A 241235-nucleotide genomic window follows, 5' to 3' on the forward strand; every position below is an offset into this window, starting at 1 on the left:
TAAGATATAAGTATGGATTTGTTTGAATAGTAATGGGGAACTGTTTAGTTTTGATTTTCCCTGTAATTTCATACCTTTAAAATAGCTTGTGTTTGGTCTCTACGCAGTTGAATAGTCAGTTGATTAGATGTGGTTAAATACTGCAATTGTGATTTTTGAAATATGTTGCAATAGCTGGGCTTTGTTATTATTTGGTTTGATTTCTTGTGTTCAGAAGCTTGTGAGATTCAGCAATTCCTGAATATGGCCATGACCAAACTTCATGGAATAGATTATTAAAACTTAGTAAATACATTCTGTAAGGTACATGTATAACATAAATGTTCTGAAAGACCAGTGGTTTTATTTTTTCCTTTTCAAATTCTCTAGAAACCTTTATGTTGGTGAAGTCAACATGAAAAACAGATTCTCATTTAAATAAGAAAACAAACAACAAATGTTTTATTGGATGAGTAGAATTACCCAGGTTTGTAGCTGAACATTGCTTGGATGCAGATATTACAGATGTATCACTTTTGGGCACAGAGGTTCACAAGTCTTATCTACAAACTCAGAAATGTCAGGTAAGTAGGAGAAGTGTTTTCTGGAGGGAATTTAAGCAGTCTAGTAACTGGTAAAGCGGAGATGCCAACTGTTTTTGAGAGGATTAAGTGTTATTTCCATAGAGTTGATATTGGTTATATTACTAAATGTTGATTGGAACTGCAGGGACTGAACTCCTACTAGCTACTGGAGCTGGAAACATCATGTAAAACAACATGTCAGATAAACAGCTCGGGGCATAGGAGAGAAACAGCCAAAAGAACTTTGCATCCCATCCAGCTCCGTACCGTGTCCTGGGGTACTTCGCTAGCAGGGCATGTTCCATGCATTTTATGACCTTAGAAATATCAGAGTTGCCCAGTCTTTTCACTGATGATCTTTGAGCTTTTTTATCTACAAAGAAGAAAACAAACTGGAAATATTTATGCAACATTCTGTGTGAGAGGATTCTTTTCATTTGCAGGTTTTCCTACAGATTCTGTAGATTTGTAATGAGGGTTGCCTTAAACTGCCAGCTCAGGTACTGCAAATGGTGTAGCTACAGCAGAGCAGAGACAAGTGCTACAGAATACCAAAGAAACAGGTAAACAGAAAACTCCCTGGCCCATATTGTGTGCTGGATCTTTTCTACTGTAATTGCAGCAGAACATCTTAGCTATCATTAAGCCATAAATATGATGCACAATCAAATTAGATATTCTGCCTCTTAAGTACGTAGGAAATAAGATGGTAGGAGGGAATCACATCACTGATTTCCCAGGGGAACTAATAGAACTGGCCTAATCTACCATATACAGGACAAACAGCAATGAGTTCCTAACTAAAGCTTATGAAATCCTGCATTCACAGAATCATATAGTAGTTTAGATCAGAAGGGATCTACAGAGATCATCTTGTCCAAAGCCCTTCTCAAGCTGGGCTACCTAAAGCAGGTTGCCCATAATCATGTCCAGGTGGCTTTGGAAGATTTTCCAAAGCCAACTTTCCAAGACTTTCCAAGGAGGGAGATTCCACAAGCAATCCAGGTGACTTGTTCCAGCACTCAAAACAACTATTTCCCGATGTTCAGACAGAACCTCTTGTGTTCTGGTTTGTCCTGTCTTGTCCTGTCACTGGGCACCACTGAATAGTCAGGCTTCCATCATCTTTGTACTCCCCCTTCAGGTATTTAGAGTCATCAGTGATATCCTTCCCTGAGCCTTCATACAGTCCTTTTCCTACTTACATTCAGAAAAGTATTTTTCTCCATAGGAATCTCTGATCTCATTAGGCAATCTGTTCCAAAGTCTTAAGAGGTCTTTCTCCACGATGCCCCAGTTAACTTTCGCATTAAAGAAACTGTGCTCAACAATGCTTACTTTCACTCCAAAGTGCTGAATATCTCTCCTAGAAGAAAAAAACAGAAAACAACACAACCAACCAACGAAACAAAAGAACAACAACCCAGAAAGCTGTCCCCGTGCATCCGATAATGGCATAGCCATTAAACACAAGTAAGTTGAAAGTCTGTCACATTAATTAGTATTTGAGACTTTCTTGTCTTCAAATGTTAGAATAATTTTATGAGATGTTCAAATAAGCATCACAGTGCTGTACCTATCACTGTAAAAGTGCAGCAGGCAATTAACAATTAAACAAAGCAAAATCAGGTAGATTTGCAGCTTTTCTGCATGGTCTATTTTGGACTGGTGTCTAACTACGCTTGTATCATGTCAGCTTCCAGGAGAGACAGTTTGTGAAGGTGCTTGGTAAAAAGTCAAAGTGAACAAAAATTTCTGATTGGATTAGGACTTAATTTTGCACGTCAGCGTGAAATGGCTATGGTTAAATGATTAAGTGTTAGTGCAGTAAGGGTATGCTTTCTGGTAGCATGGTTTCCTCTATGAAATTTTAATTGCAGTGCACCACCCTCAGAATGAAAATTGTCACTCTTCTGTCAGACAGATTTAAACTCAGGCAGCTGGATTTCAAAGCATACAAAGAAGTCAACTGTGTGTACACTAGCGACTAATTTTCATCACGTTGCTTTGGGACGTATGCTTCTCTGTATAAGCATTCATAATTGTTTGCAACCGACATTTATAGACCTTGTGAAGACTTGGCTTGTTGGTCTGTTCTTCAGCAAACCCAAGGCAGTACATCACAATTAGTGTCAGTGAAGGCTGCTCAGCTTAATTTTCTGAAGTTGTGAGTAACTTTGATAATCTGATTGCTGCTTGTAATCACCCAGCTCGGACTTGCTGTGGAGCATTAGAGCAAAATGAAACAGGTTGTAAACTGGTAACACAGGAGATCAGGAGTTTGGCATAAAATCCTTCATAATTCTGTTGTAAGCATACAGAAGTGCTTTACCTTGCTGGAGAAGTTTTATATAGCTATTTTTTAGTATTGTTTTTGCGTAGAGGAATTATGTGTAAGGGGCATTAATTATAAAACTTAATTAAATGAGAGGAAAAAGTACTCTGTTACTGAACCTACGTGCAGATAATTGTCTCAGCTCACCATTGCTCTGCAAAAATACTGGCATTAAGTTTAATGGTACCGAAGGTCTTGAACCAATAGTAGGGGAAAGGGAACTGAAGTGCCAACTCTGCACAAATACCTTTAGCAGTGCATATGTTGAAAACTCATTTTCTCTAATTGCTGGATGAACATACTTGGTGAATTAATAGACTTTAGGGTGGAGAATGTAATAACGCTATGATAAGACATTAGTAGGCCACATGCAAGGTGACTGTTCAGTTCATGGACTTGGAATGAACTCCCCAGAAAGAGAGCTGTAAAATGAAGTCATTTTGTTTTTTGGGGGGTTGGTTTTACAACTTATTTGACAGGAACAATCTACCTGCAGAAATGGTGGGCAGGGTAAAAAGCAACCACTGCTCTTTGAGAGCATATAAAGGCAACTCAGGGCCTTTGAGTTGGGACCAGCAGAAAAGGGTATACACTGAAGAGTTCAGTGTCTGAGAATCAGACCCCTGCTATGAAGTCAGATGTATTCTCCAAGGTACCTGGCCTTGCAGGATGGAAGATGCCTAGCACACCTGTGCTTTGATTGTGGCCTCTGAATAACCTGCAGAAGGGCCTTAGCAGCTCTTTCAGAGCTCAGGGATCTGAGAGTGCTTATCAGAACCACAATGCCAGGCTGCTAATAATTACTTTGATTGCATGCTGCTAAATGTATTATAGCTATATGCTGCTGTTTGTGAGGGACATATTCTGCCAAATGTAAACAACCATAGCTGACATAATTGTATCTGAACTCCTGTGCTTAATATCATGCTTATACATCTTACAGTCAATATAATCATTTGAAATCACTGTGTATCTATATGCTACACGTAGTTAGTTTCTTTCCTCCTGGTTAGCAATATTGAATGAGACATAAAATTGCTTATAATTTCAATATTATCAGAAGGGAATTCAGACAGGCTCCAGCTGAAAGTACATGCACATATGCTTTTGTAATCCTTGCAGGGCAAGTGCAACATGTCTAAGGTCCTCATGCTTTATGTAGCTATGTCTGGTAATTTGGTACATACCAAACAGCATGTGAACCTTAAGTAAAACGTGTCCAGGAATTTGTAAGCGTCTGACCTGGACAGGCTATACTGGTGATTTCCTTGTATGTGTGCAGTGGATTCATGTGTTCTGTAGCCATGTGCCAGCCATAGGCAAATGTTTTCCAGTGCAGTTTCCTGGTAGCTCTGTTCTTTGCACTGGAGTAAACCCAAAACAAGTGACCGTCACCCTTTTTATTTCCTTTTGCTTCTTAGGCAAGATAAACAGAGACATAACGGAAGAGGCAAACATACAGGCATTATCCCCTCTCCACGTTTGGAATCTGTTCTTGGATTCATGCATGTGTTTCTAACTACTCACCGTAACGTGTCAGAGAAAGATTCCATGCCCCATTTGGACAAGTTGTAGCCACCGTCTACAAATGTCATGAAGCCTTTAGCATTGATTAGATTGACTACTCTTCCCTCAGCTTTTTTCAGAAGTGGTAGAAGTTTGAGCGTGATTTCAATCAATCCCAGTAGATTAACACTCAGTGCCGAGTGGAAGTCATCAATGGTCAGCCAGTCATTGGGTGCTGCTGCACGTGTTGTTCCTTCAGCAGTGTTCACCAAGCCAAAAAGCCCTAGGAAGATTCCAAAATCATTTATTTCTGTATGTGGCAATATCTTACCGTAGGGTTTCATGTGTAGCATTGGCAGCAAAACACACTTGGCAAAAGCCTCAGAGGGATGAAGTCTGTAGGGCCTGCTTGTAGATGTCTACTCTGTGCTGAAGATCCTAGGTAATTATTCTAAAAGAAGCTAGGAAAGTTATTTCAGTTGGAGAAATGGGCTGCCTTAGTGGCCTTTATTACCTACTCAGGTATTTGGGTTCCTAATGTGCACTTATCTTCTTGGGAAGAATAAACAGTCTGTAAAAACGGAAAGGTTGATTTTCCTGAGTTGGGGTCTAAAGGTCTAAACTAAACATAAAGAATTAGTCAGTGCTTTTAAAAATATTAGCTTAACCCTGTGTATTGATAGTACTGCTTTACTACCTTATAAATTACTTAGAAGAGCTTTAGATAAATAGTGACGTTTCTGGAAGGACAGCCTGTGCCTGGAGGGAGAGGCCGAAGGTTCAGCACTGCTTCTGTAAAGAGTTTCTCAAAAGGACGTGACAGCAGTGGTTACCCTGACCAGGAACATGCCTCTTTCTACAGCCTGGAGACAGACACATGTGCAGGATCAGCCTCTCTGAGAAGGTAAGCTCTAATATTTATTTTGTCTTTGCTCTCATTCTTCGCATTCAGCGATGGTCTGAAACTTTGCATGATGAAGGAAGAAAGTCCCCTTGAGGTAGATGATCCTGTTCTAGCTACAAAGCTGATTAGCATACTGAATATTTGATACAACTGTGTAGTACAGATGGTAGTTGCAGTGCCTTGATCCCATGTGGCTGCTGCTAACAATGCCTAGTCTGAGTTGTTGGTACCAAGAAAGAAACATAAATGTTGTCACCGATCAATGTATTTACCAACCCTAACCTTTAAGCAACGCTTAAGCCATTCCTTTTCAATTCAGCTTATAGGTGTCCAAGGACAAACTCTTCTTTGTTCTAGACAAGTACTCTGAGGTGAGTGAGAGGTATTAAGAGCTGCCTACATAACAACTCTAAGAAAACTGGCTGAAAAGGCAAGAATTTAGATGTTAGAATCATTCCAGTTGTTACTGGGTGCATTGCAAAAATTAGACTCATTCAGCCATGAAAAAAAAACCTCTTCTGGTTACTGTAGGAGCCCTGCACCAGCCATTTTTAATTACCTGGGCTGGGTTTATTTTCTCTCTCCCTGCTGGGACTTTTCTACTACACCAAAGAACCTGAGAAACACATCAGGGAATGATCTGATTTGAACAATTGTATTTCTAGGCACCCTGCTGGCAAAATAGCCCAAAAGCATTGCTGGAGGAAATTTCTCTGAACTGAGAAGTAGCAGAACTGAAGAGTGAATGTGTTTCATCAGTAAGAGGAAAAACTCATCTGTAGATAGCAGAGAGGCTCCAGAACTCTTAGCTAGACCAGATTTGATTGTACTGAATTATTTTTCTGGGAGCTGACGTTTCCACTTACCCTTGCCTGTTGTTTCCTCTGTCACAAATACCACAGCCCTGGAGATGCTGCTGGAGTCAGCCAAATCCAGATTCACTGTCTTCAGGGAGAGTGAGGAGCAGGACCGTAGTTCTTGGCCTTCTTGTTCAGTGACACATGCAGCAATTACACAAAATCCCCTTTTGTCAAGCCACTTGGCCAGTGCATTTCCAAGTCTGGTCTCACAGCCTGTTATGAAGACATACTTTCCACTCAGGTTTCTAACTTTGTGGCGGTCTCTGATGAGCCAGTAAATGATGAGTGAAAGTATGGAAGCCGGAATCACTATGTGCAGTGAGTCTGAAAATGACAGCTATTAGGGAATTGTGGGTTAGTGTGATCTGGAAATGTAACGAAGTAAGCATGCTTGGTCAATCCCCCAGCTTCCTTACACTCAGTTTCCACAAGGGGCTTTGTTTTCTGATTGCACTCCATCCATCCAGTAAGTTAAAGGAGTGCAGGGGTGGAGCTTTTGGACAATGTGATTGGGATCCATGACTAATGAATAACTTGGCAAAACCTCCTGACCTCCTTTTCAACAGTTTTTCACTGTTTTCAAGTTTAACTTGCCTATCTTCCTAGTCAGCCCCATCTTTTCAGGATATTTCAGACTGAAAGAAATGACTGCATGATTTCTCACAGTAGTGTCTGATGGTGACTTTTTTATAGGGTGGAAACTGGCAATTAGTTATGCTAATTCTGGAAAGAGGGATTCTTCTGGGAAGAAGGATAATTCTCTTGGACCATCTGTATGATACCACACAGTCTGCTCTTCTAATATATAGCATGGAAGCAGAGAGAGGCCAGGAATGACCAGAGAAGTCCAAGCTGTAGTGGTGGGTCCTCTGACTAATTTGTTCTGTGGTTTGTGCTGTGTCATAGTAAGCCACATGCTCTCCACTCCTTAAACAAGAGAGACCTCATGACAATGTCTGAGTTTTCTCTCTCCTTCCTCATTGCCTGTCTAGCACTGATACAGAGTGAAGTAAGATAACCTTACATGGGAACTTTATTTGCATCAGTAAATGGGGAGGGGGGTGTTCATGGTGATGCCCTCAAAAAAAACTGAGGGTATACAAAGTTCCCTAAGAAAGGGGTGAGGGTACTGTTTACGTATTATAAAGGTTTTTTAATAAGTGTAGCATGCAGTTCTCGACATCTAAAAGTTTTCATATTGGTTTGCTGTCTTTGTATTTTTTCCTTTGTGCAATAATTTAAAGTATTTAATTAAACTCATATTTATGGGGAAGCTGGCCAGCATTTTCTGGATGTCTTGCTAAAGACAAACTGTTTTACAAGTACTGAACAGTCACTTACGCTCTAGCGGTCTACATATGTGTCCAGGTGCAGACAAGTGATTATATTCAAAGAATGAAAATGTAATTGTATTTAAATGATTAATGGGTATGTTAAAATGAAGAAATTCATGATTATTGTAAAATCCTGGAAGTACTTGAAGAGAAAGCAAGATTTTATTTTTTATGTTCTGTAACTCATAGCTCTCTGAAGTTAAGAGTTTGGCTGATTTTTATGTTAAATCCATGCTACCTTAAAGTACTAATGGTAAAGGAATACTTGGTTGCTACAGTGGTGTTCTCATTCTTCTGGTGTTCTTGTCCTACTGAGTTAGTGCAGTGATTTAGATTTATTTCAATCAAATTATCATCTAATCAGGTAAAAGTGGACAAAGTCTCAGAACCTGATAGAGACTGAATATTGGACTCACTAAATAATGACATCAGTCACATAGCTGATGCATGATGAGTAATGACATTACATTTAATGATTTTACTTTAAATAGTTGGATGCTTTGGTAGCCATGATTATGGGCCTCTGAGCTATGGGTTATCTCTTTCTGATATGAAAACATTAAGCAAATATATGCAGATAAAAGTCTGCTCCTTCTGCTGCTGCTGTCTGCAGGAGGAAGGCTCCCATTTAAGTGTTTGGGTATTAAATTGGTTTCTGGGCTGCTCTGGTTATTTTAGCAGCCCATCTCCCTGTACTGTTAATGCCAACAGAATTGGCCCTCTAATTCAGGTACTACTCCTGGATACTTGTGGTTGGTTGGTTGGTTGGTTTCCTGTGGATGTCTCTAAAATCTGACAAGGACCACATCTCTCCTGAATGTGTGCACTTTGGAACCTTCTTTGTAATGTTTCACTGAGCTGGTGACAGTTGTTTTATGAAAGGACTCAAAATGTGCCCTGAAAAAAGCATAATTAAAAGAAAAAGCTTAGGCTAATTCAGGTTCAGTGCTGTAGAATGAAATCTGGAAGCAAGATGTAGCAGCATCTGATCACAGATGCACCCAATCCATTTGCAATGTTGTGCCAGGCAGTGACTGCTGATTAAGAACAGGAGATGGACTAGAAGCAGAGAGAGAAGCTGCTACCAGCAGACTCCTGTAACCCTAAGTCAGTAAGTCAAACATCTACACAGCAGGTTAGTGCTGTAAAATGAGCTAATTATAAATTTAGGGAAAATATTAATTTAATTGGAAACAGGAGCTGTAAATAACATGCTGTAAATAGGAAATAATGGGCTAAGAGCTTGCACTACTGGAAAGCAGGTTCACTTTGCAAAGGGGTCTGTGGAGACATCTGGCCAGGCCATCTTGGCTACACATTGACTCCTTTGCGACAAATGCCTGGGACTGCTCTGGTTAGCATAAGCCCCTGAGTTCTGCTAGCAGTAGCTGGCAGAGAAGAGCTGTAATGCTGAGGCAGCAGTGCTGTGTGCTGTATGTGGAACCTCCCCATCAGTGCTGGGCTTTGTGCATGGCTGCACCAGATGGCTCCCCACAAGCTCCCAGTGCTGCCTTTGCAAAAACACATGGAAGTCTGCTGCTGGGCACCGTGGTGGGCTTCTCTCTGCTGGAACCTTTTGCTGGAATTTATTCTGTTAGATGATGTCATATCTCCTAAACGGAGTCTGGGATCAGAATCAGAGGAAATTTCAGTTAAAGTTTTCTTCAGAGAAAATTGTCTGTTTCTGTGAATGTGAAATGTTGCACGAAATAGTTCTTGTCTGATAATTGTGGAGCACTAAAAAGCTGCTTCTCTGTCGGCAGCATGTCAATTTTGAAGTAGCTCTTGTAGTGGCAAATAGTGTCCTTCTAGGGAAAATGTCAGCATGATATTTCAAGAGTTTTGATATACTTCCAGAAATACTGAATTTTGATTACGAGTGCAGCCAGTAAATACCTAAAGGCAAGTTGTACCTTCCATTAAAACGCTGATAATTTCCCTGTCAAATTGAGAACTGGAATAGAGCTTGGGTTTTTTGTACACACACAAGTGCCATTATAAAAGCATTTGGTTTTAAAGAAAAGCAATGTGACTACACTGAGAGACCTTTAAGGTACTTAGATGACTGCAAATGGCAGCATCCCTCTGCTTCTCTGCAGAGGGGAAGCTGAAGCACCCTACTTCAGGGAATGTGACTGTTCTGCTCTCACAGCAGGAGATGCTGGCAGTTGTGCCAGGGAACCTCAGGCTGGAGGAAGTTTGGGGTCTGGATACACTTTAGATTCTTTCCTTCTGTAATATGCTCGCACTGCAAACCCTGCAGATGTCAGTGTCCTGTGATGGGGTGGCTTGGCCCACCATGCACACTGAGGAAGAGCTGGCAAAGGAAACGCACCTACTCTGTTCTTCAGGAGCAGCCCCTGTGGAACATATGGGGAAGGTTCAGCTGTCAGGCAGCCTGCCAGGGCACTGCCTGACAGCCCTCCAGTTCAGTACAAACTTTAATGATCAGTAACCCTACTGGTGTTATGAACTGCCTGGTTTTCAATTAACAATCTGAGCATGAGCTCGGGCACAAATGCATCACACCTCCCACTCTCACATGAGCTATTTATGCACGCGCAGGGCTTTGCACTTGTGTTTCATGGGAAAGGGCTGCTTTACTATTGGCTGTGTAAATAGGACAGTGACAGTTCAAGGGTCAGCAGATAACTTAAGATCTTCCTTAATCTGCCAGCTTAAAAGAAATACATCTTCAAACTCTCCTGAGTGTTTTGCAGGGAGATGAAGGCAGTTTGGTTAAAATGAGGGCCGATTTCTCAGCCTAAGCATATCTTCGCTTGTCGTGCTAGCAGTTCAGATTTTTTTCCATGCTGTTAGTAAGGAACACAGAGCAAATAGAGCCTTGTAAACTCTTAGGTGACCCAACCAGTAATTAATAATAAAGGAGCTGAGACAGATTCCAGATGTTCTAAAGAACATTACTGAGTTAGCATTTTATTCAGACAGTGTGCTTAGATAAGCAACAATCAGTTAAAATCCTTTCTGGAAAGGAAGAGACTACATGTTCTCTTATCTGTGCTCTCAAAAACAAGTGCTTAATTTGCCCTCTTAAGCATTCTGCAAATGCATATAGCTCTGCACACCGCAATGTTAGACATGATTTCTGCTCTTGTTCTGGTACTCACATTCTGGGGAGACATCCGCAGGCTCACTGTGTGCCTCCAGGTGCTCATGAGTGGCCTTCGACAGTTATTTTGGTGTCAGAACGTAGAAACTTCTTGAGACAAACTCGTCAGCTTATGCACCAATGCTTGCACAATGCTAGTTTTCAGAAAAACCTTTAAGTTCTTTGTAGTGGTGACAAGCACAGTTCCTCTCTTCACGACTGATGACTTGTGGTGCTTCTATCTTAGGGAATTAGTTGGTATTAATCCTCCACCTAAGCTCCATCACAGCCTATCCTACCTTTGCTGCATAATAGCTTTGGTGGCTATATTTAGTCATCTGTAGAGCCTAAGGAGCTGCTAAGACTCGTTAGGGAGTACTTACCTACTCTGCTGGGAAGGAGCAAGCTGTGCACTGTGTTGAATTGGGCAGGAATCTTTCCAGTGATTTAATTGGGCTTTTTTGATACCTCTATCTATACTCCTGCGCATGGACGAGCTGTTATCAATAGGACTTGGTCTTTTTGGGACAAAGATTGAGGAAAATAGAACCTTATGTTTGACAAGTCCCAGGGACAAAATTATTTGTTCTAGTCCAAGGGCAGCTTTATGGTATTTGAAACAAATCAGTTGTCTGGGTAACTAAGCAACGTTTTTAAAATAAAAGTTCAAGTTCTACAAACTGCTCTACAGTTTTAATGAGGAAGGTCTCTAACATATGACTGCTAGGACTGCCTGAGGTGTGATGGGTGCTTCTGATCCCTCTGCTCTTTTTCTTGTCTGAATGTGTAAGCAGAACTCCTTTCCCCCACTCTTCATGCATTCAAGTAAATGATGTGCCTGGTTGCAGGAGAGAATATACCACCAGAATGTGGCCCTTTTTACAAAGAAAAATATCTTGGTAGTACATTGAGCAATCGATATATTTCCTGCATTGCTAATGTAAATAATATAGTTTAGAGCTGTTGTGCCTTGCCCCAAATTCTCTTTGAACTTTACTTTAAATGTTAACCACTGCAGTGCTGTAGTCCTACAGCAGCTGATAGTGGACCTCTGGTCTGACAAAGGCAAGACATAAGTCAGCTGAATTTCAGTCTTTAAACCTGATACAGTTCAGAGCAGCCACTGTCATTTTATATTTTATTTCCCTATTCAATTTCAGTTGTGAAACCTTGATGGAAAAAAAAATTAACTTCTGGAGAGAGAAAGAGACTCTGTAAGAATGGCATCAAGCTCTCTGCTGTGTTCAGAGGCTGACATTTACATCATAAGGGCCTGATGCTGCTGCTTCTGAAGGAGTCAGAGAATTTCAGTCATAGAGAGACACTGAGCTCCACCTGAAAGCTAACAGCTTGTGTGGATTGGGACAGGCAAACTACTAGCTCACCAGACAGATATAGCAGCTCTGGCTTATGTTGATTTTCTATTACTTTCCTTGATAGAAAAACATTTATTTATTTGCCTTAGTAGGAATAGTAAGTTCAGAGCTGTTTACCTCAAGTCTGCTCTGGAAAGAATGGCTTTTTCAGATAACAGTTACAAATGAAATGACCATACTGAAGCCTAAGTATAAGCTGCACTAAGGGAAATAGAGAAGTATTTTGCAGGCGCCAAAGAATCTAAATTGAAAACCAGCAGTATTTGGATAGCTGCTGGGTAACTTGCTCTTTAGCTTGGTCATGTTAATGCAAATTCATCAGCATGAGGAAAACATTTATTTGGTCACTGACCAATTTCTATGGCAGTGGGAAACAATTCCTGAGCAATGTGCAGCTGCAGGCTTGAGGTTGGATCTCTGTATTCTGTGCAACTTTGTTGTGATGAATCACAGCAGTGCTGGATCACAGCAGGCACTTGTGTCAGGGGCTGAACAAGAAAAGAGCTGCTTTGCACCTCAAAAGGCACAGAGCTACTATTGTTATACCAAAATATACAGCCTTCTAGACCTGAAGTCTGAACTAAAAAACAAGAACAAAAAACAAAAACATCAACAACAAAAAATACTGTCAACAAAACATGTAACTCTTAATTACGAAGTTGCAAGTATTGAATTCCCTGCTGTGGTGTACTTTTGTAGCTATGGATCCTTTTACAACACAGGGTAGACCTGGATGTTGGAAATCCTTAGGCTTTACATGCTGCACTTAAAAAACAAACAAACAAAAAAAAACCCAACAACAACAAAAAAGAAATAAGGGTGTTTCTTATTTATTTGTTTTAATAGTAGCTAATATTGGAGAAATAGCTATATTTATTACCTTTATAGGATATGAGGGTGAATTTCAGGTATGGTTGGTACCATGTTAATGTAAAGGACTTATGGAATCAACCTTGTATGCAATGGGGAATATATTGACAAAGATTTACTTTCTGTGTGAAACTGCAGGTTTTTCTCTGTTTCTCAGAAGAAAGAAGTCTTGCACATCTGCTGGCATTCTTGAAAGAGGAGTCCAAAACCACTTAGCATCTCGGCCAATGACATAATGGGCACATGGATGGAGGCTTGTTAGGGCATGCTCCATGCACTCAACAACCAGTGAAATGTCTGTGTTAAAACAGGCCTTGGAGAGCTTTTCTTTCTTTGCCACATCTGTAAAACTCAAACAAAAGATCATTTGGTGACAGCCAGAAAAAGCGACTTTTAACTCTCTATCCTGCACTGATTAGTGAAATTTCATTAAGGAGTTGGTATTTCTTGTTTCTTTCATACTGAAGAATTCATAGTAATTTTGAGTTAACTACCCCATCCATAATGACCCTGTGTTGTAGTTGACCCCAGAGCAGCCTTGTTATTCTTCACTGTGAAACAGCAGTGGCAAAATTAAGTCTGTATTCTCCAAATAACAATGACAGTATCTCAGAAGAAACCGAACTAAGAGGCAAATGGAAACAGAGAAATGCTGTGGTTGTGAGTGAATTTCTTGTAGTAAGGTAGTTACTTTGCAGAAAGTTGTGAAACTCAATTGTAAGAGAGAAACTTGAGGAACAAAAATCACTAAGATCAAAAGACAACTAGCAAAATTCAAGGAGTCAGCATGCTTCAGGAACTTTCTGTTAGACAATTTCTGCATGCTATCTATCACCCCACTGGGGATAGCAGAAGCAAAGTGAAGTTAACCCTATTAGATTACTAAATAAATAATAGTGACAGAAAAACACCATGAGCACATTAGTTACATCATTTAGATGAATGTTTTTCTGCCTCAGAGTTTGCTCAAAAGCTACATGCCAACACAAATAATTAATCTTTAACTGAGATCTGAAAGAAGCTTCACTGCATAAGTTTTTGTGTGAATAGCTGTATTGTGATGTAGATGCATTTGAAGAGTAACTTTTAACACGCAGTCTTTTCAAAAAGTCATAGTGATTAGAAGATATAAAGCTATTTTGAAGGCTTTCTCAGCAAGAAATGCATTGCTTCTTTTGATAAAAATGCCTGGAAATTACCTCACCTTTCTGAAAATACTCCTCTCCATATTGCTTTTTAGTGTCGGGGGGAAGCTGATTCCAGATAATCTCCTTCTCTTTCAGAATCTTTGCTGGATTGGTTAATGGTGTTTTGAACAGTCCAGGTTGAATGCAGGAAACTTTGACTCCAAAAGCTTTCATGTCTCTCCTGCAAAGACAGCCCAGCAATTTTAATTGGATTAGAAATTCTTATTAGTATGGTGGGATTTTTTTTTATACTGTTATTTCTGTCTTTACATGACAGACAAACATAAAAATACTGTGTGGCATGCAAAGTTGTGAACTTTCAGCCTGATATCTCTAAATGAGGAAGGGATGAACTAACTTACCTGCTTCAGAGTGTGAGCATGTATGGGCAGTGACAGGCATAATGATTCCATATCCTAGTTCACCTTCCAATAGCTCATTGTCAGACTTGCCTGTAAGACTATCAGGCTGCCTAAGTGTTAAGTATCTAAAGCCATTTTACATGTGTTAATGAACCTCTCTTGACCTCCATCTGATTCTTCAGACTGGTACAGATTCTTCTAGTTACATCTCTTGTAACTGTTAGCTGTGTGCATGTCTGGAATACCTCCTGGAATCTAAAGTGGCTGTATATATTTTGGCACAGATTGTTCCCTGTTTGATATGAAGAAGCCATGGCAGTTCCAGAATTAGCTTGCAGTTTTCTAGTTAGTTTGCTGGTTTCTCTAATGATCAGTATAATTAAGAGAAGATACTTTGGAGAGCAAAGCTTAGACAAAAGTTAATATCATGCAATAACTCACTGCATATGCATTTTTTTCTGGATGGGCTGCTGGTAGGTACATTTTAAATAGGAAATTAGGTTCATACTCCAGAGACATTTCTATTCCCTTGAGCGGAATCTCCTCTGCAATAAGTGCCCTGTGAGTAACTAAATTACTGAGGTAAGTTACTTACAAATATACGAAAGTATGAACTGCATCACAATATTACTTTAGGACTTATGTCTGTAACAGGATTTGTATCTTAGATTTCCAAAGTGTCATAATCTATGCTGAAGAAAGGCACTTTCAAGGAGACTTATTCCAAAGTGTATAATATTTTTCAGTTTCATGTCAAGTGTCAGACATGTAAAATCAGCTTCTATTTTGCATGTGCAGGTTTTCAGTCATCTGTTAGCCTTAGAAAATAAAGAACAGTCTTTTCTCACAGTGAGTGTTATACCTCAGGCTGTCATTAAATCCTTCTACCCCAAACTTGGAAGGACAGTAGCCTCCACTGCAGAATGCTAGGCGACCTCCAGCACTGGATACATTTACTATCCTTCCCTTTGCTTGTTTTATCAAGGGAAGCATATTTATTGTCACATTTATAAGCCCAATTAAATTAACTTCAATTGGCTCTCTAAAATGCTCAATATCCAACCAGTCTGTAGGAGCGGATGGCCCCATAATTCCGGCATTATTAACAAGTCCCCAGAGACCTGCAAAGAAAAGAAGAATGTTAGGAAGCAATTTTTCACCTAATGAGGTAGATTAATTGAACTGTGTGCAACTTTACAGGAGCACTGATGAACCAAAACGAAGATGAATCTATTCTGACTACTAATTGTTTTCATGGGCAAAAAAATTTCTTTTGGCTGGAAACCAGGCACAGTTTTGAGTAAAAGCAAATCAAACAAGTTATGAGTTATTTTGCAGAGAGAGGAAAGGTCACATGGAGGTTGGAATTTAGGATTAAGTACTGTGGCATGTCATAGTAGACCAGATTTAAGGATCAAAGTTATCAGAATCCAGCCCATGTAATCCTGTGCATTTGTAGACTTCAGTACTAGCCCAACTGAGATCAATAAGCATCAGTAACAGGAGCAGTGATTTGTCTGGCAAAACTTATTGGGTCAAAGACATGGATTTTTCTGTTTTTCAGGTGGCCTACAACTAATTACATTTATTCCCTAGAGTACACTAGAGGATATATCTTTTGCTTTTTAGTGCTTGCAAGTCATGTGTTAAATGGATTCAGTTTTTTAAATAAGCATTTGTTAAGCTTGTTAAGTAGAATTTATTTCATTTGTTCTGTGGTAACACAGAACAGGAGATGCTGAGCACTCATGCTTCAGCCCAGAAATCCGTGCCTAGTGCAAGGAGTCCTAGTGAAGGCTCCAGTAACTGGATTCCTCTTCTTAAATAGTGTGTCAGTATGCTTGACTTCTTGAGGAAACATTCCCAATTATTTAGCTGCCACTAAACGTATGAAAGATCCCTCTCCTGAGATCTTAAATGTTTCTGGAAGGTGACAAGACAACCATACACACTTGTTGATTGTTAATTAAACAGTGAACATATCACAGTATTTTGGGTGTAAAACTCTATTGCAGTTATTTTATCTAAAAACATTTAAAAGCAGGTGGCCTGGTGCTTACCTTCTGACTGGACTTCAGCTTTGATCCATGTTGCTGCTTTCTTAATGCTGTTTGAATCTCTCACATCCAGCAGCACTGTCTGAAGCTGATCAGAAGTCACAGCTTGTAGCTCCTTGGCTCCTGTTTCAGTCAGGCAGCTGGCAAGAACACGGAATCCCTTTTTATCAAAAGTCTTTGCTGCCATATTTCCAAATCCTGTGTCACATCCAGTGATGAATATATATTTGCCAGTGAGGTTTGCAACCTTCCTCCTATCCCTTGCCTTCCAGTACCACCACAGAGAGCTGATGCTGAGAAAGAGTAGTACGTAGAAAAACATTTTTACTGAAGTCTTCTGGACTCGTTCTTCTGAAATGAAAAGGAAAAACTGATAGCTTTTAAGGCGTAAAATTGATGGTTGATTCTTCTTTTTCTTGAGTTGGATAACTGCCAACTGTTCAGAGAAATGGGCACACACAGAGAAGTTGCACCTTGTGCTAGAAATAAAACTAAAAATTCTTGAGCAGAAATGAGAACTTGAGATATGTTGTAAGAGGGTTACAAAGCATAACGTGTATTAGGTGCTGCCAGGTCAGTCAGCTCCCATCAAACATGTCTGGGAGAAGCACTGGCTAGGGAAGAGTAGCAAAAATAAAACATTTGCATGCAAACCTACAGAAATATTTGCATTTAGTGTCATTTCACAGAAAAAGAAAGAATAAGACTGGGACAGCTGCTAACAGAAGGCTAAATCAAGGTCATCAGAACCCAGAACCCTCATCTTTACTGTTTATACTTAAGCAAGGTTAGGAAGAAAAAATGATTTACTTAATTTTACTAAAATCCTCTGACATCAATGCTAGACTTCTCAAGAAGGAGGATAGCAAGTCCTGCCACTTGGCCTCTCTAGGAGTAAATTCCCACCAGAATGCTGAGAGAGTGTGTGTGCACGTGGTCCCTCAGCAAGGGAAGGAGGATACAGCAGTGCGTCTCAGGCAGTGTGACAGCATCAGCACTGCAAAACATGTTTGGAAAGAGCTCCCTATCTGGAGTTAATGCTAACCGGCTTAATAGCAAAACTGTAACTGTAAGCTGGTGGTGGAACCAGGGTGTTGCAAAAGCTGCAGTGTGGGGTTCTGCTGCTGGGTTTCGTTGCTTAACTTCCTTTGCAGCATCAGTGTAGCAGAAAGCGTAATGAGGTAATCAGGCAGCCGCCCTCCCAGTTTGGTCTTTCATAGTTGCTTTGTTAGGACTAGACCCAGCACAGCGACTGCTTTTCATTGCTTTTTAATTCTTTTGCGGCTCCCGCCTGCATGGCCTCGGGGCAGCGCGCCGCAGCTGAGCGCTGAGGCGGGAAAGCGGGGACAGCGCGAGGGCGGGAGGCGGCCGCTCTTCATCACGTCCCGCTTCAGCTGTGTCCCAGGTGTTAATTAAAGGGAGGGGAGGTTAACGTAAGCAAAGCACAGTTTGGACGTGTGATCTGGTCAGTCAGTTATAGTAAAAGCCAGTCCAGCTAGGCTGCTGGAAGACAAAGCTCAGCCGGGCGCAGTTTTTTCCACACAAATAGGCATGTGTGCTAACATGGGACACTCGGCAGCGCAGTGCGAGGCTGAATTCTGGTCTCCGCGGTTCATCAGTGGGTCGATAGGACTTTGTATAGGATTAACAAAGTGCTACGGTGGCAGCGTTTTAAGAGTGTTGTGTACAGGCTGTGTTTCCAGCTGCAGCTTGCAGGTGAGACCGAGAGGTGTAGTGCCAGCCCTTGGGGGCAGCAGATCTGCAAAGGTAAGCAAAGATCTGGTTTTGCTTTAGGAACCACAGACTAAAGGAGCACAAAACGGAAAGGCTAACCAAGAAAAACTATATTCCCCTCTAAATTCCGGGAGACAGTGGGCCAGAAACCCTGAAAACATTCCAAAAGTGTCTGGGAGAGCTGAGGTGCTGAGGGCAGGTGGGCCTGCAGGAGGTGCCATCTTGTGACAACAGCTGAGGTAGCTGAAATCCTTGTGAAAGGTTTCTGTTTTGTTTTATTTTCAGAACACAGAATTGATAAAATTTATGGGCTTTGTCGTTTCTCTTCTTGAAGGGTTGAACTTGCCTTTGCTATTTTTATTTGCACTGTAGTTAGGAATGGCAAAAATGCCAGCTGCCAAATTTTGATTAGGTCAAAGGGATGAGTGAACGCATGTCCTGTTTCAAGTGTATTTCAAGAGCAGATGTTAAGAGACTAACTATATAGGCACAGAGTAAGTAACCAGAGGTAATTCCCTCATTGCCTGCCTCACAGCCTACTTGCTGGAACAGCTCTAGACACTGTTCTGTCGTTTCAGGATGCTGTATTTTTATGACTAAAAATAAACACATTATGACTTAGTGAGGCTAAGCAGGCTTATACCATGGAAGAAGAAATGTTTCTTTCATTCTGCGTGCTAGCCTTCCACCTGAAAGCATCCACCAGACAGCCACCAGTTTGGATTTATACTTTTCATAGGAAGGGAAAATCATACTTATATAAACAGGCCCATTGTACCCAGAGGTACTCCTTGTTTTGCTGTAGGAAAAATGTTAACAATTTGCCATTTCGTTATGAAGAAATATAATCTGTTTACAAAACAGGAAAGTAAGTTCTTACCAACAAAAAGCTTTTTGCTTGCAGCAAAAATGATAAAGCCAAGCCATCAAAAGAGGAAGTCTTGGTTTTGTCTTAGGTGCAGAAAGCAGGTTTGTGTGTAGAATACTTGTTATAGATCTTTCTTTGGAAAAGTAGTAGTAACTTTTTCAAAATTTTTTGTGTTGAAAGAGGTAATGTTCATATGAATATCACGGGATTTATGTGATAGCCTTTTTACTAGTATAAATTTCAAATCAGTAATTTGTGTAAAATTCATGCTGGTTTATACAGAGGGAATGCTGTTTTGTGTTTGTATAATTGCTGTGTGCCAAGAAAAGAATGGGGACACAGGATGTGGGTACTTGCCAACCTGACCAACTTTGTGCTTAAATTGATTGTTCCTGCAGCTTCCCAAATTCTCCAGGCTTTGCTCTGCTCAGTGACTCAGAGAAGGCTGTTCTCCTGGCCTGATTTTGTTGTTTGCGTCTTCTAAATATCTTTATTACTGATTTTTTTTTTTTTTTAAGATGAATTTGATAAGCTATATTTAACATCTGATGCTCCGGTAACAGATGTTAAAGTCTTCTGCCTAATGCTTCAATCTGCAAACTATATCAAAGCTGTAAATTTAACTGAAGTGTCCTTTAGTTAAAAATCAGGGTACCAGAAGAAAGATAGGGATTATACTCAAGAGAGCGTAATCAAGTATTTGGCTCCTTGGCCCTTGGACCACTGTATGCTAGCTACAAAAATTAATTTGGTTGTGAATACTTTACCAAATACTTTAATGAAGCATAAAAAAGGCTATCTGCTCCATGCTTTCTGTCCAGCAGGCTGCTTTATTTGCATGTGAACCTCATCACAAAACACTGAAACGAGCCGATCATCAGAAACCCAGCCTGCAGTGGCAAGTTGAATCTGTTTAAATGGTAGAAAAGCGTAGTCACCTGCTACTGTGAGCATACAGTGCTAAATTTCTGACCATCTTCACGAAGCCGTGGAAGCATTTTTTATTTGATTGCTGCTACGAGCTTTGTTCAGTACTGCAATAAAAATCAATTATGTTGTAGACTACAGCTTGAAGCTGAGGAGTGTTCTGCCAAAAGAGTACTTGTACTTTCATTCCTTACAGAGAAATAACTAAGATTCATTTTTATTCATTTGTTCCTGTGCACTACTTAAAAATATCCTGAAAAGAGGGTAACGCTGCTGGCATAGACATCTATTCAAAGAAGTACCAGTCATTTTATTGCACTTGGCTCAATGAATCTTTTTTTTCCTGTGTAAAGAAGAATATGTGAACTGTAATCAGAATGTTTCCCTTCAACTCAGGCCAGTACTGAGGGGACTTATCCTGACAGTACTGCTTATGTTTCATGAAGTAAATATCCATTGCCTGTTTTGGTTTGGAGATCTTGCAACTGTTCCCTACTGAAATAACAAGAGTGGGAGCATCTGTCCTCTTTTTCCTGGACTTACTGAATTTGTGCTCTCTGTTCTTTTAGTGTGGTGGCTTAATTTTTCTTTCAGTGAAACATTTGTAGGGCTGAATGTAGCAATAGAAAGAGTTTTCCCTTCCCATAACATCAGAAAGTGGCAGAATGCAGGAAAGATAGAAGGGAGGACAGTTTTTCCACTTGCAGTTTTGTAACAGGAAGGTGACTGTTACAAAACTGAATGCTGCGTGTTCTCCACCTTGCCATGCACAAGTGGATGATTTCTCAGCATGCGTTCATTTTTTCTGGTCCATGTCATAAAGTCAGGTTAGAATTTATTAGTATTCAGGACTTCCTGCATAAGAAGTTGAGGGAAGTGGAAATTTAGAGTGGAACCCCTTGAAAGAAATGAGGCACATCTGTGGTGTTAGCTCCAATCCAGTGCTGTCTTACTCCACTAGCAGTGTAAAACAAACAGGCCCTTCGCACATTTTCCAAATGCTTAGCTCAGCAAAGTCTTTAAGTGGAAAGACTGAAGTAATTTGTCTATTGCTGAAATTGTAATCTGGCTGTGTAAAGCCAAGATCTTGTCTGAAGATGCTGGACTTCGCTGCATTCAAATGTGGTTTTGCTCGAATACTCTGGAAAGGAAAATCAGTGCAACTTTCTGACCTGTGGACACAACAGTCCTGGAGAAACTTCCAGGGGATAATGATGTAAAGCAAGTATCTTCTTCACTGTATTGTTTTCCTTCTGTCCATCCACTCGCATACCCTGCACTGCAAGGAATTATTTTTTTCTATGATTCTAATATGTGGTGGATGAAATAATCGGCTCTGTGGTCTTATCTCTGAGTGGGTTATTCACTGAGTTATGCTGTACGCATTAGCAGAGATGTAGACTTGTTTATGTTAGGAAAATGGGAGATGACACCAGGCTTGATAATGCTGTTGCTGTGCATGTGGGAGTGATTCTGAACGAGGAGAACAGTATAGGTGAGCTATGTTTGATCCTGAGGCGCTTTTGTGCATGGGGGTCTGTCATGGAAAGTTTGAGAGCACAGACCTTAGGGGAAGCCAACAATCACTAAGATTGAGGTGTCACCTTTCCATCTTGTAACTAAACCATGTTTGCCGTTTCCCTCTAAACTCTGCAGATGTCATTGACAGGGGCCATAGCAGTGTCCTCACCGAAGTCCCTTATTGAAAAATCCACTGAGGGGTCATCTCAGTGAGAATTCACTACTCAGTGTTTTTCTTGCTTTAAAATATTTATTTTTAAAGGACGAATTATAAAAATTTCATAGCCATGGAACTGGGGGTGAGCTATGGGTTAGAAACCATGTAGCTAATACAGTAATTCTATACTATGGTATGGCATAAAATAATGCTATAACAGTCTCTTCCCATACATTTGTTGTGAATATTGTTTTTTTGTTTGTTTGTTGGTTGGTTTTTTTTTCTGTTTTTGTAAGAGAATTGTCTTGTCTCTTGCTGCATAATTGCCTTCCAAGAGATCTGACTTGAAGTTGTGAGATTACATTAGTCAAATTTAAACCCTCCATTAAATGTCAGTGAACTGTAACCAGTGTGACCACCAGGTTATTGACCCAGGTGCAAATAGCCAACACTCGATTTGAAGATGGGTTAGAATAATGAAAACATGATGCAAAGTGGTTGTGTGCTTCACTGATTGAATGGGATTCTTGCAATTTGTTCTGTTTTTCTACAGCCACGGGTAAGTAGCATAACTGTCCTATTTAATGTGTTATAGATTACTGATAAACTTTTTTAACTGAAGGGTACCTGTATTTTTCCTTCAAAATAATCCAAGTTGAACGCTGAACTGTATCAGCACAATTAGTATTCTTTGGATGGGACTCTCTGAAGGATAAATCATTCAAGTTATATTTTGAAGCAGTGTGTCTTTCTGCGTATATGATCAATATCTGAACAACCAGGGTTTAAACAAGAAGGGGGAGACCTTAATGTCAAATGAAGATCTATTCTGCATAAAGATCTGATTTGAGACAGATTCGAAATGGTTTTGGAGAAGGTCTGAAAATTATTTTCTCTAAAGCATTCCTTTGTTTGTGCTTTCAAATTATTTCTTTTTTAAATCTGCATTTTTGAGTTCCTTATATATGATTGTTTATAAAAAAAAATCCAGCAGTCATAACTTTGCTGACAGTAGTAAAATGCAGTTTCACTTCAGTGCAGTTTCTGACATATTCTCTGTTGCTAGTTTTGGTTTGGCACACTCAGGTAGATGAGATGATATAATCTTCTATTATATCTGATTTCTGTTATCTAAATCACTCTTAATGAAGACGTGAGCATCATAATTTTTCGAGGTGTTGTAAGTGGTCCCCAGATAAATTTCCAGAACCTAAGGAATGTTGTTTTAACATTCTAATACAGCATGCTATTGTTCTATATTAATTTAAGGTAATGAGTGATGCCTGCTGGCCACAATAGTGTATGGATAATATTTGATGGTTTGAACTTAAGAAAAAAAAAAAAAGGAAAAAAACCCCAAACACGTTTTATAAACATGGCAGTTACTTCTTTTTATACTGAAAAATTTAGACAATTCCAGAAAGTTTAGCCCTAGCAAGTGTTTGTAACAAGAATCCCTACTCTAGTCTTTTCTCTTTATTCTTCCCCTACTTTTCCCATTATTTAAAACTGCATCAGAATTCAGACTAAAAAAATAGTCAGATATGTCATAATGTTAAAGTACTGTGTCAAAGCAAGCACTGAAGTGAGACTTCCCAGCATCACACTCTATGCCAGCACTGAAAGGACAAATTGATTTTTACAGTGTTCCATTACCAAAATTTTATATTGATGTTATGATTACAAGTCAAATAATAAATACTTGGAAAAGGATGAGGCTGAGAATGATGAATAACTTGGCTTTGCTTTACTTTTGCCTTTTTCATCAATCCACTGCATGATTTTATCTTTTATCATTCTGAAGCAGGAATGCACTTTATTTTTTATTTTGTAATGCAGGTAACAGTTCCAGTAACACCAGCTTTAGTGTAAAATCATCTGTTAGGTCAGCTTCCTTTATACATTTCCATTACTTGTTTCCTAAACAAAGCAAAGTAATACTTACTAGATTTAGAAACAAATTATGGTTTCCTTTGTAAGGACAAATTGCTGATCAAATTACCGTTGTGATGAGCTAACTTTTGCAGAAGAAAGTGTGAGTGTGTAGTTGAAATTTCTGTCTCCTGGTGCTGTTAATGTAGTGAACAATTATCTAACTTTCTGAACAAAAAATCTGTAAATAATAAAAAATAGTGTTTCTCACACTCATAATTTTCTTATTTTTTTAACTTTTAACTTTTTTTAATTTTTATTTTTTAAATATGGACGTGTCCTTCCTAAAAACACATATCTAGGATTAAAGAGCTGGCAAACCTTAGGCTTGTTGCATATTTAAGCTGTATTTTCCTTAGAGTCACTTCACTGTGAAGTGTTCACCAGTCTGTGCTGCCATTGTCAAAATAGTTATGTTTTGTAAATGGAACAACGAGGCTGTGTTTCCAGATCTCTGTCTACCTCCAACCTCACAACTGAATTCATGCTGAAAATAAATAATCTTGGCAGTGTGATCATTGACAGAACTGCCAAAAGTGAGCTCCCTGAGAATCTTTGTTTTTTTTTTTTCCTTCAAGGTACTTCTGCATCTTTAGGATTATTTGAACAGTTTTTGGAGATCCGTCTCAGACTACTTCAACTGATCAGGTACAGCAAAAGGCAGGAAGAAAAACGTAGAAAAGTTTTGTGTTTTTACTTGGAAAGTGAATTAATGTGTATTGTTTCCATTTGGAGAAAATTGTCACTCTTCTTCAGTGAAAGCTCAAGTGACTTGAGTGAAAAACGTAAAAAAGTAGAAAAACGTAGAAAAACGTAGAAAAGTTTTGTGTTTTTACTTGGAAAGTGAATTAATGTGTATTGTTTCCATTTGGAGAAAATTGTCACTCTTCTTCAGTGAAAGCTCAAGTGACTCAAGGGAATGGCCACAAGTTGCGCCGGGGAAGATTTAGATTAGACCTGAGGAAGCATTTCTTTTCTGAAAGAGTGGTCAGGCACTGGAATGGCCTGCCTAGGGAGGTGGTTGAGGCACCATCCCTAGCGCTGTTCAAGAAGCGTTTAGATGAGGTGCTAAAGGACTTAATTTAGTAGTTGGGTAGAGATAGTGATAGGAGGATGGTTGGACTAGATGATCTTATAGGTCCTTTCCAACCTTATGAACTTATGAACTTATGACATTGAACTGCCAGAAGAATATGCTTGCTCTTTATGGAATGCTATTTTTATTTCAATATAATGTGAATGAACTCATCTGGAAATAAATTCCTTGTTAAATCCTTCCATATGCTGAATACAAATCCTGCTGGAATGAAATGTAGATCTGGTCTCATGTGAAACATAGTAATATATATATGAAGCTTTCCTTTCTAGTTGGAGGCAGGTTATGCATGTTTTCTATGTCATATAAAACAGCAGAAAGTGAACTTGGAAATGCGCACATGCTTGAGGCTTTAACTGAGAAGGTAACATAGCCTTGCTTGACCCATTTACCATCTGTTTGATTGAACAGAAAAATTATGAAGATTATAAATTATTTCATAGTATGTGGAGATGAATTTAAAAAAATGCCTGTAATTTTACCTTGTGAGTAACTATTATAGTCCTAGTCAGATTTTTTGCTGTTATAGTGGTGATTTGGCTTTACCCATTTCGTTAAAGACAGAATTTGGTTTGCAAACTGGGGCATCACGTAGTGTGAGAATATCAGGATTTACTGACATGGATCAACTTCTCATCAGATACTTTCAGGCCAGAAAAACCACATGCATTGAGCAGTAATCAATGAACAAATGTCTGAATTAAGGAATGTGTTGAATGCAGTTCTATAGAGATCTGTCTTCAGGTATAGTTCAGTAATATTGACAAAAGCATGGATGGCAGGATGGATAATATGGTCACTAAGTTTGAGTATGATGTAAAAGTAGGATAGGCTGGAGATATGTTGAAGAACAGGATTAGAATCCAAAATTATCTTAATAAAGAGGAAAAAATGGCCTGAAGAAAGTGAGATGTTATTAAATGCTGATGAAAGCAGACAGGAGTAATCAACTGTGAAAGTACAGTTTGGAAAGCAACTGGCTTTGTAGCAAATTACTTGCGAAAAATGAGTGTTTTTGTGGAATATAGCCTGAAGGCAAATCAACAACGTGATATTTCTGTAAAAAAAAAAAAAAATCATACTGTGCTGTATGAACAAGAATTTAATTTGTGAAACTTGAAAAAATCTTTCTCCTTTGCTCACTGTTGGTAAGACTCAGTACTGTTATACACTCGTGTCTTGAAGAAAATTCTCACTGGTCTCCAGATTCTGTCATAGGTTTGAGAGATACAGCCAACAGAGGAAAATTGAATGAATTGCTTTATTCCTCTGAAGGGGGAGACTTCCTATCCTCCAAATAAATAACAACCTATTTGCAAAGTGGAAGAGAACTGTTTCTTCCGTATCTATGGTAGATTGCACAGGAAGTAATGGGCTTAAATATGACATGTAAAATTCAAATTAGGCATTAGGAAGAGGTTATTTTAGCAATAAGGATAGTGAAGCGCTGTAATGCTCTTGGAGGTCATTAGGTATTTTTGATAAATATACATTAAAATGACAGAAGAATAATTGAATTCTACTTTGGATGCTTAAAATCAACCAGGAGACCTCGGCCCTTCCAGCCTGACTTCCTGATGATTCCTGTGCCGGAAGTGTACACATAAAATTTAGGAACAGATGATAAACAAGGAGGGTTTCACCTGTCATGGTCCTGGTGGCCACCAGCAGCTGGGCCAGGCTGGGACAAGGCAGAGCAGGTCTCCTGTCCAGTGCTCCCTTGTAACTGAAGCAGGGTTTGTCATATTAATATCTTGAGCTATAGTCTACGGATGGCATCTACACAAAAGCAGTAGTTGGTTTTAATATGGCCATTAATGGAGTGAGGGCTGTTTGGATTAAACTGCAAAGCCCATTGGAGCAGCTCTAATTTAAGGAGGTACTGAAGCTTTTTATAGGAGTTTCACTTTGAGCTGGCTCAGACATACTTCTCTGAGGTGTTTTTCTACTCTAGTTCCGCTGTGCCTAGGGCATCTGCTTTTATAGTTTGCACTGTAATCAGTGGTATTGCCCTGGTATGAGGGCAAAACTGAGTTAAGCAGGAATCTAACGTAACATAGTTGTACTTTTCAAAGACGAAAATTTACTGATGCTATTTTTTTCACCCCCTCTTTAAGGATTTCTGATTTGAGCATCTAATCATCATGTCTGACCCTGTTATTCTGCGTAGCATCAAGAAATTGGGAGAAGATAACTCTGCTTTTGACTTGGATGGTAAATGTAAGATGTTTGTTCTTCAGTCACCTGATTTTATGAAGCATGTAAAAGAGGTGGTGGGTGGTCTAAGTGGAGCTAGTAGTCTATAGAATACAAAGCAAATAGGAATTGTGGAATACGTGGAATAAATACAGTTATGTAGTACCTGCTGCTGTTCTGTGAACCTATGAGTGTACTATCTGCAAAACAGTTCTGGAAAAACTGTTAACAATCCCTCCTGGTGGTTGACCTTTACTTATCAGCCAATGTATTCAAGGTGTCTTCTGAAGTTTTTACGTACCTTTAGGTACCAAGGCACTACCTACTCCATGCCTTGGTGTACAAGTAAATGGACAAAAAGTCAGAAACTCTATCTTCCCTGGTTTCTAGAGGTACTTTCAATGAATATGCATATATGCAGCCATACCACCATTAGACAGAATACTAATGAGATGTTACAGTGGCTGTTCATCTCATTTCAAGAAGATTGCATTCTTTTTCCGCGTCAGAGCTTTTCCTCTTCAGTTTTTCCCTGGTAATGTGCATTTTTCCAGTTTGTATGTCCAAATGAAGTGAGAGTCAGGTAGGAGAAACAATAAAGAGAAATTGCTGTGCAAATATTTTGAATTTTGTTTATAAGACTTGAGAAGAGCAAACAAAGGGAGAGGCATTAAAAATTTATATTAAATGCAAAACGCACAATAAAGTGAAGCAGTAGCACATAAGGGAAGATAAATTACAGTACAATTCAATGTACATCTGTACCTTCACCCTATGTAGTGTAGAAAGGGTCTGCAGGAAGATTCCACAGCTCAAGTATCACCAGATTCTGAAGTAAACATCTAAGCCTGTATTTTCAAAATTCCTGCCAGCTGTGCCTAACTCTGGATTTCTTTAAACTTTCATTAAAAATCTTCTCTCGGGACCTAATGAAGTGCTTGAGGTCATGCATGAAATGACACTTGTACTAAACATGGGCCTTACTGGAATTTAAAAACATGGAGTTCACCCCCAGTTCCACCTTTTTCATCACAAAAATAAGTGGCTTGGGTGGGCTCTAAACAAAACACAGATTGATGAGTAATTTTTTGTCTTGAGTTCTCTTTTTTCTTCATCAGATTTTAGAGCAGTCAAATGGGAGAGAAAGACTATGGGGACTGTATTTTATGAGAGGTTACTTCAGAGAAAATGGAACTTTATTCAGACTAACATTCAAAAGCAGGACATTTCCTGCTACTTTCAATAACAAATCAGAACGAAAGTTGAACTAGTTTGTGTTATGGTAAATATTTCCCCTCCCAGCCTAGATGACAGTTTGTGTTTAAGGCAGTCCACCTTCAGCAACATTTGTTCTGTGAGAAACTTACACTGATGCTTTGTAGGCTAAAATTGTGGCATACAGAAGAATCCATCACGTAACAGCGTATATCATGAAATTGCAGCTAATAGTCAAGCATTTTCAAGACTTACTGAGATTTTCTTAATAGTCTGTAATCTGTCTTCACTTTAAAAACCTAGTGGTTGCTGATTAATGCTAAGTCTGGATTTCTAATCTACTGTAATTCACAGTTTGAGTTTTAGTTTTGCTCTCAATCTTCATCTGAAATATGATGTATTATAGGCCTGTGAGTGTAATGGTACTGTTTGAACACGTTTGGAGTATTCAGTCTAACTCTGGGCTTGATTGCCTTGATTTTTGTAGGGTTTGTCAGACATGTTCAAGTATAAAAACAGCTGTTCCATTAGCATGTTATTTTTTTGGTCTGCCTTTAGAAGATGAGCAAGAACTTCATGTGCAAAAGGCATTATGTTCCCATGTTCTGTCTGTCTGAGCTAGTCAGATAATTCCTTTGGTTTTAACCATCCTCATCAAACGCTCTTCACTTTGCAGAGTTTATTCTCCTGTACTAGGTAATCTCCTTTCCAACAGAGTCAAGGGCCTGCTTTCCCTGGGAACTTCAAATCTGTTTCAACTGCTGGCAAGAAGATTGTGTGGGAAATTATTTTCTCAATAGCTTGAATGTATTCATAAAATCAAAACTGGCATGCTAGCCTATGCAGCTGCTTTTAAAATTCACAATCACATACTTCTGCTGCTGTATTGCAACAGAAATGAATGTGAGCATTTTCTGAAAGTCTGATCTCTTCCCCAGCTATTGCTGCCCCAGCACACTGCCCTGCATCCTGCTGAAATGAGCTGTTTGTGTGCTGAAGCTGTACAGACTTCCTCACTCCCCTTCCTGTCAGTGTTTTAAATGTTTAACTGAGGCTGCTCGCTGAAAGCAGTTTCAGTTCTTGGGGTACTTAGAGCTATTTATTTATTTACTTATTGAGAAGGGAGAAGAGTGAAAAGAAAGTAAACAGGTAAAGGGGTATATCCTTCTTCGTCAGGGCCAGAAAACTTTTTGCCTGTTCTGGCCTCCTAGAAATCTTCCCAGATAGCCAATATTTATCCACTTGTACTGGGATAGTTGTTCCTTGTCTATTAATTTGTCTAATGTTCTTGCTTCTTTTACTTCTTATGGGACTTCACAAGAAGACTTTCTATTGGGACCAAACCTATCCTTTTTACAGCTAGGATTTTTTTGTCTTAAAAGTGTTGTCTCTGGTTTCTTAGTTTCCTTGGAAATGCACAATGTATTCTGCTGAATGTCATAAGCAGCTTATTGAACAGTTAGTGCACCTTTCCAAAAGCAAACATTGGTGCTTTAAAATGCTCCTGGTCGTCTGCTGAGTGATCTCTTCTCTCTGTAACCTCCAGTGAGTTTTTTTCAATGTTTTCTTTAGTACATGTTACTATGTATTAGATCTCTCTGGATCAACAGTTGAACACTGCAACTGTAGACATAATTAATAGCCCACTTTGCTCAGGAGCCTCTTGATTATACTTTTTCATTTATTTGACTTACTTATCATATTTCCTTAGGCTTACTTTTTACCATGTTCACATAACTACATTAAAATCTCAAATTCTTGACCACGTTCTGCAGCTTTTCCTAGGTTTTGTGCTATTTTCAAACTGAAATTTTTCTTAAATATTCTAATTCCCTTTTAAAACGTTTAGAGCATTCAAACATTACTGTTGCTTTTTTCCTTAGGATTAATAAATTATTTAATTGTCTTCCAAATTGTACTTCCAATTTTTTTTCCTTCATAGAAACTCTTGGCAAATGAAAGCTGTACTGCAGTTCCTTGCTCCCTTGAATAGCATTGCTACACTCTTGCTTTCATCTTCATGTTTATAGATCAAGGTTTCTTCACCTTTAAAAGCACGCTTATTTTGTTCTCTGTTTTTATTTCAGCAGATTTTTTTTTCTCTTTTTAAAATTCCTCCCAGTAGTCAGTTTGTTCTTGTGTGTGTATGTATGTATGTGTAAAACACTTGGCATTAACACCCTGCAGAGAAAACTCCCTCTAAGCCTCATCTTTTTCCATAAATCCTCCAGGAATAGTTTCAAACGATTACAACCATCACCAGGTGCCAAACTCCAACAAAATGAAAACTGTATTATCTTTTCCCTTCACAAGCAGTTCTCTTCCAACACCAAAGTATGCTTCCTAATAATAATTTTACAAGTATAATACCTTCTCCAAAAATGTCTGGAATTCATAGGATATGCTTATGAAACAAACAGAGCAGAATAAAACCATAGTTTCCTAGAGCCAAATAACGTTATTAAACCCTAAAAGGAGTTGTAATTAGCTGTTCCTTCAATTCCAAACTTGGAGCACTTATTTGTAGCATTACTACCTTGGAAAATGCAAAACCATTTGGAAACTAAGGAGCTGCCACATAGCATAACTATATCTTGTAATATAATTCAATTTCTCTAAGTGGCAGTTCTTCAGAATGTATTTCAGTGTCTACTTTTACTCTCCAGGGGCACAGCTGCCCCTCTTCTGCAAGATCTGCCATCTTAAAGTTGTTGGAAGGCAAGAGCTACAGCTCCTCCTCCTTTCAGAGAATGCATGTTGACAGTGAGGCAGTGCCCAAGTGAACTATGTAGTGCATAAGATGCTTTATAACTTAGGAGCAACCAGGTCCCAGGGGTTTCTAGGATTTATTTTTCATGTGTCTATCATTCAAGTATATAATCTTCTGTAATTATTAACCAGACTATGCATTTTTTTCCCTAACAGGTAACAGCTTCAAGAAATCAGAGTAAGTCATGTACACAAGCAGAACCATCGATATTTCTGGGAATAGTAAACAAAGTTAATACCATCCAGTCATATTGACATGTTTATAGAATATAGGGTATTTAATAAGAAGCCATTCTCTAGGAGGCAAACTGACTTATTTGATACAACTAACAATGGCAGACCAAAACAGTCTTAGCAGCTGTTTCAAATACAGAGTAATGGCAGTAAAATACAGACTTTGTTCTGCAAATGTTTTTGACAATGCCTTTACTTTGAGAAATTAGTTTTTCAGGAATTTGAATCAATCTTGATTGCTTTCTCTCTCTTCAGACTTAACTTTTAGATCATAAGTTTGAACAACTGTCTGAAGGGGTTAAGATATTAAGATTTAAACATTAACCATAAACTTCTAGGCATTCATCTTTTTAGTAAAAAAAGGAAATATCCAAATGTAAAATTCCGTACTCCTTCATCAGTGATGATGATACTTATAGTGTGGATGCCATACATTATAATGCAGCTAGACATTCTGAGTTTTATGGATTGTGTAGAACAGCAGCAGATAATACTAGCACTGAAAGACAAACTGAGTAAGTTGAGAGATTCTGCTGCTAGGGAAATGTGAATGTGCAGACAGCATAAAACAGAAATGGAACAAGGCTTCTCCGTTTTAAATAAGGACTAGCCAAAAATTTTGTTGCTAGACTTTTCTCTAACTGACCTAGAAGAATTTACTGTTGCAGTGTTTTAAAGAGCTGATTATGAAACAGTGTATAAACCATTTTACCTTGACCTCTGTTCTACTCCCTAGCTAAACTTTAAAATTACTATAAAATCACTGGTTCCAAATCTGGGCAAATTGTCTCAAATGAAATGTAGTTCCAGGGAACTAACCAAGAGAGTAAAAGAATTAATGTATAAACTTTTCCTTTCTTTGCCAGGAATTTCTATGCATACAATGAGCCTTCTGTTAAGAAGAAAAATGAAAAGTGAGTTAATTTCGATTTTGTGTACTATCTTTCCATATAGAACAAAATCTGTATTAAATGCAGTTTTGTAATTGCGTGTTTTCTGTTCTTGAAGGTCATCCAAAAAGAAAGAAAAAGTTGTTCGTGTTGGCTTCTTTCAGCTGGTAATGAAAACTATGGATTTAAATGGCTTATGGTTCTGAAGAATAAATGACAAAATTGTGTATGGTGTTTTGGAGAATAGCAGTGAATGAGCCAAACTTTTAAGAAATTAATAGTAGAATTTCATGCCAAGTTGTTTAAATTCAGTCAGAATTTAATAGAACCTTTTTTTTTTCATTTTGTCAGCTGAGTGTTAATTATCAGCATCTGTGTAACAATCTATGTAATAATTGTCTTATTAAACCGTGTGTTTGGCTTGAAACCTGCAGGTTACTATGGAAAACTTGGAAATGCATAGTACTGTGTGGTATGTATAGCCATAGGTAATACATTTGATGAGTCCTGGAGAGCCATGCAGTGTGTCAAAAAGAATTTTGAAATGAACGTAATAGAGAGATATCCAACCCAGCAGTGTGCAGCAAAGAGGTTTTAGCTCTTTTTTTTTCTGCATGTAGTTTATGCAAGTAGTCTGTAATGTGTCCAAACTAGTATGATCCTAACTAATACTGGACTAGTGCAGTGACATGCTGCTTGTACTTTACCTGCCCAGGGATCTCAAATCTGTGCTTGAGAGAACAGTCAGTTCACACTTGCCATTGTGGATATCCCCAGGGGGAGAATTGTGGCAAAATACAAAATGCACTGCTTTTTGCCTTATGGCAACTGAAGAATGAATCTTAAGTCTTTCTATCTCTCTGAGCTAGCCTGCTGGTTTGCAAAACAGTGATAGTGCTACAGTTAGCTTCCTTTTTTTTTTTTTTTTTTTTTTTGTAGAAAGACCTTTTGTATATTTCTCTTGTGTGTGGACTTGTTTCTCCCTCTAATTGCATTTGTGTGCCAATATCTCTTGTCCATATGTGTCCAAAGTCCTTCCCCTTCTTCTCTGAAACACATTAAAGCACCTACAGAACGTAGACTAGTTCTTCAGCTGGCCAGGATTTCTCTTTGTGGTCCTATTTCAAAGTATGTAGCACTTGATATTAATATTGTCTAAGTACAGTATAGTCTGTGTATTTATGCATGATTTACCCTGAGGATCAGACTTCACACAATCATGACCAAAGTAATTTAAGTCCCTGTAACTTAGCTGTGTCACTAGCTGTGTGTGTGTGGACCCTCTGGCCCATGTAAGGCAATAGCAATTAGCTCAGTCCCTTTTTTTACTGCACGCTAAGTCGTGTTTCTATATATTTCCCCTGGATTAAGTGTCAGTGCACAATTACATAGCTCAACCAATGCAATTTAGATTATTAACTATGAGAATTTGTTCTGAGACATTGAGGTGGCTTTCTACCACAGTGCCTAGAGTTCTGAGAAATCGGATAGCTCTGTTCAGAGACTGCAAAATGCCATATGGCTTTTTCATTCCTTCCTTCTCCCTCTCTCCCTTCTCACAGGGAATCTGCAGAAGTGACTATATATATGTGGATTATAATTACTGTTCTTAATCATTTAGCTAGTGTCTGGGATGAGGATGAGTGATATTACCTTATTAATAGTGTGTGATAAAACAATTAGTCACACGATCAGATTCTGCTGTCAAATACTTAAAGGGAGTTCATCATAATATATGAGACTGTAATTACAAGTGCATTTTGATTACTCTGGAGAGAGATATTTCTATTTTTATATGTTGAAGAAATGATGACATTTGAAGAGAATGGTTTTGTATCTGATCCACTTGATTAGTGATTTATCAGTATACAACCAGCATGAGACCATATTTTTTTTCCTGTCTCTTTAGTTTCGATTTTCTTCACCTATGGAAATTTTGATGATGGTTGTTGGTAGCATCTGTGCTATTCTTCATGGAGCAGCCCAGCCAGGCATGTTGCTTGTATTTGGTGCAATGGCAGACACATTCATTGAATACGACATTGAAATGCAAGAGCTTAAAGATCCAAATAAAACATGCGTAAATAACACCATAGTGTGGGTTAATGGTACTGTTCATCAGAATGAAAGGAACACCACAATAAGATGCGGGTAAGTAATAGAAATGCTTGTTTCTTTTACTGTGTTATTGTGGTTTGTCTAGAATCTATTCTTACAAAAGGCCCAGCTCAGCCTTTGAAGTGTATGTAGGTAAAAGAGGCATGGTTCTTGTTACAGGGCCTTGTTTCAGAGCTCAAGGGAGGGAAGCCTAACTTGGGTCCTGATCTTTCAGCTATAGATTTCATCAGGGATATTCTTTGATAGTGATAGTCCTGATAACATATGCCTCTGAAATCACTGATAACTTTTCTTTGACAACCCAATAGGTAATAATAATCTCTGGACATTTTGGTTAGCACTGAAGTGTCTATCCTATAACGTGGCAGCTGACATCTGAGCAAGTCAGCTAAACTGTAGTCATTCGAAGAGAAACGTGCACTTCTAGAATGCAATTCATCTTGGCCTATGGGAGATGTCTAAGGCAGGTCTTATGAACTGTTATTTAAGAGTGCCTGTTTCTTTCCATTAACAACAATAAAGATAGTCCAAATGAATCATTCATGTATACATGCCTGTCAATGACAAGTTTGAACCTGTAACTGTTCTTTGGGCTTGGTTTTCAGTACATCGTTCCAGAAGTTTTCAAATCTCTGAATAGTAATAGATGAGTTATATAAGTAGAATTAAAACTTATTTCTTTAATGATCTCTGAAATTCAGAGCATATGGAAAGTGATCTGCATTCCTAAATGTAGATGACTGGAGCCAAATTATTTGATCCAGGCTGTCCAAGCCACAGACCTCTGCTCTTTCTTCTGAAGCAGCAACTAGCTGTCAGGCAGGATACACTGAAGCTTTTAAAATGGTACTGGTATTTATGTTAAACACCTGGGTTATTTTCATGATGGTGTTTTGCAAGGAATCAAGTCAGGTACATAGTTATCCCTTTTAGCTTAAAATGGAAGTGTGCCAGATTCTGGGCTAACAGCATAAACTTGCTCTGTGCAGGCTGTTAAAAAAATAATTAAAGATATCCAATAACCAAATAAAATGCTTGTTTCAAAGTAGTCTTAAGTGCAATCCCAGCAACTCAGTTCTCTTTACTAATATTAGGAGTAATTTGATACAACTATTTGTACTAAAAGAGACGGTCATTTGAGATAAGCAAGAAATTTGAATGTATTTCAACAGCCTTCATTTCTCTCTGTAAAACACTATTTAAATTTGAGTGTCGTTCATTGGTATAACGGTACAAAATAAGCTAATGAATCTAATGAAAACTTGTTGGACTTGTGTTGTCTAAAAAGCTTTCTTACCCATGTTGCTGCCAAGCATGCAGACCAATGGGACTTCTCATCTGGCCCTTTCACACTGTAACACTGTTACAGGATGCAAGATTTCTTGGTACCTGCCAGCTCCCCACCCCTATGCCACAGGATGATAAAGCAAACCAGCACCTGCTAGCAATAGCCTCAGTACCAGGAAACTGCTTCTGGGAGCAAAATAAACTGACTTGCCAGCTGACTTGACTAAATTTGAAGACATCCCAGATTAGAAATGTGTGATAAACATAAAACTGTATTGCTAATTCTGTTTTTCTTTTTTCTTTTTTCTTTTTTTTCCAGACTGCTTGATATTGAAAAAGAAATGACCACGTTTGCAGGTTACTACGGAGGAATTGGTTGTGCCGTACTTTTGTTAGGATACTTCCAAGTCAGTATTTGACTCGCTATTTTGATTTCAAGGTTTAAATCACTAAATAATTAAGTTTGTAATGACTATATTCTCTTTAGCTGCTTAGTCAACGTCATTTTTGAGCAGAGCAGACAAGCTCAGTTCTAATCCTATAGGATGAAATATTTTAGCTCTGATGATCTGAGACCTAGGATTTGCTCATGTAAACCTTAGTACTCAGATGCATTTAACCCAGTGAGAGAAATATTTGCTTGAGTGTGGTTACTATGGAAGCCACGTGCTCTCCCACAAATAGCTGAAGGGCATTCAGTTTCCCAGGAGGATAACCTGAGCTTTGTGTTTCTGTTAGGGAGACATTACAGAGTAAAATTTTCAGTGTAAAATTGGTTTTGGAGAAGAATCAAACTCTGCATGTTCTGTAGTAATGAATCAAACTGTATTACTGAGATAAGCTGCAAGCTTGGACAATTCCTGCAGAATCTGATCAAATCCACTGATTTTGTAGCTTTTTATAATCATGAGAAGCACTTGCCATTCTCTTTCCTGAAAGCTTTCTGAGAGCTTTGTTGAGGTAGGATGGCTGCCATACGTCTTATTTTCGGCTGCCAATGGACAACTGTTTTCCTGTGACATTTATGTAACAGTACAGAGTAATTAATCTTGCATGTTTTATCAGAACTAAGATAAATGCTTCATCCAGAGGTTTTGAGAAATTGTTTGATTGTTTAAAGATCGAAGGCATAAAGTAGCTCAGCAACTGTGCGTCTATCTAGAATATATTTTACCTGAATGCTGAGTTTATTTTAGCCAAATTGCTTTTTCCTATTTGTAGGGACTAGAAAGACTTTTCACTGCAATTTATCAATCGCACTGTGATCTTCCTAGATCTGCTTTTGGGTTATGGCTGCAGCTCGTCAAGTGCAGAAAATCAGGAAAGCTTATTTCAGGAACGTTATGAGAATGGATATAGGCTGGTTTGACTGCACGTCTGTAGGAGAACTGAACACAAGAATTTCTGAGTAAGTGATCTAGAAAAAATATACTACATAGAACATTTTGCACTTCCAAACACTAGACAGACAGAGTGCTAGTAACTAGGCATTTGACAAACACCTTATAGTATAAAATAGAGAGCAGGGACTAGGCTAATAGTCTCCCACATATTTGAAGTAAGTGCTGTAGATGTTATACTACAATTATTTCCCCTTGGTAACTTCTGTCAGTGGTATTTTGTTTCTTTATTTTTGCTGCATCCTCCTGCCACTTTGTCTTTTCCTGTGCCCAACCCTTTCAGCGTCTCCAATTAGGCTGCCAGTGCATAATTCCTCTGTGACTCAAGTTAAGGGTTTGAACCCTCTCACTTAGAGGAAAGGAAAATTGCACACCAACTTTGCTCTCGTCTTTTAAAAGAAAAGGGTGAGCTTTGCTTAATCTTCTGCTAAAGCAGCGGTAACGAGCACTTACCTTTAGAAGGAGACCCAGGGTAGATGGAGAAAACTTCTTGTCCTGGCTAAATGTTTAGCTCTGAGCAAAACTGAGTTTAAGGCTTGCTCCTTCGCTTAGTGGTTCCTGTTTACAGATTTAAAGAAGCTGCAGGATGAATATGCTGACTCTAGGTGGCTCCCTGTGCTATGTCATGCCTGCATAATAATAGGGACAGCTGCAAAAGATTTTCCTGTAGTTGAAGGGAATTTTTTGGTCTTTACTGACAAGTGGTAACTATGACTTTCTGTGGTTTTCTTTTTATGAAGAATAAATATAAAATGTAATCCGCTGTGAGGAATTTGTCTCACTGAAAAGGTGAAGCAAACATGTATTTCTCAAATAACACCCAGCTTACTGATCGCTAGAAAAAACGTTTTGTGCCTACAAAAGGCTTCCTGAATGCAAAAAAAAAATCTTAAGAAAAAAATGTAATCCTGTTATGGTACTCAGCATTCTTGCATTTTCAGTAGAGGACTGTAGCTAACAGACCTGCACCTTAAATATCACTGGTGCTTGCTCCTTTTTGTTCCAAGAGTTCCTAGTTCTTGTATTGTCAGGAGTGAGAGAGAAGCCAAGAGTAGCAAAAATGTAATGACTGTTTTGTTTTGAGATGTTTTTTCCATAATGGCAGTGGGTGAGACCAAATGAATTCTGCAGCTGCATGGGGCTCAGATTATGTTAACCGTTGCACCACTCTCCCACATGTGACACAGCTGTCATGTTTTCGCAATGCTTCCAGCAGCAATGTAAATTCTCTCCTCCTCTGTTTTCCCATTCTCCCTCACATTTAGAGAACAAACTGCCTGGTGTAAGGTTGAATGATGATGAGATTTACAGCCCTCCTTCTGCCTCCTCAGAAAGGCTGCCCCTAGTGCTGTAACAAAGGGATATGCCATATCAGTTATACTGTCAAATAGCTACCTTCATCTGTGATGTCTCTGCTTCCTGCTTTGAATCAGCTGGGGCACAATAGTGAGTGAGACTGCTGGCAGGATGGCTTTTCCTGGGAAAAGAGAATTTTCTCTGTAGTATTCATGTATAAAATAAATTCCTTTTCGCCATCGCAAAGGTTCCAGGTTGTCTTACTGTAGCCGAGTGTCTTTGGAAAAGCCCTCTGCAAGGGAAAGCAAAATGTGGCAACATGAAGGAAAGGTATGCAGATACACGTGCTGATCTTTCTTTCTTTCTTCCTTTTTTTTTTTTTTTTTCACTCTCACAGTGATGTTAACAAAATTAATGAAGCTATTGCTGATCAAGTAGCAATCTTCATCCAGCGCATAACCACCTTTGTGTGTGGATTCCTCCTGGGATTTGTCAGTGGATGGAAATTGACGCTGGTTATCATTGCAGTCAGTCCCCTCATTGGGATTGGAGCAGCTGTCTATGGCTTGGTAAGTGCATAGTGTGAGGTTCACACTGAGGTACTGTAGTGGCTTAAGCCTGCAGGTGGCTAAGCACCACACAGTTGTTTGCTTACTCTCCTGCTTCCCAGTGGGATGGAGGAGGGAATCAGAAAAAAAAAAAAAAAAAGAACTAAATGGGTTGAGGTAAAATTATTTAAAACTATTTACTAAGATAGACAAAAGGAAAAGGATAATAGTTATGATTATATGCTTATATGTGAATGTAAATAACAAGTGATGCACAAGTAATTGCTCACTGCCCCCTGACTGATGCACAGCTCACCCTCTGAGCAGCGGAAGAGGGAGAGACAAACTCCCAATCCCTTCAAAACTCCTTGCTCTTGATATCATATAGTATGGAATATGTCTTTGTCCAGTTTGAGTCAGCTGTCCTAATTCTGTTCCCTCCCAGCTCCTTGGGCCCTTTACTGAGAATGGCGTACTCTCTGTACAGTACTGGTTAGCAGCAACTATAAACCTTGGTGTGTTATCAGTGTTGTTTTTCACCTAGAACCAACACATAGCATCATACCAGACACTCTGAGGAAAAAAATTACAACCCAGATGAAACTAAGACAGGTGCACTGAGCAGGGAAGGTCGTGCTGTAGAGCTAAGGGGAATGCTGAAACAGGAGGTTTTCGCACCCATTTAGAGTCAAGAGAATCAGATTCTGGTCACAGCAGAACTAAGCAATTCTATGATTCTATGATATGTGTGTGCTCAGGAGGAGCTTCACTCCTGCTTCACTTATTGACAGAATGATATATCCAGCATCTGAGATGGAAATGTAAGGGTTGCTTCTGTGGGGTCATGTGCCTGGATATTGGGTTGCTGCCTTAGACATTCAGAACTGGCCTGCAGCATCTGGCTATTACTCCACACTGGATTTAAATGTTTATTAGACCCGAGAATTAGTGTTTCTACCTAAGCTTTTAGAAACACTCTTGGAGCTCTAAAACAGTTCAAAGCAGCTGCTCAGACTGACTTAAAGGTATTTCTACTCTTGGTGGCTGCTATGTCCTTTCCAGTCATTCTGGTTCTGCTTCTCCACCCACACCCTGCACCTCCCTCTGCACCCTGCAGAGGAACCAGGTGGAAGAAGGGAATCACAGGATCCCCAGCCTTATCATTTCCTTTCTCTCCCTCAGCAGTTCCTGCTCCCCCACATTCTCATGCTCTTTGGTTGGCTTCAGCCCCCTGACTGGCTGTCTTCCTTCTTCCACCTCAGGAACAGTTTGCTGTCATTTTGCTATCAGCCTTCCAGTCTAACTGACAGATTTTGTTTCTTCCTGCTCTCCTTATGCTGTACACTGGCTGCAAAGCAGTTGATATGAATGATGACTCAGTATGAAGTGGGAGAGCAATGTTCTGGCAGGGAATAATATCAACTCCAAAATGCATTTTTCCTTTATTTGCAATTTATTTCTGACCTCGCTCCCTTTATGCTTTGTCACTTTCCCCAATTCAGTTCTTTCAGTTCTTTCTCTGTCCCCATGTCTTTCACATACCCACAGTTAACTCTTTATGATCCTTACTAGCTCAAGTCTTTGGTTTTTACTATAAAGAAAACAGACAACATCAGTTTAGTATGGTTTCATCTCAGAAAGTGACTAACAGGTGCAGAGGGTAGAGTATTGTAGAAGGAAAGCAAATAATGACATATTATACTTTTCAGGAACATAAAACTCCTGAACTAATATGATATCTTTATGTATAATGCTCAGTGTGAGTACTTTTTGAACCCTAGTAAGCTTTCAGCATCCAGTGTGCTCTGGGATGCTGTGCAGGAACCTGTTTGCCACTGGCCCAAGATACAAGGCGTAGTGATGGGCTACATCTGTTTTCATTCTCCCCCATCAGAACCATTACCTGTTCTACCTGAAGCTGGCTTTGCCATGCTGGCTGAAGTGTGGCTCTTCCTGCTTAACCTACCCCCTCCTGCCATGATGGACACGTGCATGCTTGTTTTGTGGTCTGTTAGAATGCAGCTAGCAGGAGAGAGAAGGGGAAGGGAGGGAAAGCATTTGTTGTCAGCTGCCCTTCCTCAGTATTTGAAGCAGAGCTATTGGCAAGTGGGATAATTGTTAGAAAGGAAGCGTGCTACTGAGATATATGCCCTAACTCTAGACGATAAGCTCTCAAATAGGTACTGAGCCCAGTGGCAGGAGCAGGGGAGGTGACCTCATGCAACACTGTGTGACGGTCAGAACTGTTTGTCAAAGTCAGGTGTAATCAACATTTCCTATGGTTTTGCAGGCTGTGGCAAAACTGACAGGCCGAGAACTAAAGGCTTATGCAAAAGCTGGGGGTGTGGCTGATGAAGTGCTCTCATCCATCAGAACAGTAGCTGCTTTTGGTGGCGAGAAGAAAGAAGTTGAAAGGTTTGTTCAGACAAATTATGAAGTGACTCTGCTTTCTTTCTCCTGTAGAAATGCGACCACAGCAATTAGTCTCAGAGTTTTGAAACAACGACCATCTGTCAACTTTGAAAACTATATGAATGTATGTTGCAGAAATCTAGTTTTCAAATAACATTACATATGCAAAAATGCAAAAACTGTTTCATAATTCAATCAATCAGTGGAACAGAACATAAGAAATACTATCTTCAAGTCATTCCCATTTGTAGGAGCTCACTGTGAAACTTCGCTGCACATCTGAAAATCTTGGGTACTTTCAAGATAAGTAAGAATATTAGTTACAGAATATGATAGCTCCCACACAGTTCTCCATTTATCGTGCCCACTGTAAATTAGGAATGTTTGCCTGTTTTAAAAAAAAACATTTGGATTGGGAAATAATAGTTTCCTTCCATTTTCTTGCTCTTTGCTCATTTAAATTCTGCTATTAAGTTCATTTCATAAAATTTTATTTTTCTGTCTTTCTACAGATATGATAAAAATTTAGTGTTTGCTCAACACTGGGGAATTAGAAAAGGAATAATAATGGGATTATTCAGTGGTTACATGTGGTTTATAATCTTCCTGTGTTATGCATTGGCCTTTTGGTATGGCTCTAAACTTGTCCTTGAAGAAGATGAATATTCACCTGGCACTCTCCTACAGGTACCCATGCAACTTTTTTCTTGTCTGTTTCTTAAAACATTAATTCTTGGACACTTAACCTGTAGAGTTTTGGTATCTGTTTGCTTAGTTATAAGGTCATTACTGAGTATATGCATGAAAGTAGATGATATACCAGAATAAGATTTTAAAAAATCTGTATTTATTTAAAATGCCTCCTGCTATGTTATGATCAGAATAATGTTTGCATTTGACACCCTGATGTGCATGTGACAGTGGCCTGAAACTAGCGTTCCCGTGTTGTAGGCTGGCATGTGGCTTCTACGGTATTGCCATCTCAGGAGAAATTTTTTTGCTGATAAAGGTCAAAACACTGTGGTAAAGAGGAACCCAACCAAAGAAAATTTAATCAAGTCTAACCTCTCTCTCATGAATGGTTCCAGGTCTTTTGGAGCACCATTTGCTTTTCCAGATTTCTCATACGGTGCCATAGACGAAAAGCAACTTGTAAATATGTACACTATCAAAACACACATGGCTGTGCCTCCTGTATTTTATAATTAAAAAAAAGCGTATTAATCTGCATGGCGGCTGCACAGTGGATGTTTAACACACCAGTGACATAGATGCAATAAAACCAGCATCTACAGATGTTTTGGTTGTTCGCTTTAAATCAAGACTGCCCAAGTGTCAGGCTTTGGTCCAGAACCAGAGTAATTTTTTTTTTTCTGAACCTTGATATGTCCTGGGTATTATGATCAGACATCTGTTTGGTTCTTTTCTACCAACATAGAGCTCTCTTACCAATGTAAGAGCTCTCAACCACCAGCAGCCTGCAGTGCAAAACTTCTTATTAAGTGGAACTTGGTAATTTACACATAGAACACTGTCAAACTGAGTCATGCTGTTCAAGGGGGATGTCCCTCACAGGAAGTCATTTGCAACTCCTCTTGACATACAAGGTAGTGCTGTGAAAAACAAAGTAAACTATTTCCTTGCCTTGTACACAACTATAGTTCAGTGCTTTCAAATGAAAAATAGTGGAGTGGGGAGTAGCTGAAAGATTGTAAGTAGCTGAAAAATAGAAGATGTAAACAGAAAGGTTATTTGTTATCCTTCCCTTTCTTGCCAGTCATCTGTCTTGTACTTCATGTTTTCAACCATACACTGGAGGACAGGAGTGAGGAAGTTTTATATTAAAAATGTTTAAAGATTCTTTTCCTAGTCCCTTCAAAAAGCACTGTGCACCAACGATTCTGATGCCCTGAGATACACTAAGAAATTTCTTGCCTTTTTCTTCTAATCAAAGCTACTGAACTTGTTCTCCTATTTTTGATGGATTGTGACATGCATGTAACCTACTTACTTTGGGACTCATCCACAGTAAGAAGTTATTTTGCAGTAAAGCCTAGTGTGATTTACGTATCATAGCATAGATGTTTGTAGGGGAAAGTCTTTAGGGCAGATTCTTTCATTTCAGCCAGTCCAGCGAACATCAGTGTGCTGCAAGGTAGGACTAAGTCCTTTGTGAATTTATTTGTTTCTTAACAATAGTGTTTCTTTATGCGCCTTCTCCTTTTATCCTGGCTACTGTTTGTTGAGTTCAAAAGACTAGCTGAGTCAGGCCTGAAAAATGGGCCCATGAGAACTTAGTGAGATTCAGCAAGGCCAAGAGAAGTTGCTGTGCTTTGCTCATGGCAGTATGTGTACTGACTAGGAGAAAAACTCATCGAGAGCAGTCCTGTGGGGAGAAGGAACTGGGGTTCCTTCTTGGGTGGATGAAAAGCTTGATATGATACAACAGTGTGCACTCGCAGCCCAAAAGGCCAACTGGGCTGCCTAGAAAGAGGGGTGATTATCTCCCTGTACTTTGCCCTTGTGAGATCCCATCTGGAGTACTGTGTCCAGACCCTGGGAATCCCAACATAAGAAAGATGTAGGGCTTTTAAAGAGAATCCAGAGGAGGTCTACAAGGATGCTCAGAGGGCTGGAGCACCTCTCCTATAAAGACAGGCTGAGGTAGCTGGGCTTATTCCATCTGGAGAAGAAAAGGCTCTGGGGGGACCTCATTGTGGCCTTCCATTACTTAAAACAAGCTTATAATTGGGAGGGAGACTGACTTTTTACAGTCTGATAGTAACAGGACAAGGGGAAACAGTTTTAAACTAAAAGAGGGGAGATTTAGGTCATATGTTAAAAGATAAATTTTTCTCTTGGAAGTTGGTGAGGCCCTGGAACAAGTTGGCTAGAGGAACTGTGGTTGTCCCACCCGTGGAGGTATTCAAGGCCAGGCTGGATGGGGCCCTGGACAGCTTGAGCTGGAGGTTGGCAGCCTTGCCCACAGCAGGGAACCCTGGACTGGCTGGGCTTTATGGTCCCTTCCAAATGAAGCCATTCTACGATTCTTGATTGCTTCTTACCAGAATTCTGTTTCTTGCCAACATCAGATAGCAACGTATCAGTTCTCCTAATCTGTGATCTGTGTTCGGACTGATGAGCCACAGCAGAGAAAAAAGTATGTCAAAAGTCTACGCCAAACATGTCATCCAAGCATTTATAATAAGCATTTCAAGCTGTTTTCCAGCTGAACAGCTATTTTAAAGTGGAATAAATTTTGATAATTCTGATGAACACATTCCAGTGTGTTAGCTCCAAGAAGAATAAGCTGTATCATCTTATACATTTCAGTTTGTTCCCTGTTGTAAGAATAGACAAGTAGTTAATGCATTTGCATGTGTATAGTATTTTATAAATGAGTCTGTACCTTTCGTCGTTTACCATCATCTAGTGTCTTGTTCTTTAAAATCTGGCTCATATCAGAATTGCCAGCATTTTCTGCTTTAGGTAGTTCCTGTTCATGCTTAAAAACCTCATTAAAAATGCCTACAAAATTAATAATAACGCAGTAGCAGCTCTTAGGAAACCAGATTTTTTAACAAACATTTACAAGGCCAGACTCCAAGGCTCAACTCTTGGAGTGAAGTGTCCTCTGATATTTGATAATATGTTTTGTAACCGTTGTCGCCAATCAGCCCTTGCAGGAAGAGCGGGTGCTGCGGCTCATTTTCAGTCACACTGTCCTAGGCTTAGGCTAAAAATGGATCTTTTGGCTTTCAGAGAAGTGGTACTAGTGAATAACTTTGCTTTTGTTGCTGGGAAAGGACATGAAACAGTGAGCACATTGGACATGTGTTAGCTGCAGAAATGGTCAGTCAGACTATTTACGGGGAGGTAAATGTTCCCAGATATCACAACAAAGAACTGATACGGTAATCTCATATATTGGCATTCCAGCACTAGTAGTGATCCTTAGAGTTCATTTCTGTGTACAGCAACAAAAATATTCTCCGCAGATGGTACCTGCTCCAAAAATAAGTTTTGCAAGTATTGGTTTAGATAAGAACTTCAGTAAACAAAGATTACGTTTTTGAATTGTTGCAGCCTCTCATCAGCTTACTGGTTGAAGACATCTCCAGAAGAATTTCTTGTCTCTAGCACTTAGTTTCAAGGTGCAGTCACCCAGTCAAACTGAGGTGGCTCAGGAAGCACATTACTACCACTTCAGTAAATTCTATGATTCTGAATATGTAAGTGCACACAGTCAGGTCAGGACAAATAAGAAAGAACTTGATTTAGTTTAGCCTGGAAGCAAAGCTGTGAAAGATGATAAAAATCCTTTCAAAGATGCATTTGTTTACCTTTTTTTGTGAGCTAATTATACTCATGTGGTGAATCACTGCAGACCAGTTGATGCTCAAGAACTCATTAATCCAATTTAGTTTGATTTGTCTGCCTAAGTTCTAAATTGTAATAAAAACTGGATGCAGATTTTCTTAGTTTTTTCTTCCACTTCTACAGGTTTTCTTTGGTGTTCTAGTTGGAGCTTTAAATCTTGGTCAAGCATCTCCCTGCCTGGAAGCCTTTGCCACTGGACGCGGGGCTGCAGCAAACATTTTTGAGACAATAGATAGAGTAAGTAACACATTTCTAAGTTGTATCACTTAAAAAATAAGAAAAATAAATAAACCTCCACAGTAGTAGTTATCTGCAGTGTAGATGGGGAAGAATGAGAGCAGTTAAAGAAAAGTAGGCTGTGCAATAGGAAGGTTGATCGGCATGGACACATGCTTAGAGAACGTGTTGAACAGATTCCTTAAGCAACCTGTTTCTGAGAAATGAAGCTTTACCTCAGCTATTGCTCTTTCTTACTCCTTGCATACAGTTATTCACCAGTGCTGGACTTCAGAAGCTGTACAGGTAGGCAGCAACAGCCACGTTTTCAGCAGGTACCTTCCTCACTGCTTCCAAATAGTGTCAGGTGGTTTGATTATATTGGCATTAGCTGACAAAGTGGATTCTCTGTCACTCTGGGACAACCATCCCAGAGCTACCCCAAATTAAATAGGGACCCAGTGATCACAGGGAGTGGTCTCATGGCATTCAAAAATGTCAAACACAATATTCTCTATACAGATATGTATTTGAAATAATATTATATCAGAAACTCTGAGAGCTGCTCGTATTTGTTCATGAAGATTCCTTTCTGTATCTATATTTATTTAGTGGCTGGCAAAACGTTGTAGATTTCTTAATGGTACTTAACATATCTGGTCATTGCCAGGCTTTATTGTGCTGAAAGTGTGTAAACACATTAAAATGCAGCCTGTCTTTTATAGATCACATAACCATATATAAAGAAGACTGGAATAACTGTGGGAATGCTAATAGACTTTTTTTCAACACGTCAGTGTTCTATAATGATAATGCATATGCCTTATAGATGCACTTCATAATCTAAAGATTTTCCGTTGAGATTACTGAAAAAGAGATGAATAAGAGAAGTGGTTTTCAGAGGAAAAAAATTAAAAGCACAGAAGACATGCAACAATAAGGATTAATCTCAGCATTCAAGATAATGCCGAGTCAGATAACCTTATGGTAAAAAGAAAACAGAAACAAGATTTTTTCCATCTAGAGAAGGGTGATCATATACAGAACATTCCATATATCAACATATACTGTAGTGCACATATATCAACATCTGCTGTAGTGGGGCACAAAGTAATAAGAACCATTGGGTATACACAGAAGCATGTGAGTTATTGGAATGTTCTGTATATGAAGGGTGATGGATTAGATCCATCTGCTTGCTGGGTTTGTAGATTTGTAACTAGATAGTAAAATTTCATCTCTGCCCTGATAAAGATTTTTTTTCTGGGACTGAACTTAAGTGCAGTCATGCTGATGTTCTCATTTGCAGGATCAGTGAAACTCTTAATAGCTTAATATCAGAATTTAAGTAAAATGTATTCCTGAACAGAAAGCGTTTAGTCATTAACATCTTAGAACGTACACGTTTATAATATTAAAATTCTTTTCCAGCTGTTAGGCTACATTAAAAAAAGTGTTTAACCATTATCAAATACTGATGTTATTATAGTTTTAAACATAGTTTTATTGAGTTCTCTGTATTCCATGGTTAATATTTTCCATAATTTTCCTAATAAATCTGTCCTCAGAAAAATTGATTTCTTCGGGATTCTTCAAATTCCTCTCATTATTCTGGTCATGTTATACAGTCCACAATATCTGAGGCCTGGCCAAACGTGTGTGACCCAAAGCACTCCATGGAAAAGCTCCAGGATTCCTTCTCCCAGGACTGAGTGTTCACGGATATGTTTGAAATGCAAAATGATGAAGTGTGCAGATATTCAGCTGTTTTTTGGTTCCTTAGTGGTTTAAGAGAGAGGTTGTACATGCAAAGTACTGTCATTTCAGACCCAAGGAGCTGCCTGAATTTATTTAGTTAAAATGCTTAATGCATGTAGATATTCTGTTTGAGCAAAAATTAGCTGAGCAGTAGGCTGTGTAAATGCAGTAAAGCTAGAATGTGAAGAGGTGCATTCATCTTGCCTGCACTACCTAGAAGAGACAATTCCTGCATTATTTTAGCCTTCAGCGTCGTGTCCCTTACCTGCCCTGGGGCAGATCCTGCTGCTATCTCAATTCAGCCAGTTGCTGTTCAGAGATGTTCTAGCTTTGTATGGTGTTGGAAACATTTACCTACTACTGCAACAGTGTGGGCTGTTTAGGAACAAGTAAATAACGCAGTAAATTTTACCCTAGAAACCCACCATTGACTGCATGTCGGAAGAAGGCTATAAGTTGGATAAAATAAGAGGTGAAATTGAATTTCATAACGTAACATTCCATTATCCCTCCAGACCTGATGTAAAGGTAATTATTCATCATCCTTTTTGTGAATACGTTTACTGTAAACAAACAAAATACCCTGTCAGCAACTTCTAGATTTTTCAGTAGAGCTTTCTTTCCACAATTTTAGACCCCGTTTAAAAGTAGACTGAATAATTAATCTATCATTTGTGTACCTCTATTTACCATTTTTTGTTTTACCATTCTGAAATATCTATTGCCATGCATATTCCTTGCTGCTGAACGTAAACTTGCTTATTTTTGACAAGCTTATCTACATATAATTTGCACATATATCAACATATGCTGAGTGGGGCACAAAGTAATAAGAACCATTGGGTAGACACAGAAGCACGTGAGTTATTGGAATGTTCTGTATAATTCTACATTCTTTACATTTATTCTTTGACAGACTTTCATAATTCATACAGACTGTTCCTTAAAGCAGGTTTATTACCATGTTCTCTAATGGAATTAACTTGACTAGTTCTTAATGATGAACAGCATGAACAAACAAAGATCAGAATTTGATGCCTGTCGTGGAAAATGGTGGTCTGCATTTATAAAGTATTCAAAGAATGTAAAAAATATTTGGTTTTCTTTTTCTTTTCTTTTTTTTTTAATTTTTAGTTTTGTTCATTTGCTTAGAATCTCAATTTTAAAGTAAAGAACATAGTGTGGATTTCCTCCTGCTGCTTGGCTATATAGCTGTGAGAGAATTAGAATGGATGGATTCTTTTTCTTTCTTTTTTTCTCTCCAGATTTTGGATAACCTTAGTATGGTTATTAAAACAGGGGAGACAACAGCTTTTGTTGGAGCTAGTGGAGCTGGAAAGAGTACAACAATACAGCTCATCCAGCGTTTCTACGACCCCACTGATGGCATGGTGAGTGTCCCACTCTAGCAGGGGCTCCTGTATTATTAGGGACTTGAAAGAGTTTCTTCTCTGAGAGGGAAAGGAAGACTCCTGATGTTTATTTTGATTAATCAAAATAAAAATGACCTCTGAAGGGAATGCTGAATAAATATTATAAGTAATCATTTGAAAGAGAAAACCCCTTAGGAGGAAATAAAAAAATTAGTGCCGACTTTGAATGAAAACAGTATCTACAGATAAAATGATATGAGAGTGACAAAGCATCTTATGTTCTGGGAAACACAGTGTTGAACATTTAATCATTATTGGATAATGCTGCTTTGTCATTGCCATTTAATAATGGATTAGAATGTTTCCCTGTATAACCTAACAGGGACTAGGAAATGTATGGAAAATACAGTGGCGCTGCTCACAGAAACCTTTCTTTTTTCTTAGGAATATTTTTGTTTGTTGTACTTTACAATCAGGTCTCTTCCTTGCTAGTTTCCTCCCCAGCACAGAAACAATGGAATAAATTTGTCTAGAAGTCCTGTTTTTCATAGATGAGAGGTAAGGACTAGAAAATAAGGTGCATGGATTTCCTTTGGGGCTTTGTGAGTAGATCTGCCTAGAAAATAGAAATCCCTCCCCCTCAGAATAACTACCTGTCTTAAAAAGTGTTGGTAGAAGATGGATGATTTTTTCAGCCTTGCACTCCATGGAGCTTTTCAGATTTACTAGTGAAAAACTTTATCTGTGTATGTTCAAATTAGTTCTTCAAGACTCTTTGAGAGATTAGTTTTGATGAGTACCTTCCACTTGGCTTTATTTGTGAGACCAAGAAAAGAGAGGTACAGGGAAATGAATCAAAGGACAGAACTCCTAGGCACAAGAACTATCAAAAACTTCTGCAACTGCACTGCAGCTTTTCATGTTATGAAAGACATTTTTTATACCGGGCATAGAAAAACAGCATTTATTGGTATTTTATTCTTATTGTTTCTTTCTCTCTGAACTGAAGGGAATAGTGTCCCTGAATTTTATTTTATTTGCTTGTCCTTGCTTTATTATTTGGATTCTGCAGATTACTCTGGATGGCCATGACATTCGTTCCCTTAATATCCAGTGGCTGCGCTCACAGATTGGTGTTGTTGAGCAAGAGCCAGTGCTGTTTGCTACCACAATAGCTGAGAATATTCGCTATGGTCGGGATGATGCTACTATGGAAGACATAATCAGAGCAGCCAAACAGGCCAATGCTTACAAGTTCATCATGGACTTGCCACAGGTATACTGTGCCTTGAAAGTAAAACTTGATGTAAAATAGAAGAATCCTTTGTCCTTCCCCTTATACAACCATCTGTGAAGGGCAGAAGTTTAAAAAGGGAGAGTAGACAGCAACCTGTTTTTTGATGGGAGTTAATTAGGTCTTACTACATATATTTTACCAAGTTAATAAATGTAATGTTTAATTATGCAGTTATACTGGCTTTCTAGATCTTGGGCTGTATGTGTTTGTCTAATTCTCTAGCTGAGCACAGTACTATTAGCGTGTGATCATGAATCAGAGACAGCGTTCTTGAGTCACATACCATCGGCAGACATGTCCAGCTCTCTGGCAAGTTTGTTTGTGACTCATCTGAAGGAGAGTGGGCAGATATTTCTTTTCCATTGCAGCTGTTGCTGATACAGTTGCTCTGAGCCCAAATAGAATGTTTTACTCTTTCATCAATACATACTTTTGGTTTGGAGTTGGTATCCCAGTTCAGGAAGAAAAGTATTGTTCATTATGAAGAATGTTATTTTGTGCTTGTCTGGTGCACTAGTGAAATTTTTTCTCTTTCAGAAATGAGTTTTATCTTTACTCTCAGGACAAGTTAATAGAACACTGTTATGCACTTTTTTTTCCTTTCCTAGCAATTTGACACTCACGTTGGAGAGGGTGGAAGCCAGATGAGTGGAGGTCAAAAGCAGAGGATAGCTATTGCTCGAGCCCTTGTGAGAAACCCTAAAATCCTGCTACTGGATATGGCTACTTCAGCACTTGATAATGAAAGTGAAGCAGTTGTCCAAGAAGCACTTCAAAAGGTTTGCTGTCCAATAGCATAAGTCAGATTTGTAAGAGCAGAAATTATTTTTACTGCACTTTGTTGGAATTCATCAGTACTGTCTGCAATCTTGTGAAAATATTTTAATAATAGCTTCCATATGCAGCAATAGAACTTTTGCATAATTAACAGGACCATGGGACATGGACAGGGATCAGTAGTTCCCATTGTCCAGAGATAGCTGCTTACCCTGGGAAATTGTCTAGGATCCATCTTGTTCAGTGTGAATTATGGTCTGGTCCATGTTTTCTTGACCCAACAGTAGACTCCTTATGAGTTTTGGCATGAAGTAAGTAGTAAGATACTGACTGTCAAAACATTGCCATCTACATCCATGACAAGAAGGACACTTTTCCCTGTTGTAACATTTGTCTCATTAAAACTAAACTTTCATGGCACAGGTGCCTACTATTTACTGTGGACTTTGCTGATGTCTGGGTTTCTCTCCTTTTTTGTGGGTAATACACGGGCTATGGATGGAATTCAAGTCAGTCAGCTAAAACCAGCTGAAAGATTCATTTTGGTTTGGACAAACTTTAGTGCATATAGCATTGGTTCCAAGTGTTTCCATCTGCTCTCCTGGGACGGGGGCTGCTTTTGTTTCCTGTCAGGCTCACCTTGGCCGCACAGCAATCTCAATAGCTCACCGCCTGTCTGCTGTCAAAGCTGCTGATGTCATCATTGGGTTTGAGCACGGAAGGGCTGTGGAGAGAGGAACTCACGAAGAACTCCTGAAGAGAAAAGGGGTTTATTTCATGTTGGTGACCTTGCAAAGCAAAGGAGACACAGCACTTACTAGAGCAACAGCAGAAAGTACGAGTCTTGCTTTCTCTTATGTAACAGTGTGAAGTTCCACAGAATGTAGATTGTTATTTTTTCATAGCGGCTAGTTGCTTTTCCCACTCTCCTGGGTATTCGTTAAGGCTGAAATTTAGCATTCATCAAAATAATATGTTGATGCTCTATCCAAAGTGTTTCTATGGCATGTGCACTGAATTACCTTTCTGATACAGATCTGCCCTAAAACATTAATCTTGACCTGCTGTAGGGATAACAGATGTATAGTTAACAGAATAAGCAGTTCAAATATTATTTATATAGAGGCACAGTTAACAAGATAAACAGTTCAAGTAGTACGGTAGTCAAGATGTATAATGAGAAAGAGTATCACGGTAGAAGAGGATAATAAAAAATAGATGGAATGCTCACTTGCGTCCCAAGGTTGCAGTGGGAAAACTCCAAAGGGAGCAATCTCCAGAAAGAGATCCGTCCCTGGTGGCAGTCAGCCTTTAAATGAGGTCTGGAGAGGTGGAGCCAGGCTCCACCCCTTCTGGTCACACAGGTACATTGCCTTCACCTGTGCTCTGTGGCTGACTCAGGTGATCAATCAGTGGTTCAGGCCATGATTCAACAGTTCCCATACAGATACCCTGCCATTTTATCGATTTTACATCTTGATTTTGTGCTGACAGACACATGTGCTACATTTGAAATGCAAGACAATTACAGACTGTGCTGAAATCAGTCTGTTTATTTTACTGGAAGCAAATAAGAATCAAAGCTTCTAGAAATGAAGGTCTAAGGGAAATAACTTGTTTTAATTTTGGAAACATCATATCTTTGATATGATTGTCCCTAAAAGAAGAGAGCAATTACAGTACCAAAATAGGGAAATGGCCTTCAGGAGTCACAGCTCAAGTAAGACAGCACGATATTCAATTATCTTCATAAGGTAGATTACCAATATAAAACCTGTGGTATACGTAGGTTGTGCATCAGCATTGTATTATATTCATTGCTTTCTACAAAGTATTTCAGTTATGATTTGGAGATTGCACTTTTATAACAGGAGTTAGGTTGCATGCAAACTTAACACAAACAGAAGAACTGTGTATACTGTATTTTACAGCAGCAGACAATAAAGTGATTGAGCCAAATCTTGAGAAGGTCCAGTCATTCAGAAGAGGAAGCTATCGTGACAGTTTGCGGTGAGTCTTAAAAATCACTAAGTCTTAGTATGTTTTCAGATCTCTATATTTTTCCCACCGTCCAAAAATCACAATAGTGGGAGTTATTTGCTGGTTTATATGTTGGTTAACAAGGGATGGAAGGGCTGCAAGTGTTTTACTGAGACAAAGTCAACTTTGAAAGAGAGAGCTTGGCTAATATGTTAACAATTGAAGGTCCGTGGATAATTAGAGAGAGTTTTTTTACTCCGCTTTCTAGGCAGAGTACCTTAGCCCCTTGTCAGTTGGGGCTTTCTGTGTTTTTGTTCCATTTTTAATATTTCGATCATGTAGCCACATGTTTCTATTACGTTCTGTACTTTCAGTCAATTCACTTGAAAAAAGAAAAAAAAGCATTGCTGTTTAATTACTTGAGAAATCAATGTAACATATGAGGACATTTATATTACAGCTTTTTCTTGGTAGAAATTAAATCATTTTACAAGCCAGGCTGTCTTGTACCTAGACATTAATTACTTCTTTCTGGCAAGCTTGTGTCAGGCATTCAAGTGAATGTATCTCCTGCATTGTAGGATCACATTTGATCAGGGAGAGGTGGATTGTTTCAGCATTCTGTTTTTCAGGACTGAACTACTTGACAGTAATAATGGTAAATTGGTGTCTTAACAGCTTTTGCAAACATAGTAAGATATAGCATGATTTTGCTCAGCAAATGCACAGTGAAAGTCACATACAAGAGTATGTCTGAGTGGAATAAGATTTTGAAAAGTATTTATTCCCACTGTGAGGTACTTTCATCTCAAATGTTGAGACTGCATAGATTAAGAAAAAAAATCAGTGGGATTCCTGTAATTTGCATCAGTGAATCCTGATGTAGATGTTATGAAAACTACATTTGCTTTGAAAGCAACTATCATGTTACTGAGTTGCGAATAATGGACCTTTTTTTGTCCTCTTTCACAGAGCTTCACTTCGGCAGCGCTCTAGATCTCAGCTCTCTAATGTGGTTCCCGACCCTCCATTATCCATTGCAAGAGATCAGGCAGAGTCTGTGTATCTTAAGTCTTATGAAGAAGATGATGGACAAGCAAAAAAGGTAAAGCATAAGAGTTCGTTATTTGATTACAACCAAAAGGGATATCTTTTATATTACTTAGTAATGAGGACCTCTGCCTGTTTTAGGGGATATGACTTTTTGGATCAATACTTTTCTCTACTTAAACAAAGCCACAGCTTCAAGTCTTATCCTCTGTATCCTCTAAGCTGCATTTTGCTGGCCCTTATGCTGATAGGTCTAGATGAAGTTTATTGCAGACCATGAGCTCTTGTAAATTGTTACATATGCTGTAGATTAAGTTAAAGAAAAAAACATGACTGAACCAGCAAAAACAAAATGTTGTCTGTAAAGTGTAATAGCCAGTTTGCAATAGAAATGCTGGTGCTTCTTGCTTTATGTAGTGAATTCCCTTTACTCTCAAACTCATCTGGAAACATGTGAGTCAATAGGGACCCTCACTGCCAGCTTGCCCAGCATCCTTTCAATGGCAATGCGTTGTGCAGTCAAGTAGCATAGAAAATAAAGGTGCCATGCATTAAAATTATGTAGAACAGAAACAGTTATTCAGGGATATGCACCGTGAGTTTCCTCATGAAGTCCCCTGCATGAATTTGTGAAGCTACAGATATTTAGTGCAGAAAGCAGTTAGAATTCACTGTTATTGCTATTGCTGAGCCTATTCTGTGGCTAAATAGAAGGCTTCAGTGCTGTCACTCTGGCAGTAGCTCTGAATGAAGAGATAAACAAAATGTTTCCACCCATTCATCCTCACACATCTCCAGACGATAGATTTTTAGTGTCAGTTCTGTCTGGGTATTTCCAGCTGTATGAAGTGAGGGAGATGAGCAGGGCTCAGCACACTGAGTGTTACAGAAATACTGCACAGATCAAACTGCAGGGCAAGTTATAATTTGATGATGAATGTTCTGCTCTTATCGGGAGTAATTATGGGAATTCTGTCCATCGCCTGAGGATGTTTCACAAAAGGGAGGCATAATTAGCATGTATAAAACTTGACTCTAGCTATCTGTCTGAGGTCTCTTTTGTTCTAGTTATATTGCAAACCTATTAATTTGATGCAGAGCCTGATCAGTGTGTTCACCCACAATACTTAAAAATAATATTTAAGAACATTCCATGAGGGATAAAAAGCTCTTTGTGAGGTAGAAGCTTAGGTTTTGATAGAGTGTTGCTTCATACACTATCTGGAGGCAGCAAAACGGGAAAAGTCTGAGTTAACGGTAGCAGAAAGTCTGCTCATAATTAACCTCTTAATTTGGAATCAGTTGAGCTGAACAAGGCATAAATCTCTCTCTTTTTATCCAGGGACAGTAGAACAGTAGAAGTAGTCATTTCTGTACCCTCTTGTGACTGCTTAGCCCTGTGGCAGAGCTCCAGTCAGCAGCCAAGGCCCGTCATTGCCACTTCCCATGCAAAGCCGGAGCAGCTGTTTGGTACTGGAGACATCCATTTAACAGGCTGGGCTAACTGCTGTATCTCACTGCCATAGGGAAAACATCATCGGGTAATGCGTTTATTTCATAAATCCAATGTATTTTTTTCAGGAATCCATTGAGGAGGAAGATGTCAAACCTGTACCATTTGCCAGGATTTTGAAGTATAATGCTTCTGAGTGGCCGTACATGGTGATAGGATCTCTGGGAGCAGCTGTGAATGGAGCGCTCAGTCCACTCTATGCTTTGTTATTCAGTCAGATTCTTGGGGTATGTTAAGCTAACATTTGAAAGTGTATTCGAGTGCTTAAGCAGAAGGGAATGAAGGACCCTGTAGCACAGTTCTGTCCGTGTTTTGGGCACATCTTTAGGTCGTGTCATGTAAATGGAATTAACCTCCTTATCCATAAGCAGTTTTTCAGTAGAGATATGTAACTGCCATTCCTCTATCATTTGAACTTTCTCTTTGGGCGGCATTATTAGCATTTGTCACATGTGCTTCGTTCTCTCCCTCGCTCATTGGGAACTGCTGGGAGTGGGTTCTTGCACTTTATTTTAAGAGTTCAACTGTGACCGTTTTTCTTTGGGAAGCGTGCTGGAACAGAGAGAGGGTGCTTGATCCATTTGTTAAATGGCTTTTTGGGGAAAACATTTGTCAGGTTATTTGGAAGTTGGAGGGCTGCCTGAGGAAGTTCAGCACTGCTCTAAGCAGTGCCCTGGAAGGTGCCCTAAACTGTCAAGAATCAGGAGGATTTATGCCGTTTTTTAACGGGCAGAGTAGTGACACACTGGGAAGAAAATGGGAATGCTAATATAGTTTTGGGCTTTAGGTGATAATCTGAGATAGGGTAACACTTGTGTTCCAATCCCAACTTATTTAAGTCATGTTTGGTTCCTGTGGTGCAAAGAATGTATGATACAAAGGGAAGAAGCACACGTAGGGGCTGGAGGATCGAATCCTTTCAGGCAGGAAAGAAGTGACTGAATGCCCCAGCTTATGAGCTATTGTTTGAAAAGGGCTGAGAAAATACTCCTGATGTGTCAACAGTCTGGAAAAAAAGAATGACCTTTTGCTGGTGGTTTTTTGTTTGTTTGGTTGGTTTTTTTTTGTTTGTTTTTTGAGACATTTCTCTCAAGGAAGTTACTAAGGCTTTGAATCACCTTTAGCTTGTTGTTGTTTTTTAGCTAAGATCCAGGAAAGGGCAGAGCAAGAAACGTTCCTGTCCCTGGTGAGCTTCAGGTCTGTGATCTTCAAGCTGTTCTTGGGTGTCTACACCTCATGCCCAGAACTGGGACTGGGATTGCATAGTCTGAAATCAGTGTAACTTTTGACTCCTTTTTGGAATTAGATTTTCCTGCCACTGGAAGGTCAAGACCTGAAGTCATCCTACAGGATGCCAAATTCCTCTATTGCAGATGAATTCTTTCTCTTGAATGTTTGAGTTCATGCAAAGAAAGAGACTACAAGAAAAAAAGAAAACAAGCCATAGCCAACAAGAACAAAGTCCAATATCTATGCTTTAATATTCACAAATTTAAGAGATTTCTGCCTGCTGCCAGGGAAGGCAGGCAGATGGAATAGGCATCTGCCTTGTGAACTGTGTGATTATCTGCAGTGATGTTGTGACAGAAATGTAGGCTCATTCAGTGGGAATAATACACTGGAGAAATGATGGGAAAATGAAAGAGTGAATGTAGCAAAGCCTGCCTTGAAGGTGCTCAAAAATTAGTCCTAAGAAGTCAGTGAAGAGCTGGGTAATACTGGATATATCTGTTCAGCTGTTCTGTTCAAATCAGAAGCTTACCTGGGGAACACTTTACTCAGTTGTTTCTTCTGAACTGTGCTTTGGTTCTCATTGTAGAACCGTCCGAGCAAGGGAGATTAATCACTTTCCAGTGAAACTCAACTGGAAGGTATGTTTGAACTGTTGGCAGAGACTGTAACAAACTTGCTTAAGAGAAGTAAAAATCAAAATGCTGTACCCCAGGCTTAGCCTAGAGAAATATGGAAGAAGTCTGCATTTGTGAGGGGTGAGGGAGAGTCCTGAGTGGTAACTTTGATTCTAGAGGGAGCAGTGGAGTCACGAACAAATGGTTCTGGAAACAGCAATGAACACATAGATGTTTCTCCTTTTAGAGACACGCTTCTGCCCTAAGGCAGCAGAATAAGCCTTTCTTTTGTCTCCTCTCCTGCTGGCCAGAACTCAGAGGAGAGCAGTGAGTGTCTATGTCACCAGCGCTCGTCCTTGAGCCAATATGACCAAATGTGGTCCTTTCCCTTCAGCTCAGCTTGTGACTTCCTTTGGTGGTCGTCTTCCTTCTTCAGAAGAAAACAAAACGCAGACCAGGCTCTTCTAATATTATATTGTCCTTTTTTTTTTTTTTTTTTTTTTCCCCTGAAGACCTTCTCCATTCTTGATCAAGAAGAACAAAAATTCCAGATCAATGGTGTCTGCCTGCTGTTTGTCTTCGTTGGAATTGTTTCATTTATTACACAGTTTCTACAGGTAATAACAGTGCAATAAGTAAATTTTGTTTCCAATTTTCTGTGTGTATCTCTTTCTGTACAATCCTTTCATTTATTGTTTGCACTCCAGGGGTACAACTTTGCCAAGTCCGGTGAACTGCTTACGAGACGGTTAAGGAAAATTGGTTTCCAAGCGATGCTGGGGCAGGACATCGGCTGGTTTGATGACCGGAGGAACAGCCCCGGGGCACTGACTACAAGGCTTGCAACAGATGCATCGCAGGTCCAAGGGGTAAGACCTTAAGAACTCTCTTAATGTAAGCACACATTGAAGGCCTATTTTGGCAAATCATCAGAAATGAACAAGCATTCAAACAGCAACATCAGTGTAGGCCAGTCCTCGGTCAGTCAGTTAAGCTTTTGCTGTTTATCAGAGGCTGTGAACTTGGAACTATTATCACTGTATTTGCCTAAAAGCACAGATAGGATCAGAGTTCATGATTCTATCATTCTATGACTGCTATCGGTACCTGAACAGAAACAAAAAATCAGCTGAATTAATATCAACTATCAGTGGAACTGGAATAAGAATGCAGGAGCTTCAGTTCTTTATTTTTTTTTTCTTCCGAAGATGGGTTAGCTCTTTGCCACAGCACTTATGTGTTTATTTCAAAAGCATGTCAGGCCAGTGTTGTAGCAAGGTTCATCACCAGTCATGGGTACAGGATGATATTGTTCATGCTGTATCAAAGCTGTTCCTTGGCGCTTTGATTTAAAGTGCCAGCCCACATAAGAAGACATTTGACAAGACTGGCTGATGCACCAGCTTCAGTGTGCCTTATTATTTGGAAAAGGGACCCCTCACCCCACGTGCTGCATTCCTTAGGGGATGAGGGTTAAATTATGCTGAGCTATTATCATGCCTCACTGAATGGGTACTTTGTCAGAAATGAACCATTTCATTTGGTTTCAAAGCAAGTGGTTTTCTAGAAAAAAAGGAAACATGCGATTGTTTCTAATACAAGTAATTGCTCTGATTCATCTTGACTGAAGATAATGGATTAGTTTTTTAAAAACTACTGTTTCTGGAGGTTTTAAGAATTTGAAGATGAATGAGAGAAGAGGTTCCCAAAAGCCCTGTCAGCAGCAGTTTCCAGAGAATCAGAGAAAGCAGCCACAAACCTCTTCAGTTGGTGCAGTCTCTCACAGAGCACATTTTAATTGAAATAAGCAGGCTTATAAAGCATTTACTGAGCCATAGGAAAGCGCCCTAAAGGAACTCTAAGTTCTAAGCGCATGTAGAACAATGGGCTGAAGCCGTACAGTCCACAGCTCTGGGGGAAATAAAGAAATACTTTAGCAGTGTCCTCTGCCTCTTGCTGGTACCTGACACATAGTGTAGTCCATTCTAATAGACTGCAGCCTAGCTCCAATGCAGGGCTGTTCTTTATTGCTCTGAAAGAAAATATCTTTAAGTAAAGAAATCACATTTATTACAAAAATAGTGTTCTTTAGTATGTAAGGCAAAGATGAGTGCACTAACAGTATGTCAAAGCATATTTAAAATTGTTACTTAATAGGCGGATCTGCAGCTCATCCTTCCTCAGAGGTGTTTCTTAGCGATTTAAACACAGCTAAAACTTGGTTGTGTTAATATTTAAGTTGCAAAAGGTTCTTTTTATTAAATCTAGATGGTTGGGGCTGAAAAGAGTATTTACATGAGCGATTCCCCCAGGGAGCCAAGGGGAGTCATTCAATACATTACCTTTCTCACAGTCATCAAAAATCATTTTCTCAGTTCTCTTTGGAAAGTTTGGTGGGCAAGAAGAATGCTGGAGATCTGCAGTCCTGTTAGTACAATTTATAGGAGGCACTGTGTGGAAACTGGCTAAATTCCAGTGCAGTCAGCAGCCAGTGATGCCTTACAGCATTTTAATATCATTCAGAGTTTACTAAGCTTTTATGAACTTACTGAAAAAGAACTGAAGTTACAAATGGAGTACAAGTCATCTCCATTTCTTTTCTTTAAAGGCAACCGGATCGCAGATAGGAATGATGGTCAACTCCTTTACCAACATTGGGGTGGCCATCATTATTGCTTTCTACTTCAGCTGGAAACTGAGTTTGGTCATAATGTGTTTCCTGCCGTTTTTGGCCCTGTCTGGAGCTGTGCAAGCTAAAATGCTGACAGGATTTGCTGCTCAGGACAAGAAAGCTCTGGAAGCTACTGGACAGGTAACATTACTGAAAAACTGATTATATTTGCAGTCCCGGGCAGTTGAAAACCAGGCATTTGGGACCATCACTAATTGAAATGTATTGAAACTGGAAACTTTTTGCAAATAAGTTGCAATGTTTCAGCTTGTAAAACTGTTGGAACACTGTCAGAAACACAGATTTAGAGGATAGGGAACATGAGGAAGACTATGTCAGGTGTTAGCTCTCTGAGAGTAACACCTGAACCTTCTCCCTGCTCTTTAGACTCTCATATTTATAGCAGCAGGATTGTGCTTTGTAAGCTCTCCCAAAGCCTCAGAGCTCCCAGCCAATTCTCTATCATATCTAGAAATGATTCTTGCAGATCACTCACTGCTGCCAAATGTCCCGATTTGTCCATTCAAATCCTGATCACCAAATGTGTTACCTAACCCACTTCCCCCCCCCGCCTCACCTGAACCTCCTCCCTCCCCAGGTGAGCTCTCAGAGATGCCTCTTCATTCAGCATCCTCTTGTCCCTAATCTGTGCAGCAAATACATGGGCGGGACCCCTTGTCCTGTTCACTCTGCAGGTAGCTCAGGCTGCCCCCTTAGAATTTGGAAACTCCTTCTGGCTATTTCTGTGTGCACAATTCCAGAATTAAAAAAAAAAACAAAACAACAATAAAACAGTGTACACTTCTGGTCTTTCGGAGAGTGCTGTTAAGAAGTATCATCAGCTCTAGAAATCCATGGAAGAATAATGGCCTGGCCAGTGTCTCACATTCAGGATGGTTTACTTACAAAAAGTAGTAAAATGTTGTATTGGAACTGATATGGGGATTTAAAAGAGAAACCTGACTACTGAGTCAAGCTTCAAGCTCTTATTCAGGAGAACTCAGAGGCTGGGATGAAAAGGGCACTCAGTGCTTCAGCAGTTTTGGCAACGACTGATTATGTCTGGTGCTATTTTCTAATTTATTTGCCAGCACTGCAACCAAATATAAAAAGCTTAATGTTCCTCCACTGTGACTGTTCCTCAGCCACATTAAACATGGAAAAGCAGCCTGAAATCAAATTCATCGTACATACTTATCTGCTACTTCAAGTTCTGTGATAATGTAACAGATGTGATCCTTACTTTTGACCAGAATATCCTGAAATTGAATGGCATACTTTGTAATGGTTTATATATTGAGATCTCTTTCTACATGATGAAAGATAAAGACGCATACGCTGAAAGCACGTAAATGTGTCATACCATGAAACTGCTGCTGAACTGCAGGCAAACTACAGCATTGTTAAACCAACTTCTGAAAGCAGGGTGATTTTACTCATATTTTTTTTTCTCCTCCAGATTTCCAGTGAAGCCCTCTCTAACATCAGGACTGTGGCTGGGATAGGGAAAGAAAAGAAGTTTATTGATGCTTTTGAGAAGAACCTGGATATGCCGTACAGAGCTGCAATCAAAAAAGCAAACGTATATGGAATCTGCTTTGGCTTTGCCCAGAGCATTGTGTTCATAGCCAACTCTGTCTCTTACAGATACGGAGGGTTTCTGGTTCAAACTGAAGGGCTCCATTACAGCTTTGTGTTCAGGTGAGAGCCTGCATGGGGCCAGGCACAGACTCCTCTCCAGGTCTGGGCAGAGCACGCAGCTTCCTGAGGCTGCCAGGGGTAACCACATCCACCTTTGCTGCAGGGTGATCTCTGCAATCGTGACCAGTGGGACTGCTTTGGGAAGAGCTTCTTCCTACACCCCGAACTATGCCAAAGCCAAAACATCTGCTGCACGTTTGTTTCAACTCATCGATCGGCTTCCTAAAATCAGCGTTTACAGCGAGAAAGGAGAAAAATGGGTAAGCGTGGTGATAGATGGGTAGTTTGAGATGTCACTCAGCTCAATGTAAGAACTGACGTTGCAGTAACGATTTAAAAATCAATGAGGACCACAGCTTTACAGGAAGGTTCTTCAATCCAGACAATTGATACATCTATTCTTTGGAAGCAGTGAGCTCTGTTCTAGGCAGCAAGAGTAACATAAAGCATGGCTGTTAGGAATTTGTGTAAAACCTGTGTGGAATGGAATAGCAGTAATCTGGATGAGTCGCCAAATAGCGCCTGTTTTCTTTGTGGTAGATGTTATGGCCATCTTGTAGTGGCTCTGTTTTCAGTTCATATCTTTTTTTTTTTTCTTCCATAGGATGATTTCAAGGGGAGTATTGAATTTCTTAACTGTAAATTCACGTACCCCTCACGACCTGATATTCAGGTCCTGAAAGGACTCTCGGTCGCTGTTAAGCCTGGACAGACATTGGCATTTGTTGGCAGCAGTGGCTGTGGTAAGAGCACCAGTGTCCAGCTTCTGGAGCGTTTCTATGATCCTGAGAAAGGAAGTGTGGTAAGCAAAGAAAATGTGATTTATGTACTGTTGTTTTCAGCAATGCTAAAAGGACTCTTCTGAATGTGTCCAAATGTGGAACCTAGCAGTGTGTCTCTATACATGCAGGTTGGGTTTTCAGCTCCCAATCAAATGAGGACTGTTCAGTCAGCTCTGAGTATCATCTCATGTACTCAGGCCAAAAGGGAACACTCCTCACCTCGGGTGCACCCTCTTGCATTATGCAGGCCACAGGAATTCACATTGGTGGTTCCAGTATGAATCTTGCAATGTGTGGCTGATGTTGTGGGAAACAACATCAACAACGAACAGGAATTGAGCCTAACTGAAGCAATGGAATCTAGAACATCACTAAGTATATAGCTTCAACGTGCAGCTTCTTTGCAGGTTGAATTTGTCTAGCTTGTATAATTTTCCTCGTAAAAACGTGATCATCCAGTCTGATAATTCTTTCTTTGACAAAATAAGTGTGGTGATCACAGCAAGGTAACAAAATACGTGCCTAACCTGAGGCAATCAAAGTTCAGTTGGAGTTAGGATTAAGCAAATGGTTTAGAGCTTGGCTGCATCACAGACACAGCTGGAAAGTATTCATCATGTATAAAGAGGTCGAATGTAACAGATGCTTCAAATTACTTCAAGTCAGTCTTGCTAGTAGTTTAGTAATAAATCGTTTAGTTATTCTACAAGCTAACTGGGCTGTGCAGATGATTTTGGATTGAAGTTTCACATTTTCTCCTATTTCCTTGCAGTTAATAGATGGACACGACACCAAGAAAGTAAATGTACGGTTTCTTAGATCAAAAATTGGAATAGTGTCTCAGGAGCCTGTGCTGTTCGACTGCAGCATTGCTGATAACATCAAATATGGCAGTAACACCAAGGACACGACAATGGAAGAAGTCATAGAAGCAGCCAAGAAGGCTCAGCTGCATGATTTTGTCATGTCACTTCCTGAAGTAAGTACACTTGAGGCTTGGCTGTGGGACATGCTGCTCAATGCTCAATTTTTAGAGAGTTGCACCAAAACTAGTTAAAATTGCTGCAGTGAATATTTTGTCTCACTTCTACAACTTGAACAGTAGGAGCAAAGACCACTTTTTTCTTTCTGAGAGCTTGGTTGTGAGTTTTTACTGTTTTCTTACACAGCAGGCATTTATGAAGCTAAAAATAACATAATTCTCAATTAGGAGAAATGGGAAGATTCTTTAAAGCAATTGACAAGAAAAAAGAGGAAGTACAGTTCAGCACTCAAAGCATTATACAGTGTCAGGAAATACAGATCCCGTTCCCAGCTGTGGGAGTGCTGCCCTGCAGTTAGGGTATATACGTAGGTCAAAACACTTGAAGCTGGCTGCTTATGTGCACTGAAGAACGTGAAAGATATGTATACAATTTAGGCATGCAAAGAAAGCAGTTGTCCAATGAGCCCCTCAGTCGCTCTTAGCCTCTTCTTCCAAACCTAGGTCAGGGGATTTCTTCTGCTTTACACAAATCAGTCATCATCATGCCATCAGTCTTTCCAGGCCTGTTACCATACTACAAAAGCATGGTTCAGAGATATCCCCCTGAACATCTCTATCGCTCTTGCAGTATTTCTGTCATCCCTGGTTCTTTAGGGAGGAGACAGCAGTGGTCAGAGCTCTCTCTCCTCTTGCTGCTCCTACAGTTGGTGTACTTGTTTGTTACAGCTAGATAAAGATCTTCTTTTGCATATTTTTCAGAAATATGACACTAATGTCGGAGCTCAAGGATCTCAGCTGTCTCGTGGGCAAAAACAACGCATTGCTATAGCGAGGGCCATCATACGAGATCCTAAAATCTTATTACTGGATGAAGCCACATCTGCCTTAGACACAGAAAGTGAAAAGGTAAATTTGTAATGTTAAGAAATGAGGGAAAATTAATTCAATAGCTTACAAGGTACAATGGTTTCTTCTGTTCTACGAGATGTCCTGCTGTACAAAGACCACAGCATTATTCCCTGTTGCTAATTCAGCGCATACACTTGTAATGATCTTTTTGAAAGATCCAGGAAGCATGGCTATAAAATCAGCAGCCAGCTACAGGGACTCTTATGTCAGTTTGTCATTAAGAAGCAGTACTTTCTATGTACTGTGCATACTAATTCCCCGGGCTTCACAGCATTCAGCGGGAATGTTTCATAGATAGATACAGCTTTTGCACATAAAAACAAAACCACAACAGAAGCGTATTCAAGCATACAAACGATGAGTCTGAACATCCCAAAAATTGCAGTGTGGGGCATAAGAGCTGGGCAATAAATTGCTTGGTGTGGTTACATCGGTGATTCAAGAAATGGTGGAAATTTAGGAGCATATCCAAGCTGAGCATTTCAGCTGAAAAAAGACCTTCCTCACAGTTTAATTTTTAGTCTATTATTTTTTCTTTCCCTTTTTTTGTACAACTATTGTACAGTACAGTTAATTAGTCTGAAGCGGTCAGATCTCTCCAGCTCTGAGCCCCAATCTGATTTGTCCATTTTCTCTCTGATGCTTTCTTTGTTGCTTTTAGACTGTGCAAGCAGCACTGGATAAGGCCAGGGAAGGGCGCACCTGCATCGTCATTGCCCACCGCCTGTCCACAATCCAGAATGCCGATATCATTGCTGTGATGTCACAAGGAATCATCATTGAAAGGGGCACACATGATGAACTAATGGCAATGGAAGGAGCATACTATAAGCTTGTTACCACTGGGGCCCCAATTAGCTGAATTACCGTCACCCTACATTTCAAAGACTATTTATCTGAACAAATACCTTGCAGTAGCTATGTGTATGTTGGTACCCCTCTGTGCTAGAAAGTGCTCTACCATACTGTGACTTATACAGTACCTTGATTCTACATAGCTTTCTGGTTAAGCAACTGATCAGGCACGCAGAGGGGACTAAGCATAGGCTGATGCATTCAGGAAATAGTTTTTAGCCCACTGCAAAGGGAGAGAAAGTCTGAAAATGGGAAGATGCTCACTGGTGAGCTGGGGAATTGCCGCCACCTGCAGTCAGACTGCAGAGTCCTGTCCCTCCCTTAATTAGCAGACAAGGAAGACTCCATTCTGGTTTTCTGGAAACTGCCACTTCTTGAGGGAAGCTGTATGAATTAAAAAAAAAAAAACAATCTCAAGCACAGTGGTGTATTACTGAAGGGTTCAAATCCCTCCTGCTGTTCTGCTCCACTAAGGGTTTCAGTAGATACCCTTTTCCTGGGTACAAAGCCTTGACCCTTCGCACCACTTCATTCCATGCCTACTTCAGCTGTGTTGCTGGAGGGGGTTGAGTTGCCCCTGGGTACAGAGCGAACACGTGGAACCCTCAGCTAGACATACCAGTACCCTGCCAGTAAAACCAGTAAGTGTGTGCTCACAAAGAAGGCGGCTTCACAACAGTAAGGAAATAAATAACTCAGATGAGGAATATAATCTGGTAAGTGTCAGTTCTCATATACTTACCACTCTGCTCAGAGTTGCCAAATTGATTTCCCTGAAGTATTTATTGATATTCAAAATGTATGTAAAATTCGAGTTAATTGATTGGCAGTTATTTAAATCACTTCTATTGAGACAATGACAGATAAGGTTTTCTATTTTCTTTTTTTACAGAAGGCACAGCATTGCCTTTGGAAATACTGTTTTTTACAGAAACTGTAAAGGTGAAAAAAAAATAAGAATTAGCCATAATTAATTAGTTGTTTGTACTAAGTAGAGCTTAGAAATAGAACAGCAGTTCACTCAGGAACAACGAAGGTCAGGAAGTATCTTCCTCTGCCAGACACCTGTATCTGTAGAAGTTTTTTTAATAAGTTGTACTGAATGGTTTCCTGGAATATGATACTGAGCAGTGATTGGGAACACTGACACAAATTACAGTGTTAAAATTTAAATCTTGATTTGAAGTAATAGAGTATTAAGTGGAAAAGTAATTCTCAACATCCTGATAGCTGCAGCACGTGTGTGCGCAGGGCCGTTCTCCCACTTTGAAACAAGTCACCCCATAATGCAGTTTCTTACAAAACCATGCAACAGTACAACTGCTGAAACCTGAATAAAGGAGGAAGGAGGAAAACTTTATAGGATCCATGTCTTGATTCCAGGCAGTAAAAAAAAATACAAATTCAAGATTTATACAATTCCACTTACAGAATGCCTTCAGAATCTAGGGAACATGACTGACTTTAAAGTGCTGTTTTTCCCAGAGAAATCTGTGCTTTGGTCACTAACTGAAAATGAATAAGGAAGCTGCACTATTAGCCTTGTATTTTAATCATCATGGCCTTTTTATGTTTCAGAGCAATAATCAGGTAGGTGGGGGCTCAGGACTGAAACTATCTCCAGAATGACTGACATTTCTTACTGGCTTGTGCTTTAGCATCTCCTACCCTTCAGATAAGCATGTTAAATATCCACAGCAGACAGCAAGTATTTGAATGTATTTAGCTAATGGTCTTCAGTGAGGATCTGCTGTGCAGCGCACAACTGCTGAGAATGCCAGTGAAACTATGCTAGCCCCTGCCTGCAGAGGAGCCTGCTATATCTCCTTGCAGGAGCTCAGCAGTGTGGGCCCAGCGGGGTGGTGCAACTGCTTATTTAGTTGCTCCTCTTGGTGAGGTAACTTTATTCTTATGTGTCTAGTAAATGTTGAGAGCTATGTATTATACAGACATACTTGCTACCAGAAGGCACTCACAGTGTACAAAAGCTGCGTTGCTCCAGCACATTCTTGTTTGACACCTGCTCCCATTTTATAGCTGTGTGCTACTGAAACCAGTGAATTCCATTAGTACCTGTGTGAAGGGAATAAACTAATGTGCAGTCAGAACATGTTTTGTCTGAGCAGAGGGAAGGATTTCGAAGCAGGAAGGAAGAGAGAGAGGAAGAGAAAAGCCACATATTGGTGAAAATGAGCATGTGAACTAGATGCAATGCCAACTTGGGAGCTAGTAAGTATCAGTGAGTGAGGAATGAGGGTCACTTGCCTTTATGACTGCTACTTCGTGGAACTCAGCTACAGGTTAGTAAGAATCTTTTAGGATCTTTCTGCAGAAGGACTTCTGGCACTGCATTATGCCAGTTGGGAGAGCTCTAAGTTAAGAATAAAAAAGATTAATTTTCTCCTGAGACCCCATCAGTGAGAGCAACAGAATCAGGTAAGCGCCTTCTCATTATACAGGAAAATTAATTTAAAAAATCTTGAAAAGCCTGATGACTTTATAATTTAACAGCTTAACAACTTGGAAGCTGCAAGTTAAATTGCCACACAGTCTTAGTGAAGAAGGCTTGAAGTGTAATTTTCAGCTGTGATAAATTCGCTAAAGGACTAAGGGACATGTAGACTTATTTCCTGTATCAACGAAATGGCCAACTCTTGATTCACAGGACTAATTCTATCAAAAGATTGATCTGACGTTTGTTTATCCCACCACTGTAGAATACGTTTACAGTTTTGGGGGGCCTCTTCTGAGATTCTTTAAGTCAGAATCACAACTCACTACAGTTGCTCAGAAAGTGACTATTCTACTGGCATATCAATAGTTTAACTTACTAAGTTATCGATAAAATTAAACTAACTGCATTGATTCAGTTTTCCCATCATGCCTTGTTTTAGTAATATTTCAGAAGTTGCAGAAAAAGAGAGAGTTTGGAGAGGAAGCTGGTCCTTCCCCAGAAGCACGGTAGTTGCAGGCTGAATTAATAGGAAGCTCCAAGAAAAGAAGTGAGCTCATTTTCACCATATGCCTCTGTATGCTATGTAAAAGAATACTGCAGAACTGCTAATTGTCCTTCTATGTGTATGGTTGTCTATGCTAATACTGGTTCCAAGAATCTTCACCAGTACCACAAAGTGCAGACCCTCACATAGCACCAACTTAGAAATGTGTTATCTGTCTACCCATAATTCTTCTCCTAAAACAGCTCACACTGCCAGTAGGCCCAAACATTGCTACAAAAGCCAGGTTGCTGTGTATAGAGCATCCCCTACTGCTGGCCAGGATGGGGGGACAACTAGACCAACCTTCTCGTGCTGGAGGTTACGTTCTACTAGGGAATAACCATGCACAGACCAAATTGAATGCAGGAGAAATCTTTGTCATAGCTGTCTTTTGTTCTTCTATTATTTGTTTCTAGTCCCACTAGCTTAGTCATACTTGGTTATATTTTAAAGAGTTGTAATTATAGATAAGGTTGGTTTCAAGCCCGGTGCTGTGAGAGAAGAGTTCAGAGAATCATTAAAGAAGCCACTGGCAGTTATGTAAAGCAGAATGCTCCTCAGACTGTTAAAACTTTTTAAATGTCACAGTCGTCTCAGTAGGCTTTTAAATAAGGATGTCCCTGTAATTTGTATCATGTGCATTCCTAAGGGCCAAATCAAACTATTTGCCTTCTTTTCCCAATTAAGTAAGATTATTTACATCCCACTGCTAAGTAGAAGTCCAAAGCAACATTATGCTAACATCTTCTTAGCCTTATTGCTATCAGATCACACATACACAGCCCTAATTACCCACTTAATAGCCTTATGCTGCATGTATACTCAGTACTGTAAGGATAACATTGCTTAGAGATTGGGCAGTGAAAATGAATATGCAACAATAAGTGACAAATAATGAATAAAAAGGTAAAAAGGGAAAGTATGTGGCTTTACATTTGTAGAGCATCAGCTGTATGTAATAAACTTACATTTAGCATGTTAGTTACTTCTGTGCATAAGCCAAGTTTACTCTTCGATCCCTTCTTTATTGGAAGCAGTAACTGATTCTGACATGCAACTCTCAAAATGACAGCATTAGACCAATTTACCTGTGCAGTACAGGAGCATGAACAACGCTCTTGAAGGAATATGCTGAGCTCGTTTCCTGATCGACAACTTTCTTCATTTGTTGCTCTGTGTAGACGTACAGAACTCCAATACTTACTATATTGTATCGTATTTTCAACATCAAAGGCGTAATCGTTATCATTCATTATTTATATGACCATTTTTAAAAGTAAAAATGACAAAAATCACAGTAATGCAACAATATATTCTATGGAGTCTAACTGGAACAAATTTTATTATTTTTTTTTCTCATCTGGCTTAAGCAGAAGCTGTTTAGCTCAGGAAGCGCAAGCAGAGAAACCTACAGAAAACCTTCCTGATAACTATGTTGGTCTTTTTCACAGTGCTCGGGGACAGCTGTACAGTTGTACGCGGTGTAACGCTGTCACACCATTAGCTGTCAGCTCAGCACACAACATCTACATATAAAAAAATGAAACATCACTATATACTGTTGAGGCCAGAAGCACCATCTGGTTGGCAACAGACAGAACTAAAAGGTGACCAAGTAGCTAAATAAAACTAGCCGATGATGCTTCACATTAGAACATCAGCATGACTCGGAGTAGTGTTAGAAAACCATACTACAGTGTCCTTCATCGCAATGCTTCTACAAATAAAGTCAGCAACTACTTAATATTTCTGAGCTGCCAAAGTCATTCTTGAATGCACTGATCTTGGATATACAGGCTACTTACCAGGAGCACATCAAAGGTGCAGTGGCATCCCCCTTGGTTAACATGAGTTAGAACTGTCTTTGTGGAGGGCTCTCGAACTGTTCATATCCTTGCATTGGCAACCATTTGGAAACCTTATCTAATTAAATTTCTTATCAGTTGTCCTCATTAACGTGTGGACACAGTATGGAACCAAGGCGACTACAGTCAGAGGCATAGCTGCACTCTTACAAAAAGAGAGAATGTAGAACAAATACTCAGTATGAGTAGGTATCTTAACAAAATTATACAGCTGTAGTGTAGCTAAAGAAGCAGCTATACACAATACACGGAAACTTATCTTACAGCTATTTTTACCTTTGCAGCTGGTGATGAACATTTCAGAATTAATACCAATACCTAAGCCAAAGAATGCACCTAAATTTCTCACCAGTCCAGCAAAGGGAGTTGTGTCAATGTTTATCCAGTCCGGATTGGCACACCACTTCTTGGCCTTTGGAACAGACCACAGCAAGTCAATATCGAGAAGCCTGAGGACTACATAAAAACCAAGGGCAAAGATGAAAAGAAATAAGTTTGTCTTGATGTACATTCTCAAGCTTGCCGTCTGAATAGCAGGGGTATGCTCAAATGCTTCTGCCACGAGAATTCCTGTGGATAAGAAAGTCAGCGTTACAGGGAACAGCACACTAACAAACAGGGAACAGCACACTAACGTGTTAAAGAAGTACTTCTTACAGTGCCCCTGTAGGATTTGACTTTATGAAGACAGAAGAATACACATATGTATTCGTACGCATTTCTAGAAATACACATATAAATCTGTATTCACATACACAAAAAATTTACCACTTCTGTGGTAGATGAGAAAAGACTTTTCTCCCACTCAAAACTGCTACATTTGGAAGAGAAGTAGTATTAAATGCTAAGTGCAACACGTTTTTCTTCTGATAGGAGACATGCCTTAGGCTAGACTGCATCTCCCACGTGACGACCTATCTGATACTAGCGGTAAACTACAACATTTCTTTTCTAGAAGAGACCTTCACTCAAAGGCTGGTACAACGGTGCACATTTCAACACCAGTTCCCACCCAGGCTTTGACTGCTGAAGGATAAGACACAGAACGCAACTATCTATCTTCTGTCTTATTCCACTTATCCTGGTTGTAGAAACGGACAGCTGGACTGCAAGCCGCCCTCCAGTGCTGCACAGGCCTGTTTGTATATGTTAAAGAGAATGGGAACTGGCAGCCGCTGCTGCGTGCTCTAGTCACCCTCCTTGAGATCAGACAGAAGCTAGAGACTGCTCAGACTTTGAAGGTGCTAAATACCAATTTGAAACATACTGAACTCTGAAATAGGTACTTTATGTTCTTCAGTCCTTCTGGGCTGTTTGCACTGCTAATTTCTGTTTTGCCCCAGATCTCTGGCCCGATGTTTGTCCACACTGCACACATGGTAGTTTACTCCTTGACACCTTTCAGAATAAACCAAATTGCCCCAAATATCTTTCTCCAGAGAGGAAAGTCAGGGCTGTATAGGAGCAATTTCCTCCTTGCTACCTTCCAGGCAGGCAGCAGATAAAGATCAGATGTAGTCGGTACAAAAGAGATAGTGCTAGCCTACAGTGCTGGGGAGAAGAACTCAGTCAGCAACAACCTGCACGTGGACAAGGGCTCAATTCCTCTGTGAATCACAAAGACAGCAGATACATACTGCCTTCCAAAAGCTGCAGATGTGACAAGCAGGCCGTCATCTTGCAGAGACTGCAGAATACCGCTACAAATGCAAATTGAGAAGCACTGCTCAAAACCTATTTCAGAATTCTTAGATTTATCGTATGCGAAGGAAATTAAAATCAGCAACATTACCAGCAAACACTCCAAGAATGACTTGATGAGGGAAATGCGTTGCTATGAATACTCTTGAGATGCACACACTGATCTGAATAATCCAAAAAATAATCCAGAGTAACGACCATGTCAGTCTAAGAGGAAAAAGAAAGATGCTTAAAAATTAAGACTCACCTCATAATTTAAACCAGGTGCATTTGTGTCAGGCTCATATTTTAACTAAGCAAAGATTTACAAGTAGAGAAGTTTAGAGTCATAGGATCAAAGATTGGACGTCATACTAAAATACGAGCAAGAGTAGTTAGTTAGATACTCTTGCAGCCACATCCAGGGCTGCAAGAAGAGACCTCAGCAGTTTCAGACCTTGACACTATCATATTTTAGTGATGAAAAACAAGGTAAATTAAAACTATTGCCTTGAACATATTTAGCATCATGAAGGCATACTGAAACACAAAACATCATTAATTTGGTGACAGAATCCACATAATATAGGGACAACTTTGCCAAGCTTGGAAAGCACAAAGTAACTACAGGGCTTCCCCACAGTGCTGAATAACCTGGTACGCTGAACACTGCCAGCATTACGTGTTTGCTTTAAAACAGGGGAAGAATGACTACCACGGAAGCAATAAACTTTTGTACTAATAAAAACAAGATCCAACAGTGAAAAAAAATGATAGGATGTAAAATTTCTGACACTGAAGACCTGATGCAGTCTTTAATAGGAGACTGATTCAGAGATTGTGATGCCATGTAAGTTATTAAATGCCAACCTATAGAAACGCATAATTCTTTTTAATGTTCTTTGTCTTCAGTTGAAGCCAATGAAGGTGGTTGTTTTCTGTTTTTTGTTTTTTTGTGGCAAACTGGATAAAAACCTACTACGAATATTTCATTCAATTAAGTCCATTATAAGCATAACACATTAACAAACATCAGTATGAGTTACCATCATGGAAAGATACTGACCTGTGAAGGGTGGCTGCTGATTTCTCTTTCCACCTCACTGTGTAGCTAAGTGCTGCCGTTACCATCACATACCAGACACAGGAAGATCCCATGGCGTGTCCAGATGGGCTCCCTAATAAAAACAAGAGGAAAAAGTTAAAGCTTAAAAATGGTGATTATAACAGGCACACAGAAAATGTCTACTTGCAGTTACTCAGGCATCTAATCATTTAGGAAAAAAAAAAGGTTAACAGTCAGAAAGAATATTAACTACTTCTCAAAGTTTGTTTTCACAATATAATTTTTTTAGCAGATTCATCTGTGTGGAATCCAGAATATATATATCCAGTAATCAGCAGCTAGCAGCTTACCCATATTATACCAGTGTGAGCTGCTATCTTGATCAGAAAGCATGGCATTTTTCCAAGACTTAGACTTGGACTGTGGTTAAAAAACGGCATTTAGTTGTTGGTGGAATACTAATGTCTTTATAAAATTGTCATATTTTTACAGCATGAGTTGCTCAATTTTTTTTTTCCCCCCAAAGAGCCATTGCAATATATAGAACATGAGATGACAAGTTTGAGTAATACGCTTTTTTTCTGCAGCAACATGCTTACAGGGAATGTGTCAAACTGCTCTATTTCTTTCACACACATTAGGGTATGGCATACCTCAGCTAATAGGGGTTGAAGACAACTCCATAAAGGTGAGCAGCCAGAGGCCTGATTCATGCTGAAACTTGAGCTGTTATTCTGTTACCTTGCTGTTACAAACACTAGAACGCCTCCCAAGGCTGTAGCGTATAATGTACAAGTTACATATCCATAGGCTACCTCCTATTTTTAATACCATATAAAATATTCGTAAGTCACATCCTCTGATTACCCCCAAAGACACCATACGCATCACATGTTCCAATGCAATCTCCAACATTTCTTACCTGGTCCAGTTTCACATGTTATAGGGAACTGTTCAAGGCATGGGCTTGACTGATTGGGATAAATCATTGTTTCATGCACCCACCAGTAGGGACGGTGGCCAAATAAAATCCTAACAGGAAACAAAAAAAAAAAAAAAAAGAAGCAGAAATGCAACAAAGAGTTTTTATGTAAGAACACCTCAGCAAAGCGTGATAAATAATATCACACTGAACACAAAGAACTATACTGCCAGAATTGTTGTCTATCAGTGCTATAAGTTCTTGTCTCAGCAACATTTCATTTCAAACTTATCTTAAAATTCCTCACCGTGAAATCATGTATTAAAATTACAGTGGGAAAGTCTACTGCTACACCACCTGCAGAACGCTTTCCAAACCTGAGGAACACATGTTAACCATCGTTAGAAATAGCAAATTTTAGAATAAATACAACTTCTTACCATTTAAATATGAGGTTGAACCAATCACCAATGACTGCCACCCATATCATTTTAGTACCAACCACTTGGTTGAGCTGAAACCAAAGAGGAAAATAAAATGAGAATATATTCCGAGGATCTCCAACATGTGACATAAAATTAAGGAAATCCTGGTAAGCCCTGTAGTCTCTCTGTAAATGCTGAATGATAAGCACTCCGTTGCTATGAAGGAGATCCATCTTAATTGATTAAACTGTATTTCAGTTCCTTTAATAAAGTTCCTTTAATCCTAAGTTTCTAGTAAGAGAGAATGAGAGCCATGGAAGGGAGCTATTAAAAAGTGAGAGAGAAGGTGATTAACGTTGCCTTTATATTGTACCGGTGTGGCATACCCTGCCATTCCTGGAACACGTGGGCCTGAATCTCTGCGAAAGCACATGAGTCTGTTAGCACTGGAAAGCTCGTCTGTTTGCAAATTTTAATTGGAGGAAACTAAGTGAAGTACATGCTGATCAGCAGCAAATTGTGGGGAAAGTTTTATGGAAACACAATGCGTGACTTATGCAATCCTTTGTATGAACAGTTGGAACATGTTTGCTTGAATTTTTTCACAGTCCATTTCTCTGCAGGATGGACATCAGTAATGTGTATACTTCGTTAAGCGTTGCCTGTATAAAGGACAGAAAGAATACGTAAATGATTGGTCCCTGCTGAACTGTCATTAGAACTGTGCATCTCAGCCTGAAGTACAATTCAGCTACCATACTGCATCTAATACGTTGCACAATGCATTTTCAATCAAAGAAAAAACAATGAGCATCCATACATTAACAATCCTGCTGAGCACTAGATTCATTTTTAAAGAGACCATTTTCTCAAAGCATTGAAAAAAAATCATCTCCTTGATGCAGGAGGCCACGTTAACCCAGGGCACGCTGCAGATGACACTTAGCTTCCAAACCACCTCGTTCAGTTTCACCAGTCACACACCTTGTTTATTTATGTTACACCAGTGCTACACGCCTGTGCCAGGAGCTGACCCTGCCCTGCTGCAGACCCTGGCCTGCTACCCAGCCCAGCAGAAACGCTTCGCAGTGCCTCAGACCAGGCTGTGAGGGTTTTCCTGAACTATTTCCAATGAGAAGCACTTGGGTCCACCATGATCAACAGCCAAAAAGAGACTGCTGAGATCCTGTCAGACAGTGAGATTTTAAGAACACAGAGCAAACAACACAGTAACACACATCGGACCTATCAACATTAGTATTAATAAATACATCATACATAAAGATCATATTCATTTGTAAGGTGACTTGGTGAGAAATGCTTTTCCCCAGTGATTAAATGGACCCAAGTGTCTGATGATAGCATCATCTGATACGCAAGCTGTATGCAGCACATCGTTCTGTACATTCACTGAGCACCTTCGCCGCCCTCTTTACCACACAAGGCTAACCCATACAAGCTGCAAGGCAGACAGGAACTACTTCTCTGGTTCTGCTGAAAGGAGAATGAATTGCTTAGCAGGGCTTTATGATGTGTGGTCAGGGCAGTCACATGGAGCCATTAAGTAGATTCAACAAACAAGGTATGATCATTAAATGGACTTAGAAGACCTCTCCTCCTGACACAATCTCACCTTTACTTAGCTATTATTAGTTCACTTTTAGAAACATTTTAACAGATGAAAAACCTATACTGCTTGCTTCTCTAGTTGCATTGAGTCACACAGAAAACCGTAAGGTTAAAAAAGAGCATGAAAATTCTACCAACTGTTTCCGAATAACTACCAAAGTACTTTTCTGTACAATGAATTATTCACTTGGTTTCAAGGAAAACCCTCTGAAAAACAAAATTCCAAGACATTTCAGAGAAAGTATTTCCTAGCTTTTCCATTGCAAATATACGGGGAGGTTTGTTTTCTCACAGCCCCATGGCTTACACAGCTCATCAGGGTGTCAGGGAAAGGGACCCCATGCGAGTAACCTGGTGGGAACTAACCAACATTCTGTCTTCTCCAAGATCTTTCCCAAGAAACGATTAGTTCAGAAACATCTTTTTCAAATGACTTTTTACACAAATTTAAAGCATCTCTCCTTTAAAGGTAAGTAGGACTTGCAACAATCACTCTTTTATACTCATCTGGGTGTATGCAGCATGTAAGAAATTTGGAGAACCTGAGCTTTCATCTGTTTTTCAGTCTAGTTTAGGAAGAATAATTAGCTTTAAGTATTATTCTAACACAACTGTAATGAGGTAAGTCTAAATAAATACTGTTTTGTCAAGAACAGTGTTTTGCAGTAAGTTCCAGTCAAATGCAGTTTAGTGCCCTCAGGAGAACACGCACTAGAATAGGTCACCCTCTGGTTTCTCTGGAATGCCATCATTACATAACGGTATCAGAAGAACGTGCAGGACCTTTCCATTAACTTTTTGTATGCTTTTACTATTTCTGGATATAAAAATACATCAGAACATCTGCTCAGGCAGAACCCTCCTCCTCGGGCAGATCCACTCAGGCACTCTTTGGGCTTTCCAGATGCTCCACTGACACACAGACTGAAGGAGCATGTCTCAGCAACACTTCAGTGAGGTACCCTCCAGCTACAAACGCTAGAGCCCTGATGCTTGTTTTCACTGTAAATATTCTGCTGCTGATTCATATGCTGACTATTACCTTTCTGCTTAGATAGAAAGATAACCATATTAGAAATAATGAATACATCATCATTATACTGTTAATGGGTAACAGCAAACATATAAATAAACTTCAGTCTTCTACATTCCTTCTGACTGTTTCAGCAGTTCCTACTTCACATCTAAGATACACAAGAGGAGTCATGTTTATAAAAGCTGTTTTTTGGGGGGTAAAAGAAAAAACAAAAAACAAGCAGCAACTACACAAGTCCACAGCTGACAAACAGAAAGGAGGGGTTGGGAAGAGGTAAGCAGGTTTCTGCGATGTAGGCAGCTCAGGTGATGTTCTGGTGGTGCCTGGAAGCTCTCACGATCCTGCCTCATCCAGCAGGCACGGACAGCTGATGTGTGGGTCACTGCTGTCGTGCACGTGGCATCTGGAAACACACCAAGGGCTGAGACACCCAAAACTTCCCAGCAACCAGCAAAGACAAGAGAATCATCTATTGAAATACTGCATTTAACACGATTTTGAAAACCAGCAATGGAGAGCTACTTCCTCAATAAACTTTTTCTTCATTTTCTGTGCAAAGTGCTGCAAAATGATCTGTAACGCTCCCAGTCTTTTGAATCGCTTGAGGTAATATATGAAATAGATTTATTTGCTGTATTTTAGTGAGTGGAAATGCAAGGAAAACTAATGATCTGCATAAAATGGTAAAAAATCATTCAAAACACTTTCTGACATCAAAGACTTTGACATAAAAAACCCTTTAAAATCGTTTCTGTTCACATGAAGAGATTTTAACTTACTTCAATTCTCCAAGATATGCAGAAACAGAGATTATAAAAATTGTTATGTATTGTTGGTAATAATACAAAAACAAAATCGCGCTGATGAACCACAGAAGGAAGAACAAAATGTTGACAGCTACTATACACCTACACATGAGAGAAAACATTATATAACCAATGTCAGACGTTGCAAAGCAAATGTTTGCAAGGGAAAGAAAAGCCGTCAAAGCAAACATCTTCTAAATCGCTGTTAATGGGAGCCTATGTACTGCGCCCAACTTTCTGCTACATTATCTTTAGTTAATTGAACAGTAACATTAATTTCCACATCACTGTTTTCACTGGCACTGGACCAGCTAACAAGGATTAACTAGCAATTTAGTGAGCTCACAAGCAGACTCCCCATACAACAGTGGACAGCTATTTTCTTGGGTACAAATGTTCTCCAAATGGAGACACTGAGAAGATGTATCTTAGTTTCAGGTTTCAGAACAGAAGAGTCTTTCAAGAAGCTCTTACTTTCCTTTCCTACTTCATGACCTCAAGCATTCCTCGTTGGACCCATGACACATGGTGAACATCAGACTTCTCTGGGCTGGACTGAACAGTGGAGAGTTAGCACATGCTAACACTAACTGCTTTCTCTTGGTTCCAACACTTTAATCCAGTCTTTCCTAGCTACTGTAATTCTTCATTCCTTGAGATAAATTTAGCTATGCAAATAGAGGATACTACACAAACTCCCATCTACAGTACAACAGTAACTGCCAGATGTTAATACTGTATGTATTTGCATTTGCTTGTACATGTAATCATTTAAATGATACAAACAAAACATAGAACACAGTTCTGGCATATTCCTGAAACTGTCAAAGCTAAAGGATGTTACTATAATTTCACGTATGAGGAACTACGTTTTTGGTAACACAAGCAATCTAGAATTTAAGAGTGAGTAAGAAGTATGACCCAGCCTTCAAGTTCCACGATCTGCAGGAAGTAATGGAGTCTGAACCCATTAGGGCAACAACCTCCACTACAATTTTTTTTTTCCCTTTCCCGTAAGATCACTTATTTACCACCACTCTCTAGCCTCTGAAACAAACCCTATACCAACAGTAGCCCAGTAAGATCAGAAGCCTGACAAGAGAAATAGCTGAGCCTGCTTACAAGCACCAGCTCCTCAGTTTTATGTTCCTTGAGCAGTTTCCACCCAAGCTGCAACAGCTTCCTGACCCTGAGATGAAGCTCTCACATATCCCCATCTTCAGCACAATATCAGGTAAGGACTTGTAGCTAGCAATACAATAAAGCCACAGATTTCTCTTTGCAGAAGCATGCCCCTCAGCCTGATTGCAGGCATATGTCACCAGCTGGTGTCACCACACAACCTTAACCATGTTATACGCACACAGGCCCACAAAGAACTGGGAAATGCAGACAGAGGGGAATCAGAACAATTGCATTGCCTGTAGCAAATCTCACAGGGATACAAACAGGGTGTGTCAACACCTCCTTCCATGCACAATTACTGCGTGACTTGAATGTGACAGACATTTGGAAAAAACACATTTCAGAACAAACACCTGAGCCAAAGTTCGGCTGGGTTAGTTTTTGATGGAATGAGACTGTCAAAAGACAGAGAATTTAGGGTTTGTTTAGATTTGTTGAATTTATATTTCCTTAACTACTAGATTCAGGAAAATTGCAAATTCAGACAGTTATGAGCCCAAAGAAGAAAGGCAGTTTTGTCAAGGGCAACATTTAAATATAATGTTGGCAGTGCTCACTCAGCTAGGTCTAAGGTTGGGTCGGGAAATGAACAGAATCATAGAACGCCTTGGTTTGGAAGAAACCTCAAAGATCATCTAGTTCCAATGCCCCACTGTGGGCAGGGTTGCCAAACAGTAAATCAGGCACTAGATAAATTTGCCAAGGGCAACATCCAACCCGACCCTGAAGAACAGCAGTGGTCCTAGTTTAAAAAGTCATGTGTTGTGCCCAAATCAGTATGTGGCCTGGTACTCACAATAACCAGCCCAACCTTATTACACACAAGCCTCAAGGAGATGAGGAACACTGGTCTAGTGGTCTGAGTTTTAGGACTGCTAGTGCTAGGAAACCGTACTACAGATGTCCAAGTCCATGAGACAGAAGGGCAATGGGGCTGATAAGCACTATCCACCAGCAGTAACTTTGTGCAGGAATAACACAACCAACAGTGCCTTCAGCTGACATCGAGCTTAGTGCTCCAGGGAGGGAAGAGTAATTAATGGCTTCCAATAGCTATCCTCAGAGCAGTAACATTTACATTATTTTGAGATCACATGAGCAGCAATGAATTAAGCTAAAGACAGAAAATCATTAACCGTGGTAACAAGCTAAGAAACTCCTGTGACAAAGGTGGTACCTGGGTCACGAGCAGTGCCTGGCCAGAGCCCAAAGGGAGCACGCGCGTTGTGGCGTCGGTGGGCACTGGCGGTGCCAGAGGCCGATGCCAGAAGTGTGTCTGGGTACAGGCAGCGCTAGGGACTCGTTTGTGCCGCTGCAAATAGGTTTGCTCTGCCCTCCGTCTGTTTCTGTAACGCACAAACAGCTCCTCACTCACAGAATAACTCAACTTCGGGAATTAAACAGTGATCTGAGTACCACAAAACATCATCGGGCCGGCCCAGGCATGTCCTCTGAGCTCTGCACCAAGACGCCGGCAACACGCTGTGTCCGCAGCGGCACATAAAAGCACCGGCCTGCCCCACCGGAGACACCTCGCTCGCCGCTGCCAGCAAGTGAGCGCGTGTAAGCGGTGCAGGGGACAATCCGCACACGATTTCCCACCGGGAGCCGGCTCTAATCCGCAGCAGCATACCGGCAGCGGGCCGCAGCAAACGAGCAGCGCGGGCACCGCCCCCACCTCGCGCAGCTCCGGAGCCGCCAGCAGGAAGCACGGCCGGGCCAATCAGCGGCGCGCTTGTTGCGGGGCGGCGCGGGGGCGGGCGCAGCCGTTAGAAAGGCGGGAAGGCGGCCGAGGTTTGAAAGCTGTGGGCACGGCCCGCTGGGAGTACCGCGGGGAGCGCTTGGCCCTTCCCTCGGCCAGCACGGCCACCGCGGCGGAGGAAACCGAGCTACCGCCGTCACCGGCTGGTGACGGAGGCGAAGTAAAGGAAAAGATTAAAGCCAACTCACGGCGTATAACCAACCCTGAAGATCTCCTGGTAACGTTGGGTACGGCTGCTGAGGTCGGCTCGCGTCTCCACGCGGTACTTGATTGTGCGCCGTAGCATCCATCATGTCTGCTGTAAGGTCAGAAGATGAAATAACCGTCATCGAGAGGGAAATGAAAGAATTTTGGACTGAATTAAAAAGCGTTTATGGCACTGAACAGATCAATCAGACCTTAGCGCTGAGAGATTCGTGCAAGGAGTCCATAAAGGTGCTTTCAGGTAATGTGCCGTCACGGCGTCCCTGTGCTCATCACGTTACCGTCACAGTGCTTCAGGTAACTGCAGTCTCTTCCTTACAGAGAGATGGTCCAAGAAGCTGAAAGAAGGGGACCTGATGATTGATAAAATTCATGAGTACAGAAATGGTAGAGTACGGTGTTTTATTTATTGTCTAACTTTTCTAAAATTAACAATACAGTTAGTGAGATACTTCCTGTTTTAATAGGTAACTTACAAAGTCAGAATGAAGGCAGAATCAAAGCCAGTTGCATTCAGACACAGGATGCAAACTGCAAGTCAGGAGCAATCTCCTACAGACCTTAATTGCTGATGCAAAAAGATAAAGACTGATAAAAAGTGCTCTGTATGGTGTTTTCATTGCTCAAGAACGAATAGGTGTTTACATTTAAAACAACAAAGTAAAGTTAAACATTGTGAGGCTACATATGCCTCTTCTATATGAAGAAAATACAGTTCACAGTCTAGGATTAATAGCTCAAAATGCTGTGACTGAACTTCAGAATCTCAGGCAAAAATAGTTGCAACATGTAGTATCAGTGAGTGTTTCCTTACCTTAGGTTTCTGTTGAGTAGTTTGTGAAGAAGATCTGCCATCCTTGTGTTTGAAAGATGTACCTAGTTCTGGCACCAGAAACATCCTGCACGTCACTTAAGTGTCAGAGGAGCTTGCTTCTCTGTAGATTTTTTTCTGAACGACTGTTACTTTAAACTGATATTTGATGCTCTCAGTTTTGTCATGCTGCCTTATCTACCTGGCTGAAGTAGCAAGCATTTCACTAGATTTTATTAAAATGAATAATCACAAACTATGTAGCCGATTATAATTAGTGGAGACCTAATTAGCTGTAAGCGTTCATATTTTCTTACTTTCTGTCAGAGATTCTCCAGCAGAACAAACAGATATCAGAAAATGACAAACATTTGACAGAAGTAAAATCTAACCTAAACCATGAAGAGAAAGAAAAGAAGGAGCTGACTGACAGTATCCAAGAGCTTAAAGAAGAGTTGATGAAGAAAAAGGAAAGTAAGTAGAGTTTCTTAATTAGAGCAGGAATTGTTTTCAATGCTAGCTCTTGATGGGCTTTTCTGCTGTTTAAAGTTTCGGTGTGCTTTGCTAACCTGTAGTTTCATATTTCTGGTTGTTTTTAAAATTCTAGTAATATCTTCTAAAAACAAAGCCACTAAGGAAAGAGTGGAACGACTGTGTAAATCTAAAGAGTTGTTTGAAGAGAGGCTTGGATTGGAAATACGCAGAATTCATAGTAAGTTATATTAGTTTCTTTGGTTTACAAATACAGATATAATCTGATTAATGCTGGATAATGCAGAGAAGTTGCAGCTCACACAACTGAAAAACTGCCTCAAATATGCTTACTTGGGCTTCTCTAGTGCATTATATTGAGTCATTTTTCCTCTCGTTACATTTGTTTACACCACTTATCACTGACAGTGTGAGCTGATTGATTAGCAGACATAGTCTGGGCCTCTGACTGTGTCAAAATGTCACAGTTGCTTTCATCATGGAAGAGCAGTTCAGATATCTTTGTAAGCTGAGGAAGCAATGGTTAGTAACTGCCAGCTCCAAGTAGAGCCTCTCAAATGGCAAAAGATAGTATATTAAAACACGTTTGTCTTGGCAAAGAGACTAGGTTTGCTGAATTTGCAAGTATTTTAACTGTGTCTTAATGCTGAATCACTGAGACTCCATCCAAAGCTAATGGCATTAATGAATTTTGTTTGCTTCAGATGAGCAGTTGCAGTTTGTATTCAGACATATTGACCACAAAGATCCTGACAAGCCGTATATGTTTACCCTTTCCATAAATGAACAAGGTGATTATGAAGGTATGTGAATTTTCAGTTCTTAAATATAAGGACAGAGTCTGATGTGGGTATTTGAAAAAAGGGAGAGATGACTGTAAGTACAGTTTAGTTGTAACCTTTATCTTCTAACTTGAGTGAAAAAAATGGCAGCATTAAAATGTTATTAATAAGTTACTTTTGCTTATAATGAAAACATATCTGCTTACCTGCACTTTGTGAAGCTGTTGTTTACTTTGCACCAAGCAATGTGTGGGGGGGAGAGATCCAGGGCCAGATGAGATGGATGCTCCAAGTCTCTGTTCCTCTTGATACAGACAGAGGAGACTTCATTTTTCATTAATGTAATTCTGAACTGTTCTGAAGTGAAAAGTTTATCCCGTGGTGGGCTACATCAGTTTTCAATATGACCACCTGCAGAGCAACAAAAACGTTTAGGAATGTATTTCAGTCACTGGGGCAGGACGCAAACTGCTACAATTGAAGCAGGAGGACAGCATCAAGCAGGAGGTCTGGAAAGAAAAAAAAATGGTGTGCTTGTTGGAAGATTTGTCTTCACTGAAAGAAAATAAGTTAATAGATTCCTCAAAAATAAGTGAAGGTAAAAACACAACACAGACTGCAATCCATATAATTCATAAGCCTGGGAAAAAGCACTAATACTGATGTATATCTATATTTTCCTAATAAAAGAGGTCTAATTTTTCTAAATATTTCCATCTTTCTTGTTTTAGTGACTTCCTGTACTCCTCCTCTGGATTGTATATCAGAGTTCCAGCAGAAAGTGAGAGAAACTAATAATTTTTCTGCATTTATTGCCAACATCAGAAAAGCCTTCACTGCTTTATCTTATAAACAGTCTACTTAAAGTTAGCTTATAACTTTTTCTAGCTATAATGCACTTTTATTTTTCCTTCCTGTTCTGTGTAAGTATGTATTTATCCATGTCTTACTCTAGTTTCTAAATAAAGAAAAATAATGAGAACATTGTTTTAGTCCACTGTTTTAAAGGGACATTTTAGATCATTTTGGAACAACATTATCAACTACTTCCTTAACTGAGTGTCTCCAGACTTGTAAATTTGGATTCAGAAGCAGTCAAGTTTTCATGTAAGGATTTCATTTAAGAGGTTTATAAAACATCAGAAATGTATTATTTCTGTTTGCTTTCTGAGATTGTCATCCCAAAAGGAAAGCTGAAACTAAATGAGCAGAGGGTGGGAGGTGGGCAGTCTTTAAAAAAAAAAAAATCCAAGCAAACAAAAAACCTTTGTGCTAGCTGTAGCTATTAACAAAAAGTACTCTTTTCTGAAAGAGAATAGGAAAATTATACTTTCAGTTAGGTTAGCAGACCAGCCAGTAGTGTTTGGTTTTTTTAAAGGCATTCCACTAGCCCTGTAATTCCTACTTGTTTTTCAAAGGAGCTGTGACTGCTGTATTACTCCTGTGGTGATACTCCTTCCTCCCCCTTGTACAGAAGCTTCACTCTGCACGTTACAAATTCCTGTCCATTCTGACTCCTCACTGTGTCACCCCTCTAATTCTGAATGCCTGCATTCATTTTCAAGCATGTTCCTACCCTTCTCCATTTCATTTGCCCATGCCAAGCAATTCTTAGTTGCACTGGAAAGAAATATTTAACAACTCTTGAATGGAAGCAAAAAGGCACTATGCAGCCACCTTATTTCTGTGCTTTCAAATAGAACTTTCTTACTAGGAACGCACATTGCTTAGATGTACTCTATCACGTCGTCTTCACAGGGTGGAGAAAACACTGAAAAAGGCTCTGACAAACAAAGACAAACGTTCAGACTTACTGCTGTTTTATTTTCATTTGCCATCATTTCTTCTTTTCATGTTCCTTCCAGGCACGAGTAGTTAGTTTATTGCTTCTAAGAAATTACGTTGCCAAGATGGCTCTGTACAGAACATAAAATATACAAGAAATAATTCCTAAGCATGTAAATTCCAATGCAGTATCTGCTAGAAGAGCTGCCTGGATGTAAATATTCTGTGTGTACCCCTGAAGCAAGCACTACAGTTTAAAATGTTTATTGTGTGTAATTTAAACCTTTACAACTCCTTTTGGAATTTGAATAATGAATGTTTTTATCTACCAAGGCAAATCAGATGCAGATCTTGCTTCCTTTAGGAAAAAAACTAAGTATTCCACCAAAAGCAGGTAAAGGCTAGAAAGGAATTAAACACAATACATTTGTTTCTCTTATTACAAAATATGAAGTAGAACTAACTCGTGACATCTCTGAAACAGCCTGTATGCTACTTGAATATTTGTCATAAAATGTTAAAACTTTTGTGCCTTTAGCAATTGCACTTAAAATCTTCTCACACTGGAATACATCAATTGGGTATTTAATGTTGGTTACGAAGTTGCACAACACACCTTTAACCAGTAATATCAGGGCCTACTAGGATAATAATATATACTGACTCAACTGATGCAGCTATTGGAACCCCAGGATACTGAATGCTACACAGACTGAAATGCCTTAAAGAGCTTATGGGACAAGCTCATGAGCCTAAAAGCAAAATGCAGCTCAGAGACAGTCATCTCCCTCCAGCTGGTGTTAGTGCCCTATGAGTGGGATCAGGGCTGTTTCAATACAGAGAGATTCTATTTTTGTGAGAGTCAGAAAAGGCTCTTAAAAAAATAGTAAAAAAAAAATTAAACAAATAATTTGCCCAGCCCTGAATGTTGTTTTCTCTTTCAAATTATCTACCTCTACTCAGCTACTGAGGGTCAAGCCTGAAATTAATTGACCAGCTATTTCTACTGAATACAGAGAAAACTGCTGATACAGATCAGCATGTATGCTTACAGCCTTGTCAAATCTTGTAACAATACAAAACATCTAGAAAAAAATGTTGGACTTACAATATGTTAAAAACTCACTGTGAATTTGAGGGCTGAATATGAGACAAAATATTAAATGTTAATAATATACTAAGTGCTTTTAATTACAGCCACTATATGCTAGCTAGAGATCAGATTTGAAAAGAAATTGAAATACTTTAATAGTTGTTGTGGCTAACAACAGTTTTATTATACACCTTCTCAAGCAAGATTGGTGGTGGTTAAACTGTTGTTGATGTTTTTCATAAACCCTCTTGCACATCACTAGACTTCTTAAAAAGCGAATGAACAAGTGCTAGCTACATTTATGAGAATTAAGGACATAGAAATTATGCTGCACTTCAATCTTGTTTCAACTGTTATATATGACTTACCATCTTTCCTAATCTTCAATAAACTTCTGGAGTTTATTCAGTACCCTGAAATTGTCTAAGCTACTGCCACTGTTATAATACTTGAAAATCACTATAAATCACTCACAAATGAGTGCATAACTATTGAAAATCCCCGCTGAACTCAGTATAACAAACTAATGCATTCATAAGTCATTTATTCCCACAGACAGATTACAGTATGTGTTTTAACTTTATGAGTATATTATAGTAAATAATTATTGTAATACTCTCTTAGCTTTCTGAAAGCAATTGTTACATCCCAATTACATTAAGCTGTACTACTGAAATGGGATTGTACGCCTGACAGGTTTTGAGAACAGTTTTGACTGCCCTGCCAGACAGTGAGGATTCATTCTTCTTGTTCTTATTATCCCTAATCAGTCTAAAAATTATCCACAAAGAACACTTCAGAATCTCAAACTTATAAGCAAGTTGTTCCAGAGGTAATGAAGCCCAGCTCCCCAGATCTGTGTTTTTGTCCCGAAACAGTGCCATTTATCTCATCTTTTTACAGTCTTCCTAGTGGGTGGGAGGCTTTCCCCAGTCCTCAGTCACACTACTTTACTGTCTGGTTGGCTGCTGCTAAATCAACAGGATAACAGCTGTGCTCTGCTCACCCTTCCTTCAGTGCAGAGCATGGATTTGTGGTTCTCCCCTTTATGTGGCCGCCTATTTCTAAGACACTGTTGAAACACCAATAGCTGCAACACTATCTGATAATTCATATTTGAGTTGGGCATTAGATTCATAAGTTTTTAGAAATACTATGCTATAATGTTTGATCATGTAAGTGCATGCTATTTTTATAGGACCTTATGTATATTTTCAAGTGTCTGCACCAAAATGGTAACCTGAAACAAGATGCAGTCAGTGTTAATCCAATTTTTCTTTCCTCAGATCACAGCACGTTGAACAATGCTAATTGCTACTGACTCACCTCTTGGTAAGGAAACGTGCACTTTGGCTGACTTGATTCAATAAATTCTTTTGCACTGAGTGCTCGGGCCCAGTTCTTCAATGTCCTGTACCTTCTGCACCAGAGCTTCAGCTGGAATAACTGTCTCAGTGGAGAAAGAGGCCTCTTAAACAAATACCAACTATTTGTTGCTATTAGCAGTGTGTTACATTTACTTAATCCCAATGGCTGTTAGCAAAAAAGATTCTAGGCATTTGAGAACAGACAGCATACATTAACTTTCTGGCTAAGCAAGGAGAATGTAGAAGTGATAGAGGGTACTCCTCCTGAGTAGCACACTACCCAAGCTAAAGCACAATTCAAATAGGTGATTATGCCATCCATTAAAAATAAGAACAGGCAAATAAGTAATACTTACTCATCCAAATGAAGCTAACAGGAAATAACTGCTTGTCTAACTCCAAGTCTGATATAGCCTCATTAATGCAAAAGCAACGCAGCAAATTGAAAATTGTATTATTTTAACATTAGCCACCATTATCAACATGACTTTCCAGCCTGTATTATCTTACACCTCGTGCACTGGCAGACAAGACATCTGATAAAATCCTGTTTCTAAAGGAAAGAGGTAAATCTCTTCTGACACGCAGTCCTCAATGCTGTCGTCGGCAACTCAGCAGCAATTAACTGTCATTTTAGGCTCCAGACTTCTCAGAAGTTAGCCCATGACTCTGACAGTTTGCTTGGGACTGTAGGCACCACATTCACTAAGTGCTCTACTAGTGGCACTGCAACAAATCAAGAATGCCTAAACTTGCAGTCAATGTTCATGCAATTTACATGAGAAAATAAGTTTATCTGCCTCAGCTGGTCCTGCTGATGTTTCCCTCCACTACAATTTCTCAATTGGTTGGTGCAGAACAGGAAATTCATATATAAAGAAGGAAAATTGAATAAAGAATGAAGAAGGGGGAGTGAAGAAGGGACTAAAGGACCCTTATTTGAATTAATGGATGCTTGTTTTCTGAAAACGATCAAGGTATTTCTCTGTTTCTCAACAGAGCATTGGTACAGTACATCTGGTTCCCTAGACAGGTGTATATTGTTCATTATGCAGTTGTTTCAGAGCATTGGTATTTCTGGTGAGACTTTAAATCCATTAGATAAATAATCCATTTCTAAGTGTGTATATATGACCGCTGTGCAAATCTTTCCTACCCAGGGCTAACAGCCTCTTGCCCTGCAGTAGCATTTTCTGCCATATCACCTCAAAGCTACAAAAAAAATTCTCCGCAGTTCCACTCTTTTATTCCTTGTGACAGAAATGCAGTCACTTTAACACTCAAGACCAAATTCCCAGCTCTGTTTTGTGCTGGGTGCTTGGACTAGTTGCAAGAGTAGTACACACACATTTTGAAGGCTTAACTGCCAGCAGTCTCAGTGGTCATAGGCAGATGTCCTGGGAATTTCAGCAAGGCAAGCATCTGTTCTTCCTGGACCTCTCCTACTTATTGTATTTGAGATACTGGGTCATCACTTTTCAAAGCAAAGCCTCCAGATGAACCAATTAGTCTACACAGGTGGTCAGACGTGGTCCTCCACTTCCCTGGAGGTTGCTGTGGAATATAATACTCCAAGAAACAGGAACATCAACTCCATTTTACATCTACATTCATTACAGCTTTAGCTGCACAACACTTCAGTGACATCAAGGCAACCAAAATGTATCTATATGACTGCTAAACAGGGATGAGGTTAGCTGTGTGCTTAAGATGCCTCACAGAACTGAAATCTGAGGAAACTGACACTCAGTAATGGGGTGTGTGGAGAAATCTCATCTATTTTTAAGGCATTTTGAAAAATTCTTTGATGCTAAAATACAGTAGAGTTGATACTTTAACTTATGATTTGTTTGAACACCCATTTAAATGCAGACAATCCTTACTTTCAGGTCTAATGCAACTCTGAAGTGTCTGCTAGATCTCACTCCTGTGTTTTTGCAAGCTCTGTAACCACTACTGAGCCCTGAAGTAGGCTTCAAATTTGGAAATCTTAAGAGAATTGAATAAGCATCACATGGATTTGTCACTGACTACCCTCTGGCAGAATTACTAAACCCAAAGCCCTTTAATGTATAACGCAGTGATGATTTGAATATTATCTGTGCAGTCAATATACATGCATCAGTTCTAAAAATATCAGTCTCAGAACTGTTTCTTGCTCCACTGCTCTGGCTTTATGATGTGAGTGATGTAAGAAGCTCCAGTCTAACAGCTTCCTGTACAGTATTTGACTGATGGCATTTACACAGTCTCCTCATCTCCCCAGAAACAGTTCTACAATGCCTGTTTTTTGTTTTTTGTTTTTATTATTTTGTGGGTAAAATTCAGTGTTTCAAGCATTACCAATTAAAAAATATACTAATCAGTCTCTTGATGGCTGCTGATATTCCTGAATCAAGAAAGACACTGATACTGACACACTCTCACTGTACAGAGACTGTCATCTTCCCTGATGAATATTACATTTTCAGATTTTCTCAAAATTGCACTGCCATTTTTTCCCCTGACATCTAACAATACAAGCTCAAGCCCAATTTGCTGTGCTTTGTGATCCAAAATCCTTCTCATCACTATTTATTTTCAATTTTTTCCTGCCCCTGTCTCTGCACCTGTAGGGTTACTCTCCCTCAGAACACTTTACCTGAATCTGTTTATTTTGCCAGCACACCTAATCATAGGGGTTTCTGCAGTCTGTTTTATGTGAAAATCCATAGCTTCTCATGCTAACCATGAACTCTGAATTTCATGAAAGCAGGACCTTCCAAGGCAATATTTCAGTGCTTTTCATCTACTAGTGCTAAAGTATATTTTCACAATGTTTTTCAATGGTTTCCGCAAGCACAGGCTGCCTTCTACAGCTCGCCTCACTTGCTCCCTCTGTGCAATGCAAAGCAAATACTGTGGCTCCTCCAACAGACCAGCAGCAACTATCAGGGGAAAGCTAGCTATCCTCTAGTTCTCAACCTCTGTCCCTCTAACACATGCATAGCTAAGTTTCACAGAACATGTATAAAAATAAAATTATCCTATTGCAGAATTAATTTGCATTTGCTTTGTGTAGAAAGGTTTTGTATTATCAAAATTAAAGGCAGCTGCTTAGCTCTTACGTTTTCACAGAGTGATGATCTCTGGCTTTGAGAGTGCTGAGGGAAAAGCAATCACTAGTAAGAATTCTGGACACCTAAGTTAGCCCAATGTGCATTCTAACTTCATTCTTATTATTCATACCAATATTCATTTGACAGGTCTTATACTTTTTAAGAAAGAGTGTGTTTATATTTTAAAATTCCCCAATAAAATGACCATGGGATCTCTGTAGAAAACAACCTGTGATAATCACTTTAAAATCATCCTGGCCTCCTCTATACCTGAGCATACTTCAGAAGGCAATATACTGACAAAGGTAGACAGTGTAAAATAAGTTAAAGTGGCAGAAGTAGCATCATGCAGAACAGCAAAAAATCCCTCCATGCATGCTTCCAGTTGTGCTCATCACAGTGTAATGAACTACTGAGTTACACTGATATTTGCCCACTCAACACATTCACACACCTGGATTTCTTCCACTCACCTTCTGTCCTGCAGGAAACTGTGCTGGTCTCACAAACAGCAGTCTCTGTGGGCAGCCGATGCCCTTTAGCTCTTCTGAAGCAGCACAGACCTCCCGCTTTCTTCTGAGAATCACTATGCTTCTTGTACAGACTTTTACAGACTTGAAGGCAGAACACCAAGAAATTCTTGTTTCTTGTTTTTTGTGTTTTGTTGTTGTTTTTACACTATCCTGAGCCATTCTCTGTACATACCGGCTATCACTTGTGCTATATAAGTGGAGGGGTAACATATGGAATAGGAAAAACAAAGACATTAAACATACAGCTGGATTAATTCCTGAATAACTAAATCTTCCAATAAATCTCTTAAATTAACAAGAATTTAAACTATGTACTAAATCTGCAAGATTTTTTTTCTACATATTACAGTGCTGACATATTAACAACAGCAGTAATTAGTTCCTGAAATAATGTAAATCCACAGGTTTACTTGTCTTCCAGAGGAAAAACTTCCACCTGACGCGCAGAGATCCTATATAACTGGTATTCGTGTTTTGCAAAAATGTTACCTAAATTTTCTTCTGAAGTTGCATGAAAGTTTCTACACATCTCATCATTCAAGTAGTTCCTCATAATGTTCTAGTGCTGCACCAGAGGCTGCCTGACAGTAGTGTCTTGTAAACTCTGCTATTGCGAGTCTCTGAAAGAAATTCCAACTCAGTGCACTGGAGCTGCTGCTTTACTGACTGTCTAACCTGAAACATACAAAAAACAATTTTTTAAAAACTCTGACCACTGTAGCCAGTGATCACGGAAAGATTCTGCTCACAAGGAATGTAGGGGGTGATCACAGAAGAATTCCACCCTCAAGGGGTTGCCAATAGTAACCAGATAAGGGAGTAGTGCTAATTGTGACCAAATAAGGTAATAATGCCTGTGGTACCTAGATAAGGAGGTAATTATGCAAGCGCCTGAGGGGCGTAAACGAAACTATGGTAAACTATAAAAGTTGTTGTTACGAACAAATAAACGCCATTTTACCACCCACCACATTGGTGTGCACCGAGGTAAATGGACAGACCGATGAGTCCCTAACGAACACGAACACCTGAATGAAGCCGACGGCGGGTCCGAAAGGCTTCATCTGGTGACCCCGACGTGATAATTAGGGAATAGTGGTCGGGCCACAGGCGGCGTGGCGTTCCTGCTCTCTTCCGTCTCCCTTGGGGAAGGAGATGATGACCCTCGGGTAGAGGGGGCTGCGGCTTACGAGAGTGGAAGCTGGGTAGCGTCGGAGGGGGCTCTAAGCGCGCTAGAGCCCGTGAACCTGCCGAGGACCCAGGCGGCTATTTGGTGGCGATCCCCGGTAGCTGCGTCGTGGACCTGGAAGTCATTCGGTGGCGATCCCCGGTGACTGATTCGTGAGGACGCGACATGGAGGCCGTCATAAAGGTGATTTCGTCCGCGTGTAAGACCTATTGCGGGAAAACTTCTCCTTGTGGGAAAACGTTTCCTTCTAAGAAGGAAATAGGGGCAATGTTGTCCCTTTTACAAAAGGAGGGACTGCTTACATCTCCCTCAGATTTGTATACCCCGGGGTCCTGGGATCTCATCACCGCAACGCTTTCTCAGCGGGCGATGGTGCTTGGGAAGTCAGGAGAGTTGAAAACCTGGGGGTTGGTCTTGGGGGCGCTGAAAACAGCGCGGGATGAACGGATTACATCTGAGCAGGCGAAGTTTTGGCAGGGTTTGGGGGGAGGAAAGGTGTCTCCCACAGATTCCACAATGAGACCGCTTGTGGAGCCTCCAGATGGAGAGAAGAAGGACAAGATGCCCACGTGGCAAGACGCTAAGGTGGCGCGCGGAGAGGCGACCGCGCCCAAGACCGCGGAGCGGATTGCGCCACAGGCTGCTGAAACATCCTGCAATTGTTGCAAGACAGATAACAGCTGCTCTTGCTCAATTTCTGCTCCTCCTTCTGCCCCCGCCGCCCCTCCTCCTTATGTGGGGAGCGGCTTGTATCCTTCTTTGGAGGGGTTGGGAGGGGCGGAGAAGGAGGGTGTGGCTATGTTATCAGCGGGGCGGGATGGTGTGCCCCGATGGGTTGGACGGAGGGCGGAGTCCGGGTGCTCTGACTCAGCCCCTGGGCCGGCTTTAACTGATTGGGTTGGACGGAGGGCGGAGTCGGGGGGCTCTGACTCAGCCCATGGGCCGGCTTTAACTGATTGGGTTGGACAGAGGGCGGAGTCGGGGGGCTCTGGCTCAGCCCCTGGGCCGGCGTTAACTAATTGGGCAAGGATTAGGGAGGAACTTACAACAGAGAGCACATCCGCAGTGGCAATGCCTGTGGTGATTAAAACAGAGGGACCGGCTTGGACCCCTCTGGAGCCAAAACTGATTACGCGATTGGCTGACACGGTCAGGACCAAGGGTTTACGATCTCCAGTCACTATGGCAGAGGTGGAAGCTCTTATGTCTTCCCCGCTGCTGCCGCATGATGTTACGAATCTTATGAGGGTTCTACTAGCTCCCGCCCAATATGCTTTGTGGATGGATGCGTGGAGTATCCAGCTGCAGACGGTAGTGGCGGCAGCTACCCGGGACCCTCGACATCCCGCTAACGGTCAGGGGCGGGGGGAGCGAACCAACTTGGACCGCTTACGGGGTCTGGCGGACGGAATGACTGGGAACCCAGAGGGCCAGGCCGCACTTTTGAGACCGGGAGAGCTGGTTGCCATCACAGCGTCCGCTCTCCAAGCACTCAGAGAAGTTGCCCGGTTAGCGGAGCCTGCTGACCCTTGGGCAGACATTACACAGGGCCCATCCGAATCCTTCGTGGATTTTGCCAATCGCCTCATAAAAGCGGTTGAAGGGTCGGATCTCCCATCAGACGCACGGGCCCCTGTGATTATTGATTGCTTTAGGCAGAAAACACACTCAGACATTCAACAGCTTAAAAGAGCAGCGCCCTCCACACTAATGACACCTGGAGAGATAATCAAATATGTTTTAGACAGACGGAAAATTACCCCACTCACAGACCAGAGAACAGCCGTGGTCGCGGTCCTTCATGTGCGCAGTCACTCTGATGTGCCAGGATTTTTTACAGAGGGGAATATCGAGGCTGACGCACGGGCCACCCTCCAGGCATACCCACTGAGGGAAGCCAAAGACCTCCATACGGCCTTCCACATCGGGCCTCGTGCTTTGTCCAGAGCATGTAATATATCTATGCAGCAGGCGAGGGAAGTGATCCAGGCCTGTCCTTACTGCAATTCGGCCCCTGCGCTAGAGGCTGGAGTAAACCCCAGGGGCCTGGGACCCTTACAGATATGGCAGACAGACTTTACGCTTGAACCGAGAATGGCACCGCGCTCTTGGTTAGCTGTCACTGTAGATACTGCTTCGTCGGTGGTGGTAGCAACCCAACATTGTCGTGTAACATCAACGGCGGCTCAGCATCACTGGGCCACAGCTATTGCCGCGCTAGGAAAACCTAAGGCAGTAAAAACAGACAATGGGTCATGCTTCACCTCAAAATCCACCCGAGAATGGTTGGCACGGTGGGGAATAGCACATACAACGGGAATTCCTGGGAATTCCCAAGGTCAGGCTATGGTAGAGCGAGCCAATCGACTTTTGAAAGACAAGATCCGTGTGCTCGCGGAAGGAGATGGCTTTATGAAAAGGATCTCAACGAATAGGCAAGGAGAAATATTAGCAAAAGCACTGTATGCATTGAATCATTTTGAGCGAGGTGAGAATGTTAAGACCCCAGTGCAGAAACATTGGAAACCAACTGTTCTCACTGAAGGGCCACCTGTCAAAGTACGTACGGAAGCGGGTAGTTGGGAGAAGGGATGGAACGTCTTAGTATGGGGTCGAGGTTATGTAGCGGTTAAGAATGCGGAGACAGATAAAATTATCTGGATTCCTTCTAGAAAGGTCAAACCGGACATGAGTCGTGGGGATAGTATGACGAGGAAAGATGAGGCGAGTTCTCTTTTTGCAGGCATTTTTGGTTGGATACCCAAAGAAGGCGAGCGAAAAAGGACCCAGGGAAGAAGATGAGAGGGGAAGGACCCGGAGAAGAAGCCCTTGCTGCCAACGAGAATGAACAGTATTACAATGTGACCACAGTGAATCCATACATAAGAAGTTGCAGCTTATGAGGGAACACGTCAACAAAATCGGCGTGGAAGAGGACCCAATTGGAGATTGGCTGCGTGGACTGTTCGGAGACATTGGGGGATGGACTGTGCATTTACTGAAGGGTCTGCTTTTGGGACTTATAGTTATGTTGCTTCTGCTAGTATGTTTGCCTTGCTTCTTGCAAATTCTGTTAGGTTGCGCACAACGGATGATTGATCGTACAATCAATTATCACATAGAGTATAGAAAGATGCAGAATAGCTGGTAAAGGAACGCGTAATAGGGTTGTAGAGGCTAGGCTATTTAGCGTATCGGGATGTAACGGGTTAAGGCTTGCCGGAGAGGACAATAGCATGTATAGGCGTAAAGCGGGGATTTCGGGATGTACGCGAGTAGAGTCCTCTCTGATTACAGTAGGGAAATTAATGCATCGGGAGGGGGAAATGTAGCCAGTGATCACGGAAAGATTCTGCTCACAAGGAATGTAGGGGGTGATCACAGAAGAATTCCACCCTCAAGGGGTTGCCAATAGTAACCAGATAAGGGAGTAGTGCTAATTGTGACCAAATAAGGTAATAATGCCTGTGGTACCTAGATAAGGAGGTAATTATGCAAGCGCCTGAGGGGCGTAAACGAAACTATGGTAAACTATAAAAGTTGTTGTTACGAACAAATAAACGCCATTTTACCACCCACCACATTGGTGTGCACCGAGGTAAATGGACAGACCGATGAGTCCCTAACGAACACGAACACCTGAATGAAGCCGACGGCGGGTCCGAAAGGCTTCAGACCACCTACACTGAGAAAAAGACAATTCTTCTGAAGTGAGTTATGCTGGACATTCAGAAATTATAACTTCCAGAATTTTATATTTGAAATCCTAGGAAATTGCCATGCTTCTATTTTTCATAGAGAAAAACTCCTCAGAGAGAGAATGTGCCCTTCTGACATTTATTGGTATCAACCATTTCAACCAAGAAATACCAGACAATACCACAGTGACAACCTCTGCAAAGACACACTTGGTCTGCTCTAAAAATGCTGTCATCAGGAGTGTGAATGACAATCTATGAGCTAAAACTAAGGAAAACATGTTTGCATTTCATGCAAAAGAAGGCAACTGACAGTATGTTCCTAATACTTATGTTTATTATGAAAGTCTCTCCAAATTAAAATAGCCCACAATATTGATTAGTTCCAGAGACTTTATGAGGAATAATTATTTTCCATATTAAAAAAAAGAAACAACCAACAAAACCAGAGTAAACACAAAATAACTCCTGAAGTTCTATGCAACAGCTGTACATAAAAGGACTTTCAGCTAGCTAGCACATCACTGTGTCTGGGACAGCGGAGTTCCTACATATCATTGCATTTCTGAAAGAGTTGCTCAAGCACACGAATGAAAACACAGGTGAAATAGTGTCATCTGCCTCACTCTGACCCTGTCTTGCAACAGGCAGTCAACATGCACAATACAGTATGAGAGCTTGTCTGTGAAACTTAAATCCTGGGACTACAAGAAGATGAAGTTCAACAGAAGCTATAAAATGTCTTTAATTACACAGATCATTTTAGTTTTGGTAAGATAATCGTTTTGTTTTCTCTCATCTCATATATAATCACTATCACAGCTACAAAACGTAATTTCATAACATTTCCATCCATTTTTCAAATTGAAAGCAATTTCAGAAACAGAATTCTGTGCAGACACATTCAAACACTGTGTTTTCATTGCAACTACAATCAGAAATCCATACAATATAAAGGCTATACATGTATGCCACTTTTCCAAACTTCTATTAGGGCTTTCTGAAAAAAAAAAAAAAAAAAGAAATAAAGAATAAGGTTGTCCTCCTGAAGTTCCCATGAAGTCCCTGCTCCAAATCAAACCCATTAAAGCAAGTAATACAAATTGTTTTTTCCTTATGGTTTAAAGGCAACTGTAGTTTGCAGAACACTGAAGTTAGGCCTATCAGATTTTACATTACAGGAAGGATAAAAAGTATTCAACAGCTTTTCTTACAACAAATGTCACAAGTAGTAGACAAGTAGAAGACATACAAAAATGGGTTGTAGCAAATAGATTAAAAAAATTACTAAAGCATCAACTGTAGAAAATCAATGATAGCCCACATTTCTGTGAGAATATGGAAGGCTGCTAATGAAAAGAAAGAACATAACAGGCATTATGCATCCTAGTAGAACAGGCTGCATAAAACACACGGTGTCAAAATCAACTTGACTGATCACTGACATTTGCTGCAGGGTAACAGCTTTTGCTATCATTTTCCGTTCAAAACTATAAGTGGTTTTCATTCAAAACAGACACAGATTTAAGAAAAGAATAATTCTGCTGTAAGCAAAGCTTTAGTGCATGTACTTGGATCTCAGAAAAAGGATTTGGCATTAGCAATCACACAGAATGGTCCCAGACTGAAACAGGAAGATCTGAATCTGTTTCAATTCTGCTAGAGTCAGTAAGTAATTAACACATAGAAAAACTACAAAACAGCAACAAGGAAACAGCATGGGACGCTTTGGTATTATAGAACTAGCACTCTTTAACAGCAGTCAAGATCCAAATGACTCCAGCGTTCCCCATTGTTGTTTCATTAGATATTTCTTCCATTTTCTGCACTGTTCATTTAAGTGTTTGTTTTTGTTTTGTTTTCTTAAGAAAAAAACAACATTTTTTTTTCTGGTACAAAACATGACAATATGAAAAGAAGTAAGTAAAAGGAGACCTGAATCTTATTTTAATAAACTCTGGACTGGCTAGGGAGAGAAGAAAAACTTCTACCATTTACTAACAAGCTCTACACATCACTTCCTCATTTTTCTACTTCAACATCTTAACCACTGTGCCGTGTACTGTACTATAGAAAGAGAGCATAGAGGTTGAAGACAAATAGGTTATAGAATACAAACCCTCGTTTCTAAAATGACAATTCTACAAAAGGTATGAATATACAGAACCTTTTAAGATACCACGTTTACCACGAGCCATTGGAATCACTTCAATCAATTTTCAGTATATGTGATTAACCTCTACGTATGGTAACCTCCAAAAGCACCTCACAAAGCTCTTCAGCAAAGAAGCAAACAAATTCAACTGAAAAGGAAACAAGTGCATGATATTCTCTGGAAGATGAAGCCAAAGTTTTGACATCCATTGGTCAAAGCAATGAATCAAAACACGGTGCCAAGTATGATCACAAAAACACTTGGTTGTTCTCAGTAAGGACAGAAAAAAAAAAAGTAAGAATTCTTAATCTCTACTAAAAATTGTTTAGCAAAGTTTAGTTAAGTACTTGAAGCTTCTTCGCTCTTACCCCATTTCCACAAGTATGCCTTTTGACTCAGTTACTTTGCCTATTTTCCAGACATTTTTATTTATTCTAGGCTGCTAAGAACGGACTCCAAAAAGCCTGGTTTAGAGGAGATAAATAAGTTACTGGGAGTCAGATGAACCACAGTGAACATTTATATACTTTAGTGCATAATAGATGCAACTTAGTTTAGAATTCAAATTAATTTAAATCCAAGCTTCAATGCAAATTACATTATTTAACAGTGAGGATACACTAAGCCAGAGGCAGCTAGTCAACTCCAGCTGTAACACTGACTGTAGTCTGATTCTATACTATACAGAACATCTGGTGAGGATCAACAGGGACCAAGGTTACCTGCCTCTTGTTTGGAAATTGTTAATGGGAACTGCTTTCTGTCCAGATATCAAAGACATTTCCGTACTATAGGTGTACATTGACAGTTGAGAGCAATATTCTGTCCCCGCGTAAGATGAAATATTTGCCAGAATGCCATTTTTGTAACTGTCTTTGCAAAAGGGAAATCCAGTAGGGATTGAAATGAGCATCATGAAAGAGGCATGTTAGTCCTATTCACCAGAGGCTGGTTGGCACTGGAACCGGCTCCCCTGAGCAGTGCACAACCTCAAGTGGCCAAGAATTCAAGGAACTCTTGGATATTTGTAGACATAGGATTTGAAATGTGGGTGGTCCTGTGTGGAGCCAGGAGCTGGACTTAAATGATCATTGTGGGTCCCTTCTAAATCTGGATATTCTATGATTCAAAAATATACTTCTCAAGGACCATCTAAACAGATTTCAGAACTAATAATTCTTATTCAGTAAAATCCAAGATCATTTACTCTTAGTATATCAGTATACTCTTAAGAATAAATTAGACAGTGGCCACTTCAAATACTGTAAATGGGACAGTCTCTACTGAAATCATGGTATCTTCATATGTATTACTTGTGTTATATGCTATCTTCATATGTATAACATGCATTAAAATCAGAGACACAGGAGACAAATTAAAATAAATTAGAGGCAAAGAAGCTTTTAGAGGAGAGAGAGATTTAAATGAGACTCCCTTAGTCCCTCAGATATGCTCAGGGACATTCAAACTGAAACTGCTCAACTATAAAGGATGCTGCATAAGTAGCAATACTCTCAGTTTTTTTCCCATGACTTAGAAGTTTTTTGTTTTCTTACCTTTGTTCTCTACTAAGTGGTGGTACAATTTTCATTCATGCTATTCTATCCTTATTTTCAGCACATCTTTTTCTAATGTGCAAATGGTTCCTATGAGTGATAAAAGTGTCAGAAGTTTATAAGACTCACAAGTAGAATAGAACAAATCTTCCTTTTTTTTTTTCAAAAAAAAAGAGTAGTAGCAATAAAACTTTCTTCAGTGAAGTCTGTATACAGTAGAGCCTTTAAACACCTTTTATGATGCCAGAAACCATCAATATTTTACCATTTGCATAGGTGGAAGGACTAAGACATATTTCCTGGACTAGACTTTCAACTGAAGACAGCATTCCAGTACCTTTCAATATAGAAGACACACTGTTACATTTTTTTCCTGGTTTATTCCTTCCTTCCATATATATTTTTTTTATATGTATATATATATATACATACACACGTATATTTGTATGTATGTGTATATATATATATATGTATATATATATATGTATGTATGTATGTAAGTCTTTGGTCTACAAGCACATTGGTTCTGTGTACACATACACAATAATGTTGAACAGTAGGTTGCATAGAGTCTGTTGCCCGAGAACCTTGCCTACTTTTGGCACTGCTGTTAGAAAGATGTTCTGTGAGAGTTTTATGGACCTTAACATACTATATCAAACTTTGATCTAGGAAGAAGTGAGTATATCATGTTAAAATGATGTTTATTTTGGGTATTGTTTTGTCTTCTTTGGGACACAGTTCGTAAATCTTGGATGAAATAGGAGAGCAAAATTATTTAACAGACACTCTTTATTTATAAAAGTGATAGAATAGTGATAAACCTTCAAAGTTTTACGTTAAGAATTATTTGAAGTGATTTTTGCTCAATTTTTCATGCATTTAAACTACTTCTAGCAATGTATGACATTCTGCCTTTTCTCTCTTCAGCCTACTAAAAAAGTGGCAATAACTGTAAGAATGATACCTAGAACAAACTGTGTCCAAGGAAGCAATGACTTTTCATCTGCTCTTTTTTTTTTTTTTTTTTTTTCTCTGCTCTCATCCTTCTGAACTTGCAAGAGTAGTTTCAGGAGTGAGTTCTGGATTCACAATGGTGCACTTGAACAAGTACTTTTCAGCATGGAATCTCTGTAAAAAGCTGCATTCTAGAAATGTCAAAAATTGCAAGGAAAAATAAAAGGCAAGAATGAGTGTATCCTAACTGCTGACATCAACACTTCTGGACATTAGCACAACTAATCAAATCTAATTCTAATGCAATTAACCACCAATTTTGAATTTTAGGTTTTGCTAAAATAACATTTCCACAATCACAACGGTTCTTTTTCCCCTCATTACTAATGGACCATATTACCTAGTATTCAAACTATCGATCCAGTCCTTAAAACTTTATGTTGGAGGGATGGCCAATATGATTTGATAGGCAGTTTCAAAACCAGCACTTTAAAGCACAAAGGTAGCAAAAACATCTGAAGCAGAACTAGAATCTGTAAAGTTATGTTCTATCTTTTCTAAGTAATAAATCAAGCATCTATTATTTATAGCAGACTCAGCAAAAGCAACAGGGATAGACAGAAGAGATTAGAGCATGATGCTCTCCACCACTGAGAATCCCAACAGATAAAGTTTGAGAATGGATGTTCCCTTTTGTCCAGAAGTTCACAGAAAGAATACAGAATAAATAATATTTCAAAGATGGTACAAGTCAAAATACTGCTCCCATTGTGTCAATTACATACACATACAGCATGCCCACCTACGTATACAGAATGATGTGTTGTCTTCATTCACAAACAGGGAGTATGGCAGTGCACTATCAGAATGCTTTGATACTCCTATTGTTTTTTTGTTTTTTTTTTATGCTGAGATATATGAAGAAACCGCATTCACAACTCAAAATTTACTTACAGTAGCAAACAGTTCATTCTGTTTGTGTCTTGTGACACTCAAAGATTAATGCTCCTCTGAGCAAGCACTACCAGTAAGATACCCGTTTGTCCCATTGGCACCACCAGTCCCATTAGTGGTGACAGTGCTGTGCAGGGTCTTTGAACGAGGTACTGTTTCTTCCTCATCTGAGCTTGACTCAATGTCACTTCGGTCATCCTTCGTTACCTGTAGAGTTTGAAGAAAAAACAAGCAGTTGACAATTTTAAGGAAAGAATGGAGTTTTTTTTGACTCAAGCTAGAATCAAACAGTTTTTTAACTGGAGATTCAAAAGTGGAATCAGCTCTGGCACACTTCTCCTCCTGCCTAGAACTCTCTTCAGACACAGCTGCTTGTACACACAACCTCTGTGAGCAGAGGCAAGGTGAGAACTTTGCACTGATGCATTCAAGGTAGTACACTGAAAGGAGATCACAGTGCTCAATGCAAAGGGTGGTACATACTAAAGGAAGCAACAATTCCAACTCCCTAGTTCAGCGTAGTCCCTGTACCTTTGCCCTCCCACTTACAACCTTATTTTCTGTATTTCAGTACGTGGGTAGGCTCATAGCTGGTGCAGGGATTCCTACACTTCGTTTGGGGTACTTCTCTTTGACTTGACAATGTCAGGATAAAGGCAAAATATTCACACTAACCTCTTTCCCTTCACTTCCTAAATCATTCTCTAGAGAATACACAGCTTGCAGGAAATGTGCTGTGGGCTGGCAGTAGAAGGCGGAAGTATTAGCCTAAACATAGCTCACTACACCAGGCAATTGCTGTCTCTGATCTCAGAAAAATGGTGAGAATGGTGGTTGGAAACATAGGACATAGTCCAGTCCTATCACAGGAACCACACATGCAATTGAGCAGTTCAACCATCTGTCCAATTTTTTCCATTAGAAAGCTGCCTCAGAAACACACTGGCCTTAATCACTAGTGATTTTCTGCTAATTCCCCGCTGAATTTAATCCCTGACAATGTTTACCCATTTACTTTATGAATTCTACTCCTGAGGCTAAGGAGTCTGCTCTTCTCTTTTGTAGAGCTCGCTGAGGGTCACAAGTGAAGATCACCAAGTTTGACATCTAAACATCACTAAGGTGATTCTGCTACCCAAGGCAAGGAAAAGAGGGGGGAGAAACAAGTGGGCAAGACAACAACAAGCAGGATAAGGACAGCAAAAGAGAGAAGAGAAAAAATCCCGCTAAGAAAAAGCCCTGCCTATCCTATTCTTCAGCATTGTTGGTTTTTTTCCAGGAGGTAACAATGGCACTGCCAATGTCTCGTACAGCTCCCAGTAACTGCCCATTACTCAGGTCAGAAAAGACCTTGGGAAGTCTATGCCTAAGCTCCTTCTCAAAGCAGGGTCAAAAGTTAATCACAGACCTTTAACCAACCTGGGCTTAAAAATCTATACAAATGGTAGAAAAGAAGTAAAACAAAACAAAGCAAAACAAAAAACAAACACAAAAAAAAACCCCATAAACTTCATGCCTCTTTCTGTTCAAGTTGTCTGCAAATTTAAAGATGCAGCTTTCCATTCTTGTTTGTATTCCCATTTGTATAGCTGAGCTTCCTAATTCTGTCAGGATCTATCCATGCTGTATAGATCACCACATCTGACAGTTATGGTTGAATTTACCATAGTGAATGGGCACAAAGAAAACATGTGAGAAAACACATGGCAAGACTTATCCCCAAAGAAACCAAAACAATTACATAACAGGAATGTCACTTAATGTAATTTTTTGCTTACAGTAAATCTTCTATATTCCAGAAAGCTCTGGAGGCAATTCTATTGTCCAGCTGTTGCTTCAGAAATTACTATTTCCCTTTGAGGTTCCCAGTGCTGCTATTGTCCTTAAAATATCATAAACCTGAGTGGCACCACTGAACAGAGAAAAAAGAAACACACAACTTCCTTATACCTGTAGCTGCTTTTTAGTATCAATGTTCAGCAGGGCCTCAATTCTTGCACCTGTGAAATCGGACTTCAGCTGTGGTCAGAAATTCCATGTCATACCTACACAGCTTCCATTAACAGATTACTTCAATCTCTCTCATATACAGGGACTCTTATATTATAGTTGTTGCAGATACAGAAATACACTTAGAATTACACTTTTATCAGACAAAATAGAATGGGCTCAAGAAGATATATCTTAGATCAGTGTGAAGGCAAGCCGATCATCAGAAAATCCTTCCTTCATCTTTAGTTCTCTTAATACAGCAGATTTGCTGCTAAATCTTCTGGTAGGGTCTACCCCAAAGCCAATTAATCCAAAGAAAATCCAATGATTCAGCCACTTAAAAAATGTAAAAGGTAACATACCAGGGTCTTTGCACTTAAAATATGGGACGAATATAGCAGTACTTATTTTTCTTTGTTTATCTCCAAAATAATCAATTGGTGTAATTCCTGAAGAGAGTGTTTAGAAAATATATATCTAGATTTATAAAGCTTCTAAGCATAGCAGAGAGTAAGAAACAGATTATCAGGATTACTTACAAATTTCCTGTAATAAATTACTGGGCTGTTTCAAAGGTGGGTAACAGTAATCCAACAATAAAACAATAACTAAGGATAAAGATCTACTGTAAGATATATGTAATGCACTGTGATAGCACTGCTTACTTTATACTTAGAAACTGAGAGAATATGGTTGCAAATGAAGAATGTTATAATCTAGAGGAAGAGTCCTAGTATATGCAGTTTTAGCCTGGACATTGTCATGCTACAAGTGTCTGACTCTGCTTTCATACAATCTAAATCTCCTTGGTTGAACTACAAGGCAGAGGACCTATACTCTCACATATGCTTCCTGAGTGGTGCCAGAGTAGCTGCTTATTCTGCCAATATTTATGTGTAAAATGGTTGTAACTCATTAACACCAAGCTACTATGAATATTGTGTTGTACAGACAACAAGTAAAAACAGCCTTAAAAGACAACCTTCCTTCAAATATATAAATACAAATGATGAATTAAAAAAATCAAGCAGAAACTGCAAAACAATAACAACAAACACTCTAGTATTTTGCAGAATATATCTTCTTTATAGTCAGTGTAAAGAAACTTACATGCAAGGGGTTCCACTTTCCAGCCTTCCAATGCAGCACAAGGGAAAGGACAGACAAGCAGAGTGAGAGAGGGTGCGAAACAACAGGCCAAGTTATGAAGTACATTCACAGAAAGCAGTTATGTATGGAACAGTTCCGATTCCATTTGGGGCGGCCACATATCTAAAATAACTACTTAAGAGCTCTAGTCCTTAAGGGAAAAATACAGTGTACTTTACACAATCCTTAGGTGTAACATTAATAGTCAAAATGAAAGTGCTGTTTCTGCGCACAAAGTGAAATGCGGATAGCGATCTTTGTGATTTACATCTCCCCATCAAAGGTAACAATGCCAACAAGATACTACTTTGTATCCCAAACAGTCCTTCTGGGGTGATCTTAGAAAGAAAGGGAACAGACTTTAGCAGAGCCTCCTGAATACCAAACAACAGAAGAGGTTGTGGTTTGTAACCTTGTCACTAGCAAAGACAGAAGAATTTCAGTTTGTGTTATTATTATCACTATCAGCTAACACTTAAGCTATACACTAAGCTTACGCTACAAGCTAACACTTAACACTTTTCTAACAAGTATGAAGAACAACAGAACTGGCAGCCCCCAGAAAATAGTTTGCTTGTTATTTAAAATCCTATTTCCCTAGTTTAGTTGGGTTTAGTGCATCAGGTAATTAAAAAAAAAAAAAACCTAAAAAAAAAAAAAAACCCGACTCTGCATGAAGGCACGTATACATACACTTGCTTTAGAGAATTTATTAACTTATTTTACATTTGTTAGAGGTAGTGGAAAAAAATTTCCATGAAAATGAAGTGTTTACGCAAGACGTGTCTTTAGGGTTCAGAAAGAAAAAGAACCCCAAAAGTGACCACATATTGATACTGAAATGACTAAAATAGTAAACATGAAACAGAAGTCTAGAAGTGCTGTCTTACCTTGCCCTTTGAAATAGCTTTGTAGGCTGCCTTTATTATTAGGTAAGACCAAAAACAGTGCAGAATTTGAAGAACCACAAGCAGCACGTTGAAGACCCACAAGGCAGGAAAATTGCCCAGAGCTTCATACAGTTCAAACAATGTAGTGTTTAATATCCTAGAAGAGAAAGGGACAGAAAAATCATTACACTTTTTTAAGACAGCAAACTCAATAGGATGTCCTTTCTAAATCAAGATAACAAACACAGGATTAGATGGGATCTACCCATCTGTAGTTGCAACTTGCAGCAGTAGTGACTTTTCTGAATCATCTTGGTGTCTCTAGAGAAAACCACCACCAAAATTTGGCTTTCAGTGTTTAATGTCACTTTACAGACTTCAAATACAGGAAACAAAGATTCTCAGTATGTGTTTCTTCTATTATAAAGCTGGCAGGCGTCAATTGTCTTAAAGAACCAAAATCCTGATTAATAATAATGATTATTTAATTTATTTGTTTGTTTGAATAAAATCTTTTCATCTTGACTTCCTCCAGACATGGGTGGTACCTGTGTACTGCCAACACAAATGAAGTAGTATATATGGGGACAGTTACTTTGCATGCAACTCCCAAACACCAGTAGCATGTTCTTCAAAACACCATCCTAGGCTGCAATAGGGATCTGCAACCTCTTCAGTGGAGAGCTGTACAAATTAGTTACCAGCCTATAGTCACTAGATGGCAATAGATGTGCTTTGTCAGAATGCAAAAGGGATGTAACTGAGGTCCTGTAGGGATTCAGTACAGCAGAGTTTGCTGTTGAAATGCTAGGGACACTGACCTCCACTTTTTAATAAACAATCACATTTGCCACAGCCACAGCCCTTTACAAAAACATTAAAATCAATTCAAGAAATAATAAGTATGTACACACATTAAAGACAGAGTACAACATGATGTAATTTATATAAACAGCAATGACCACAAATTAGGCAGTGATTTCCAACACTCTGGCCTTACAGTATGTAAGGCATTTCATAATAAATATATTACCTTTTTATTTTTGCTTTATTTCACTAAGATACATGCATGATTAATAATTTAATGAAAGGAACTTATAACCAGTTGTGTTTTTAGAATGTTTTCTGATTATGGAGTGGACATCAGAAAAAGAAACTGTTTTCTAGCTAATGCAGAAAAACATCACATTATTCTGTCAGCACAAACTCTTCAGTCTCTGCTTTCTGCTATTTGTTCTGTCAATGGAAGTTCTGCATGATACAGCAGTACCCCACTTTCTAATTCAAGGGGAAACTCTTGTGCATATCAAAACACAACTGTAGTCAGCACAGTTTTATTTCACTGGTATTTACTTCAGTTCTACTAACTACTATACCAAATTCAAACTTTAAATCAATAACAACTCTATGTAAACCTACCCTTTACATCCAACTCTCGTCTACAATTTTATATGCTCCATAACTGTAAGTGCAAGTTTCTATTTCCATTTTGATTTACTGGACCAAAGCCCATCTCCACAGGCTCCCACAGGACTCAAATCAAAAAAAGCAGCACCAGAGATACATATTTTTTGCCAAAGTGCAGAACATTAGGAAGACAGAAAGGTCAAAAAGAGTGTTTCTGATTACAAAAACAATTCAATTGCGCAAATTGTTGTGTATTAGGTGTGCAAAATAAGCTTTCAGTGAAAAAGCAGAACTCTTACTTGCTTGTGTCTGGCAAACTAAGGACAGGGCTATAATTCTCCATGAAAACTGTGTTCATCAGTCTTACCAATTGCTCAGTATTCTAGGAGGTATCAGTGACATGATGCGCAGGCTGGTTGTGGAGAGGGAGTATGCATACGGTGTCTGAGCAGAAGCTGAATGAAAACTACACAAAAATATAGAAAAAGTGGGGGAAACCTAGTAAACTTTCTCTAAGTATAAATCAACTAGTTTATGTCAAAAGCCTAAGATGTGGCGAGGTTAATGGGACAGAATACAGAGAACAATTCTTCCAAAATACAGACTAAGGAAAGGAAGAAAAGTTAGACAACTTCTCACCAATTCCACTTCTGAAAGGATTCAACAGAAGAAGTTTAACAAACTGCACAAGTAACAGAGACAGGGAAAAGCAGCATGAGAATGGATTACACAAAAGAGAAAGTGCCTATTGGATGAATATGTGAATAAGTCTTTGGTTCAAACACCCAGAAAGATGCTCAGGTATTTAAATCTGTGAATACGCTGGAATTCTTCAATTCTACAGTGGCTAAATATGAGTTTTTAAAAATAAATGGTGGGAAACTTTTATTCTTGGCTCTCTAACTTGAAATAGCTGCATTTGACCTCCAACAAATAAATTACTCTAAGATGCAAGTGCTTTAAGATATAAGATAGCTCTCTGAAAACTACGGTCAGCATTTCTCTGTAATTTGAAACAAATGGCTAGCTTTTCTGCTTTTGGAAACAAGACTTAATTGAAGATATTTGTCTCCCTTTTCTTGTTAATTATGTCCCAAGTGGGTGACGCACCTGAGAAGCTTTCAGTTTATCATCTTGAAGTAGGTGGTGGCTGATGAAGGCAAATGAAAACGCATTCAACACTTAAGATCCAGTTACCCTTATGAAAATCTGTGGTAAACTTTCAGGCTGCGTAATATCTGAGCCACTGTACTGCTCTATTTTAATACTCAGAATAAAATGAACATATTTTCAAAAACAACAAAATAACCAGCTGCATCACACCAACCACAGCCTCTTGTTGTTGTGTTGAACCACCATACAACTCCTAGATTCATAGATACATTAGGTTGGAAAGGACCTACAATATCATCTTAGTCCAACCATTCTCCTATCACTATCCCTAACCACTAAGCTACTAAATCAAATCCCTTAGCACCTCATCTAAACGCTTCTTGAACAGCACGAGGGATGGTGCCTCAACCACCTCCCTAGGCAGGCCATTCCAGTGCCTGACCACCCTTTCAGAGAAAAAAATCAATCCTCTTGCTGAATAAGCAGTACTCAGGCGGCTATCAGCAAAAGGCCCATGGGCTGACTCAGATAAGATAATTCTCCCTTCTCAACAACTTAATAGGCTTGAGTCCAGGCTCTTGGATAGCAGAAACTAATTTTTGGCAAGCTGATCACCTGTCTTACACTTGGGATGAAACAAAAAAGAGGATATAAGAAAGAGAGATAAAGAAAGAGTTGGAGGGGAGGAAGAATAAAATGTATGCTTAAATTCATCTCATAACTGGCAAAATCTGCTGTATTTGCTTCTGAAAGGATCTTTAGCAGAATGAGAGGAGATAAGAAAGAAGGCCCTGACACTGAGATCATATTATTTTAAGACCTGTGTAGATCAATAGGATTCCCAATTACTTAACAAAAATGCTGCAGTAGACAGGAAATTATTCATGTTTGATGTACTGTAAGGGTTACCATTCTGTTCAAGCTGTCACTGCCCTGTGTTCAGCTGTGCTTTTCTCTTTACTCAATTTGTACTCATCAACAGTTACTGCCTATTAACTGATCTTGCAGCCACTGGCATGAATACTAGTATTTCCATCCTTGTGGATAGGAAAAAAAAAAGCAAGGCTAGAGTCACCTTCACAATCCAAGCTCAAACCTCAGGAGAGTCTTTCAGCAGATGTTAGGACAAGGAAAGAATTCAAATTTCCTATCAGAATGTGATTATACTCAGTAAAACCTTTTATCAGTAATGTATCCTGGCAAGATGCTTGCATGAAGACCTGTGGATCACAACACACAGCAGGGGGAAATGACATCATGCTAAAAATGAAACTTTCAAATCTTAAAAGCTCAAACTCCATTTTTTATACAAGCAAATGAAAATATAAATCAAGACCCCTCTGACTGGAGTTCATGATATTCTCTAAATAGGAAAGGCCCACAATGTAAATGACAGGAAGACTGTTTCTTATTTTTGCAACACAAGCAATCAGAGAAAATAATAGCCTTTTTGATGCCTCTTTCAGTTAAGTATAAGTAAATGCAGTAGCTGTGTGGGAAGAATATTTCTCCTCCTTACTTTTGGAGCACAGACTGAGTGTGTTGAGTTCAGCTATATGTCATAGCAAACAATTCAGGAGAAAAGATTATCCAAACTTTCTTCAACACGAGAACTATATAGGACTTGTTCAAAACTCACAAAACAGCTGCGGTCACCTCTCTGCCAGACACTAGAGCCTCTGAGCTGACTTACACACTGTCAATAGCAGGATTACTGCACTTTGATTTCCCTTAAAAAAAAAGAAAATAATAATAAAGCGCACTCCCCTCATCGCAGAATGGACTATATTTAAAAATCATAAAATCATTAAGGTTGGAAAAGACCACAGAGATCATCTAGTCCAACATCAACCCATCACCACCATGCCCACTAATCCACATCCTCAGTGCCTTTTTCTGAAAACTTCCAGGGACAGTGACACTACTACTTCCCTGAGCAGCCTGTTTCAGTAATTAACTCTTCACATTTTTCCACATCCAACCTGAACATCCCCTGGCACAACACACGGCTATTCCTTCTTATCCTATCACTGTTACCTGGTAGAAGAGAATGACAATGTTCTTTCAGGTTGCTGTAGAGAGCAATAAGGTTTAGTACGGAGGAGGCTCAGGGGAGACAATCCCAGTTCCCTCGGTTGTTTCTCATAAGATTTGTGTTACAGGCCTTCACAGCTTTGTTACTTTTCTTTGGACATGCTGCAGGGCCTCAGTGTCTTTCTTGTAGAAAGCGGCCCAAAACTTGGGTCAATTTTTTATCACACTTATCCTTCAGATACAAACAGTGGCCAGCCTCTTTTTTCCTCCCCTCCTTCCTGCAAATGAGGCCGTTTTGGAGGACTTCAGCTGACTGCCGGGGCAGAGGCACCCTTCAGTTCAGCCTCCTCAGCTCAGCCATGCTCATCAGTCACCATGCCTTGCAGAGCTGACTTAAAAGCAGCTAAAATACATACAGAAGTGCCTGATCACATGAACATCACCAATGTTGCTTCCCTTCTTTTGAGACATTTACACTCTTGAGAATAATTTTGAGCAGAAACAGCATCCTGGCAATTGTTTCTGTCCTGTTTTCAATCAGGTTTTAGAAAGGACATTACTTCATAATAAAAGAAGAAAAGCGAGAACACTGAACAGCCTGTCCCCAGCAATAGGAGGCATTATTACAGCCACAGAGCACAGACTATAGAAGCTAAAAATGAGAATAGGAAGTGACTTTGGAAGACCTGATAAAATCCTTCTTCATCTCATTTTTTCCCCAGTTGTGATCACATGTAAGTCTTAAAAACTGAAATACTGAACAAATGCCACTTATTATTTACACTGCAAAGCCACAGTGATGAATGACACATGTAACCTTTTGATTTCTTACAGCTTCCCTGTAAACTCATCAGTATTAACCCAGCACTCCAAAGACTCCAGTTTTGCTTCACATAGTTCTCAGAGTCCTCAGTTTACAAGTGCTGCAAACTTGAAATAAATTAACCAGGCATCATTAAGGACATCATCAATTAATGCTTCAACAAAAGCAGACGGAATGACATTATACGTACTCTGCTACAGAGCTAGGAGTTGAAGTCAATCATTTTTTCAAATGTTTTTTAGTAAGCTTGCCAAAAACTCTTTATTAAATGCTGTTAAGTAGATAGGCTATAAGTTGTCTGCTGAAACTACAGAGCACGTGGATTGCAAAGACATTATGTAATTTTTGCTGTTAGTTCTGCAGCATTTACTTACTGACACCATGAATAATATCAGTTATCAAATACATTGGATTAAAATAAGAATGCATTCCTTCAATATCTGCTACCCACAATCTAGGTTGTGCATTATTTTAGACAGTGTTGTGAGCAAAATGAGGTTGAAACAGTGTCAGAAGAGATTTACTTTCATAACAAAAATGTAATTTATTTTACTGAAGAGCAATTAGAGATGCTTGTCCAGCTCTACACATAATACTAGCCAGGCTAGAAAGGTCTTCACTGGCTTCAGGATCCAATGAGAAGAAGTAAAGCCATCATAAGTAAAACACTGTTTATTCAGAGTCCAGATGAGGTTTGGGCAGCTGGGATTTATCTGGTTACCTAGATTTTCACAATGCCTAGTAAATAACCACCAGGATTCTTGCTTTAGCTAGTGCCCACATCTTGTTTTGATGCAGTAGTATGCTTGTGGATTTGAGCTTTCTGTTATGCCGATACGTTAAGAGGATTGAAGCAGGGTGCTTCTGTCAAGGGTCTACACGCTGCCCTCCCACCATACACATGCTCAAAGGGACAAACAGTAGAAAATGTGCTAGAAATGAAAAATGGTATCAAAAACAATGATTCGAATTCCTGCACATTAGGAACTGCACAAAAACAGTCAAAATAAGCTAGAAAAAGGACAAGGCCAGAAAAAAGAGAGGTTCAGCAAATCTCTGCAGCAGCTGCTACTAACAGGGGCTCCGTGCTGCCCTATTAATAACTCAAGTTGCAATTTCACTCAGAGAGAAGCTGATTGCAGGATAAAAGGAAGGAAACAGAACAGTACAAACTGGCAATACTGGATCACTATTTGGAGACCCAGTGTGTGCACTAACAACAGGGCTGTATTCCATGCTGTTCTTTAACTAATGATGAAATTCAGGAAAGGCTAGTCAGCTGGTCATGCAGAGATGAGAGATAGTAATAAGTAACTAGGGTTTGTTCCAGCACACCATGGTGAACAGAAGCTAATTTTAACTCAGCAAGGATCACTCTACACCTGCCTAATTCATGCAGATAATCACTGCCATGAAAAGGCAATTAGAAATCAGCCATGAGCCATATCATGTATTCTCATGAACTTTAAAAATGAAAGAATAACAAGGAAACAAGTAGTTATTCTGAGGACTGGCAGACCTGTGGTAATATAGTTTTTGTTATCATAAGAAAAAAAACCCATTTAGCAACTGCACATTTGAAATGAGAAGACAGGCATCTGAAGCAGTGAGAATTATTATTGACAGAATCTTTTCAAACAGATGCACAAATGGAAGAGCCAGTTCGATGTACCTACTAATATTAAACAAGGCCACACCACACAGCCAAAGCAGTCTTCTATCTGTGCTCAAGCTTCTGATGTTTTGGAAGGATCAGTAGTGTCTAAAGAGGCCAACAACAGAACTACCTGGGTAATGCTTGTAAGAAGCCAGAAGTGCCCCTCGCAACCAGCTGCTGATGGAGAGGATAAAAACCTGAAGAATTCTGAGGAAGAACAGGTAACTCCCCTTCTGAACTGCAGGAGTGCAGGTCAACAAAACGTCGCTGACTGACTTGCTGCCTCCCTATGGACCAACAAGATGTCTTTGCATCTGTCTTGGTGACTATCCCTGTCGCGTAAACCATTTGCTAGGATTTCTCCCTTTACTATCACTTCCTCATCTTCCCCACATTCCTTAGTAGCTTAGGATTTGTAATAGATACTGGACAGTATTTGGTCTCATTTTCTGCCTTAATCTTCCATGGGGAATACATATGTCAAGCCATCACCTCCGATAATTGGATCATGACAATACCAAATTTACCTAGATGAGAACTTGGGGGACATGAGGAAGGCAATATATTCGTTATCATCAGCTTGAATCAAGCTTTCACTTACATTTGTACAGTAAAGCTACTGGAGTAAAGCACTGTTGAATTTTACATTCAACAGTGATTTTACATGCTGAAAACACAACACATATATTGTGGAAGGAAAAGCATAGTAAGTGTGTAGTCTTGGGAACTCCTCTTTAGCCCAACTTCACAAATTTCTCAGTTCTCAGAATAATGATTCATGATTCTGCAACAAGCAAAGAAAGGTTGGAAATCTTGGCTGCTGTAATGCATTATCATCTTCAGCACTACATCTCCTGTAATGTTAGTGCCCATTTGTCCTCTGTACACTTCAAAAAGTGATTAATAAATATTACAGCCCATTGGAGCTTTTCTTTCAGATTACTGAAATAAAACCAAAATGACATCAAAAAGCAAATAATTCCTTTACCAACGGGAGAGAAGACTGGGTCTGTGTAACTACACTAAAACCAAACGTTTGAGAATTAGTGACAAGAACTTGCATTGCTTATTGGAATGAAGAAAGACTTGAGGCAACGGCTTTTCTCAGTATGACCACAGTATTAGACCAACCAGGAGCTCAAATCACTTCTGTCAAGTCTTCACTTTGATATTGTCTTCACTCTCTTTACAATTCTGTATCACCTGAGAAGGCATTATATTCCCTCAACTCAGAGAGTTGTTTTATGTTGTAATTTGCTAGAACAGCGATTATGCACAAGTGGGAGAATTTCACAAGCAAAATGTCTTGTCAGTGAAAATAGCAGCTTTACTCCTACATTCACTTAGTGGCAGGAGGCAGAAAGTGTCCTGGGGTTTTTGAATTATTGCTGAAATGAACTCCAGATGCCTGCAGAAAGACTGCTAAATATATACCTAATTGCCTGTTTCTTTTGTCTTAGCCCTGCTGCTAAACAACCTTCAGACAACAGCATTTGATACATTCTGAATTCTTTATTAGCACCTTTATGCAGAATTAAATGGCACTTGTGCAATGCTGGAGCACAAGCTCATGCCTGCACTTCATAATAAGCAGTATTGTTGGAACTCTGCCTTGGATATTCGCCTTCCTGTGTGGGTGAGGTTTACTTATAAATTACAGTCTTCCTTTCACATTACATGCTCACCAACTGTTTTTTTTACCTCTTAGTTTTTATGCTAGAGAAATTTGCATGCTTATGTAATATTAATCAAGCACCAGATTTTACTACTTTGAATATTCAGCATCAAGGAAAAGGAGAGCAAAACTATGTTTTCTAGCCTGCTGCCACTCCAATGACTCATATTTGCTGACATGCAAGCTAATGGGGGTAAAGAGTTAGAACTGCAGCTTCACAGAAAAAGGGGATTTGTGAGATACAAGTTCATGCATCCCATGCTTAATCCCTACTAACTGTGATTCCATGTGCAATGCTCCCAACCAAGCTGAGAACTATGAAACTGCCTCCAAACACTGTGATTACAGATGTTGGTAGGGATAACCATTAAGCGTATGTAAATTGATACTCAGGTCTGGAGAAATGACGGTATCAAAAAAATCACAGATCATATACACGGCACTTAGTACTCCCTTCCCTATAGTTGAAACATCCTTGCAACTAATGCTCCATTGAGAGCTTTCCTTTTCCTTGGAGCCACCCTCTGAAGATACCTCTCAATTTATTCCTTTCTGTTAGAAGGTATTGTAGAAGGCTAATCTGTGATTCATAGTTTAATAAGATTTCAGTGAAGCCTGATATTCTATTTCTTAGTCATGCAGGTAAGCGTATTAAAGACTGCATGTACTTCAAGGAACTTACTTTTCTTGTAATGTAATTTTTTTCTTGTTATAAAAAAAAGCAAAACAACAACAACAAAAACAAACAGCACTGTCCATTTATTAAGTAGACAAATTTCCAAAGTTCAAATGCTGGATTTTGTTTGTTTTAAATGAAAGGGTATAAAAATCAGGAAAATGACTATTTCCGGTCATAGATCGAAATGTCAAACACTGTTACAAACAGCAGCAGGTTCCAGGTGGACTCAGTGAGCAATATAAACAATATTTACATTTCAGTTTCATATTTACAAGGTCCAGGCTAAACTGTTCACAGATTCAAATGAAAAAGACACACTCTTCACTCTTTGGTCAGTAAATCAGGTGAAGAGGCAGAGGGATGGCTGGTGTAACCATTCTATCTGTGAAACAAGAGTATGTTGTCTGCTGCTAGGTACACACATTTTCCCTCTATCTTCACTGATTTTATGAGTCTATTCTGTATAATATCACCTAACCATTCCAGTGTTATGATGTGTCCTACCACAGGTTCCACGGGAACAAAATACTGTTATTATACAGGCAGTATGTCAAACACATTCCACTTTTGAAAAAATAAAAATAAAAAATAAAAATAATAATAATAAAAAAGTTTATTGCCTATACTGTCTAGCAACTAACCTTGCCCATAGCTGTAACCTGCTGTCCTCATTAGTCCAGTATTTGACACCAAGGATGTCAACATCAATACCCAAAGCTATTATGCAATGCTCTTTCCTAGATCTACTCACCACAATTTTCATCCTGCTTTCAGCACACTGGTACTCCACAGATCAGGATTCAGACAACGTTCAATCAGAAATGTTGTAGAACTGCTGCTGGTACCAAGAACATACAGGAATGGATGTCTGCACTCCAGATCAGCAGCACAAAATGTTATGCCTGTAAAGCAGCGCTCAAATTTCTTGCTCAGTAAATTAATGCTGTGCAGGTAGTGTCTTCTGAGACTCTGCAGGTCTGATAGCATGAAGTGTGCAGTACAGATATTTACACAGACTTCAGCTGTACTATATGCCTAGCTTTCACTAGCCATGTTAATCTTCATAACATTGCCTAGTCCTAAGCAAGGGCTTTCTGCAGTGCGACATTTGGCTGCAGTACTTCACAGAGATCACTCTAGAGGGCATGAACCTCAGTTCTGGTTACAAATGTAGTGTTATTTTAAATGTCTCAGGTTAAAAGTTAAAGTGTGGATTTTCAAAAACTTGACTACCACAGAAGGGATGTAAAGGATGGAAAAATCTTGACCTTGACGGTTTTAAGATATATCAAGAGAAAAAGCATACCTGGCAGCTGCTTCTAGTTAAATGTGCATAGGATTAATGACTGCCTTCAAGATCATACATCATGGAAAGATTAATCTGCTCTTTGTTGACTGCTTATCAAGGCAAGCACAAAGCAGTGAACTGGTAAAGTTTGTGTCCAAGTAATAAAATTTGAAGTCTAAATTTAAAGTTCCCTCTTTGCCATTTCAAATAACACAGAGAATGGTTTAAATGTTCTGCTAGTGCTGCAGATAAACTCAGGCAGCTTGTAGAATCACAGAAAGGCTGAGGTTGGAGGGGTCCTCCACAGGTTATCTGATCCAAAATTCCTGCTCAGGTATAGTCATCTACATTAGCCTGTCCAAGACACGGACTTTTTCTGTGTCACCAGGTCTCCTATCTCATTCAGCTGTAGGCCTCTAGTCTTCCTTTTGTCACCTATGTGTTTACATAATAACACGTCTTTGTTCCCTTTGACCATCCATTGCCAGATTAAATTATAGCTGAGCTTCAGCTTTCCTACCCTCACCCTTTCATGCTCTGAATTCCTCTCAGGTCAGCTGTATAAAAAAATCCCACCTCAAAGTACTCAAAAAAGTGTAAATTTATTACTGATTTAAAACCATTGAAGGAGAAAGAAATGAGTACAGAGATTTCTATTTCTGGCATAATCAGACTGAGCCTTCCCTGCATTTCCCAATATAAAGTAGTATGTTTATGGTTAGATTAAATCCTATGATCAGAAATGCCATAATTTTTCGTAATTGGGATCATACAGACAGAAAAATCAACTCACATTCATTCAATGAATGGCCAAGTTAACTTCAAAGAAGTACTGAGGAGAAGGAAGCAAAGATGCTTAAGAAATGACTTATCACTTATTGGAAAAATATAACATGCATTTTAAAGCATGCAGTTTTTATGTCTAACCATTTCATTGTGGGGCTCAACAAACTCAAAGTGCAGAAGGGATCAGACATTATCACATAATCTTTTGGGGTCATTAACCCAAAAATGAGACTTCTGCATCCTAGTATTAATCAGAAGTGATGATACAGATCCTTATGGGACCTTAGGCTTAACCTGTTTTCAGGAAACAAAGCCCTGAAGAGGTACCATTTTATAGGATTTGAGAAGAAATTGTAACAAAAGGTGATGCTGGTATTTGCACATCCTTTGTCCTCTTAAATAAGGAACTTGGTTGTAATCTTTCTAAATAGGCCTCTCTGCAAGGGGTAACTTTTCTGATGCTTCCCAAAACCAAAACTACTGCCATTATCTTCTGACATAACGATAGATCCTTCCTGGTCTCACAGAGGTATGAACAGAATCTAACTAAAATTTCCACACTAGAGAAAGGAAGAATCTTTAACATAAAAATGTGAAGTTAACACCTCCCAGCCCTGCTCATATATAAGGCACATGACCCAATAGCAGAGCACTTCTTTTTTTAGGCAAAGCTAACTTATACTGTACTCACAGAGAAACCTCAGTGACTTTCTCTACCAACATAGAATGAGCCTGCAGCCTTCTGAATACTGAAGATCCTAGCTATAGAATCAAATATCTGTGTCTATTTGTATGTGCGCATGTGTGTGTACCTAAGAAAAGAGAGTACGTGTACACATAAGCAACTAGCTTTGTCTGGGAAGAGGTGAGATTACAGTAACACCTGTATAATTACCCTAAAGATGCATGTTTTATAGAGCTTTCCCAGTATCTCCAACATAAAGGGTGGAAAACAAATGTCTGCGGTATTGCAAATCTGCACAGCAATAACATCCTTACACTCACTTCAGCAGGGCTGGACTTTCCTTAGCTCACTGTGCACTCTTTAAGCTGAATATGTTCACAAAGTGTGCACTGAAAGCTAAAGAGAAGATCCTAACTTCAAGACTTATATCTGTTCAATGCATTCAGAGACTAATATTTTATTTTCTCTCTCACTTTTTGCCAACACAAGAAACTACTTGCTAACATGAAGCCATGTGATTTCCAATCCATTTCTACCTTAAAACCAGCAGAAGCCCCATATGTTTCTTGTCAATCACACTGTAAATCCAATGGCAGTCCAGCAAGTAACTACTACAAAACCTGGTTATACCTGAAACGCTTCTTGACACTTTGGGAAACAGAGTAATCCCAATGAATCATGTTCAATTACAACATAGTTATTTTCAAATTTGTTTGATGCTTAGCATTTGGTGGAAATGATGTGCTTACTCACCATAACGGATATATGCCAAGCCTACTGACAATGAAGACAATGGCAAACATAAGGAACAGAAGGTCACTCAGTTTTTGACACTTGCAATAGTTTGCCATTTTGGCAGCCTGTAAAAGAAAGAAATGTCTGTTTACTTCTGGTGAGGACTACTGAATTCTCTTGAAATGTGTATAAATCATAAAAACAAAAAGAAAAAAAAAAGAGGGAGAAATCAAACGTTGATTAAATCATTAACATTTTTGCTGGGCTGTCTCGAAATAACCTCAGAATCCCTTTCCATCAAGCAGTTGGAAAACATTTTCTCAGGGGAAAGAAATAAAAAACTCACAGAATCAGAATACTACTTCCATTTCGTTCACCTCCATTCCATTTCCTTTTTGAAAACTTACAGTTTCAATTTTCAAAACTATTGCAAAGACTTTACTGAACCTCACTATGTTTCTGCTACCCTTGCCTGCAGCCTTTTAAACTACTTTCACCTTTCCACGATGTTACAATCTGAGTCTTTCCCATTGGGCTGCATTTTCATTTTTAGGTAACTATGTATCTTTCAGTTGTCCCATACTCTTCCACCTTCTAGCTTTTGTGATATATAATAGCACTTCTTTTTACAAATGCTCCACTGCGCCTACAGCCTATATTCTCCTACAGTCTCTCTCCTACCTTTCTGGCCTGTACACGACAGTTTCTGAGCATACTCCTCCCTCCAAATCTTTTTCTAAGGCTTCTATTACTCCTATTTCCTCTTCCTCATCTCAGTCAGTTTTGCTCTCCTCTCACTTACCTTCATGCAATCTTCTGACTCCTTTCTTGGTCAAGGAGTCAACCAGATACACTTCACTCAAACTCTTTTAAAACTCTGATCTTTCCTGAAGTTTCCCTGTACTCTTCTCCTTGAAGAAAACAGCATGTACATGCAGCAAGGCATTTATGCTGCTTCCAGAGTGTTTGTGTGTGTAAACAAAAATATTATCCCTAAGTCAGGGATTGTCTTTTGTTTATTCTTTGTGCCAAAAATGTACAGAGTTACAGAACCGTGTGGTATATCAAGAGCTTAATTCAGTGCACTGAGTGCATCCTCAGAGGGGACATGTATCCAGCTCCCCTATCTCAAAAATGCTTGATTGTGTAGACTTTCCAGAGGGCTAGGAGGGAGAAAAATAACCAAAATGCACATAGAATGATATTCTGACTGCAGAATTCAAACAAGAAAACTATCTAAAATGGTGAGAGACAGTCTTCCATTGTTTGAACATGTATGAACACAATGAACCTGACAAAGCTCAATGCTCACGTCAAACAACTCGTATGTCAAGAACAACCAGCTCTTCTGCATATTACATAACATCTGCAATGCTTCCATTCAAAACCTGAACATAAAGGATATTCTTACATACAGGAAACAAATCAGGAAGCTTACAAAATATTTGGAAAGCTGCAAGTGATGCACAGAAGTCATAAGCCTTGTTTATCAGTCCTGTATTCTACTGGACACCAATGAATATCCTGGCAGTTTGTACTCATTTTGTACTTCGTCTCATTTAAGTAAAAGATAACACTTTGGATGCCAACGTGCAAGGGAGAGCAGTTACTAACATCTTGATTTTCAGATAACTGAAAGTTCAGATAAGAATCTTGGATGCACTCCCATGACAGCATTCCAAAAAAGATGGTTTTACAGTGTGTGGAGCTGATATTGCCATAGCAGCTTGTAATAGTATTTCTCAAAAACAGGACAGGTGATGAATCATCAGATCTTAAAAAGCAGATCTACAAACAATATTGACAAGGAAGGATCAGAAAAAAGTGGTGAAGCATGTGCTGTTGGATGGAATTTGGCCACCTAAGACAACGTAACAAAGTAACACAGCATTCATTAAGTAGGAAGGCAGTTGAATCTGGAAGGTCTCAAGGTCCCCTAATAAGTGCCGTTTTATTTCAGCAGGTTAGTTCCTAGTGTCTCCAACCTGCAAGCTATACCACACTGCAAAGACACCCAAGGGACCTTAAAGAACTGAAATTAGAGGGGATACTGAAATTTTATTTCATTAGCCTGGATTTCAGCTAAAGATTACATAATGGCTTCCTACACAAGCAAATGACTCTATGCTTGGTCTATCCTGCCGTAGCTAGGCAGCTTTGAGGTAACTAACTCGGTTACAGATTCTTGAAGATCACAGTATCATAAAATAGTTGAGGTTGGAAAGGACCTCTGGAGGTCACCTGGTTCAAACCCCCTGCTCAAGATGGGACACCCAGAGCCCATGGTACCCAGGACCATGTCCAGATGGCTTTTGAGAATCTCCAGGGAGGAGACTCCCCAGTTTCTGGCAGCCTGTGCCAGCCTTCGGTAACCCATACAGTATTGAAGTGCTTCCTGATGCCCAGATAGAACCTCCTGTGTTCTTATGTGTGCTTATGGCCTCTTGCTCTAGATATCACTAAAAAGAGCTGAGCTCCATCATTTTTGCATTCTCCCTGAACCCTCTCTCTTCTCCAGGCTAAAGAGATCTAGCACTCCCATCCCAGTCTCCCCTTACAGAAAAAGTGCTCCTGTCCTTGACAGCTTCTTTACAAGAATTTTGAGAATCTTATGTGGACAATGAAGCCAAGGAAAACAGTAGGAACAGCTTTCCCTTCATCCAATCCCACTATGACTCTTCTATACATGCTAATGCCTTAAATTCTACAGGGAAAAAAAAAAACAAAAAAAAACCTCACCTCCATTATTTACACCAATACATACTGCTTTCTGCAATACGAACAGCAAAACTAATGCACCCCTCCAATCAGCTTTCCATTGTACATATTTCACTAAGAAGTAGTAAGTGGAAACAGTTTAGTGGCCTCTGGAAATAGCTTTCCTGTTGCACCAGTATGTAACATATAAAACAGGTCAGGTGCACAACTGAGCCATCATAGCAAGAAATTCCATCAGCTTTTGCAGCTAAATATGTATTTTCCTCTGCATGAACATTCCCTAAGCAATACCAGCAGAATTCATTGTGTCTTACATGGCACAGGAGCTGCGGCTTATCTTTGCAGAAGAGTGTCTGTTGAATGAGTTCTAATGGCCCCTTTAGTAAATGTTACTCAAAGGTTATGGTTATGATTCTTATACTTTATAAGCAGCTTTAGTATTTCCAGGTAGAACAGGCTCAACAAAATGACTAGAAGGACCACAAAAGGCTGTCTCACATAACAAAATAGATTTTAGTTTATGTTTTCAAATCATGTAAGAACGATTTCTCTTTGCCTTGAGGGGACAAAGGAATTGATCAAAAATATGTATCCCAGTGTGTGTTCAAGCTAAGATTTTCAGTAGCCTACCACAGCTGCACTTCAGTGGTTGTCTAGTTCCACAGGCACTGGTCTGATCTGAAATGAACAACATCAAGTATGCCCTTCTGGCAGCAAGGAAAAAGGGATGAAGAAGGTTTAGGTGAATTCACAGCCAGCAGAATGGATCTACATGCTGCTAAAACAGGAAAAAAGCTTGCAAAGATGTAATTATTTCTAACTGGAGAAAAACAAATATTCTCTTGCCTTAATTCTCAGGCAGTCATGTGACTTCTAGATTAAAAATAGATTAAAAAATAAAAACAGAGCACAATCAAATGAGAATGGCAGGACTTCAAGACTGAGAATAGTGAATCATGCAGTGAGGCTATGTTCTTCTTGCATAAAAGCATCCTTGAATATACTTAAAAACTAAAAAAAACTAACAACAAAAAAACCCGCAAACTTTTAGACAAAACACTCATTAACTGATCCTGATGGAGAGTTCACAGTGCAATCCCAGCATTACTCAGTGCATTACTGATGAGAAAAATCGCCACTAAAGAAGTTACAGATCATCTTGACTTAAAAGAATACAAATCCCTCTTCTCCAAAGCCAGTTGCTTAATAGAGGCATCAAGATGAGGTGTGGGGACAGGAATTTGGAAGCCCTCTAGGGAAGCAGGTGAGCTCACTGCCTTTGAACAGAATTAGCGATGCCCTCTGCTCAGCAAAGAACTGCAGAATCAAACCATGACACTTCGATTCTTTCAGAGACAGGATTCTCCCTCAGTTCATCACTTCAGAGTGGTCAAGCCAGGAGCTTCTATCCCACACAGCCTCCACTTTCCATACTTCATAATCTAGCTTTTTATTTTTTCATGCCTTATTTAAAATCTGTGTACTCTTCCTGACAATGCATTATCAGACTGCTCTATGCAAGCAGCTTATCAAAGAATAAATCATCCTTAAGTCACAAACACGGACTCCTACAAGTGTAACACATATCAGCAAGGAAATACACTATATCAATTAACATTACCATCTTGAACTAGCCTCTTTGCTTAGGAAATACGTGTTCTGAATAGCAAATAGATTCTACCCTCTGACATGTGAGCTCTCAGAATAGTGAATACCATGTACATTAATGACATTATTGTCTCACCTCCAGAACAACATCAGCCGCATCATGGAGACATAAGGTCAGGGTTCCAACTCTTGTCAAATTGGTTACATATGAGAAGGTAATCAAGGTGACTGTTACAATGTGATGTGTAAACATGATGCCAAAATCCTAGAGCAGCAAGAAGCAGAAAAAAAAAAAACCAAAACAGCACAACAATGAACCAAACAGTGAGATTTAGTATCGCTACAAAAAATGAATGTTTTAAAATCCAGCATTAGGGTTATGTTGCATGAAGATTCTGCTACTTAAATGCCTATCCAGCAATACATTCTCCTCTGATTGAATAAAACAGTCACTGTACGATAACAAGAGGCAAAAAGATTACTGAAGGCTACACTTCTCAGTTCATAATAATTTAACCTCATAAAGTAAATATCCATGACTGAAGTTACTTTGAAAAAACATATGTACATACAAACCAAATTATACCATACTTCTTATATACTAATATACCATTTGCAAATGGTGCATCATTCACAAGAGTTCAAACAGCTACAAGAGGTACAACAAACACTTTTCTACCATGCTATGAGGTATTACTGACAGTCACCTGTCAAGCACAACAAAGTAGTTTCACAGAGCTGAGAATCTCAGCTCCTGTTTTTTCACTTGTTTGTTTTTAATGAAGCTGCTTCGTCTTCACACTATAGCAGGGTCAGAAAAGTCTTTAAATGAACCGGTGCAGATCCTCCTACTCAGATCTAAGCTGCTATCTTCCAAATGATGCATGTTGCCCGGTCTTCAAACCAGTAACTCACAAAGTCAGCAAGTAACTGCTACTATTGAAAAATATGTGCAGTAGTAAAGATCTACATCTGTGAGAAAGTAGTATCAAAACCCTAAAGAAAAGGTTACAGGCAGTATTTGACTGGGGCATTCATCCAGGCACTGGGTGCCCAGGTAGCATAGCTGCTTTCACACAAGGCAGATCCAGATAGCCACAAGAAACAACTTCCTCAGGAAGGCTCCTCCTGACCAAGAGCTTTGGGAAGTAGCATTTGTGTTTCTCGCAGCTGCTGAGTCCAACTAGGCTGTCACAAGCTGACAGGCTCACAGCAGAAAAACAGTAGAGAAAGTGAAGCTCAGCAGCTGCAGCTTTTTGAGAGGCAGTCAGAGCCTGGCTTGCAAAGAGAAGGAAGATCTGAAGGCCCTGCAAGAAAAGTACTGGTGGGCTCCCAGTAACAAAGGTACAGCTATGGCTATAGTAGCCCACTGCTTGCTCTCTCCAGTGATGGGAGAGAACTGCTCAGTGCCACCTCACCTGTTTCTGGCAAATGAAAGGGCCCCGCTGTACTCAAGAATATATTACCACTTTTAGGATCAGCGCTTGACTGCACTGCACTGAATACCTGGAGCCTGTGGAAAAACGTGCAGCTTGAGCTGACTCACTAACTACCAAAGGCAAGGAATTCCCAGCCTAACGCTCCACATTTAATGCTGTCAAGTGCTACAGGCTCCTCTGTCCTGCAAACACTCATCAGTGGATGCTGCCAGTATCTGCAACACAAAGAAGAATCGACTAAAAGCAGACAATTGTATACTACTTTGACATACATCCAACATTTCTCAGTGAGATTATTTGGTCTCCAGCAGTCTGGAGCACAATCAAATACACTCAGCAGTCATCTCAAGCCATTGTTTAAACTCCATTTTCTTAAAGAGAACTGAATACAGGGAAAATTAAAGGCTATTTCTCTTTCTGAGAAGTCTTAAGTGAGAACAAGGACATGGCATCTTAGTCAATTCAGTAACCACAAACCTACCCATGGGGACCATTTCATTCTGTCATAATCAAAACAAAGCACTTACCCTTTTCCCCAGGGTTAGAAATAAGGTGCTAACATTCCCACATGGCCATACTGCAGCCTAGCTCTTTACCTGCTTCAGTTGCAAATGCTACGGCAGTCCAAATGAGGGAGGAAGATAAGCAGAAAATTTCCTCTGTTTTTATAGATGCCACATTCATGTTATACAAAGACCGGAATTCTATTCTCTCCTGAGAATTCTTCAAGGCATTCCTGACAATATGGATTATTCCTAATCAGACCTAATGCTCATGGGCAGCAGTCTTCTGCATCTCCACATGAGACTACTTATATAAATGCTGTCCAAGGAACTCCCCTGATAATGTTTATTGAAGGTGACAGTTACCTGACTCTGACAGCTCTGAAACAGAGATATTGGGACAATATACTGAGAACTGTTGGAATAAAGTAGTAGTGGTATAAATAAGGAGTCTTGTTATTTTAGTCCTTTCTTTCCTGCTATTTCCTCATCTCAGTAATTATTGCTATGCTTGAAGAAGCTAGTGTTAGATTTAATTAGACATAAGGGTAATGAATACACAGAAACTAATGTTGCAAGGCTCCATAAAATGTCAAGTGGTACTTTTGTTCCCAGTTTACTCAAGTACTTTTATTCATACACAATAGAAGAGTAGCTGTACAAGAACGGTTTCTTTCTTTAGTGGATTTTGAACCATACACATTTGCACAAGACATTTATTTACAACACAACTGTAGCCTCCATTTGTAACTTCAGAAAGATAGTATGTGTCTGTAGACCCTATTCATGACACCATCAGTGGAAGAAGATGATGTAGACAACAGAAAATCCTATGCATCTCGATCTTGACAAAAAACCTCCAGGAACAAGATTTCTGTTACCTAGGGTGGTTTAACTACTCTATCACTGAATACTTCGGGTAATCAGAAAATATGTTAAATAAGCTTGACTACTTTTAAAACATATCAGTCTTGTTCTCTAACCTAATCTTCTTTCTGTGTGTTTTACAAAAGAGGAGTACAGGAAGCTGGAGAGAAAACTTAAAAAACAAACAACAAAATTATAGTAGATTGTAGTCTTGGAAAATAGGAAACCCTTAAGGGTAGAATTATCATTACAGCTACACAATATGTGCTTATGAAGCAAATAGCATAACATAATAAAACTATAAAAGTTAATCCATTCAATTCATTGCCTTAACTTAAAGTTTAATATTTTGTTTGTATCTCTTCAGCCAGGTAGAGATAATCTGATGAAATTTATAACATCTGAAAAAAAAAAAAGATGAACAGCTACTTAAAAATCAGCATAATCACTGGAAATCATGAATTTGTTGTTAGGGAAGAACAAAAAAAGAGACTGAAAACAAGCAGTCCATTTATCTTGAGCTGCACAAAGTCCAGTGCTGGAGCTGTGCCAGTGCTCAGTGCTGCCCTTTCAGTGAAGACTTACAGCACCTTGCCTTGAGAAAGCCGGTAGCATAAAAGTGGTTGGCTGAATTCCTGCAGTGTGCGAGTCTGCCAGGGCACTTTTGATCATTGCAGACTACACGACAGGCCTTGCTGTATTTAAAAGTATCTAAAATGATAAGCACAATATACACAAAAGTATTCCTCTCACAGCAGCAAGAAAACATCAACATGTTTTTCAGACTGAGAACTTTTAATCTCTTGTGCATAAACTGTCATGAAGTATTACCATATTGTCTGATACTAGCTGGCAAATTTCCTGCTTCTTCCAGCTACAGTGTCACTATCACATATTGTATACCAGATACACTAAGAAGTTATAACGTTTTTTAAACTAAACTTATTCTTCAAAAGAGAACTACAAAGGTGCTGCAAGAGCTAATGTAAAGCTTGTACTCCATTGGTTGTTGTATTTTTTGTTTGTTTTTCAGATCAGTTTTGCACTTTTAATTGCTGACCTAGTGAACTCAGAATTTGGTAAAGCACAAAATGACTCAGGAAAATGCTTCTTGCCTTTGCCTTATTTTACAGGTTAGACACTTGTCACACTTCTAGCCTTTCCTTGTTGGCACATATACCAGTGTATTTGATGCTCCTGAGTGTCTGTCTGGTAGGAGTTTACCTCAGAGCTGAGACTCTCTTCATGATTTCCCAGCAACAACTATATTCCCACTAGCCTGGCACATTGTATGATATCCCCCTATGTCCTGAGCTGTCTTATCAGAGAAGATATTCTGGCACTGTGTTATGATCCAGCTGATGGCTGCCACTGCCTTATTGCCTGGCAGCATGTGCTTCTACTTTTTGTCAACTACTGTAAGCTCTCAGCGTTAATAATATTCAATTCATGGGTTTCCTTGACAGCTTGCATTTGCCCCTGGCCACAGAGTAGTTTTTACTATGTGACACCAGCACAGGGCAGCATTTTTCCAGTCTGATCTTCCTAGTTATCAATTTTGTTTAAAGTACAAAAAGAACTAGCTCCACAACGGAAACTAGTCAGTGATCTCAGTTTATTTACAAATACGGCAACTCCACTGTCTCCTGCAGGGCGTTTATAATGAAAGGTTTTTGACATGTTATCACAACACTACAGACACTGTGCTCTTTCTCTGCTGAGACACTACATGCTCAGATACAGCAGGTGCATGCTCTGCTCCTTCAACTTGGTGATCTGGGGTCAAGCACTTTAAATCTGTGACCATGGTGTAATTAAGCTGCAAGCAGATTAATTCCCTACCTCCATTTCCCTTCAATTTCCAAAGCAGTATGCTGATAAGCCATTTGTGTGTGTGTGTATCTATATCTGTAAGACATTCATAAATAACTGAGATATACAAAAGATTGTTTGCACCTACATATGGGCAGGATCAGAAACCATGCTCAGCTCAACAATGGAAACAAACTCCACAACACAAGGGAAACAGCTACAGTGTTTCCCAGGAGACATGTCAAGACTAAAGGTGTTACTGACTACCACAATGGCTCTTTCCAGAGCTGTACTTCAGCATACCTAGATGCTGACTGAGTACCTCCAATTACCTTTCACATAAGAAAGCAACTAGTCAGTAATCTATTAAATATTATTTAAAAATGTAATGTTGCAATTGCAATACTGTTGAATTTTCCCATCTCTCAAGAAGTACATGAAAAAAAAAAGGAAATACAATCAGTAACAGTGCAGAGAGCTAAAACGGATGCATGGGGACTGATTAGATAAACACATTTCTGCAGTGATAATCTGACCAACTCTGTAGCACTGCTGCAGAGGTTTGGTTTCGGTTTATAAACAAGGGTTATATGTAGCATCACTCTTTAATATTAAACACATCTCTGTTTTTACCCTGCCTGAGTAGGAGAATAAATTCAAAGCCTTCATAGATTTTAACAAATGGTACTGTAAACTTATGAGGCAGCCTTGCTCCATCAATGATATATAATCATTTAACCCATAATAGAAACAGTGTATCTATTTGATCAATTCCATTCAAGTAATTTTATAAGAGCAGGTCTTTTCAGCTGATGTCATTTCCCTTTGAATATTTGATTACACCAGGCTCTTCTTCCCATGTTCAGAAAAAAAACCCAACACCTCATCATAGTTACAAGGAACAGTGTGAAGCAAGCCCTTCACCATCAGTTTCTCAGTGATGAATATCAGTGTCTTCAGTGTTCTCAGGCTCACTGATCTTACCTTTCTTTTGATGTCAATGAATTGAGAAAACATTAAGGACCAGTAGAATGATAATTCAGCAATGTAGTAATAATGAAGGTCAGGCGTCAGTGGCTGAAAGATGGGAGATGAGAATAGGTTAATAGAGAGTCTGACTGACACTACTGGCATCTGAGGTCAATACAAGAGATAATTAATCACAGATGGATTATTGTGTTATACATAAGGATCCTATGTAAGAAAACGATGATGTTGCCTCTTTTGAACTGGAAAAAATATACCCAGCTTACCCTCTTTTAAGTCTTCACAGTATTGCAATACACTAAAAATTAAGATGCCCATTAGAAACCTGGAACAAACTAAATTATTTTCACTAATAACTCTGTTGCAAAAGATTACTTGAAACATCTTGCTGTATATCATTAGTATATGTTTAAAGCACAGCAAAAGAAACAGATTTAGATTAGAGAAAAAAGACACTAGTATATAACCTCACCTGTTTATGATAAATAACCTTGTGAGTTTTAAACAGCTTTAACTCTTGCTAATATAAAGACAACTTTTAAAGAATAGCTGGTAACATGGTAACATTTGGAAAGAAGAAAAATAAATTACCCAGGCATCTTGTTTGATATACTACATGGTTAAACAGATGTTTAAAAGCAAAAATATAATTAAAGAAAAATACTAAATACCAATAAAGCAGAAGTATAAATAACAATATGCAGGAAGCTAATCACTACCAAACCAACTTCAAAGGGGTTAACTATTTAGATCCCAGCCTACAAGAGATAGTCCTAGGAGCTACTCTGATTTCCTCATGATTGTGGTTCTCTGCTGGCCATATTGTCCATGACAGTGTCAGTGAAGGGCACCAGCACAGGAGAGGTTCTGTGGACATGTCCAAAGGGATTAGCTTAACCATCTCTTGGGCAGTCTGCACTGGCCCAATCACACATCCAAGCAGAGTAAGAGCTATTTCAATCAGAAAGAGGCATTTCAGTTGTCTCTTTTATTCCCACTCTTTTTTGTAGACCAATAGTTTGTAGCCTAACAGTCTTCAGATGCCCACTGAATGTCCTATGTGTTATTTAAATGTAGATATATGTTTATACTTTATGACAAATGTGCATACTGAAAATCAAACTACTAAAATCATCGCTTGTGCCAATATAACCCTCTTCTGATTAAGTGACAATGTCAGTAAGCTTTGAATTAGGTGTAATAAAAAAGGGAAGAGAACAAGAGCCAACAATGGTTGTAATGTGCTGCAACTATTATGTTTGTCATTGAACGAGAACTCATTAGGGGAAAATTTCTAGTAAAACAATTGAGATTATCAGATGCTTTATTAACAATAACATTAATATTTCTAAACCTACAAAAATGATAATAGAATAATAATAATAGTGTGTGTTTAACTTAGCTAACATATTAGATTTCAGTTCCACGTGGATTTCACTTCAGTAGGACAGTTCTGCTCTTATGGGTAAGTCATCATCCAAATGTTTCATTTGACTATGCCTACTGTAAGTCCACTTGGATTTCTACAGTTTTGTGTTGAATAACTTACAAAAAGACTGTACCAAACTACTGATTAGAAATTTTAACTTTTTAAGTAGAAGAAACAAAAAACAAAAAACAAAAAGAAAACCCAACACATAATCCTGATCAGCACTCCATAGACTTCTTTGTTTCTGGGATAAAGATTCTGAAAATTATATTAGATGATCTGATTTCCAATGGACTCTCTCCCCTTGCAGCATCATTTTTAATATAGCAAGTTTAATTGCCATCCTTTAAGAGTAGTAACTAACTTTCTGAATAACTTTTCCCAGTCTGCTAGATCTCTAGCTTGGCTAAAACTTCCAGCATCCTCAGAACTTGGTAAAAAAAAATGGCTATTTCTCCACTGTAACAGATGTCTTTTTTCAGAGTTAGAATTCCCAGATTTGTTTTCAGATCACATGTTTCACATCAATACAGGTATGACAGTTAAATTCTTATTTCCCATTTTGAACACAAGCAAGACAGGGAGCATTTAGCAACGTTTGAAACACCAAGTAGCCTTAGTTCACACTAACATATTGACATTAAGCTCCACCATAATAAGAACAGAGCTCTTCAGAAATGCCATTTTTGCTCTTAGGCAGGTCTTTTACCTGATAAGGGTAACCGTTCCAGCACTGTCTGGTATTCCAAAGCCAGGGTGTCTGAGTGAGAAAGGAAAATAAAACAAAAAAGTCTGTATATATAATTTTGGTCAGTGTAAGTGTTCATGGTTAATAAAAGTAAAGGGCAAAACTATATGAACAGCACAATATTTGCACTTGTAGATAAAGGCTATGAAAACTCAATACAAGAAGTAGATTTCTTGAAGTTTCACAAATATACCAGGGCAAACTGCACATTCACAGAGAATTTCACTTAGTGCACCGTGACCTTACACAAATAGCTTTTACAGGAGTGTAGACTGAATATAATCAGCCTGTGCTCTGGTGGTCAGATTTCACATTACCTTCTCAACAACACAGGAAATATTGGCCCCAGGCTACATGAACTTCCCTTATGTACACAATTACACATAAGCATCCTTCCACACAGTGCTTTGTCCTAGCTATATCCACTCCAGAGACTGAATCATGCCTTTCCTGGCTGAGGAGATGACCATCCAGAGATGATAGATTTTGCTGCCACATGGAAAATACTCTGATATCTTAGGGCAACATGAGAAATGCCTCAGACAAATTTATTGTAGCAAGAAACCACAGACTCTTCCATTACAAAAGACTGGACAAACTAAAAAACTTGACTTGGAGACATGCAGCTCTATTTTTTTTCTCCTCTTTTTCTTTTTCTCCCCTCCTGATTGCACAAGGCTTGTGCAATACTTCTTTTTCAGAGCCACACAAGATAAAAAGGCCTTATAAGTACAGGTTGTTTAGCTTTTCCCTCCTTTTCTGTGCAATCAAGGGACTCTGGCTATAAATTACCACGTGGACAAGTTCTTCTACCTAACATTTTCAGCCATTAAATATTTCCACAGTAGGCAATAAGAACATGGGCAAACCAACAGTAATCAAGTAGACACACTTCCATTTTTTTAAAATCTATGAGCATTAATGACTCCTTTTCAAAGTGCATGGCTTGCAAAGCACAGCTGCATCTCAGGTTCTAGAAGCATCTGGACTTCGAGACACGCGAGTCTACAGCACAAGAATCTATCCACTGAGTAACTCACTAGAAACACAAAAGAAAGCTGTGGATTCAGGATATTTGCATAAGTAGACACTCCACATCCAAATATAAAGGCGGCAGAACATCGTTAGGTCTCCCAGACTAAGACACACATGCTCCTACAGCACTAAGTGCTTCTACTAACACCATGTTTTTTCACATAAATCCCTTGTGCACGAAACAAACAAAGCATTTTCTTCTTTTCACCACCAGGTGGAGCAGTCCAGCTCAGGCAAGGCATAGCATGCATGTAAAACCCAATGTTTGTTAGAAGCATCAGACCAAACAAAATAAACACTAAATAGAATGCTGTTCTGGAGCTTAATGCCCTCAGATGAAAATCAAGCTAGTAGAGTCTTTATAAATAAGGAAGGATCTGTGTCATTATCAAACTGTGTAAATGACAGTCAGAATTATAGCCCAAGTCCCAACTCATGTATAAGTTCTAGATGTGATTTGTCTTACAGAATGTCCTCAGAACCTTTCCTGATTGACAGCAATATAAACATGACTATTAGAGACTCCTCTTACTTTTTTGAATGTGTCCAGAAGAAATAAAGGAAGAGAAGAAGAAACTTGCAAATATTTACCCCCATTGTTCCTCAAGTGGAAACAAGTAATTCTTAAAATAATTTGAGTGATAATGCAACACTTAAAATAAAAGATCTCTTAGAGTTTCTCATGGGCCTCCAATAAGGAGGCTGTAAGAATGGTGAAAGTCCATTCAAACCTCTGCACCTCTCTATTTGGAATAATCATTCATGCAAGCAATTAATTGGTTTAAATATCTTCACAGATACTGTGGTATCTGAGTTCCTCTCTTTTTACACCTTTTTTATACCTTTTATAAAAAAGGTATATTGAAACAGATACAGCTCCTCTGCAACTGTTACTAATACATCAAATCTAAAATATTTTGTCTGACAGCTGCTTAAAGTAGAGCCATCCAAATATTATAGAATAACTCAGAGTTTTAGCCAGGTTTATGAAAGACATTTGGAGCTTTCACATCAGATTCAACTAGAGATAAGACATGCTTCCTACTCAATTATTTTGCTACCTAAATTACAGGGGCTAGCAAAAAAAATCCATATTTTTCTCTTTCAAATATGACATCTTAAGGCTTCTTAGGAGAGACGCCTGCTATAGGATCTGCAGATATAGAGATTACATTCAATTAAAATACTGAATGCTAAATAAAAGAGGTCTTACTGAAAGAACCAATCAAGACTCTACCACAAAGACTGAAAGAATACCACAAATTGAGAAACAATGTAATAAATGCATTATTATTAAGTCTCAGGCACAATACGCTATAAAACATCTGCTTCTGAGCCAAAGGCAGCTCAGAAAACCATGCTACCATCTCATAAAAAAATTCTTCTGATCTGCTGTTTGAAAACCTAACTGGATTTTATGTGGGCAACAGGCAGGCAACAGTGTAGGAGACTGCAGGGTATCTATACCACTTTCCTACCTCTGTTTCCTTCACAGTCTCCCTCCACTTGCCTCAGCTTCTTGGAGTCAACCCTAACTGTTGTAGCAGAATGGGACTTGGACTACGGTTGCCCTGGCATGCTTTAGCTAAGAGCAGAGAAAGAGCACTTGGTCTATGCACAACCTTCCCCTCTGACCTTCACAATTAACATAGTCCTAGATTGAATTTAACTTCTCCTTAAAGACAAGGTATTAGTAGGAGCTATAAGCACCTTGCCTGGTACTCTGTGAACCTCACCACTCTAGGATTATCTGGGCAGGTTCAGCTGGAAGGACAGAATCCTGGAAGAATCTGTGGTGTAACATCTGGACACAATGATGACGGGTGAGCTAACCAGAAAAGACATAACGCTGGCTCAGGACTCAGCTGAGCCACATGCATGCTCAGAGAACACATCTTTAACTTTTCTCACACAACACAAGCTCACTGTTGAGCAAAATCTCATGACAGATGGGGAGAAAAGCTCCATCAATTGAATCTGCAACAGATCTTTTCTGGGCAAACATAATAAATGTGCTATCAAATACCAAGAATAAGGAGAAAAACGGAAATATAATGCCTGGGGAAGAGACGAAATACAAGGAACCTGATAACAAAAGGGCATCTTGAAGTTGGAAACTGCTCAAAGCTTCAGTAACTAATATGTAGAATGAGGGAAGGGCATCCGATGTCATCTGCCTGGACCTGTGGAAAGCCTTAAATACAGTCCTGCACCACATTCTTAACTGTAAATTGGAGAGATACAGATTTGAAGGCTAGACAATTCAGTGGATAAAGAATCAGTTGGATGGTCACAGCTAGATGGTTGTAGTCAATGGATCTATGTCCAGGCGGAGGGTGGTCATGAGTGGTGCCCCTAGTGTGTTAGTCTTGCATCAGTGCTCTTCAACACTTTTGTCAGCGACACAGTGGGACTGAGTGCACCCTCAACAAGTTTGTTGATGGCACCAAGCTGAGTGGTGCAGCTGTCACAACAGAAGGAAGGGAAGCCATCCAGATGGACCTGCACAAGCTTGAAAACTGCATCAACGTGAATCAACTGAGATTCAACCAAGGCCAAGTGCAAGGATATCTATATCTATATATAAAAATATATCAGATATATATACAGACAGGGAAGAATCCATTGAGTACAGCCCTGCAGAGAAGGACTAAGGGGTCCTGGTGGGAGAAAAGCTGGACATGAGTAAGCAGTGTGTACTTGTAGCCCAGAAGGCGAACAGTATCCTGGACTGCATCAAAAGAGATGTGGTGAGCAGGAAGAGGAATGTGATTGACCCTCTCTACCCATGTGAGGCCCCATTTGTAGTTCAGACCTTGGTACCTCAGCATAAGAGACATGGAGTTTTTGGAGTAGGTCCAGAGGAGGGCTGTGAAGATGTTCAGAAGGCTGAATCAACTCTTATGAAGGAAAGTTGAAGCAGCTGGGCTTGTTTAGCTTGGAGAAGAGAAGGCTGCACGAAGACCTCATCTGGCCTTCCAGTACTAGAGGGAACTTATAAGCAGGAAGAAGACCAACTTTTTACTAAGACTGATAGTGATAGAACAAAGAGAAATGCCTTTAAACTAAAATAGGACAGATTTAGGTAAGATGTCAGGAAGAAATTCTTTACTCAGAGGGTGCTGAGGCACAGGAAGAGGTTGCCCAGATAAGCTGTGGATTCCCAATCTGTAGAGGTCTTCAAGGTCAGGTTGGACAGTGCCTTGGACAACCCAAATCCAGTGGGTGGCAAACCTGCTTACAGCAGAGATGCTAGAATGAGTTTATTTTTAAGGTCCATTCCATCCTAAGCCATTCTATTATTCTACGTCAGACATAAAGCATCAGACACACAACACTGAAATCCTCTCTTATGTAACAAAGTGCCTGATCAGAGCAGTATCTATGACAGTGAAGGACAAGAAGCTGTTAAAACCACTGTCATTTATACCATTAAGGAAAAAAATATTTTATTTTGCAGTCAAAAGCTCCAACAAACCTCTGTACAAACCCTATGATTAAAATGAATAACTTTAAAGAATTCTTTCTGAAAATAAAAACAAAAGAAAAACAAACCCTCTCTTGAGACAAGGGAATGACTGAGATGCTTGCACACTAAGCGGAAGCCTCTAGTTGTCTTGAATGCATTCTCTATGATTTATTCTATTCTATTTATTCTATGATTCTATGCATTATCCTACTCACTTATCAGTAAAGAAAGCTTCTAATTGAGCCTTGGCTTTCACAAGCCCCAAAGTAATGAACACCTCTGTGTCTTGCTCAAAAGGCTGCTAGAATCTTGTATGTGAAAGGATAATTTCCAAAGTGAATGGTAAATAAAACAAAACAGGTAGCACAATAAAACCACTCTCATTGTGATCTATTCCCCAGATAGTTGATAGTTGACTTGGTTGAAAGGCATTTTTGTGCGTATTTTATCAGAGAGACAACAGAAGTACCCAATGTAGTACTATTTTAAAATAACAAATTAGATTCTTGCACATCATACAGAATATGCCTCTCATCCATATGTGCCCAACAGAATCCAATGAATACAGGAAACACACTGTCACAGGCTGGATTCTGTACACACACAGAAGCCCTCCATGTCTTCACCATACTGCTGGCAACTCAGCCATCAACACATAAGTAAATCAGGCATGTCACAGGTGTAAGGAAATTGCATGCATGGTTTTTATGAACAGCTTGTGTTTTTAAATATAAACATATTTACATGCGAGTCACACAATTTTGCACAGGCTGTTAATGTAGAGCTGAACTTACTTTCACGTTCATTTCATTCTAAGTTGCTCTGTCACTCACTAAAGTATTTGTATTTATATTGACCACAATTAGGAACCAAATAGGCAAGTGGTACCCACATGCATTGGTGTTGCTTTGCCTAAGAATTCAGTTTCATCTTTGGAAACATGAGTCTATTAAAAAAAAAAAGAATGTTCCTGGCATTCATTTTTCTTTTTTGAAACCTATAAACTTGAAACAAGCAACAAGTGTTTCCTGAGGAAACACTTCCAGAGGCACATCTTAAGCCTGGTGACAGCAAACTCCAGTTCTCTATAGAACAGCTTCTACCTGACAGTTTCAAGTATCAAACAGCTATTATGCATCTGATATACTCTTGATCATATGAGCATGTTGTAATTCCCAAAGGAGTTCACTCTCAATTCCCAGATAAGAAAAATCTCCCAGCTTTTCCCATGGATGAATAAAAAGAGTGGGCCAGCTATTTTTACCAGAATAGAGGATGCAAAAATCCAAGCATGTAATAACAGAATCCCCACATCTCAGGAAAGCCTACTTATACACAAAACCGTATTTCAAACAAAAGCAAGACATTCTCATTTTAAAAAAGATTTTAAGATGCCTTTGTTACCCTTGAAATTAGATATTTTTGTCCCTACAAAGACAAAAAGAGTACAATACAGAAATCCTGAACATTCAATGCGCTTATACTTCCTACTCAAAAGTCTCAAAAGGACAAGATTTTATTGGGCTTAGTTAATACATCTGGATACAGCTTTAGAAAATTTTGTCCCAACAGCTATGATTATATTTAGTGCAACAGAAACTATTAAAGTTGAGATAATACTTTCGTCAAATTTCTACCCACCTTACTCTGATTCAAACACAAACACATCATGGCACTCGTACCCCTACTTGCATCAAGTTAAAGCAGGCTCTTGGTCTTCAAGTAGTTCAGCTGAGGCCATAAGATTTTCTCTTGGATATCATTAATTTAAGGAGTCCCCCAGATACTGTGCATAGTTTATCTCATCCTTATACCTAAAGATTTATCATTCCATACACATGTGTAATTTCCTCTTTTCCTCTATAGCAGTTGCGTGCTGTCACTGTATTCTGCCTGCAATTTCTTGTTTGTGGGGATGGACGCTCCAACATATTCCAGGCTTTACAGTTTATCTACATAGGAGTAGAACTGTAACAGCAGAGGAGGGGGAGACTATAAATTTTCTGTCAACTGCAAATCATAAAAATATTTAAAATTTTCCATTTACAGTCTTTTAGTAAACAGCACCTTTAATAACGCCAATGGAAGAACAGTTACTCATAATTAACTTTTTTTTTAATTTGAACTTCAACAAATTGAAATCGCATTTTACTGTCCTTTTTTTTTTTTCCAACTAAAGTTAAGAAACCCAGCAATTTTATCCTTAGTTAATATATTAAACTTTACTCTTGCACATAATTTAGTTGAGTAAGTGCTCACTTGGAGGGGATTTACTTGAATTACTTTTCTTTTTTCTACAACACATGCAGCCTATTGGCACGATAAGCTGAATGGCTGCTGACATTAGAGAAAAGGTCAGATCACCATGGTAGCACACAAAACATCCTCCTGTGGTTTCCCACTCCAGAGATACCACATTGCTGTGGAAAAACAACTCCATCCCACTATGGTAAAACCAAGAGACTTGTCAGTAACTGCATCTTCACAGATTCAAATTTCACAGTGGCCCTAGGTTCCTCTGACCCTTCCCTATCTTCTTTCTTGGCTCAGCAGGGATTAATGCAGTATAGATTGCAGCAACCATTCTCTCTTAAGGAGAGAGAATACATACCAACAAAAACACTTGCTCCTGTATGCAATGTACAAACCAATATACTCTGTGTGGCTTTTTTTCCTTAGCTACAGAAAGAACTCCTAGATATTAATTGCTGTACAACAAGTCATAGCTGAGTAGATAAGTGCTGTTACAAAGGATAAACAATGAAGGAAAACAATAAGAAGCTCTTCCTCAGTAACGTGATTTATAAATACTGCACTGATACATTATTAAAATAAGCAAAATGCACTGGAGTTTTCACTCATCCTTTACTCATTCAGCTTACCTTTTATTAGCTCTCTGAACATACTCAAAACATTGCTTCAACTAAAAGATAGCTAGACAATGCTGAGAAGGTACTCTGCTGTTATTTCATCTTTATAGAAGCAAAATGAAATTAGAATCCTTGTTTAGATAGACTCACTGGAGTAAAGCAGTTACACATAGGAGCAAGGCTTATATATTCTACTAAGCACACAAAAATGGGACTAGCACTAGTCTGTGCTTCTATTCATGTACAGGCTGCTAGCTGCCTTATTAAAATCAGTTATCTTAGTCATACAGGACTAAGTACTGAGTAGCTGAGTGACACTTATCTCAGAAGCGCTCCTATGGTCAAAACTGTTCCACCTCTTATTCATTGCTGTACTCAGCAGATCTTACTGGGTTAACAGTGTAAAGTGACAAAGCTAAAAACAAGACCTCTGCTATATACCAATTCATTAGGCAGGACAGTGACTGGAGAATACAAGGTTTCAAGCCCTCAGTCTGTGTCAGATTTCTGGAAAGGCTCTCTTAACCAAAAAGTCATTTGATATCCTAAAGATGAGACATGCACATTCCTGTAAAACATTACTGAACCATTAAAACTGATTACTCAGTGGAATGATGCAACTGAAAACATCCGGCACACATCAGCAGTATCCTTTACAGTTTCAATTGGAAAACTAGCTCATATTTTGAACATTTGAGCACATCTCTGGTTTTAGTATGATAATTTAAACATGAGCAGAATGTTCATGATCATTTGGAGGTTGGTAAATAAGATCATATTTCTTTCAGTTTATTTATTTTTTCCTACAAGGAAGTGACTTAAAAATTTGCAGCAATTTTATCTCCAGCAGAAAGAAAATTAAACTTTTTCCCACTTGCCTCAATTTTTAGAAGATTTACGAATTAATAACCAGAATGCTCTATGTCAGCTTTTCCAAGTTTTGACTGCCTTCCTCTACATTTGCCCAGCCTCCCAAGACTTCATATTTAAAATGATCTCAGAAACTTTCTCTGGTCACCTAGAAATCTTGGGTTTTTTTCCTCTTCATGTTTCAAAAACCAACCTGGGTAAGACAGAATATGAATACCAGAAATATCATCCCTTGTTAACGATTGTATTTATTTTGTTCCTAAGATATTTCTTATACTGAAATCTTACCCATTCACAAATTCTTTCAGACAGCTTCCAGTAGCTGCTGTGACAGGTATTTTATGTGCATCCTTAGCAGCTGATAGCCCTGGCTGGTTTTGTTTATGGCAGGATGAACCATGGAGTCATCAGAAAAGTCTCTCTGCAGAGACCAATATTTAAATACCTATGGATCAAAGCTAAATGCATTTCCCCCTATTCACAAAATCATCAAGTACTGACAATGGAAAATGGAAGAATCTTTGACTAAATCTTTTGTATCAACGTGCATTCTCTTCTTTTTGGTGACTAGTGGTTTTGTTTGCTTCTCACACCAGGATTAACATTTTCATAATACTTTACCCACCCAAGCAATCATTCACATTTCTTGGCACCATTTACAATATAACTGAAGACAATGTGACACACTGCCAATGAATCTCCTGAGGTTCTCTATTCATATGTTATGACTAAGCAAACTGTCATAAGTTTCTACAGAACTGTTATCGCTCTTGAGTTTAGTGCTTTATGTCTGCAAAAACAAGGTGTTAAGAAAATGCAATTTTGCAATTCAGAAAACAGTCTTTTCCCTCAGCAATCTGCACAGCTGGCTTCCAAATATTATTAAAAATGATACTTCTGCTAATTGGAAAATATAAAATATATGGAAGGACATACTTCAATGCCAAGATTAACAACAATCATTGAATGATGCACTTGACATTTCAAATGCAAATGTATGTGTGCAGATAAATATTTTTAGAAAAAATATGAATTCAAATTTGGATTTATTTATATAAGTCATATCTGGAAAGGCAGAGTAAGCTCAATGCACCACATACATCCACTTTCCCCATTAAAAATATGATGTTCATTCTCTTATGATGATAATCCCTATTTCAATTTAGAAATTATGTGGAAAATCACTCCCCAGTATTTGAAAATGAAAATGGCAAAAGGAATAGACAGTTGTAGAAAACAACTCTAATATCTACCTAAGGATAGAGGTGATGGGAGAAAAGAAGCCTGCACCATTTCTTGCAATGGACACTCAGAGGCCCTAGAGTGAAATTTTGCATGTGTTAAACACAGCCAAGGAATTCTGCAGCTAGAGAAGCTGGTAGCTGCAGCATTACATTTCCTTGCTCTTAGCAGTCAGTCAGCAATGCTACTACCAAGTCAGGTCATCAAATAATTTGCTTTCACTTGAGTACCTTCTTGTTCCAATACTTCCTCTTCTGCTTGCTTTTTAGCAAGCAAAACTTTTTTATCATGAAGTCGGGCTATCAGTGATGCTCTGATAGTTTACAGCAGTTTAAGGTCTATGTAAGAGTAAGCTGGGCTAATGTTCCAATTCATTTGTGCATAACAGGTTTCCTAGTGACACAACTCATCATATTTTGTAGTCACTATGTGCAGTCAAAAGAACGTATAAAATGTAGCAGAGCCATTCAGCAGAGCATTCCAGATGCCTGATAACACTTTAGTGAAACAAAGCAGCTGTATATTTGTTAGCTTTACAGCTGCCTTGAGTTTTTTGATCACAGAGCCAGACCACATCAATTAACCTAGAATTTGCAGCTAAAAGGACATTTCTGAATTTATTAGAACAGGCAACACATGCAACTGTGGTTCCAGAATCAGTTTGAAAAAAGAGACTGTCAAGGTTTACGCTTGGCAAACCATAGCTTACCACAAAAATGAACAGTACAGTGTTATTACACATTTCAGTAACCAACAAAAATCCCAAGAGGGAATTATTAAAGCATATCAATAGGTCAGTTCACCCCTAGTGGCTGTGTAGTGCTCCAAGATTAGTGCTGAACTGCAGTATCACAAAATGCTCCTTGTTCTCCTGCAGGATGCAGCTTCAACACTGCTCCTGAGCTTCCAGAGCACTTGGCTCTGATACTTCAGTTACCCAAACACAAAGGAAAGTGGTTAACAATTAAACTTATAATTACACATCTACGTTCTGTAATTATATTTACTATCTGTGGCTGCTCTGCCATTAGAGTACCTATAGCTGATGTTGACCAGCTGCTGACATCCACACTACTTGTAGAAGGGAAGCATTTACTACTACATTGTTCTACTAACAAAGACTTTTAGGAAACCCCTGTGAGCTTCTTTCCTTCCCAGGACTCACTGTGGGCCATAAGAGACTGTGGCCCAAAAAAGGAAGAAGAGTCCATGTCAAATAACTAAACAACTCCTCCCTGAGTAATCGCTAAGGTACAATTCCAAGCACAAACCCAGATTTTTAAGGTAGTTGCATGGGAAACAAAACAAAACAGAACCCTCCCCACTTTCCATTCCTGCATTTGCAGTGTTTTCTGTAGTTCAGCATCAGCACATTGCAGCAAGGTCTCAAAATCAACCCTGATAGTCTGAAACTTAGCAAGATATTGCAATGGCTGACTTTTTTAAGTTAGAAATAGGGCTTCTCTAGGTCATAGGGTCAAGATTTAAACCCCAAAGATACAAGAGCACTTGGTGCCGTCATGGGCAGCCGGTGATTAAATCTTTCCACAGAGGACTCCCCACATCGCTGCCACTAAAACCTTGACATAACAAGTGGCCTACTCACAGACACACAGTCAAGTCTCATATCATAGAATCATAGTGGTTGGAAAGGACCTCAAGAGATCAGAGTCCAACACAGGTAGGCATCCAGGCAGGTCTTAAATATCTCCAGAGGAGGAGATTCCACAACCTCCCTGTGCAGCCTGTGCCAGTGCTCCGTCACCCTCACCGTAAAGAAGTTCTTGCACACATTTGTGCGGAACCTCCTGTGCTGCAGTTTCTGTCCGTTCCCCCTTGTGCTGAAATCAAGGTAGACTACATCCACCTCTGCTGTATGATGGCTATAAGAGTACAGCTCCATCCAGATAACGTTCTGCTACAGACAGGTTAAAAGTCCCCATCTCTAGCCACACTAAAGTCACAGTCACTAGGAAAAGGACCAGTTTCTGAGCAATTCTATCCCTAGACAAACCAGGGATAATCTAAGCAACAAAGGTAAGAATTGACTAAAGCAACTTTTTTCTCTCCCGCTCCTGGTACCTGGTGCCTTTTTCTGAGATCAGTGCATATATACTGACTGGATCAGAGCAATTCACCCTTAGGGTGCTGATGTCCTTTATAGTAAATTATTTCTTGGTATATTTGATTTTATGCCATAAGTACTCAGTAGTGCCTGGGAAAAAGCCAGTAAAGAGAATCCCTCATTGAATTTTTTTCTAGCATAAAGAAAGTGAAGGGGAAAATGTTCATATAAAAATAAGAATGCCATTTGAAGTAAATTCTTTTCTGCTTTGTTGTGAGCCAGTGGCTGTGAGAACATTTGCTTCACTTGAGCAAAGAAAGATGGACATCTTTACAGATTTGGGAAACTATTTTGGTTAAGTCTACATAAACTTTTATGTTGATTTCATCCTCATTTTTCCCTTTCTTCTCCTGCTGAGGATGTGCATGAATGCAAACGTCTTGGTGTTTCCATTTTTCATCTCAAGATCTATTTAATCTGTTAGTGTTTGTTTGCTTTTAAATGCGACTCACTTTGCTAAATAACTGGCAGGAAGAGTGGCAAGTAGAAACTAGAGCAGAGTAACTACACTGGTGTTTTATAACTGCAAGCCTTACATTAAATTTTGGATTAACATAATCACTAAGTTGTGGGCACAATAAACAGTAACTGGGTAAGAGGAAAGAAGGTTGGCTGTCTTGCTTTCTTAATTTTTTTTAAATTTGTAAATCTGTGGGGAAAAGATATCTATAATCCCTGGTGAAACTGTATTTAAGACAGCAGCAGTTAAAAAAAAAAATAAAAGAAGCAATACTCTGAATTAGATTTGAACCTAAAAGAATATTTCCTCACGTCTGTCATTTTTAAGAGCCAGAAACTGAGGCTATCAATAGCCAGGAACAATGTGAAAAGCTTTAAGACAAAATGATGAGGTAACATTGAAAGGAAAATATGAATATGAAAAAATAACAATATAACAAAAACGCTTACTGAACTACCAATAACGTATTAGTTTAACTAGCAAGCTTCTTTCTCCTAGTACTTGAAGCAGTTTTATGACTCAAAGCTCTTATACCTTAAAAATACATAGTGATCTAAAGGTCATACTAGGATGACGGATAAAGATATTCTGCTCCAAGTCACTGCCTCTCTAGTGACTTCGAATTAATAATGGTAATTCGAAGCACCAGTTAGGTTATTAATAACTTACTCTAATATCCAAACATCTACTCTTTGCTCAAGTGTAATTAGCTGTGGAAAACAGGACTGCTTCATTCATTGGAACAGCAAAACAGGAAAAGCTCCTGGCAATAGCAGAGCACTGTTCTAAACACTTTGCTAGAGGTATGAACAAACTATCTTAAAATTTGAACTACTTTTATCCTATGGTTGCTTAAATGAAACACTTGCAGAAATATTCCTTCTGGATCTTCTACTTTTGTATACGGAACATGGAAAAATCCCTATCTTGTATAAACTCAGGCTGCTGTGCAGCTGACCTTAGAGGCAGCATAAGGTAGAAGTACTGATGAGACTGGGCATGGCTTCCCATCAGCATTACTCTCCAAACTGCTCATTACAGAGCATTCACTTATTACTCCGATGTCAATGGTAGTTAAATATCCCCAGCTGGATTCCAAACAAATAAAGTCAAATTCAATTCTAGATATATTTTTAAATTGGTGTGTTGTTCTTCCTTCCCTTGCTTATGTCAGATCTGTCCTCATCATCAGCATTTGAAAGTCTTGCTGCCAGCAGTGCCTACTACTGAAATAGGAATATCACTGATATTCCCATTTTGCATTTTTCTTTCAAAAAGCCTTCTAATTTCTTTCAGCCACAAATTCTACCACATGGTTTAGCTTTGACTTCTTTTGCCTGATCTAGCTATTACCTTAGCTTCAAACAGTTTACACAATAGATTATTTCCTAGGCTAACTGTCCTTCTCTTAGAAAACCTCAGCATTCAAACACAGTTGTTCTTCCTTGATAGTGTATACTGAAGAAACAGTCATTTAAAATTAAATTTCTCTGCTAACTTTTATCTTTCTCACAGCGTGATTCACAACTTATATTTCAAATATTCAAAGCACTCTATTAATCTCTCCTAAACGCTCTCAACCATTTTTATACCCTTTGAAAGAGATGTATGAAGCAAATTCCTTGTCCAGTAAAAGAGCTCTAACTCTGGTCTTCCTGGAAACGTTTTCCACTTACACTACTCTCTTACAAATGCAATATTGCATTTCCTTTTTTCCTCAATTGCATCCTTCAGGAGACGTAGGCACAGGTGCACTTTCTGCTTTCACAAAGCAGGAAGCAAAGTAGAAATTGTTTTATTTGGCAACTAATGCTCAGCCCTACTTAAGGAGAAAGGAACGAGACTAGAATTGCATTTTAACATCCAATATTATTGTAGCTTAACAAAGTCATCACTTACAGTCACTAAGGAATTTGTTTTCATGATTAAATAAATAAAGAAAAACAAGAGTCCAAATCAAATTTAGAGTAACTAAAACCTGCCAAAGGCAGGCCTTAATTCCTCCAAGTGCCACATGTATCACATTATCCTTCCATGAACAGTAAAACATCAAATAACAGCATTTCACTAGAAGTGCGACAGACTGACACCTGTCATTTTTCATTTAAATGAGTGTTTATCCAGTAGCTTACTAATAAGCTCAGTGAACAAAAGCACCTACAAGGTTCCACCAATAAATGAGAACCTTTCAGGCCTAAAATTAGAAAGAAACACCACAACATATGCAGACTAGGAAATGTGCCCAGCTGCATCACAAAAACATAAGGGTTGGAAGGGACCCCTAAAGAGTGGGCAGCAATAATGGTTCTGGAGCAAAACCCCCAGCACCAGCTACTGTCATACAGCTGTTTCTAGAGTCAGGTCTGATATACACCAAGGCAGCACACATCTCACAAACGTGTGATTTAGTATCTTGGACCTAAATGTAGAATAGTTTGGCCCAGGTTAATTAGTCTCAGAAGAATCAGCCTGTCAGATGTTTTGCATAGGCATGTTTTTGAGATGCTATGTTTCCTGTATCATTCTGTTCAGCAAAACAGCCAGAAACAACTTCATGGAGAACTACATGGAAATATGTGATAAATGAAGTAGATCCCATTCCCACCCAGCTTGTTTTTTTCTGCTCTAAATTACATAAGTAACACACAGTGTGTCCCATAAGTACCTTTCCAGCAGCTGAGAAACTTTTTCAATAGAATCAAGTCTTCTACTGATAGGAAAACCGAGAACTGTTTGATGCACTGTGCATTTTTAAGTTGGTGGGATTGCTACTGAATCCCCAGATGAGATACCAAATTCATCTGCAGTGTTGCTCCATGAAAACTGAAGGAATATTGGCCGTAAATACCTTCTGTTACCATCAAATTCCTTAGGTGTTCCAGAAGTAAGCATAAACTAAACTAAATTTTCTATTTGCTATTAATCCTGCAATATCTTTAAATTCTCAGCCCCTTGTCCTATACAGGAAGCAGACCCAGTCAAGTACAATTTATTTGTGAAATTTGCAGCTACTGGTGTTTTGCATCACATTTTTTCTAATGCATTTTATGTCTGTCCCAACCGATTCCTATCTGTGAGGGATTTTATAGTAACATTAATTCAAAAAGTTGAAAAATAAAAATAAAAAATATATAACTATTTTCTGCTGCCTTGGTAACCTCTGCTGTAACAGCCGATCCTTGGAGTAAGACAGTTTCTAGTGGGAGAAGTTGCCAGTATTTTAAGGAAGAATGATGTTCTCTTTAGTGCTAATGATAACAGAAGCTAAAAGCCCCCATGAAGAATGTTCTCTTTGCACTACAGAAGACTTGCTTAAAGAATTTGAAATTATTTATTTCTGTATTCAAACTCTTTTGTTATCTCTTCCATAACAATATCATTAATGTTCTAACTACAACCTCATTTAAACTGCAGCATGGCTTTCATTTGGTAATGCTGAAAATGTTGTTTTCTTTCCCCTGCCAAGTGAAAATCCCAAAGATGATGTAAATGCACTTAACACCTCTATATCTGTTGATTTCAGAAACCACACATTGCTCGTACACCATTGGGAAGGGATCAGTGCAGCTGGAAAGAATGGGCAGATCCTGTGCAGAAATGCTATGAGAACAATCTTACAATACAAGGGCTCCTAAACACCACAAAATTTCTGAGCTATCAGACTTGAAAAACATAAAGCTTTGGGAAAGCATGACATCAGCACTATATAGAGACTGGTTCTAGTTTCATATGCCAAAATAGAACATACTTGTTTTTATTTATTTACTTGAAATCTAATTTGCAATAATGTATGAGTAAAAGAAGACTTACAGCTCACTGACTGCAGGCTGCATATTTCCAATAGGATAACTTTCAAAACAATTTCCCATTTTAATTCAGTTCCAATTTCTTCTGTTTTCACTCCAACACTAACTAAAGGAGTAACACGAACTTACTTAAAAACAGAGTCAGTGACCTGGTCTGGAGCACAGGCCTTCTGAGGAGCATTTGAGGGAGCTGGGATTGTTCAGTGTGGAAAAGCGAAGGCTTGGAGGAGACCTTATGAGTCTCTATATCTACATGAAGGGATGTTGTAGTGAGCTGGGGATCAGCTTCTTCTCTCATGTACCTAGTGATAGGACTAGAAGGAACGGCCTCAAATTGCACTGGGAAGATTCAGGTTGGATGTTAGGAAATACCACTTCTCTGAAAGAGTGGTCTGGTGCTGGAACCAGGGAGGTAGTGGATCAAGTGTATCAAGGAACATTTGGATGTTGTGTTGAGGGACATGGTTTAGTGAGAACTATTGGTGATAGGTGGACGGTTGGACTGGATGATCTTGTAGGTCTTTTCCAACCTTTGTGATTCTGTTTCTCCAGTATTAGCAGCATTATTCTACTAACAGACTACACAGCGCCATGACTTAGTGTGGGTGGAAACCACACGCAGGGTACAACTTCCCGGGTAAGTAAAGTGGTTAAAAAGGCAAATTTGAAACTTGTTGTCAAGCTAGAAAGAACCCTATTCAGCAGTATGTATACAGAATCCGTGACATTAGGAAAACTATTCACAGTCATGCTCCACTTGAATATTTAAAAAGCTCCTTACAGAGGCAGTCACATTTGCTCCAACACAACTGCTCTCTCATAAGAAAGACTTCTAAAGCATTCATAGACATCATAGTTCAGTAAAACACTGCAACCAGCATGGAACTTTTGAGAAAGCTATCATGTCCCTCTCACATACAGTAAAAGTCAATGAACAACTGAGAAAGACCAGCTGCCTTAAAAGGAGCTGCATCCCAGTTTGCTTCCTTGGCACATTTAAAGCCAGTCAACCATGACAGCACTAACATTTGTCCTGCTGAACTCTGGACTACATGGAAGTCAGAAGTATCCCTGCTCCTGCTAGCACTTTGGAAATTGTGGTATACCAAGATAAAACTCCTCCATTTATCTTCCTATTTTAGAGAAATTAAAGGAAAAAAATAACCTCTAGAAGGATGAGAGAATCTGGTATATTTCTGCTGGAAAATGACTGACCAAGAGCATTAAGTCACCCACTGCTATCAGCTTCTTCAGGAAAATGTGTAGATAACACAGAAGATTATAACAGTAGAAAGATAGTAACAGGAAAGGAAGGAAACAAGGTAGCCCTCTTGTCCACAGGAACACATCAGACCTGCAGTCTTCCCAGATTCTGAAATCCATTCCTCATAATAATTAAGCCAGCTGAGGAAGGGCTGAGAAGCAGCACAACTGACCTGACAATGAAATATAAGGAAAATATATTGAAATAAGAGTTAGCTGATAAATATAAAATATTAAAATAAATGCCAGTAAATAAAGAAAGATGAGAATCTTCATAAAATTTTCTCCCCAGAATAATCCTGCCATCTCCAGTGCCAACAAACTCTGGGCTGCATGATACAGAAAAGCTGAGCATGGGGAAGTGGGCTCCTTTGACAAACCAGACTTTTCAAGAGAACTGCAGGGATAAAGCTGTACCCTCCTCCAGCTACTCATCATCAGATAATCCATGACATATCCATAGCCAGTCTTCAGATAAAGAGACCAGAAAACAATTGTTGTATAGCAGGCAGAATCTATCAGAGGTCTCAGTAATGCCAAGCTTTCCAAGGTCAGGTCATTCTTTCCAAAACTATATAAACCAGACCAGGAAGAGAGAGAAATCAGTAACCAGCCAAATCTGTACCTTCCACGGCTTCATGGAGGTACTTCACAGCCAGATTGTTCAGAGAAACAATCAAGAAAACAGCACATCAGTGTCAAAGAAACGTCTCATGTACAGCTGTGAAATTAGAGTTTTCCTTGTTTATTAGGCAAAATAATTTGCAACAGAATTAAGTTGTTTTATTGAGTCAGTGCTGGGCATCCCACAAGCCTGCCTCTGAGACACTACATGAATAAGAAAGAAACAGGTGAACAGAGTACAGTAAAATCTCTCTTTCATACTACAGAAAACATGAACTTGTTCTTTAAAACAGTATGAGTGACTAAGTTTCAGAATATAGGAGATGACTTTGTGATCATACAGCCCGAATGCAGTATTCATTTGTTTGTCATTGTTTAAGAACTGTTTCCATTTAAAAGGAAGATTAAATGATAGAAATGCACAGAATAATGCAGTAGTAATTTTACTGCAAGAGTAACTCCTCACTTTCCAGGAGCACATGAGCTAAAACATCAGTCTGTCCCGAAGACTTCAAAGCATTAGCAACCTGCCCTGAGGTACAGATGAGCAGGACACAGAGAGCACTGCCTGGCAACCCTGTCTTATGGAAGTGTTTTCCCTGAAGACCAAACAGAACAGATGACTATGAAGTACTGCATTGGGAAGGAATGGGATATTTGAGATAAATTCAAAAGCAAATCTGAATAACAATTCTCTGTATAGAAATACTATAGAAGAACTCACAAAAAGTTAAGTAAGTTATCTATATGGATGGCAGGAAACAGAAAAAAACTGAAGGTGAAGTATCAGCAATAAAACTGAAGCAAGACACAGCATACAGTGAAGCTACTAAATAGTTTGATAGCAAAATAGCTGCAAAACTGATTAACAGAAGAAAATTTCCAAACCAGAATGGTAAATGAGACACTACTCCAACAAAACATCCCATGTTCCCATCTTGTCTTACTTCCTACAGGATAGGAACTAATTTTCATCACAGAGACAACCCTTTCCCCAAAAATGATCACTGCTGTGGGAATCAACAGCTATTAGGTTATCAATCTCTATGGTCAAGAGATAAAGATGTAACAGCAAATACATCACTTATCACTCACCATACCAAGAAGTAACAAATTCTCTGTCTCATTTCAAATGCAGGTGGTCTGACATTAGATCTAAGATTCTTGTTTAGAAGCAATCCAAAATGGCATTTTTAATGATCTTACAAATCTCCCAGGACCATAACAGCTATGTGCATTGCTGTTGCTATTCTATTCCCGGAAAACAAAGAACACACCAATTCACTTCAGCAGTGGAATGGAGCATCCATACTCACAAAAAAAGCATTAGGAAGCAAAGCACTCTACAAGTGCACCTAGAAACATTAGGGCAGTAACAGGCCACATCCTGCTCTTATGCAACAACTAGTTAGCATACACTTAAAAATAAGCACGTCATTTTCTTCTTTTCAAACATCCTATAGTTTCAATAAAAACTAAAGTTTAAGAAGGTCTGAAGTGGTGATGAACTTATTTCCTAACTCCCTTGACACAACTCCATGCCATTCCCTCAGATCCTGTTGCTGTAACCAGTGACAAGAAATGGGCACCTGCCCCTCTACTCCTCTGTGAGGAAGCTGTAGACCACTATGGGGCCTCCCCTCAGTCTCCCATCAAGGCAAAAATTAAAAAGCAGTTGATGAAAGTGCTAGAAAAAGAGAAGCCACAGCAATGGAACCATGCAGCTAAAGATGGTATTAGGAGAAAACACTTGGAAAACCCTGTGTAACAGTCTTGAGAAAGAGATGTTATTTCCCATGGCAGAAAGGCACATCCTGCACAGTGCATACTATTGAGGTTTAATGGTGCAAATACAATTACTCCAAAAACCCACATGTCAATAATTACCATTTTCTAGCATTAATCTCCCTTGCCCCACTAAGAAACAGAAACAAGCTGTTGCCAGCATATATAGAAACCAGGAGTGAAATACAGTCATGGCATCTCTGAAATTCCATGACAATCTCCCAGGTACTCTGTAAATCAAACCATCAAAGAGTTTGAGAGAGGATTGCACCAACTTGCTAAACAAGATTTTCAACATGATTCTATACTTCCAAGCAATATCTTCTTTGTAAAAAATAAATTCTAATGGTATTACTAGAAGCAGGACCTTGAAAACCAATGTAGCCAATTGGCTTGCTTGGTCTGGATTTTAATTCTTGCAAATCTAGATTTCCCTCTAAGTGGATGTAGTAAAGTCTTTAGTGTCTGATGCACAACAAATAACCTCTGTTTTATTTTACTTACACAATGTTACAATGGAGATGAGGCAAGTATATATATAAATGGTCATAATTCTGTTAATTTACATAAATCCCACGTGGAAGAAGTAAGTATATGAGGCAGACCACTGGAATAATGACAATAGCAAAAAAAAAAAAATGATGCAACATTTATAATACCGGGTAACTAAGTATGCATTTACTGTATTTTTTTCAGTCTTTGAAAGTGTTGGCATTCAGACTTCTCCAAGAACAGACACTTTCATTGTGCTGCAAGGAAGCTGCTGCCTTGCTACTGTAAGGCTTCAGTTTAGTTAGCAGATTCCAATAGTATTGTCTTTTTGGTTTTTTTTGTTTTTAATTCAAAGTTGACTAATATAAAAATAATTATCTTCTTTATTCTTGTTCCCAAAGGTAATGGTGAAGAACAAAAGCAAAAGAAGTTGTTGGGAAAAAAAAAATCAGTTATTCTGAAACCATGAGTGATGTGAGATCATCCTCTCAAAAAATGTTAAGTACTTGAATACTTTTGAAAGACATCTGCTCTACAGCCACCCTAATCACTGAAGCATCCTTCACATTTATATGAAAACTATTCTTAACATATCTTTTCTCATGTTTCAACATGTTTATAATGTATTTAACAAAATAAAACACTTTGAGGTTGAAAAATAAAACAAGAATAGGGCTGTTTACTTTAAAGAGGATTCTGTTTGCTGGATGAATTACTACCAAGAGTAAAAATATTTAAATAATTTTGATTTAAAAGAAACCACACTGCTTCCTAAAATTCTAGTGTGAGCTGAAAAACATTACATCATACGTACTACTATGCATATTCCAATAAGCCAGAAAAAAAAACAAAACAATACAGGCATAGGGAAAAATAAAAACAGATTTTTTTTTAATCTGTTGCACCATGGCCACTCTTCCTGTCAAACACTGCTACAATAACTTGACTTTGAGTAGTAAATTCTTCTGCATTGAGCAAAAGCATCCTAATTATTCAGACACCAACTGTGAAGCAAAGAGCATTCAGCACCACAGTGGCATCATCCACTTAACTGTTTATCACTAAGTCTATTTTCGTATTTTATGTCACAATCGTGGGAAAAATTGAAGGCAGAAAACAGAACATTAGATCATGGAGGAGAATTGAAATACACAGAGTGGAAGCATTCAAGAAGAGGTTGTATATTACACATGGCTTGGGTCCATTTGGAGGGCAGGCCATACACACACTACATCTGAGGCTGACCACTGTTAAGCGGCTGAGATCCAATGCCCCCCTCCCTCAGAGTTGCAGGACTAATTATGCCCCAAGTTTAATCATCCGAGATAACATCAGGGATTACAACTGTAAAGTTGATGTGTTCCTATCCTAAACCTCAGGTACATTTGTTTACGAATCACCAGAAGCATGTAGCATACATCCAATTGCATCCAATTTTTTTTTGTACAAAACCAAGTCAAAATTACCTTCAGACATTGAGACCACACATTCCCCTAAATTCAGTCTCTCAGATTTACATATATATTGCTTGAGCTGTACAAAAGCTCTGGGAACAAGTGATGCTGTAAAAATTTGCATCACAGATACATATAACTACCAATGGTTAGGATAATGGACCTATGGTAAGGGAAATTAGAGGCTATTAATATCCTTTGATGTTTAAAATCCCGTGGTACATCTTTCCACAGTACACCAGAGAAAGAACAAGCAAAAAATAGTATCTTTAAAAACACTACTGGATTTTGCTTGTTATTAAAAATCAACTTCTGCCAGAGGGAATTTAAATAAGGATAATGCTAAAGTTGACTTAATACTTTGGTATGTCTTACTACCTGTTTAACAACGATAATGAAAAGTAATAAAGTGAACTATACAAGTTGTTATATCCATGGACATCTTGTCCCATTAATTATTGTCGTCCCTGTGCTGTACATTATATCTACATAAAGTTTCAGAAAGGTCTGTGACGTGTCATGAAAGCACAGTAAAGTAAAGCACCTACCTTTTTCAGGAACCGCACTCCATAGGTAAATATATAAAGGTAAAATGTGAATCTCCACCTGCAAAAAGTACAATACATTAACTCTAGGATACCAGCTTTACAAAACTCACAATTCAACAAACCTTACTTACAGCACCACCAACCCAACATACGCTGGTCACATTAACAGATGTAGAAGCAAAATTCTGTGCTGCTTTTCTACAACTTTTATTATCAAATATTCTGCTCATCTGCCAGCTTTTTCCCAGCTTCCCACCTGACTTAAGAAAATATTAATTTCACATCAGGCGAACAATCTTTCAAGGATAATAAGTTCTGAAAAGTTTTTTGAAAACTAGTAATAGAGAACAAAGGACAATTCACAGGCCTGTTGCAGGGAAGTCCACGTTATTAAGTACTGGAAAACCTACCAAGCTTGGAGAGAACAGAAGAGTCCAAGACAGTGCTAATCGCTTCTAAGTGGGAAGAATTCTATCATGTAGAATTCTATCTATGTAATTCCATCACCAAGCAGAGGATTCAAATATGAAAGAGATTTGTAAAGAACTGGGATTTATTGATTCCACTCTCATAACAAATGTTTCTTTTGAAAACTGCACCCCAATTCAGTAAAATACTTCTGTATATAATTAGAACTTACTCTAGAAGGAGACAATTCAGTACTCGTTTAAATTAAACATCTGTTCCATACTTCAAAGTTCTAAGGTTACTCTGTTTCAGAGGTTCCTAGGGTTATACTTGCTTCACAAGGGATTCCTTTTGATGATCTCTTACTTAGAAGCAGCATTAAAATTATGCAATTTGTGTGCAAATAAGTTTGATTTTCACATAAAAAAATGTGACAGCTAGGACTGCCATCACTTCTGATACTCTGGAGTTACTATGCAATCAGAGGAAAAGAACATTAGATAACGTTAGTGTGCTGCACACAAAATATGGTCTTCAGTTATGAGAAGCATAACCACCAGCAAGCAGGGATTGTGCAGAGTAGATTCCAAAAATTCACTCGATTCTAGAGAGAGCATTTGCATCAGATAGATATGTTGGACGTAAGTACATATCTGTAACTTATGTCTGCTTCCAAAGAGTTTCCTAGCTACGCTTTTCCTAGAGAGTTTTCTATTCCAAAGCACACATGAAGTAATTGCTGGGTTTCTAGGTCCTCTTTTCATAGACAAATTAAAAGAAAACAAAATGATGACACAGAAGAAGAGAAGTCAGCAGAAGACCTAAGAAATCATCCTTGCTTCTATGGCTGTCCCCTTTTGCAAAAAAAAAAAAGTCTGCATACTGAGCACCTACCCATCTTCTGGCCCACTACTGGCTTATGAAAGAAAGGTCAAAGGAAGGAAAGTAAATAAACACCTTATGTAATGTAAATTCTCACAGGAATTTGTGGTTTTTTTTTTTCTTTTTTCCAGAGGGTTGGAGCAATCATGCAAACATGCTTCAAGTAAATACCAGTGACTTACTATACATAACATTTACAGCAGGATGAGATTTAGCTTTGTTAGTGAGGCAATACTGTTGAGTGAATCATCCTCAATTATGTATTTTACAGGACAACCTTCTGTCCACAGACAAAACTATTAGCCTACAGCTAATTGCTACTGAAGTGCATTCAGGCACTATTGGTATGGTTTCAAACCTGAAAACACTCCTAGGGAAAAGAAAAGTTAATTTAAATCTTACTCTTCAAAGTTAGTTTTACAAGTGTTTAGAAGGAAATTTATCAGACATAAATAAACTTAAGACAAGCTGAGTAAGGAGAGCATAAGAACATCAATGAGATTTGAAGTGGAATACCTCAGCTGCACAGAAATTTGCTTAGCCTGTATCCTCCAAAGCACTGCAGATATTTTTTATTCATTTGGTATTATATAAATACCAGTCTCTCAAATGGTTCAGTAACAACAGCAACACAGCTAACAGCCTACATGATGGCAGATTCATTAAGAACTGGAAAAAGACAGTACTCAGGGGAAAAGGGGAGGTGGAGGTGAGAATACATGTCCTGGTAGAAACCTTCAGATCACGTACATGGAACAAACAGCAAGGATAGCAGCATGAACCAAGGTTTTATTTGGGTAACAACTTTCTCATGAGATCAGTTCTATGGTAAGGAAACCTGCTGTTTAACTTCAAAGTTATCTACCTCCTCTAATGAAAGCTTCAAGACTGCCACTGGAAAAAAAAAAAAACAAACAAAAACCACATAAATAAATATATAAATATGACAGACTCCTTACAGAGGATTTTTAATATTAAATTTAAAATCCCCTCGATATCACCTTTATTTCACATTTCTTCTGCTGCAGCTAGCATCTCAGTTAAATGAAAAGGCCCTTTCCTAAGTCTTGCAAATTCAGAAACACTGATTTTCCATTCCACCCACAATCCAAAGCATATCCAAAGCCACAGATCTAAGCTAAAACTCTGGATTAACTTACCAGAGAATTACTGGAGCTTAGAAGAACTCTGGAGGCAAAAGCTGCCATCTGGGATTGCCAAAGACTATCAGCTTGCTCCAGCTATTTGAGTGCTCCACAGGTGATTCACATACACAATATATAATAAAATGCACTGTTGGCCTTTCCTCTTTTTTCCCAACTCTCTCAAACAATTCTATGTGGGTTGAGCTTCAGAATAAAACCAGGCTCAGAACTAGGTCATAGAAAAAGCTGGTCAAACTTAAAAACAAAAAAATAAAAATAAAAGCAAAATGCTAATTCCTGACAAACAACATCAGCAAAAGCTAGAGAACCAATATCTGGCTTTATCAAACTGCAGTCAGAATTGGCCCCCAGTATTTTTGCCATTATTAATCAGCAAACTCTGGTGGAAGCAGTGCAACAGAGGACTTCAGTATTTCCTTTCCATTGCTCTGATCCAGGCATCTTGCTGCCTTTCCTATGGAAATTTTGAAGGAAAACTTTGCCTGGGCCAGTAACTGCACAGAAATCCAAGTAGTTACACACCTTGTTTACCTCTGCTTGTAGTTTCTTTCTGCAAATTACAGTAAAACATCCACTGGCCAAACAGGTTAGTAAGCCCTGGTTCCAGCTGGCATAGTTAATTTTCTTCAGAGCAGCTAGCATGGACCTGTGTTTTGGATCTAGGATGAGAATACTACTGTCAACACAACGATGCTCCAGTCGTTGATGAGAAGTGCTTACACTGAGTCAAGGTCTTCTCAGCCCTTCATGCTGTCCTGAAAGCAAGGAGACCAAGGAGTGCACAAGGGAGGGGACACAGCTAGGACATTGATCCAAACTTGTCAAAGAGATATCCAGGATCATATGGCATCACGCTCAACCATAAAGATTTGGAAGAAAATTAATTTTAAGTCATTAAAATACTTATTATTATAGAGTAAGTGAATATACCTGATCTAACTAACTAGGAAACTACGTTCAAAATTTGAGTAAATGTTACACATTAACTACTGCTTACTCAGCTAACATCAACAGCCTTAGAAACATACTTCATATGTAACTATATTTTTAAACCTAAAAGCTAGATCCATGTTATCTGTAAATTAACTGGTACTGAGATCTATAAATTCTACACTGCATTAAACCATCAGGTAAAAATCACATACAGAGCAAGTGTCTCTCATGAGGCATTATAGACAGAAGAGATATACAAACAGCAAATAGACAAAATTAATGGATGTTACTTCCTTCTTGTCCAGTTACAGAATCAGAAGAGATACAAATCCAGGAATTTAACTGCAGATTTACCAAGAATCATTTACACAAGGTCACAGAGATCACTCTGCCTTTGAAGCACACCAGGAATTGAATTATCAAGGTATTTCTCAGCCTTCTTTCCTACCTAGGAGCAGAAAGCCAATAATGTAGAACTGTGCTGATGCTTTGCCAGTGTATATGCAGTCCTAACTTTCCCTCAACCTCTCCTCTTATTCAGTAGCTCAACAGGAAGAAAATCTGTCAGACTTCAGAATACCTAGATTGATTTTTGTCATTACATCTCATGTCTCTGAATCTTGGTCTCCTCCAAGACTTCTCTTTTCCAGACTGAACAATCCCAGCTCCCTCATAAGGCTTGTGCTTCAGACCCCTCACCAGCTTTATTGCCCTTCTCTGGACATGCTCCAGGGCCTTGATGCCTTTCTTGCAGTGAGGAGCCCAAAACTAAACATAGTACTCAAGGTGTGGCCTCACCAGTGCCGAGTACAGAGGTACAACTACAAGACAAGACCTCCCCTGTCTAGGAAGCACACAAGTTTTTAGAGATCTGAAGAGCTGCTAGTCCTAGTTGAAAACACAATTTCCCACACCTACTGAAGATTTTAAAAATAAACAGCTTTAATAAATCCTACACTTGTTTGTGCTTGAAATGACAAACATATACATTGAAAGCCCAAACACAGAGCAGATTAGGAGCACAATTGGTGCCTTCCACTAATTCAGGCAGTGGAATTCTTCAGTTTGTACTCTCCAGGAAATCCATACTTGTCTTGGTTCTTGATAACTAACCTCATACAAAGCTACATAACAGTGTATTTGATGGCAGCAGCCTCACTGTTCCAATATTCTGCCTCCCAAGTTCTCTTTTAATGGTAATTTCCTGCATTTTTGTAAAGCCTGACAGATGTAACTGGAATTTTACAGTGTTAATTAAAAAAATAAATTAAAAAATAAAAGTTTTCCTGCCCTTCTTGGCATGGTATTGATGATGTTGAGCTTAACTGGAGCAACTGCATGAATAGTAATCACTGTGGTTAAGTTATTTGAGGAAGGAGAAGGTTATACACAGCTCACTAAGATGTTCAAAAGAGCAAGTATGATGAATTGAGAAATTTTCATTGCTTTCCTCTTCATTTTTATGGCTTAAGATTTGGCTTTTCCACTGATTTTCCACTTGGCTGCAATCTGGAACAATTATTTAATATTTAATGTTACAGTGCCACTTGAGACCAGTCCTGTCCTAAATCTGTATGCTCAGAATACAGTTCTGAAATTTAGTAGTGCAGGAAAAAAGAAACATAATGATGCAGTTTTATAAATAATAGAGCATATTTATGTAATTAGACCAGAAAAGATGCACAATGTAATAGGTGTTTTGGCAACTCCCTCTAGGTTATGTAGCTTCTGTTTCATGGTTATGCAACTACCCTGAGGCATCCTCCTCATGAAAAAAATCCTCTTCATGAAAAAAATGATAAGATCTCAGAGATTTGTTAGCTCTGCCAAGTTTTTCTTTGCTATCATCTGGAAAGCTTGTGGGAAGAACACGGAAAAAACAGACGTCATTGCCATACATCTTCTCTCTGACTGACAAAACTGCTTTCCCCAAAAGTGACATTCAAAGTACATAGCTGACACAAACCTTTGAGAGAACAGACCCAAGGTCTTTACACCGTGGACTACTATTCTCTGTTCTTAACTGGTAATCTCACAAACCGCCTGTTTTCAAATAGCTTTCCTGTGGCAATCACAAGAGCCCCTTTTTCCCACACTTTTCCAGTTTTGAAGTAACAGATTTCTGAACTGCATTTGCTTCTTGCCTAGTAATGCTGTCCAAACTGTGATAGCCAGCATACACATAAGACAACTTTACTGACAGGTAACTATCATCTTAGACAAACAAACACTACCTATTTCCAATTTTTCTCATGTTACTTCCCCTGCAGTGTTATTTCATTTGCTTCAGAGTAGATTTTAGCCCACTAAAGCAGATGCTGGACCCTTTCTGGTACTGATCTTCCAAAGAAGTAGGTAAGGTGAAAGAGTTATTTCCCCACTTTCCTGAAGAAGCCACCCAGCTGTGCAGCGTAACTCCAACAGTACAGCATGCTCTGTCTGTGCGCAGCAGCCACAAACCCTTGTAAACATTATATTCAAACCTCATGCTGTCCTTCATTTTATTGACCCATTTACATCTTGAAGTGCATTTAGTCTTCTGTGTTCTCCTATTTCACTATCTCCTTGTCATGATTTGCTGCATTACTAAAACATTAGAAAAAACATCATATGATGTCCATTTTAATGAGCGAAGACTTTTTTTTCTTTTGTATTTTTACTGTATGGGCTGCGTCTTTTTCTGTGTTTTTTTGTTTCAGATTTGGTATGTTATCCTTCAGTATCCCAAACTCACAATAAAGAAACAGGGACAAGACATTTCAATGTTTAACGCAAATGTGCTGTCATAAGAGTACAACTTAAGCAGCTAAAATGCCAGTAAATTGAACAAGAAGCATTATCTAACCAACTATACTCTGTAGTCTGAAACTTTGTAAACAACTAACCATACAGGATAGCATTTGATACTTCAGAGCATGGTTTCTACAGTTCCCTGCACTATTTCCTGCCTGATAGTCTCTAATTCAGCTGCTTTTGAGTCCTGATCCTAGAAGCTTTTGAGAAAGTAAGCAAGTTTCTCATGTTCTACTTGCACTTTGTGAGTCTTCTTACTAAGGCCAGTACTAGCATATATTCACAGGCTTGATTTTTTTCAGGTGCGCCCTGCTTATAGTTCAACATAACTGGGATGTTCTGCTCATAAGTCACAAAATAAACAAGCAACAACAACCTAACAGTCTTCCATTTTTTTTCATGTAAATAAAAGGGAAATCTTTCCATAAGGAGATTTTGATTGACTACAAATGCAGCATTAAGCAGGCACTGTCTTGACCCAGGCCAGTTTAAAGCTTTCAGAATTTAGTAAAGAAAATGAAGAAGAAAAAAAAAATCAGAACAATATATCATAAGCTGCTGCACTGGCTTACCGCTATTTACATTTTAAGCAAATAATCAGTTCAGCTTTCTCTAAAGAGTATGAAAGGAATATGAAAGTACATTAACAGACAACTTACTGCACAGAAAAAGTAATTAAATGGCTGTAAGGAAAAAAAAAAACATTTGGTAGCTAATTCTCCTCTATAATTGCATCTTTGTGAACAGATGCACACGGTACATGTATCTACAAAACGAAAAGTAATCAAACGCGTCATAAAACCGTGTGACAACGTAAAGAGAGAAAAGAGAAGAGAGGAATAAAGGCTAGCATGCCAATTCACTCACTGCTGCACGTAAAATAAAAACTGTCACTATTCTTCAGAATGCATATCATTTTGATGTGCATTGATTGTGTCTAGTGATCTGTGGAGAAGTCCTACTCAAGTTTCTATCTTGTGAGAGAGACTGAAAATAAAAACATACCAAGTATATTTGGAGAACTGAGTCTGCACAGTTTGTAATCTGACATGGAAGAGAACAACTTGCTACAAAATACATCACTGGAGGGTTCCAATTGGACCAAACCTGTGTGCATTCAACGTTGTGGGGTAAATAACTCCCAAGGATGGTACTTCACAACAAAATAGTATAGATGATAGTATATTTCGGGTAGTTCTATATAGATGGGATACAAATAATACAAAAGAGAAGATGGCTCACCTTCAAGACGTCAAGGCTCGCAGGGGACTCCACGTAGGAGGGATCTCCAAGAATGGGATCTCCGAGCCCTTAAATGGGGTTTGGGAGAGGTGGAGCCAGGCTCCACCCCCTCCAATCACACAGGTACATCACCTTCACCTGTGGCCCCATGGCTGACTCAGTGCTCACCTCAGGTGACCAATCAGTGGTTCAGGCCATGATTCAGCAGTTCCCATACAAATGTAAAGCTAGCAAATAATGTTTGCTATATCTACACATGCAGAACAGCTAGCAGGTACAAAGACAGCAGAAAAGGAGTAAGAAGTGTATCCTAGATTGTCTGCCTTTTAAAAATGGAAATAAGAGTAGAACTCAGTGGATATATGTATTTAACGAAAAAGCAGAGATTTGTGTCCATGTGAGAATGGAGAATTTATTCTGAATCTGACAAGCTCTGTCCATCAATAAATACTTATTTGTAATGTCTTTCAAAAAGTTATTGCAGCCTCAACTAATATTGGACATAACACCTTCATTCTATGAACACAAGAAGTCAAACAAAAACATACTTTCATTGGTATAAAGAAAAAAAACACACAGAAGAGAACATTCTTAAGAAAATAAGAGAACTGTTACTTTCCACGAATAGAGCAAGTAATTAGAAGGAACTAAGTACAAAGAAAAAATTGCACAGTAATCGTTAAATAATCATTCTATGTCTTAAGACATACAATGGAAGCAAACACCAAGCCTACCAGATAAAAGTAATGCAAAGAGAAGAATATTATGAAATGGAGGATGGAAGAGAAGCGCTCCCCACTTCCACACAGCTGTTGTACTTTTAAAGGAAATATCACAGACTTAATAAAGATCTGGTGACCACCATTACAGATTTGAGAAATGAGCACAACCTTCATTTAATAGATAAGAACCATTTTACACTATTTGCTATTCTACTTTGGCAATAATAGTTGTGTTATTGAAAATTACTTTTCAGAGAAATAAAAAGCCCTCAAGGTATAGCAGTAATAAAATATTTCAACATTCAATCTATATTCCAACTAACAAACAAAAAACAAAACAAAATAAATCCAAATCAACAAATCAGAGGTGACAGTAATTTAGGAGCAGGAGAAATCAGAACTGAAAACTACCACTCAGAAGAGAAATATTTCAGACAAGCACACTGACATATGCTGAAGAAAAATGCCCAAAGCTTCAAATGGAGCAAGAGATACAAACTAGAAGTCCTGATACTGAATTCACAGATCCTTTCCAAAACTCAAAGAGTCAGTTTTTAAATCCTGTGAATTCCATCTGCAGATGGTAAACAAAAAAAAAAAAAGCACCAGAACCAGTCTTGAAGTCTGTAGCATCCCAGACTGAGCACTTGCTCAGCCTCGATCACTACTCAGAAAAATCCCAGGTCTGCATATTCTTTCACTTTTGAGCCACCATCTGAGATACTCAACTTCATTTTAAAATGGAGACTAACTGAAGAGTCAGCCTCATCCACCATCAAGGGCTGCACAATTCAAGGCATATGGAATATAAAAAAAACTGCAGCCTTTGCAGTTTTCCTCTAGTTGGTTTTAACCACTATATTGAAGCTGTGATTTTCAATAAGTACACACATTAACTAGAATTTAGGTAAGAGTTACTTTAGGTTATGGAGATTAAATAATGATGAGCACACACAAACCACAAGAGAAAGGAAATCTATTTAATTTATTATAACCTTGCTTAATGTGCAGGGGTAACATTAAGTGATGGTATCTTTGCAGGGCTAGTATCTGAGTTAATTTAAATTTATTAATTATGTTATAAACTGTGTCACAGAAGGCAGTAGGAGCAGGGAATTCAAAGTTTTAAGTAATTTAATTTGAGGGAAGAGGGGAATTCCATAAAACGCAAAATGAAAAGTGCTTACAGCACAGTCTAAAAATATAGTGAGCATCACCTGATGATACAGCATAGATGTATTTGCCTGCTTGCTCCAGCAGAACAGCAAAGGAAGAGGTCTGATGATTCCTGACACCTTACCAATGTCTGTGCACAGAGATGTCCTGAGACTAATCTTACAAAGGAAAAAAAAAATATCATAAACAAGATTAACATGTGAGCATGGCATATAGAGTGGGAAAGGAATCATCAGCAAAGCTACCAACATGGCCCAATTAAAGGGTCTGCTTCATATGAGTCCTGAAATAACTGGAGCCTCTGAAGCAGCAGACTAAGGAGTAACAAGAAGTCTATCCCTACCTCGCCTTTCACACAACAGTTCAGCTTTCTAAAGTAGTGTGACAGCTGAACAGCAAAAGCAGACCCACAATTCTTCTATTGAAAAATTGAGAAATAAGGATAGGAAGGATAAACAGAGGGTGTAAACATATCCATAGGAGCAGCTGTTCAACAGAAAAGAATTAATTTTCTTGGCCACTGTTAATCTAAGCACTTTGGAGATGACAGCATTAGCAGCATTCATGGCATGTCCTGCACCCATACTATGCCCTGCTCCACTAAACTGCATTTTCCCATCTGCCCATGCCAGAAGGAATCATGTAGCTGAAGAAACGCAGCAATGCCTCCCCACCCTCCCCCAGTGCACCAAAACCCAAGTGTTTCCCATCTGACATTTCCATGTGCCTCCACATCTTCCTTTCTGTGCTCAGGTGCATATATAACCCCCTCTGCAACAAGAAGTGACACTCCAGCATGATTACACTAGTCCCTCATGACCCAGATGAGGAATATCTGACTGAGAAGCATGTTCTATTTTTATGCAGGGTGACATAGCTGTGAAGCTATGAGAAAGCTATATGACCAGCTGCCTGCTGCAGCACAAAGCAGTGGCAGGGTGAGAACCAGGCCAGGGGGACACTTTACAGCTGATGAGAGCAGCAGCCTGCACTGCTAAATAGCAGTCTGAGCCAGCCTGGGCAATGACTCTACAAATCACTAACAGTACAGCACAAAAGCACACAAGTTCATTAAGAAAATGCATAATTAAGCTACTCATGCCAGTCTGGCCAGCAAAGAAGTGTGAACCGTCCAAAGCCTGAGAATACAGATGCTCCCAGAGGCAAAGCTGGAGGCATAAACTCATTGCAAATCACATTCTAACTGCAGGGTGTGACACTCAGCCCAGCCCAGGCATCTGGAAGCACCAGTGCTGAGCAAGTGGTGCTCTGAAGAGGAAGCATAGACATAATATTCAGTCCTGATTCATCAGACAGCAAGTGTTACAGCAGAATTAGAATTGCTTTCAGTGGCCGCACTGTATGCTCATGATTTTAATATCACGATCACTTGTTTTGCCAGCCATTAACTTACCTGCATATATTCAGGGCCTTGTATTGGGTTTACGTATTATGAATGTGGTAGCAAGGGGCTGCAGGGGTGGCCTCTGTGAGAAGCACTTTGCAGCTGCCCTATGTCAGATCAGAGTCATCTCCAGCTGCTCCAAAGGGACCCACTTCTGCTGGAAGTGACCATAAGCAATTTCGGGAAAGCAGATTTAAGTAAAGGAAAAATCAATGTGCAACAGCAATGGGAGAGAAAATGCAAGAGAAACATCCCTGCAGCCACCAAAGCAAGTGCAGGAGGTACCCCAGATGCAATGTGCCACTCTGGACCCCAGGCACCATACAGAGCAGATCCCATCAACCAGATGTAAATCTTACAGATTAAACAGCACTACTTTACAAGCTTACAACAAACCATAACTACTTCTCTCGTAACTGCAGTTACATCTTGCTAGATTACTTCAATTTGACTCTCCTTTTTGAGAGCTGTGACTCATCTCAACATCCCTGCTACCTGCAGCCACTGTAAGCTTCCTGCATTGAAGGTCATGTCTTCTTTTTCCAGAACAATTTCACAGATTCTGACTCCCTCCCCATCCCACTGAAGGCCTGCATCTTCCCTCATCTACCTGCCTCACAAACCCAACTCCACCAGCACCTCAACTCACACTCCTTGCTATGCTCATCAACTCACAAACACCATTTTTTTTTCCATGGCTCTTCTCTTCCTTACCCCCACACTCCAGTTTTAGCAAGTCTGAAAGAATGGTCTTCACAACTGTTTTCTGTACAAACTATCAGCACAATACTGAATTTTCCTGCTGCTGAAGCAAACAAAACAATCTCTAATTACAAATTACTGCTGAATTATTGCCTCAGGAGAGCAATGAAAGAAAGAAACACGAAATCCTGATTAATTACTGAGGGTGTGAAAAAATTGTTTCCACTATTCATTTTTGAACGCACTTCTTTTCACATTTTTGAAGGCACTTTTATTACCTATCTGTAATAGGCTGTTGACATTTTTCCTCTTTATTCTCTTTATACAAATCATAATTTCCATATGCTTTATTCTTTTACTAAGGCAACCCTTGCTCTTCTTCCACTGCCTCTGATCTCCAGAATAATCCTTTCAGTAACTGCATAGTTGCTGTCCTGCAATCTGTACCCGCAAAGCATCATACTTTCATGTCACACCCAATGAAAATTGTAATAAAATGGCAACAGAACAATTTGCTGTGCTCAGACCAGTCTAGTAGCACACTGGGGAATGGTGACAAGCAACCTCTCTCTACAGCCTTCACCAGCAACAATTACACTCCCTTCAGAGAAAGTGCTAGCCTTTGTTGCTAACACCAACACTACATCCACATCATCTGATATGAATCCTTTCACTGAGTTGAAGGTTGCAGGAGACCAACTAGTTTGAACTGGCCTATATCCAGAGCACTCTGGGCTCCCCGGGTAGCACACGCTCAGGATATCTTTTGTATTCACAAGAAATATAGCTCTAAAACATGGCGGGGGAGGGGAGGGGGCTGTGGAATGTGTGCTTTTTTTTTTCTCCACCAAGCATGTGCTACATGCCCTATGGCACAATGTGGAAGCACTAGCCCAGCCCGAATAACAAGACTATTCCAGCTAGAAAAGTCAGATTTGGCACATTCTATAACGTATCATCTGCCTAGAGTAAAACCTGGAGTAAATTATCTTTTCAATTAACTATCCTTTCAATAGCACCTGCATTGCCTTTTGGCAAGTGATAGCAGCATGACCACAGAAGTGAGTCCAGTAGCAGATCAGTGTTTGTTAAGCGTAGACCATAGGAGATGGGACCACTGGGCAAGAGCATGGCAGTGAAAGCGTACCCTGATTTTACATCTTTGTTTTTAATTGAGACAGGGAAAAACAACAACCAGAGCTGACACTTCAAAGGTGCTTACTTTTAGGAAAACAATTAATTTCACACATGCAAAAATACCCAAAAACTAGTAAGAGGACATAATACCAAGAACTTTTAATTCCTTTTTCTCTAACATTTCCACATTACAAATATCACAGTATGTTTCTTCTGTGTTACGCTCTTCTACTAGTTTAAACAGTTATCAGTTCCTGCTTTAAGGGCATTTCATGGTTGTTTAAGAGTCACCAATTCATCTTTACCAGCAGTTTAATGGCATACAGCTAATTAAGAGTCACTGACATGAAGCTCCCATATATTTTAATGGAAAAATGTAAGTTATATCATATTCAGTAAAAGATGGATAAATACATAAATAGAGATCTATGGGAAACACCATTAAAATGGTTTTTGTTTGTAAAGGCTGCCAACCTCTTAATGGCTCATCAGGGGAATGCTGCACATATGATAATGGCCCAATTCCTTCCCATTTTGGGTGTATGCTTTGTATTCACACTTAAAGGGCAGACCAACAACAACTCACCCCACAGGAGTAATTTTGCTTTCCAGACTTCCCTTGCTCTCTTTTACAGCTGTAAAACACTGTTCAGTTCTCTATTGCAAGCAGCACTGAACAACTGAAAATTTCTACTGACAACTCAGAAGTAAATGGAATCATAATACCATTTACCACATACTTCAGTTTGCATCTCAAAAAAATCACCGAATTCAGCAGTGTTCTGTAGTTGATTTAAGTGGGCCTGAGGCCACTCAAGATGGAGCTAGGAGCTTTTTGATGCCTATTTGTTTTCTAGTGCTTTATTGCTACACACAAAGCACAGACTGATGAATTAATGTGCTTTGTTAAGATTTGTATCAGCACTGTTCAGAATTTCAACAACCAAAGAGCTGAGCAGCTGTCTCAATTTCTTTTCTTCGCACAGTTAGTTTTCTTGTACAATTCTGTAGTAGAGAGTTACTCTGAAGAAAAACTGCAAGACCAAGAAGCTGCAAACTGCCCATAAAATTTCCGCTAAAACATGCACAAGTGAAAAAAAAAATTGTGCATGTATATGGAGAATTATATACACATGTATATGAGTAGATACATACAGCAATCTCCCCAAAGCAGCATACTTAAACAGTTTCACTTCCTAAAAAAAAAAAAAAAAAGCTCTGTCTAGCTTTCACTCCTCAGTATGCACATTTCCATGTTTTCGCACACAGACTGTTGCAGAAACTCAAAAAACACTCTTGTCCACACATCTGCCAGCTACTCCTTGGAAACCATGCAAATCTCTCTTATAACCAGCTTACTTCTACCTACATAGCTGCAAAACAGTCAAGTCATGTATCCAATGTTTTCAAAATCTCAGGCTGATAAATTAGGGGAAAAATATCTGTGATGCCCTATGTTCCAGGCATGAAAGGGAGGCAGGATGCTTGTTTGTTTAATACTAATTACCCTTCGAAAATAGTAGAGGTGCCTGTGTACCCATAGTGTGAAGCAGCAGTAGAGTACATTGAAATGGGCAAGAAGCTGGAAGGCATTTGGAATCACCACTGCATAGTCTTTCAGACACATTAACAGAGATGTTCTCATGTCCTGCATTCTGTCTGTCAGTCAGTAAAATAGGTCTTCTGAACATTGCATCCTCCCAATAGTCCCCAGCACACCTCGAAGCCCCCTTTTTCACTAGTTTATTTCATGCCTTGAATTTTCATACTGCTACATTCAGATGTAACTTTCTCCCTTAAGTCACCTCTGGGAATTTTCTTGTTTTTTATGAATGACGAGACTATTATAAAATATATTTCTGTACTACAACTATGCTCCAGTAAAGTCCTTTGAGCACCTAGTCCAATTTATGTCATAGTCTATAAATAGACTGACAGCCCCATGCAGAAACAATTGTAAGTCCTGTTAAGTACTATAGATATTCAACATGAACAACAGAAATCACACAAGTTTCAGAAAAGGTGACTTATTTTGTGTTTTATGTGCTGCACATTTAAAGAGCAGAGCACAAGGACATTCCCCTACTCTTCAGGAGAAAACATCTGCACCATGGGAACAGAATGAAAGCAATAAACAGCAACAGAAGTTCACAGCAGTAGAAAAGTCCACTATGTACAGTTTACCAGTTTTTATTCTCCCATATGCTCCTCAGATGTTTAATGTGAAGGAATGAGAAAAACTGCCAGTATTCTCACAAGAGAAAATGTTACGCACAGACATACCTCTCCAGCTAGTACCTGAGCATCACAAACAGAAGTTGTATGACTTTCTAGTGACTGCAAACATTGCACTAACTCCAATTTTCATTTCAGAATCATCAAATCCTTGAGAAACAACTCAACTTGTTAGTAAAATAAATCCCTGCACTCCATTTTCTACTATCTTTGGAATATTACTGGATAATGTATCATCGCTTCGTGATGCCAACAATACCATTTTTATATACATACTTAGAACCATAACATCTGAAATCTGAAACAAACACACAATGCCATTAAAGTCTCACTATCAGTGGATTCCACAGCTCCAGTAATCAAATAGCACTCTGAAGATATTGGAGACACAAAACTCCTAGGGGGTGACAGCAGGTAAGGGTCCCTATTACAAATAAATAAATATATTTTCATTACAAGACTGTTGCAGAGGTAGTGCCTATAAACAGTAATAATTTTTTTCCCCTCATTTAATTTTCATTTGTTTATTCCCAGGACATCTAATGAAGACTAGCAAGAAAAGATTTACTCATTTTTTGAGAAAAAAATGTAGATTTTGGAATTGCTCAGCATTCTGCTTAGAGCCGGAATTCAAACACATCAGAGGGTACAGGAAAGAAGGGATAGAGAAATTGAGAAATATCTGTCCCAAGAGACACAGAAAATAAGTTACTGTTCCAGTATGCTTGAGTCTGGCTCTTGAGTGTCATTCATACCAACCCAAATGTGTTTATCACTAAGTTTCACTCTCAGACTTCATCCTATTGAATCTTCTCTACTTTACACAGTAATCAGGGCATCCATTAGGAAAGAAAGTAAGGCAGACAGAAATGGTGTACAATCCCTCCTGAACAGCTGTTTTTTCCTCCACAATACAGAACAGCCATTCTGCCCAAAAGCACTTTCACTAGCTGTAAACTGAACTGTCTCCATATAATACGAGTTGAAGCTGTTCTTAAGCAGCTCCACGTTTACTGTGGGTTCTGTCACTTCTATCTCCAAGTCACAGCCAATGAAGTCCATTGCCAAAAAACCTGCAATCTTCTCTAGAAGGACAACAGAAGCCCTACAGTTGAAAGTGTAGGTGGGGATCGCTGTTGCTTTGCTCACACTGTGCCCACAGATTACTCAAAGGGAGGTTTCAACTGCTGGCAGGCTACTAACCACCCTCCGGGCGCTATGTTACTGGAGGATTGGAGTGCTACTGTTCCCACGGCTGCCACAGAAACACCTGCTTCTTGCAGCTCACAGCTCCAAAATGCCACCCACACAGGGATTCTTCAGACATTAAAAAAAAAAAAAAAAAAAAAAAAAAGGGCATCCCTAACTTCCCAGTGCTGTGTGGACTGATGGCCATTGTCTCAAACACATGGCACTACTGCAAAGGCACACAGGAGAACACTCATGCAGCCAGGTAACAGCTTGTTCTCATAGTAGCAAATACACATGGAGCTGCAGAGGCAGCACCCTCTGCACTCTCTGCAAACTACAAGCTGAGAGAATCTGAACTATTTGCACACTGCTTACACCAACCTATAATTCAGAAATGAAACTATTGCCATTAGTGTTAAGTGCGCACACAGAAATAACACCCAATGGCTCTCTCTAAATGAAGCTAGCACTTAATTATGCCCACATAAGTTAAAGCACTTGTTAGAACTTGATCTCACCTTTCAATTTGCATCCTCAGCTCTTATCCACACACTTTTTCCATAATGCATGCCACCAAAGAGTAAGTTCAGCACCTGTAATGCCTAGGAAAGTTACAGGAGATTCAGACAGCAATAAGTGTTTCTCACAAATGATTTCTGCATGGTTTTCTGTATCAAACTCATCCAGAAAAGTTCACCACTACCACCCTCCTGCTCTCAGAAAAGTCAGGCTAGTTCAGCCCAAAAGCACTATCACTCAGGCAAGAGTGAAACCTTTGACCCAAGTTAGAGAATCATAGAATTGATCAGGTTGGAAAAGATGTTCAAGACCATCAAAAGTCCAATCACAACCAAGCCATACTACCTTAACTGTAACAACCCACTGCTAGATCATGTCCCTGAGCACCACATCCAAACGTATTTTAAACGCATTCAGAGATGGTGACTCAACCACCTCCCTGGGGGCCTATTTCACTGCTTTCACAAACCTTTTTGTAGAATTCTTCATGATATCTAACCCAAACCTCCTCCAGTGCAACTTGAGGCTGTTTCCCCTTGTCTTGTCACCAGCGAGACCAACCCTGCTTTCGCTACAATCACCAATCACCACGTACTTGAAGAGACCAATAAAGGCCTCCTCTGAGCCTCCTCTTCCCCAGACTAAACAGGCCCAGTTCCTTCAGTTGCTCCCCATAGGGCATATTCTCCAAGCCCTTCACAAGCCTTGCTGCCCTTCTCTGGACCTACTCCAGCACCTTAATGTCCTTTCTGCATTGAAGCACATAAAACTGAACACAGTACTCAAGGTGGGGCCTCACCAGTGCTGAGTACAAAGGGAGAGTTACTTCCCTAGGCCTGCTTGCCACATCATTCCTGACACAAGCCAGCAAGTCATTGGCCTTCTTGGACACCTGGGCACACTGCTGGCTCACACTCAGCCAACTGCCTGTCAGTACACCAAGGGCCCATACTGTCAGGCAGCTTTCCAGGTGCTCCTCCCCAAGCCTCTACAGTTGCCTGAGGTTGCTGTGACCAAAATGCGGGACCCAACACTTGGCCCTATTGAAACTCATACAGTTTGCCTTGGCACATCAATCCAGTCTGTCCAGATCCCTCTGTAGTGAATTACTACCCTCCAGCAGATCAACACTCCCTCCCAATTTGATGTTGCCTGCAAACATACTGAGGGTGCACTCAATCCCCATATCAATATCATCGATAAAGATGTTAAATAGGAGGGGCCCCAATACTGAGTCCTTGGGAGCACTGCTCATGACCGGCCACCAATTCCATTGACCACAACTCTGGATCTCGCCATCTTGCCAGTGCTTCACCCAGCAGAGTGCATGCCCATAGAAACCACGGACAGCCATCTTCTCCATGAGGATGTTAAGCAGCCAAATAAGCCCCCCAGATATGCAAAGCCTAACAGTTATTTCTGTTTTCATATTCCAGATTCCACAAGCTATCCTGCAAGTTACGTAAGACAAATGCATACATTTATAGACACCATTCTTGTAGAAAAAGTTTATCCTTCAGTGATCTCAAACATTAACTACTCTAAGACCATCAGCTGTTGGATAATACATGCATTATATTTACCCATAATCTCACTCTGCCTAGCTTTATTAAATATTAAGTAGTGTGGTTTTTAGCTTTAAATTCAACAGAAAGGAATTAAGAGTCCTGACAGTTGTGTTATCTGCTCATTAAAGAGCCAACATCTGTAGACAACTTTTTTTTCCTAAAAAACAAAAATGACATTCTCTCATTTAAGCAGACAACGTGTGTCAGCAGTAGCACTTCTAATTTCTTTCCTAGACAGTCTTTAGTTGAAAAAAAAAAAAATAATAACATTTGCTACTGAAGTAATATTTAATCTGTGATTTGTATTAAGGTGTCTTTTCCTAAAGCCATTACGTATGCAAGATCATGTTATGAATTTTCCTGTACATCTCCACAGGAAAATAAAGTTTAAGTAGAACAATTAGGAAACCCACGTGAGAAAGAAATACAAAATAAATTTAGAAAATCTGCATGAATAACAGCATACTTCGCAAAGAAATAACATACAAAATCACTGCAGACTACCAAATGTAAAAATATTTGCTGCAACACATTTCTATGATTTCTTTACTTCCAATTTCTTAACAAAAAATCATAAAATCATTTAAGCTGCCACGGGCCCCCCTAAAGGTCACCTAGTCCAACTCCCCTGCAATGAACAGGGACACCTACAGCTAGATCAGGTTGCTCAGAGCCTGGTCCAGCCTGACTTGGAAATCTCCAAGGATAAGGCATATGCCACCTCTCTGAGCAAGCTGTTTCCATGCTTCACCACACATACTGTAGAAAACTTCCTTATATCCAATCTGAATTTCTCATTTTGTTTTGCAACTGTTCTCCCTAGTCCTATTACAGACCCTGCTCAAGAGTTTGCCCCCTTCTTTCTCATAGCCTCCCTTTAGTTACTGAAAGGCTGAAATCATGTGAAATGATTTGGAATCAAAACAAGCTTAGGAAAAAAAGATTAAAAAAATAACTAGGACTCGCTTTCTAATTTATACAGGCTTCCTTTGTTGCTGCTGACATTTCTACCTAAAACATCTTTCCCAGCTAGCAAAAAGCATAAGTAGTTTTAAGCCAGCTATAACTCATCTGCTGGAACAACGAAGTGTGATAAAGCTGATGTTTGTTTATGGAAATATTTGCCAAGTATCTTGATTCAGAGCATATAAAACTTGCCTTAGATGTGTGACTTCCCACATCAAAGGGGCAACACTATACCAGTGCTGGGAGGCTGAGTCTTACAATTAATCAACTCTTTCAAAGAAGCTGCTGTTCTTTGGGTTTTGTTGTAAGTTCAATGTCTATCAGTCCTCCTTTAAGAAAAACATGTAAAACATGTAAATATATCAAGTAGATTTAGGTTTTTGTGCTCTTTCCATGTAGATTAAGTATTACTATGCTAAATCCAGCTAGCATGAAAATATGACTCAGATACTAGAAACAAAGGAGTCTAACTAGAAAGAGACGTCTGTGTAGATAATCAGTTTGAAGAACAATTGGATTCTGAGAAATAATCCTAAGAAGCAAACTCTTGAAGGTAAATAATAACTTCCTCAAGAAAGCATAGAAATCTTTAGCTTCCAACAATTAAGCATACTCAAGAAAATGTGATAGAAGGGGTGACACCAGAATGAGAAAGGTAAGGAAAAGGTTTATACTCAATTGGCTTTTATCTCTATCCCTCCATTTCCAAGTTCTGTCAAGCTATATAGCTAAAGACTGATGTGAACAGTTTCCTTACATGCTCTCACAGAACTTCGTAAGAGTACTGGGCTTCTCCTGGTTGCGCCTTTGTCGAAACCAACGCTGAATGCTGCGTACATCCCAGTCCAGCTGCTTGGAGAGGCCCTCCAGTCTCTTTTCATCTGGATGCTATATAATAGAGAAGGATAAAAATTATTTATTTTCCAAGTTACATTAACTTTAAATATAAAACTGGTTTAACTGCCTTTCAATGACTTAGGGCTGCCTGTCTGATATATGGACACACAGAAATAAAATGCCTACGACAAATCTCTGCTGGTACATCCAGATCTAAATATGCTTACAGTGACTTATTAATATAGAAGGCTGACATATGCTGTAATACTGCATGTGGGTTCTTACTAAAGAAATTTACAGAAGGTAGCAAAATGAAAACTCACACAAAACCTGGAAAATAGTGATACACAGGGATAAAGTGACATACGCTTTTCAAGCAGTGGAGATTATGAACACTCCCTTGCCTTCCATATACCTTGTCTGTTCCATCTTCTGTTCTGTTAATAATTACAGGAGTGAAGATTGTTTGACTGATATGGAAAGAGAGGAAGTAAGCCCTTTTTTTTTTTGCATGATAATATTAAAAAATGAGGTCATTAAACAAAGTGACAACTTCAAATGGAATATCACCCAGGAAACAGGGAGAGAGGTTTTTTTTTCCCCTGTAAAATAAACTACACAGAGTAAATCTCCAAAGTTGTAAACATGAAACTTTACTTCCATTTCAATGGTTATGGCTCAGCAAACCAGAGCAGAGGCAACGCAAATAAAATAGATCTGTCCTTGACTATACTCCAGACAAGTGTAATATAGGCCATGTTTCAGTTTTCTAGCTTTTCCCTCCAAGTTCAAAGAACACAAATAACAATATAAACAGCTAGAAGACCAGAAAACCACCAGCACCCTGCGCTCAAGCAGTTGCCCTGGAAGGATTAGCTTTAAAATTTCACAGTAAACACTGTAAGGTATCTCATCATCTGTTATTTACTCAAATTAAAAACAAGCAAGCAACAAAACATTCTGTGGAAATTTCTAAAGGAAAAAAGGAAGGAAGCAAAATAAAGTAGGTGGCTATTTGGCACCTATCAAGTATTTCTATAACTTTTTTTTTAATTAAAATCCCACAAAGAGATGCACAACTGCTTAAGCTGGAATGTCAACAACCTTAATGCTTGCATGTTCTGATTGTAGCTGTAAAAATGCAGCACAGCATTTAGCCATTAGTTTCATTTTATTCAGATATATTTTACAGTGCCATATCCTATTTTATTACATAAATACTGTACCTTTGTAATGGCTGTGAAAACTTTTTCCAGGATAGCATTAGGTTGAGCTTTCTGTGGTCCATTGGCTTGGACTTTAAGGCCTAAGGCACACGGTTTAGCAATGAACCTACGAGAAACAAGAGTGAAAAAAGAAAGTAAGTGAAACCCTTCAGTTATTTACTTCATTACTGTTATCAATCAGTGATACACAATAAACATGCAAATATTATAAACCTGCCAATATTATACATCTGACAAACAAAAAAAACAAAAACCAATGCTCAGCCTAATAGCTTGAAAGCAAGTAATTGGATGACAAAGTAAGAAACAACACTTTGAAGGATAAAGTGAATTCCACCACAGAGTACACAATACAGAGGATGGGGGAAAAAGAAAATGCACACAAAAATGCAAGAGAGGAACATCTTCCAGACAAGCACCACCACAAAAAGAGCAGGGCAGCTTGCAGAAACAACAAGAATGTAGTATTCTCCTCCTCCAAAGAGGGCCTTTTCCAGAAGTTAGTTTCCAGAGCAAGTATTGCCTCACGACTTGTTTTGCACAGAGGAAGTTCAAACAAATTCCTTAGAGGCAACAAGCATGAATAGGCCCAGTCAGTATAATTTTCTGAACCGTAAAGTTCAAGTGACATAGAGTCATGCCTCAGAGATTTTGCTCATGAAATAGATCTTCCTCCCAGTCCTTCTGCTAAAGCACAAAACTGTTGCATATTCAAACACCAAACCATAAAATCATCCAGTTTATAAACTGGGTGACTACAACATACGGTAGAGATTAATCACATAATTTATAATGTTCAACATTACATTTAAAAAGTAAACCATTTGCAACTATTAATTCCATTGATTCCCTGTAAGAACTAAGTCTTTGTATATACAATAATAGAGAAATCAGAAGCATATCTAAACAGCACCAAAGATGCCAGCCAGATTGCAGCGAAGCATGCACAGATGTACTGAACAATTTCTTTGGAAAGAAAGGGGAAGAAACATGTCAGTATTTATCCCTACCCTCTGCTAACAAGCAGCAACTACTATGAAGAGTCTCATAGTTGGAAAAATATACAGGAAAACTTGATTTGCAGTAATTCAGGATGCTTCTTAAACAGATCATATTTAAGTATTACAAGTCTGCTTATGTATAAACTCTTCAGGCTGAGGTACATCTTTTTCTTTATTTCTGTGGTGCCCCAACCCATACAGCTGAAAGAGAACTACGGTAAAAGGGTTTGCTGACTTATAATAAGTGGCAGACAGGAAAGAGAATGTCACTCAGTGTTCAAGCTTATTTCACTAAGCTCTACGTGGAAATATGTATTAGCAGTGACAAGGCGGAGAAGTGATGTAGGTGGAACAAAAAGACAACTTTATCAGCTTCACGCATTCAACAAAGAATCCAAGCTTGACCTTCACTATCAACAGCAACGTCAAGAAACATTCACTAAAACACAAACATTTAAACATAGTTTCAGTTGGCTTTTCAGGGCATCTGAAAAGTCAGTCTCCTTTGAAAGAAGATGGTGTACGTATGCGTGCATATCTCTGTGAAGAAAAAAAAGTCTCTCAACTCTCCTAGTGAGAAAAATGAGAGAACTGTGAGGCAACAGAACTCCAATAGAAAGGCAGTTCCCTAAACACGGTACTTTAAAAGGAAAAAAAGTTTTAAATTTGCTCCAGTCAAAAGCAGGCAAGAGTTCACACTAGAAAAATTCTCCTGGAAGCAATTTCAGCAAGTTTCCTACTGAGATGATCTTCATTTAAATCTAAGCCCAGCTGCTGGATTTGCTTAAACATCATTCTTAAAACAACGTACCTAGCTAATGAATAATCTAAACGAACATAGGACAAGGACATAAAATGTGTGGTTTTTTTCCTGAGAAAAAATTATTTTGAAACTCTACTTCACAATACTAAAAGTTAGCTTCGTTTTAACCCTTAAAAAACAAGTTAGAACTTAATAAAAATCGCAAATTTCCTGTCATTATAATAATTCTCACTCTTAATTTTATATAACTATTCAAAGTAATTCATAGTTAAACAAAACAAAAGCAGTGTTTGACACATGCAGAAACTGAGTGTTTTGTCAAATGTTGCACATCTTAAAAACATTATTCATTTTTTTCTGTTTCTTCTATACAGTGGTCTTCAATTCCCTAAGCAGAAACCCATGGGACTATTAATCATATAACGTATTGCAATTAAAATGGAAGAAGTATTGTGGAAGAGTATGAAGAACAGAACTGAATATACTGCCTGCTTTCCTCTTCACACATAAATCTCTCTTTCAACTTACTGCAGTAAAGCTGAATTGAAAACTGGTATTCAATTACACAGAAATTAAATGGAAAAGTATTTCCTGCCAAATGCAGTCCCATATATTCCAGATCTACCAGTGAAATATCACAAACAAGGGAATTAAACTCAGAATTTAAGAACCTCTTCAAAGTCACCCTCCTCATCCATTGTTCAAACCCACATTTAAAAGCAGACTAAACCCCAAAAAAGTCAGAACTATTCAGATAAAACAGGTTACTATAGAGTACACAGTTGAAAAATGTTCAGCTCTTGCTGGCCAATAAATACTGTGCTGTTGAAATACAACAGGCATTTGTAAGCAGCATGTAGCACCCAAAGGCAGCCGCTGCTTTGCATTTCGAATACTGTCTGCATTCCTCAAGTATTTTCATCAGTGACAGCAAGGCCTCATGATCCATGCAAAATACATGTCAGTTTGATCAAGTACCACATTGGCTTTTCACTTGTGTCTTCAGCAAATGTCCTTTTGACAAAGCAGCTACTATTACGGCAGATGAACAAGTGGAAAAAAAAGTTAAAAAAAAAAAAGAAAAAGCCCAACTAAAACAGACCAACAGACCTGTTGGAGCCCATTCAGAGAAAGGCCACAAAAGCAATCCATGGAATGGAGCACCACTCCTTTGAGGACAGGCTGAGAGAGCTAGGGCTGTTCAGCCTGGAGAAGGTTGCAAAGGTGACCTGAGAGCGGCCCTTCAGTACCTAAAGGGGAGCTACAGGAAAGAAGGAGACAGACTCCTTCGCAGGGTCTGTGGTGACAGAACAAGGGAAAATACTTGCAAACTCAAAAGAGGGTAGATACAAGTTAGATGTAAGGAAGAAAAATCATCTATAACAAGGGTGATGAGGCACTGGAACAGGTTGCCCCAGTGATGAGGTTGATGCCCCATCCCTGGGGGCTTTCAAGGTGAGGCTGAATAAGGCCCTAGGCAAGCTCATCTAGCCGTGGTGCCCTTATTCATTGCAGGAGAGTTGGACTAGATGGCCTTCAGAGGTGCCTTCCAACTCTTAAAGATTCTATGATCCTACAAAACCAACCAACCACTGAATTTTGCCATAATGAAAGTTAAAGCTACTCTTTGCAGTGGTTATAGTGGGCATGATACTGTGTAAGAAAAAGGCTGAATTTCACCCATCTTTCAGTCCCAGCTGAAATACAAGCAGAAACCTTCGCTCTTCAAAACCTGTTCCCAGTGCTCTACACATGAGTTCAATTTCTCATATTCAGAAAGTTACAGCTTAGTAATACACTGGTTCCACTTCACATCCTGTGAAAACTTTAGAAATATGAATGAGTCAGCCCTCAATAAACTCTAATCATCCTGGACACGCAAACTGGAAACGTGAGCACCACAAATCAAACAATCTCAATAAAAGTAAGGAAAACACTTCCACTGACTCACAGTTGCTTCTATGCTCCTTTACTGCATATTTCCACCTTACTAATTAATTACCACAACCCTTTTAACTTACTGCTATTCATTGTGACAAATTATATTATTTTAATCTCAGAATTAACCAGACATTTTAGCGCTAGCCTTTGTAACACTGTAATAGAGAAGAAAACACAGCAATGACAGCAGACCAGCAAAGTCCCAGAGAGCAGCAAGTGAAGACTTGCTCAAATGCAACAGCCATATGCACAGAAATAAAGAAGCTATTTACCTTTGGAAGGCCTCAGGTATAGGGAGATTACCAGCAAGATACCCTTGCCTCCACTGCCAACCTTAACATGAGGTTTGGGAAGGCAAAACAGACAAAATTAATTTTCCAGGCACTCAGGGACATTGCACACACCTGAGCTCCCCTGGGTTGGCCCTGCCTTCCCACCAGGTGCTCAATTACTGGTTCAGCTGTGACTTAGCATTTATGCTACAGCTTTCATTATCCTTTAAGGCTGATATTCATCAGCACTAACAAAGTTTGCATTACACAGACAGTTTTTAAAAACATCACAGGAAACAGAAGAGAAAATTATTTTCTTCTCAGTGTCTCTGCATTTTACTACAAGTCAGAGTCCTATAGTGATATGCAGTGTTTGCCCCAAATGCTGTCAAAACCAGGGTACAGTAAGTCTGTAGACACCTGGCACAAATGCTCCCAATCCTTGCAGCAGTATGGCATGTTTCATGCTACAAACTTGATTCAAACTCTCTTCAGCTTAAATAAAACAGGAGTATATCTAGACAACTATTACTAGATTTTGTAGGTGATGCAATAACACAATGGGCACATGAAGGTGGTGGAGATGTGGGAGGGGAAGCAGGAGTATTCTTGGGTCAAAAATAAAGTACAGAGACACATTTTTGAATTCTAGGAATAGTTCCACATTTATAGTTGGCAAACCTAAATTAAAGCAACATCATTAGAAACTGAACTGGAAGAAGTATTACAAGACCCCACACTCAGGATCACCGCCAACAAAATAGCTTTAATTCTGGTTTTTTTTTCAGTTGACAGACTTCTGTCAGATGACAAAACTGCCTTTTTACTTATGGGCAACATATTTTTAACACTGCTCTACCCGTTAAGGTTTCTGAAAGCTGTTCAATTTTTAAATTTAAAATCTCAGTTATCTGTTAGCTTGAGCTAACTGCACTGACACAGGTGACCTATCAGCTTCATAACCTTGAAACCTTTCCCATGGACTGAAAGCGAAGACTGAATTATTTTCAGTTTCTAACCTAATGCTGTTATTTCTCAGGTTTGCATCAGCCCTTGTTTCTCCTGAGTCTTGTTAAAGCAGTGACTTCTGCCTAGATGTAACACATGTAACACACAATGACTGTAAAATTTTCATACAGGTTAGAAAACACTTTTCCTCAGACATGTTTCAAGCATAGAAAGTACACTTCTTCCCACACTTGAGCAGTTTTATTCTGTGGCCAGCTTCTCTATAGAAGCCCACTAGCAAATTTTAATTGGTACCGATCAGAAAAGCAAAGCTAGTATAAAATTGACACTTTTTTTTTAAACGTATGTTGATCACAGCTTGAACTATTCCAATTTGTCTATCATTTCTGTTAGAAGTATGGACTACAGACAAACAAGCAGTTTGTCTTACTATAACCCAAATCTTACAGAGCCCTTCCAACACCAGCCAAACATCAAGTTTTCAGGGAAGATACCTACACCAGCCTTAAGGCAGCTGCACAAAATTAAGGCTGCTCCTATGTGAACTGTTAATGGACTGAAACTACTGTGAAGCCATTGGACAGAGCCCTGGCTACAAAGTCCCCATGAATGCTGAGAATATGCATTTTTGCTTTAGCCTCTCAAATACACAAAAACTTTTGAGTTAGTTGCCTGCCTGTAAGTTTGAATCTCTCCTTTCTTTGAAGAGGCAACAAATGGACAAATTTGGAAAAATGATGTTGAATGAGAACTATGCAGAGCAACTCTGAGCCATCTCCATGGAAAATGAATGCTAGTTTGTGCTAAGTGGTAAACTCTGCCAACCTGCACATAGTATCTATATGAATCTAGTAAAAACTCACTTGAGCACAGGTACAGATCAAGTGGTGCTTGCATAAAAGACTGTTGATGATGCAAACACAAGCCAACTGTGATCTCCATAATAAAAAAATAAGCAACCTATTCTTACAATTTAAATACATCTATCAAATATTTTTTCTATTAGCATATTTATAAATACTCAAGAAGGCAGCTGGAACAAGCAAAAATTTATCTGTACTAAATACGCGTCCAACTTAGTTTTGAAGAGTTAGGCACTCTTTTTGAAAGTGATGTGGAACAGATTTTCCCAGCTCATCTTCATGCTCTCTAAGCACAAATCATTTCAGGGATTTATGATTGCAATTGTCTAATTTGCTAGACATTGCAGTTTTTAAATGGCAATCGAAATCAGTTCCAACTGTAAGAATGAGTGAGAAATGAGGCTTGCTTCTGAGCAGACATTCAACAGATTTACTGCCACAACATATCAATAACTGCTGAGATTTTGTTCTTCCTGTACAGCTGACCTATTTAATTCAGAAGTTATCTGTGTCAGTAATTAAAACAAACACATAAACATAAAACACAGAAAATCTTAAGAGTCCTTGGATAAATTCATTGGATACACCATAGAATCACAGGATCATTCAGACTGAACTCTCAACTCTGTCCATTAACTCTGGTAATTCAAGTCCAAGCCCCCTGCTAAAGGAGGTTCTCTCAGTAAGTTGCACAGGAAAGTATCCAGGCAGGTCTTGGATATGTCCAGAGAAGGAGACTCCACAACACCTCTGGGCAGCCTGTGCCAGTGCTCTGTCACCCTCAAAGTATGTTTTTCCTCATGTTTAGATGGAATCTCCTAAGTTCCATTCTATGCTTATTGCCCTCTATCCTGTTGCTGAGAGCCACTGAAAAGAGCTTGGTCCCAGCCCAGGGAGTCACTTCAACGTACCGTGCCCAGAATTGATTTTTCTTTATGTTTTTCAACATATTCTGCTATAGAAGCACCAAAAGGATAGGAGTTCTGACTCAGTTAAGTTCTCCGTATAGCTTTTGGGAGCCAACCCTATCAGAGAGGATCTATTCCAAAATCTCCTGAAGTGACCTCAGAACAACAGATGTATATCTATGCCTTTCATCTAAGAGATCTGATGCCATTCCTTCTCTTCATGTTAGAGATGGATTACTCATTATTGATGCAGCATCATCATTATTTGATCTCATCCATCAAATTATACAAAGCACTGCACTGTGGAATCCACATATGTTTATAAAAAAATAAACACTAAGTAGCTTTCAGGAATATGCAGATTACTGAATGATTTAGGTTTTGTCTTTCTTTGGCTCAATTTACTAGAAAGCATTTATGCCCTCTAGAGAGGAAAACATTATTACTGGTTAACAATTCCACCCCCCCCTCCAAAACTCTGAAAACTTTTTGCTGATGTTTTTACCTGGGAAATTTTCTCAACAAACACGCATGCTTTCAGCCTCCGCATTCCTAAGTATTGCAAAGCTTAGGAAAAAACATAAATAAAATTGACAGCAACAAAACACAAAGAAAACCACCAATGAAAAATGTCCTCTTACTCCTGAGCCACAGAGCTGGGAAGCTATTTGTTCATACCTCATAACAAGAGTCAAAGCCAACATCCTTCTGGCAACAGCAAAGGTACCTGTATGTACCTTGAATGTTGGTGAGTGCTGATAGCAGCCTAGCAGGTTGATGAGGGCCAGCAGAACTAATGGCATGGAATGAGAAACTGCTTATCTAAAATAAGGAAGCACAATCAATACTTCTCTAAGTGCAGGTATTTGCTAGTATCTAGCAGAGATGGCTAGAAGCAGATGCATTACTATGTGTGTGCTGTATCAGGCTTGCTTTGCCAGCTGGACACCCCTCTGCAATGCCAGTTGCTTGGACTGTGCACAAGTCAGGCTGTGGTACCATTCCTGCGAGTTCCGCTTTTTGGAAAAAAAGACTGATGTAGTCAAATTTATAACTACAACTTGATTTCTTCTTTAATATATAATTCTAGATATGCTGTCATAAATAAGGAGGGCAGCCATATGCTGGCGTACTGCCTTGGCTTGGAGGGGCACCAACTAGAATCTTTCACAGAAACTATTAAAAATAATACAATAGTGTGGAAATTCCATTCCAGATTGGCAAATTTCCCATAAAATCCTTCTAGAAGCGTCAGAGTAAACCAGAGAAATGCTTTAGTTAAAGCTGAAAGGACCATTTCTGCTTATCACTCCTGGTGCCACAGGAGGGTGAGCAGCCTAGGAGATTCTTCCTGGCTGTTTACTGCCATCCAGTTTTATCCATTTCTGCACTGAAGATGAGAGCTCAGAAACATATCCAGAGCTGCACCTCTGGAAACATGCTGTCAGTTTATTTCACCATAGTACTGTACCTGCAGCAGCCTACGTCACTCAGTGCAGTGGGCTTTACTGGCTGCAGCTGCAGCCTGGGCAAGCTGTCCTGCACGTACCTCCCATCCCACCCACCCTTGTCTGTGTGGGATTGCAGCTGAATACAAAACCTCACATTAACATTAGGGGTAATTAGAAATGAATGCCAAAGGTAAGAATATCCTTCTAAGTTTGAAAATGGATTAAAAAGGCAGGCTTAAGAGCTGTCTGACTGTAATGCTTGAGGCTATATTAACAGATACATCAAGTGGCTGAGTAAAACTGCACCTCCGCTTGCAGCAGCAACACTTCACCTTCAAAAAATGTCCCAGTAACTTTTCAGAAGCCAAGTGCACTATAAATTCAGCACTACATCCTAGGAAAACAGCATTCAGCATTAATTATTTTTTCATAGTTTGGATGATATATACGTCACAGTAATCTGGTTGGGAGCAATAAGGGACTCAAGGGCTGCAGTCCAAGTGCACTTCCACAGAACAGAAAGTGAAACATTTTCAACCAGTTTTGGGGAAAAGTAGTCATAATGAAAACCAACAAAAATAGTAATAAAAGAATAGCTGCATTTCAGCTTGCAGGTCTACTATATATACCTATATACTATATAGCTTTATATACTATATAAATAGTATAAATAAATACTATACTATATAAATATATAATATATATAGTATAATACTATATAGCTTTTCTTTGCTGAGATTTTTCGCCAATCTCAAAAAGCCCTGACCAGTAAAATCAATTGGACTTTGCATGCCTTCTAGCTCGCATCCCAACTGCCTGGCCAGCCCCTGCTAGGCATAATTCTCCCTGCTACCCTTTGTTCACAGACACTATCATATTTCCGTTCTGCTGAGCCACCAAACCAATTTAATCACTTTTCTGATGGTTGGAAAGGTTCAGGAAAACTCTACCTCAGCATTTGGATTGGCTCATCAACAAGCCTGACTACAGCAGTTTTCAGCCAGTGACATGGGAAAGTTCCAGGACAGCCTCCACCAGCAGCGTACCAGCTGCCTGTCCAGTTAGTAACTAACAACAGAAACAAGACAAACCTCATCCAACAGTTCACAAACAGAATTAGCCTCAGCCCATGTTTTTCAAACATGGGAGCGTTAAAAAAAGGTATTTGCATATAACATGTACAAAGCTCAAAGCATTTAGTTTCAGAGTTGCAGGAGAAACTAAAAAGACTGAATTGCGGATGAAGTGCAAGCTCCAAAATATAATGTAACTCTCTCCAGAAGGCAAGAACCATACAAACATAGAAAAAGGTCACACATAAATATTTTTCCAGCCAGCTGTCTAATGCTTGCAATGTCTAAAAATAAAGACTTTTTTGTCACCATAACTTCCCAAGCATGGATTAGGCAGAAAGAGAAGAGAGGGAAAGGGAAGATGTGCTGCAGTCCCACACACCTTTTAGAGACAGGGCCGCCTCTCAGGAGACCTCAGCAGGTACTAACAAGCTCTAGATGGTACAGATTATAAAATTACTGAATGTATCACTCCTATCCCTCTGGCATGTGTTGAAATCAGGACACAGAAGTTAAGGTCAGAGTTAAAATTCAACTCTCCAGAATTCTATCCCACTGCTAGAGGTTAATGGAGAAAAACAATCCATTCTCCAATTTAAAGCAATGGACATAGAAAATGGCAGAAAGAAGGAAGGGAACATGGCTATTTTAATTTTAATAATCACAGTAGGTCACCCTAATTGAATTAGGTTATTAGAGTGATCTGCTCTAAGTTGCAAGAGCCTTCAGCATCACTTTATCTTTTACTCAGATCACACAGTCAGCATGTGAATAAGGAAGACGAACAAATCTGCGAGCAATGCCGGCATCTCCATTGAAGCTGCATACCATCCACCAGCCTCCCAGCATACAAACAGACTCAGCACAACTGAGTGAGAAACCCCCAATGACCACTCTAACAAAAATCAATTCATCCAGTATTGTTTCAAAAGCCTGCAGCAAGTCACAGAACAGAAGTGAACATCATCATTGTGCTATCTAGGACAGCCAGAAACTTCAAGTCTTGAGAGATGCACTCACCCTAAAGCCTTTAAATATTTATAAAGTTCCATTTTGTTCTGAGTCTGACTGGCTCTCCTCCTGTGGGTGTCTGCCACAGCGGATGGCAGAGAGGATTTAAATTTATGCCTCACTCTTACTGAGAAACCAGCGGTACAAATCCTATTTCTCCCTCCATCCAGAGGCATGATGTGTTTTAGGAATTTTCCTACTCTGAGATGAAAGCTCAGACTGAATCTTTCTTCTGGTGAAGACTATTCCCTTTGAAGAGGGAATAGGTCATGGATGCCTCACAGCAGGATGGCTGCACCTCTGTTAGCACCTGAAGTAGAGATGGTTGGTTTGACTTAGAAGTTAAACTTTCATTCCAAGAGTGAGGTCACAGCACCATCAAATCTTTTGGAAGTACTTAGAGAAGAGCGAATTCTTATCTTGGCTGGCAGGTATTAGTCACACAAGATGATCAAAGGTACTCATTTATATACGTTTGTGTGTGTATGTGTGTGTGCACATGTATGTATGTACTCATACACACATATACTTGGCATACATACATATATATAAGACAATCAAATCAAAGAGTCATCTTTAACACATGTACACATGAAAAGACACATGGCCGAAATTAGATTAAAAGATGAGCAGAGAAAATAACAGGACAAATACACATGAATATATCTTTATATTCAAACACTGAAACACTTAAATATAAAAAATGTATATATTGACATACATATGAAATGCATGCACATGTATACATGCATATTCAATTATATATAAAATCTACGTGCATACACAAACAAATATTGTTTGACTACTCAACAACAAGAATTAGAGCTGTATATAAAAAATCTGTACAGAAATAACATTAGAATAAAACCCTGTTTCTAACCAGGATAAAAATGTCATCACTCAACTTATTTCTGACTAACTTCCAACACACACACACAAAATAATGCAAATATGTTAAGTATTCATGAAACATTATTTCTAAAGAAGCATACAGCCAAACTATACAATAAATAATTTTGTCTGTTTTGTCCTGACAAAGGATTGAGATGACCTGAAAACGTAAAACCATTCAAACTTCAGATAGATTGAACCTGGTCGGGAGAGGAGAGGCTCAAACAAAGCCATCACAGAATTTCACATATATTCTACTTTCAAAATCTGCTTTCGGTATTTTAAACATAAGCATCATCTTCTGCGAATTAATAAAAGTACATCAGAGTATCCTTAACTCAAAAGAATTATTACAAATTAGTTATTGTGGAAGAAGTACTTCAACAAAGAAGTGCATCCAACAAAATGATACCTATGCAGAACATTCACAGCTGAAACAACTGTTCTCAAAAAACCAGCTCAGACCAACTAACATCTTCTGCAATCTGTTTGGAAAGCAGTTTCTAATGTCATCATTAAATACAATGCAAGCTGTTCAGTACATTCAAACAAAACCAATTCATACCAGCTTCAAGCTGCCCCGCACATTTTTCAGCTCCATCTTTTCATTTTATTTCAAAATTTTTATGAATTTTCTTAATGCCCTCCTGCTCATTTGCCACCTCACTGAGGCAGTCTCCAGGAAGAAAAGGGAAGCAGTGGTGGAAGGCAAATGTGGCTCTGCACCTGTGAGAGAAGGACCCACAGCCCTCTGGATGAAAGGGCTGAGTTTCTATCAGCTTCACCATCTTTGAGGGGCAAGTGAGTACCAGAATGAAGGATGCACAGCATTTCCTGTTCTAGGCCTCCACTTTCTGCCTTCCATGCTGAAAAAGCAAAAATCCACCATTGCAAATGCTCAGCAAAGCTTTCACACAAAATGCTGCTCATAACAAAGCTGACAGACGTCTCATTGTACTACTAATGTATGATAAACAATTAGTGATTGGACAAAACAGTGCAAGAACAAATCCTATTAACAAATAACAGGATTTGCTTGTAGATCACCCAAACACCACTTTGGCAGTTGCTCCCTCAGCGGCTGCAGCTAGCAGCACCAGGCAGGGAGACATACATATCCCATGAGCCCCACACACAGCTCCCAGCACCAAGCAGTGGCTCACTAGCTCAGAGAGAAACTGAAATTGCTGCAGCATGAGGCAAACAAAAGTAATCTCCTATCTGGGGTCTTTTTCAAACCACTTACTCTTTGTATCCCTTTGCAAGCTTCTTTAGTTATCCCTTTAGCTTCTTTAGGGACAGAAAAGAAACAGTCACATTATTATTTATTTTCAGCTCAGCACAAGAGTTTTCACAGGAAGTACTGGTAAGACAACACTTATTCAAAACTTTTTAACTGGCAAATATTTGTTACCCACGTTCAGTGATGCCATCCCTTCTCATCTCCTTGTGATCAACAGAATTGTCTTATTTAAAAAGCCACAGTGCATACTGTTTGGGATCAAAGCACATTACGAAGGAAGGGGACCCAGCCCCTCCTGGTAGAAAATAGAAATGGAATCTAATAACCAAAATAAGGAGCCCATCAGATTTATAATTATGTAATAATTATATTTTGAAACAGAATTAGAAAAAAAAGCACAACAACCAATAGTAGACCATGAATTTTATTTTTTAACTAAAAGGTGTGGTTATAAACACATTCTTATTTAGGAGTATAACTAAAAGGTCAGAAGAATAAATAATCTGCCCTTTAATTAAGCTTTGACCAGACAAGCTCAGGTTACAGCAAAACAGAAAGCTGGGTACATGTTAACTTGCTGCTAATATCAAAGCCCACCCAGCAACACTGAGAAACTCACATGCTTCCTCATTAGGTATTAACTCTTTCAAAGGTGTTGAATACTTATCCTATTGCTCTAGGTAATGCAGTAAATTGAGTGTTTTGGTGTGAATGAATGAGACAGTCTGGAGAAACAAAAACTCAGGCAATTTGGATGATGTGTTAGTTTGCCAGCTGAAGCAACATCCAATCTGTAGTCAAGCTGTATCAGAGGTGAGCTGTGGGTAGTGCTGCCAAACTAGAACTGCCTTGTACTGTATGCTTGGCTACAAGAGAAAGAAGAGAGATGGAACCAAGTGGAAGAATATATAGGTAAAATTGCTGCAAGGCTGATTGCAAAGACTTACCCATACCGACTGCTTTCTCAGGAAAAAAGAGTATTTACAAACCTCACAGAAGCCCAACCAGTTAAGACCCTTGCACTTCAATATTACTTATATCACAAGCCATTCAGAATACTTATGAATTAAGTATCTGCAGTGTTTGAACTAAACAAAGCTTTGCAAGCAAAGAATGCTTGACAGTTACCAATTTTACATAGAATTATAGATCAAACTTTTCTTTCTCTTGACAACAAATCAGACGTCACATTTCTATCCAGCATATACGAGGAAGTACCACGTCCAAAGACTGTACAGTACACACAGAGCTGGACTGAAGGTGTCAGATCAACAGCTACAATGCTTCAGAATGGTGCTCACAGCAGCTACAGTGGGCTGACACCTCTTCTCAGCACTCTTACTGACAGTTACTTTCTTGACATGCATGCTAGTCTCTGTCCACTAGAGAAACTTCCCTGACACAGCCTGGCTCCTGAGCAGAGTGACTGCTGCCTCTGTACCTATGGCTGTGGATCACAAAAAGCAAAACTCTGCAGAACAGCTGAAATGATGGCATAATCACAAGTTTAGAGCAACATCAGTAACTGAAGTCACTTCCCTTACTTTTCAATAAACAAACATCTTAACCAAGCAGAGCCCTCAATCACTTGATAGAAATACAAATAAGGTAGCAAAACAACTTGTTTAGAGACATTATCGAAAACTTCTTTTTAAATCTCTTTCAGCCTCATTTAATTTTACATGCAAAGCAGAGTCACACTAACTCTTGTACAAAGATAAGAATATGGGCTTCACACATCTTGAATTACTGCAGACAGGATGAAAAATTAAGCGTTTCATATCATACGGCTATTAAACACGGGGAGAATAGTAATGGAGGAGTGGAAGTGAAGAGCAGAAAGCAGCAAAACCCACATCAGTCCAGCAGAAGCTCATGCCTTCCCTCGCCTCCTCCCCATACACACATTTTCATTTCACTATACAGTAGCAAAAAATTATACATCGTAACCATCCACATTTGAACATTCAAAATAAACACAGCTGTTCATGCAGAGAAAAAAAAAATAAATACATAAAATAAATGTACTTCTACAGAGGCAGGTTTAGAGCTGAATCTGCCTGCAGAGCCATGTGGATTGGAATAACTAGGTCAAATCTTTTGCTAGCCGATCTCACTGCTGTTCCTCCCCATACCCCCTCCCCTTTAGTTTTCATTAGTTACTGACTAAATCAATTAACAAGAATGCAACAGATCTGTCACACAATTCTCAAATTACTTATGCCAAGTACATATCAGGTGGGTCATCTATGCAACAACAGATGGAGAAAAATTCAGTTGTTAGAATATTTTACAATATACAAAGAACTAATCCAGTGTACTCAAATGCTACTAGTGTCTATTAGCAGCCAAATAGCAAGGTATGCCTAATGTTTGTGTGTAAGGGAGGAAGGTAAGGAGCAAAGAGGTTAGAAAAAGACAGAGATGGGGGAATTGCTGCATTTTCACTTCTGCTGTGCTTGTGGGGAGATCAGCATCTGCTTTTTTATTTTTATTATTTTATTAACCTTAGGATTCTTAAATGAAATCTTGCTAGTCTATCTCCTACACATTGCAAGTGAACAGTTTTAGAAATCTAGCAAGTATCTCATTTTGACACTGAATTTTCAGAGTCTAACTATAATATTAGTTTTTATATTTACCATTCATCCACGTGTGTTTTACATAATTTTCTTTTAGGGAAAAAAAATCGCTGTGTATATTCACTGTCGCAGAGGCATCTAGTGTTTTATAAACCTTCATATAACATAGGGACCCAATCAGATAAATCCAGCAGCATACTCATTTTTATTCATTTCTCTCTTTCGGCCATCCAGGACAGAAGGGACTTAGTTTCATTATTAAAAACAAAAACAAAAAACAAAAACAACAACAAAAAAACCAACGAGAAAACAGAAATGCAGTTCTGTATCAGCTGATTCCTAGAACCAATCACTGTCAAACTCCATCTCTCCACACACAATATGCTGCCTGACAAATTACTGCAAGAAGGCAAAGATGACCAACCTAACTGTTTTGACAGGCCACGTGCCCAAACCTTCACTCAGATAAGTGCCACAGAACGTGACATTGCCAGACAGGGGCAGGGGAAATAACAGTGAGCTGTACTAGCTGGGAAATTTGCAGACCTAGCTGGCAAAATGCATGACTATTCCCAAGCCATTTTAGCCTGAAGTAATGGAAATCATCATAATTTCTCGCTGTACAGGTGCTCAAGTGGAGTTTCTACTGCATCAGTAACGCTTTTTTCCCTCACCAGAAATCCCAGGTCTAAAACATACTACCTGCAAGATCTATTTGAAGCAGAACATATAACCGAGCAAGAATGCACATGGGGAGTCCTTGTCTCTGATGTTTCTTCAAGTTTAGCCTTCTTGCCTTTGGCTAAACACCTCTGAAACCAAGGCCACACTATACACAACTCACCTAAGCCCGCCCCATCTGGCCTTTGTTACTGAGGTGGACCATACTTACAGCAGTCACCATTAAACTTTTATAGTCTTGGGTAATTTTCCACCCTCAACTCACAAAGTCTTAAAATAATTACTTCCTTACTACCTCAGATAAATGGCTATGGAAATTGAGGAAAATATTGAGAGTTTTTTGATTGATTTTTGTTTATTTTTTGTTTGTGGTAAGTTTTGACAGTGACATATTAAGAGAAGAGGATTCTTAGACCTGAACCCAGGAGGAACCTTGGAGTCTGGACTAAATAAGATGTTAAATGCAATCTAACAATACTTAATGCCTCCTGGATCAGAAAGCTGATACAGAAACAGCAGTGCTGGGACTATATTTGAGGAAACAGACCAAGGAAGGTATCAAAAATGAACATCTGTGAGAAAACTGCCAAAACCATTCTGGACACCACACTGTTCAGCAGCAGCATCAAATATACTGTGACTCACTCCAAGCAAATTAAATACTCTGTTTTGAAGTCTGTATTTTAATACCCAATGCTTCTCGTCAAGCAGTGCTCGTGCATGATGGCCTAATAAAGATCTTTTCCTTCTATAAAAATTAGAAAATTCATTTTCTATTATTTCTTTTAATGAAGGTCGGACAGATCATTTGGATTATTCTAAATGACATTTCCTTTATTTATCTTTCATTTTTAAATACTCAAGAATAAGAAATGTGTTCTGAGATCTGAATTTTTTCTATCCCATTAAATAGATAAACAAAATGGTTATTTGATCAGTTTTGCTCACAGAAAGGTGATTTCATTAGCCACTATACAATTAAAAACTGTTCCCTAGAGATATCTGCAGAACAGCAAACTTCATTTTTCCTTTTAAGCTACCACCTAAAATTATAGTTTACACAAAAAATGAGCTGGAAGTTAATTCTTCCTGCACTGATTTAAAAAGAAATTCAAACCACTATAATTCAGCAGATACTCATAAGCACAATTTTTCAATTGTTTAGATTTCTTCTTTTGAACCATTAAAGCACCTTATGACTGATATCCCAATTATGAACTTAACAGAAGATCTCCCTAAATAGATGTTTCTCAAAAAGGAAATTAAATTCCATGGATTTCCTGTTCAAGCCTCAGTTATTTTGAAAATACACAACCAGTCTTTCAGAAAACAGCTCTTTTCCTTAACTGGGTTCTTGCCACAGTAAATACCTAGAATGTCTATAAATTACTGAAAACATCTTATGTTTCTGGATGATCCAGACAATCAGAACTGTTCTGGATTACTAGAAAGCATCACCATATTTCTGTCTCACACAGGCACACACATATCCCTCCTTAGAGTATAACAAAGCAAGAACTATTTTTCATTATTTTAATGCTACAAAATAACCTTTAGTACTAATCAAGTCATCAGAGAAGTACACTAAGTTCCCAGGGTGACTTTAGAAGTGTTTTTATGTACTATGATAGCTGAAGCTATGAATAAAACCTCACCTAACTGATTGAAAAAGTTCTTAAAGTTTGGAATTCAATCATCACTCCTCAGAGCAGTTTGCCAGCAATCTGGTAGACTGTTGTAGTAAGACCTTTCCAATTCAAAGACAGGGCTAGAGCCCACCTTAGATAACTTCACATACATAACAATATCTCTCTGACTCCTTCACAAAGGTTCGCTAGCTTACAGTTTCACCAATGCCTTCATCTTCCAGATTTCCCGTTCCTCTTGGCTGTACTGACAAATTGTGGCATGTCACTTCATTTAACGCCCAGCTGGGATTCTTCTGTCCTTGGAGAAGTCAGTTCAGCCATCAGAAATGCAATGTTTGCAATTTCTGTAGATTGAAATCAACTGCCCTAATGAAAGTTTGATAAGAATTGCTTGTCTTTTGTTTTGGTGTTTCTGTTCTCAAAGGCTATCTGGAGCTCTGGTAAATGATGACAACCCAAGTTTTCACTAAGACTTGACAAAAATAACAGTACCTGCATTTTTCAACCAAATCTGGAATTTCATTATTGAATTAATTTAGAAAGAGTAGCAAGGGTGCTGCAAAACCTAAATTACAGATTTCTGGATGCCATCAGCAGAGAAAAATAGACACCAGTTCGTAACCATTTTGGTGACGTTGGCCAGCTGGCTTTTCTTTCTTACTTGTAATCCATGCTCATTAAAGATGCTGCAAGAAGGTGGGAATGATGCCTGAGCACACAACGCTCTTCCAGATGGAACAGGATTTCTATGTTACAAACATTATGGGCTTTAAAATAAATAAACAATTCTTAAGAATTTTCAGAGCTGATCCCTCAATAACTGAGGCAGACTATTCACACACATGAAATCTCTCCACAGGATACAAGTGTTCTCATGTATCTTTGAATTTAGGAACATATATCACATTGTTTCTGATGTAAATAAACAAACTGGTACCATCGGTTACATTGCTTTGCTCTTACATTCAGGCAAATAGGTGGGTCATGCTTTCCCCTCTCTCCCACTCCCAGTCCACATCTTTACTCACTTTCACCTCCACTCCCTACTCCTACACACTAGAAAAGATGTCCATGCGCTCCTTCCAGTTCCATATTCCTGCCATGTTCCACTTCTGGTCTTTAGCCCCTGTTAACTATTCTTATCTAGATAGAAGAGAAAGAATTTAGAGAGTATTGAACTCTCTAAACCTCAAATTTCAAGTGAGAAACAGAATAGTAAAAATTCTGAAGAACAGCAGATTGTCACACCATAAACCATGTGGTCACTGCACTGTATCTCCACAAGAATTTTCTGCATTACTCACACATGAGGGGGTTGACTTGTCATGATCAGTCATTTGAGTTGGAAATATTTATTGACGATGCAAAAATATTCCAACTTTCGTTTTTATTACTATTTTAATACCATTATTTAAGATGCTTTGGAATATTACAGTTTCTCAGCCTGTACTATAGTAGGACTGAAAAAAAATTACATTTAATCACTATTTCATTTATATTAAAAATAATCCAGCTGAAGAATCGAGATCTAAACCTAAAAACATGAGCTGAGTGCCAAAGTACACTGCACTAAGTTTACCACATCATAAACAACGCCAAAGAGTAAACTAAGTCCTTCATTAAATTTACAAGAACTTGAAGAGAGTAACTTGGTAAATAGTAACTTCTTATATTCTGTTACCAGGTCAAAGGGAATCTTTTTTTTCAAAAATTCAGCAAAATGGGTCACCCTGCATTACAGTGCTGATTTATTATTATTTTTTTTATTTGCTATTTGTGATGGCTCTCATTTAGCAACACAAAACTATTTTACAAGTGAGAAGTTCTGTCCCACAGGCTTGAGCTGGGGAGGCTCTGGAGGATGCAGAGCTCACTCCTGTGTTTAATCTTTGAGGTCAATACCTGTTTACGTGTGAAGTGATCACAGCTGCAGGGTGACATTTGTCAAGAGAGAAGAAAGCCTGAAGAGAGCCTGATTAAAGTAAAATATGAGAAAATCCAAGGTGGATCTAGACAATGCGTTCCATTTTTTTCTCTTCATCATGTAAACATATTCACTCAAGATTCTTTACATCATTTAACATACCTGCAACAGTAGCAGACAAGACAGAAAGAGCACCTTGCTGTAAGGTGTGTAAGATTTGAGATGGTTTTGGAAGACATAATTATAACCTATTTAATAATACATATGCACACATACTTAGTTTACTCTCAAAATAACACTGCCACATGTATGACACAGACATCATCATTAAGGAGGGCACTGTTTCTTTTTGTGTGTACCTTCTTAATAGATCCTTACATTACCACTTCGCCCGTGCAATGCAGTTGCAACACAATTGCCAGCACAGTTCTGAACAAGATGCAAACACCCTGCAGGACTGCCAGTCCTTGTTAGGGGAACACTGGGATATTCTTTCCAGGAGTTGACAGAACTTACAACCACTACTACCACCACAGTTGTATCTGACAAACCTCTCACCTGCAAAGCAGCTTTGTGAAAGAGCAGACCTGGGGCAGGACATGGGGAAAGCTGTTGATAAGGTACTGCTTCACAGTCTGTCATTAAGTTGCAGACTTGAAGCGTACTGTCAGCGTTAGCAATACTCTTCAAAGGGGCAAGGGGAAGAAAAGCAAGGCTATCACATGATCCTGTTGGCTGACTGGTCACCTAATGCTATGCAAGAGCAGAGGCTTGCAGGAGAAAAAAAAAAAAGAGGGGGGGGGGGGAATCATAACACTATCGAGTTAATGTCGACTAAATGGATCTTCTGCAGGTGAGGTTAGTAGACAGAACAATGCTCTGGTGGTGCAATGTTATTACCAGCCCTGGAAAAATGATGGGTAGAGGGAGTGAAGCATAGCAATTAGTCAAAAAAGCAAAAACATGAACTTATAAACCCACAACAACAACAAAAGAACATACAAACATATGATTACCATTATTTCTATCTGCATGTAGAGCTCAAGTGGCTTCTGCTTCAAAAAACAAAAACAACTATGCAGATCTTTAAATAATGACACAATTTCTGATCTTCCACAGAAGTTACACAACAGTGTAACATCTGAACACCGTGGAAGTTAATTCCTAAATTATATTGGCAGACGATCAGATTTGGGATATCTGTGAGTAAATAAATCATACACAAGAGTAATATGCATCCCCCAACTGGCATAAATCAGCCTGACCATTCTTGAACAAACTGATTTCCACAGCAGATCTGCCTAGTACGCAAATAATCTTAAGGCTGTCTGACAAAGCTCAGCTCACGCACATAAAACGGGTTTACAAAATTAATGAACTCTTCATATTAAAAGTGATACAAGAAAATAAATGCTTTGATGATTTTGCAACAAAATTGATGAATATATGCTTGACAAAATTAAAATCAGCTTTAAGTCCTCCCTCAATCCAAACCTGTCTTCCTACACACTACTGCACTCACTCTATTCAGGCTTTTATATTTAAAAATCATTTTAGAACCTATCTTAGGAGTCTACAATGCTCTTAATACTGACCTTCAGTGAAGGTGGAGTGGAAACTGAATGATTAGGTTGTTACACACTCTAACAGCACAAAAGCCACAGGTGGACAGCTTTTGCTCAGAGAAAGAAAAAACAACAAGAAGAGGATGGATAGGAAGAAAGAATAAGAAGGGAGCAGCTGTAGGACAGAGAACATTTAATAGGCATGAAGGAGGAGAAAAAGGTTGGAAAGATGCAAAACAAATACCTGGATAAACCTCAATTCTAAGATAAGAAGGAAAAGCAAGGGAAATTTGTTCTGAGACTAGAGATACAGCTGTAAGATGAGACGTCCAAGAAAGAGTTAAAAAGTGTAAGGAATCATATGTTTTGCCCTGAAAGAATGAATTCTTTTTTAACTTTTAACACTCAGGTTCTGTAGAAGATCTGAAAGAATCAAAATCTTAAATTTTGTCACTATATTAATATAGCCCTGGTGCTTCAAAGGTGCAATGGCTGTTTGGAGACATACATCACTAATCACACCCTCTAGAAAATGGAAAAATATTTAGCTACAATGTATTTAAAAACACAAAAAGCCAATGCTTCAATATAATGCAGTTTTCTTGCAGCCATGTTACTCTGAGAGATTTGCTATTAGTATTTAAAGCTTTAAACCTCTCTAGAATTACACCTAAATTATTCCAATAAGGAAAGAAAACAGAAAGAGGTTAAGAGGTTTGCTTTTATCTTTATTTACTTCTATATTCTTGGTAACGTTTATACATATATATTTATAGGCTGAATAAGTCTAAAATTAAGAATTGGTCAAGAACGTATGTTTCTGGAGGCTAGCAATGCCATAGAGATCTCAATTTTTTACACTACACTGTCCTGTAACCAGACTCACTGATCTGCTGGCTGAAGTAAGGACATCTGCTTCTGAACAAATCTTGACATTTCTAAATTTCTATTTCATTCCAAACAGGAAGAAAATCAAATATTTGTCATATTTCTCATAAATGCCCTAGAAAATAACAATTCCAGGTTCACGATCACACATTAATGTAATGTCCCATTAATTAACTAGGATATTGAGCATGTTTCTTCTATAAAATGTCAAACTGCTTCAACAAATCACATTTTGGAATCTCTCATTTTTCTAGACCAGTCAACATTCCTTATCTTCTCTTAATGATGTTATTTAAAAAACATTAAATAAAAAAGTAGCAAAAAAAGAAGTATTACATCAGAGTGACACAATGTTAAAGCAGTTTATACATTCCTTCATGTCGTATACATATACATCTGAAATTTAAATATGTTGCCTATATAGGGAACTAGCTATGTGGAACTAAAGACTAGTTTCTCCCAGTCTTTGTCTAAAGCTGATTTAATACTATTTTCCAGAACAGAAAAGCAATAAAAGTTTTTTCCAGTAACACATGACCACCATTCCCTCTTAACGGGGAACATGAGAGTACTCTGTCTTCTGAAGTATCCCTTTTTATAAATTTTTTGAGAACAAAATTATCCTGAAGAAATTATGATGTGGAGAAGAATCAACTTATGAGGAACAAAAATGAAACTATCCTCAAAATTGCCTGCTATAATCACACTTAGTGCTATAGGAAACACGAAATACTGATCCTAGAAGGGAAGAGAAGGTGTTTATAACATAGCAACTCAGATTTCATTTAGGGTACCCACAAGTTAATTACTTTCTTAGGAACAGATCATCTAAATATATTTCTTGGTTTACTTCCTGTCTGCTCACATGACAGACTACAATAAAAACGATCAAGAAAGCCATTCCATGGCAATCAGAAAATCCACATCTATCAAATGTGGTGTGCTCCACCCAAATTAATTCTCTTTTGTAGACTCACACTGAACTTCAAACTAATCCTCACCTATTTCAGATTTCTACTACTGTTTATCAACTTCACACATAATTGGCCTCCCATGTGCCACCTTGAGTCCCGCATTGTGAAAACATGCCATTTAGCACATCAGTGATTTCACAGTATTCGCTACAAATGGAAGGGACTTCTGGAGATCACCAACTTCACTGCCCCTGCTCACAACAAAGTAAACTAGAGCAGGTTGCTCAGAGATTTATCCAGTTGTTTGAGTATCTTTAAAGATGGAAACTCCACAACTCTGTCCCAGTGTTTGACCACCATCCCAGAAACAGTTATTCTTATGTTTAAAGAGAATTTCCTGCGTTTCAGTTGCATGTTGACCTTCCTGCCCTAGCAAATAGTCTGGCTCTGTTTTCTTGACCCTCCTTATCAAGTATTTGTACAAGCTGATACAATCCGTCCAAAACAGTCTCTTCTCGAGGCTAAGCAGGTGCAACTCTCCCAGTCTCTCCTGATACATCAGAAGCTCCAGTGGTCCTCTGTTGGCCTCACTCCCATTCACATCTCATACAGGGAAACCAAAACCACTCAGCACTACAGACATCCTCACCAGTGCTAAGTACCAGGGGATCACCACTTTCCTCACTCTCCTCGTTACACTCTTCCCAATGCAACCCAGAAATCTTTTCGTATATTTCTGGCATACATTCAACTTGTTATTCCCAAGACTCCATTTGTGGTTCAACTTGTCATAATCATGTCAACGCAATCACTGCAAAATTAATTTAGCACAAGGGATGTTGTAATCCCAGGGAACATTTGGCTTTGGAAATTTTCATATTTTCAAGCTATTCTGTTATCATATCAGTTCTCTCCCTTTTCTCATATTAGGTGCGTGGGAAAAGTTGATAGATAAGTATCAGTCGCACAATTACCATCCAATTCTTGTTTTAATACATACAAAACATCTTCCCACCTGAGTCTAACCACTTGCCTCTCTTTTCCCCAAAGGCTTATTTCCAACAAACCATCTATAAGAGGTATAAATACAACCAATTGGATCTGATAATCTTGTTCAGATGCACATTTTGGACAATTAGTGGTAAACAGCAGGAAGTTCAGGAAAATCTACTGAACAACTACAGAAAAGATTGTCAACAGGCACATTCCTACTCATAACCTTTATATACAGTTGTGTGTAATCAGAAGATTCATCTTTAGCTTAAATTTTGTTTTCAACAGAAGCAACTGGTCTCACCAGTTGCAACAAGGATTCTAGTCTTGATGACACACTGGTCTGATCTGCTACAGCAATGCCCAGAGTCAGCTCCAGACGCTGGAGCCCTCCAGCTCCCCGACTGAGCACATTTCTTCCCTATAGGGCAGTGAGTCAGAAGCCCACTGCCATCTAAGTTTGTCTTGCTAGACAGCACAACAATTTGTCTACAGCTACGTAGACAGTGAAAAAACATCTTTCAAAAATAAGGCCCAGACTAAACAATGCCAAACACCGTAGCAAAGTAGAGAGTGGCCCCCACTTCCACTTTCTTCTCAGTAAAGATGAAAGTCCCAGGGACATGGTAAGTGACAGATCCAGTGGAAATTATGTATACAAGTCTCTCAGAATTGAACACTGTCAATACCAGAAGGAAGAAAGGAGTGCAAATTCCAAAGGAAGGATTTCAGCCTCATTTCTATTGAGCTTTTTTGGTTTTGTTTTCCTTTCGCACTGCTTGCACAAGTAAACTTTATCTCAGAGAATGGGAAATAGGCAGGTGTCATCGCATCAAATACAATAAATAAAAACAACTTCTTTCTCCTGGTCACTTCACTGATGTTAAAAATATAGCAACTTGCTTGTTATGAAGGATAAACAAATAATACTGCATGCACGAATGCAGAAACAGCCTCAGAAATCTAAAATCTTATGCTAGTGAATGCTTACCTGGGGTCCAACCTATGGGTTTGTGGGTTTTTTTGCACTAGAGTAACTAGTCTAGAGTAATGTCAGTGAGAGTGACTTATTTATTTTTAAAGTACTGTAGGTTCCTCCCTTCTACCCCCTGATTCTCTGCAAGGGAAACCAAGACAGAGTAGGTGCTGTTAAAAGGATGCTTTTACTAAGCTCACATAGGGAAAATGAGGGAAAATGTAAGTGGTTTAGACATATTTCCTTTAATCATTCTAGTGTGACCAGGGAATGCAAAGATGGCTTTTTATCATTTCACACCAAGCATTAAGGCACAACATTTGTAATATTAAAATGAGGTTTAGTTAAGAGAACCTAAAAGATATTTCATTAATACAGGGTAATTAGGAGAGTTTCAGAATTCTGTTCTTTCCTATTCAAAAGATAACTTGCATTAAGAGCTGATTTATAAATATGCAAGTATCTTGCATTCTATATAACATACAACAGATCTAGTGGGATATTATGCTTCTTTACAGCTCTCAGATTTTCTTAGTTATACAGACAACTAACTTGAGAGTTAAAATTCAATGATCAGACATCAGTAACAGCTGCATGAGCCTTCACTATTGCTCAGCACTATAGAAGTTTACAAAAGGAAAAACTTGAGACTGAGATATATTAACTATGCAGGAAAAAGCATCATTATATTTCACTCTCTGCTCTGGTAAGGAAATCATAGCTTTGTGTCACGGGTCCATCAGCATTATGAAAATCAACTCTAAAAATGACAGCTGGCTGTGATCAATACTTCAACTCTCCCAGCTCTGTTACCACTTTTACTACATAGAATAACAGGAAAGGTATCATCCCTGTGAGAAATCAATGACTGCCAGATGATCCTTACTGAAGGCTGCAACTTGACATCATGGACTGAAGACTTCTTTGCAATGGATAACAGAACTCAGACCATCCAACTACCGGAAACTTTGCTCACCTTTGAACAAAATGTTAGCAATTCCTGCTCTATCAATTGATCAGAAACCCATGTATTCCTCTTCCCTTCCTTCATTTGGATGCCTATCCCTGCTGGCTTTCCCACATCTAATAATTCTTTAAACAAGTGAAGGGAGTCACTGCTACAGAAGATTACAAAGTGATCACAATGTTAGATGAACAGTTCCAAAGAACTGTTGATAACACCTCAAAGGCATTTGACTGTTTGTAAGGTGCCAATTACAGGCTTAAGACTACTACTGAGTGTTACCTCAGGTTACTTTGCTTATGAAAGCTACATGTAAATTTAACTTTCTTGCCAAATGTTCACGACAAACTCAAGAAAGGCACAGAAATCCCAAAGCTGTCAAAATCACTGTGAACACGGATTAATTTTTGACTGTTATGAAAAAATGCAATACACAAAATGGTCAAGCAAGCACTGGTCGACTCAGGCACCCCCATTTTCTTCACCCTGCTGACAAGCAGCAGTAATAGTCAAGGGAACAGATTTCCCCAAATGTTAATATACCACTTAATTTCTATGGACTTATAAGAAACTGGTCTGCAGTTCTAAAATCATAGAATCTTTTGAGTTGGAAAACACCTTTAAAGTTCTTCTAACTCCAGCTCCCTTGTGATGAATAGAGGCATGCATATCTAAATCAGGTTGCTCAGAGCCTGGTCCAGCCTGACTTTAAATGTCTCCAGGGACAGGGCTTCCACCACATCTGTGGGCAAGCTGCTCCAGTGCCTCACCGCCCTTATTGTAAAAAAATTCTTCCTTGTATCCAATCTAAATCACCCATCTTTAGGTTTGAAACCATTTCCCATTGTCCTTTCACAACAGACATTGCTAAAGAGTCAGTCCCCTTCTTTCTTATAGCCCTCCTTTAGATACTGAAAGGCTGCTATCAGGTCTCCTCGAGCCTTCTCTTCTCCAGGCTGAAAAAGAGCAAAGTATTAGCAGCTCTTCTTTTTCAAGAAGAAATTCTTAGCAAATGCATGTTAATCAGTGACAGAGGCAGAAATATGAGCAACAGAAAGAGCCACAGGCAATTTGGATCAAACAGTACTGTTATAAGAACCCAGCTGAGAACTGAAAGGAAGTTGCTAACAGTAGCAGGAACCTGTAATCAGACAAAACACCACTAATAACAGCTGTGTGCAAGTAATAAGCTCCCAGCATTCTCTAGTAACTCCTCACTGAAACCCTACCCTAAGATGAACTGTGGTTTGGTGGTTGTACTTTTGTCACCTGTACATTTTAGAAATTGGTTTTAATGGTATTCTCTCCAGGAATTCAATGCATATCTGAAATTTAACTCCTAATTTTGAGATTGGAACAAATGTTCACCTATAAATGGCCCTTTACAGAAGGCACTCAAATAGTACCAATTTTCTCCACTCTGCTTTCTTTTAAAGGAATATGCCGAGCTTAAATGTAAACACAAACATATGTTTTCTTCCAAGCAACAGAAGGGGCACACCAGCCAACAGTCACACATGAGGTAGGTGAGCTACACTGTGCTGGTCAGAACTGGCAAGGCAGAGCTCCATCCATGCCATGTCAGACATATACTAGCTCTCCAGGTAGAAGCAATAATTTTCCTGTGAGATATCTACTTGTTTTAGTGACTGAAAACCAAACACTAACCCTAGGAAGAAAAAACTGGTTACATAAACAAAAATAAATGGCAGAAGCCTATTATAAGCCTTCTAAACTGAAAGAAGCACAGAGAAATGGATTAACAGTGTATAATATACACTTATTTCAAATCAATATTAGATCAATTTTAGATCAAATATACATACACCATGTACCAGAGACATTGGCAATGCTTTAAGAATTTGCCACCTGAATTAATTTTGACAATTTTATATATATAAATACACACACACGCTCATTATATCACATCACCCTGACTCACTAGGAATTATACAGCACTGAAATAAATGCGAGTCAGATGAAGTTAACTTTGAGACTGAACTACCATTATAAAAGCAAAACGTTAAACAAAAGTCATGAATTTCCATATGCTTAACATCTAGAGTATATTGATCCAACTGATCATAAACTACAAGTCTGAATCAGCTTAAATCACTGCTGCTGGAGGACTGCTCCTTACAGTCAAGCTATACCTGACCACATCAAGCTATTACATCAGCTAGGAAGCTCAGCTTCACTTTTAAGAAACAATCTGTAGACACTGACACCAGAGGACAACAAAGGAATCGTAAACTCAGATTAGTGAATTATAGAGCTACCCCCATCTGATCTGAGCTCAAGCTGTTGCTTTTAAGGCAACAGAAAGCATATTACAACTACTGTGCAAAGACGAGACACAAGAATCTTGAGAACATTAGCCAGGTATAAAGAAAGCCCTGAGAAACATTACTTGACTCAGACATAAGATTGTTGGACCACATCAGAAACATGTTTAGTTAGCACATCTGGAGAACTCAGCCAATTTCTATCCATTAGAGAGATGGTTCTAAAGGATAAGTGTGTAACCCTCGCATTTTGAGCCAGACAATATTTACAGCTAACCAAACATTATTTTCATATGTGCCTCTCACAGAGGACAGGCTTGAAGGGATAGGCAGAGCTGCTGCTTCTCAGTAGAAAATGTATGGGATCACATAAAAGAAGAAAAAATGTATTTTGCTCAGAATGACAGATGGAACTTTATCTTTTTAGGCCAACAAAAACTACAACACTATGCTATTAGTAAGACCAGCTTCAAGTCAGCCTTAACTTGTCTTGCCTACTTCAGAACTAGAAAGGACTGAGAGCAGTTTTAATAAGCATTTATGTTATTTCCTTAGAGCTGAAAGTGTTAGACAGCTTAAAAGAGGATCCATAATTGCTAACACGTCTTAGCAAAACCAAAAAAATCAGCAGACAAGCAAACAACAACAAAAAACAAACCCAACAACAAAACAACACCAAATTGATGGATGCTATGATGAAATATGCTCCTGATGCAATACTGATCTAAAGTCATCTTCCAAATTACTAGGTAACATTATAATTGTGCTTAGTTATAGTTTCTAAAATGTACATGGCATTTAAAGAAAAAGATAAATGAGAAGGAAAGGAAAAAAGAAAAGGCTGTCAAGGTATTTTAGCACCTCACCCATAACTACCTCATCAGGTAAAGCCTCTAAATCGTATAGTTATGAGATTACATCTTAGAGCAAAGCTTATTTCTAAAGCACTAATCATCATCAGATCCAACTACCGGAGGGTACATTTACCGTTATAATCTACTCTTCTTCTTGAGTGTGGGTCAAGGATGACTGGATAGGGAAATCATGAAAAGTGGTTTCTTTCAAAGGGAAACAATATATATACACAATTTCAGAAGCATTCTTTTCTCGACTTTGCCATTTGATTCATCAAACAGACCAAAATACCACACCAAATAACTAGTAGGTTAATTCCATTAACAATAGGTGAATATACATAGAACAAAATTTTCAAGTTCTTTGTTTACTGTTGCACATATGAATATGTAACAAAAATGTGTGTATATATATATGCATATTTTATATATACATAAAAAGTCAATTTTTAACCTTTTGCATGACAGTTATTATCCCACAGACATGAAGAATTTTGCAAGCAAAGGCACACCTGAAGCGTGTTTCTTACTGCTGTTAAGATCTGGGAAGTTGGTCATCCTTTTCAACAAGGGAAATAAAACCACACTGCTCAAGCAGCCAGGTACTGTGAAGCAGTTTGAAAATAATAAATATAAAACACTTAATGAGATTCTTATCACCGTGTGGCTGCTTGCCATCAATATCAAGAATTACAAGAGCACCTATTCTAAGTATATTAAAAAAGAAAGGAGAAGATGCACTCATGTTACAATTACTTCAGTACAGCACAGACTGAAAGTATGCATGGAACTTGTTAAGATGTATTACAGCATCTATTTGTATTTGTTCTTTAAGTGATTCAGTTGCAAAATCAGCGAACAGACCTGCAGAAACCTGTTCCTTGATGTAGTGCGTGCAACAGCAGTTATCAACACACGAGTTTTGGAAGAAGAAAAAAAAAGCAGCTGTTTTATTACATGGAAAAATGAATTATCAATTCAGATATCCCACTCTTGTCCTTTCCAGATCTCAGAATGCTATACCGACCAAGATAACTGCAAGCCTTTTGCTAATGCTGAGCACAAGGCATTATTGGCTGTTCCCCACAAGCAAAGCACAGAGGTCTGGTGAAAAAACTGCCAAATGAGCACTGATAAGCAACGACCCATCATTCAGAGACAATCCTGCTGGCGCGGGTCCGCCGCTTTCTGCTCGGATTGCTTTAGCGCAGCGCTGCGCCTCAGAAGTCACAGCCGCGTGGAGCCCGAGCCTACTCTCACATCGAAGCGAAAGAAAAAAGTAAATGACTTGGCATTATCTAAACGACGCCTGGCACTCAAACGGCAATTCTATCGCAGCGCTAGGTTCTGGATAAGTGTTAAATCAGCTCAGTCAGCCCACGACTTTCCTCGTCTTTTCAATCTGTAGACGCCACACGTTAGTTAAGGACAGCTGGTGGCAGCTTGTTACTCCTACTGCCCCTCTCACCTGAGCGACGAAAACAGCTGCGTTCTCCAGCGACCAGACAGCTCGGCACCATAACCTGACAAGGGCAGGGGAACGCTCGAGAGGCAGCGCTCTATCTCACGGATCGGCTGTTTCCCAGCGGCTAACGCGCCGCGACAGCCGTCTGTGGGACGCAGTAACCGCCGCTGCCGCCACACGGGGCAGAGCGCGTGCCGCCCCCGCTCCCCCAGCTCAGGCGCGCGCTGACCGTTACGCCGCGCGGGCGCACCTGGCGCCCAGGTTTAAACCGCCGCGCGCGCAGAGCCCGCGGCAGCGGAGCCGAGGACGAGCCCGGTCCCGCAGTAACCCCGCGCTGCTCGCAGAGCTGCGAGCGGCTCGTTCCCGCAGCCCAGCCCTCCCGCGGGAGCCCTCCGGCGAACTCTCCTTTCGGGACGGCTTCTCGCTCGACGCAGGATGCGAGGCCGGGGACGCGGCCGGTGGGAAGCAGCTCGCAGGGCCCGGCCCACGCGGGTACCCGAGGGCCCTTCTCCCGCCGCGGGGCCGCAGGTGGAGGGCCGGGCCCGTTCCTGGGGCGACCTCGCCTCCTAGCGCCCGCGCCGGGCGGCGGCGCGAGCTGCAGACCCCCGCCGGGCGGCCCCCCGACCCGCCCGCATCGGTGCAGCTACGTGACCGAGCGACGGGGCGCGGCGAGGCAGGGGGAGGAGGACCCGAAGCGGCCCCTCGGCCAGCGGCCGCTCAGCCCCGCGCTGCCCGGGGCGCCGCGTTACCTTTCGAAGAGCAGGCGGATCATGAAGATGCAGAAGGCCAGCGGGAAGGCGAGGTAGAGGTCCTCCGCCTGCGGGAAAGAGGCTTCCTCCGTGCTCTGCAGGTCGGCCCAGGTGACGTTGTGCGGCAGCCAGAACCGCTCGTTCCAGAACCAGGCGAGGATCCCTGCCATCTTTGCTTTGTCTGTCGCGGCGCCCCCCGCTCCGCTCCGTTCCGCTCCGTTCCGCTCCGCCCGCCGGCCTCTCTCGCCGCGGCTGCCGGGGGAGAGAGGAGGATGCAGGCGCGTGTCAACCCCGCAGATGCTGCTGCCGAGCGGCGATGCCGGCTCCCCGCCCCGACCGCCCGGCGGGTGTAGCGGCCGCCCCGCCTGTCACTCGGCCGCGCCGGCCCCCATTGGCTCTCGCCCGCTCCCCGCCGGCCGCCGTTGCGCGGTGCGCGGCAGTCAGAAGCTGCTCGAGGCCAGCCCCGCCGGCTGCCCGCGGCAGACTTTCCCCCGCCCCTTCCACCTCACGAGAAGCCCCGAGGCTCGCGGAGAACCTGGGGCGGTAGCGCGTAAAGCCCTTCTGAACTCGGAGTATTCGTGTCTACTGAGGGAGCCCCCGCCCTTAGCGGTACCCACGACTGTTGCCCTCTGGTACTTAGCCGGACTGAAGGTGGGAGTCCTAGCTGAAAGAACCCGCTGAAACGCCTCCCGACTTAACTCCGTACACCAAACGGGAGTAAATGAGGCACGGACGGGTATTTGGAGTGCACCCCTCGGTAGAAGTAAATATGAGGTGAGGATTATAGCTTTCTATTCCCAGATAAAGTATTTTGGAATTTATGTGGCTTGTGACTTTGTTATCTTACAGCCTGGTCCTAGCTTATACACCGTGTACAAGGCAAATTACAGTTGTATCCACTAGATTTCACAGAAAAGATGTAAACCAGGTGTCAACAGTTTTAAGTGCTGTTGTGGCCTCTGGCCTATAGACTTAGTGGTCTAGGCACAGACAAGCTTACTTCAAGTCATAGGTACACTGCTCCCGTGCCATCCCCTTTTCTGCCCTGCCTCCCCTTTTGGTTGGTTGGTCTCAATTTTCTCCCGTGTCATCACACCCTCCAGCTGGCTACTGAACACCAAGAGAAGCTGACTGTTTTGCAAGACACACTCTAGAATTTTATCATCCTACTTGGAGGTTTGCTGCCAGCTTGTTCTTTATTTATTTATTTTTCTGCTGGCTCTGCTTGTCTTTCCTGAAAAACTAACTACATAGATCCTCATCTGTGTGCTGACAGTTCTGTGCTGAAGAAAATTCTAAGGTAAACACACAGCACAGTGATACAGTGAAAAACACTATAGTTGTAACAAAATTTGTCATTTTTATATATGGTGAGAATTTCCATCCAGGACATCATGGAAACGTTTCAGGGGATGCTTTGGCAAGATGGCTGAGGAGTCAACCAGGTGAATCTACTACTGGATGTTTTTGGCTTATTGCTGAGCCAACAGACCAAGCATCTGTGAAGTTTCCAGTGGTCCCTTCCAGGGCAAAGAGAAAAGAGCTGGTAGCTGGAGGCTGCTTCATGGACACCCAGTCATTCAAACCATCTGAAAAAAGCGTGGAATGTAGCACTGGTCAGACCTATCTGACCCTTCTCATGCTTAGCTGTGGTGCTCACCACCAGTGCCCACCTGAGCCTTCACAAAGTTCCAAGCCCTGTTGGCTCCAGGCCCATGCATAATTGTATTGGGATCCTGTTGGGAGTCCCTGGCATGAGCAGTTTTCTAAAAATCAGGCCTTTGCTGATTTCAGCTTGGAGAGAAACTGACAGTGGGAGTTGCATGCCCCTAATGCAGCATTCTTTACCTACAAATCATGATTCTTCTGGGCGTAAGAGAACATATTTTATTTCTTCAAATCTGCAAGACTTTTAACCAGTGCTGAAGGTATAACTGGCTACCATCTGCATTCCTTCTTCCAGCTCTCTCCCTTGCACTCACAGCCAGTTCTCATGCCAATTCTGAATGACATAGAGCTCCTCCTAGGAACATATTTTCCAGCTCTCTCACTGACATCTAAATTGGCTGCTGCATATACACATATGCCTCTCTTTTACTACAATACCCAAATCCTCCATATCTCCTGTTTTCTGGATTAATTTGCCTTGTCTTTAACAGAGATGTGTATGTATATCCTCAACATTACCTCAGAAGTACAAACTTTGAAATGTATTGAAGAAAAGCTCTTCAGATACAATTTCAATAGCCGACAATATGCAGAAAACCATTGGCTTCATTGGTATTGTTTAGGTACAGACACAGGCAAGGAAGTGGTCTTTGAAAAAGGAACCTAGCCACAGCAATAATAAAAGGTTAATTCCTGCTGAACAATTAATACTACTCTGACTTTTGTGTGAGAGTAGAATTGTTTTAGGGGAACAGCTCCCTAAGCATACCTGAAAAGACATTTTAGAAACAATTGGGTGGATGACCATTGAAACCTTTTAATTGAATTCATATTGTCATAGCAATCATGCGGAAGTAGCCAAGGGAAGACTATGGGAAGAGAATGCTTGAATCTTGTGCTGTGGAGGGGAGATACTACCAGAGGAGCCCAAAAGCAGTTCCACTAATTTACAGTGGTTAATAACCACTTTCTTCTTTTTTAACCTAACATGTTTTTGTTTTGTTTTTGTTGGTCATCTGCAGTCAACAGGAGTTTGTATTGCACCTCTAAACTGCTTTGTGCCTGTTAGCATCCCTGCACCACGCTGTTGGCCACCTGGTAGAGTTCCTGGCCAAACCAGGAAAAGCCACAGTAAAACTTAGCAATTTCAAAGGACTACTAAAGAGCTGAAAGAAACCAGCTAATTTTTTTGTCTCATTAAGCGTGCTCTAATTCTGGAGTAATGCCCAGCTTCTACACAGGCAACCACCATCAGAAGCTGGGCCAGTCTTCATGGAAGGAATACCACTTTACTCCGACTGACTTTGTTAAACAAATCTGAGCCAGGCTGTTACTGAACAGAGAGGAAATGTCTGTGGCTGGCCTGTGTAAAAGCAGTGGAGCTAGTCTCATTTCCACAGGGCCATATTTTTGGGCCTCTCAGCAGCAGCATGCAAAAGGCCAGAGAGTTGGCTAGATGTTGTTTGTCCTCTCCATGCCAGCAAGGAGGGCTGCAGGATGTGTCAGACTGAGCCATGGCTATAGGCTATCCTTCTAACTGCCTAATGATCCCAGCAGGTGTGGAGCTTCCAGTTTTTTGTGCTGTTATTTTTGTCAGCTTTTCTAATGGTTTCACCCAAAAAGTAAAACCACATGAACAGAATGACAGCCTTCATTATGAGATCTATACTGGGCTTTCAAATTAGTCCTGACTTACACATGGGTTTACTGTTAAACTGAAGAAATTAGTCTGACTTCACCCAATTACCAAGTGATGTACACTGTATTTACTGTCAGAGGCCTGTGTAATAGAACTTATAATACATCAGTGCAGTAGGTGTCCCCAGGTTATATCACTTCACGGTCTTCCAAATATTTTTAATCTTGGCAGACAAGTGGGTTTTGACACTTTGGAAGACATGCAATTGTAATTTGTTTGGCCGTTGTGAATAGATGCATGGTTGAGTAGCTTTAGCTGAAAGAGTAATTGACATGCCTCAGGAGAGTCTGTGCATTGTGCTGGGCTCCAGTTCAAGTTGACCCAAAGCAGAACTGCTCTGTGACAACTGGTCAGAAAGGAGGAAGCAAGGATTGAGTCACTAATGTATCCATGCTTAATTTTCCTCCATTATTCACTTTGATTTGGCTTCCTGCTCTAGACTTAAAGGAAGTGTGCCAAAGTATACATTGTAATTATGATACAGTCATAGTTCACAATTTCAGTATTGCTTAACCATATGAGCTTGTGTTAAGCTGAATTACTATTCACACTGTGATAAAGGTAGTCAATCTTTTGCATCAATTTTGACAAATCTGTCCTGAAAGAAAATTTCAAATTTTATTTGCTCAACTCTTAGCATAGAGAGACTGGAAAAAGGGCTGATTTTATCTCACTTGAACTAATAACAGCGTGTTACACTTCACTTAGCAATTCAGATACATCCATGTATGCATATTTTGTGTGGCCAGGTTTGGGCTAGTGTCTCATCACCATCTGCTTAGTAAAGGCACTTTTCAAACCTTCTGGCAGTTCAGGTTATTGATACATAGATGCCAGCTGCATGCAGCCACACAGAGCTTGTCTCAGCATCCAGAGATACTCTGAGAAACTTCAAACTTCAAGTAATCCAGCCTTATTTACATGTTCTGTAAAATCTGGGTGCTAACCAACCCCATAGCTATGCAAGACCCTACACTGAATGTGTGGCCTGGAGTCTGTGCCAGCTTCACATCAGCAGCAAGGTGATAGATAGTACCTGACCAATTAGAGCACTAACGTAGCATAAAAAGGCAGCTACTTCAGTGCTAACATATCAGAATGTTTACAGTGGTTTTACATTGACAGTGTGAGTTTCTATGAGATTGGTACTTCCCCTCTGAAGGCTTCAAGTTCTGCATCAGTTTTGGCAGCCTGAGTTACCTGTATTGTCTAATCAGAATGCTGATAACTCCAAAATTCACCCTCAGAACTAAATTTGCTTACTGGTCATCTTCAGTCAGCTTCCAAAGTGATTAAATTCTGCACAGAATATAATCTGGTCATCTCATTTCTTTCTTTTTCCTCACAAAGCTCTTTTAAATGTACATTAATCTTAGTCATCTGTTAATACTTGTGTTCACACATGAATAAGGCTATTACTGTTTATTGTTTGGTTTAAAGAAAGACCCCACATAGATGTAAATTTTTAGTTGCCTCAGAGCTAGATGACAGGCAACTTGCTAGCAACAGACTTTTATTTTCTTATTTCATAGTTTTAAATGTCTTCCTTATAATTTTGCTGCACTTATGTCACAACTGTACAAGGAGATTTGTATATATTTGATTTGACTGAAACTATCACTTAATGCCAATTTATCAGATCAGCATCTTCATCGCCTTAAATCGTAAAATACATTGTTCTGACATTTTTAAGCCAAAGTGTTCATTTTTCTTTGTAATGACATTGCAAGGGTAAGGTTATTTCACATAAGTATATTGGAAGCAAAACATAAATCAAAGGACTGATTAAAATTAGGCGCATGGTGGCTGTGTGATACAAGTATACCTTTAAAGCTCTAGGCAGTCATTGAAGAGTTCCTTAGTTACATTGGCAGGGTCAGTGCTCCCAGGATGGTAGGTTATGCAGGTATGTTAGCCAAATAGCACAGGTACTAGAAGACTAGACCGGTAACCCAGTGGCCTCGCTCCCTGCTGGGATAACTCTAGTGCTGTCCTCTATCCTGAACATAATTACTTACTGCATCCTGTAAATAGTGTTGTAAGCCTGTAAAGGAAACTGACACACCTTTTTGTCTCCTGCCTTTGTTACCAGAGCACAGCTACTGTGAGCATCAAGCAACAAATGAATTAGGTATGGTTTTAAGCGTTTTCTCAGTAGGATCTGTAGTATTCAATATATCCTTTCTGTTTGGAGCTGTGCAAAGCAGAACAGGATTTCCAAGCTGTGTTTCTGCTCTTCCATGTGTTCTCTCTTTGGCTAGTTCATTCAAAAGAAAACTGAGGCTTTCTTCACCTTGATTATTGTAGAGTCAATAACCCAAAGGAATTGTATCCACAGAAAACAACAAAGCAGATGGTAGATTTTTGTATAGCTTATCTGGGTGGTATACAGACAACCAGTAAATAAAGAAAGGCTCACCTGTTGCAGATGGTCAAGTCTTGCCCAAATAATCACAGGAAAGGGATCACCAACAAGAGACCCTTCCCCAGGGGTGGTCAGCCCTTAAATGGGGTCTGGGAGAGGTGGAGCCAGACTCCACCCCTTCTGGTCTCACAGGTACATCACCTTCACCTGTGCCCCTGTGGCTGAATCAGTGCTCACCTCAGGTGATCAATCAAACCATGATTCAGCAGTTCCCATGCAATTATGAAAAAGAGATGGGTTTTATTTCTTCTATGAAAACAAAAAGCACCAATATACTTTGTCAGATGTTCTATATAGGTAGTATTGTTATGGTTTTATGATTTTTGTTGTGTTACTGATATTCCACATCGTAACATCATGCGGTGTATTGGGAGTTAAAAAAAATGATCCTTCCGCAGGTATGTTCTTATTATATAAAACAGTTACATACCTTGATGTAAATGTTATATAAAATCATTGCCAAGTGTCATTTTTTTACCCTTCCTAGTGGGCTTTTAGACCAGTGGCTGTAGCCAAGCTGTGTTCTCTTGTGCCTTTACACTCACTGAAGCCCCAGAGCTGCCACACACTATTCTTGGCTGCCCCTGAAAGCAGGTGGGGAACTCTCTAGCAAAATCTCTCCAGTCATTTATCATTTTTCAACGCATTCTCATCCACAATGCCTTTTGGGATAACTAGTGGCTTGTTTAATTTTTTTTTTTAATTAAGGAATGTAGAAATTTATGTGTCAAACTAAGCATCCAGCCAAAGAGGTGAGAGGACTTGTTCACCCACGTAAAGCATTCTCCAAAATTTAATGTGTGGCCTCACCTTGAATACTGTGTACTGTTCCTCAATTTAGAAAGGATGTTGAGGTCCCTGAAAGCCCATGGGAGAGCAACAGAGCTGGTCATAGGGTGGGAAGCATGTCCCATGAGGTGGGACTGAGGACATTGGGTTGCCTCTCTAAAATCTCAAGGAAAAATACCATTGTGTTGTTTTGGGGATATTTACCAGAAGAATAATGTAAACTTAGAACTAAGTTTCTCAATTTTTTTCTGCTTCATAGTACTCTGAATGACCCACTAAAATTGTTTTACAGTAACTTCACTAAGAATTAATTTGTCTCTCAAAACATATTTGCAATGCTGGCTTTTTAAACACTTCAAGTATCTATTTACAAGAATAATTTGAAGAACTGCAATCAACAGCAATGATATGGGACCCTGCAGTGGAAACGCTAAATCATGGCTTGAAAGAGTGATTGAGCACCTGGTAGGAAGGCAGGGTCAAGCCAGGGGAACTCAGGATCATGCATGCACCTGAGTGACTGGAAGGGGTGAAGCCAGGATCCACCCCTTCCTAAACCTCATGTAAGGGTTGGCAGTGGGAAGTAAGAGTACCACGCTGGGGATTCCTGCGTACCTGAGGCTTTCCTAAGGTAAGTAGCTTCTTTCCTTTACTTCTGTGTCTATGGCTGTTGTGTTTGAGCAAATCCTCACTAGTTGTAGTCTAGGGCCTTACCATTCTGCTGTGATTGTTGCACTTTTCTTTGCATTATGGTACCTCCATCACTGAAAACTCTCTTACTTAGAAGAAAGAGTAAATTTTCTGAAGTTGTACTTACTCTTGGAAAAGTTGAATTAACTCTGCTGTTGAATGATTATTTTGTTTGCTTGATTTTATTTTTTATTTTTTCTATTGCATTTCATGTCACAATAAAAAAGAGAAAGTGGCAATTTTGTATTGACTTCTTCCTTCTGTTATGCACAGGGGAGAACATTGGTCTGATTATTGCTTCTTGTGCTTTTTAAAGTAAGGCAGATTGTAAAGTAGATACATCAGAGGTAGACAGAAGAATGTACAGAATCAGAGTGCCACAGAAGAATGCAAAACTGTTAATTCTTCTTGAGACTCCTTTAAGAAGTACTTGCTAAGACAAACAACTTTAAGCTTCTAATTTGTCTACTATGATCTACCTTTATAGGCATTCTACTGACTGGACTAGAAGTGGTTATTAGAAACATATCTTTAACATACTGTAGATTTTTTTTTTCTTTTTAACTGAAAGATTCAAAGTTTATGAGGTGTTTGTGTTATGGCCTAGAAGCCTTGAAGAAGCTAGCACTAAGGTAAGGAAAAAAACACTAGATATCAGAGATTTCGTGGTTTTAAATAATTTGTGTACAATCTATCTCTGCAGTAAGTGGTATTTTTGTCTCTAACTTCAGAGGAAAACTATCAGACTGATAGAAAAAGCAATTGAATGAGTTCATTATTTTCTATTTGTCGTCAGGTTGTTATTTTGCTTTATGTACAGTATGTTTAGGCTTCATAAAAATTAAAAATAAAACAATGGAGAAAGATGGGGTTTTTTTATATATTATCTATAGTCAGTCAAAGAGTTTTCTAAAAACTGACCTGAACAAATCAAATAGAAAGTGAGTCTACTTTCAGGAAAAAAAAAAAAAGTTTTCAGGAGTCTTTAATGCACTAAGCACAAAATGGATGTAGTAGTTCATTTGTTTCCTAGTCAACAGCTGGTACTACTGAGGTTGGTGATCTTGATAACTCCATAGAAACTAAGTTCAGGTTAAACTAAGTGCTGTGAAGTGTTCTTCCTCTAGTGCTTTCTTCTGACATGCTGGCTTTTCTTATGGTGGTAAAGAAGCCTTCTTCTGCCCAATGATAGGTCCAGGCTGTAATTTAGGAAATTTCAAAAGCAGAAATTGTACATTGGAAACTACGTTTTGTTAGCTAACCAAGTTCATAAAAGACAAGAATAAATACAGCTGTAAAAGTTCAGGAGCTTCCCTAGTGAGTGAGCTCTGTATCGAGACAGCTTAATTGAATAGGAGAACTACAAACCAAGCAAATGAGTAGCTGAATAGTATCAATTAACATTGGCAGGCTTAATTTTTGTTGTTGTTGTCAAATAAAGAATTTTTCCAGAGCTTATTTTCAATCAAAACAATGGCTTTTTTCCTGGAAAGGATATTTCATGGAAAGAAAAAAAGGGAAAAAAAAGGTATAACTTGATGTTAAACGCAATAGCACATTTGTGTGTCATTGTTTGCTATTGTTTATCAGTGAAAGAGGTTTTAATTTACTAAACCCCTAGTAATTAAAACTCAGGAAAACAATGCTGATAGAAACAAATAAATGAAATAATGCAAACCACAATGCACTCAATTTCTAGCTATGCATCTATTGTATCAACAGTGGATGAAAATAAAGCTGGCTGGGGCCCAAAGTGTTGGCAGTAGAGGGAGGGAAGTTAAAGAGCCAGTTTAAAGTAAGGAAAAGATTATCTTTCTTTACCCTGTTGCACCTTCCAGTGGATTTGACCACCAAGTACAACGTATTTGTGTTCTGCCCTCTGGGGCAGATGGAAAATGGGCAGAGATGCTCTGACGTGAGTCTGAATGATACAGATGAGGCTGGTTTTCTCCCATCTCATTGCAATAACTTGAAGTTCTTTGATCCTTTTCTTCAGTACAGGTTCTGCCACACAGAATTGCACCGCTATGGTCCAGAATGGAAGGAAAATTGCAGCTATTATGAGTGGAAGGCTGAGCTAGGATGGGTCAGCTGCTGCCAGGGTTATGAAGGGAAATTTTCTTATGTCAAAGTGGGACTGTGACAAGCTATTTCAGGAAACAATAGAGGCAGGCAGACAGTCCACTATAGCAACACACTTTCAAACAGGCAAAAGCTCTTTATATGAGCTGTCATTGATCCAAGACAAATACACAGAGCAGTTCTGTATTGCAAAATGTCCCCTTCATAACTTGCCCATATTTAAATTAATGCCACCTCTTTAAATCATGCTAAGTCCCATTATTTTATATATTTTTTTCAAATACTCTAGAACACAGTTCCAGGGATGGGGGAAATTCTGCTGTTTTTATCAAGATGCTTAGTTTCTAGATTGACTGACACTGTGGGGCTGAATCAGTGCTCCCCTGGTATACTTTGGATCATATACTGTGCCCTCTGTTGCAGTTTTTAGGTACCACTTGAAGACAGTCAGGTGGTAAAATCAAAATACAGCTGCTATAACCCTCTCCATCTTGCAGTACACATAGTGTTTTCCTTGTCCTATAATATCATAATTGATATTTATTTTCCTACTGTAGTATTTCATAAGTTAGTCAGAAAGCAGAGGATCCAAACAAAGTCATGGGATTAAATGTTACCCATCTTGTAAAGGTATTACAGAGTGTAAAGCCTGACTCATCCTCAGGAGCATTAGAAAAAGAAGAGAAATCTCACTATGTAAATACTCATGTGTTGGCCTCGTTAGAAGTGGTCTGGCATTTACATAATTAATAACTTTAGTATTTTTCTAACTTTTAAAAATATAATCCTGTTCCTTTGGTAAATTCAGTCTATTGTGTGTTGCAGAATCTACTGTGCAATATAGAGCAAACTAGGGAATTAAAAACTGACACAGAGTATTAAACTAAGTACAAGTGTCTGCAAAGATGGGCTGAGTTAATAACTGTGGATAGTCGCCATGTGAGGGGACACTTACTGTCAATTTGTCAATTCCTTTTAACTGAAGTTGTCACTGGCAATTTTCTTTTTTCAGCTATTGACTGATGGAAAAAAAGTCATCAGCAGTCATTGCTTTGCAGGTGTTCTTTTGTAAAATGAGAATATTAATTAGGTATTTGAAGGACTAGCTGTTTGGTGTTTTTTTTTTACTTTCTGCATCAATTTTTTTTCTAGTGCTATCCTTTTCCAGACTTCTCATTGCTTTCTAAGCCATTTTTTTTTCTCACCTGAATGCTCATCTTCTGCCCTTTCCAGTGTATATGGTCATTTTTTTCACTCATTCTTCAAACTCAACATTTTACTAAATTTAAGTTGTGAAAATGTGTATATTTTTACTGCAGTATTATTTAAGATAGTTAACAGGTTTATTTATCAGTGCACTCAGTTATTATATTGTATTTGGTTTCATGCTGATTTGATTACAAAATCAGCCTAGGAAATCAGCCTAGGAAGCGAGAGAAAAAACATTGACTATATAGGCAGAGGCTGTTTCAAACAGGAATTTAGCAGGCTACTAAAATATGCTTTCAAATTCACTCACCCACAAATACTGAAGATTGTTGGCCTGTTTACCACAACGTTCTCAGCACATTTAGTCATCTAGTAAAACAGCATGGAATGAAGTGAATGCAAGCATGAGCAAGGGTTTTACCATTGCCAATTGGTTTTGGAGTAGCTCTCAAAGATGTTCAGCTTTAGGGAGAAAAAGCTGCTAGCTATAAGTAATGGGTACTGCTGAGGAAATAGTTGATTTGTGTTCTAAAAAGAACCAATTTATCATTCTTCATTTACATCAGCACTGTTTTTTGTGCAAAAAGCTCAGGTACTAGGAAAAATGAGCAACTGAAGGGACCATCAAGAAACTTACCATGAGCAGAATTTTTTCCGTTTATTTCAGAGGACCACAAGGCAGCAATAGTGAAAAGAAGTTCAAGCTCTGATGGCACCTCTGACTGGCTCAGAGATCATGTGAAGGTGCTAAGATGGGAACCGCACCTGACAGCAGCTGATTTAAGCATGATTCATCATTTGCCTGGCAGGAGCAGATATCAGCATCTTGTCCACAGTGTTATGTCACATTCCTTAGAAAGGGCTATTTCCTATTCTAGTAGCTGGAAGCATCAAATAGCTTACTTAGCCCATCACTTGTAAGATTTGCCCACGGAGCGTTTACCAGTATAGTCATGCCATAATGTTGGGTTAGAAAGAATAACAAGGCAGTAGAAGCTCAAATGTTAATAGAAGCTGAGACCCAAACACTGGGGAGGCCACAGTTAATCTGTTCCCACCTCTCTCCTCGTGCCAGGGCTATGCAGACCAGCAGATAGCATGACCATTTTAGTTGTGTGGAAACAGTATCTTCTTTAGATTATCACTGAGTTGTTCTTCTGTTACTGCTTATATGATGACCTATTTCAGGTGAGTACTATGGCATTATCCAGCAATTCTAATGCTGTCTGTTAACAACAAATTCTTTTCTTCTCTCATCTGTCTCTGACAACGCGTTGGGAAAAAGATTATCAGTATTGGCTTTCCTTTACATCCCACTGTTATTTCCCTGGACAAGAAACTGGTAATGTGACAAAAAAGACCTTCTAGAAGCTTTGACTTCTGAGTTTACTATTTTTCTAAACTCAATATTCTTTAAAGTCCTGTGACTTTCTACTTTTAATGTCATTTTGTTCTTAAGCCGACAATGCTAATCAATTGCTTTTCAGCACACTTTTAATCCTATCAGTGTTACCCATTAAGTCACTGGATGTTTTTCCCTTCATAGACCTACTGTAATATTGTTAGCTGGGGACTTTTAGAGATCCTTTTGTCACCATGACTCACTGCCTTATTTTCCCAGTACATCAATTCTTTCTTTCTCTATCATTTCATTTAGCTGAAGGTTTCTAATTCTCCTTGATGTCAGGACATCTTAAGGGAGTATTAATGGAGTTTAAGACCCTTTCTGCTTAACAAGGGAGCTATATTCAAAGAGCTACACAAAGAAGTACAACTTTCTAAGTATCTCAGCTGGTAGGGAAAGATTTTTAAGCTGAAATACAGCTTAGACTTCCTGCAACTCTGAGCAGCCTTAAAAGCATCCTAGTCTTTTTGAAATGTTCCTGTTGCCTTAGTGAAACCCTACTGCCTACTTTAAAGTTAAATTTTGCACAGGAATGGTAGGCTGCTTTTTCTTTTTTTGGTAGTTGCTGTCTTAAGTACAGATTGAAATTTACATTCATCTTTATTTCAAAGCTAAACATTAAAGCACACAAAGAAAGAATGTAGTAATGGCCTTCTTTACCAACCTGCGTTACTTACAGTGTTCTCCACAGGAATATAACACTGGTTCTGAAGTGTCTCAAAGTCTCTGTTAGCATCCCTTTCTTTCTGGTGCTCTCAAGCTGTGTGGTGATGCTGGTAGCTGCATCAGGATTTGTGCAATTTCAGATTTCCTCACAGTCTGTTACCCATGCGTATTCGCAGCTCTCCTCATTTTCCTGGCTTCATGGACAGTTGTTATCTCTGAACTGCAAACCAGAAACAAAAGATGCAAGAAAATGTGACTGTTGGCAGCAACTAGGGTTAGAACAGTAAACTTTACCTTTTTGGCTTTGGAAACACAGAGAACATAACTGAAGCAATTCTGTTTTCATAGAAAATATTTCTGCTATACTATCCTGGACTACCTCTGTCACTGCAGACAAGGCCAGAGCCCTGACCTTCCTTCCTAGCCTCTGCCCAACACAAACAGGTATTCTTTATAGTCCTGCAGGGCATTTGGTACTTCTGGGCCAGCAGGCAGGTAAGATCTAAACAAAGGGTGGAAGAGCAGATGCTGTGTGAAAAAACGAGAAGACAAATGCATATTCAGAAGTGTGCAATGAAAACAAATGCACAAGAAGCATGAGCTAGAGAGTTGGTTACCTGCTTTTGGATTTTCTTCTTACCTAGAAATGTATTGCACACCTGCAGGGTGGTCTTGTCCTGCTTCCCAGCCCCCTGCTTATCAAGCCTGGTTGGGTACCCCCTGCAAGTCTGAATCAGATTCAGAAGAATCAAGAAAGTGTAAACTGTCCTAATAGCTAGAGTTCTAGAGATTAAAAACTGCAGATAAGGAATTAATAAAGAGAGAATAGGAACTCCAACCATGAACTTTTGTTAATGAAAGGCAAAAGAGGTACAGATACAATTTTCAGGTAGTTACATATCTGCTGTTCCTGGGGTTCACTGCAGGGACTTAATCCTCATCTATCTTGACTTCACCCTACGAAGGTTAATTGGCATTTCTTCATAAGCTACAAGGTATGAAATGGGCTAATAAATTCTAAGAGTCCTTAAGAAGGGTGAACTGCTTAGAAAATTAGTAAAGTATGAATAACTCAGTTCTGAAAATCATACTACTTTTAGCATTCTTTTTAATTCACTCAAAATTTCAGCACTAAACACCTAAACTCCCACTTTCCAGGATCAGCAAAAAGGCAGGCTAGAAACTAAGAAACATAGTAGTTGGAGGAAAGTATAATTGTTTGACTGCTCCCTTATGCCTGAGGTTTTACTCAGAGAGAGGTCTTTTTAATGCTGCTTTTGAATTCTCTTCTGATGCCCTAACCCTGAAGAGAGTTGGCTGCTGCTTACATAGCAGTCAGAATGGGCAAAAACTGTCTCATTATTGACTTGTGCCTGATGTTTTTGTGGGGGCCCTGAATGGAGCAAAGCAACATTCATTCAGTGGGGCACCAGGCACTGGGAAGGCAGAGGGGACCTGGGGTGCAGGAAGATATTCTGTCTGCTACCCATTGAGTGGGAGTAGCATCTGCTGTGTGGGTATACTGAAAGGTGCAGGGGACTTGCTCACTTTTGCAAATTATGATTAAAGAGGAACATGGCAATTAGGAGTATACAATTACAGTCACACCCTCCTAGGGAGAAATGAAGGCTGCATTGCCATGTGTGTAAACGTGTCAGGAGGGAAGCATACTATAGGGATGAGCAAAAGCTGCAGCCTATGTGCTACCACCTCTTGACGTGGTTTTGAAAGGCACTAGCAGCACAGCTCACAGGCATTAACCTGGGTGAACTTTTAAAGGTATCATTACACATATAAGCTTGAGACAGACTCCTCAGGGGAAAAGCTGGTTTACTACACCTGATTGAGATACATTCACACAGCAGACAATCTTCTCATGGGGCACTCCTAATTTGTATAAAATAGCAGTCAATTTACTAAGGCATGTGCAACATCTATCATGTTACAGCTAACCCAAGGGCTAGATTTCTAGGAGTTCATTATACAAAACTGAAACTACAGTTTACAACAACAATAAAAAAGCAAAACTGTTATCCCTGGGAAGACTGGCAATGAGATTCTCGGAGAAAAAGTGGCAGGCTGGAAATGGATCTGTGATATTGGGTAATTCCCTGAAAGCCTGAAGGGTCTGTCCCCATCTATGACACAAACTCTTCACTCTGGAAATGTGGCCTCCTTGCACATGTTGTGTGGAGGCTGGAAGTAGAAGCTGTTAGCTGTCTGGCATGTGAAGTGTCAGGCAGTGGCGTGCGCTGGCAGCTGTATCTCATCTATCCTGCCAGGCAGAGAACTAGGAGAAAGGGGTACTCCACCGTAGAAAATCTTTCAGCCCACTTGACAGCTGGTATCCTCATACACCCTGTGGCTGCGCTTACTCCACTGAGGCTTTGCTAGAGAAAGCTTTATTTTAACATGTACTAACACCTTTTCAGATCCTAATGTAACCAAGTTGTTAAAAATTTGCAGTCATCAGCTGGTTAAGATGAAGCCTAGCATAAAGCCCAACATCTAGCTTGACAAGCTGGTGTGTGATGAAGTGCAGGTTGTCATCACACAGGAACACAAGCAGTTACTGGGTGATTGCTCACCATTTAAGTACCACATTAGGAATAATTATGCCCAAATTATATTTGTCTGTTTTTACACAACCAATATGTTATGAAACACTATTATTTACAAAGCTATTTGTATTCTGCTGTGTTTAAATGTGAGACATTGAAAACATAATTGATTTCAAACTACTTCCTGTACCCTCATCTAGCCTGCTCCTTAAAAAGGGTTGTTGTAATCTCTGTGCAATGCAAAGCAGACTAAAAAGGAACTGATATCCCCATGGATAAAGTGGAAACATGCCTCAGAAAGTAAGGTATCTGCAACTACAAATTGACAAGATTTTACAGAAGCCTCTCCTGACACTTTGTGCAATACCTAAATACTGGCAGATATTCCTTTAACCTTTTTGCCTGTTATATTATGGAGACTGTAGAAAGAAACAGTAGTGGCTTTGGTTTAGAGCTTACATCTGTTGAGTCAGACCTGCTGAGAATCCAGCCTAGACAGAGGTCTCAGGCAGGTATAGCCACCTTGGGTGGCTTATGAGAAGGCTGGGCAGCTTTTCCGTTGACACATTACAAGGCATAGGAAGAAGGACTTGAAGGAGAGTCCAGCCTCATAAATTCATGCCTGAAATTCATCTTCAGACACGTGCTACTTCAGTATTTTGCGTATCGTTGAAATTGACTGATTGCCAGTTCTTTTGAGGCAGCTAATATGTTTGCAAAAGATAAGGCCAAGAACTTAATATTTGTTTGTGTCCCAGAACAAGCCAAGATCTTGGCAGCTGAATCACAGCCAGGATGCAATTCATCTGTCAGCGGTCAGTGCAAAGTATTTCGGAAGAGTATGTAAGATCTCTGCAGCTGTCAGATGGCAGAAATATTCTGTCTTCCACTCTCTGTTTACACATACTTCAGATTTCTTCCTAATCTAATGGAGATTTTATGAATCTTGCAAAAGCTTAACACCCTTCAGACAGTTTTGTCATTGTTACAAGTCCAGATATTTGTTATCTAGCAACTTTCTGACAATCATTTGTTATTCTTCATCATTCTCCTCACGTCAGTGAATGCAAAGGTTATATCATTACTTTTGTGCTCTTATGCTTTAATTTAATGCTGTCTTGCTCTTATCTATAGAATTAGTGCAAACAGAAAGCTTCAAGCAAGTTCATAATATATATCTTGTCTACCATGGTGCTGGTTATCTTTGCAATTCTTGGCTTTCTAATCTGCTTACGTGGAGGGAGTTTTCAGTTCCCCTGATTGATCATCTTTTTCTGATTCACCACCTCTTCCTGAAACTACTCTAATGAGCTCTTTTATGTTCTTTCTGATATAGTTACCAAGACCACAGAGCTGATGCTGCACTGTCAATACAAACAATGATGGATTATTTTCTATCGCAGTGTATCTGCCATTCTTTTCTTTGCCTCTAGTGACTTGTTTGCTCTTTTAGCCAAAGTGATTCTTCATTTCCAGTTTTTGATTAGTGTGGACTTCTATGAGACATATGATTAGTTTAATTTTTCCTTTCCATCTACAGTAGATGGCATATTTCAGCTTGAAGTAGTATTTGGTTGGTCATGTTGTCTGTTCTGTTTAGTCTAGAGAACTTTAACTGGGATAGTAAAAGCATAATTAAAAAAAAAATCCCTCTCTCACTATGCTTAATTCTCCTGGTTAATTTCCTTAAAGAAAGTTTTCTAGATGATTTTAGATTCTATTTTATTACCGGAGCAAATTGGGGTGATAAAAAATAAACATCAGTTTCTTTAAAATTCTTTTCTTTTTCCCCCTACATGCTCATTCTTGTTTTATGGTATACAAAGCAAAAGAAAATTGTAAGTTTGGGAGGATTACTGGATATGTTTTTAAAGCAGTTTTAATATATTATCTTCTGGCAACTACAGGATAATCCTGTTTTCTGTGATTTTTTTTTTAAATCTTATTTAAAACCTAGTTATGGGCCCAGCAATTGAAGTGTATTTGATTAAGTGGGGGTACTTCAACCTTTCTTTAAGTGGAGATGGCAAATAACTATTTAATACTTACCTAAATTGAACATAATTATGTTACTTTAAATACTACATTAATGGGAATATTTTGATGAATTCAGTCCCACCAGGTTATCTGCACATACTCTTCTTGTTTTATACTTTCTGGACATATCAGACTTGGCCAGTCCTCAGTGATGCTTGTGAACAATCTGATACACGATTTTCTTGAAGTCAAGAATTAAATGCTTTACTCCATAGAATGAAGAATTCAGAAGTGCTTATCATCATGAATGTACTGTGAAATGCGGTTGTAAAATTGTGTTAGCAGGGCTGCTTAACAGCTGGCCATATAAATACTTGTGCCAGAGAATGGAATTTCTTCTTTATGTTCATTTTCATTTACAATAAATGAATTTGGTTTTTATTACAGGCATGGTCAACTGGCCCACATGAACCCAAATATAAGTGAATTACTTAAATGCTTTGTACGGAGGAAAATCTATAAAAGCCTAGAAAGTATTATTACTTAAGATGTGAGGATAAGAATGGGGACCATAATTAGACTGAGGGCCAAGAAATGAGAATTCACATCCTTATGTCTGCTGAAGAAACGCAATATGGCCTTAGGCAAATCATTTCACGTTGCTGTAATTCTGCTTCCTCTCCAGCTATAAAACAGGGATATTTTTAGTCCACAGGACAGGAAAAAATCATGAAAATACAGTCATTAACATTTCCACAGCAAGTAAATGTTGTGTTAGTATAGACAAAGCTGGCAGAGATCTTCAGCTGTCACTAGAATTCTTGGTAATTAGGCTTAAACTTCTGGTACCAGGTACATCCAAACTATCTTGGTCTGGACAGAGTTGAGGCACTGGCTCAAGCTCAGTTTCTGACATTTTCAGATGACCTGGCAGCTCAGCTCTTCTACGTTCTTAATATACACCTGGCTCCTCCCAGGACAGCCTTTAGATATCCTCTGACTGACAGCCTGCTCCATAGGTTTGAATTCATGCAATATTAGCCCCATACAGTAGCTTGTGACCTTCAGTTACAGAAAATTCAATAGCAATAGTAAGCAGCTAAGATATTTGTTAGAAGCAACATTATACTGAGTGAAATGCTGCAAATAAGGTCCTCCCATTCTTCCAGAAGGGCATACTCTAAGTCAGTGTTTACCTTTCTTGTATATCTAATGATTGTCTAAGAGGAGCAAACTCCTGAGGCAGCTCAGCAGCAATTAGCTAGTGAGAAGAACAGCTCCTTGTTATAACCTGCTCTTAATGAACTTAGGAGGGGAGTTCTAGCTTCCTTTGGCCTCTTTTAAGATGTGTGTGTGTGCTTAAGTGCTCAGACCAAGGATGGTATTGTAGCAGCTGTGAATCTGAATGCTTCAGTGAACTTAATAGTCAGCAGTCACAACTGGAACAGTGATAGCCATATGAGTGTAAGTAGTATGGGTATGCCTTATTTTCCTGTGGTTCTCTTGCAGATAGTTTTAGGAGAAAAGAGAGGAGCTCTGTGGAGATCTCTGGAAAACAGGCGTTTGTGTTGCTGCCACTGAGCCTTCCAGGTATGCAGTGCATTCCTCTCCATTGATTGATACTTGCCAGAACAGACACCAAACAAAGTGAATTTGAATCAAAAATAGTTCCTTCAGAAGGAAGTATTTCTTGTCCTTCCCTTTTTCCTTCTGCATAGAATTCCTGCACTAGCTGCAGGCGATGTGATTGTTGGCATTGCCTGAAGTCACTCTTGACCTTCTCACTGATGTGCAAAACTAATGCTGTTTGACTGTAAGATGTCAAATGCTCGTCAACAAACAGCAGCTTGTCTGCTATGACCAGAACTGTAGCTTTGAGCATCACTCATACTGGCCTTGGTATAAATGGGCTATTATTGAGTTAAAAAGAAGAGTAATGAGGTGGCAATAAAGGAGTTGCTATTTATGAATTAGACTCTTTCATTCCAAGTTTTCTGAGTATGAAGAAGGTGCCTATAGTTTTGACTTTTCTTATGAGATGAATTGTCTTCTTATTAGTTAGGTATGATTTCTATGGTGATATGGAGTGGCTGGATGAGCAAACTCAACTGCAGTCTAATTACAACTTGTTGCAAACTAAGGTCCCTTGAACAGTCAGCTCCCAGAACCAGCCCCTTTGTGAACACTGATGGGAAAAGAGAAGGGTGCCCTTCAGTGTAAGGAGATATCTTTTGACAGCTGGACTGTAAAATAAACCCCAAACCACCACATTAAACTTCTGTCTGGTTAATGATGCTTTTTTAGGAGACTTCTTGCTTATCTTGTTTTATTTTCCATTTTAAAATGTACTAAAACAGGAAAATATCAGTAAGTTTGACTTTTAAATTCCACTTGCCACACGGCCTTTGGCACTCATTCACTTAACACTAAGACACATACATTAAGCAAAAACTGAGATTAAAACTGAATAGCTAACCTTGAATTCTTTAGTCAGATACCCACCATATTTTCAGAAGTGTGAATTTCTGCTATTTAGTGACAAGTTCTTATAAACATGTTGCACCAGTACACAGGTGAAAGTAACTTCAGTCGTGATCCTTTACCAGTGATGTACAAGATCTGAATAAGATCTTGAACCTGATGCCACTTGGATCAAAGGAAAAACATCTCTCACTGACTTGAATACTCAAGGTTATTATGTCCTACAATTGCAAACTGCTATTTAAGGAAAATGATGCTTTATTTTCCAGTATGAGCTCATTAATCTCCATATAGATATATAATTTGAAAATTACTGAACATAATGCTAGGAAATTCTTTGTTTTCTCTTCTATGGAATTGCAGTATTCAATCTATATTCCATATCTGATATTTTTCATTAGTGTCTAATATAGTTAATATATTCATCCTGTGGGCTAGCACTAGGAACAGAGGGTATAAATTATTTATATAGTATAATATATGTATATTATAATATATATATTATATATATATATCATATGTTCTCTGGTATCAGTTATTTCCTTCCAGTCTGTAGTGTCTCCTACAGACTGTGTTAGGCACTACAACATCTTGCATTTCTCTGCTTCATTTCCTAGGAATCAAGACACAGTAAACCACTGTTCACTTTCTGTAATAGATACATATTATTAATATTGAAATATTTCCTTGCCAAGACAAATAATTTATCCTTTTCAGAAACATTCTAAACTTATTGTTACAAAGTCCTACATAACGTAAACTTAACAGGATTGGATCTACAGGACAAGGACTAACAGAAGGATAATTTTGTTTCTTTGGCTACAGATAGTGGTGCCATTATCACTCATCCACAATTAGCTGTCATGTCATTTCTTGGTACCACTTCATAATTTGGAAGGTCACCACTGGGATGCTCACATACCAAGAATGGAATGCCTGAAGAAGCAAGGAAGAAATCATCATGCATAAATTCCTTTGCTCAGAGGAGAATTTTGAAAAGATAGTGGGAAATAGGTGAGAGGCAGATGATCGCAGGCTGGGCTGCTAAGGAGAACTAGGTAGAGAGGCTGATAAATCATCTTTATTAGAGGACAATTTTACAGCTCACTAGAAAGTCTCCCAAAGAAACGTGCTTCACTAAATTAATGATATACAACAGATAAACGACAGTCTACAGCTCAAATGCAATGTCAGGTAAAGGTTTTTCTACCTGATGATAATTGGTCTTGAGGAGTTCTTCCAAATATGAGAATTAAGTAGAATTTGGAAATCTAACAAAAAAACACAGAACATTGCTTTTACCTGAATTTACTCACTGAGAATTTGGTTTTCAGCTATAGTTTGGGAACAAGATGGAGCAATTATAAAAAATAATCATTTAAAAATCATAAAGAAGTTTGCATTCAACTCCACAGTCCCCTGTTCTTTTAGCCAAGTCCGTTCCTTTATAAGGACAAAACATTGGTCCAAATAATTGTATCAAACCTGGAGGCCAGGATTTTCTGAAGTCTTTATGTATGTTTTTTAGCCAACATTTTGTGAACTGAATTGACCTTTTCTTTTGGTTTGAGGCACATAAAAAGAACAATCATGGCAGAGGGAGGCAAAAGAAATGTATTTAGTGAGCAAATCCATTCTCCTTTAAGGACAGGCTGCAGACCTAGTGATGGATGTATCACATTACATTGTCACTACAATTTCATTTTGCCAAGCATCTGCAAAGGTGATTTATTTTGGTTAGGGTAAACCTAGAAAGGGGAGTAGCAGTTCTCTCCAAATAAATAAATAAATAAAAATAAACATCTCTCTTTAACTTTATTCATAGATGTGTTCTGAATGAAAACTGAAACAATTAAAACATTTTAATTATCAGTGAAACTCCAGAGGTGCAGTGTCATTGTACATCCACTATAATAAATACCCATTGAAGAGCAGGACAACAAAATAGGGGATAAAAATAACAGTTATCAGTGAATAGACAATTAGAATCAAGTAGCACCATATAACTCTTATAAGTTGTTTGCCTATTTTTTACTATGATGGAAGAAAAAGAAATCCACCTTTTAAATTTGAATGATGTTATCAGGAAAAGCAAAAGCTCACTTACTCTGTGAATTCATTCCCAAGGACATACAGGTCGATCAAAGCATAGAAAAGAAGGACGTTAAAGGCAGAGTGGAAAACTATTGTTGTCTCCGTGGCATGTTACCATAGATCAAATTGGACCAAATTAGTTAAAACAATAGGAGCACACAGACAAAAGCTTGCCCAAGCAATTTCAGGGGTTAACTGCCAGGAAATAAGTGATTTGCATTTTGTGATGGCTTCATCAAATGGTAAACTAACTGCTATTACAGAAGGCAAGACAAATATTTATTGAAATTTCCCTCTGTGATATCAAAGATTATGCATTAAAAAAATCTGTATGATTTGCACATAGGTACACTTGTGATAAAGTATTTTATCCACTACATTTTAAGAACTGATATTTTGCTGGAATCCAAATAACAGATCTTATTGATTATACATGTCTCACACAGTTTTGTGTGGCTATTCCTTTGAGATCACTTGTTTTTAATTGCAAAGAGCCTTCATCTGAACATAGATCTGGCAGTTGATCTTCATCTCCTGTTTCTGTTAAATGTGTAAATTTTAGTACTTCTATTTTTCATAGAAGTCTGAAGAAAAAAAAGTATTCCACAAAGACTGTACTATAAATTTTGTACTTTTAAACTGCTGGAATAGATAGTAGAATACAGGAGCTCTAGAGATTTTTTGTAGAAAAAGAACAACCACGATCAATGACTGATAAAAAATGAAGTTGATAAAATGAAGGATTCTAAAATGCAATAATAAACTACTTAGATATTTTAGAGATTGGATAGATCCTTCTTTATATGTAGATACAGAATTTTGTAAAAACTGTAGTGCCTATGCAAAATACTGTGGAATATCTCATCACCAATATGATCCTTTTTATTCATTTATGGAAAAAGCAGGAAGAGAGCTGATTGCATTACCACTTGCTTCTTCGTGTGTCTTGGTCACTGTGTCACTGTGACTCCCCAAATTTCTTCTGCAATTTTAACATCAAAATGTAAAATTTTTATGTAAAATTGCTTTACTGGAAACTTTTATCTAAAAAACATAAATATTACTTAATTAGAAATTCAATACATCAAGCTCATGTATGCAACTACCTCCCAGTAACATAGGAAAAAGGTCTGGAAAAATGACAGTGACCAACTCTCAAGTGTACCAATTGCTCAGAGGAGTGCAGAAGAAGGTACAAGAGAGGCTTTAGATAACCTTGGTGGAAGTTAAAACAATGCAGATTAAAACATGCTTTCACAACTACGGTACTGAAAAATAAAGTGATTTCCACATTCTGTTCTTTTTCTCTATCTGTCCAAGATTTGAATCATAATAATGAACAGAAAAAGAATAGTTTTAACTTTTTTTTCTTTAATTTTTATAGGATTCACTTAAGTTGCCATACTGACATTCCAGAGGTTACCTGGATGATTCTTGTGGCATATGGTAATTATGTCAAGGCGTTTCTTAAAGTAAAAGCCATAAACAGACTCAAAACTTCCACTACAGAGCTGGAGTTTTATTAAACGGTGCAACTTCATTCTCAGCTCCCGTTTCAATAGCTTATCATTTCAAATGTTATGTGGTCCCCAACTTCTGCTTACACAAGGCATCAAGAAGCTGGACATGAGCCAGAAGTGTGCACTTGCAGCCCAGAGAGCCAACTATATCCTGGGCTGCATTAAAAAGGGGGTGGCCAGCATGGACAGGGAGGTGATGGTCCCCCTCTACTCAGCTCTTCTGAGGGTCCATCTGGAGTACTGTGTCCAGGCCTGGGGCTCCCAGCACTAGAAAGATGCAGAGCTCTCGGAGCAGGTTCAGAGGAGGGCCACTAACATGATCAGAGGGCTGGAGCACCTTTCCTGTGAAGAAACGTTGTGAGAACCAGGCTTTTTTAACTTGGAGAAAAGAAGGCTCCAGGGAGACCTCATTGTGGCCTTTCAGCACTTGAAGGGAGCATATCAACAGGACTGTTTACATGGGTTGATAGTGATAGGACAAGGAATGGTTTTAAACTAAGACAGGAGATTTAGGTTGGATGTTAGGAGGAAGTTTTTCACTCAAAGGATGATGATGGAACAGGTTGCCCAGAGCGGTTGTGGAATCCCCATCCATGGAGGCATTCAAGGCAACGCTGGATGTGGCACTTGGGCAGCCTGCTCTAGTGGTTGGTGACCCTGCCTATGGCAGGGAGGTTGAAACTAAATGATCTTCAAGCTCCTTTTCAACTCAGGCCATTTTGTGATTTATGATACTATGAGCTTCACAATGAAAACAGACATGAATGTCAGCTCCATCATCCTAATTTAATTTGTTGCTTTGCCCAGGGAGTATTGTGTACAGTGTGAGAAAATCACAGACCTGTAGTGACAGATTGGGAGGTTTTTGCCTTTTGAGAATGCCTGGAGCTGTCCTGACACCTCTGTCCCAAAGGGACTGACTAAACAGCCTCTCTGGCAAGGGAGCTTACTGAAGGCAAAATCCGGCTCCCTGTGCCCTGAGCCATAGTTCCCGCAACCATTGGCATGTCCAAGTATAACACACCATGGGACAATGGCTGCTTTGTTTGGCTCACCTACCTGTCCTTGGCTTGTCCCTGCCCCACAAAGGCAGGAGAACCAGGCTCTTCTCGGAGACCACAGGCATCTTTTCCCTAGCCCTCTGGGCCCTTTGGGCTATTTGAAGCAGGCTCAGCACTGGAATATATTTTTAAGAGGGAATCAAAGTATTAGAAATATTTTAAACAATTCACTCTTCATGCTAAATGTACTTGAAAATAGAGAGACTAGGGAAGGTTTTATTTTCTGTTATGTCAGCATGGGTTTTTTTACAACTCCAATGAGCTGCATAAACTCTTCAACCCTCCATAATGGAGGATCGAAAGGTGATAATGCAATTTCAGTAACATACAACCACTTTAAGTGCATTAATGTTAGCAGTCAGTCTGGTCTTGCAGTTCTCTTTCAAAAAGCTTTGTTTACTGCATTGTACACCAAACACATTACACTGCACATTCATTATTTGTGCACATACACAAGGGAATTAAAGTGGTGTGAATGAATAGTAGGTGGGTTGAAGTTCAATGACCTTTAAGGTCCCTTCCAACCTAATTCAATCTATGATATTTGAACACAAGTAAATATTCAGTTATTCCCTCTTCCTCTGTTCTCTCTTGCCATGTATTTGAATATAGAATCTCTAGGACTTGTTTGAAAAACGTGAAATTTAATGCCCTTCTAATTAAAAGAAAATATTGTAGATAGCAATTGTCAGCACTCAGATTCTGCTGTTAAACCCTAACTTATTTTTAAAGATAAATGCCTCATAAGACAAGGAATTATAACTTCAAAAAGCAAGTAACATGCTCAGAATGAGGTAAAGATTATAGGAAAAATAGTGGTGGAATAAATATATAGGGGAGAAATGTTACATTGACATGTAATTTCTGGCTGCCCTTCCCATCTCCCTCCATCATGTTCCAGAAATAGGAAGAGACAGATACAGGTATCAGCTGTCTGGGTTGCAGCATGTGGCAAGAATTTAAAAAAATGTCACTGTAATTACACAAACAACCACTGAATTTTTCAGTTTGATCACTGAAGAACTACGGACTGTCTAGCATTAAATATTAACCTGCATCATCTTTCTTCAAATATTACAGCACCTGTGAAGTCCTGATCCTAAACTTTTCATCTCTGCTAGATTTCACAGACCCATGTCAAGGAGCACCACTCCTTTGAATTTGAGTCCTGCCAGCAGACCCTATCCTTTGCAAATCTGAACTCCCAACAGACAAAGCAGAATTCAAATGACACAAAAGGATTTTCAGGTCCTTGAGGGCACCACTATGCAAGGTCTCTTTTTAGGGGTTTTGCTGTCAATGCACAGAGCTAGCTCCAGTACAGCCTGGACCAGGCTGCTGTGAGGAGCATCACCTGGAGCTTCTGATCCTGCATCTATCCTCACAAGCCCTTCCCTGTTGATTTGACTGGGCCAGGCTTGTTCTCCATCTATTGCCTTACTTTTCAGGTTTGGGGAGAATAAATAGGCTTTTGAACATATGGACTTGCTTTTGTTCTGGAGCAGAATCACTCAGATTCTGGCAAAATACACCTAGGGAGGAATTGAACCAAGTTTAAACCTCTTAAACAATTGAGAGGAAAAGATAATTGGCAAGGAGAGAAGCAGAGAAGTTGTTGAGGCTGTAGGATTTAGCATTAGCAGCTCTGGAACAAAAGCAGGCACTGTACAGCAAAAATGAATTGTGCTTAATTTATGATTTTTCATATGCAGCAAAATTATGTATTACTCTTCCCAGACTCTTTGGAAAACAGCCCAGGATGAGAGCTGAGAGATCAGAGCTGAAGCGGCTGTTACATGAAAAATATAAGAGAGTGCTTCTGTCCTTGAGTGTTCCTGCTTCTGATCCATGTCTATTTCCAAGTTTGCTACTTCTGCTGTAGAACTGAAGAAGCTGTGACCTAAGAACTTGTCTTTCCTCCTTGTCTCCTCAACCCTATCAGTTAAAATAGTAAAAACTATTACTCCCTCTCACAACCTTGTTTCTGCATATAAAGATACATAGAAGCTGTATTCTAACAAAACCTCACTGTCTCTGAACAATCTAAAAGCAGCAGAAAGATATAAACATCCACCCGCTAAAAATAATATACGCTTCTGCTAACTGTTTAGACAGATGAACTTCCAAGGAAAGAGTACACAAGAGAGCAAATTGAAAATTAATGTACAAATGTAGAAACTGGCAATCTGCAAGTGAGATAGGCCCTGTCACTTCTGTGATTATAGGTTGTATGTAGCCCTGTCGTCTGGTTGACAGAGTGCTGCTTTGAAAACATTCATTGTCTCCTTGCAGTTTGGGGCTGCTGTTATGTGATGCTCTTTGGCAGTTTCTGCAATGGGACTGAAGATGAATGAGGTGGTGGTGGAGTCAGACTATGTTGATTCTACAGCCTGGGAAAGCCTTCTGTCTGTCTGTGCTAATTCTCTTGTTCCATTAAGCAAGTGGTTCTAGCATCCAGGCTAGTCTGCTTGGCAGCTTACAGGGGCGCAAGGTTAGAAGTGTTACATATAACTCTAGATCTAGAGAATGGAAATGTCACCTGAATGTTGCTAACGAATATGAGATCAGCACTAATACAAATCAGTACTAGTTACTTTCCTGATTCATAATGCACATGTGAGGTTGGAATTCCCCTGGTAGCCTGCCAGATATGTTTATCTAGAAAGCTCAGTCAGTCAGAGCTCTTAGAATATAAGATTTTAATTTAAAAGTAATAGTGAGCTTTGAACTGTGAGACTCAAAGGTCTCGCACTGTTACTGGTGTGTACAAGTGTTTATACATGTTTGGAAACGTTTCCAGAGAAAACAGATCTAATGGTGACAGTGAATGAATGGTACTATTTCTAGCTTGGGCCTCTGACAACCAGCAGGAGCATTTTCCTGAAGGATCTCGTCATTCATATGCTTGTGCTTCATTTGCTGCACTGATACCAGGGAGCATTAAAACATTTCAGTTGAGTTGTGGACATCTAATAAGGTACCTTTAGGTTCTCTGTGAATATACCTGGAAAATTCTTTTTTTCTTCTTTTTTTGGAGTAAAAACCTTTTAATACGATTTAAATTTTCCTCACAATTTTTTGACTAATTGATGAAGTTCAGCACAGAAGTTACACAGTTGAGTAAATGGTTTGTCAGAATTTCTAAGCAGCTTTGAAGATGAATATTACTATCCTCACTGCAAATGTGAATTTAAACAAAACCAGAACTATTTTATTTGTACTTTTTAAAAATCTTCTGTGTGCCATGAAAAGTTAATTCACTTTACAGCCTAGAATCTAAGATCCAAATTAAAAGTATGTCTTACTGTTTGATTTAAAATATTTGTCAGACAACATCTGAATCTAAAAAAAATGTTTTGCTAATTTATATATAATATATATACTGCTGTTTAATTGTTCAATACAGCATTCAGGCAGTAAATTGTGTCAGTGAACATTAAAAAATGAGACACAGGAAGTGATAAAAGACTTCTATTGTGTACTCCATTAAAATGGAAGTATTTAGCTGCAGCAGAAGAAATATATCATGCAAATGTTGTAACTCCTGCAAATTTGAGTTTATATTTTACTCTATTTCAAGCAGCAAAAAGTGTTCTTACATAACTTCAGAAGTTCATTTACAGGAGAGGCAACAAAACCCCTCTATCTGTTGTCACTTGTTAGGAGGCTTGGGGGAATTAATGAGAAAGAGCTGTTACTTGATTTCTTGTCTGACGAAGTAGCAGGGGAAATAGTCCTTTCCTGTTACAAAAGGCCACAGTATTTCTGCCTATTAAAGCAAAACTATGAGGTGTAAAAGCAATACAAGGTCTATCTCGTCATCCTTCACCATATTATTTAGAGATTCTTGGAATACAGTCAGCTATCTTCTTGCTGAAAAGCTTATAGCAGATGAGGGAGCCCCTGCCCTTCACCTGGACTGGTATAAGTTACCATCTGAAAGTCTTCAGATTATTCTAGTGTGCCAGTGTTCTTTCTGGACAATACTTAAATATGTATGGGGTTTTAAAAATTGCAGGCAATGCCTTGAACCTACCTAAATGGCTTAGAGATTAAAGATGACATTTAGTGAATCTCAACTGAAATATCACTGCCACTATTTATACGGTAAATTCATTTGTTCTGCTTCTTTTATAACAGGGGATTTGGCAACATTGCCTCAGCTCTTCAACAAACCATCAGTTTTATGTCATTCTATAGGCAGCTGGTCTCCTTCCTTTCTGGGAGCTGAGTTTGGTGCCATATGTTCCTTCCTCTGTCACTGGCTGGAGTGGTAACCTTAGCTGTCATCTCTGATATCTATGATGATTTATTTCTGTGTTTGTTTGTTTCAAAGAGGTGCTCATATGTAGGGACACACCACCTTGTTATTTGAGGTTTTTTACTTTATAGTTTTACATACCCCATTTTTAATTCTGCTCCATCTTCTTTTATTATTAATACTCCACTTTTCTATAAAAAATGTCTATAGGTTCCCAACAGTGATTCATTGTTAGAACTGCTAAATTCTTAAACTGCTAAATTAAGTAATAGAACAGGCCGATATCATTACAGCCCCTTTAAGTATTACTCTAAAACAACTTTCCACGAAGTTACTGAATTGGAGAAAAAACACAGCTGACTTTATTGTGACCTGCTGAGGCTTGTGCCATGTAAACTGCACCCTCAAATATTTATCCAGCTAAGCAAGTCTGACTTTGTCCATCAGCTGCTTAACTGAGATATTCCTCTAGTATGTTTGTTCCAGGAAACTGAGAATATTAAATCATATATTTTTGCTGTTGACATAAATAAGGCAAAGAAAAATTTTACCACTGCCTTTTTTTTCTTGTCACCAGGATGCTCGTGTTTTAGCTGAAATTGTGTCTGTGGCATATCACAAACCCCCATAGTTAATCCGATAACACAGAAGCTACAAGGCTAATATAAAATCTTACTAGCTCTTCTGTTTGCTTTTTAAAGCCACACATAGACTATAACTTTTAATACATTTTTCTATAACATCTTACAAATAGCTATCTTAAAAAAAAAATTGAAATAGAGCTGAGATCTTGCTCTAGAATTGGTAGGTGCAGCTGGGCACCTTCTGTCCCAAACTGTGCTCACAGCCCTTATAGGGTCTGCCCTTCAGGTATGTTTTTATCAATCACAATCCACATTTTGCTCAAAACTGTTATTTAGTTTTTGATCTAATCTTTATTTAAGTACTCGTCTCTTGCTTTTGTTCTTTCACAGAAGCAAAGCCTTACACAGCATTCCTTTGTTTTCTGTATGTTAGGTATTGTTCTCATCCGTGCTACTGTTAGGATTACCTGGAGGTTGTTATTGACTTACAGCTCTGCCACCCTTCTCCCCACAGGGTTATGCTGTTTCTCAGCCCTGTTTGGAGCACTGGACTGTTTCCAGCCCTCTACAGATTTCTTCCTGGGGTGGACAACTCCAGCTGCTTCAACATGCCACCAGGAAGCCAAGATTTTGGGCTCCTGAAATTCTTGGAACAAAGTTTTTATTCATAATTCAATTCAGTATAGAAGACTAGACTAACTTCCTGAATTTGCACAGCTTAAACAGGTTGCATATTCCCTTATAGTTTCACTTTACGTTTGTGTTGTAAGGTTGAAAGACTCTTACATTTAAACTATACACACGGTGCTTTGCTTGTCTGTCTAAACTGATCTAAGTACATAGTTTCTGATGTGCATGATGTGCTAGAGAGATTAGTTTCTATAGGAAATCAGGCTTTACTCCAAGAAGTTTAACATTTTTATTTCTCTGACCCTGCAAATTCAGATAAAACCTCTATATAAATATCTTCCTGTTGTTTTTGTAAGGTTAGATTTTCAGCTGTCCGGGAACTTCCAGCTAATCTCTTTCTGTTGTTACCAAGCAACATTCACCCTGGGCCTCTCCCGTGCCGCTCTCTCTGCTGCCACTCAAAGATCAAATTCCAGAACTACATCAATTCAGCTGATGCTTTGTGTAACTGGCATGACCTACATCAGTGAGTGCTTTCATACCAGAACAATGCCACATGTTGGTATAATCACTGGCAATAGAAAGCTGTGTCCATGATAGCAGAGGAAAAACTGCATTTGACTGGCACTATTTCCATATATGTTTTTGTGTATTGTGGCAAAATGCAGCTTTTATGTTAGTACAATAACAGCCTTTATATAAGCGAAGCAATCAGAAGAGTTGGAGATTTTGCTTCTGTAACTAGTCTTGCAAGTGCAGTTTTGTACTGGGCAGAGTACTAGGGCATAGCTCTCTTTTTCACAGCTATATTTGCAAAGGACACATTACAGACTGTAACAGTAAAAGTTGCGTATACCAGGGTATCTGATTTTCATGTCCTGTATTGATTGTTTCTAATGTATTGATAATGATTGAAAAAAAAATAGGAGTGCTTTCTTGGCACATTGTACCTTACACTATATACCAAATTTAGAGCTTTTATAGGACAGAATCTATGAAAAATATATATTTGTGGGGAGTGGTTTTTTTCATTTTAGTAACATGCCAGAAAATCTTAAAATCAGGTTGTGCCTGATTCTAATCCTAATTCCTAATTTCTTTTTCTTGTGCAGTAAAATCAGTGTGGAAACATTTAGGCTTCTGTTATTAAAGAATGTAGCAGAAATGCTGACATGGCCTGAACCAGTGATTGAGCACCTGATGGGAAGGCAGGGCCAACCCAGGGGAGCTCAGGTGTGTGCAGTGCCCCTGAATGACTGGGAAGGCTGGAGCCAGGATCCATCCCTTCCCAGACCTCATTTGAGGGTTGGCAATGGAGGCAAGGGTGTCTTGCTGGAGATCTCTACCTATCTGAGGCTTTCCAAGGGTAAGTAGCATTTTTCCTTTGTTTCTATGGCCCTGGCTGCTGCTGCATTTGGGCTTATCTTCATTTATTGCAGCCTGGGATTTTACTACCTTCTTGTTATTGCTGTGCTTTCTACCATGTTACAGTAGTTAAATTAGATCTTAAAGAAATGATAAAAACAAATACATTGATTAGAAAATAGTGTTCTTTATTCTGTTACATTTGAAGTCTCCTTTTCTTCAGTTAAAAAATTGTGCAAGATTCAAAGCAATTGGTAAAGCTATTCTAAGGAAGATTAAAATTTAATGAATGTTAATTTTTTTTATTGCTGTGAATGCTTAAGGATATTATTTCTGTACATCTTAGCTTTTCTTACAGGTGGGAGAAAAAACAATTACAGTACTAGGAATCTTACAGCATCCTCACTGTTATAAGAAAAAGAGATTATTTCTTCAGATTTTAGTTCTATTTTTAATATCTTAACTATAATTTTCATCTTCTTGGACTGGAGACTACTCACTTCCTATGGGATTTTTGTTTTATGACTTGTCTTGGTACTGGAAAGCTTTGTAAGCTTTGATTGATAGTAGGAAAAGACAGTGATTTCTGACCTTTCCCATTCAGGTAGATGGGCATATTTCAGCACTTCCTCAGGCTAGAAGGAATTAAAGCAATAGGCATTTTTCTGAATCTGGATCTGCAGTTCTGTTGCCAGTAGTTCTGCTCTGCCCTGTTACTCTGGATGTTAATAGTGGGTGTAGGGAGCACCCTACCTGGGAAACAGAAAAGGCTTCTTGGTGCTAAGCCCTAGTTGCTAGTGCTCTGCAGGATTTGCAACTTCTTTCCCTCCCTGCTGTGAGAACAACTGAGTTATGTGAAAGAGCTCCAAGCAGCCTCGCCCGGGGCCTGTCCTGTAAGCTCAGGCTGCTGCCCAGGGTCCTTGTCTGGACCTACTATGCTGGAACAGTGCTTAGCTGTGCACCCTGCTATCGCTAACCTTGCCTTGCAGCTCTGGCTTCCTAGCTTCACTGTGGAGCTCCCTGTTCCTGCAGACTTCATCAGTGGCCACCAGACTGCTGGACGACCTTGGCTGCTCTCCCTCAGCCTGTCTCTGCCCTCTGGGTGCAGCTGTTGTGCCTGCTGTTGCTTGGCACCTGTGCTACCTGGCTCACCTGGAGCCCAGCCCATACTGTTGCCTGAGGCAGGAGCTCCTTGTGAAGCAGCTTGCTTTTTCCAGGGTGGCTGAGGAGCTTTGCTAGTCTGAAAACAGCAAACTGCTCTGAGATATAGGAGTCTGAACTTTTTATGATGCTCAAGTTAGACTGGGATTCTCAGCCATTAGCTCTGGATAGTTTTATTTCTCATTTGTAAATCATAATGATGGAAAGAAAACATAAAATAAGCCTTATTCATATTTTAACTGCTATTTTGATTTCCTGAAAGGCACCAAACTGCCCATCGCTACTGAGCCAACATTTTCTAGTAGTGAAATAAGAAAGGAAACTTGAGGAGACATCAAAAATTTCTGATTGGTGGTTGGTTGACAGTTTTATACATAGACCTAATAAGAGTATTTATTTTACAAAATGATTTCAAATTACATCCCCAGGAGTAAAAGACTTTAATTTTCAAGTACTTCAGTTCCAAGAGATCAAGCATTTGACAAACACAGCTGAAATGAAGTTTGTAGCTTTCCAGTAAAGTACAAACTGTTCCTTTCCTGATACTATAAGTGGGAAGTGAGGAAAGGTGAGGGTCATTTACTCAGGCAATGAATAGCCTTTTGTAAATAAGTTATTTGTTCAGGATTTAGTATCATTTCATGACTGTCTAACAAATCTAAAACAGTTCCTGTTTAATTGGTAGCATGTACCATTCCCTGCTTTAAGCCGCAGGTTCTTGTGCCAATACTGTTTATCCACTGTATTACTTGTTTGGCTGCATGGTGAGGTAGCTTTTTTTGTTTCCAGCTGATCCAAACTGGGAATTAGCTGTCAGCCTGATCTTGCTGTAAGGCTGTATGAAATGTCATCCTGAGAAAATGTGTTACAGACCCAGTTTTGCTACAGACAACTTGTACATCCTTTTCAAATCTCTTAAGCTCTCTGTTTCTGGTTGTAAAACTGGGGTAACTGTACTCCCTAGCCTTTTAGTACATAAATATTAATATGCATGAGATGGTTTGTATCCTACAGCAATGAAAACCATGAAGGCAACTTGATCAGCGCTTCTATGTATTTGAATACCCACTCCTCAGGTCTGCTGGGAAGCTTGAATAGGCTTTATTATTCTTTTATACAAGATTTTCAAAATGGCTGTTACGGTCTCAAATTCAGAGTAGCTGAGACAAAGATATGGGTGTTTCATGTATCTATGCTACCTCCAAAACAGGTTGAGCAAATAAGAAAATACTTAAGGAAAATGTTTAGTGTCTATATGAAAGGGAATGGTATTTCATCTTGTTTCCAATAGGGAAAAGCCACTCATTACAGTGGTAGGTAATGTGGCACTGACAGTATTTACCAGGTAAGTGATGGAAACTTCTATTGCAAGGGCTGTTATCAGCTTGGGATATAGCATATGAGGAAATAATAGAAAGGTCAATGTGACTATACAGCAATGAACTGTAACTTAACAGTTACTGGTTGTAACTGTTGTAACCATTAATATCCAGAACATAAAATCTCACATCCTGAATTTAAGGAGGAAACTTGTGGAGTGGAACAGCTTATAGGGCTTTATAAATAAGGGAGGTGCAGGAGAAGAAAAGGCACAAAAGCATTAAGACCTTCAACTCAGAGGAAAAAAAGTTACTTATTTCAGGGCATACTTCCAAAGCATGTTAAATCCAGTGAGATTTAGCAAAAGCACAGCTGACACAGTGACTACTGAAACAGAAGTTTTCTGGGGTATCATGATCCTTTTCTGAATGTTTATTGCCAAGAAGATTCTAATCTTTTCTAATCTCTTTTGTGTAAGCAGAAACTAACATAAACTGCAAGGTTTTATGAAAGCATGCATCCTAGTGACTATAATAAATGTGTTACCTACTAAACTATGCGTTTGCTAGAAGTAAAAGGATGACTGAAAGTATTTTGACTCCCATCAGCACCAACTGTTGTGTCAGCCTTTGTGCCTCATGATGCTGTTTAAAAGCACAGCCATCCCTCACTGCGATCAAATTAGAGGCTTTCAAACCTGAGGTACAAAATTGCAGGCCGCTGAGCTATACTAGATGGTAGTCATAACTGCATTATTAGGCCATTTTTAGGTGAGAGGATGGCTTTACTTCACTTGCTTCTCTGCAGTAGAAGTGACAGCAGAGAGGTTTTTTTGTTGTGGTTGTTTGGTTTTTTTTCTTGGTCTTGTAGCTCTGTTTTAGCCTGCCCTAGTTCATATGGCTACTGAGATTGTGCCTGCTCCTTTTCTTATTTGGCTGGGGCTAGTGAAGGGTCTGAGTATTTGATTAACTCTTACTATCATAGACCATGTTGGTCTACAGGCTTCTGATGGTTGCTATTTTTTCTTGTAGTCTGACTGAATAAAGCATTTTTTCCTGCTTTATTTGGTGACTGGATTCAGTGTTTTCAGGCAGGATAGAACTGTTCTGAAATGTCTTCAATCTGTAGAACACTTTTTTTTTTAATTTAATTTTACTGTTTTTGAGTCTTTTTTTTCTCACTGAGATCTCAAAAGATCTTCAATCGGACTTTTCAGGCAACGTGGCGCGGGGGAGAAGGCGATATTGTAACTGCTTTAAGCTTTTAATGTTGCAGGGCTCTTCCCAGCTGCCTCCAGCAGGGGCCCTGCTTTCCAAAGGCAGCTGGCCGGCTGTCGCCGACGAGCCGCTTCGCGATCTGGCTGGCTGTCGCTTTCCTTTGTGCTATCTTACCCGATTCTGAAACTTGAGTCGGATGCTGTGCTGGCTGTACGGAGCATTTCCCACCGGTTCCACTGTATAGCAAATTGCCATCCTGAGCAAATTATTCCTGTAGAAGCTGCTCATCTCAGTAAATCGTGACGTGGGAGTGTGCTCTGGAAATTTCCAAAGTTGTATTACTAGGTCCGGGACAAAAAAATTCTATAGTGTCATCAAATGTAAACTAGCACTTCAGCTAGTGATATGGCAGCAGCAGCATGGGAATTCATGGCTTAGGAACTGAAAGCATCCCCCTGCCACCACCTGCAACAGCTGAGTGCAGATGGAGAAGCTGGCAGTTTGCCATTCATGAGGAACCCATTTCTCAGTGCTGATTTATTTGCCCTATGCTGTTGCTATCATTTTTTTTTTCCCCATGCTATTGCTGGCAGAAAGGCCCTCTCTACTAACAATGAGTTTGTCTAGTTTTGTCATTAAGCCTAATATTGAATGATGGTTGAAAACATCCTCTTCTAAATCTTGTTGGCCTTGAGTTTTGTGGCAGGTAATTTCCAATGTTTGTGTTTGAAAAATATTTTAATGACTTTGCTGTTAAAATTAAATTGTAATAATCATTAGTTCTGCATGAAAGCATGCAGTACTTACATACTGCTAGTGGCTTCCTTACTAAATTTAACACTAGCTTGCAATAAAATAGAAGCTCAGAGTAAAAGAGTCCATATTTGCAAGCTGTTGATGTGCCTGATGAAATGTTAAGCAGTTATGATAGAATTCATTCTTCATTCTGCTTTCTTAGCAGCACAGCAAAATCTAACTTGTTTTTGTTTTTAAGAATAGCTTTCTTTTGAAGCATTCATAGATGAGAGAGAGGGTTTGGCTTGTTATTGTCAGGTCGGATTCCAGCCATTCTGCTGAGAAATTGATGATAAATACGACCAAGAGGCATGTCTCACATTATGGTTTTGATCATGCTGTTGCACCCTGGAAACTCTTCCTTGTTGGGATCAGGGTTTTAGTTTGAATGAAATATGAAATATTCAGAACATCAATGGGTTGAGATGGGGAGGATCGAGTACACGTGCTTGGTTTGATGTGTGGATCCACAGCTACCTGGGGAAAAAATACCTTCCAAAGAGGGAGAGGTTGAGATTCAGCCAAACAGAAGCATATGCATGTTCCTACAGGTGCATTGCTGTGAAATGTCAAGTCCTGAAGAGCTGAACTCCTTAGATGTCCTGTGCAGACTGAGATCTGATAGGAAGCTATTCTCTTAAGGTTGGATATTAGGATATTTTGGCTCATTCTGAGATTTCCAGCTCACATTTTCACCATCAGTTCCAATTACCTTAAATCCCTATCACAGAATCATAATGGTTGGAAAAGACCTCCAAGATCATCTAGCCATGAACTTTAGTCTGCCTACCATCGATATTTTCTCGCTAAGCCAATATTTCCCCTGTTGAAGTAGGAAGGGAATGAAACTCTTTTCTTACTGTTTTCAGATTCTTGTAGATCTTAAAATACAAAGCTTTTAAAGTATCGTAGGTACCCTGCCAGTACTATACAAGTGACACTATTGCTAAGATGGCAGAAAGCACAAAATTGTTTTGCTTTGTTTTCCCTATATTATTAAGTTTATTATTAAGTCCCTGAGTTTTGTCTATTCTGGAATTGTTTTATTTATTATTATTTTAAGTCTGACTCTCATATCGTGGAAAGTGGAAGAAGAGTTTAAGTATGACTCTTATCTGTTCAGACCCCTCAGTTCCATTGGCCGTGAGAACAGCTCCAAGCTGTATGCTGATCTTGTCTGGTGAGTGTGAGCGTGTCTGTGCTGAGGTGAAGCACTGTGGCACTGCTTCCTCCCTTGGGAAGCACCACTTGAAGTGAGTGGCTACTACATTGCTTTGTGGGACCGGAGTCCTCACAGCTGCCAAAACCAGATGGTTGCT

At 39.3% G+C, this 241235-nt stretch overlaps 6 protein-coding genes across 8 annotated transcripts; 2 read left to right on the forward strand and 4 right to left on the reverse strand.

Annotated features, from left to right (window-relative positions):
* Positions 1 to 685: 685 nt before the first annotated feature.
* LOC136057911 (retinol dehydrogenase 7-like) lies at positions 686 to 10645 on the reverse strand. Its single transcript, XM_065750973.1, has 5 exons — positions 10631 to 10645; positions 6175 to 6505; positions 4426 to 4687; positions 1769 to 1929; positions 686 to 936 (listed from the first exon to the last, which is right to left on the reverse strand). The coding sequence occupies exons 1-5, from the start codon at positions 10643 to 10645 to the stop codon at positions 686 to 688; spliced, it is 1020 nt and encodes a 339-aa protein (XP_065607045.1).
* Positions 1544 to 65197, forward strand: ABCB11 (ATP binding cassette subfamily B member 11). 2 transcript variants are annotated; one of them, XM_065750955.1, is made up of 30 exons: positions 1544 to 2036; positions 24181 to 24250; positions 26816 to 26918; positions 31035 to 31056; positions 31979 to 32026; positions 32121 to 32169; positions 33912 to 34153; positions 35727 to 35814; positions 36682 to 36815; positions 38501 to 38672; positions 40942 to 41066; positions 41576 to 41750; positions 45567 to 45680; positions 47835 to 47945; positions 48683 to 48808; positions 49863 to 50066; positions 50696 to 50866; positions 51498 to 51699; positions 52796 to 52874; positions 53817 to 53949; positions 55476 to 55634; positions 57767 to 57871; positions 57962 to 58123; positions 59863 to 60066; positions 61385 to 61626; positions 61730 to 61886; positions 62231 to 62428; positions 63181 to 63387; positions 64153 to 64299; positions 64964 to 65197. In XM_065750955.1, the coding sequence occupies exons 3-30, from the start codon at positions 26843 to 26845 to the stop codon at positions 65162 to 65164; spliced, it is 4053 nt and encodes a 1350-aa protein (XP_065607027.1). In that variant the 5' UTR covers positions 1544 to 2036; positions 24181 to 24250; positions 26816 to 26842; the 3' UTR covers positions 65165 to 65197. The 2 variants fall into 2 exon arrangements, with proteins under 2 accessions (XP_065607027.1, XP_065607026.1); XM_065750954.1 differs by lacking the exons at positions 1544 to 2036; positions 24181 to 24250; positions 26816 to 26918; ... (11 more) ...; positions 64153 to 64299; positions 64964 to 65197 and having other exon boundaries at positions 31945 to 32026; positions 51553 to 51693.
* DHRS9 (dehydrogenase/reductase 9) lies at positions 12825 to 37417 on the reverse strand. The gene is made up of 5 exons (XM_065750959.1): positions 37261 to 37417; positions 16467 to 16814; positions 15269 to 15527; positions 14062 to 14225; positions 12825 to 13199 (listed from the first exon to the last, which is right to left on the reverse strand). Exons 2-5 carry the CDS (start codon positions 16783 to 16785, stop codon positions 12973 to 12975), a joined length of 969 nt encoding a protein of 322 aa, XP_065607031.1. The 5' UTR covers positions 16786 to 16814; positions 37261 to 37417; the 3' UTR covers positions 12825 to 12972.
* A 4281-nt stretch (positions 65198 to 69478) lies between the features above and the next one.
* On the reverse strand, positions 69479 to 74376 carry G6PC2 (glucose-6-phosphatase catalytic subunit 2). The gene is made up of 5 exons (XM_065750490.1): positions 74130 to 74376; positions 73690 to 73799; positions 72768 to 72879; positions 71814 to 71929; positions 69479 to 70591 (listed from the first exon to the last, which is right to left on the reverse strand). Exons 1-5 carry the CDS (start codon positions 74345 to 74347, stop codon positions 70080 to 70082), a joined length of 1068 nt encoding a protein of 355 aa, XP_065606562.1. The 5' UTR covers positions 74348 to 74376; the 3' UTR covers positions 69479 to 70079.
* Positions 74377 to 80823: 6447 nt separating this feature from the next.
* SPC25 (SPC25 component of NDC80 kinetochore complex) lies at positions 80824 to 83812 on the forward strand. The gene is made up of 6 exons (XM_065751409.1): positions 80824 to 80977; positions 81058 to 81123; positions 81875 to 82021; positions 82155 to 82259; positions 82744 to 82842; positions 83553 to 83812. Exons 1-6 carry the CDS (start codon positions 80824 to 80826, stop codon positions 83684 to 83686), a joined length of 705 nt encoding a protein of 234 aa, XP_065607481.1. The 3' UTR covers positions 83687 to 83812.
* Positions 83813 to 99803: 15991 nt separating this feature from the next.
* CERS6 (ceramide synthase 6) lies at positions 99804 to 204445 on the reverse strand. Of its 2 annotated transcripts, XM_065750956.1 has the most exons (11): positions 204257 to 204445; positions 173382 to 173487; positions 172076 to 172206; positions 152274 to 152331; positions 130192 to 130242; positions 128051 to 128143; positions 122582 to 122710; positions 118138 to 118244; positions 105238 to 105394; positions 104309 to 104332; positions 99804 to 101413 (listed from the first exon to the last, which is right to left on the reverse strand). In XM_065750956.1, the coding sequence occupies exons 1-11, from the start codon at positions 204424 to 204426 to the stop codon at positions 101252 to 101254; spliced, it is 1188 nt and encodes a 395-aa protein (XP_065607028.1). In that variant the 5' UTR covers positions 204427 to 204445; the 3' UTR covers positions 99804 to 101251. The 2 variants fall into 2 exon arrangements, with proteins under 2 accessions (XP_065607028.1, XP_065607029.1); XM_065750957.1 differs by lacking the exon at positions 104309 to 104332.
* Positions 204446 to 241235: the final 36790 nt, after the last annotated feature.

The sequence above is a fragment of the Cyrtonyx montezumae genome, unplaced genomic scaffold (genome assembly GCF_038088225.1).
Source record: "Cyrtonyx montezumae isolate F1298 unplaced genomic scaffold, pur_monq_1.0 scaffold_7, whole genome shotgun sequence".
Classification (NCBI taxonomy): Eukaryota; Metazoa; Chordata; class Aves; order Galliformes; family Odontophoridae; genus Cyrtonyx; species Cyrtonyx montezumae.

Excerpts from the sequence above, each read along its gene's own strand:
- ABCB11 (XM_065750955.1), top strand. The coding sequence starts at position 26,843 with ATGTCTGACCCTGTTATTCTGCGTAGCATCAAGAAATTGGGAGAAGAT. Across the intron at positions 34,154-35,726 it reads AACACCACAATAAGATGCGG|ACTGCTTGATATTGAAAAAG; the intron begins GTAAGTAATAGA and ends TTTTTTTTCCAG. Across the intron at positions 52,875-53,816 it reads AGCTATCGTGACAGTTTGCG|AGCTTCACTTCGGCAGCGCT; the intron begins GTGAGTCTTAAA and ends CCTCTTTCACAG.
- LOC136057911 (XM_065750973.1), bottom strand. Across the intron at positions 4,688-6,174 it reads AGAGGAAACAACAGGCAAGG|GGCTTTTTGGCTTGGTGAAC; the intron begins GTAAGTGGAAAC and ends GAATCTTCCTAG. Across the intron at positions 937-1,768 it reads AGAAAAATACTTTTCTGAAT|ATAAAAAAGCTCAAAGATCA; the intron begins GTAAGTAGGAAA and ends TCTTCTTTGTAG.
- G6PC2 (XM_065750490.1), bottom strand. The coding sequence starts at position 74,347 with ATGGATCTCCTTCATAGCAACGGAGTGCTTATCATTCAGCATTTACAG. Across the intron at positions 71,930-72,767 it reads TCAGCAGCCACCCTTCACAG|ACTGACATGGTCGTTACTCT; the intron begins GTCAGTATCTTT and ends TTTTCCTCTTAG. Across the intron at positions 70,592-71,813 it reads CATTCTTGGAGTGTTTGCTG|GAATTCTCGTGGCAGAAGCA; the intron begins GTAATGTTGCTG and ends TCTTATCCACAG.
- SPC25 (XM_065751409.1), top strand. The coding sequence starts at position 80,824 with ATGTCTGCTGTAAGGTCAGAAGATGAAATAACCGTCATCGAGAGGGAA. Across the intron at positions 82,022-82,154 it reads GTTGATGAAGAAAAAGGAAA|TAATATCTTCTAAAAACAAA; the intron begins GTAAGTAGAGTT and ends TTAAAATTCTAG. Across the intron at positions 82,843-83,552 it reads TGAACAAGGTGATTATGAAG|TGACTTCCTGTACTCCTCCT; the intron begins GTATGTGAATTT and ends TTCTTGTTTTAG.
- DHRS9 (XM_065750959.1), bottom strand. The coding sequence starts at position 16,785 with ATGTTTTTCTACGTACTACTCTTTCTCAGCATCAGCTCTCTGTGGTGG. Across the intron at positions 15,528-16,466 it reads AGCTGAAGTCCAGTCAGAAG|GTCTCTGGGGACTTGTTAAT; the intron begins GTAAGCACCAGG and ends TTTTCTTTGCAG. Across the intron at positions 13,200-14,061 it reads AGAGGAGTATTTTCAGAAAG|ATGTGGCAAAGAAAGAAAAG; the intron begins GTGAGGTAATTT and ends TGAGTTTTACAG.
- CERS6 (XM_065750956.1), bottom strand. The coding sequence starts at position 204,426 with ATGGCAGGGATCCTCGCCTGGTTCTGGAACGAGCGGTTCTGGCTGCCG. Across the intron at positions 118,245-122,581 it reads CGGCTGATGTTGTTCTGGAG|GCTGCCAAAATGGCAAACTA; the intron begins GTGAGACAATAA and ends TTTCTTTTACAG. Across the intron at positions 105,395-118,137 it reads CTTGGCATATATCCGTTATG|GATATTAAACACTACATTGT; the intron begins GTGAGTAAGCAC and ends TTTCTCTTCTAG.